This window comes from Ambystoma mexicanum, chromosome 2p, assembly GCF_040938575.1.
Source record: "Ambystoma mexicanum isolate Mex_15411 chromosome 2p, UKY_AmexF1_1, whole genome shotgun sequence".
Lineage (NCBI taxonomy): Eukaryota > Metazoa > Chordata > Amphibia > Caudata > Ambystomatidae > Ambystoma > Ambystoma mexicanum.
Genome location: NC_090923.1, coordinates 1427835601 through 1428111692, shown reverse-complemented (window position 1 = coordinate 1428111692; position 276092 = coordinate 1427835601). Strand labels below are relative to the sequence as shown.

The following is a 276092-nucleotide window of genomic DNA, read 5'->3' as shown; positions in this document are numbered from 1 at the left end:
CACCAGGTTCCTGTTGAGGATTAACTATCCTTGGGGTACACCCTTCCGTCTGTATGATGTGCTCTATGTTAACACATGTTATTTCAGTGCAGGTGTTTTTTGTACAACATCCTTTTTTATTTATGTTAAATGTCATTATTTTAGGTGTACCACTCTTCACAACGCATGCTTTAATAGCTCTGAAATCGGATTTTAAATGATATAGCCACATGGTCAACATCACATGTCTAACACTGTTATGAACCCCCCTCTATGCGCCCGTCACCATCTGCACAACGTGTTGGGTTAATTTGTCCACTCTTTATTTTTTATTTATTTATTTATTTTAATTCTTGTAACGCGCCAACATGCCCGTAGGCCTCAGGGCGCACATAGAAACTTAACATGACAGACAAACATATAGAGTAACCAGTATAGAGCAGAGAAGGAGATAAGTCAAAGAAATTATTCCATGTTCAAAAAGTGTGTTTTTACGGCGCGTTTGAATACGGTGTAGTTCTGTATCTGCCGCATCTGGGCTGGAAGTTTATTCCATAGTAGGGGTCCCTGTGCGTCAAGAGTAGTACCTCCAAATTTAGCTGTCCTGGTTTTTGGCTGTTTGAGAATAATAGCCGAGGATGACCGAAGGTTCCTGACGTTTGGCTTAATGCTTATGCGGTCTGACAGGTAGGTGGGACTGCTGAGACTAAGGCATTTATGGGTCGTGGTTAATATCTTATGGGTTATCCGATGTTTGACAGGGAGCCAATGAAGTTTTTTCCTGAAATTGGAAATGTGTGTGCGACGGGACTGAATGAAAATATTGCGCACAGCATTGTTCTGAGCCACTTGTAATGATTGGATATTGAGAGCTGTGGTGCCCGCAAGGAGGCTGTTACAGTAATCCAGTCTAGAATGAATTAGTGCGGTGGAAAGAAGAGCGCAGTTCTCTTGTGATATGAATGGGCGAATGTACCCTATTCTCTTATTAATGAGACCACAGCTTGATTTAATGCTGGAAACGTGATATTTCATTGACAGATCTTCGTCGAGAACAACTCCCAAAGTCTTGACCTTCTTCTGGACGAGAATGGTGTTGTCAGCAATATGGAAGCTAGCATAGTCGGGATCTAGTTTCGCCCTAATATTTTTAGATGCCACGATGAGGATTTCAGTTTTGCCTGTCTTTCTCTGTGGGTAAACTGACAGTTGCAACCTCAAACCTGCTGCCTCTGTCACTCTTGGCAGGACTTCACTGCTGAGGCTCAGTGTTAGACGTACACTGCCTGGCCTTGTCCTACACTGAGTGTAAGCAGTCTCCATCACCTCAATCTGTGTCCCCTCAAGTCTTCTCTGCACCCCCTCTACTCCATTCACTACTATTCACCTGACACTGAGTGAGGTGAGGTTCTTGCACAGTGTAAAGCTGTTACACAGGACCTCATTCTACCTTTGCTGGTATCCTGGCGGTAGAGCCACCAGGATACCGACAAATGTAGTTATTGTTGTGAATACTGCCCAGGATACCGACAAATGTAGTTACTGTTGTGAATACTGCCCAGGATACCGAGAAATGCAGTTACCAGTGTAAATCCCTATTTGTGGAGTCTCATAGGACTCCATGAGGGGATTTGTCATCATTACTGGCACTGGCATTCTTTTACCAGTAAGGCGCCTGGCTTACCTCCGGCATTTAGGTGGAGATAAGCCAGGTGCCCCACCAGAAAACCTGGAGTCGGCCAGTGCGGTAAAGTGCCGGTATCCATGAATATTTTTACCGCACCGGCTGACTTAGAATGAGGCCCACACGGCCTAACTATAGCTCTGCCGGAATCCTGCCTGTAGATCTACCAGGATACTGACAAATGTAGATACTGTTTCCGGCATCCAGTCTGGCAGCATTGCCACCAGATTCCATGTGCCTCAGTGATGGTTTAAATCCCCATGCATGGAGTCCCGTAGGACTCCATGAGGGGATTTGCCGTCATTACCGCAAGCGGCAATGGCGGTGCCAGTAATGAGGACATTTCTTGGCAGCAGTGCACAGTAACCCAGGTGCCGCACTGGCAAACCTGGAGTCAGACGGTCCGGTAAAGTGCTGGTATTCGCGAACACCGGCACCTTTTCTTGGACCGGCAGACATAGAATGAGGACCACAGTCTGCATATACCACACGCTGTGGATGAACATTCACTCTTCGTTTCAGTTGTGCCACAAAGTGAAGGCGAGATCTTGAACACTCCACACGCACCCAGGGAGTGCATGCGCGCCTTTCCCTCCTGCTGCACTCAGGCTAGTGTCTTCCCATTGTTACCGGTTCCCAGGTGATTCTGCATGTCCCTCCAAGTGCAGAATCCCAAATGTGCTTGATTTGTAAAGAATCACGATTACGCACATTCATACAACATATCGTCTGTGCCCCAAAAAGCAGGAGGGAAAAGGGAGGAAGGTGTAAGGCATGGTTGTGTGTTGGTGAGGGGAGTCGGAAAACAATGGATACAGTGAGGACTGAGGGTGATCCCCTGCATTTAAAAAAAAAAAAAGGAATTGCTTCTATACCTTTGCATTGTGTAGTTTGAGATTTGGGCACAGATCTGTTCTAAGGTACACAGGGGCTCTTGTGCATGGTTTCTTTTTGGTCTTACACTGTCAGAAGATGCCTCGGCTCCTCTCTGCTGCCCCACACTCTCATCCTTGGGAGTATTCTTTCTTCCCCCAACGTCACCCTCCTGCTAAGGAACAGTCACTTATACACTTACCTCTTCCACACTGAAGAGTCTCTCTGCAGACCATCTAGCTTAAAGCAATTTTTTGCTCGCCACAAAAAAGCACATTTGGCATTGTTAAATGTGCCCCAACATTTTTTAAATGCTGCTTCAAAGGTACAAAATACTGTATTTTACTCATCTTACGCTTATTATACTACTCTGATTGACAAATCCACGTACATTTCTGATCTCAAGTGTTCACAGCATTTGTGGCCCCCAACCACCACACATCAATTACACAACACAACGGCCTTTGTGAGAGAGTGTCAATCTCGAGGCACCATACAGGCATTAGAAATGAAATTCTTTAATTTAGTGGCTACCTGTAGTTATTTTGATTAAGAAAAAATGCAACTTTATTTCCTTTTTCTTGCCACAAAATGTGGAAATCAATGACTATATCCTGGGTGGACTGTTAATGGCATGCTCCTCACCTGTTGCACAGTGCCAGGGGGCAGCCTCTGCACCTCTGCTGTTCATATTCTGTCCAAGCTCTCTCATTGCCCCCCTAATCTTTCAGCTCCTCTCATCTCTTATCCACTGGGAAGGGTCGCACTGAAAACAGTCCAACTGTACCAAATGCTTAACGGAGGGGTCATTTTCCATGTTTGCCGTATGGATTCCTCACACCCTAGTGATGTCTAATAGCTGGCATTTGATAGGGGGGATATTGGGAGGGTGCAGGTGATGGCATCATCCATGCAGGTGAAAGGAGGTGAAGGGCAACCACAGAGAGTTGAAATGTAAACCCGCATCCAAACAACTGGAGGCATCTTGGGAGGGAGCCGAAAGCCTTGAAGGAAATACCGATAATTGATTTGTACATAAGTTCGATAATGGCAATAGAACATTCTTGTACATACGAATGGCGTTTTTTTATTTTTTAAGTTTATTTTGGGGGGTTTGTAAAAGAGAAGTTTTACGCTGACACTATGCAGAAACCCCTTTGAGCATGTCTCTGAATGCAGAATGTAGAGGTTTTGTAGAACTAATAAGACCAATAAATATGTAATGTAAAATGAATGATTCAAGATAATAAACCAAATGTTTGACCCTTGTATCGGCTCATGTTGTTCTGTTTTTCAGTGTCTTATTGGGTTTGGTTATTGTGTTCATTTTCTGTAACACACAACATGCACCATGTCAATGGCTTACAGGCTTTGCAGGGTCGTTCTTATGGGTTTGGGGGGTCTGGCATGCATGAAATATATCTAGGCCACTTTCACCATCTGCAGGAATATGTGTCTCTGCTAAAACGTGTATAAGCTTGTTACTAAGATGTAGGGAATTAGTTCATTGGCTATGGATTTCCTGCTATGCTTTCATTCTGTGATTCCTGGCAAGACTTACGGCCTCATTACGAATTAGGCGCTAAGAGGTAAAATTGGCATTAACTGATTTACCTCCAATTTTACCAATATGCCAAAGTATGCTTTTGATTTTGAGTGGAGGATTTAACTCCAGAAAAACCCTGTCTGTAAATCTTCCGACTCAATGCTGAAAAATCGGCAAAATTGGCAGAATTACCACAGCGGTACACTGCAACCACCACTTGTAATGAGGCAATCAGGCTATTTCTTGTAAGCTTTACCTCTGAATTTCCATCTAACTCGTAATGTGGCCATTAGAGCTGAGCTAAGCATACTAGAGGTTCCCACTGACAGTACCAGATGCACCAGACTTTGACACTGCATATGAAAGATAACTAGGCCACACTAAAAACAGACTTTCAGACAGGATTCCATAATTCTGCACCTTTTATATAAACTCATTAAAAAATTCCATCAACACAATGAGGCTTTTACATGCACAGGGTATAAGAAAAACATTAGCAAAGCATCAACCAGGAATATGCCTTTTGTAAAAGAAAGAAAAACATAACATGCAATTTCATATTTTACCATCCACTTTGCATTGGGAAAGAAAACAATTCTATACTTTGCGGATCAGCTCAACCTCACTTGCCATTTACCATCCCTCCCTCATATACTTTTAGTGGACTGATGTTAAAATTGGAATACACCTTCACACACTGTTCAGTGAGGCAAGTACAATTTAGAAACAGCTGCACTTGCTATTGGTCCGTTTTGACCTCACTTGAGCTTACAATAAATCAACAGATCCATCGATGCATGTTCTCAACAGGAGAGAGTAAGTATATGCAAATTACAAATGCACATTTTTTGTAATTCATCAGAACCTTTATATTTGCCCTTGTATTAGCACATGTTAAATTCCTTGGGAAAACTCCTAACCACAACGAAATCTCTCTTTTCCTCAAACGAAACTATTTACCTATTAGAAACTTGGCAGAAGACGTGCATTCTTTATCAGTAACCTTAGGAGTAAAGCTGATTTTATTTTAGCAGCCATACAGAACACCCCCCTTTTTAACAAAGTATCATTTGCATACAGGAAAACACGCTTTTTCTCCAGTGCATAGAGAACAAGTGGGTTTCCCCCTTTCGGGCCTAATTTGACACTTCACTAATTAAAATAAGAGTTATCTCTAATGAAATATTTCTCTTTTCTTTTGTCACTAATACTCACCAGTGGTGCAATGCTAATTATGCCTGCACGGCTGTATGCCCTTCATCTCATGGGGACTCACTCCCTCTATTTCCCACACTCAGCTGCCTGCAGGAGCACAGCAAGGTCTATTGGCACCTGTCTCCATCCATTCTGCTGCCCGGCTCAGCTCACCGCTTACCAACCAGCAACTGATCCCTACTCTTTGAGTTTTCTTTTTCTACTCTTTCTCTTCTTCCTCTACTCAATCCTTCTCTGGCCACCCCTTTCTCCTCCCCTTCGTCTAACTTCTAAGCTCTCTTTGCTTCACCTCCCCTCTGCCTAGATTTTCATATGGATTATTTACCTCGTTCTCCTCCTATTCTGAATGTCAATTATCAACTCCCCTTTTAGCCGCCATCCCCAGTAACTTTCCAAACCCTTTCCCAGTGTCCAAGCACTTTTCTCCAGCCCGGATGAAATGTGTAACATGGCATCCTAACATGCTTTCTGGCTTTCTTGTTTGAGCAAAGGAGCTCTTTTTGCAAAACACATGTTGCTGCCTTAGTTTGTTCTTAATCTAACATCTGCAAAGCGCACTGTCGTTCAGCTTTCAATTTTCTTCGTTATTTTCCTAGGCCCATACTGCAGTGTAAATTCATGCGCTTACAGCCCCAGTTCAATTATTATAATTAGTGATTGTTAGTGGTTTTAGTAATCAGTCATGTTAAGATTGTTAACACCCTACACTACACTACACTATGCTATCCCCCGAATCACCCCCTCTTTACTTTACCCTCAATGCCACACATGATCACTAAGCCACAGACCTTATGCTACAACATTAACATCCACCATTGAAATAAATATACTTTTGAAATGTGTGTACTAATTACTCAAACAGACCCATGGAAAGCAAGTGGCATGCCACCATGGTGGATGGTTGCTGGGTGGTAGCTGGTCACTGACTGTGGTGAGTGAGTAGCCAAGCAGGAATTTCCAGGCATGTACCTTGTGGCAGACTGCAAGAGCAAGGGATAAGACGTATTCATGTTTTTATTCATGTTTTGTAATTTGTATAAGCACCACTTGCAATGTTGTTAGCTGAGGGCACTTTACAAGAAGAAAGAACAAAAGGAAACAACTCGGCAACAATCTTCTTACAAATAAGTGGTTTGCAGCGAAACATTACAGTAACCATAAGCCAGTCATTTACAAACATAAGGAGAATTAGAGGAAATGTCAGGGTGGCAAGTGGCGAAAGAATAGAAACATGGGTACAAGCAGGCCATTCAAGTCACCAGTGTTGCTAACCTGGGTGCCTAAATGTGTTGAGTCGGGTAAAAGACTTGCCTAGTTAGGATAGGTGAGGTCAAGAGCGGCTTGGTTTCTCCAAGCATCTCTTTCTTTAGGATTTGTCTAAAGGTCTTTAGTTTGTTAGTGGTGTTATTCCTGTGCTAAGAGGTATTTATTTATCAAACACTTCCTCATGGTGGTAGGGATGAGTGTCAAGGGTGGAGTAGATCCTAAGAATCTGATTGGAATGTACTTGATACATTTAGTAAGGAACTTGGGTCCTTTATCTGAGAACATCCTTTGGATGATGCATTGTGTCTTTTAAAAATGTGGTGCATTTATCAATTGGAAGCCAGTTCAGTGCTTTTAGGGCATAGGAAAGGTGGTAAAACATTTTCAGGCTGGAGACAAGCCTGTCTGCCATGTTCTGGATCATTTAGATTTGCTTCAGTTGGTTGCTGTTTGGCCAGGCCCCAGAAGATGGCTTTGCAGTAGTTGGCTAGCTTACTATTTATGACTGCATTGGTCTGATCTTGTGGGCCATGTGGAAAAGTGGCAACATCTTTAAATTGGTGAGGTGTTGGAGGTTGGCATTTTTGGTGGATGATTTTACTTGGAAAGGTTAGTGTCAAATGTGGTACCCAGGTTTTCTGCTGTCTGTAATGGTGGGAGTGGGTATCAAGCTGTTCGGCCAGTTGAAAGGTTTTTTCTAGGTTTTCAAGGTTGAGGATGACAGGCTTGCTACGTTGAAGCCAAAGTTGTTATCTCTCATCCATCTTTGGAAGGCTGTAAGGCAGCTTCCACTTTCTCGTTAATGGCTGTGTCACGGTTCGATTAGAAGAATACGTGAATACTCTTTGCATAACATTGGAATGAGACAGTGTAGGTATCAATGAAGCCTTCTAGTAGGCATACATATATGTTGAAGATCCACAGGGATAACAAGGATCCCAGAAGGATCTCACATTTTAGTTTTGTTTTTTTAGAAGTGAGGTGACCAGTTTGTACCTGAGTCGTTCTGTTAGAGGGGTAGGATTTAAGTGATTTCCCCCCAATTCCTTGTTTCTTGTCGAGTCTATCTATGAGGATGTTGTGGTCGACTCTGTTGTATGCACTAGATAGATCCAGTAGGATAAGCATCACATCCACTATATTGACTAGGATTTAAGTATATCTTCCTTAATTTCCAGTAGGGTAATTTTGGTCGTGTGGTTAGGTTGATATTGCAATTGCTTGCCATGAAAAAGGTGTAGCGTTTCACAATGTTCTCGAAATTAGGAGGTGGCTAGTTTCTACAATATTGTTTATATAAATGGGATATTGGCATTGGGTCTGTAATTAGGCAATATCTTAGGACCTTCACTAGAAATGTTTAGTAATGGTTGAATGATGGTTTTTTGAACAGTGTAGTTATTGAACCTGAGGAGAAGGTTGTGTAGGACCTTTTTGTCAGGCTGGGGGTAAGGGTTTGAATGTGTTCCTTGATTCCTGAGGCTGGGCAGATCAAGTTAGGCCACAACTGTGAAGGTGTAGGTGAGGTCAGGAAAGATCTTGGGTGGAGTGGCTACATGTCTGATTATAGTGCTTGCTTGCAGTGTAGATAGCTCAGTGTAAAGCACTCTCTGCTGAGATCTGTTTGCAAACCGCAAGTCACAGCCTCAAATCCCACCGGGGAAAACTGAGCATTCATCTTTCTGTAAGTGAAGTGAGTCTGCAATCAATTCCTATTAATAAAGCCAAAATGTATTGGTGCTTCTACATTCAAAAATACATTTTAATCATAATATTTGGTCCTAATATACAATAATGAACAATTAAATACCTCATAAACATTACACAAAGCACATATAATAAAATTCTCTATAGATAATCCTAAACAATTTTTAGAAAAGACCATTATATTTGGGTACATATTGTTGAAGCAACGAACCTCCTTGTTTGTGTTTGTTAGGAATATCCTAAACTCCTCAGTTCCCCAGGAGCCATCCTCCCAGAGGGAAAATCGGAGTCCCTAGAATATTAAACAGACCTATATTAATTAAGCATCCAGTGTTTTAAAATGTGTTTGCATTATAAGTATAACATGGATATAATTACCAATTAGAAAAACCAACAAACCTGATTCTGAAATTAAGTCTCACATACTTCAATTTCATTCAATGACACCAGCTAGCGGGTTGTACGACAAAAAATGACCCCAAATCAATCTATAAATTCATAATAATATCCTATGAAAAATATTACTTATGACCTAACTAGTCACCTGATTCTTGGAGAGATTACATATCATGTGAAATTCTCCTGCAATATAGTCAAGTAATTCAGTACAATATGCCACAGTCATTGCAGCAATATAAAATGTGTTAAGGGCAGGTAATCTGTAGATATGGAGACAAAGTCCACTGCCTCGCTCTGGAGACTCCCATCTGCATGGCAAAGAGGGTCAGGCAGTTCCCCAAAACAGCAGATGATGGGCCTGGGGCTTGAATGGAGAGGCTCCCTTCATCACCCCCACGTAGTCCCCGTCTCAGGGCAGGTCACAGGCACATTGCCCCTTTAATGGAAACAAAAAGTGTCAGTCCCACAAAACTGGTAGTGCCGGCCTGCTCAGTTACCCTTGTCTGGGTGCAGGAATCCCATTCAAATCTATAGAAGGAAAGAGAGGGACCTGAATTAGGATGGGAAACTAAACTCAACAGTCAGCCAGCAATCCATTACACAGGGCCACCATTTTCACCACACCGTTGTAAGAAGAAAGGTTGTGCTAAGAGAAGTGAAGGAGGAGCCCAAAGAGGTGAATAAGCTGAAGGAGGCATAGATGCTAATAGAGATGTGAATAGAAAGAGAAAGAATTGTGCTCAGAAAAGCAAAGAAAGTTTTGAAAGGGATGAAGAATGTGGAAAAGAGAGGAGGTGCTTGGAAAATAGCAAGAGTAGTACTTAAAGGGGCGAAGAAGGTAGAAGAGAGAAAAGAGATTCGCAAAAGAAGAGTGAGCATAGTGACCAAAGGGATGAAGAATATGCGAGGAAGAGTAGAGATCTGGAGGGCTTTAAGAATAGTTCCTGAAGGGAAGAAGAATGTGGGAGAGAATGTAGAGACTATGGAATTTAAGAAGAGGGGAGGAACTTGGCTGGAAATGGTGAAGAAAGGACAGGAGGGGGGAGTGGAAATAAGAGTGTTAAAATGAGAGATCAGGAAGAGAGAGAGATACAGAGAGAGAAAGAGAGAGATAGAGAGAGACAGAGAGAGAGAGAGAGAGAGAGAGAGAGAGAGAGTTTATAGATGGATGAATTGAGGCTATTGATGCGTTGAACGAGAAATAGGAGCAGGTGAAACTGAGCTGATAGACGAAAAACAGGGGCAGAAAAGGAAAGAGGAGCATGGATGAAAGGAAAGCAGAAAGAGTAACCTGCCAAGCACAGGGGCCACAGCTGTACCTAGAGCTCTTCGCTGAGCAGCTGGCTTTCCACTCACCCCCATGTCTGTCTGAGGTCTTTAATGCAAGTTGATATAAACAAAAAAGTAAGGAAGTTACCCATGTTCAAATTAGTAACCATGTTCTATGAAAGGGCAGTGTTCCGCTCACCTTGCCAACCTTTTGCAGGTCCGTGCCTCTATTGCAAATGGCGATGCTCAGGTGGTATCTGCCTAATAAATTGATATTTTGCAAATTATGGCAAACTTTCTGTGTCATCTGACAACTGTCACATGAATATTATCGTCTTAATTTTACTACCATACCATAGAGCGTGAGAAAAGGCTTTTTTTGCAAAGAAACTACTATACGTATAACAAAAAAATGTTGGCTTAATTGAAAGACGGATCATAAATCCACAGCTTTAAAACATATGTATGCCTGCAGCCTGTCATTTGATTAAGAGGTTTTATAACTTTTCTAACAAATCCACACGAAAAATACTATCAAGAAAAGGCCAACGATTTGTGTAGTGACAAAGATTAAACAAGTTGTTTTAGCATATTTTGCAATAACATACAACCAAGCAATAGCTGTTTTAAAAAAAATTGTGTATGGTTTTAAAATAAACCTTTACAAAATGTCTAACAATACAATGATACAATAACATCAAAACATAAAACATACATTATTTGACATTATACTGGAGAGAATACGAACATATGCCTCTTCCGGAAATACTACTATAATGAATATAAAATTGACTTCTTAAGATATTACAATTAAAATCCTGCACTAGATGGATGAAATCTAATTAAAAAAAGGAACTACTTTATTCAGACAATTTACAAAAATGTTTTAAATAACTTAAATAGCTGTAGAAAATGAACCTATCTCTGTATATGTCACAAACCAAAAACAGGTGTAGCTATATGATTTGTTTGAGTCAGTCCAAATGCAACTTCTTTTTAGAAAGTTAAATATTTTTCAATCTAACTAGGTCATGGTACGTACACCCAGGCACTGAAATAGTTGCATAATCCCAAGAACTTTTGCATCTGTTTCCCTGTGTTTGGTTTGGATGTTTTCATAATTGCCACAGTTCTTTCAGGTGTCACTTTATTTCCTTCATGTGAAATCAATTGACCTATATATAACACCACGAGTATGTTTCAGTCTGGTTTGGCGAAACGTAAATGATATCAAGTCTTGTGAGTCCTTGTGCAACGGGATCTAGAAAAATGCATTCTTCAAATCGATCACTGTAAAATGGCTCAAGAGGAAAGGTCAGGGGCAATGTGCTCCCCTTGGAAGCAAAACAACACAGAGCAACACAGGTTCGATCCCCAGGTCAGCACTTAGAATCCTCTGGGTATTAAATGTGCTATAAATAACCTGTCATATCATATCCTATTGAGCTTCCACCGGGATACTACATAGTATTGTTGCCGGATTAGGAACTAAAGGATACACCGCTGTATTACACACGATTCTGATGACACCAGAATTCCTTGCTTCATCAGTGCTGAGGTAGTCTGAAATATACCCTCATCACCTTCTCAAGACATGGGGTACTGCTTTGCTCCAGGTAAAATCACTCCTTGCTTAAGCTTTATTTTAACGTCCCCTATTCCCCTCAATAAACCTATGTCATAAGGGCCTGTGGTCCAAAGGACGCTTGGCACCTTTTCCAAGTATTCCTGAAAAAATGCTGCATTATCGCCATTGGCTGTGGAACTTCTATTTTCTCTATTCTTATCCAGTATGTCATGCTCCTGAAGAACACTACTTCATCGTCTGTTTTGTCTTGCCTGAACATGTCCTCGTCAGTTATGTCAGTCAATCTATACCCTTCTTTCAGAGCTATTACTGTTCTCAATGGTCCATCCCCCTTCATCTACACCCTCAAGCATTGACAATTCCTTTCGTACTATGGCTGCTTCAAATTCAATAGGGATAGTCTGTGCACCCTCTTCATTCATAGGTATTCATGGTCTAAACAAAAACTCATCAGGTATCCTTACAATTTTCCCCACCGAGGCAGGTAGCCATGTCAGTAGAATGCTCACTTCATAAAGAAAAATCTCTGGATCTGCTGGAACGCCTAGCAGAGCCACTTGCCCTGTAAACGCCAGTATACATTCATTGACGTACAAATAGTGTATTCCTGGAGTGGAGCACACTATCCCTTCATCAGTGAATGATCAGTGATTGAAATTGTCATGTTAAGTTTTGTCATTTAGGGGCTGATTCATGGAATTTATGCACCAAAAAAGGGGATTTGTGCACCATTCTGCCTGCAAATCCCCATTTGTTAAACAGGGATTTGTGGGCAGAATGGCGCACAAATCCCCGTTTTTTGGCACACAAATTCCATGAATCAGCGTCTGCCTTGAATATAACAAAGGTACAGACATGTCACATTCTCCCATAGAAATGGGCAATTCATTAGTAAAAGGAACTCGACTCGTAGCCCCAGAGAACCCTTGAGCATTCATGGCAATTCCCGACTTTGGATATTTTCCCTCTCGCAAACACGAACAAGTTTCTCCAGTGTCAACAAGAAAAAGAAAAGGAGTTGCCTCCTATTGTCACATCGACCATTGGTTCCTCTTGGTGGTCTGGTGTCACAGATAGTACTGAACACATCAAGTCACCCTGTGAGCTGTCCTATTGTGGGTACAGGATTTCGTCCCTGTGAAAGGATTTCCTCCTACCACAGTGACACCTCCTATTCTGGGTGTCAGCACTTGTCCTGTGTTTGCATACTGCTGTACCTGCATAGGGGCTTTTTGCGACTGCCCTTTTGGTGGATTCCTGTGTACTCGCTCTTGTTGCTGTACCTGCTGTCCTCGCTGAGCTTGTGTCTGATACAATGTGTGTTCTTGAGCGAACCCCTCTCTAGTCTGTGCACCATATGATGGAGGATAAGCTGTCCCCCGATCTTGAAAATTGGCCATTTTGTATATGCCTTTGGTTTCCACAGATGTTGTCAATGTGCCCTGTCATCCCACAAGTCCAACATACTGGGGGTGCCCCATCTGACAAGTCCCACCTTGGTTATTTCCTCCCTGGGTACCCTGAATCTCATTCTGTGTATTCTGAAACCCATGTTGCATATTTTGGAATCCACCTCCTCATCCTCTGTAGCCCACACCTCTGCCTCATGGCACAAACCCATATCCATCGGGCAATGATTACTCAGCTGCGATGCACACATTGCTGCTTCCTGCATTCCCAGTCCATCTCCGCTTGTCAATACTGCCCCTTCGATGGCAAATTTAAAAAACATTTTCTGAACTAACTTGGCTTCCTCGATTTTCCTACTATCATCTTTCTTCCTATTTTTCTCTTGCAATAACCGACAATTACGTACTATCCTCAACTGTATCTCACCCCAAGACTTCACTTCCACCCCTACTTGTTTCTTCATCTGTCTCTGTACTGGCTCGGTAAACCCCTGGCATAAAATGTGGTAAAATGAGGCCACTGTATTTTCAGAAGGCTCGCGAGTTTGAAGTTGCCATTTCTCCTGAACGTCCTGAATGTAAGCAACAGGGTCTTTATCTTCCTTCATCTTATGTGTCATAATTGCACCCATATCTTATGTATTGACGTACTGTACCCTGATAGTCCTCCACATGTCTGCTCTACAATTATTAAACTGCAGTCCGTCATGCACTGTGTTGTGTGCTGTCAAACATGAATCTCTTGCTCTCCTCCATATTTCATCAGCCCTTTCCCCAAGTATAGCTGCCAAGAGACCTTTTATGTCCCCTATGGCCAGCATGTTTCCTCCTATCATTTTTTCTAATTCATATATCCAATTCCCAGCACCCGAAGTCAAACTCAGGAGCTTACATCTTAAATGATCCTTGTCCATCTGCGGCCATGGGATATACTGTGGTCTTGCTCCCCCTTTTTCCAATAAGGGAAACTGCGTAAACCCCAATCCAGAATCGGCTCTCAGCATTAGTCAATCCATGGCAGAGACAATTGTCCCTGTCTGTCTCTTTGTCTGTAACAACCTTAGCCTGCTCACATATTGCAGTGATTCTCCCATCTCACTATACGATTGTCCTCGGGATGGTCTGGATATGCTATGGGATCTGACGTCGTTTTCGGTTTTCGATTTGGTTATTCCAGATCTGACCATCTTACTTTTTTATCCATTTGCAGGCTTCCTTCAGGGGTGCATGCACTCCCTCCTTCTATCCCAAGACAGGATTCTCTTTCCTCGTCTGACATATCTTGTCCCCAACTAGTGTGACTATTATCTTCCTCACCCTTGTCTATGTTCAGTCTGCTTAAGGACAATGCACTACATCAGTGATTGAATGGAATTTCTTCTTTGCTTCAGGATTGAAATGTTAGGGATTGATCCCTCTTCCCTCAAATTCCACGTTTGCTACCTTCCTTTAATTCCTGATAGACCTTATTGATCTTTTCTCCAATGCTCACTGCATCAAAGTTTTCTTCCTCCAATACTACTCTAGATGCTGTTGGCATTGCTTCCTTCATCAGAGGAATCTCTTCTACTCTGTCCATTCATATTTCGCCACTTGACCCTAATGGTTCCTTACGAATGAGACTGGGATCAAGACCCCGCTGTCTTCTTCTTCCTTCTGTTTCTTCATCTAGTTCCCTTTGCGTTTTTGCATCCCTTATAATTCTTTCTCCCTCTTGCCTTTGTTCTTCTCTCCTTACTCCTTCCCTTCTTTCCTCTTCCTCCCTTTGTCTCTGTAATCTTTTGTTCTTTAAACTTTGCACTTTCTCCTCTTCTCTCTTCTATCCCTATCTTCTATCGCTCTCTGTCTATTATCATACTTCCTTTTTTCTTCTGCCTGTTCTTCTTTTTTCTCTTGCTCCTCCTGATATAGCTGTTCTCATCGCACCCTGCTCTTCCTTTTCTGTTCATCTTCTTTCAATCTCTTCTCTCACGCTTTGTCTTTTCTTTCTTGTTCGTTCTTATCATCTCTTTAATTAGCTTCCTCGATGGTTTTCCCATCTATTTTAAGCAATATCTGTCCTCCCATCCATTCGTTCTGCACAAGCGCTATCTGGTCAGATTTCTCCTCTCCTTTCCATCTCTTAATCTCCCTGTCTGTTTCTGTCGACAGATTCAACCACTCACTCCTTTCTTCTTTGTCTTGTATGATCTTATAGATCTCTTCTTTTCTCTTATTCTACTCTGGACTATCATCGCAATTGTTAGCTGGGGGTTCGGATATCGGATTGCTATACCCTGTTGCTGCTTTCAACTCCTTCAAAGGGTACAACCAGATTTCTTCCGCAATAGTGCCTTTTACTTCAGGTGAGGTAAGGGGAGATGAAGGCTCAACACCTTCCTCCTTTCGCTGGCTAAGCATCCACTACTCAGGTGTAGGGTCTTCCTTTTCTTCCTGGTACATTTTCCAGAGCTCTAAAATCGCTAATCTTTTCTGTAATTTCTTACCAATGTACGCAGCGTGCAAGTATGTGGCCATGTGTTGCAATACCGCTTTTGACAATGATCCCCTTGTGGCCACGCCATGAACATTTTATCTGCCGTTCCTTTCACCCATTCCGCACTATACTGTTTGAGCTTGGGCATGTGCTTTGGTAATGTTTTACATAAGTGCATTAGAGGAGTATCTCCCATAATGACAAGTCTCAATTGACTGTCAATACTTACCAGACTTATGAAATAATCTTTATACTTTTGCTTAAATCACCACTTTTTCAACGCCTTTAAAACAACAAATATGAGCACGTACCATCAATTGCTGCTCAAGCCTCTAATTTCTTAATTAGCTATCTCTATCTTTTGATTGGTACCAATCACTTTGCTAGACTTAATCACTATTGCTCCTCAACTTTTTCAATTACTTCACAACTTCTATTGCTCTTCGATAATTTTACTCAACAAACAACATACAGACTAGTCGACTTGAATAAACATTGTGATCACCTTTTTCTCTCTCACCTTTACTTACTACCCTATACAGGGTTTGAGATGTCACCTTACGTAAACCTGTTTACGCGTTATATGTTTCTGTTCTACCACCATTGGAATTGGAAATGTCTCCTTCTGAAACCCCCTTGAGCCAGGACTCTAGGCGCTACGTTTTCTTGACATAATATTTCCCGATACTTAAAAATTATCACAATCCCATCCCCTTAATTTGCTATTCTCCTTAGTCTACTCACCATTCGTTCATTAATCGACTCGAGGCCTTCGGTATCAACTCCTCCTCCAATCTGACCACTTTCTCTTCCATCCACAGAGCACCCGTGGAAACTGGGCATGGATTTTGTCTAAGGGGGACCTGCCTACTGTCTCGGTTCTTCTTGCAAGTTTATTTCTATCGCCCATTCTCCACAGGAAACCCTGTGATCTTCCTGCTAAGGGCGTAGGATGCTCGATCGTCCGAAAGACTGAGGAGAAACTGGTTTGGATCTTTCCACCCATCTGCACCGCTACCATGAGAGCATATGGCCCTTTGGGTATCGTGCATGCAATGGATAGGGATACAGAATAACTCTGACACCAACTAATCGAACCAAGTCAGGAAGATTTCAAAGGTTGCTGTTTTATTAACAATTATTAAAACAGAGAGTTACAACAGACATCAACGGACGTTAGCTCGAGCTCTCTGTGAATTTCTCATAAAAACAACCTTGTATGCAAATATGTCAGGCGTGACATCATACTACGTGGCGAATAAGAAAAACCTACAAGGGATTGTGATAGGTTCAAGGGGAACATCTAGGCATACTTTCTGTATGGGATGGGATTGTGATTGGTTATCTACTGTCAGGTGGACAACTTATGTCTACCTCTAAAACTTGTCATCTTCAGCACTATTAACTATATGGTATATCATTGGTCTTCAAACTATAAGGCCCTTAATTATACGGCCCTCTATAATTGGTTGGCACGCTCGTGCCATGTCTGAAACATTCAGTTCACTTAGCAGCACGTAAGCTCGGACCCAGGTGCCAGGAGGTGTACTTGACTTTACCTCTCCACCCAATTAGCCCATCATCTCTCATCACCCATGCCTTCTGCCATGCAGATTGTCTTTGAACCTGGCCTTGCAAAGTATTCTTGTCTCTGGGAATATATGGGAGTGGGAACACACACTATCGTTGTTCTAGGACTCCATGCTGAACTCTATTTCCATCCTTGGTTTACGTGATAGGAGATCCCGATTTGGTCCATTCTGCAGCATTTAAATGTGTTAAATAAATAAATTTGGAACTCGTGGTGTTCTTTCTTTGCACCTTAACAAGAGATGATTCAGATTCTCACGTTCACCGGCTTCAAGAATAGATAACCAACCTTGGCTGCTTCAGTTTGACATTAGGCCAGACAGCCTTGCCATTCTCATATACGATCTCAGCTTATTCTTGGCACAACACCTTTCTCTGCCTTTCCTAAATTTATGACACTGATGACCAGTTTCTATACAATGGCGGCTTCACCTGCAGTCTATTCACTATGTATAGCCAGCTTCCATGATCACTTAGTCTACTTGCGTTACAGCATCTGTACAGTTATTGAATGGCTTGCATTTTCTGCAGTGCTTTGTACACCTGCAATCTTCTTTTTGCATATGAAAGTTTACTCGATTCTTAACTTCGTCATCAGTTTCTGTAAGATACATACATTCTGTTCAGCCAGTATCCTCAGGGCGTCACGCTCGTCTCTTGTGATGTCACTAGCTCCTCTTTTCACTCTTTTTCATATTCCTTCAGTGAGCCTCCCTCAGATTGTTGTCTCTTTGGGGATACATTTGATAGGTTTTTATCACAGGGTACCTTCTTCCGAATACTCGTCGTGGTATGGTCACAACAGCTGGTGTCAAGCATGGCACAATCTCAGGCTTGCAACCTATAGGAGGTGGGGGGATTTCCTTTAGAGGCATGTAACTGCTCCTCTACAACTCCCTTCTCAACATGGCATTCTCCTTAATGGACTCCTGTGTGAGAGCCATGGGCAGGCCCATCTCTGCTGTGAACCTCATGTGTATTTGCAGACAGCCCTGCCTTTCATCCAAGGCATATCTCAGACCAGTAGGGGATGCCTAACAATGCAGAAGAGGCACTGCAGACACACCCTCTCTGGCACCATCTGGGAACCCCTCCATGGGGCGATGCCTCAGCAGTCTCAGCCATGGCTGTCTACTGCCCCTACCTTTCCCCAGCACCACCTCAGCACAATGCAGTTTGCTCCCCACCATGGCACCCATTATAGTCTCCTTGTCATCTCTATTTGATCCATGGAGGTTACTTGAGAGGTTGGGGTGGTTCCCTATCTCTTCCTCCTGAACTGCAAGATCGTGGGTGGCCAGGGCGTCACTAGTCCTCTTGCTTCCATTTTAGGAAGGGGTCAATGCCCCGCGTTGATCCACAGGGCTATTGCTCTAACCAGTGACATTGTGACGGCCCGTTCATTCAGTCACCCAAGCTGGGGAGGTCTATTGCCCTAATCCTCCTCTAAATGTCTGAGGCAGGCTGCTTGGGCAGCATCCCTCTTTCCTGAGTGCACACCTTTCTTTCCTCTTTTATGCCCAGTGACTCAGGCCCCTGGGTGAGTTCCCCCAGGGCAACAAGCCCCAGGGGAGCACAGCTCTTTCTCCTTTTGCCTTCTCATTTCCAATGCTCCTCCAACCATCTCCTAGACAGGTACCAGGTCACATAGTTATTCAGGGGATTGTCCACTTATTCTCCATCTTCCCGTGGTTCAAAATGCACCCTCTCCTGTGGGGCAGTCCAAGCAGTAGCATTTCATAGCTGCCAACTCCTCATGGAAAACACACAGTGCTATTCTCAACACAAAATGAACAGTGAACAGCACCTTTACACAACGGTGATGCATTTCTGAATAAAATTCACTTTGTATTACCACTTCTCAAGCCCAATACCAAATGTGTGGTTATGGGGTATTTTAACTTTTGGCTAGGGCATGAGTTGGATTCTACAGCTATTAGCCTGGATGATTCTCTGAGCCAATTTGGTTTTGAGCAGAAGGTCAGTGAATCTACTCATTGCAAGGGACATACTCTTGACTGGGTTGTCACCCACAATATTATAACCAAGGATCCTCAAGTCCTAGCTTGTCCTTGGTCTGACCATTATTTTGTTCATTTTACAATCAATACCGAACTTCTCATGAGAAGTAAAGGGACTCGTAATCACTCAGCCTTTGTTAGAAATTTAAGGAAGCTCACTCCAGAGGTGCTCAGACCCCAGCTTGTCTCAGTGAGTCTTGCTATCCTAAAATCGGACTAAGTTCAGGAAATGTCCAGTCTATTTTTGCACTCTTTTGAGGACATTACTACGACTTTAGCACCCTTGAAAAAGAAATGTTTTAAGGACACACAGAAAAACAGTGTGTGGTATACTCCTGAATTGAAGAAACTCAAATCCCTAAAAATTAGAAATGTTTATGCCTGGAGATCTATTCAGGGTGTAATCACCTTGGAAGGTTATGAAGTCACAGCAAAGGAATATAAGTAAGATGTGTTTCACAAGAGGATAATGAACTTGCAGTCTGAAGTTAAGGAACTTTTTAAAATCCTTAGAGAACAGGAAACCTCTCACGTACAGAATAAGAGCACCATGCAGAAGGATGATGCTTGGTGTACTTCTATTCAGTAAGCCATGTTGGGTAAACTGGAAAGAATTAAGGAAGATATTGCCCTAAAAAATTCAGTATTGGATACCTCAACAGGAGCTCATATAGTAGGGACTTCTGCAGGGAAGCCTTCTATTGACCAGTTTAATTTATACCCTATCTCAGCACCAGAATTAGCTAACATCATTGAACATCTTAAAACTACTCGATTTAAAGGGGACCCTTGCTTGGCTATGAGTATAAAATCGTGCTCCCCTATTCTAATTGATGCCCTTTGTAAATCTGTGAATGCTTCCTTTATTGAAAACCTTGTCCCGATTGGGATAAAAAAAGGCTTGGATAACCCCTATTTTGAAGAAACCAGGACTATGTCCTTAAATGCCTTTAAACTATCGGCCGGTTACAAACACTCCTTTTCTCTTAGAAATCCTGGACTGTGTGGCCAATGTCCAAATTTTGGCCGATCTGAATGAATTCCCAATCCTTGATAAATACCCTCTGGATTCAGACAGGGTCATGGGACAGAAACTACACTTCTGGAATTGAAGTCTAGGTTACTTGATTCTATGGACAACGATCAGTCATTGCTTCTCATGCTGTTGAACTTGTCTGCAGCCTTTGACCTGGTTGATCACTCCATACTGATCACCAGGTTGAGGGATGTGGCACATTTCTACAAGGATGCAGCTTTATGGATTGCCTCTTTTTTTAGGCATAGCCACTGCAGAGTCTACAGTTGAGAGGCTGAGGCACCGCCGTTACCCTGGAATATGGTGATCCTCAGGGTGTGTGCGTTTTCCCATCCCTGTATAATATTTTCACAGTTTCCTTTTTTGATCTTTACACACTATGCTGATGACACAGAATGTGTCATCCCATTGACAGGATCAAATGTAGATGATGAAATCTCCTTAAATAGGGTATAAAACCTGATTCAAACCTGGATGTTACAGAACGTCTTGATCCTAAATAAAGAAAAGACAGAATTTATGGTTATCGGCACACAGAATAAAATAAAGACACTGGGATCCTCGTCTGACCATTTTTGCATTTCTGAATGTAAAATCGATACGAAAAAGAAAGTTAAGACTCTGGGCATCGTACTTGATCAGCATCTAAACATGAAGGTGCATGTAAGCAGTTTGGTTTCATCTTCAGAATGTTATATAAAACTGTTAGTCCATCTTCAATCATATATCACTCAGATCAATGCCGAAACTATTCCAAGGCCATTGTAGGGTCTAAAATTGATTACTGTTGTAGTCTCCTGATTGGCATTCCAAAATCAGAATGTAACCGCCTACAGGTGATCCAAAATAGTGCAGTTAGAGTTGTTAAAGGCCCCAGTTGGAGAGACCATGTCTCGGAGGCTAGAAATGGCTTACACTGGCTCCCGGTGGAGTCAAGAGTATTGTATCGTTTATTGTTAATCACTCATAAATGCCGTACAGGATTGATGCCAATCTATCTGCAGGAATTGCTTATTGAGAAATCTAATATAAGACTCCTCCGATCAAATAATTTGATACAATTGAAGACTCCCAATTGTAATACCAGCAAATCCATGAAAGGGGCTTTTGTGAAAGCCACGCCTAGGGCATGAAACACCCTAGCGCCTGATCTAAGAGACTTAAAATCAACAGAATGTCATGATGCCTACCCCCGGAGCACCAGGCCAGGCCCAGCACCCCCGGAAGCAGGCAACATGCCCTCGGGTAAAAGCCCAGCGGCCCCTTATAGGGGCTCTTTGGACTCAGTCCTGGCGCCTTTGGCGCCAGGCTCATGTTGGACATCAGCCTGGCGCCATAGGCGCCAGGCTCATAAAGGGAGGTGTTTTGTGCACTTACCTGATGCAGACCATGCTGCACGCTTCAGGCCTCCCTGAGACCTGAAAGGGACCAAGGTAGCCTTTGTGTTGTCATATCTCAGCGGCTGTGCTGCCGATTGGTCAGTCCCACTGGTAACTCAAGATGACCCGATTCTTCGTGATTTTCAAGGATTTCAAACAAGCATGGAAAGGTTATTTGTTCAACACTCCCAGGGACAGGCTCTGGATGATGAACTTCTATCTCTGCGACAGGGCAATCAAGACCTTCTATCCTACATTGCAACCTTCAATAGACTAATTGTGGAAACTGGTTGGCCAGAGGATAAAAGAATCACGTTATTCTATCGAGGTCTACGCGGAGAACTTAAAGATGTCCTGGCACAAGTTGTAAATCCGCCCCAAGAATGCACTGAATATATAGACTTAGTGGTCCAATTGGATCACAGGCTGCAAAACAGAAAAGTAGATCGGTCCAAGTTTGAAACCCGGGTGTTGGCCAAGACCCATGCTAACCCCAAGGGGGCTGATGCCTCGGAGCCTATGCAAATCGGAGGTGTTAAAGGACCCCTAACTCAAAAAGAACGGGAAAGAAGAAGACAGATGCAATTATGCCTTTATTGTGGGTCCTCTGGACACTTTCTACGAGATTGCCCGGTTAAACCGCCCAAGAAGGTGGTAGGAGCCGCTGATAAAATCCATGGAAACTCTGTATCTGGAAACGACCACGCCCGGCAAGCGTAGGGGTCCGCTTGCCGAGCTTGAAAACTAACTCTCAGACCTCGCATTTCATTGTGCCAATGGTCCTCGTAGATCCGGAACAGCCTAAACGGTTCTTTGCTATAATGGCATACTTCGATAGCGGGGCTATAGGAAACTATGTGGATCGAGAATTGGTCTCTAGGATAAACCTCCCTCTGCATCCTAAAACCAACAAAGATGTCATCACCACAGTAGATGGAACCGAAATTGCCTCTGGACCGGTAACACATTCCACAGCAGAGGTGACACTTGTAGGTCCGGATGGCCATCGGGAGGCAGTTGTGTTTGATGTAATCAAGGCTCCACAGTTTCAGCTTATTCTCGGAATCCCTTGGTTAGAGACACATAATCCTCGAATTGATTGGTGAGCGAAGAGAATAACCTTCCCGGATTGTGCACAAACCTGCTACCCAGAAAATCCAAAGATTAATCTAGCATCAGTAACCTCTGTCCCCGTGCAACTACCTCCAGAGTACCAAGACTTTCAGGACGTCTTCCAAAAGGAACAGGCCAACACGTTACCTCCTCACAGATCGTACGATTGCCAAATCGATCTGGTGCCCGGTGCACAACCCCCTTGTAGCAGGATTTACGCCCTTACTGAACCAGAGAATCTGCATTTGAGACAATATTTAGATCAATACCTCGCCAATGGTTTCATTTGCCCGTCAAAGTCCCCGGCATCCTCAGCTTTGTTCTTCGTGCCTAAAAAAGAAGGCGACCTTAGAACTTGTATCGATTACCGCGCATTGAACCAGATAACTGTTAAAAATTGTTACCCTCTGCCTCTGATCCCTGAACTCCTTGACCAGGTGAAGGACGCTTGCGTATACACCAAGTTAGATCTCCGGGGGGCTTATCATCTGGTACGAGTAAAAGAAGGCGACAAATGGAAAACGGCCTTCCGTACAAAATATGGACTATTCGAATACCAGGTGATGCCTTTCGGGTTGTGCAACGCGCCTGCAGCCTTCCAATTCTTCATGAACGATGTCTTTCGGGAACTCATCGATGTCTGTGTTGTCGTGTATATCGATGACATTCTTGTGTACTCCTCTTCGGAATCTGATCACAGAAAGCATGTCAGGGCCGTCCTAGAGAAAATGCGCCAGCACAAACTGTTTGCCAAGCTGGAAAAATGTGTTTTCCATACCACCGAGGTTGAGTTTCTCGGATTCATCCTGACACCTAAAGGGGTCCGAATGGATTCACGGAAAGTGGATGTCATCCTCAAATGGCCATCACCTAGTTCGGTGAAAGGTGTCCAAAGCATGCTTGGTTTTGCCAACTTTTATCGCAGGTTTATCCCGGAGTTTTCACGTGTGGTGCAACCGATCACTGCACTCTTGCGAAAAAATAAACGTTTTGAATGGACCGAGGAAGCCGAACAGGCCTTTCAGGAGTTGAAAGCTAAGTTCACGTCCGCACCTATTTTGAAGCACTCGCGTCCTGATCTCCCATATATAGTGGAAACCGACGCGTCCAGCTTAGCCATGGGAGCTGTCCTGTCTCAGAGAGACCCTGAAACCAACCAACTGCACCCTGTAGCATTTTGGTCCAGAAAGTTCTCGCCGCTGGAGATAAATTATGCGATCACCGATAAGGAACTATTAGCCATTAAGTCCTCCTTCAAGGCTTGGCGGCATTATCTCCTCGGCACCCGGCATACCATCACCGTGATCACTGATCACCGAAATGTACAATATTTAAAAACTGCCAAGGCTCAATCGTCTCGACAGCTCCGATGGGCTTTGTTCTTTGCTGAGTTCGATTTTGTAATCACCTACCGCCCCGGCTATAAGAATGGTAAGGCGGACGCTCTATCCCGAATTGGAATGGAAGAAATAAACACAAACTCAGAACCTGTGCTGATAATTCCCGAACAAAGAATTTTGGGGATAACCCTTGAAGACATTCAAGCACGAGTGAAACAATTCCTGGACTCTTCAGCCTTGCAGGATTGGATCAAAAGGGGGTCTAACTTTTCAGTCAAGGATGGCTTACCTTACTTCCAAGGACGCTTATTTTTGCCAGAAAAGGAATTGCAAGAACTGGTTATTTCCCGTCATCATGATACCCTGATGGAAGGACATCCTGGCATTGCCAAAACAGAGGAAAAGGTTAAACGACAATTCTGGTGGCCTTCCTGGTGAAAGGATATTAAATCTTTCGTGATGTCCTGTGGAGTTTGTGCCCAAAACAAAGGTCAAAAGACAAGACCCGCCGGTCTTCTTCAGCCCTTAGACATTCCACCAGTGCCTTGGCACACCCTGTCACTAGATTTTATCACGGACCTGCCCTCTTATAATGGTTACAATACTATTCTGGTCGTGGTGGATTTATTTTCCAAAATGGCCCACTTTATTCCGTTGAAAGGATTACCTTCAGCCTTTGTTCTTGCCAAAGAATTCCTCGAAAATATCATCCGTTTGCATGGATTCCTGTCCATACTAGTCTCCGATCGGGGAAGCCAGTTTATTTCTCATTTTTGGAAAAAGTGTTGTCAACTGGCACAAATCGACGTAAGACTCTCGACCAGCCACCACCCACAGACCGTTGGTCAGACGGAGAGAACGAACCAGACCCTTGAACAGTATCTACGATGTATGTTGCACCAATCGGAGGGTAATTGGAAGGACATTTTATGGGTGGCAGAATATGCATACAATAACTCGATGCACTCTGGAACTGGTCAGAGCCCCTTTTATACCCTATATGGACATCACCCTCGTACTTCAGACTTGGACTCACCTCTGAGCCTTGAAATGCCCGCAGTGAACCATTTGCATTATACGATTACTCAAGCCTTCAAGGATGCAACTGCACATTTGCAACATGCGAAAGGGAAATACAAAAAGAATGCGGATCTGCATCGAAGAGAGGCGCCTCCATATCAAATAGGGGATCAAGTATGGTTGGCTACCAAACACCTATCACTCAAGGGGCCTCAAACTTTTAATCCAAGGTATTTAGGCCCTTACTCGATCAAAGCTATAATCAACCCAGTGGCAGTCACGCTCGATCTACCAGCTAACATGCGGATTCACCCTGTTTTTCATGTGTCTCTTTTGAAACCAGTGCACCCAGGAACCAGATGTACAAAGCCACCAGAACCGATTCAGATAGATGGGGAGCCTGAATTCGAGGTGAATAACATTTTGGATTCTAAGATCTCAAAATCAAAACTTTTCTATCTAAATGATTGGAAAGGGTACGGGCCTCAGGAAAGGTCTTGGGAACCCAGTGATCACGTACATGCACCTCGGCTGGTAAAAAGGTTCCATCGGAATTTCCCAAACAAACCGAAACCTCCAGAAGGAACGACCTTGGGAGGGGCCTTGGGGGGGAGTGCTGTCATGATGCCTACCCCCGGAGCACCAGGCCAGGCCCAGAACCCCCAGAAGCAGGCATCATGCCCTAGGGTAAAAGCCCAGCGGCCCCTTATAGGGGCTCTTTGGACTCAGTCCTGGCGCCTTTGGCGCGAGTCTCATGTTGGACATCAGTCCTGGCGCCATAGGCGCCAGGCTCATAAAGGGAGGTGTTTTGTGCACTTACCTGATGCAGACCATGCTGCACGCTTCAGGCCTCCCTGAGACCTGAAAGGGACTATTTTTTCATAGCGACTATTTTTTCACTCGGGCGTGGCCAGGGAAGGATACATACCTAGTTGGGGAAAGATACATACCTGGGACTTCTTTGGAGGCTATTTAAGCCACGCCCAGACAGCAGCTCATGCTTCGCGTTGTTCTGCTTCCTGCAGCTTAACGCTCACCGTGTCTGCTCCGGCTCCTGGAATCCAGCCACGCCCGCCTCGAACCTGGAAGACCTGCAAGGAAGGAAGAGAAGAGAAAGGTGAAAACCAAGGACTATTTCAAACTTCTTACCTGCATCCGGAATCTTCTCGCCAGCATCCCTGAAGAAAGACTTCTATTTAAAAGCATTGCGTTGCTCGCTGCAGCGCCACGCTTCACTCACCTGTCCTCGAGACATCTCCCGGCTCCATCGCGGCTGTCAGCATCGGACGCCACATCTCTGCACCTAGGGGAGAGAGGAAGAAACAAAAGGTGAGCAGAAGGAACACAGAAGGAAAGCCTGATTAACAGCCATAATACTTACCGGCTTTTCTTCCACATTTCGGGTCAGCGCCGCCCCGTTGGCAGGTACCGTACCCCGGCCCCTATGGGGAAAGGACAAGAGACATTTATAGGGAATGATAAGGACATTTAGAGGGATCGGCCTCATCACTACTCACCTCGGCAGTTTAACCCCACGACGCATCGCCTTCATTCTGCAGCTGAAATAAAGGACAGATCACAGGTTAGAAAGACAACATAAAGGGGGCCTCACTTGAACTTTGAACTTTCATACTTACGGCGCATCGCTCAGGAAAGTCAAGTGGATTTTGCCAGCGCCATTCTGAAAACCAGTGAAGTAACTGGACGAACACGCGCCCCTGCACCAGAAGCAGGATGGAGAGTTCATCCTTCCAAACCATAAGAAGGATATTCCTACGGGCCAGGCAAGCATGATTTGGAGGTCCTGTCCAATCGGTGTTCCGGGTCCTGCGCAGCACGCTAGAAGAGGCCACAGCAATCCAGACGAGACCAGCGCCCCCGTGGGAACCAGGTGAGCGTTACACAGAAGTCTTTAAGAAGAAAGTAAAGACATTCTTAATCTCTAAGACATCTCTGCTAACTTGTTGCCATTTCTCAGGAGATCCCTGTCTTGCTAGGCTAATGCTTAATTGTTCTGATTGTTTGTTTTGTGTACTGTTTATTGTGTGCCCTTAAGCCTATGGGTCCCTAGTTGTGTGTTATAAATTATATAAAGTAAAGTAAAGTAAAGCTTACAAATGATATAATACTAGTGTGAAAGCCTGTGCACCTCGGCCAAAGTGCAGACTTTCACTAACACAGTAGGACCACTATATATCCTAAGGCAACAGCTGCCTCCGGTGGTGACAATAGGTGAAGCTATGGAAATTGGCATTGTCTCGATATATCCTAAGGCAACAGCTCCCTCTAGCAGCGGCAACAGGTGGAGTGTCTCTACTGCTCATGACTGCATCTGACAAACATACAAGCCAAACAGACATTTGGCCTTTTATTATATTGTGTGTGTATGTTTATTTTTTTTAGATGAATCATACTAACCCTCAGAAGGACAAGCACATTTGTGACAGGAGTTAGATTCAGCAGTATGTCTTTTTGTGAGGTGTATCACACAAATAAATCCCTGATTTTAGTTTTGGCTACCAACTACCTACGTCCTCTTGCAAGCCAAAACTTTTGGCAGAAGAGTAGAGATAGGAGAGGTACACTGAGAGTAGGGATTCGCAACCTGCACATGCCCTTTGGCTATCTATGCAGTGCATGCCCATGGGCATGGCAATAGCCCCTCACACTTCTCTCCCATCCCCACCCAAACCATGCCCACCACAGACTCTTTCTTTGGCATGTTTTTTCGAGATCATTTTTTTTTCCGAAAGTATTTTGAAAAAGCGCAGCAAAATAGTATTTTTTATATTTGGGGGTTCCCCGCAAGCCTGCTCCTTCCCTATATTATAAACTCTAGCCCAACCCCCACCCCACCACTTCTAACCTTTTACCCCACCCCAAAATATTTTGATGATTTTTTTCAAAGTCATTTTGTCAAAAAAACGTACTTCGAAAAAACTGTTGGGGATGAATGAACCTTTCCCCCATGGTGTTATTCTGCTGCACTTGAGGGGATCCTACTGATCAATGAGACCATGTGAGCTAAATAAAGTATGTGTTGGCTACAACATTAGTAATAGAAATAGAGCCTCTTCTTAACCTGTCCACCCAACATGTTACTCTCTCCGTGACAGGATCCCTCATGACAGCTTCCAACAGACATCAGCTTCGCTGGCTACAGGACATCTACATGCCATTACTCCGAGTCCTCCTTGCAATCTCCTTTCCTGGTATCTTCAAGCATATTCCTGTCATTCCTATGCAGGCCTACTCCTCTTTCGAAATGCCTCGTCTGCAGGCTCTCTCTCTCTCCTAGCCATCCTCTTACTGTGGCTACTATCTATCCTCTCTGAGTGGGTGGAGCTCTCCTCTTCCCTCCTGGTCTCGACCACTCAACTCCTCCTTCTTGGAGACTTCAACATCCACCTGGATGCTTCCTACCCTTCATCTGGACTCTTTCGCAAGATTTGCGACTCTCTCTCATTGTCTATTCTCCCCTCTGGCCCGACTCACTCTGCAGGGCACTCTCTGGATACTCAGACCTTCCCCTTTCTATCCCTCTCACTACTACTCTCTCCTGGAGTGACCACTTTCTCCTTTCCTCCCAGCTGACCCTCTCTACCCCTCAGGCCAAGCCAACTTCATCACTGCAACCCACCTTCTCAGTCATCTGACCCATGAAGTGCGTGTCAGTTGAGGCTTTCGCCATCGCTTTCTCACCCCTCCACCATATATGGCTGACTCACACCCTGACACAGCCCTTTCCATGCTCCACCCTGCAATATCTGAAACTCTCGATGTTCTTGCCCCTGTCATGAGGATCCGCCTAAAGCCCAAAGCCAAGTGCAACTCCTGGTACGACTTGGACCTCGTCACCCTTAAACGCAAGTGCAGGGTGTCTGAGAGGAAATGGCGTGCTTCATGTGTATCCTCTGACAAACTGGCCAGCAGCCTGCTCCAAAGGAAATATCGGCTCTCTGTCCTTACCAAAAAGAGAGCTCACATCCAAGCCCGCATCTCTGCGGCATCTAACAACTCAGCTGAACTCTTTAAAATCTGCAAGGAACTGGCCAATCCAGCTGCAGTCTCTAACTCTTCTGTCCCTTCCCAGACTCTCTGCATGGCACTGGCTTCTCATTTCATCTCTAAAACTCAGGACATCCTGTCCTCTCTCTCCTCCTCTCCCCTTCCTCCCTCTACTCCCTAATCCTCCTCTGGCCCTCCTTCTCTGCCTTTCCCCTGTTCTCCCGACAAGGTTTCTAGACAAGTCCAATCTATGAAAGTTGCGTCAAAACAGATTCAACCCTGTTCCTCCAAAACCATCAAGGACCACATTGACTCCCTTGCTCCTGCTCTGGCCAACTTCTGCAACCACTCCTTCGCCACTGGAGTTGTCCCTTCGCCCCTGAAGCACTCCCTTGTGCACCCTCTTCTTAAGAAACCCTCTGCCGACCCGCCCTACCCTGCTAACTATCGCCCAATCTCCATCACTCCTTTCCTGGGCAAACACTTGGAAAGGCTGGCCATCTCCCAGCTTAATCTTCACACTCAATCTGTTGGTTGTCTCAATGATCATCAGTCTGACTTCAGAGCTGCCAGAAGCACAGAAACTGCTCTCCTGAACATACGTGAAGACCTGCTCTCCAACCTTGATTCCAACACCCCTTGTGTCCTCATCTTACTTGATCTCTCTTCTGCCTTTGACATGGCCAACCATGCCATCCTGCTCAACCGTCTCAGCGATAAGCTGGGTATCACCGGTCAGGCCCTGGCATGGCTGACTTCTTTCCTCTCTGATAGATCTTCCCAGGTTCAACTTGGGTCCTTCCTCTCCTCTATCTCTATCTCTACATGTGGTGTTCCCCAGGAGTCTAACCTCTCTCCCTGGCTGTTCAACCAATACGTGACACTTCTTGCCCACCGCATTAACGTGCTGTGCCCCAACTTTCAGTGCTATGCAGATGACACTCGGCTCATTTTCAGGCTACCCTAAGCCACCTCTTCTCCCTCTCTCATCTCTGTCCGCCATCCAGGAGTGGTGCGCCGCCAATGATCTCTGCCTTAATGCCAGTAAGACCGAGATTCTCCTCATCGGCACATCCACCCCCTCCTTTCCTGGCACTCTCTGGCCAGCCTCTCTTGGCCCTCTCCCTGCTCCCACCTATGAGGCTAAAAACCTCAGGGTCATCTTTGACTCCACACTCTTCTTCTCTCCTCACATCTCTGATGTCTCTAAGAAGTCACACTACCAGCTTCACCTCCTCAGAGGTATTCTTCCTTTCCTCTCCTTCCCCAAGAATCTCACTGTCTCCAGAGCTCTGGTTCTCTCTAGGCTGGACTACTTTCTAAATCTGCCGGCTTCCACTCTCCGCCCTCTGCAACTCATCCAGAACAGTACTGTAAGGCTTGTCCTTGGCCTCAAGCCCATGGATCGTATCTCTCCAGGACGGAAATATCTCCATTGGCTCCCAGTGGCTGTGAGGATTAAGTTCAAAACCCTGTGCATTGTTCACAGGGCCATCTGGGGCCTGGGACCTCAATACATTCAACTCTATCTTCCTAAATACCTTCCTTATCAAGCTCTTCACTCATCGCCTCCAACTCCCTCAGGGTCAGTCGCTTCTCCAAGCAATTAGTTGGTGATAGATCTCTTTCTTCAGCTGGGGCCTCCCTCTGGAACAGCCTCCCTGCCTCCCTGAAACTTGAGGAGAATCATCTCTGGTTCCGGAAGCACCTCAAAACCTTTCTCTTGGCTTCTGCTTTCTCACCTCCTCTCCCCTGGTGACTTCCTGGCTGAAACTGCACTGGTTACTTGGACACCTTCTGATCTCGGGCCCAGGTCCCCTGCCCCGCCAGTCGCACACCTGCACTGCATTCCTGGCAACACCTGCACTTAGCGACTGTTTCTGTATCTCTACAGTCCCACTACCAGCACTTGACACCCGATGGCTGCACTTACCCTTACCCTTGCACTTGCCACCTGCTGACCGTATTTTTAGTTATTGCTTATTTATTCTACTATCCCATGTACTGCACTTTCCCCTCTCCCCTCCCCCATGCACTTTTCCCTCTCCCTCCTTCCCATGCACTTGCACGTTCTGAATAACACCTGGCCTAGTATGATCGTTGTCTGTCTTCCCTCTGTTCCCCCTCACTTGCCTTGTCGCGCCTTGAAACACTTGTGTATAGGCATGTTATAAATGCCTTGTCATATCGTATCATATTCAAATCGTCCACACTGTGTTAAAACCTTTTTTCAGTTTTACACAGTTTCAGGGGTATGTTTTCAAATGCTAGCTCAGATGGGTTTCACAATAAGGCATCCCTGTCTCTTAATCTGAAGATCACAATTCTGTCCTTGTCCACTCAAGGTTCACAGGAGATACACCCTGCACTGCAAGAATAGGAGTTCACGAGGGTGGAACCACAAATGCAGTGCCAACCTTGCATCAACCCCCCTCTCCAGCACACATTCCCACCTTAGCCAGGCAAAGCCCTATCTCCCCCACCTCACACATACCTTAAATATGCACCAATGCAGTCCCTTATTTATCATTATTACTAAAATTCATTTTGAGTCAAGAGGCAAAAATAAAATATAAAACAAATAGTACCACGCTCCACATTTTCTATATATTTAAGCATGAGTCTTGAGGCTGCGGGAGGGGGGCGATCAGGTCTGCAGCAAGAATGGAAACACTGCAGAACCAGAAGAAAAGTCGTACCTTTTTTGAGAATGCAAAAAGCTGCACTGATTTTCAGTACACTCTATAGCTGTAGTATCACATAGAAGGGGTGTTTGCAATATCTTACACAGTACACTACGGTAGTACTTTTGGGGTGGGCATATCATCTTCAACTCGTACAAAGGCCCTCATTACTGTTTCGCTGGTACAACAGAAGGCTTCATGGCTGAAGACAGGGAGTGTGTTAACTTGAAGAGGAGCAGGTCGACACAGGGTTGCATTGCCATGGGCCCAGGACCCTAATGCAGGGAGATCAACCAGAACACAATGCACCAGGAAACCCTCCATGTCTCATCGCCTGCGGGAGAAGCTTTTGAACCTGCAAAAATAGGAATGCAGAGCTACGAAAAGAGGACCTAAAACATCTTGGCATCACTATCTACCCACTCACCTCCCAGGGAAAGGCCTCCCACCCACCAAGACATCATTCAATGGAACATGTATTTATTTATTTTTACATTTGTAAAGCGTGCAAATACCCACAGGTACTAAGGCGTTGGTTGCAGTGGGGGCAAGGGGAGGGGAGAGGCAATGGTATATACATCAGGGTGGACAGTAGTACAATACCATCTCTTGAGTTACACCGTGGAGATGCCCAGAGAGACTTTTGGAGAACCCTTTTGAAGGAGGACAGTTTGCCAGTCTGAACTATTTTTAAAAATTGCCCGAAATTGAAGCAAGTCCTAAATAACCCTTTTGTAATGAGTTCCTGAGTTGCACTCTTTATTGAGTCTCTCTTTATCTCTTGCCACCCCTGTCTCTCTCTCCATCCCTCTGTCCATGTCTCTCTCTCTCTCTCTTGCTCTCTCTCGATCTCTCTCTTTCTCTTTCCATCCCCCCTCTCTCTGTCTCTCTTATTGTAGCTCCCTCTCTTCTTCATATTGTGACTCCTCTTTCACTCTCTCCCTTCTTTTTTCCTGCCATTTTGGTCCCTCTGCTTTTCTTATGCCATTCCGCTTCTCTCTCTCTTTGAAAACTGTTGTGATGTTAGTAAAGGAGTGAAACAAAGTCTTTACCCGCTTCCAGGCTCTATTCATATGTACATATGTAAATATATGTATTGGTTAATACAGGATTGGTGTTTTAAACAGCAAACACACTGAAAGAGAGGTCACATCTCCCATCTAATGACCAACCGCATTAAAAATGTCCTGCTAAAGGCGTCAAAATTCAGTGTTCTCCAGAACTGCTGGCCCTGAAAGCAGGGACTTCAAGAAAAGTCATCCTTGGGTGGAGCACGACTAATATGTGTGAAAATGGGAGCACCCACTTCAAAGAGCAAGCTTTCAACACAAAGGAGACTGATAAAGGTGCAGCTTAACTCGGTGAAAACAAATGGCCAGAAGCTGGAGCAAGACCATTTGTCCCACATGAACAGTCACAATTTATTTAAAAGGACTACTATCATCTAGGCCTTTTTCTCAGCCATCATAAGGCAGATGGATTTCATCTGTGTACCATTTTTTATGTAATTTCCAGGTGATTCGGGGGATATAAAATGAATCTTCCTGTGACTCTGGGAACTGTAAGGGCAAGGGCCAGTTAAACTAGGTTTCTAGCTGATCTGAACATGTTCTCCAAATGTGAGAGTTGGTGAGCAGGTGGATATTGAAATTAGGTATATGCTTAGTAACTTACATATTCATAACATTTGTGCTTTTTGTGGAAACAGCAGAAAAGTGCCACATGGCCATGCTACATGATTAGATTTGGGGGTTGGTTTATCTAATTCTACATGATTAGCAGAAAACAGAAAATATGTTTAGTCTGGCAGTTGCTAGTAACATTATGAAGTTGTGATACATGCATAGTTTTTGACAAAAAGTTGAAAGGAGAGCAAAGGACGATGATAGATGGGAATTGCCATATGTTGCTCCAACCCCCTAAACCAATCCTGACTTGGAGGCTGGGTTTCGGAGGAGAGAGGGTAACTGTCCAATCCTAGTGCCAGGGATTATTGCAGGGTACATCCCCGAAATTGTAAAATTGGTGGTGTCATCTCTGCTTTGTAAGGGGGACTACACAATGAGAGAAGAGACAGACCATCAGGAAGGCTGTTGAAACTTACCATCTGACAGCTGTAAGGGGACACCAGAGGAGACTGACGAGAGTTCCTCTTGGTGGAGCTGTTTGTCTCTAGGAAGGCCTAAAAGCTGACTGGATCCTATGATGGAGAGCGGGAGGCCATCTTTGAGAGTGGAGTAACCAGACCCCTGCCCTATCTTTCCAGAGTGTCCTGAGATGCAGCTGGCTTTACTGAACATTAAACAGAGGCTTGCTATGTAAGTAGAACTGAGCCCTGGGAAACCAAAAGGTGGGGGAGTCTGCTTGCCTTGAATAATTTCCCTTTATAGTGGGTGGGGGAAAAACATTGTAGATCCCTAGCCTATGTAACCAAAACCATTAATTTAATTAATTCCCCATTTGGCAGAACACTACAGGTGGATTTTGTTAAAATTCAAAATTAACAAAGCTCACTTCCCAGTGTGAGCTGAAAACTATAGCCTAAAATTTAATTGGGTAATCCTTGTTGTCCATGTGACCCCGACCTCTTTAAGGAAGTGTGGTGTTTTTGTTCTTAAATCAATCCAACCTTTTTATCCAGCTTCCCCAACACAGGCCTTTCAGTAAGGGGGGGGGGGGCTGAAAACCACAATTCAGAAAGGGAAGAATTGTGGTGGTGCTCTTTTTAAATGACTTTTGTAATTTGTTTATGCTGAGAGAAGTTGATTGTGTTGTACCATGGATAAAGTGGTGTTTTTACCTTTTCGTGCTAATTGCTATTACTTTTAATTTAAATAAATACCAATATATTTCCCGTATGCCAGCCTGGTTCTTGGCTCATTGTTAGCTCAGGGGAGAGGGATCCAAGAGGCATGATATGTGTCTGAGGTAGGCCTAAAATAAAATCTGTTAAACAGTTTGTTGTGTCACCACTTGAGTGGGACGGGAAGGAACTTCCCATGTTGAGAGTGGTTTCTCAATAAACTGTTACAAATCGGGGCTCGGGCCAGGATTTGGCTTCCTATTCCTGACCCATGACAAGTACATTGTGACAATCTATTCATTTTGATGCAATTGCATTAAGGTGGAGGGAAAGACATCTTTGTTTTGTTAAAGTTTCGATAGGACTCCTGAGTTCCAGGGAGATGTATAAGTAGAGAACTAAGAGTGTGTACGAATTTATCTGATTGAGGAAATCAAGCAGGAATAGTGTGAGTTTGCTCCTGCAAAAAGAAAGTTTTATTAAAGTGCAAAAAGCCAATTGTGAAAATGACTACTGTACAAATTGGGGAAGCCAACGAGCATCTCCTAACTAAACTATTTCTCAAAGGAGAATGGGTTGAAGATATGATATGACAGGTTATTTATAACGTGCTTAATACCCAGAGGTTTCTAAGCATGGACCCGGGAATTGAACATGTGGTGCTCCGCGTCGTCTTGATTCCAAGGCAAGCACGTTTCCCTTGAGCTATCCTCACGAGACAAAAGATGTAGGAAACTGGCAAACCAGAATTGTGTGGGAAGTTACCTCAGTATACAATGATATTTGACTTGAAGCTGTGATATTGCACAAAGCACTTCAGGCCTTTTATATGACCACAACGGCTCATGATGAACAAATACAAATGGCTCAGCTAACTGCTCAGATATATTTTAATTTGCTTTTAGTAGAAGAGTGTTGGCTAAATAGTAGGGCTAGTAGGATGAATCAGGCTGGAGACCTGTCACAATCGCAGGATCTTGTTCAACAACTCAAAGCTGAGGTAAAAACACTGCAGCAAGAGAGTGCAGAGCATGAAACACAGTTTTTTGCACTGAAAAATGCACAAAAAGAGTGTGTAGAAAATCTAACCACACTGTAACACAAGCTAAATGACCAGGCTGCTTATAATAGAGTTGTTCTTGAAGACATTATCGCATTCCAATCAGAAATAAAACAATTGAAAACTGAAAATAGTCAATTCATTAGCAAAGGGGTTGATTCCCAAAATGACTTTGATCAGATATATCAGTGGGTACGTACTCTGAAAAAACAGAGGACGCAGCTGATCAAGGAAAAAGACCTCTTGATGTCCTATTACAGAGGATAAATCAGTTGGAAATGGAGGTAGAAATGGGATAGTTAGGTTCTATGGAACTGACCAGAATTAGAGAACAAAGGAACAAGATTGTTGAGCGAGTGAGACAAATAGAAGCTGAACCAATAGAGGCAGCAAAATATAGGGAGGAACAAGAGAAAGAGATTAGTCTCCTGAAGGAAAAGCGCTTTGAATATGCAGATAGTTTACAAGGCTCACAACGCGAGAATGAATCACTTCAGCAGGAGGTGCAGCAAACAATGGATTGGTTGGAAGCTCAGAGCAGGGTAAATGATATTAATCAGGCCTTAGTGTCAGAATTAAAAAGCCAGCTCTCTGACTACCAACAGCAAATACATAAAGAGAGACACTGGTGTGAGAGCCTCACCAAGGAAATCGAAAATTATAAATAGGACCTGAGACACCCTGACCAATCAGGATATGGGACAAGGCCCAATGATCAAGGTGTGGCACACCTCCCAGCAGGGGCCCCATGTCAGTCATGTATATCCTCTCCTGCACAAATGGGAACTGCCCTCATGCATGCCACCTATCCAGAACAGGGCGACATGAGGCAGTTCGACTTACCCTGATCTAGTCCAACTGATCAGGAAGGCCAGTCCATGCCTGATTTTGATGAGTATTCATCTTTACCACACAGAAGGGAAAGTTGCCGGACCATTGTGGTCTGGGAAGTAAGGAATAATATGGTAAGTACATCAGAACATGAAAACTGAGGAGAGAGTCAGGGAGTTAAATTGGCTAAAGATGTGACTACAAAGAGATCACCTTGCCCACTTTGCTGAAGGAGAACAGCCAGACCCTCAGCCTAGGAAGGGCATTCTAAAAACCTCTGTATATTCAGGGGAAGGGGGAAATCCCCAGACTCCCTGGTAGGAGGGATGAGGAAACTGGGTTCTATCCTGGCCCTGAAAGAAACTCCAGAGAGAGTGACCCTGAGAGTTCACTTTGGTTCAGGCGAGACCATACCCCATGGTTCTGGGAGACGTTCTCAGTCTTACAGAGATAGGGAGCGTCTAGAAGACAGGAAAGGGATTACCGGTAGCAGTTCTGAGTCAGAAGGTGCGTAGGAAGGCAAAGACAAGGAAGCAGAGCAAGGGTTTTGTGAAAGACCCAATAAAACAAATCAAGGCCATAAAGAGCTTCCTGACCCCATAACACAAGAATGCCAAATATTCGGTATGGGACCACCTGGAACTTTATGAGCAGATGATGCCATCATTCCAGATCAGGAATGATGTGAATTGTATAACTATTGCTATATGGACACTCTCACCTCAGTACTCCGGTTTGTTTGCAGGACTGGAGGACCAGCATCATCATAAATGGTCCACTTATGAGGCAGCCATATTGAAAAATGTTTCCACCCATAGGAACCCGTAAGGCTGCATATAACTTACAGTGTGGGGAAGATCAGGCGCCTAGGGAGTTTGTGCAGGAGTTAAAGCGCACATTTGCTCAGACTTCCCGGCGGGTGAACACCAATAGAAGGGAGTTCATAATTACATATTTCCATGCTCTCCCCAAATACATAATGACTCAGTTGGTTGGTGTGTGATTTTCATGAGCATAGGACCCTGGATTGGATGATTGAACAGGCCACCAGGATTTCTGAGGTCCAAAATCCTGCTGAGAGTAGAAATACTGTCAAAACCCCCAAACCATCTAACACCACTGCTGCTGCAGAGGTTAAACCTACCCCTCCATTAGATCTGGAGACAGAGGGGCCTAAAAGTAACCCTCCTGCCAACAGGCAAAATGGAAAGCAAAAGGGACCACCCACCCTGGCCCAATTGAAGGATGGTCAGGTGGGAGCCCCGAACAATGACCCTTCTGACCCTGCCACTTATATAAATCCTAGGTACAAGTGTACTAAACCAATCCTGGGGTACGTATACTCTCCCCCAGCCCAAGGGGCGGGAAGTAATCAGGTAAGTACTGCCCCGGGAAACTTCCCTCCAAACTTCCCTCAGGAGAGAATTATCACTCCACTTCTCAATCTGAACTTTTTTCTCAGATATCCCCCAAACCAGAACTTCCAAAAAAATCCTCCTCTCTCTCCCCGGTTCCAGGATAATAGATCCCTGAACACGAGAGAAGGGGGATTTCAGGATGGAAAATGATGGGGGGAATTTCCAGTACCTGAGCCACTCTGAGAGAAGGGACAGTTATCCCTTTCAGGAGCAGCAGAGGTATGACATGAGACCTCTCTACCACCCAGACAAGGTCTTGCAACTGGATCGACAGGTCCAGCAACTGACCAATGATCTGGGGCGCATGCTGAGGGCTCAGTCCAACTCTCAACTTAAACGACCTTCCCAGAATTCCCCAACACCAAGGTCTGATGCCCCAGTGGGGAAATGACGGGAGGAAACCTCCAACAAACCACAGGTTCCGCAGAAGGGGGCCCGGGTGGAGGGGAGATGCCAAGCCCTTGAGGAAGCTTCCTTTCTCACCCTAACAGAACCCCTAAAAACCTCTCAGCTCGAAAGAATCTCTTCTACTCCCGAAATGTTAGAACTTAAAGAGCAAAGGGTAAGTAGAAGAGGCCAAAGAAGAACCTGGACTATCTCTGGACTATCCTCGTTGAAAGAGAAGAATCCCTGGATGAGTCAGGTTAGCAGACCTTCTCTTTCAAAAACGGTTGGATCCCTCCCAAACAAAAATGGGTGCCAAAAACCCTGAGTGGGATAGGGTAAATATGGAGACTGATCCAGGACCAGAAACGATTCAACCCTAAACATGTGAGCCACAAAGAAGCAAAACAGAGGCGGTGTCCTTCCTCCAAACAGGTTCTGTGAACTGTTGCCAGGTAACGGAGCACAGCCTAGGAGCCAGGAAAAATGAGGATTCCCCAACAACACTCATTGTAAGTTGCAAAGTTTTTTTTACAGATTGCAGAACTCCAACACAGAAAACTGCCCAAGATCACACTGTCCCAGAGTTCAATATTAAGAAAATGACCACCGGGCTTTCAAATAACTCACACTTTCTTTGCACCTTGGAGGAGAAAGAAGGCTGATTTTATACACCGGTTAAGGTGCAAGGTCGGTGTGAATTATCAGCTCTGGTGGATACTGGATCCCAAGCCTGGATCCTGCTAAAAGGGGCCTTTGACCCACTAAACTCAGGACGAGGAGCAAAGACAAAAGTTAAAACAGGTCTTCCTGGAATTCCAATATGAAGTGTCTCCTATGACTGAGGACGCAAATCCATTAATTCACCACCATTCCCACGGACCCCGAGATGACTCCAGTATTTGTGAAACAATACTGGTTACCTCTCACATGAATGTAGTCCCTCACAGAGATTATTAAGAATTTAAAATCCTCTGGGACAATTCGTCCGATCCACAGAACCTTCAACAAACCGGCACTGGGGATCCTCAAACCAAACAGCCAATGGAGACTATGGGCCTCATCACGAGTCTGGCGGTAATCCTTAAATGCGGCGGTAGTACTATTACCGCCGCATTTAAGGGTCTGCCATATCATGACCTTGGCAGATTTCCCCCCAGCTCTGAACTGGGGGGAAATCCGCAGCAAATTTGCTGATTTTTGGTGCATTCACCACCGGTGGGAAATCCTCCGGCGGTAATAGCGTGACATTTTCCCATTGGGACCAATGGGGAATGAGGAATTCCCGAATGGGCCCAATGGGGAATGAAGACCTATTCTCCAACCTCCATTTCAACACCCCCTGTGTCCTCATCTTACTTGATCTCTCTTTCTGCCTTTGACACGGTCACCATGCCATCCTGCTCAACAGTCTCCGTCATAACCTGGGTATCACAGTTCAGGCCCTGGATTGGCTGACCTCCTTCCTCTCCGATAGATCCTCCCAGGTCCAACTTGAGTCCTTCCTCTCCTCTATCTCTACCTGTGGTGTTCCCTGGCTGTTCAACAAATACCTGGCACTTCTTGCCCATTGCATTGCCGCTCTCTGCCCCAACTTTCAGTGCTATGCAGAAGACACTCAACTCATTTTCAGGCTCCCTTCTGCCACCTCTTCTCCTTCTTTCATCTCTGACTGTCTTTCCGCCATCCAGGAGTGGTGTGCCACCAAGGATCTCTGCCTTAATGCCTGTAAGACTGAAATTCTCCTCATCGGCACACCTGCTCCCTCCTTTCCTGTCACTCTCTGGCCGGCCTCTCTTGGCCCTCTTTCTGCTCGCACCTGTGAGGCTAAAAACCTTGATGTCATCTTCAAGTCAACACTTTCCTTCTCTCCTCACATCTGTGACGTCTCTAAGAAGTCACACTACCAGCTCCACCTCCTCAGAGGTATTCTTTCCTTCCTCTCCTTCCCTCAGAAGCTCACTGTCTCCAGAGCTCTGGTTCTCTCTAGGCTAGACTACTGCAACAGCCTCTTTCTAAATCTGCCTGCCTCTACTCTATGCCCTCTGCAACTCACCCAAAACAGGACTGCAAGATTTGTCCTTGGCCTCAAGCCCAGGGATCGTATCTCTCCAGGACTGAAATCTCTGCACTGGCTCCCAGTGGCAGTGAGGATTAAGTTCAAAACCCTCTGCATTGTCCACAAGGCCTTCTGGGGCCTGGTACCTCAATACCTTCAACTCTCTCTTCCTAAATATCTTCCTTCTCGAGCTCTTCGCTCATCTGCCTCCAACTCCCTCAGGGTTAGTCACTTCTCCAGGCAGCGAGTTGATGGTAGATCTCTTTCTTCTGCTGGGGCCTCTCTCTGGAATAGCTTCCCTGCCTCTCTGAAACTTGAAGAGAACCATCTCTAGTCCCGGAAGCACCTCAAGACCTTCCTCTTTGCTTCTGCTTTCTCTCCTTCTCTCCCCTGCTGATCTCGTGGCTGAATCTGAAATTGCACTGGTTACCTGGCTACCCTCTGATCTCTGGCCCAGGTCCCCTCCCCATCAGTTGCACACCTGCACTGCCCCCCTAGCAACCCTTGCACTCGGGTACTGTTTCTGTATCCCTACAGCCCCTACTAGCACTTGACACCTGATGTCCGCACTTACCCATGCACTTGTCACCAGCTGGCCGCACATTTATTTATTATCTTTATTTATTTGACTGTTATCCTATGTACTGCACTGCCCCTTCCGTTTCCCCTGCACTTTTCCCCGTCCCCCTCCCCTGCACTTGCACAATCTCAATTTCACCTGGCCTAGTACGATCGGTGTCTCTGTCTTCCCTCTGTTTCCCCTCCCTTGTCTTGTCGCGCCTTAAAACACTTGTGTATAGACACGTTATAAATGCCATATCATATCATTCATCCAGGGGGGCACATCATTGTTCAGACTCCTCACCAACCCTTGCAGTATCTACAAAGTGACAGAATCCGGGCAGGCAATGGTTGAAATTCCAGAATTACTTCCTGGATTCTGTCTATGCAAGGCTTTCCTGTGGAGGTCAGATATGGCCAAAACAAGAAGAGTCCCCTAGCGCAAGGGTTGGAGGACTTGCATGATTGTACTCAAGAAAACTGTCTCGGGGATAAAAGTCTAATGACCAACAAGAACATAGAGGCTTTCTTATATTCCCCACACAAGATCTATGAAGAAGAAACGTGTCAGGGGATACCCGCAGTTTATGTGGATGGGTGTTCCTACCATGTTGATAGCAACAGGGAAAAAGAACCGGTGTCTGGCATTGAGAATGCCTGGGTGAATGATACCCCAAAATCCTCTGCTGGTTATAAAATAGGACCCCAAAGTAGTCAGGTTGCACAGTTGATGGCTGTTTATCAAGCCATTCTGACTTCAGTGTACCACCAACTTAATGAGCTGGTCATAATCATTGACTCTGAATATGTCTGGAATGTGTTTGTGGAGCACCTGATTAACTGGAAGAATCGAGGCATGCTTTGTACCAACAACAAAGCCCTAAAGCATGCCAAACTGATCCAGTCAATCGACGATCTGGTGACTTCCAATGAGATGACCATCTATTAGAAGAAGATTAGAGGTCATTCCAAGATAGAGGGGCCAGATAAGACTGGGAATGACCTGGCTGACCAGCTGGCTAAAACCGGAGCTCTGCAGGGGGACTTCATAGAAACGGAATCCCTGCTGGGTGAAATCCAAATAGCAGCTGTCCCCAGGTCACAAACTTGGGCTAACAGCAAACTCTCGACAGCCCAGTGGAGTAAAGATACCCCAGATGCAGATTTGATCACTGCACTGAAAGAGGACACGATCATTGGGAAATGTTATCGACACATTGAAGACCCCGTAAGCTTTCCTCTAAGAGAGTCAGATTATGCCGGTAAAGAGGATCTCTGGGTGTTGTTTATTTGTAAGGAGAGCCCTATCTGGCTGTGACCAGTGGGTCGTACCTACCTCATTCCGAAGCCTGATGTTGAACCACACTGATGACGCAGCCACTGCCGGTCATAGGAGGTTTCATATGACATTAGAAATCTTGCGCGAGGTTGCATACTGGCCACACATGGGGCAGGACCTCAACACTTACCTAAAGGGGTCTCTTGTGTGTGCTCAATTCCAACCCAGTTCACTCACACATAGAGATCCCCTCCAAAAAAGGGGAATGACAATGCCTTGGTCAGATTTGCAAGTCGATTTCATCAAGCCAGTGATTCGCTCCTCTAGAGGAAACAAGTACATGTTGGCTGTGACATGCTTGTTCACGAAGTGGGTAGAATGTCTTCCAGCCCCGAATTGTAAGGCGGAGACGGCTGCTGCACTAATGATCAACCACATCTTCTCTCGTTTTGGCCTCCCACAAAGGATTGAGTCGGACCGAGGAAGCCCTTTTACCAGTGAGGTGATGGTGAAGATGTGGGAGATTCTAGGGGTAAAAAGAAAACTCCACATTGCCTAACGCCGGACCTCAAGCGGGCGGGTAGAGAGATACAACAAAACAATTGTGACTATTAGGTCTACACCATCTTCTGCACCAAAGATGTCTCCATTTGAGCTCATGACAGGACCCAAAATTGTGTTAACAGAGCATCTGCTCTATAGGACTCAGGAGTAGACACTGATAAATGCGTCCACTACTCATGAATACTTTGAACATTTAAGGAAGCTCCTCCAACATGCTTTTGCTTATGCTCAGCTCAATTTAGAAAAGTCGGCTGAAGGAATGAAGACCTACTATGATCTAAAGACCACTAAGAAAGAGTATGAAATAGGTGACAAGGTTTATCTGTACAGTTTTCAAAGGAATCAGGCAAAGGAGCTGAAATTCCTCCCATCTTGGCGTTGTGCCTTTGAAATTGTAGTTAAAATATCACCTGTTGCTTACAAGGTCTGCATCCTAAAAGGAGAAATGACAGAAGAGAAATGGGCCCACATAAACCAGTTGAAAAGCTGTCATTCATCCCAGACATGCTTTACGACTGATTGATGAGCCAAATGAAAGTCGAACAGAGGAACGGTCTGAAGAATGAAAAGGAAGGATGAAAAATCGGATGGAAATATACATATATATATATTACACGGCCCGCGATAGTGGCCATGTAGTTATGGTTAAGTTGCTAAACCCATAGGAAGACCACAATTTTTAGGCGGCTTATAACTTCGCTCCCCGTGGATGAATCCTCACCAAACTTTGCAAATAAAAGTATATGGCACGCCCTGAACTTTCTTGCAAAGTTTGGTGAGGTTTCGTCCAGGAGGTCAAAGTTACAGGGGAGGTCCCAAATATTTTGTTTTTCCATAGACTGAATGGAGAAAAACTTTGCTCACGCCTACAGCCCAAACTGCTGGACGGATTTTCACCAGATTTGCGGCAGGAGCGTCAGACTGCGCCCAAAAGTGTGCTTTTGTACATTTGGTGGAAATCCGTCCAGTAGGTTTTTTAAAACTACCAAAAACTAGGTCCAAAAACATTAGTGATATCTGGGTCCGGTCCGCTGACTCATTTCCCTGTTCGGTCAGCAAGTGATGTCAGCAATGACATTTTGTCATCTTTCATGTCATGGATGTTAGTCTTAGCAATGCACAGCGGCCGTGTAGTTATGGTTAAGTTGCTAAAGCCATAGGAAGACCACAATTTTTAGGCTGCTTATAACTTTGTTCCCCATGGATGAATCCTCACCAAACTTTGCAAATAAAAGTATATGGCACGCCCTGAACTTTCTTGCAAAGTTTGGTGAGGTTTCGTCCAGGAGGTCAAAGTTATAGGGGGGGAGGGGTCCCAAATATTTTGTTTTTCCATAGACTGAATGGAGAAAAACTTTGCTCACGCCTACAGCCCAAACCGCTGGACAGATTTTCACCAAATTTGCAGCAGGAGCAGCAGACTGGGCCCAAAAGCGTGCTTTTGTACATTTGGTGGAAATCCGTCCAGTAGGTTTTTTGAAACTACCAAAAATTAGGTCCAAAAACATTAGTAATATCTGGGTCCGGTCCGCTGACTCATTTCCCTGTTCGGTCAGCAAGTGATGTCAGCAATGACATTTGTGATGTCATCTTTCATGTCATGGATGTTAGTCTTACCAATGCACAGCGGCTGTGTAGTTATGGTTATGTTGCTCAACTCATAGGAAGAGCACTTTTTTGGCAGCTTATAACTTCGTTCCCCCTGGACGAATCCTCAACAAACTTTGCAAAAAAAGTGTATGGTTGGCTCTGAATTTTTTTGCCAAGTTGGGTGAGGTTTCGTGCGGGGGGGCAAAGTTATAGGCGGGGTCCAAAACTTTGCCCAGGGCTACAGGCCAAACAGCTAGACGATTTTCACCAAATTTGCGGCAGGAACAGGGGCTTGGGTCAGAAAGTGTGCTTTTGTGCGGTTGGTGGAAATCCGACCAATACTTTTGTTTCAAATAACTGAAATGCACTTCCTAAAAGAATTGTGATATCTGGGTCCGCTGTGTGGACCCATTTCCCTGTTCGCTCCGCGGACAGAAATGTTATTGGCTCGCGGTATTGCGTGCTGTCAGAGAAGTTTGGACGTGGCCGGTGGTTGACTAGAGGAAAGCGTGCTGTGTGTCAACATTTTTGGGGAGAGCCGCCATGGTGTATCAGAGGACAGTACAGCGTCAGAAGGGTCTGGAAAATGTACTGTACGCAATGTGTTGGCGGGATTAAGGGAGGGAATGCTTGGGGGAGTGAGAAGTGGTTCATGTGACATATGTAGGCGAGTACTTTGTGTGGTGACTGGAGGCAGCTGTCGTAACAGCCCCATAGCTTCTGCCGTGACCTGTTTGCGGCAACCTATTTTTGTAGTGAGTGGTGGCAGGTCAATTGCAGAAGAGGAGTAAATTGCACATGACATAGGTTGGGTGGGAGCGCGGGTGGTTGTGCGCTGCGGATGGAATGCAGTAGTTGGGCACATTGTGGAATGCATGGGTGAATGAAGGTGCGGTGGGTCTGTGGAAGGATTAGACTATTGGGTGCATGGGCGAAGGCCATAGGCTGTAGGATATAGGGCATGCTTACAAGAGCGTAGGGCTGCAACATACCCACCGCAGGAAGGCATGTTTGACTCTGCATCCGGTAGAGGGTGGTGCTTGCATAGTGTGGTGTGTGCAGATTGGTTGCAGTAGTTCCAGTGTTGTGAACAGAATGTGGGTAGGTTGGCAGTGACACAGTACTTTGTGAATGGAGGTTGGTATGCCCATAGTATGTGAATGAAAGTGCACATGGGTGTAGGAGAGAGTGTTTTGTTTGTACATTATGTTAACTGTTGCAATTTGTTGCTGCATAGATCCATGGCTTTGCGCAGGTTGGGTAGGAGTGCTGGTGACAGTGGTGTGTATGTGGATGGTCATAGTTGGTGACATTACGTTGCTGTGGGTGTGTTCAAGGCCTATGCTGCATGCAGATTTGTTGAAGTAGGCCAAATGTTATGAAAATGTTGTGGTTAGTGACACAATACTTTGTGAATAGCTGTGAGTAGGGGTGGTGGAGGCTGTGATATGTTTGTGGATTCTGCTAATTGTGACCTGTTTTCGTGAATGGGTGTTTCATAGTGTGGGGGAGTTGTGGTGAAGTGCCGCTACCTATGTATGTTACGTTTGTGCATAATGTTAGCTGCCCACATGGGCATTATGTTAACTGTTGCAATTTGTTGCTGCATAGCTCCATGGCAGTGTACACGTTGGGTGGGAGTGTTGGTGGCAGTGGTGTGTATGTGGATTGTCGTAGTTGCTGACATGGTGACATGCATGGTGGCATTACGTTGCTGTGGGTGTGTTCAAGGCCAAGACTTTGGGTGCATGGCTGAATGCCGTAGGCCGTAGGCCATGCACTCAGGAGCCTGGGCCTTGAGGCACCCACAGCAGTAATGCATTTTTGACTGTGCATCAATTAGAGGGTGGTGACATGTAAGGAATGGTTGTGGAGCACATTTCAGCCATTATAGGCCAGTGTTGCAAACAGAATTTAGGTAGGTTGGCAGTGGCACAATACTTTGTGAATGGAAGTGGGTACGCCCATAGTATGTGATTGAAAGTGCACAGGAGTGCAGGAGAGAAGGTTTTGTTTGCACATTATGGTAACTGTTGCAATTTGTTGCTGCATAGCTCCATGGCGGTGCACTCTGGTTGGAGATTCTGCAGTGAAAGGTCACACGGTGTGGGCACTGGGTGCAGTGTTTGCATACTGTCAGTATGGTAAAGGGTATGGTTGAAGGCCAGCTTATATGTGCTTGGATAGTGTGCTGTGTGCAAAATGCTTGCAGTATGGGCAATGTTGTAAACATTTTGTGGTTAAGTTGGCAGTGACACAATACTTTCTGAGTGGAAGTGGGTAAGACAATAGTATGTGAATGAAAGGGCGTAGGCGTGCCGGAGACAGTGTAATGTTTATACATTATGGTAACTGTTGCATGTAACGCTGTGCATGTTCATTGCAGTGTGGAGGTTGGTTAGGAGTGCTGGTGCCAGTGGTGCGTATGTGCATAGTGGTAGTTGGTGACATGATGACATGCATGGTTGCATTACAGTGCATGGAATGTGTGCAAGGAGCACACCCACTGGAGCAATGCAGGTTTGACAGTGCATGAGGCACAGGGTGGTGATCTATGGAGAATGGGTGTGGAGCATATTGTCAATGTGCTACAGCACCACAAGTGAGTTGCAAAGCGTGTATTGTGCGTTCCATGGTTGTGGCGATAGTTGCAACATGCTACGGTGTGCGGCAGGAGATGGTGCAGTGGGAAGTTGTGTAGTGTGGCCACAGGGTGCAGTGTGTATGTAATGTGAGTATGGAAGTGGGTATGGTTGAAGTGCAACTTATATGTGGTTGGTTACTCTGCTGTGTGCAGATTTATTGAAGTAGTCCCAATGTTGTGAAGCTGTTGTGCATAGGTTGTAGTGACATAATACTTTGTAAATGGCAGTGTGTAGGGGTGGTGCAGGCTGTGGTATGTTTGTGGATTCTGCTAAGTGTGACAAGTTTACTTGAATTGGTGATTTATGGTGTGGGGGAGGTTGGTAGAAGTGCTGTTACGTATGTTATGTTTGTGCATAATGTTAGGTGCCCACATGGTCACTTGCTTGGATGTATAGTGTTGTGATGGGTGTGGAAAGGGCTGCACTGTTGTGTGCATGGCCAAAGGTGTGCTGGGTGCATCTTAGGATCTTTGTGGATGCTGCAAGCATGCGTTCTTTAGCAGAGGTTTCTGATGGAGGGGCTTTGCAATCAAACGGAATACGTACTGAGACGGTTTAACTGTAAATATGGAGTGGTGTATAGAAATGACAGTGTGCAATGCAGAGGTTTTGTATGTGATTGCTACATGCGTGTTTGAACATTTGACAGCACCCAATGGAGAAGTGCTGCAAAAAGTGACAGTGCAAAGGGAAGAAGTATAGTGTGAGCTTTACTGGGCCTTGGCCCTCACTGTAAATGAGAAAGCGCATGTGCACATCCCGCCATTATGAGCAGGGTGGAAAGGCAAATGGAATTATGGGAATTAGGAGTTTAGGCCGTGGTTCACAGGAAGGGGCGGTTCCATTTTGTCCCAATACTGTGTCATGAGGGTGGTCGAGATGGAGAGACGCACAGTGCTTATCGTCGGTGATACCTTTGTGTGCCATCTGCACATGTGTTGTGTGCAAAGAGGCGTTGCTGGTAATTTCAGGTTGGAAGGAGTGGACACTTTCTCGGCCTGTCAGGGTGACTGCAGTTTCAGCAGGATGGTTCACCTTTGCAGATATGTGGCGTCCGTCACAAACATTGATTTTGTCGTGGTGCACTATGGAAGTCTACATTTGGGTTGGACGATTAATCCGTCATCTGAAGAGGTTGCTGACCGCAGTGATGCATATTTTTCCTACAGCCAAGGTCTTTTTCTCATGCATAACACCAAGAGGATTATGGGTTCATCACGGTGTAAATTGACCCCAGGCAGAGGATGGAAGGTGTGCTATAAACATAATTTTGCGTGAGTTTTCGCAGACTGCTGGCATGTTCTCCACTCACTATGAGATCATGAGGTCACAAAATATGCAGTGGTTCCATAGAAATGGCATTTATTTGAGCGCCTTTGGCAATGCTGTTTTCTTTTACACTGTGCAAGAAGCATTGACCAGAATGTGGTAAAAAAGTGAAGAGAGGTAAGCAGAAACGCATATAAAGAGAAAATACAAAAAAAGTTGCTCGCACGCACATAAAAAAATGAAAAAGAAAACCTTAATACATCTACGATGGAAGACCGAATCCCCTACCCAGTTTGATATTGTTCACCCTGCCACACCCCCCCCACACCCCTACCTCGCTATCATGAAAATGTAGTAGATTATGCAGTACTTTCAGGATTACACGTGCCACATCCTGGGTGGCTATGTGGATGTGGTACAGCGTCCTTTCGTTGCGGGATGTTTTTTTGCTGGGTTCTTTACCAAGATTTTTTTTTGGGAAAAACCCATCACATTTTTTAGAAAATGGGGTTTTGGGGGGGAAAGCCCCCAAAAATAATTGAATAAATGTGATAGGTTTTTTTGAAAAAAAAATCACTGTAAAAAACCCAGCAAAAAACATCCCGCGATGAAATGACATGGAACCGTGGATGTATGCGGATGTAGAAATCGTGGATACTTTCATTGAACTTTGTAGTGGATGTGCTTTGGAATGGCACAACATTTGTACTGTATATGTGGAACGGTACATTTCAAGTGTTGTACTGGATTGACAATGTTGGATGATGCGGCTTCGATGCGATTGGTGGATGCGTGTGTGCCCATTTACGCGTAACCCAATGAAGTAGAGCTGCAGAGAAGATGCAAAGGGAAGAAGGACTGCTCCAGATTTACAGGGGTGCAGCCCTCGTGCTACTTTGGGAGGTGCACGTGCCAAAATCTGCCCTTTAAACCACCTTGTCCAATTGACATGGCAGTGTGGGGATTAGCCAATGAGGTAGTGTGGGTGTGGTTAAGAGGAAGGGGAGGTGAAACTGTTGTGCATTATACTCTGCATACTGAGGGTGGCTGACATGGCGAAACGCATTGGGCCTCATTACGAGTTTGGAGGTAGCCATGCTCTTAATCTCGGGTCCGGCACCGGGCCCTGCAAAAGTGGACTTACCGGGCCCGGTAATTACCTTTTGTGGGACGAGGAGCCGGTACGTTCCCATTCCCATTTAAGCCCCCATAGGCTCAATGGGAATGGGGAGGATGGTAGCAGCGGTACAGTTCATAACGTTACCGTTGCTACCATTCAGGTCTGCTCGCGGGTGCTGCTCTGCACGCCTGGTCTCACCAGGCGTGCAGAGCGCCCCTACGAGTTATCACTCTACCGCCACTGTCGTAATGAGGTGAGGCCCATTGTGTTGACTGTGGGTGATCGCTTTGTCATAGATCTGCACAACTATGCCCTGCAAAGACACTTTGACAGCAATTATGGTTTGGAATGAGTGCAATTTCACTGATATGCATGCACTTTGCAAAGATCTCGCCCGTTTTCCGGTAGTAGATGTTATCGTCATTCACCACGGCGGCATGCATATGGGTAACCTGGCTTGCTTAAATTTGTTCTGTAGACTGAGGAGATTGCTGGATGTTGTAAGGATGCTTTTTCCCACTGCCAAGGTGCTTCTCTCATCCATAATACCAAAAGGAGTATGGCCCACTGCTCATGGATGTTGTTCCGAGCCAGACGCAGGAAGGTGTCTCATCTAAAGAAGTATGTATACTTTTTTGTCTGCTCATGGAATGTTCTTCTGCAACAATGACCTCATTCGTTGTGGAAATGCTGAGTTTTTCCAAGAAAATTGTATTTTGTTGTCACCCATTGCCAATGCAGTTTTGTTTGCTCATCTACAGGATGCAGTGAAAGGTTTACTGTACTAATGTGAGCACAAGAAAATGCAAAAGCTAATAAAAACCGAAAAAGGTGCTTCTGTAGAAGCATCTAAAAAATAAAAAAAGGCTCTTTTAAGAGTCTCCCTTTACCACAAATCCCCCTACTCTGGTTGCAAGTCACACCCCCATGCCTGCACGCAGCACAAAAGACACATCCGGGGATTTTGCGGGTGGCAGCCACGAAAATGGAACTGTGGGGATTGTCTAATAAGATGCTTAGGGTGTGCGGATATAGGAAGAGGGACTCCTGCTTCACTCAGGCCCGGCCCTCGATGTACTTGGGGACCCGCACGTGCCACATTCAGCACTTCTCGCGAGCCAATAGGAAGATGGACTCCTCCTGCTTTACTGGGGCGCGGCCCTTGCGTTACTTGGAGAAAGTCACGTGAAACATTCTGCACTTCTCAGCATGCTGGCCAATGGAAATGGGACTATGGCCTTTGGCCAATCAGGTGCTCAGGGTGTGCATCACAGGAAAGGGCGGCATTCACTTTTTCCATTACTTTGTGTACTGCGGCTGGCAAACATGGCAAGACGCACAGTTTTCGTCGTGGATGATGGCTTTGTGGAATATCTGTGCATGTATGCCCTCCAAGAAGACTTGCCTGGCAATTTCGGTTTGGAGGGAGTGGACGCTTTGTGGTGTAGTGTCGAAGCATGTTGTTTCGGCGGACTGCTTGTAGAATGTCGACACGTGGCCTCTTCGGCAACTGTTCATGTTGTGATCGTGCACTTTGGAGCCTTCTTTTTAGGTTACATGCCTTGTTCTCATGTGTTCCATCAACTGAACATTATGGTGAAAGCAGTGCAGTGCATTTTTCCTACTGCCATGGTGCTTTTCTCGTGTAGAATAGTGTTGAAGTATTCCAATGATTCCTGTCGCCAGCCAGAGGTCGGAAGGGGTCTCATCAACAGCATGTGTGTCTTCTTGAGTGCTGCTCAGATGTTCTCCTGTGAGAATGAGCACATTGGTTCGCAATACATACACCTTTTCAAGGCAAATAGCATGTATTTGTCAAGCAGTGGCAATGAAATGTTGTTTCACAATCTACAGACTGCAGTGAAGACCTATGTAAGAATGTGAGCTGACATTGAAAAACCACAAAACATGTGTTTCTAGGGAAGCACCTTTAAAAAAAACTAAAAAAACACCAAGGTTCTTTTAAGAGCCACCACAACTAACGACATACCCTTCCCTGGTTGAAAGTTATTCCCCCACACCTGCGCGCACCCAGCACCAAAAGTCTGCGAATATCGCAATAGTTGCCGGGTGGCATGTGTTACATACACCCCTTTTACAGATGACGGCCATAGAATTGGGCCTGCAGAGGCTACGGAATTGGGCAATAAAGTTTGTGGGTGTGGTGTGTACGGAAAGACTGTGCTACATAATGTATTTGTCAACAGAAATGCAGAGGGTGCAGTTATGGCTGTGTGTTTCACGAGGCACAGCGTGCGAGCTTTAGGGGATTCCGACATACATTGACTTAAAGTGAATGTAAAACACTGTGCAGTGGCTACTCATTTTGCAATCTATCATGTGCATGTGTAGTGCTATGGAGTAGCTACAATGAAGTGCCTGATTTTGGTTTCTCTGTGTGACACTTTGGTGACACGCAATCATGCCGATATTATTGTTGTTCATTGTGCAGGGAAAATTCCACAGTATGTTACACAAGTTTCAGTGCTGTTTGCGATGAAGGAAGCACTTGCCCAGTTCATGCGTTTGTTTCCGATCTCTTGCATACGTTTCTGTTGCATTATGCAGCCACCGATGTGGCAGCGTCATTTTCTATTTGGCCCGTGAATGCAGACAGAGTGGTACATTGCAAAGAAGTGTACTTGTGCCTTTGTTCGAAATGTGCCAATGGCATACTTCGCCCATGGGAATATGACGTTTCACAGCAAGTACTTTTCCCAGCTATAACGTTCATCCTACTATGCCAGCCATCCCGATTTCTACACACCCCATCTAAATTGGCTTGGTGCCCTTCTTGAAAGTAGTGATATTTTTTGTACTAAGTGTAGCGCACTGACTCTCTTGAAAATGCTCAGCAACACGTAAAGAAACCTCTTTGTACAGCGACCCCCTTTCTAACCAATTGAACTACAGTGTTTACCTCAATGCCACGCATCCGCCTTGCATGAGTGCATTGGCAATTCTGTTATTGATCTGTGAAAGGTGCTTTCTTTATTTACCTTTTTTCCTTTCCCAGTTCATTTTAATGTATTATGGTGTTCTCACACATGCCACAGAAGGAACAGCAGAAAAGGTCCGGTACAGAAGGGGCAGCACCTGCCTGGATACTATAGGGGACGTGCCGGGAGACAGAATTATTGAGTGGCCCTCACCTACATAGGCGCCAGTCATTGTAATGCTCCCAAGTACCTTCCCTCTGTACAGTAGCGCGTTGCAGTACATGCACAATACAATGCCCTTTGCTGGGTACGGGTCTGTAGCGCGGCATATGGTTTGCAAAGGTTGTTTTACATCTCTGCTGCCCTACAGGAGCCTGTTGCCCGCAGCATATGTGGGAAATTCTGTACATGTAAGTACCCTACGTAATTGCTGGAAGGGCGGAGACCTGCCCACTAGTCCCTTGTGCTTTCATTTCAGTTGTCGTCACATGCAGTACAAACACTTTATGCTATTCCATTAGTGTTAGGGGTAGCATTCACGGATATACATACTTTGTGGAATACAAGAATGTTAACAACAATGCGAAACACAGCTTCATTACGTGCAGCAGTAAGCCAGTTATTTTGTGTAACCCATGCAGCGACAGCGCTTTTCTAACCACCACTAAGGTTGTTTGTGCTCTGCATATTCTGCTGTTTCCTTACTTGCCTTAACATGCACTAGTATGTGCGTGAGGAAGGTGCACCAGCTTTGCCATTTCGCAGACTTGCTACAAACTGTCCGACCTGCAGTTACATGTTTTCTTCAACTGTACGACAGGCAGGCGACCTCTTGATACATTCCTTCACACTGCTGAGTGCAGACACAATAAATCTGTTTCACGGGTCATGGAAAGGCAAGCAGCAGATATATCAAAGTAATGCAACATTTAACACGCCCACATGACACTTCAGGTTGCTGTTCCTTGTTTACCAGTGGCCGTTATACAGTTAGGAGTACTTTAGCCACATATTGGTAGGTTTGCACAGCCACCCACGAAGTCGGCAGCAGTACTTTAAATGCAGTAGCCTACTGCATGAATCTGTAGGGCTGGCAACAGGGGCGGCGTTACCAGCATGCAGTGGATGAACTATGCATGGGTCTAGGCGTCAAACGTAAAGACGCGTGCTTCCACAACTACTTAAAAGTGCATTCGAAGATGCGGACATGCGGCCACTAATGAGTCCTACGGATACTTGTAGTGTGATTGCACATACGCCAACCAGGTGCAGTTTCCCTAGGAAACGTTCATATTGCTCATCTGTAGTCATCTCAGCCAGTAGTGTGCGGCACAGATTTATCATGCATTGTTAACACAAAAAGAGAGCCTACTGACACACTAAACAACATTCACTATGTACATCTGTAATTGGTACGATACACCACCACTATTCGGAAAAGTAAGGGGTAGCAAAAAATTGATACATACACCAGACAATTTGCCCTTTCCACACGTTTATCATGAGGGCAGCCAAGGAATCAGTAACAAACCGTTGTTAAGGGGACGTTATGGTTATGTTTCCGTACCAAATACCTATCCTCTTTACAGAAAACGCGTATGCTAAAGAAACGTTCTGCTTACAGTGCCCTACTCAAAAACTATGAAATTCACTAACAAAAACATTGTTAAAGGGACGTTATGGTTATGTTGAATTAGCAAAAACCTATGCATATGTATCATATGATGTGAGTGAACCGTAAGGAAAGTAGTGTAAGAACATACAAGAAGGGTGCCGTACACAATTATAGAACCTTTTGAATTGTTTGTTCCTGACTGCTAGTGAAGAAAAGCACCTGCCCTACTTATGGTAGTGAACAAAACAGAGGGAGCCATACATGTGATCTCATCAGTGATGTCATGAATGAGATTTGTGATGGCATCTTCGATGTCATGGGTGTTAGTCCTTGCAGTGCACACTGGTGGCACGAGTTATGGTTGCTTAGCTTACCATAACTGTCGAATTTCTTTTTTTTTTTCGGTTTTACCTGTAACCATAACGTCCCTGTAACAATGGTTTTCCATTGAATTTCATAGGTTTTTGCTAGTGCAACTTAACCATCACATCCCTTTAACAATGTTTTGTTAGTTAACATATATGTATAAACATATATATATATATATATATATTCAAATTGCTGCCATTGCATGCAGAAGATTCGAGCTGCACTCTCCGCAGTAGTTATAAGGCAAAATCAATCCCAGTTGGAAAAAATGCTGCCCGGTCCACACCTTGTGTGCCAAAAATTACCTTCCTTTATTTTTAGTACAGGGAAAATCGTAAAATATACAAACAAGGAAATCCTTTAAAAATTCGAAAAAGACCAAAATACACGGGTCCTCCCAAGTGTAGCAATCAGTTTGCTGAGACGTTCACGCGTTCCGCGGCCAACTCACCGCTTGTTCACAACGGTTTGCCTCATTGTCAAACAACCATTTAAAAGACATGAAAGAGAGGCAGGCAAGGAAATTTGGGTGTAGACACAATAAAAGGACTAATTTTCATAGAATGCTGCAAACCTAGAATTTCATTTCTGCCATATTGGCCTGGTATATTAGGTGATTGCCAGTTGTACTATTCGTGATTTAGTTCCAGATATGTGTATAACATATGATGTATTAGCTGTTTATATAACAGAAATCTGACTGCGAGTTAAAATCTACTATGCACACAATAATGTGTTTGCAAAAAATGCATTAGTTCCACGGTGCATAGCACGTTTAGGTGCCTCGTAATCTTGACATTATCGCTCTCTTTTGGCTGATAATATGGCATATTCTGTATATCTAGCTGGAGGAAGGTTTCAGGGCTAGTGCCCATAAAGCACTTTCAACGTTACAATAGTTTAAGAAACATTACACATGGAAATCCTGACTAAGGGTGCCATGAGTTCTGGCGATCTACTGTTATAACTAAAGTGCTTAATGCATTAGCAGCATGTTGTCGGAGCAATAAGGTGCAAAGTGCCATGAAACATTTGACTTTAAGTCATTTCGGCTTCTTTTCGATGCTATGACTGAATCGCATACCTAAATGCATCACAAGTGCCTAGTACATACCCGGCATCTCTTATGGAACATAAAGTGCATAGTGCAAGAAACATGATTCCCTACATCACATTTAAACATCACCAATAGTTTCATAGATTGCATTTTTAAAGTGCTTTGTGCTCTGGCAGCATATTGTCATTAGTCCACAGTGCCAACTTTTATGCCAGTTTATCAGTTTTTCAAATACCAATAAAGTGCATAGTGCAAGTCATTGTTATTCATTATGCCACACATCTCTTGAATGTACCCCCACGAATCAATTGTACGCTCGCATTCACTTAATAATAATCAGCATAGTCACCCTGTAGTTTTGCATGGGAATTACAGCCACCTTTTGTGACACCTACTACGCCTTTTCTTTCATCATCAATTCATTCAATATTCTTCATACACATAAGTGCAAATAGAAACAACCACCTAAAGAACACATTAAAACATTGCTGGTATTTGTACTATTGCAGTTCACCATAATCACATCTTTTCTATGCAACCGTTTAGTCCGGGTACTAGAGAGCTTTCAGAATACTAAGGAGAGACTTTTCTTTCAGATTGGGTAAGGGACTCATATTGCTATTCGCCTAATTAGCCTCTAAATTCCTTATATGTATGTATAGCAGGGAGCATGGGAGTTTTTTAGCACCCCAGAAAAGTATACAACTCTTCGTCCATATTATGTCCAGTGGGTTGTTTGTTTTCAAAGTCCAGGATACAACGGGTTTCCTTTTGTCTTAACATTTTCTCCTTGTTGCCTCACATCGGGCCCATTTCTATTTTGTGTAGTCCAAAGAAACTAAAACTATCAATGTTACTTTGGTGACAATCAGTGAAGTGTTTGGCCATAAGGTAATTTGCATCGTTGTGAAGAATTGCACGCACGTGCTGTTGCATACAAATTTTTAGTTTGCACTTCGTGCTGCCAATATACAATTTCTGGCAGGGACAGGTAAGGGCATATACCACGTGATCGGTTTTGCATGTGATCCATTGTAGGATCCCAACTTTTTGGCCTGTCACCGGATGTGTAAATGCTTCACAATTCATTGCGTATTTGCAAATATTGCACCTTGTGCACTTATGGAACCCCTTCTTTTTCGTAGTCAGCCAATTTGTTTGTGTCTTAGATTCTTCATTGGACATGAAACTCTGGACCAGGATGTCTTTGAAAGATCTGTTTCTTCTAAAGCTTATCTGTGGGTGACTTTTGAGGCTTTTAGCGAGGTATGGGTCTGCTAAAATAATGTTTCAATGTTTTTTCAAAATGTGTTGGATTGTTTTGGCTTCTCTGTCGAACGTGAGGATAACCCTTGTGTTGTTTTTTTCTTCCTTTGGTTCCTCTTTTTTGTGACAGCTTGTCAATAGGGTCTGTCTTTCTAGCTGTCTAGCTTTCAGAAAAGCCCTTTCAATGACTCGTTTGGGATACATCTGTCGTTTAAAGCCTGCGGCCGTGATCTTACTCTCTTTATCATATGCTTCTAAGGTGGTGTTGTTCCTTCTAAGTTTTACAAATTCACCATAGGGGACACTCCAAATCAAACTCTTCGGGTGTCCGCTGTGTGCATGTAGTGGTGTATTTGAGCCCACCTTTTTGCTATGTAATTCGCACGTGATTTTGTTGTTCACTATTCTTACATTTACATCTAGGAAGGTGATTAATGTTCTGCTGTGAGTTTCGGTGAATCTTAGATTTTTTGAATTTCGATTCAATTTTTCAACATAATCCAGCCAACCCTTTGCAGTCCCCTTCCAGATAATGAACAGATCATCGATGTATCTGAGCCACAAGACAACATTTTGTGTGAATTCATAGTTTGTCTCTGCCCAGACCTCTAATTCCTCCCATCATGAGTTTGGCATAGGCGGGCGCAAATGTTGTGCCCATTGTGGTTCCTTGAACCTGTCTAAAATATTCATCGTTGAAAAGGAAGACATGGCTAGTTAAACATGGATCGATCATTTCCATCACCATTTGAGAGTGTTCCAAGTAATTCAATGATTTAGTGTTCAAATAATGTAGGCACACTCTTTTTCCATCCTCATGTCCAATTGATGTGTATAAAGAAACAACATCCATCGTTGCCATTAGATATTCCCCTTCTCAAGGGATGTCTTCAATTTTGCACCAAAAATCTGTAGTATCTTTAATGAATGACGGAAGAGCAGAAACAAACGGGAATAGTACTTCATTTGTATATTTGGACACATTTTCCAAAGCCGAGCCTATGAGACAAACTATGGGTCTCCAAGGTGGTTTTTTCAGATTTTTGTGAACTTTTGGTAAAAAGTATATAGTAGTTGTTATGGCATAACTGATCCACAAGAATTTAGAAGTTTCTTCGGATATGATGCCTCTTTGTTCCCATCTGTCAAGAAATTATTTCAGTTCTATCATGGGATTGGACTTCAATTTTATGTAGCAGCTTGTGTCGTTGAGTTGTTTATACGCCTCTTTGATGTATTCATCTCTATTGAGTAAGACTATGTTATGCCCCTTATCAGAGGGTTTGATTATGCAGTTCTTTAACTCCTGAAGTTCTTGCAGGGCTCGCCTCTCATTCATTGTTAAGTTATCTTTGAGTATTGAGTTTTTAGTTCTTCTGAGTAAACTTTTTAAGTCCTCAATTACTAAACTGTGAAACACCTCGATGTTGCTACCGACATTTGAAGTAGGGTTAAATCTTGATTTCGATTTCAAACTGATTTTAGCCCTCCAATCTGTGATAATTCCTACTTCTGTAAGATCTATGGGCCCTGCTACTCCTCCCATGTCTGTACATCTTCCGAGTTCCATGAGATCTGACAAAATGTCCAATTCTCTGATTTCAATTTCTGTTCTTCCTGTTTGTGCCTCCTTTTTACGTTGGTGCCAGCTGTTTGTTGCAAAGAATTTCTTGAGTCGTACTGTGTGGATGAAATGGTCTAGATCAATTCTGGTCTCCACGTAATCATTTTTTGCGTTTGGACAGAAATTAAGACCCAAGCTTAGTACTTTATATTGGGTATCAGTGAGAGTATGGTTCGACAAGTTTATTATTTTAAACATACCCTCACTGAGTTCAATGTCACCGCTCATTTGCCAGAGCGCAGAGATCTGGCCAGGATATTGTTCAGGGAACCTCCTGTTCCTTTATCCCCTCCTCGTTTTATTTGGCCGCCTCTTCCCCTGCCCCGACTTGCGCTTCCACCTCTTTTTTGTTTGTTCTTTTTTGCATCTTGGCGCAGCGTATATGTAAAACGGGGTAATTTATTTGGTGTTATGTACAAATGAAAATTTAAAAAATGTGTTTTGTGAAATGGAAATGTCATGTTATAACTGTAGGTTGTTGTTCTTGTAAATTCGATATAAATCTTTGCAGGGAAAAATGTGTGTAAAAAGTACTGAAACTCTTTTTCTATCTTTTATTAGAGAACTAACCTCCTTAACTTCCAGCCTGCAGGTGAGAGTGGAGTCAGGTGAGAACGCCCAGGGACCTGGAAATGAAGGATGAAAGGGGGTGCCATGCCAGGAACCCCTTCCAACCCAAAGATGAAAGGGGAGGCTGGAGTGCCCACTCCCAAAAGAAGGATGAAAAGGTGGTGAAATGCTATACCCCAACACCCAGAGATGGAAGGGGAAACTGGAGTGCCCATTTCCTGATAAAGGAAATGATGACTAATTAAACCTCACTCTGCCCTGCTCTTCCCCAGAAAAGAGCTATGGAAGAAAAGGGGAGGAGGGGCATGTTGGGTACATTTAAAGGCCCCAAACAGAAGTTCATTTCACATGAATAGCAAGTTTTATTGTACTTTTCAAGTAAAGTAAAAGACCCATGTTGAAAGGGGCCTACCTGTCATTACCAATGAATAAGCAGCATTTTAATTTACAAAGGAAGGAGGAATCAAAGATCCCCGTCACATGGAAAACAGGACTTTTAAACATTAAAAATAAAAATGGCCTGCACATGTGTGTGCAAATAAAAACAGTTTTTGAAAAAGTAAAAGTGAAATAAATATCAATGCTTACAGAAAAATGTCAGGAAAACAAAACATGATGTGTGGGTTGACAAAGAGCAATGTATATTATGTTTCACCCACAAACTCCAGTGACATTTGAAGAGCCACTTGGTCTTCATGAAACAAATGTCTGCCCATGGCAGACCCTTTTGCTGGCTGTGGGCAAAACTTCACAAGGCCATCTCCCACTTCCAGCCTGGATGTCACATCTCCAATCTAATGACCAACCACAATAAAAATGTCCTGCTAAAGGCGTTGAAATTCAGTGTTCTCCAGACATGTTGGTTCTGAAAGCAGGGACTTCAAGAAAAGTCATCCTTGGCTGGATTATGACTAATATGTGTGCAAATGGGGGCTGTCACTTCAAAGAGCAAGCTTCCAACACAAAGAAGACTGATAAAGGTACAGGCTGAACCAGTGAAAACAAATGGCCAGAAGCAAAAGCAGGACTGTTTTGTTGCGGTTTATTACGCGGTCGCAATCAACTCAGGGAGTTCCTTTTCCCCCCCATTGAATGTGACACACAATAAAGCACTATTAGTTTTGTTAAGGTTCAGTTTGATAAAGCCTCTAGCCCGTCTCGCACCCAACCCTGACAAATACCGCTGCCGCAATGGACTAGGAACCAGGCCGGTGTGTATTAAGAATATAGCTTTGTAAATTCATTTAAACTAAATTTGACAAACAGACTAACATCAGCGACCAATACTGTGCCAACACCAGAACAAAATTTACTTCTGTAAAGTCACCAATACAGGGATAACACTGAGATATGTAGTCACAATGATTTATTTTTAAATCACCCATCAAGACAGAAAAACAAAATTCAAGACACACGGTGATTGCTCATTTGGTTATGATAAATTTCTCCCCGCAACCCCCACCCTCCAAACATCAATTAGACCTGACCCCACTGATTTGAAGGCCAATGGCAGAGAGTGGAAACACAATGGGAAAATCATTTTAGATTGTTATTAAAATGCACTCTTTGGAAAAAAAGGGGATTCAAAGGGCAACATTGTTTTTCTTTTTGTACTTGTTAGCACAGATACAATATGAGGGACAGAAAAGCAATGGGAATTTCGTTTTTCCACACCTAAAAAGAACAGGCAGGGCTTTGTGGTTTTGGTCGGAGTACAATGGGAACAAGGGGGCAATTTCATTTTGCACCCTGCACATGCAAAGGCAGTTCCAGGCTTCACACTTCTGATTTAAAATGAAAGGTATATATGGGGAATTTGGTTCTGCACTCTGCACACTCATGTGGATACAGGGTTTGGGAATTAATTCTTTTGGAAAAGCTTTATGTCTATACCGGCTCAAAACACACTGGGAAGAGCTTGTTGATTTCCTCTGCCAACAAAACACATCTTGTGGTTTCAATAGGGGAATTAATTGATTTACTTTACTTAAATATGCTAAGGATTTACACAAAAATATAAGATATTTTGCTATGGAGAAATAACTAGAACAACACTTGAAAAATGCAGGGCCTACACAATCTATGGCTTTGGGGATAGTATTACTTACAGGAGAGGCCTTGGAAAGGGCATCAGGGAACAGCAGGGCACCGCTGGGACAGCAAAGGGGGTCAGTCAAGGATTGTCTCCCCTGAATCCTCCAAAGGTTCCCAGTCAGCTTCTATGTCTCCTGGTTCCTGTTTCCATTGCAAGATGTAGGCCCCTCTGCTGTGATGTTTCTCGTAAGAGTTCAGCAGCAGGTTGCCTCCCGGAATAAGTGACAAAAGCCCAGTTTTAATGCAAATTGGTCTAATTATAGGGCAAGTGACATCACAAACTTGTCAAGATTTCCGCAAAAGGGATTGGTTGATTTTCTCTGCCCATCTCTCACCTGTATGCTAATAGGACAAGGAGATGGGGGTGTGAGTCAGGATAGCTGTGGGAGGAGAAAGCTTTGTCATCCCAATTTGACAGAGGGCTTGGCATGTTTAAAACTCAAAGGAAATCTATCAATATGGCAAGTCTTTACCTGTATGAATGTATTTTTAAGAACTACATTTTAAGACAAATAAGATGAGGCTAGTCTGAAGTCGGCACAACCTTCCTAGGCAGAGATATGTTTTTTCTTCATTTACTCAGGAGCCGTATCAGTGAAAAATATGCCACTTCATAACTAAAATGCAAGGAGAGACACAACACTAAGCTTTCCTAGCTCCTTGTCTAATCTGTTTCTGGACAATGCCAATTTACTTTCTTTTACATAGCCATGGTTCTTCTGTTTTTTAGTGGTGCAAAACTGCGTTTACATGGCCCACTTGCATATGCTCCCCATCAACACGTATGGTTTTGCAATAAAATGAGATGTTTGTTACTCGGACTACTGTATGCCTTAAGGCCAGACCTGACCTCAGTAGGTGTGTGTTTCTCAGAGACCGTGATAAAGCAGGTCTCAATGTCTTCTTTCCACTTTGTTGAAAAATTGCACACTCTGTAAAAACAAGTAACACATTTTTGTATAATAATTTGGATTTATTGTATAATGATAGTAGATGTTTAGATTTGGTGATTTGAAAATTGAAAAATTTGATGTGTTTGATATGTGTTTTATGTCTCCATGTCCTCAATCAGAGCAATACATGTTCTTTTTCCTCAACCTTTTGCTCCTTCTGAAATGCTTCAAGATCATAACACTGGCTCACATGGCAGAGTCGCTGTGCGCAGGAGACTGGATGTGTTGCAATTACCTAAAAGATGCATGCCTGCATGTCCCCATCTTCCAACGTCACCGGACGTTCCTGCGGTTCATGATTGTCATAACTTAACCTATGACCTCTTAACTGTTAGCCACAACTTTAATGCCTGAAATGTTTTCGTCTACACCTATGCCTTGCCCAACATGGGCCCATGTAACTTGTAAAAGCGCCCTGATGCCCTCAGTTTTTGTGCGCTCTACGAAGGTCAAAATAAATAAATAAATACAATGTTTCCTCTCTTTTTGGAGTCTGACACATTGCATTGGCATCTACATTTTGTATGGTGACACACAGCACCTTCAGTGTAGTGTCACAGAGAAATCCTTTAGATTTATCATAAGGTTTAAATACCTTTTCTTGTGAGAACTACTTTTACCAAGAATAGTAAAGTGAAATGACTTTACTTACCTTTTCTCTTTGTAGGTCCAGCAGGTCCTTTGTACTGTGAAACCTAGGCCTCTCTCCCACTATACAGGAATCTTAAATCTTGGTGTGTTTTCCCATACTCATATTGTATTGTGAAACCTAGGACTCTCTCCCATTATACAGGGTTCTCAAATCTAGGTGTTTCCCCATATCTGCCTATTATACTGTGAAACCTACTGTATTGTTAAACCAAGGGCACTCTCCCAATAAACAGGACTCTCATATCTAGGTGGTTCTCCATATCTGCCTACTACACTGTGAATCCTACTGTATTGTGAAACCTAGGCCTGTCTCCCACTATAAAGGACTGTCATATCTAGGTGCATTCCCCATATCTGCCTATTATACTGTGGAACCTACTGTATTGTGAAACCTAGGCCTGTCTGCCACTATACAGTACTTCAAATCTAGGTGTGTTTCCTGTACCCATATTGTATTGTGAAACCTAGGCCCCTCTCCTACTATGCAGGACTGTCATATCTAGGTGTGTTTCCCGTACCCATATTGTATTGTGAAACCTAAGCCTCCCTCCCACTATACAGGACTCTCAGATTTAGGTGTGTCTGCCTATTATACTGTGAAACCTACTGTATTGCAAAACCTAGGCCTCTCTCCCACTAAACAGGACTCTCAAATCTAGGTGTGTTGCTCATATCTGTCTACTATACTGTGAAACCTACTGTATGGTTAAACCTAGACTATATCTCCATATCTGCCTACTACATCTGTCCGTCCACACTGGACAAAGATCGCTGCTGCCGAACAACCTCGAAGCCTATGGTATGTATACATTACACCACATCTGTGGACAAAGGCCACAGGCACGGCCAAACATCCATGCACCATAGAATGCAGCTATGGCTGTGCTCATCCGGTCTAGCTGCACATATAGCCGCGCAAACTGAAACACCTGACGTACCTGAACACCTCAGCCACTAGCATACAGCGACTGCCAACGAAAAGAAATTTGGTATAGCTGGCCACACATTGATTCTTCAACAATAGCACTCTATCGCAAATCTCCAACAGCACCCACCCACGTGCCTGACCTCTTCGGACTGTTTTGTCGAGCCTAGCCAGCCACCTAAGTCTTAGACCGGTGAAAAATGCACACACGCATCACCTAATCTAAAATTTCTTAGAACCTCCAGCACATTGACTACTGTCACCAAGGGCATTCCAACCACAAAGAACATTGAGGCCATACAAATGGGGAAATAGCGCTATATAAATAACCAAATACAGTACAATACTCAAGAGCCGTATCAGTGAAAAATATGCCACTTCATAATTTTTATGTTAATTATTTCCTTCACCCTCACACCAACTTTCAAATCTCTCGGAATCAAGGGAAGGCCCAAATCAAATTTTCATTAATAACTTTAGTTATGTTTATCACACAAAACATGGCTCAAAGGGGTTTACTGACACCTTTAATACAAGTCTGGAATGACCATTGTGGCATCTACGCTGCCCTTTTTATGCAATAATATGCATTTTTCCATTCACTTAAACTGCTGTTTTCTCTTTATTCGCTTTTAGTTTAATTTTCCCTTAAATGTGTGACAGCCAGAGCCTGGCTCATGTTTATGTTTGCCTCCCCCTTCAAGGCCTGATAGCAACTCTAATGGACTTTTTATGGGAATTGCGACCTCGAGGTCCCCTTTGCTGAAAGAACAGGCATGGCCTTATCTGTCCCCACCGTGGTTTCAATCTAAGCAGTGCATTTCTTTCTATATTTTAAGTAATGGCCCTGATTGATGATTGACACCAGACCCCTTGCTTCAGGGCAGCAGAGGAAAGGTCTTGGAGGTTAAGTTTCAAGGTAGAGAAATGACTGACTCATGTACCCTGCAAGCAGTGGCCTGTTAAACTCCCACTTAATGCAATTTACATGACATCTTGTAAGGCACCTGGGCCTTATCCATATGTACTAAGTTTCTTTTTAATTTCACAGTTTCAAAATACATGAGTATCACTTCTGGATTGTCCCTATGTATAGGGCAGTTACATGAGCAAACCATGTTCAAACTTTGAAAGTCTAGTGAGGATTTCTCTTAGCATACTGTCATTTTGATAAGGGAAAACGAAAAAGAAATTATTTTATTTCTTGTCAGTGCAATGAGCTTGGTTTCACTTTAGCTGCCTGGAGCACAATCTGGTATTACATTGAAGATAATGTACACCCTGCTGTCTCTTTAAGTATAAGTGCAGCTCTCCATGGATTGAGTAAAATGGCATTATCAGCCACAGACCACTTTATTTCCTTGGTGATTTAGGCTTGTTTTTGCTTCAATAGGCCTCATGTCTGACATCACCATTTCTGTGCTGGCCTTATATTACAATGGGCATTTATACATCACTTCGGCCTTTTTATGTCTGGCCTCCAGAGGCCATATTTCACCACACAATTTGTCCCACATGAACATTCACAATTTATTTAAAAGGACTAATATGATTTAGGCCTTTTTCTCAGCCATCATAAGGCGGATGGATTTCATCTATGTACCATTTTATAGTAATTTACAGGTGATTCAGTGAATATAAAATTCACCTTACTGTGCCTCTGGGAACTGTAAGGGCCAGTTAAACTAGGTTTCCTGATGATCTGAACATCTTCCAAATGTAGGAGTTGGTGAGCAGGTGGAAATTGAAATTAGGAATATGCTTAATAACTTACATATTCATAACTGTTGTGCTTTTTATGGAAACGGCAGAAAGGTGCCACATGGCCATGCTACATGGTTACAGATTTGGCAGTCGGCTTATCTAAATCTCCATGATTAGCGGAAACAGAAAATATGTTTAATCTGGCAGTTGCTAGTAAAATATGAAGTTGTGATACATAACTAGTTTTTGCCAAAAAGTTGAAAGGAGAACAAAGGATAATGACAAATGGGAATTGCCATATGTTGCTCCAAACCCCTAAATCAATCTTGACTTGGAAGCTCAGTTTGGGAGGAGAGAGAAGGTTAACTGTCCAATCCTAGTGGCAGGGATTATAGCAGGGTACTACCCAAGATTGTAAAATTGGTGGTGAAATCGCTGCTAAAGAAGGCAGACTGCACCAGGACAGAGAGACAGAAAATGGAGAAAGAGAGGAGAACAGAGAGAAGAGACAGACCATCAGGAAGGCTCCTGAAACCTACCATCTGACAGCTGTAAGGAGACAACAGAGGACACTGCTGAGAGTGCATCTGGGTGGAGCTGTCTATCTCGAGGAAAGCCTCAAAGCTGAATGGGTCCTAAGGTGGAAAGCGGGAGGCCATCTTTGAGAGTGGAGTAACCAGATCCCTGCCCTATCTTTCCAGAGTGTCCAAAGATGCAGTTGGCTTCCCTGAAACTTAAACAGAGGCTTGCTATAAAAGTGGAACTAAGCCCCAGGAAACCAAACGGTGGGGGAATCTGCTTGCCTTGAATCCTTTCCCTTTATAATGGGTGGGGCGGGGGAAACTGTGTAGATCCTTAGCCTATGTAACCAAAAATATTAATTTAAATTAATTTGCCATTTGGCAGAACACTACGGGTGGATTTTGTTAAAATTCAAAAGTAACGAAGCTCACTTCCGAGTGAGTGCTGAAAACTATAGCATATTTTTTAATTGGGTTATCCTTGTTGTCCAGCTGACCGCGACTTCTTTAAGGAAGAGGGTTGTGTTTGTTCTTAAATCAATCCAACCTTTTTATCCAGCTTCCCCAACGCAGGCCTTTCAGTAAAGTGGGTCTGAAATCCAAATTCCCCAAATCACTCCAATTTTTCTGTCTGACTTCCAACATAGACGAAAGCAAGGGGTCTGAAAAACAAACTGCAAAATCACCCTGTGTTTATTTTCAAAAGTGTGGGCGAAATCATAATTGCCATATGTATTTGAACCAATCTTAAAATCCTACTGCTAGCCTTATAAGCCTGCAGGAAAATCAAAATCGCACAACATTACATAAGTGCCTTCTTTAGTGATCAGTGTAATTATTTTGGGAAGTGAAATTTACAGAAAGGGAAGAAGTGTTGTGGTGTTATTTTTAACTCACTTGATTTGTTAATGATGAGAGAAGTTGATTGTGTTGTGCCACGGATAAAGTGGTGTTTTGACCTTTTCGTGCACATTTCTATTAATTTTAATTTAAACAAATACCAATATATTTCCTGTACACGTGCCTGGTTGTTGGCTCATTGTGAGCTCAGGGGAGATGGATTCAAGGGGCATGATATGTGTCTGAGATAGGGCTAAAAAAAGAATCTGTTAAACAGTTTGTTGTGTCACCACTTGAGTGGGGAGGGAAGGAACTCCCCATGTTGAGGGTGGCTTCTCAATAAACCGTTACAGCAAAGCCCAGATTTTGGTGTGGGAGACCCAGGAGAAGGCTAAAATAGTATCTAAGGCGACACAGTATTGGGGTAGATATTGAGTACGTGTTTTACTTGAGTGGTAAGATTGTAGGTCTTGACTTTTCAGATATCTTGGCTGGGGTTGTAGAGAAGTTGACAAACTGATGAAGTGTGAGATGAAGGTCAAAGACGGCCCAGAGGATGTGAACTTTGGGGGGTGGTGTCAGAAGGTCAGGGGGAAACAAAAAAGGAAGATTAAAGGAGGAGAGAAGCAGGCTTGGTAGTTAGATGCATGACCTGGGTCTTAGAAGAACTGAGCACGAGCAGCAAAGTGCCACCCATTGCGGTTTAGCCAAGAGAGTTTCAGATGGTAAGGGAGAAGGTCAGATGCAAGACTTAGGACTTAGAAGGACTGAGCATGATCAGCAAAGTGCCACCCAGTGTGGGTTAGTCAAGAGAGTTTCAGATGGTAACGGAAAAGGTCAGCCTCGAGCAAAAAGCTGAACACCACAATGCAGCCTACACTGAATGAGCACCTGATAATGGTGCCATGTGTGAGTTCTAAGGTGAGGAAAGGTCCATTCTACTTCACCTATTCGGTACCCTTGGGTCTTTTGTTCGATGCAGGAGATGGACAAATGGGGATGTTTAATGACCACATGAAACCATGTTTGGTGCTTCCTAACCGACAGGCGACTCAACATGTTTTTTTATTAACTATTTTTCTTTGACAAAACAAGTGATAAGAATACAATGTTGGCAGGTCAAATACTTTCACCAGGCTGGAATGTTCACTGCTGGCCCTTTCTGTTCAGTGCCCACTCCAAAGACCTTTTTCTCATGCCCAATTGTCCTGCAGTAAATTAGCTTGGGAGCGTTCTACTAAATGAACAAAACGTTCTAATACAAACAACAACACAGTCTCATTGGTTTGATAGCACACTTCAGATAATCCTTGAGCAGTGGCCAGACAATTTCGTTCGGATTTAGGTCCAGCGACTCAGGAGGAGCCCTGACTAAAAGAAGGGCCTGGCTCTGCGTGAATGCCCCAGATGAGGAAGGTTTTCAGTTGTTGTGCGTACTTATGCACAGTATTTGAATGTCCCAGCCATCCGACAAACAGTGTCCTCTGTGCAGAAGGCTAGGACCATTATCCCTATAAGAGTCCTGGGCCACGCTTGGAGATGCCCCCACACATGAGCTTTCATGTTTTGAGTGTGGTTTACTAGACAGGAGTCCCTCTTCTGAAAGGCCATCCCATTGAAACATTTAAGCACAAGTGATGTTTCATTGGTGAAGAGACACAGGTAATGTCCTCCCTCCAGGGCATTAAGGAATCTGTAGAAATGATCAAATTTAAAATTAAGAATGGAGAAATTACCTCATTCTTTTACCGATTTGTTTTCGAAATTTGGGAACATTTTACTAAAATATAGGTGTGGGGTGAGGTAAGGGTACTAGTTAAGGTTTGGTGGAAAGGTGGGGGGTCTCCCCCCACATTTTATTTAAACAAAACCAGTCATTTCGCCATCCGATCATTTCATGGTAATCCTGGCACTAACAAACAATTGCCCTAGATGGTAATGTATATTGCTTACATCTATGGTTTCGGTATATACACTAATGAAGTGTGTACTTGTGCATGTAATGTGTGTATGGCTTAGGCTTTGGCTAATAACACTTTCTTTGAAATTGAAATTGGATACCGGTTGCAACAGTCAGGATCAGAGGCTGCCACTTCAGAGGTGTTGTAAGTCCCCCACTATCCACCTGAGTCAATGTGTGAATAAACGGCAGCTGAGTCATGAAGTCACCTGGAAGGGGGCAAGAAACAATGGAAGCAAGCATGGCTCGCAATGCTCTGGAGATTGCAATGATTTCAATGGTTTCAGCAGCTGGAAATTCACCAAGTGCTTTCTTGTGTGCACTACGTGTCTGGGCTGTCCCCTAGTAGCAGCTGGCCAAAAACGTTTATCAAACGTAGATACAAGTTCTAGTGACCTATTCGACTTATATCCCCTGCACAACACATGTTACATCCAGTAGGCACAAGCACTAACTCATCAGATAAAAACAAGTTGTCGCCCACTGCAATGTTTTCATTGCTCTTGATCTCAATTCCAACTTGTTTTGTGTAACATTAAAATTCCTGCTAGTATCAATTCAGGGTGCATTTTTGTAAGCCAATGGGTAATTTAAAAACAGTATTTTAAAAAGTGTTGTGGCCGGCCATCTTCAGATATTGGCACGTCTGGAAAGACATTCCCAGGCATAAATGAAGATGGGGTACGGCGAAGAGTCAGGGGTCTGTGATCAAGTGGAACAGAAATAGGGAGGATACATTCAGGGGTGTCAAGTTATCAAAATGTCAGAGGTAGCTGTGTGTGATGTCACGGGCCAATAACATCACAGGAAGAGATAGCACGTGACCTTTAATCCTGATGACAGCACAGGAAGTGATGTACATTTGCTTTGGATTAAGAGGATACCACAGCAAGACACATCAATAGACATTAAAATAATTACAAGAAGAATATTGATTATTAAAATGATAAATGGCTAATACTACAGCTTTTTTTAGTTTTCAAGCATAATTTAACTAAGGCATGGCCCTGGTATTCAATAGGTCCATTCATGGTATGCTAGTGGTACACACAGGTGGCACTCATGGCTCCTCCTTCATAGTCCATTACTCTTCATATGGCAGGTAACTGCCAAGTTATGCCAGTTATATCCTCAGGCAACTGGTATTGGCATCGTAGGTACGGTGCAACTTCAAATGTCCAGCTGCTGAGTGTATACAATGAATACATACGAAAATGCATCTTCATTGACACATTACTCAATCTTACAAAACCTTTCCAAGCTTGGAAATTCACCAACAGGTGTGCAAGGCAATGTGTTCTTTGAACAGCTCACACTGGAATCTGAAGGTATTATGCGCCATTAACTAAACCGTATCTGCTGGCCAGTGGATGAGGTATTGATGCAATGCATGCTGTCCTGGGCTAGATTAGCACACACCCCAGACCTTGAATACGGGAGATGTAGACTCCCCACCACCCAACATAAGTTGAAGCAAACCAAAACACATTTTCCATGACCAGTTTCACTGAATGACAAGTCTTTGAAAAGAGTGAGTCCTGATGAGCGGTGCGTGTAAACATTACTTAGATTTTGGTACTGGGTTAACTAAACCTCTGTGTTTTACAGACGGTTCTGGGGAAGTTAAGGGGTGAAGGACCTGTATTCTTTCCTCCAATTGGCTTTGCAACCTCTAAACCAGAATCGCAAGACCTATGTGATGGTGCCAAACTGGAAGCCAGTGGTTCAAGTTACCTCATTCCACCTCGCCTCCCCAAATAACATCCATGCTTACATTGACACTTAAAGGTTCCAGAGGATAATGCACACTAGGAATGTGGATGTATGCTTCAAATCAGTTGCTTAGAATGAGGCGATATGGCCGGAGGTGGCAGGCCCACCCTGTTGGTAACAGCTCGCCACCCAAGTTTAGGGCACAAGTGAAGCGAAGGTCCGTTAACGAGGTTAGTGGGCCGTTAAATACATGAGTGCTAATGGTTTTAAAAAAAAGGGAAAGTATTTTCTCTCTGTGAATGGGATGTCTCCCGGTGTCCCGTTCACGGAGACAAAAAATACTACACCAAAATGGCAGCCATGGAATGGGAAGGAGGGGCTCCGTATGGAATCCCTCTTCCATTTCCATAGTGGCCACACTGGTCCGAGAGCTGACAGGAGATTCAGTGGCAGGTTCTGCCGCCACATTCAGGTAAGTGGGAAGGGGTACGGAGAAGGGAGAGGGAGGGAGAGAAAAAGAAAGCAAAGCAGGGTAGGTGGGGGAAGATGGAGCGTGGGGGAACCAGTCCTCAGAAGGCTTGGAACGCGGGCTGACGTCAGCCCACGTTCCGTGCTCCCTGATTGGCTGGTACACCTACCCAGGGTGCTAATTTTGAAAAGTTGAGCGCATGAAACATGCGTTTACAAAGTGTCATATTTCAGTGGATGTGCCTAAATCAAAACTCTCTGACAAGAAAGATTAGAATTAGCAGTAGCGCTTTCAAGAAGGAACACCTCCCAAAATGCCAGCAAGATGGAGATCCTTCATACATGGACACCTGTGTCCTGTTTTCCTCCCACCCTCTGACTGCCCCCCCGGGCCCTCTACCTTCTCCATCCTGTGAGGCAAAAAACTTCGGAGTCACCTTCGACTCCTCTCTCTCCTTGCCAAGAAGGCGCACTTCCAGCTTCACCTCCTTTGAGGGATTCTCCATTTTCTCACCTTCCCCCAGAAGCTCGATGTCTCCAGAGCTTTGTTCCTCTCCAGGCTAGACTACTGCAACAGCCTCTTCCTCAATCTCCCCCTTTGATCCATACACCCCTTCAGCTAATCCATAATAGGGCTGCAAGACTTATCCTTGGCCTCAAGCCCACGGACCCTATCTCCCCAGCCCTAAAATCTCACCACTGGCTCCTGGTGGCCGCAAAGATCAAATTCAAGACTCTCTGCAGCATCCACAAGGCTTTCTGGGGCCTGGGGCCACACTATCTCCAACTTTCCCTCCCTAAATACTCCCCTGCTAGAGCCCTCCATTCCTCTCTTTCCAATTATCTGCTGGTCATATGCGCCTTCAAGCAAAGAATGGGGGGCAGGTTTCTCTGGCTGGTGCCTACCTTTGGAATAGCCTTTCTGCCCCTTTCAGACTTGAGCCGGGCCTCCTTAAGTTCCGGAAACTTCTCAAAACTCTGCTTTTGACTACCTCTTTCCCTTCCTCCCTTCCTTGCTAATCACACCACTGCCGCTGAGACTGGTGGCCTGGACCTTATGATTCGCCCAGGAATCCAGGCCCTTTACCCAATCAACACCAGCACCCTCCACCCCCATAGCATTGCCCCTGCTGGCTCTCTGACGGGCAGCTGTGCATCCCTCCTGGTGCTCATCCACCCTAGCACTTAGCGAGAGTCCTCTTCCCTGGCTCCCCTTGACACTTCCCTCCCTCGGGTTCACCAGCACTTGTTTGTTCCTTCCCGCTTGCCCACACCCATCCTTTCGCCTACACTTCTCCTCACTGCACTTGCACGTTCAAATGCTGCAAGTCCTAGTAGGACCACAATTGTATTTACTGTTCTTACCAAGGTTATTTATTCCTCTTGCTCCTCTCCATTTTGCCTTGTGGCGCTTAGAAAAACTATTTGGTTGTGCAAGCGCTGAACAAATGCTCAAGACATAAAAATACAAATACATATATCTAGCTTTGCACCCTTTTCTAGAAAACTAATCCTTTGTTTAGTTGTGGAAAATGTGCAGTTACTGCAAACAAATCACTTCTTCAATAATTATCCAGAGAAATTATGAGATACAGAACTCATAATATCAGTGGTAGAAGGGAAAGGTAAACATTTTACGGTCCGTGAAGATAAAACTGAAGACAATTCAAAAGTCAAATCGGGAATACATTGACAGCAAGCGAAGACCCCAATGAAATAATTTGAGCATTAGATGATCCAGCGAGGGAACAGAAGAGGACACAGAAGACTCCAGACTGCAGACCGCCTCCGAATCAGATCTGATAATGATGTGGTTTTAACCCCTTCAGGGCTTAAGGTGTGTATTTCCATCTTCAATTACATTATAAGTTGTTGGAATCCCACCCATCCCAATATTTCCAAAGCTATGGTTTGACTGTCCTCTCCCAAATTCCATTTGAGCCAAGGGAGGGAGCTTATCTTCAGCTGATCTTCAGGCTTGCTTCTGCATAATGATGAGATTTAACATTCTCCAATGCCACATTGTTGAGTCCAAGCCGGACTTGACAGCTTTTAAAACACAAAATGAAAATGTACCCACATCATAAAACAAAGGGAAGCAGGCAATGGCACTAGGTACCTTAATATGCTTTACCTCTACAGTGAATGCAAAAAGAGGACTCAACGTACACTTTACACAATAATGAGTCTACTTTATTTTATATATATATATATATATTATATATATACAAATCCATGCCTACTACATCACGACCTTCAAAATGCAATTAAGGTTCACAGATTTGTATGAGACAAAAAACAGATAAGGCACATAATGATCAAATATGGAGATTAGAAGGTCAAGTCTTACATCCATACTGTGCAAATATTTCTAATGTGTTTTTTACAGAGAGCGTTCTATATATATATATACATATATATATATATATATATATATATATATATACATATATATATATATATATATATACATATATATATATATATATATATATACCCACACCAACTCAGCTTGTAGGTCGCTCAGCCTCTAAAGCAACAAGTGCCCCCGGGGAGCACGAAGCCAGTCTACAATAATTCATGCAACATGCTGACAGCGCAACCCAATTAATGCAAGCACATTCAATTAAAAGGCGTCAGGTTTTACCAATAAATGACGTTTACATAGTTAAAAAAAATTAATCATCTGTGCTTCATCTTGTAAGTCAAGCAACATAATAATATACGCAGACTGAATTCAATCTAGAAATAGATTCAGTTCCTCATCAGAATTATGACCATTAGGTTTAAGAGTGCCCAATACAACTATTAACCTTGATTCTAATCAATGTCATTTTGCTCTGATCGTGTGCTGAGGGTTTTTTGAAAGTTTGTTTTAAACAGACTAATGAAAGATGGGAAGCCTTGTGCTTCAAATCTATACTCGCCTGAGGAATTCACAGCAGGGGATGGAAAGTGTGGCATGCTGCTTCGGGTCTTGCACTCTGTGCCTTTGTTGTTAGCATTTGTTATGGATATTTGAACCAAATATAAGCACTTTAATGTACATTTTACACTATAGAACGTGTATCTGCACTTTCTTTCGACTGGATCAATGTTTGCCTCACTTGGGTGACACTGTCAGCATGTTGATGATACATATGTATATATATATATGTATGTATACATTTGCAATAATTTTGTGGACTATTTGAGAGTAATTAAAGTCTCCTTTCATCCTCTTTGGCTTGTAAATGTCTTCATATTATAAAGCTAGGAGTAGCAGTAATTGCTGCATGGGTGGGCCTTGTTAAGGAAGATCACTATGACAGTTGCCATATTACAAAATGGTGGTTGGAATAGGGCGGATGGCAGAGTGACTACCCTTAAAACGTTGTGGATACGTGAATATGTTTGTTTTTGGATATGGGTAAATAGAGGGAGGGAGGAACATGTGTTGGTGCATTCCAAGGGAAAGCTCAGCCCAAATCTGGTATCTCATAGAGGTTTCATGCAATCCACAAAAGGGGAATTGGTGTGCTACCAATAAAAGTAAGGCTTTGCGTGTCTGTATGGATCCGGAGACCCGACTAGCCCTAGCTGTGCCATTTTATATGAAATGTGGGTATTGTGCTGCCTCAGTGTCACAGTAATTGTGTTACCTTTTCACCTTCAGCTTTTCCTAGTTTCATTCGGTCACACTGTCCCACTAGGTTGCCGGTTATTTTTAACACTTGAGTGTACTACAGCCTTCCTGTGAGCTGGCTGGACAGTCTCGGGGTCCCCCTTATTTTTCCTGGGACAGTCTCTGTAGATGTGTGGTGCTCAATCCCGACGGTAGGTTCCATTGTAGAAGAATGGCTTGTCTGCCACACACACGCCAACGACAGCCGGTGTCCAGCGCTCTATGTCCACTTTAGAGAAGGACTTGTCCGTAGGCCGCACAATGACAGTGCTCCTGGAGGCCACGGAGGGGTCCTCGTCAAAATAATTGAAGGGGCGGAGAAAGAAACCAACGACATTGCCAGGGGTGGCCGTGTTTGGGATGTCCTCAGCATGGGGTATGTGCAGGAATCCTACGGTAACCCAGGCAACCAGATCCTACGGAGAGACAATGACGGATTTTACATAGATGCTGGACAAGACATTCCTATGCAATTCACAAATGGGAGTGTAAAGAGAAGCTGCAGGCATGACTGAGTCAAACATGACTAAATATCTTGAATCTTGGGGGAAAAAACATGACATACTCTGTACTAGTTATTGCTCAAATGCATACAAAGACATTGCATTTTGGGGAATTGCAAGCTGCTGGTCAGATATAATACTCTCATCACCCAGAAAAATTGGTAGACCTTTTCCGAGGTACCATGCGCCATTCCCATCAAACTTAATGAATATATACGGATAACAGACATCCTGTGAGATTCCCCCTTCAGGACCCAGGAGCAGCATGGGATTTTTCTTAATTAACACCTTTTGTAAACATAATGTCAAAAGGAGCCTGGTGAATTACACTTGCATTAAACACTGTTAACATTGTAATCTCCTAGTTCACCAATTCCAAATCCATGATCACTCCCCAGAACATGAAATGTTTGCATAATCCAGGGTGGATAGCTCAGGGGCAACGTGCACGGCTTGAAAGCAAGATGACACAGAGCAATCATAGGATCCCCGGGTCCGCGCTTAGAAACCCGGTCCGCGCTTAGAAACCTCTGGGTGTTAAGTGCGTTATAAACAACCAATCATATCATACCTTAGGAGTGGCACAGAGAGTTGTTATGATCACACTTCGACACTAGTGCATTTTTTATAATACAGCACCTGTATTAGCCACGTAAAATGGACTCATTTTGCAGAGAGGGCTGGTGCAAGAATGTATGCCGCCCCATGCGGAAGGCGCCATTTTGGTGACCCCTATTCCTTAGGATGGGGCCATATTTGAATGTTGAGGGTCCAAATGGTTCCCCAGTGCATCTCTGCTGGTTATGCATTAGGTATCTGCCTGGAATGGCCAATGGTAGCACTGGCCCTATTTGCATGCTTATGGAGTTCAAGGATGATTCTGCTGACAGATATGGTATATGATATGGCATTTATAACGCGCCTATACATAAGTGTTTCAAGGCGCGAAATATCCTGGCTGTTCTACAGCAACAACCATAGGTTGCAGTTGGTTATCGTGTGGATACTCTAAACACACCTACAGGTATGCGGTGAGTGCCCTAACCAGGGAACCAGGGCTGTAGAACATTTCCCACATAGCAGGGAGCATTGGACTCATTGTAATGCTTCACAAAACACTAGGGTTACAGAGTTGCAATGAGCACCGGCCTAGTTTGGGGAAAAATCACACTTTACAATGGTTTACTCGCCTATGCTCAGTGGGCCAGAGTGCAGGGATGGTAGGCGTGCCCCTGTGGGCGTATGGGTGGACGCTGGGGCTTCATCTGTGCAGATTGGTGGATGGGAAGAGGATGCACCTGTAAGGGGCGCATGCGTGTGCTAGGGTGAGGCAATGCATGTGAGGGTGTAGCCAGGGAGTGGTTCCATGCCTGTATTATGACTGGTGGTGGATTGGGAGTGGGGACCGGACTGTGGGGGAAGAGATAGAGTGCAGGAATGTGTTTGCAGGACTGGGTGTGTGGACTGAGCGAGGAACTGTTCGTTTCGAGCTACTGATGGAGGGTGGCCATGTCCCTTTGAGGAGGATGGACAGTGGAGCTGTATCTGTGGTGCTATGCAAAGAGAGTAGGGTGGGTGGGGTGTGGAAATGTGTATGCGGCAGCGTGCGGTTGGATGTGTCCTGTGCGGCTGTTGATGGACTGTGAGGATATGGCTGTGAGGGAAGGGTGGCTTTGTATGTGTGTGGAATTGGAATGAGAGGAAGGGTTCTATATATGAGCAATCAATGCCCATTTGTTTGATTTGTAATTATTGCTTCTCCTGCATGAGAAAATGTTTGCTAATCCAGTCTGTTGGTGTATATTGACTGTCTTGCAAAAGACCAATATAGTTAACCACCTGCCTCTTCTCATTTTGCCAAGTCCCTGCCAATTGATCAGTACAGCACATCCACGGCCTGCGTATTGGTACTGCTAACCCTGCCTGATGGCCATTTTAGATATTTCCTGAGGTACATATTGCTGATTCCTTGCCTGCTGTCAACACTGCTCTTCACTTGCCTACTGGTCAATGTTAGGCAGGCTGCTTCTTAACTAGTAGTCCTACAGTACTTGCCAGCAGCATGTGTAGCTGTGGTAAACACAGTGAGCCATTTGCTGTAATATAATTGACTTTGTATCACTCGCAGCACACCGACCTCTTTGTTGTCTCCAATGCTGCTCTTCCAAAAACAGAAGGAAATACAAATAGCAGAACAGTGGTGGCCATCTTGGAGCGAAGACTTCTACATTGTTTGCACAGCATGAAGCAACATCTTTATTATGACCATTAATTGCCGACGTTATGTGCATTTATTAACATGTTTATATAGTGTTGGGTTCTTAAAACAGCAGAGCCTGATGTTGTAAGTATCTGCACCGTGTAAACAAATGTTAGAAAGGGCTACGATACGCATCTTGTTAGTTAGCATCTAACCACTCTTTAGTCGAAAAATGTTGCATTACATGTGTGCATGATCACAGGAATGCAGGATTGTGACTCAGAACACAGGAATGCAGGATTGTGACTCAGAAATGGAGAAAGTCGATGATTTGTTTTCTGACTGATCTAGCCTTGGCACTGGGACTGCTGCCATCTTAGAGAGGAGTGCTGCATATACACAGTTCAATGTCTGATTACGGTCACCATTTGTGTTGATTTTATTATGTTTGGAATTGCCTACTGAGATGGGCATTCTCACAAATAAAAAACAGCCAATATACATACATGCTGTGAGGTAGTGAACCCTCCTGCGTGTATTGCCCCTTTAAGGGGATGTGTCCCCTCCCCTTTTGCATTGCCCTTTTAAGATGGGCCATGACCTCGTCATGGCCCAAGCTGATAAAAGGGAGCCCTGCAGGCACGTGTGCGTCAGAACGGCTGCAGACTCCCAAAGAGGAACGACTGAGTCCGTGTCTCATTACTGATGTAGGCTGCAGGCCTACACGTGGCGGCACAGGCCTGCAGGCCCTATTGCCAAGGGACCCTCTTGCCAGGACGGTGGCCGAGGTCCGCATGGTCAGGAGCCTGGCAGGCTGTGCCCCCACCCCGATGGCGCTGATGTTCCATAGTGCCACTGAGCCTGCCCGATGTCCATGGCAGGCCCCAAACTCCCACAGGCACTGGGCCTGTGTGGTGCTGCGAGGAAACAGCACCCAGGGGCGCCTGCCGGATGGCCATGGCAGGCGACTCCCAACCATGGCGACGAGGAAGTCGGACACTCCGTTTCAAAGAAAACAGAGAGAATATGATGATGAGCCCATGCCCATCTCTCATGTGTGTTGAGAGAGAAAAGGAAGGAAAGCGAAGGAACGAGTGCCCAACCCCACCATGGGCATGGATTGGCTTGCGCCTCGCCGCCTGCGCTGCGTAGTGGACCCGGGCCACCCTATGGTGAGGTGTGCCCGCGGCGGTCTGCCGAAATGGAGGGAGATAAAAAAAAAAAATGGAGGGAGAGAAGAGGCGCCCGCGGTAATCCGCTGCAATATAAGAAGTGTGTGCCTGTCCCCAACGAAGTCGATATGAAGTGGCTGTGGCCACTGGGGAAGTGAGGTTAGCGAGATGTGTGCGGCGTCCATTTCCGCTCATGAAGGAGGAGGAGCGAAGACAAAGGAAATGTGGGGAGCCTTGCCGGCGAGTTCTCCCTGGGCTGCGGCCCTGTGGAGGGTGCTCGTGCGGCCCGGGTGTGAGTTTTGCCTGCAGGCTCCCCCACATGCTAAACAAGGAAGTCTCCAGTGGAACCGGAGAGATGTGCACCGGCCCCTATAGGGGCTGATGAGGGTGCGCGGTGTCCGAGGAAACTGTCAGCTAATCCCGATTTTTCTGTGAAAAATATAGCTATTTTTCAAGGTCTCCCGTCTAAAATAAATGTAGCCCCAATGCATTGCTATAGGAAAATGTTGGTCTCCCGATTTCCCTGATGAAATCTCCCTCCCAGGTGCGACCGAATGTTGGCATGTATGAATATATCAAAATGTGATTCTTAAGTTATTTTTTAAAAACTTTATTTTGTGCTTGGAAGACAGAATTAAGCAGGTATCCAATAGCAGAGCTGTACAATACTTGGAAAATGCATCAGAAAACGGATCCACACGTTACTTACTATAATTTTAGCAGATACCAGTTACATGAAGCAGTAGCCTAGGATCCATACCCTCACTTCAGGTCGGAGTCCCCCGAAATAAAATAAAAAATCACAACACAGTCTTGCTAGGTAGACCTGATATTCGCACCAAATATCCCTCGGCCTGGACAAGCCAGCCATGGTGCCCACATAAAGGTCCTCGCAGTTCTCAGCCCAGATTAAATCGCCCGCCCAGTCCTTGTCTGATGGGGGATTCGTGTTCTTCCACTTTTTCAATATACAACGTTCAGCAATAATGCACCCCCTGTTAAGGAAGGCTCTGACTCTCCCCTCTGGGATGTCTCCCCATAGCCCAAACAGCGCGCTCATGGGAGAGTAAGGCAAGGTGCGATTGACAATTTCTGCTCGGATGTCTACAGCACGCCTCCAAAACTCATACAACTCATGGCAGATCCACAGTATGTGCAATTGATCAGCTCGCTCACCCTTGCATCGGGGGCACTTGCCATCTATTTCTGGATATATTGCTAGATCTCTACTGGGGATGCAATGTAGTCTATTCAAAATATTGTCCGGAATCAGTTTGAATCTAGATTTAGCGCTGCAGATGTCGTTAGGGAGCACATCCTGCCACACAGTTCATCAGAGATCTCAACCTCCAGCTCCTCTGCCCATTAGCTGAAGTTACTTGTCTACTTGATTTGTCTACAATCATCCCATAGAGCGCAGCCAGTATCCTGCGACAGCCGGAGGAGTTGGAAATGTATGTCAGGTGCTCATTATCCGGGAGTTCAATAGGGCAAACCTCCCACCATCTGGACACTGCAGCTCGTAGGCTGTCATACTGTAAGAATTCTGCCATGGTACCCTTGTGTCCCTGGTTCTAGGTCTGCATGGTGATAAACCTCCCCTAAGGAAGTAAAAGTCACCTAGTGCCTGTAACCCCACTATATTCCATGTCGTCCAGGGTGAACCATCCCAAGTGGGGTCAAGTCCGGGAAACCTCGAATGGTGGCAGCCATTTGTAGTATGGGCAGAACCCCCTGCTCTCTGAAATATGGTTTGCCATGCCCAGATGGTGGTGTGAACTGGGTCAAATGGGCAGTCGTCAGTGTCTGTATTGTCAAGGCAAAGGGTTCTCATGTCAGCACTGTCTGCAGCCAAGCGCTCCAGTTGAATATCTGAGGGGGACCCTTCAGTACCAAACCAGAATGATGTGAATTGCACTGGTGCTGCTAACCAATAAATCCCAAAATTGGGAGCAGCAAACCCCCCTCTATCGTATGGCAGTGCCAAGTCCACCCACTTTTTTTGTTGCACCACTCCCGCATGCCATAGGCACTGCGACATGGAACCGTGAAGTTTGGTGAAGAAGTCCTTGTTCAGCCGTATATGTACATTGGTGAACAGGTATAATAGTTTGGGCAAGAGAATCATCTTCACCAATAGCATCTTACTGGCCAATAAGAGAGGGACATTGCGCCATCTCCATAATTTCCCGGAGACATAGGACTCATGGGCCAAGTTGTTAAGAGAAGCGAGCCCTTATCCCTAGTTATCTGAACTCCCAGGTATTTGAAACTGTCAGGCGTCCACTTCTAGTGGTATTCACCATGAGGCCTAGTTGTGGTATCTGTGAGGGGGAATAGTTCAGACTGTGTCAGTGATTGTGAAGCCTGAGAATACTCCAAATTCTGGAATATCCTGCATAACTGGGTCTAGTTTATATGTGGGCCCCTGACATACAAAAGTGTGTCGTCTGCATTGCATAGAGGGAGATGATGTCTGGGGATCCTATCGCCCATTGTCTCAAAGGCAATTGCAAACAATAATGGGGACAGGGGGCAGCCCTGGTGTGTACCCCTTCCTAGTAGCAGTGGTTTGGATAAGTGTGAATTGACTAAGAGCCTAGCAATGGGTCTTGAATAAAGGAGTTTAACAAATTGAATCATGATGTCCTCGAGTACACATATATCTAGGATTACAAACAGATATTCCCACGAGACCATGCTGAAGGCCTTGCACGCGTCCTTTGCAACAGCGACAACAGAGTCCTCCGGAGACAAGAGGGTCATAATATTGAAAAACCGACGTACATTCAGTGCTGTAGATCTTCCAGGGATAGCACACCAGGGGCTGCTGAACCACCAGAGGTGCCTCCAAGGCAGTGGGCTCCACCACCAGCTCTCTCCACCTTCTCTGCCTTCCGTCTGCAAAGTAGGCTTCCTCAGTGCCGCGGGGAGGACACCAGCTCTCGCTCCAGGCTAGTCCGAGCAGGCTGCTACCTGCGGTCTCAGCACTGCTCCGTCCTCTCCCTCTGTCGGAGTATGCCGCCTCTCAACGCCTGCCCAGCAGCAAGCACAGGCCGGCATGACTCCTGGTCGCTACAGGGGTCCTCCGTCCCCAAAGTCATATTGGGTGTGCTCCCCAGCTCCCCGCACTACAGGGTAGCTTCACAAGGCCGGATAAACAGGATTACGGGTCTGCAGCAACGTGCAAAGTGCAGCAGGTCTCAGAGCTCAAAAAGAACTAGCAGTCATTCTACAGGCTGCTCAACAGCACCCCGGCATTCTTAAGTTCAGTAATTCTGTGTGACAGCTACTATGCTAATTCTAACTTTATTATTGCTGAATAGAGGAAGCTATGTGGGTCTTACTGACTTAAATACTTGAAAGAAAAGTGCCTCAAATGCAGACTTTGGGTCAAAGTCTAAAAATAATCCAATTGAGGAAACCACCATTAAAGCCCCATTTGTCTGGTTATAGCTACCCGCTGAGTGCCCACGTCTTTTTTGTTCTCAAAGTGTGAAATGTGTTGCAGTGAACCATGGTTGAAGGGAATTTTTTGTTTTGTGGAAAATGTTGAGAAGCATATATAAAAGCTTAAAAATGTTCCTCTATGGTTGGTAAAACATGACTTTCCTACAAAAGGTTGCATATAAGAAATCACTTTGTAGTTCACCCACACTTCCCTTGTTTGGGATTTCGCCAATGAGAACCCTCTTCTGTGCTCCAGGAAAGACCTGTCATCCAGCTCCTGTGAACACAACTCTTGGGAGATGGGTTTCTATGCAGAAGAAGAATTGTTTTGAGTGCACATTTCACCCCCCCACAATGTGAGAATGGACTGGCCATCGGTGAAGCATGAACACACCAGGAACAAGACTAAGTGGGAAAGCCAACCCTCGCAACAAACCCAAAAAGTCCCAACAAAACCACTAATAACTCTCTAATCCTCAAAGAATCCGTTTTTCCACCACCCACTACATAACTGACTTGACAAACACTTCAGACACGATTCACCAAACCAATAAACTCTACCTTCTCCCACAACGTCCAATACACACAGAAAACATCTGCATGAAACACACAAGTGCCAATTTATCAACCATATAAGCACACAGTCACTGTTGTTTTCCGAACTGAAGCTACCAACAGCACTTCAACACTCTCTTGTGCTTTCCCCCTCTGAACCCACCAATCTTTCCAACCCCCATTCCTTTTCAGATTCACCTGAGCTGCTGGGGACCATGACAAATGGCAGTGGTGCGCGGTACAAGTCCCAATGACATAAAATATAATCAAAGTCAGTGGTGCATCAGTGAGCAGCAAAAATACCCTGGACAAGTGGGTGACTTTCTATATGTGTATCATTGTTGATGTAGGAATGCAAATATGTATTTCAGAAGTTATGCCCAATTTCTAAAAAAATCCTGGCCATTTCTTGATCCAGGGAATGTTTTCTGTAACAGATTAAATATTTTCCAGTTGATTTTCTTCACTATTCCGAGGATTGATGGATGGAAGGTTTTGACTGAATCATAGTCGTTCAGCCTTGCTTGCCATTAAAGCAGAGAAACCCAGAGGAACCCATATGGAAATCAAGCTTGGTCCCACCTCCAAAAGGAGCAGTGCAGCCAGAACTGCCAGGTCACACCCTTATGCGTGAGACCTCAAGCAACCACAGGCATGTTTTAAATTAATTCCACGTCATCAGTATGGTGTAGCTCTGGACACGACATACTCATCCCACTTGTGGTCACTTATGCAAAACTAAGAAGTTCTGTGTCTCACTGGACTAATACACCAACTAGAGAGGTCTGTTTGACGTCATGGACACAAGTTTAATTCCCACCCAGTTTACTTAGTCCTTCATCATTCTGAGGTTGTTGATGAAATCAGTGCCATTGCGTTTGTGAAAAAATAAAATTCTTTTGTCGGTTTAAAGATTTCATTGATTTTAATGGCTGCCATTCTCCCCTTCTGCCTTCTCCCTGATCCGTGGCGGCCATTTTGTTTGCCTTTTTTTCTTGAGAATAAAAATACTATTAGTACCTCGGTATGACGTGACAGGGTTCTAATAGCAATAGAAACCTCTAGGGGGGGACATTACCGGCCTGGTAATGCGCCCCTCCTTTGACTTCTATTACTTCAATTATGTATTTGCAATCAGTTGGCTCGCTGTCTAATGTCCAATTAGATCCAGCCAACTCCTGTGTTTTGATTCCTCACCTAAAATCAGGCTGAATTTAATATATATCACTGTTTTCATTTACACTGGCTGACTTTGTTCATTGATTGGCTTTTGCATGCTGCTGGGTACCCCGAGGTGGGTGTCAGTGGACACTCACAGATGTGGCAGTATCATTGTGTGAAAAGGTATTCTGCCTCAGAAATGAGAGCAAGGCCTCAAGTATGGACCTTTGAGCCACATGCAAGTTCTACGGGCATGGTTGCGCCAGGATGACTTTGTCACAGGTTTCCCCCCTTCTCACCTGCCTATGTTTGTTGGAGTTCTTCGGTGGAGTCTTCTTCCGCACAGTACGGGTCTTGTATAACCCTGTGCGTAGGTCCTCGGGTTCCAGCGTGCGTTCAGCGTCCCGTCTCCTGGGAATGTTCAGATATCCTGGAAAAGTCCTGGAAACGGCGAAGAGCGCACTCGGAAAACGAGTGCATGGAGATCTGGGATGCAATAGAGGTCAAAAAAGAGGAGGAATGATGGAGGAGGAAATTAGGGGAGCCATGAACCAGGAAACAAAGGATTTAGCAAGCGAACTATGGAGCACACGTCTAGCCATGGCAAGTGGTAGTGTTCAGACGCGCAGGGCCACAGGGGTGTGACCGCTTTATAGAACGTAGTGCATACAGCGCGGAAACTGGTAAACAGCATTCCGCGTTTGACGCCCATGTTGGGAGTACTGCTGAGTGTAAGCCCCTAGGGGTCAGGGACCAGGAAGTCCAGAAGGGGCGCGTCCAATGGTTCATGACAGCATGCCTCCTCCGAAGGCCTGTTCCTCCGGGTTTACCCAGGTGTATAAGATGGTACCTTTGAAGTAATCTGGGGGCATTTAGGTTTGAGACTCGTTCCCAGGTGCGTTCGCTGGGTGGGTACCCTTTCCACTCAACCAGATATTGTAGCTGGCCACGTCTGTACCTGGAGTCACATATTCTAGAGACTTCGTATTCTAGCTGGTCATCGACAATCACAGGGGTAGATCTTGGAGCAGACCAGGAGGTCTGGGCGTATGGTTTCATTAGAAACGTGTGAAACACTGGGTGGATCTTCTTGCAGGAGTCTGGTAGTTTAAGTCGGAAGGCCACTGGGTTAATGATTTCCTTTATGGAAAAGGGGCCATAGTACCGAGGAGCCAACTTATTAGGACGTAAGTGTTGAGGTAGTAGTTTCGAGGATAGCCAGACCTTATCACCCACTGCATAGGAAGGCCCTGGTCTTCTTTTGGAGTCCGCATAGCACTTGGTATTAGTTTGGGCCCTTTCAAGGTGTTCTTTGGCTTCCTTGTGTACGTTGATGAGGGTTTCTATCCAGGAGTCGACTGTAGGAACTGGTGTGGGATGTGGGAGAATGGATGGTAGAACCGAAGGGTGGAATCCTTGGCTGCAGAAAAAGGGACTGGTATTGACAGCCGAGTGATCCAAATTGTTGTAGGCAAATTCAGCCACAGGTATCAGGAGTGACCAATCGTCCTGGACCTTGGTGGTGAAACAACAAAGATACTGCTTCAGGGTCTGGTTCACACGTTCTGTAGCTCCGTTGGTCTGTGGTAAATAACCTGAGGAGAGGGCATGTTGGATTCCTAGTATACGGCATAAGTGTTTCCAGAATTGAGATATGTATTGAGGTCCTCTGTCTGATATGATCTTGGAAGGGAGTCCATGAAGTTGGAATATGTGTTCCAGGAAAATTCCAACGAGTTCTGAGGAAGATGATAGTTTATACAAGGGTGTAAAATGAGCCATGTGAGTGAATAAATCAATGGTAACCATGATAGTTGTGTATCCCCTGGAAGGTGGCAGTTCCACAATAAAGTCCATAGCGATGAATTTCTAGGGTCTTGTTGGTAGCGTTGGTTGGAGTAGGAGACCCGCCGGCCTCTTGTTATCATGCTTGTTTTGATTGCAGACTGCACAGGCTTGTATGTACTGCTGGACGTCGACTTTCATTTTTAGGCACCAAAACAGTCTTTGTATTAAACGGAGAGTTTTGGTAATGCCACGATGTCCTGAATGAAGGGTATCATGACAGAGGCTTGTTATCCTTTGTCGCAGTCTCTGTGTGGGGATGACCAGGCCATTATCTTTGAACAAATACCCATCTTTTGTTTTAAGATTCCATCTATTCTTCCCAGTAAATTCCTTCCAGATCTCAGAGGACTGAGTTTGAATCCGAATGTCTTCCAGGAGAGTGATTGCTTGGGCTACGAAAATTGTATGGGGAAACATCTTTGGGAAGAATCGATCTTCAAGAGTTTCGTAGGCGGGACGCCGGGATAAGGTGTCAGCAATTATGTTGTGTGTCCCAGGAACATGATGGATTTGGAACTGGTACTGAGCAAAGAAGAAGGCCCAATGGGCTTGACGACTATTCCTACATTCCAGGGATTGTAGAACTTGAAGGTTCTGATGATCCGTACAGATCTGAACTGGATGTTTAGCTCCCAGGAGTAGATGACGCCACTCTGTGAAGGCTTGACGGATGGCTAGCAGTTCCTTTTCCAGGACAGAATAATGGGTCTCGCTAGGAGTTAGGGTTCGCGAGCGATAAGCAATGGGGTGTTCTAACTTGTCCTCAAATTCCTGCTTTAGGACTGCTCCGATGGCATAGTTGGAGGCATCCGTCTCCACTAGGAAAGGTCGATCAATGTCAGGTTGAGCCAGGATGGGGGCTTGTGTAAACTCCGACTTCAATCGTTGGAATGTCTCGTCTTGGGGTGCTGAACAGAGGAAAGGGGTATCCTTCTTCAACAATGTAATGATCGGTTGAACTATCTCCGAAAAGGATGGTATGAATTTCCGGTAGAAGTTGGCAAGCCCCAGGAATGATTGAATCTGTTTCACAGTAGTTGGAACAGGCCAGGATAGTATGGAATTTACCTTTGAGTGGTCCATTCCAATTCCTTCTGGACTAAGGACAAATCCGAGATAGTGAACAGTAGAGACATGAAAAATGCATTTCTCGGGTTTAGCCAGGAGCTTATGTTCACGTAGCCGCTGTAAGACTGCCTTAACATGCTCTTCATGCTTAAGATGGTCCTTGGAGTATATCATTATATCATCCAGGTAAACTAAGATGAAGAGGAACAGCATATCGGAGAACACCTGGTCCATAAAACGTTGGAAGACCACTGGGCATTGGCGAGTCCGAAGGGCATGACCAGGTATTCAAAGTGACCAAAGGGTGTTCTAAAGGCTGTTTTCCATTCGTCACCTTCCTTTATACGGATCAGATGGTAGGCACCTCTGAGATCCAATTTTGTGAAGACTACAGCTCCTCTCACCGCTTCCAGGATATCCGAAATTAAGGGCAATGGGTAGCGGTCCTTGAGGGTGCATTGATTAAGACCAGGATAATCACGACAAGGCCTAAGCTCCTTAGTATCTTTCTTGGGAACGAAAAACAACAAAGCTCCCGTCAGGGATTTGGGTGGTAGTATGGTGCCATTTTCTTGGTTGGTATACAAGTATTCTCGGAGGGCCCTTTTCTCTGGTTCTGATAGGATGAACATCCTTCCAAAGGGAATCACTGCTGAGGGTTCAGTATCAATAGTGCAGTCTTCAGGTCTGTGAGGGGGTAGGGCTTGGACTATGGCAGTTGAAAACACCTCAGCGTAGTCCTGATAGGCCCTGGGGACCTGAATAATATTTGAGACCGTGAATGGGCCTTGCTGGTCTGTCAGAGTACCTTCAGGGGGTCTTAACGAGGAATCCAGGGATAGACAGTGAGACATACAATGTTCGGAGCCAAGAAACAAGAATCCTGCTGCCCAGTTGATGTATGGGTTGTGCTTCTGCAACCAGGGCATACCCAATACCATTGGATAGTGGGTAGATTTTATGATGTCAAATTTGATCAACTCTTGATGATGGTTTATCGAGAGCTGGATCTCTTTGGTCTGTAGAGTTATGGGTCCTGAAGAAAGAGGTCTTCCATCGATGGCCTCTACAGGTTGCGTGATGTCTCGAGTTTCATATGGAATGTGGTGGGTAGTGACCCAATCTTGGTCTATAAAAATCCCCATAGCCCCACAATCCACTAATGCCAGAATGGGGTAAGATTCTTTCACAGCGATAGAAAGGTCTGCATGATCACAAGGTTGTTTTGTCCAGGAGCGTTCAAGGATGGAATAGATGTTGAGCAAACATCTCTCTCCCGAAGCTGTGCTCCATCTAGGATCGGGAGCTGGCGTTTCCCGAACGCCGTGGAGGGGCCAAAGGACATTCTCTCACGAGAAGTTTATCTGAGGCACAGTACATACACAGCCCAGTATGTATCCGCCGCAATCTTTCTTGCGGGGATATAGGTCCACGGAAGGCCCCCAGTTGCATGGGTGCTGGGTCTGTGGTCGGGGCAGGAGTGGGCTCGGTTTTAGAGGAAGATTCTATAGAGGTCTTTTGGTAAGGCATTTTTGTCTTCTTCTTTTCCGCCTTCCTTTTCTGGATACGAAAGTCTATTTGTAAACAGAGGTCCATAAGATCCTGGAAGGAACCTGGGCGAGCTACCCTGGCTAGCTCGTCTTTTATCTCTTCATTCAGTCCTCTCCGAAATAGGGTAAAGCAGGCCTCGGACGACCAATCTGCTTCCTTGGCCAGTTGCTTAAAGTGTGTTACATAGGTAAGCATATCCTGGGACCCTTGTTGGAAATCCAATAGACGTTCTTGGGCACTGTAAACCTGTTCTGGGCAGTCAAAAATGTTTTTTAGAACCCGTACAAACCCATCATAATCATCCAGGAGGGCATCTCCAGAATTAACCAAAGGCGTAGCCTAGGGTAATGCATTCCCAGAAAGATGCGAAATCATAAAGCCCACCTTTGCCCTGGAGGTGGAAAAGTAGTAGGGCTTAAAGGTAAAGTGCACTAAACATGAATCAAGGAAGCCGCAAAGGTTCTTTGATGAGGCATCATATTTATCCACTACTCCGCCCAGCAATACACGTTCCTTGGTCGCGGAATCACGTGACAGGACAAGTTGTTTTAATGCGACATTCTCAGCTTTGAGATTCTGAACTTCTGTGGTTAACTCTTGCATGCCACGCATGAGATCTTGAACTGCAGCCTCGATGTCCATATCTGTATCAGTTTGTTGGCGTCTCAATCTGTCACAGGTTTCCCCCCCTTCTCACCTGTCTATGTTGTTTGTAGGAGTTCTTCGGTGGAGTCTTCTTCCGCACAGTTCGGGTCTTGTATAACCCTGTGCGTAGGTCCTCGGGTTCCAGCGTGCGTTCAGCGTCCCATCTCCTGGGAACGTTCAGATATCCTGGAAAAGTCCTGGAAACGGCGAAGAGCGCACTCAGAAAACGAGTGCACGGAGATCCGGGATACAACAGTGGTCAAAAAAGGGGAGGAATGATGGGAGGAGGAAATTAGGGGAACCAGGAACCAGGAAACAAAGGATTTAGCAAGCGAACTACAGAGCACACTTCTAGCCACGGCAAGCGGTAGCATTGAGACACGCAGGGCCGCGGGGGTGTGTCCGCTTTATAGAACGTAGTGCATACAGCGCGGAAACTGGTAAACAGTGTTCCGCGTTCGACGGCCATGTTGGGGAATACTGCTGAGTGCAAGCCCCTATGGGTCACGGAACAGGAAGTCCAGAAGGGGCATGTCCGATGGTTCATGACAGACTTGGCTTTTCTGGCTGCATACTTAGGGTGTTCAGAGTTGGTTGTTACCTCAGAGGGAATTCGTTGTCCGGTGACAGGTGGCAGAGGTTTTGTCAGGGGGTGCCAGAGTAAGCGGGCTTGTTGCCAGAGGACATGGGCACTGCTACAATGTTTGATAGGGAGATGAAATGCGGTAGAGGAAGAGCAGGTTTCCTGTACCTTAGTAGATTGTATGTTTTAGTTCTTATATATGGGATAAAGTTGCAGCTGCAATGCGTGACTACTTGAAATGAGGGCCAATCCATGTGTGGTTTTGGATCTTCCTCATCGAAGATGTGTTGCTCCGGGGGCTGTGATTTTGGCCAGTGTGGTTGGTGTGCACATGAAGTCGTATTTTCTATGTAGTGGGCTGCATGTGTGATGCCGAGATATTTAAATTGGATCTAAGAGCTGAGGGGCTTTGGAGCAGGGAAGGTGTTGCGAGAGATGGGTATCAGGGTCTTGCTCCACGGGCTAGCCCTGCTGTCGCATTCTGAACTAGTTCCAGAACAGCATTTCTCAGGACCCATATTCTGGCTATTTGCATATAATGTCACCAAACATATAGCTCTTGATTGACTATAATAGCACTCTGAAGGCCTCCACCTATATAACAAACATAACATTTGCATGGGAATCCCATCAGTGCTTGGTTCCCCCTTGAATTCGAACAGAGTATTTAGGCAGCACTGAATGCATCACCTTGACTTATGGAATAAGTATTACCATAGATGCATCCAACATCATCAGCAGTGCAACTTTCCACCAACAGTATGGATACAGTTTAACCCCTTGAGAGCTAAGGGGAATATGTTTGTCCTGAATTCCTATAAGGATTCATTGTAAGCTCTGCCCATTCGCTTCAGGAAGCTGGCACGGCTTTGCGCCCATGCCCTTTAGGGTTTCATTTCACAATCGCATGGTTTAAGCAGCAGCCTAAAACATTGAGTGTCCAGAGCCCTCGCCTTCTATAATACACCCTGTGAGTCATCATGGAACTGAGCGGTCACTGGTTATCATGCAGATCTGGGTGAATGTGTTCCCACTTGCGACAGATTGTATTGTGTAGAAAGTATTGCTTGAAAATATTGGGGGAAAAATGCAGAATGCACGTTTACTGCAGTGATGAAAAAGCTGAAAAGCCATTATATTGAACAAGGGGAGCAGGGGTTCCAAGGGTGTCCGCCGCTCCCCTTGAACGGTATGAACTGGGATCTTTCAGCCCTTTAAGATGAGGTAGCAATACCCTGGAGATGGATGGGGATGTAGAAGTTACTCAAACATCAATAATCAAAACGACACAGGTAGTTGGCAAAGGGATAACTGTTTTAATATCAATGATCTAAAACGGGGAGTACAACTGACATTGATGGATGTCTCAGCGTAAGAACTCTCAATGCATCTTGAAAATAAACATTCTTTTATAGCAATAAATCGTCATAGGTGACGTCAACCTACATATTACTAACATCATCATATGTGGCAAACTACAAAAACCTAATGGCAAGTGTGATAGGGTCTAAGGGAATATCTAAGTATACGCTTCATACTCGTCTGAGGCAGTGAAGAAATGTGATAGGTTTCTTAACATCAGGTGGGGCAACTAAGCCCTCCCCTAAAACAGATCACTAGGAACGTCACCAAATACATGACGTCCCATTGGCTACACAAACTATAGGACCCTCAATCAGTACTCTGTCAGTTCTTTTCCACCTAGGTTATCAGCACGCAGACTAGGCTTCCAGGTGCTGGTGAGCTAGTCTCCAACCATAGGTTCCCCAATTAGCATATTCATCCATCATCACCTAAGTGGTCTGCTGTCAATTAGGGCTTTGAACTTGTCCTTGGGAGTGTTCTTTGCTCGGGAGAATTCAGGGAGTGAAGGCACGCTCTGCCCTCATACGTAGGTGTGACCATAATCCTTCCACGTGACTGAAGACCACAAAATCAAGACTCTCGTGTATTAAAAATACTATTTTCTAATAGAGCTCTGACGTCTTCCTTGTTTTTGTCCATGCCTCCTGAACAGGAGCTTTGTTCTTTCAAATGATTTGTATCCAATACTTGCTCACTCCTGTCTGATAAGACCTTGGCTTCTTGGCTCATTCAGTCTTGCCTTTCTGAGATTCACTTTGTAATTCACTTGTTTTTTAACTGCGACACACTGGAAACGAGGCCTTCATTCTTTGGCCCAGCTCTGCTTTAGCACGTAGTGGAAACATTCATTCTTTACTCACTTATATATATATATATATATATACTGGCACATGCTGTATTCTATTCACTACTTAGCTAGCCTCAAGAATACTTTGTCTGCTTCCGTTTCTTTGCATCTGTACACGTATAAAGTGACTTGACATCTGCATCAGTTCTGTAGCATAAGTTTCTACATCTTGATCCCAAGACGTCACTTATCTTTGATACTTTCTTGATGCCTTATAGAATACCTGCATTCTCTAGTCTCTGCATCTCTTCTATGTACGTCAGTCTGGCTTGGTGTGTGACGTCACCATTCTGCTCTTTCATTCATCTGGCCTGTTTCTTCTGGAATTTCATTCAAATAGCCACCATACTGTCTCCTATGCAGGTATGGTTTTCTTAATGGGAATCTTGCCTCCAGGATTCCCCTTGGTATCAGTATTTTCACTGGTACTGCACATGTCACACTCTCTGGTTCCCAACATATAGGCAAGATGGGCGAGGTGATTGAGGTGGGGGTCCTTGGCTCCTTCTCTACAGGTACAATGGGTTCAGGGGTTGCTGGGGTGTCCCCTGTTTTCATTAAATGGAAGGCGGGGGACAATAAAGATGAAATGAAAAAAGGACCTTGCAACAGAAGTTCCAACCCACTTTTGGATAGGGAACTAACATTGTAGGGAGATGGCCGAGAGGGCAAAGAAAAGAAGGTAAGTGTGCCGGCAAAGGTATAACAGAGGAAAAGGGTTAGCGGGGAAGGGAGATCCAGAAAATATTGAACTATTTGGGCATCTTGGGAGGATAGCTCAGGTGCAATATGCTCTCCTTAGAAGCAAGACGACACAGAGCAACACAGGTTCGATCCCCGGGTACGTGCTCTGGGTTTAAGCCCTGGGTTTTAAGCCCGTTATAAATAACCAATCATATCATATCATATCACTGCCCACCTCCATTTTCGGATTTGGCATTTTCGTATGCGAAATTACAGGGAACGCAGGGATCACATATGTCTGTGTAGATTATACAAGCAAGCTGCAATGCATAATGCATTACCATGTTTTAATCATGAAGGAAATGCATACAGCTGGTCAAAATGGTAATTGTTGCATTTCAGTCCCAGCCAGCGCAGAGACAAAGGGCGACTCACCTCATTCACAATGTTCTCGTTGTTGCGGATGAAGTTCTCGAAGGACACTAGCGGCTCCCAAGGGTCGTTCTGTGTGTACAGGCTAGTGCTGGTGTCTTCTCTGTCCCGCTGACGCGTTACGGCCATGTGATACCTGCCAGAGGTCAGAAAAAGAGAGTGAGCATGGATGTGCCACGCCCGATGCATTTGCTTATCGGTTCGTTCAACACAAGTCTACTATTCGGTCAAGGGGAGCCTAGTTACAGGTCTGCCTGTGAAAGAGGACTGCCTGAACGTATATATCTCGTGGCTCGCCAGGGACTGGTGCCAACAGGAAGGTTGAGGTGCATGGGAACAGTCAGTAAGCTAAGGGGGGGCAGCGTTTGGCCACTCCCTCCTCTATTACCAGGCCAATGACTTGGTATGTGCTGTTGCTCAGTACCAGGGAGGGTTGCTCCTTTGGGTCTAGGTCCGAATGGGAAAGGGAGTTTTGTAAGTAACATGTTTTGAGGGTCATTCCTTGCCAGAGGTTTCTTGGGACTTCAGCAGCAGATTACTCTGGGTGTGAAGGCTGCCCTCAGTGAAGGCGTTGGGGTGGAAGATGAGAACTTGAGGTTGATGGGTTGTCTGCTGGAAGATCGGAGACCAGCTGTGGGATTGTGAGGTTTGCAAATGAGTGAAAGGTGAGTGTGAGGAGGTGACTATTAGCAATATAGTGCATGTGGCCGTAAGGCCTTCACATTTTGTGTTGTTGTTTACTTTGTATAGGTGGTATTCAGGAGTGTCATGTTTTAGTACATTAAATAGGTTAAACCGTGTCTCTGGTGCAGAGGCTGCAGAAGATGTGAGTTCAGAGGAGTCACCATTAGTAAAGTAAAGCAGGGTCCATGGGTTGTTGTCTTGGCGTGCCATCAGGGGCATACAGGGAGGTCTTCCTTGGTGTGTAGAACTGCGCTGGGCTTCTAGTTGGACATTGGCACAGTGTTTAGTCCATTATAACATTGCAAGCATGTATTTCTTCATAAATGATTCACGTTTGGGAATTTTTGCTATTTCACAAATTAGCTTTTTTTATTAATTGTTTTGTAATTTTTCCAATTTAAGTGCTATAGCCAATATGTTACCTCTATACCTAGCAAATAAAATAATTCCTTCAGTTAAAATTACAAGTGTTGTTTCAACTCCTTTGACCACTTTCAAAAATGTCGCGATTCCTGCCTGCTTTATATCTTAAACTTTAATTTTTCCATCAGTGCAATTTTGTCCTAGTGCTAATACTGGACCCGGCCTTGCATGTATGCCTCAAGGCCGTCTATGACTTTTAAGAACAAACCACAGCACACAGCAAACATAAAACATTGGTCGCAGCGCATGCTAGACAATGCACACATTCAAACAGAACAATTATGTAATGCACAAACAACAATATACATACCATGTATTGCAGACTCTGCAAAGCTACAGGAATTCCTGAAACGCTCACAGAGCAACCAAAGACTTGTAGAAGATCAGGAGGGCACATTGACTCCAGCCTTGACCCCTGCCAGAACCGCTCCTCACAATCCCTTTCTCGCAGATTGCGGGAAGGGCTGTTACCTTGTTGACCTTCCCATTAGGCTTCACCATAATTAGGACCCCTTCTAGAACTCCCCAAATCATTGACCATGCATACATACAGCAGTACAGACAGACTTGAATTGGGCAGCGCTACAGATCACCTGCGCCAATCAAGAATACACTTCAACCCCGTTGGCCCGCAACATTGCATTCCTACCAGGAGATTGGGGGAATCTACAGACCAGCTAGCCCTTTGTCCAACACCACCAGATGAAGCCTCAAACAAACCCCTACACTTCACCTCATCAAACACAGACCGAAAGTTTCTAACACCCTGCCTTTGACAACCTTTCTCACGGCTCTGCCTGACGGCTACTGGGGATAGAGGTTAGACTGGCGACCACCTGTTAGAACTGCGTCCTTACCTTCTCCTCAGATTAGCACCATGACAGAGACCACTGCTAGGACTTCTCAACTCAATGACCACTCAGACGTTCACCACGGTATACAGGCATAAATTGGGCCGTGCCGCAGGCCATTTGTTCCTCCTGCCAAGAAAACACTCCAACCCCCTCTGGTGCACACCATCTCCCTCCTTCCTGGTGATGGGGGATCCTACAGCCGCCTTCGCCCCATGTCTGGCACCATATTCCGACAGGGGTCACATAAACCCACACACATCGCTTTAATTAACCCAGACTCTCAGAACATGGGACAGTCGTTTGGTTGCCAACCCATCACTGCGACCACCCCCTCACAATCTTTTTTTCTTAAACATCTTTTTATTGATTTATAAAACAAGCCAAGGTCGACATGTCAAGTGTCAATCATTGACAGAACAAGGTCACAGTGCATAGATACAATACCTTGAATTATTCAGGCTGTGAGGAACCTGGTGTGCAGGGCTCCCCAGGGAAGGCAAGCAAGGGGGGCACCGGGTCTCTGGTCCTTTGCTCCTGGGCACCAGGTAACCCATCTCCTGCAAACTTTCCATGTTAGATAGCTATGCATTGTCGGTCCACCTCCCCCAGACCTTCAAGTGCTTCCCAGGGCTGCGCCTGGCGTTGTATTTGCGCTTCTCCAGGGACGCACAGCGGTCCATTTCATTTACCCATCGGTTAAGGCTCAACCCTTCTAAGGATCCCCACGTGAAGGCTATGAGTCTTTTTCCCAGTCCTAGTGCCACCACGAGGAATGTTTTCATCGTACTTAGTATATTCCACTTCTCCCCAGATCCTGAGTATCACCAGCTTGGGGTCCTGTGGAATTGGGGACACCAGAACCCCTGTGATCTTACGGATGCATTCGCTCCAGAAGCCTGGAATAATGTTGCAGTCCCAGATCATGAGGTAAAAGGGTCCCTCTACCCTTCTGCGGCATAGACAGTTTCCATCCTCTACTGCCCCCCATTTCATCATAGAGGCCCTGGAGTGGTTGGCCTGGTGCAATATTGTATACTGTATTAGGTGTGTATGTCGATCTCCTGCTGGAAAATTAGCGCCTCCACCCATTCCTCGGGCTCTAGCGGTTCCACCGACCTCTGCTATTTCTCCCGGAGCCTGGAGGGTTCCTGTGCCCCAAAAGCGGTTATCACCTAGTAAAGTGTTGATGTGACCCTTGCCGGGATCTCGACCTGGAGCATGTTTGATTCTAGGGGAGAGCTCTTTGGAATATCTGCCAAGACTGGAAATTGGGCCCGAATGTCGTGTGTGAGTTGCATGTGCCTGTATTGCTCACCGGTGGGTAGTGCAAATCTATCCTGTATGTCGGTGAATGTTCCTAGGTGCCCATCTCGCATTACATCTGCAAGGGTCCGTATCCCCAGTTCCAGAGGCATTGCTAGGGGCGGGGATAAGGGGGCTATAGCCCCTGGTCTTTTGGCTGTAGCCCCGGATAGAATCTCAGGAGCTACAGCCAAAAGGCTAGCTAGCCCCCAGTCCCAACAGTTCCGACATCAGCGTAGCCCCGGGTCTTTTCCAGACCTAGCAACACCCCTGCCCAGTTCCTGCCACCTGATGAAGTGCCCCATTTTCAGGACCTCTGGGATGTGCATGTTGTTCCATAGGGGTTGGTCAAGCGTCGGTCTCCTGCCCCAGCCTATGTGATGGATAGCCTCTGCCCAGACTTTACGAGTCTGTTGTGTCATTCCGGACACATCAGTCATGTCTCCTTCAGTCCCATACAACACCCGGAGGGGTGTGATTGCCCCCTGCCTTCTGATCTCCCCTCCTATGTATGGGAGCCCTGGATCTCTGTGAAGTCAGTCATTAACCACTCCCAGCTGTGCGGTCCAGTAGTAAGCCCGAAGGCACGGTAGACCTATTCCCCTCTCCAAGATGGAGCGCTGTAGGGTTTTTAATGCTACCCCCTCACAATCTTGACTGCGAGGTATCATGGAGGGGGGCAGCTAGGTTTCTGACCACCTGCAAGAACAGTCCTTTCATTCACCCCCAGATACAAACCATGACCTTGGACCACAACTCCTGAATTCAGCAACAATACAAGATTGTGTAAATAGCCAAAGGGCACTTTACAAATCATATACAAAATAACGCAATGTCTTCCAGATCCGTTTCTTACGTGCCATGGATTCTGTTCAGTTCTCCACCCATGTTGGGCTCGTGCCATTGCCTCCAGAGTAAGTCTGGGATGTACATAGTTAATGTTGACCTGTCCTTACTAATGTTTATCAAAACATAGACTGTAAGTGCATGAGGGGACAATGCCGCTCCTCCCTGGGGCGATGGGCAGTTTCTAATACTCTTAGTGGAATGGCAACGTGCCGCATGTGATCCCAGGTGGAAGACGGGCTCCTGATTGGAAGAGCATTCGAGATGCCCACCACTTAGAACGCTGGGGAAGATAGAAGTTGACAGGACATCAGAAGAGATCGCCTGCCTGCGCCAGAAGGATCCACTACCTACCTTGATAGTTGTGGGCGAGGTCAATTATGCTTTTTTAAAGGTATGTTGCTTCTGCAGAACGGTGCAAAATAGTGATGACTAGTCTTCTACAAGACCGGAGGCGGGCATTATGCTTCAACTTCTTTAATCAATACTTCAGCAGTTTCAACACTTCAAAGAGAAAACAAAACAAACGTTCCGTCTCCATAAGTTTTCTTTTTGTTCTTTTGAAACTGCATTTCCCTTTTTTGTAGTCCATCCTATATCCTGTTTGTAGCTCTCCTAGCGACTTCCTGCCCCAGGCTCCACTTCTTCTTTGATGCTCTTCAGCACAAATAAGTGGCTTTTTACTTTGATGTAGAGCTTTGTGGAATGTTTACACTAAGTTCATGTTCTAATGTGGGCGTAGTGTGTTTTGCGCACATGATTCACTGTGTGGTAAATATTGCGAGCAGTTTGTGTGGTTTATATACATCGTTGACCCGTTTTGGGTGAGTGTAGTCGCTGGACCCATTTCGGGCAGCGTAGACATTATTATAGTCAACTTCGTGCCACAAGACCACTCATTGCGGTCCTTACGGGTGAAGGTTTTAAGCACCGCAGTGCAGTGGCGTCACCAGGAATCAAATTTAGGAGGGGCACAGAGGGGGCCAAAGACAAAAGTTGGGGGGGCACAGACAAAAGAAGGGGGAGAACATGGTCACTGCTTGTCTTAGGTAGGGGGGACACAAGGGGGGGCACAGGGTTTCACAGGGGGGGGCCCAGCCCCCCCAGTGCCCCCCCTAGCGACGCCACTGCCGCAGAGCACCAAGCGCGTCCCATGCACCATTAGCTGCACTCACAGGGACTCACTCGGCCATTCTGCAGAGGCAAATCGACCCCGCTCCTGATTAAGCTAAAACATCCGGATGCAGCAGTGAGGGCTCCCATACCGAGCACCTTCTCGCCAACCTCATTACAGAGCAAATTCAAAAGGCACGCGGCCTACCTAACATAACAGAGCCCGTTCAGTGCCGGGACTCCAGGGCACCACAAATCTCTGTGATCAGCTGGCGGGGAGCCAGGATCACTTGCACACGCCGCGGAGCTCTGTGGCTCAAGCTGGGGATACTGGAAGCAGGCCACTGGAGAAAGAGAGGTCTGAGGAACCCCTACAGCTTACCAGAGTGTAAGAGGAGTGGTGAAAATCAGGAAAAAACAGGAAATCTCGAGGGAAAAAAGAGAAATAGCAATTATTATGAAAATAACTCTAAGGGGTAAAGAGGTGCAAGTGACAACTGAATTAAGGTACGTGTGGTATCAGATACAGCCAGCTTGTTACTGGGGGTGCAGACAAGGCTGACACTAAGTTGATCCCAGCAGGCGTGCATAGCAGCCTACTCTAGTTCCGGCACTCAGCACCGAACAGTGGCCCTCCAGTGTGTCGGTATACGAGTGGAGCGAAGCGGAGTAGGCAGAGAGCGACCTAGGAGAGCGACCTAGCGCACAGTTTCAAGCAGGTGCTTGGAGATTCATTAGTTGAAGCGGTGGCAGAAGGCGTGAGCGCTATTCAGGAAAGACTGGCCACCCTAGAGTCTATCCTAGGGCAGAAAAATAAAAGCACCCATCGTTTTAAGAAAAGCACTCCCACGAAGGCCACCACCACAAAAAGAGAGCCTTCAGGAGAGTAAGATGAACCGGAAAAGGAAATCTTCTTCTACTCCACCAGGTCCACATTCATGGGGTGGACCTACAGACCACGGAGGCAGCTGACGCCTTCCTCCAAAGGGCAGCAGTGCAGAGCTTCCTTACCCCCCTCCTAGGGGAAGACAATATGGGCAAAACAGACGAGGATGCAAGTGGAGAATCGCTAGAGGTGTCTGCGTCCTCCCAGAGTGATGAGAGCAAGCAAGAGCCAGCCCCAGAAAGGAGAAACACCTGAGGTGCAGGAGCATGACATGTCAGAAATGTTCAATCTGGAGCATATCTGGAATCCTAGGGCATCCTAGGGCCTCCGACTGGCAGCCCCCGCCAAAAGTCACTAAATACATATCGCAGAGGATCAGGAAAGCCTTGGATAAGGATACCAGGGAACGCATGAAAGTGGAATGCCCTCATCCAGATCTGGAAGGGAAAGTTACCAAAGCACCCTAACTTGACCCTAAAATGCTGACTGTCAGTAAAGCCTCTAAGGACCTCAGAAAAGGGATGGACAGGTCCTGGAGAAGCTGCCAAGAGAAGTTGCTGGACATGACCGGCCTGTCGGCCTGTTGGCAAAGATAATGGATCTAACGGAGCGTGCTAGAGACACTGGAGAAAAGGTGCAGGTGGAGACCCTAGCAAGCTAGGCCAAGCATGCAGTATGCCTTCTGGGCAATGCTAACTTTGCCATTTCCTCAGAGAGGCGCAGGACCCTTCTGTTGAAAATTGATCCGAAATTGAGCAACCTCGTCACCTATGAAGCTGGTGAAGCAGGACAATCCACCTATTCGGTATTCGGTAAGGCATTTGGCAAGGAGATGGGGAGGTTTGTGGGCACATTTACCTCCCTGGACAAGGCTCAAGCCTCCATAAAGAAAAATCTACCCGAGCAGAGATTTGCAGGGACTGGTCAACATCGGGATTGAGCGGTCGGTTGCTTCGCATCTTCACGCAGGCCCCAGGGAGTCGAGACAACAAGACTTGAGGAAGGAGCATGAGAGGTCGTAGAGGAAGAGGAGCGGGTCACTTCCAAGGACCGATCTCAGGTAAGAGACATTCACTGTACTTATCCTCCAGTGGGAGGGAGAACATTGTAATTTTGGCACAGCTGCCATGCACTATCCAGCGATATGTGAGTACTACAAACAGCCTGCAGGTTTCACCTAGAGTTTGTGCAGCTCCCTTCCCAAGTAGCATGACCGAGCCCCTAGGTCTGGTCTCAGGTGGAGGGAGAACTCTTCCACAACAAGCTCACACAGCTTGTGCAGAAAGGGAGGATAGAAAGCAGCAGCACGCAGGCTCCTGTTCATCAGCAATGTGGTCCTGGTGCACAGGAAAGAGGAGGTTTGTCTGGTGATAAACCTGAAAGAGCTCAAGGGGTGGGTGATATTGTTCAGGAGAGTCATCATTTTTATGCTCCCCTCTCCTAGTGAGAGCACCAGCACTTTTTGCTGGACTTCTAGACAGACTTTTTTCCAAAATCCTGAATGAGTGGAGCCTTTTTCCACTCATTCATTTTTTATGGGCTTCATTATCTTTTGGAACTCTGTTCTCTGTGTTTTATCTGTCCTATGGAGTCTACTTTCCTCCATACTTATTTAAAGGCGTCTGTATTTTGCTATTGCAGCACACAGCTCTTTATGGGCAGCGTTGCAGGGGACCCTTTGGGTCCTCCTTAGAGATTATTTTCTTTATCTTAGAGTAACTAGAGTTCTTATGGATAGAGAGATACTTCGTATCTCTCCTAAAGCTTTATAGTCTGAGAGATTGGCACACACCACCTTATGTGCAGTGCCAAGGGGATACTTAGTATCACACTTCTCTCTGCTCCTGTGTTTTTTCAGTCACATAGATAACCTCCTAGTTACCACTGGTGGCAGTCGACATGTTCCATCCACGTATTGTATGGTTTTTACTACTGCAGACTATGTCCATAGCCCTGGTAGTGCACAATAGGGGTGCCCAAGTACGAACTTGGGGGATTCCTTCTTTTTTCAGCATTTCTATCATGGTTGTTCTTTGTTAGCCCATCTACCATTCCCAGAGGGGGAGGCCTGTGTGTGTGTGTTTTGCCTTTGGCAGGATCCCTTGGGTGTGCATGCCTAGGCTCCAGGGTGTCTGGGAAGGAAAGAAGTGGGTGAGGAGTTTGCCACCCCGCTGTCCTTTGTCTGCCAGAGTGCCTGAATGGGGCAGCTTCCACTGGGGGTCTGGCTGTCCTGATTGGACAGCCATACGCCCCTTTCTGTAAACTGCTGAGAGAGATTGCAGAGGAGTGTGTGCTGGAACTGTATAAAAGGTGAGGCTTCTGGAGTGAAAAGCAAGTCGACCACTGGAAGCTGAAGTAACTGAAGAAGAAGACAACCAGAGATGCCTGCAAACCATTTGCAACACTGTGAAGTGACCACTGCTGTCATGACCCTGTTTTCTGTGTGACAGAGGAGCTCCAAAGAGGACAACTCCTTCCCTTTGACTGGTGGGAACAACGAGTCCCACGACAAACTTTAATTTGAGCCATCTCCTGAGGTCCTGCGACTTTCCAGAGCTGCAGCGACCCATTTTAAGTGCATCTTTTAAGTGCATCATCGTGGAAAGGCCAAATTCATCCCATGTCTTTGCTGAGCACTCAAGGACTCTCCAGAGACACAATCCAACCTGTCAAAGTCCCCTCAACAGAGTGCAGGACTGCAGGAACCAAAGACAATTGACCTGGCAAATCGCATCCTTTGTTAGTGCTACAGAAAAGGCGCCAAAACCACAGAGTGGCCAGAGATGTTGATGAAAGATGTGTCAGAGTTCCTCCCTCGAGACTGCCACTGAGAGATCCCGCACATCGTCCTGCCTTTCGTCATCAGACCTGGGCTGCAACTTTGAGGAGCATCAAGCCACAAACGGTTTCCGCTAACCAAAGGTACTGTGGGGGAAAAGGTATTGCTTATATTATTCCAGAAAGTTGCTTCAGAGCATTGGAGTGCACGTAGAGGTGTCCAGGGCAACCCCCTCTAAACCTCAAATCCAAGTTGCTGCTTGTTTCCCTTTAGCAAGTCTTTTAACAGAATCTCCAACATTGGTTAAGTCTTCTGGCATCTTTTATCATAGAGACTAGAAAGCATCCACAGGAACATTTAAATGATGTTGCTTCTCAAGACCTGGAGTCCCTCTGAACTGCCTTTTAGCTAGGGTTTGTGTTTTGGACCTTAAAAGGCTTGCTGTGCAAAGAAACGGCCTCTAGGACCTTGAGCTCTGCTTGCATAACACTAACCAACTATTTTCCCTCCCAAAAATCACTATCTTATATGCCTTTGCTATCTTAATTCAGTTACCCTATTATATTGTGGTTGCACGTTATTACCGATAATACAGTAGACCTGTCAAACTCTTGCAAAAATTGTAAGTGTTCAGCAACAACCTACTAAGAAGTGGCCTTTTGAAAGTATCTAAAAGTGTACTTATGTGTGTTGGTTTATTGTGCTAAGTATTTAACAGTGACTCTTGTGAAAATATAATAAATCTATATTTTAATATACATGTATGTGTAAGTGTTTCTTAGAAGTGTATTACTAACTGGTTTCAGAGTACTTACATCTTCCTTTTCTGATAAGCCCGACTGCTCTGCCACTCTACCAAGGTTCCTGAGTAGTAAAGACTGATACTAAGAGTTTGAGATCTGCAAACCACTAGGATAGCTTCAGGGCTTTAAGTGGGGTAAAAAATCGAGGGGGAGCCCTCATTTGGGGGCATGGCTTGTGGGAGGGGCGTGGCCTAAAAAGTACGCAAATCGTAGGGTATACACACAAATATATATAAATGTTATATATTTGTGTGCGTACCTTACTATGGTTTGTGTACTATGCAAGCCATCTTTTCTAAACATAGAAATAAGAAACATATTTCTACGTTTATAAAAGATGGCTTGCAAAGTACACAACCCATAGTAAGGTACGCACACAAATATATAACATTTATATATATTTGTGTGCATACCCTACGGTTTGCCTAGTTTTCAGGCCACCTTTTTTAAACATTTCAGGTTTATAAAAGATGGCTTTGAAAGTACACAATTCAAGACATCTTTTATAAAGCTTTGACTACGGACAAAATTGTACTTTCAAAGCCATCTTTTATAAACCTCGAAATATGTTGAGGAATCCCCAGGTTCGCCGAGGGGTAAAGACGCCTCGGCGACCTGGGGAAACAAAGGGACAGTAACTGCCTCTGGTGACCTCCCGCGCGAGGGGTCACCAGATGCAGTTACTATGACTGACGGAAGTGGCAACCAGTCACAGCGTCGCTGTGGTTGGCTGCCACTTCTGTCAGCTTGTCTGACTTCATTGTAGGCACATAATGCATCCCGCCAATGTTGTGGTAGGACGGGGGCCCCGGCAGGGCCCTGGCTCAGTCCCACTGTTTGGAGACTGCCGGGGCCCAGCCCCGGCAGGCCCCGGCCCACTTTAAGCACTGGATAGCTTACTAAAGTCTTATCTCTAAGTGCGTCTTTAGGAAAACACCCCTAACAGATATACAGGCACTTCAAGATGGAAGGCATTCACCAGCTAAGAGATATTCTAGGAAAGATGACTGGCTAGCCAGGATAGTCTTGAAAGATGTTATACCAGATAGGCAGGGTGAAGGATCTCTCAGCGTCGCTAAACTTCCTCATAAATCAGAAGTCAGATATGTTTCCAGCCAAAAGAATAGACTTCCTAGGCTTCGTGATACACAACGAGAAGGGCGATGCTGGAGCTTCCAGGGAAAAAGAGATCTCAGAGCCTATCTGGAAAAGGAGGTCCTCTCGCTAGGCACTGTTGCGAGGGAAGTGGAGCTGTTAACTTCCTCCATCCAAGCGATATTCCCAGGGCCCTCATGCTACAAAGCTCTTGCAGAGATTGAAGATCAGGCATCTTCAGTAGGGTCTCAGATATCACTAGACGATCACCCCAGATCAAGAGTCCCGCACAGAACTGCATAATTGGCTGCAGAACATGAAGGTGTGGAACAGACGCGCTATTTTCAAGGACACCCCAGAGCTGATCATAGAGTCAGGCGCCAGCAGAGCAGGGTGGGGTGCATGATACAGCATCCTGGAGACAGGGGGCAAATGGGCACCCGAGGAGCTGAATCTACCTATAAACTGTCTAGAACGATTAGCAGAGTCTTTTGCAATCAAGGCTTTTACTAAGGACAGAGAGAACTGCTGCATCCTTTTGCGGATGGACAATATCTCAACGGTCAGGTACATAAATCACCTATGGGGGACGAGGTCCAGACTCCTGGCGAAGTTGGAGAAGGATTTCTGGCACTTTTGACTACAGTCCGGAATTTCAGTGACAGCCGAAAAGCTCTGAGGGTCACTCAATGTAGTAGCGGGCTGGAACTCCGGTTATCTGATGGATTCCAGCAACTGAAAGCTCGACGCAAGTGTTTTTCAGCAGCTTGATTAGTTTTGGGGTCCAATTAATACGGACCTCTTTGCATCCAGGTTGAATGCACAGACACCCAGGTTCTGCAGCTGGAGATTGGACCCCAGCGTACGAGGCACGGACGCATTCCTGCAGGACTGGAGCGGGGAAGTACATTATGCATTCCCTACCTTCATGATGTTGAGGAGGGTGTTAGCGAAAGTGCGCAGGGAGAAGGTGACAGTAGTGATCGTAGCAGCCTGTCTGGACATCCCAAATATGGTTTCTCGCTCTGATGGAACTTTCCTTGGATTTCCTGTGGATTCTCCCATGAGACGTCTGACTACTCACTGACCCAGCTGGACTGTGTCATCCTCTGGGAGCGAGTATTGCGCAGCCATTGATGGCCTCCAGGGTGTCAGGAGAAGAAGGGCAACGCCAGGCATTTTGTACCACGCTGTCCAGTTCATATCAGATTCCTGGGTCCACTCCACTCGCAGGAGCCATGACGCGGCCTGGACAAGTGGAATGGCTGGTGCAAAAGGAGAGGTATTTATCCAATTTCTTCCCCTGTTGTATAAGTCCTGAACTTCCTAGCAGTCCTCCTGGAGGACAGCAAGGCCTTCAGGATATTGGCAGTTGACAGGTCAGATGTATTCAGCCAGCCATGTGATAGTGGATGGCTTGCCTGTGGGGAAGCACCCTGCAGTGGTGTGGCTCATGAGGGGAGCTAATTTCCATACTCCCCCGGCACCGAGATATACATAATTGTGGGATGTGACCGTGGTGTTGCAGTTTCTCTCTAACTGGCCTGCAAATCGATATCACTTGATGGTACAGCTGGCAGGGAAATTAGGAATGCTAGGTGCCTGGTGTTGTGTAGAAGAGTCTCAGATGGAAGTAGCTAGGAAGACATGCGATCCGGAAGGGGTCACCTTTACTCTGATGAATAGGACCAAGGCGAGTTCCACTTCCATCTCATACCCTTATATGCCCAGGTACTTGAAGTTTTGTGTTCCGTCATGCATCAAGGAGTATGAGAAAAGGTTGGCAGAATACTGTCCAGCAGGGACATCTCAGTTGGTCATTGCATGCAGGAAGCCTTTTAAGGTGTAGCGACGGCCACCATCACCAGGTGGTTCCACGTAATTATGCAGCAAGGGGGAATCAATCTAACACGGTTCGGGGCACAACCAGTAAGGTGATCCACGACTTCCAAAATGGTCGCTGCAGGCATTTCTCTTGCAGACATCCTGCAAACAGCAGACTGGTTGAGTCAGACTGGTCGAGTGATAGTGTTTTTAAGAGTTTTTATTTTAAAACAATTCCGTCAGTGGCGGAGGCAGTAGTGCAGAGCTCTAAGCAAGCAGACTGCTCGCCTCCGATCTTGACATAGAATGATGTTTACCCCTGCTAGTAGCGCAGGGAGTGTTGATGCTATGAAAGACACAGAGGCGTGCATTACTTACCCACCCAGCGCACGCACTGTATATTGTTGTTGTATTAATGCACGTATCTTCTTACTTTGGAACAGGGCAGTGCATTCTCCCTCCCTAATGGTGTCTTTCTGATTCCCCAGGCGACGACCAGAAGAACGGTGGAGCGTCCTAACAGGCGGAGGGGCGGCAAGTAGTCCCGGTCCAGGTTAGAGCGGGCATTTGGAGCATTGATGTTGGTCCTGGGGGAGTTCATCAAGGACACTGTTGTTTGAGTGTGGAGTTATGTGAAAGACTTTTATGGAGTTCGTTTAGAGCAATCAACGAAGAGGTGGAGACTGGGGCAGGAAGTAGCTAGGAGGGCTACAGACAGGATATAGGATGGACTACAGAAATGGACTAGAAAAAAAGGAAATTAAGTTTCAACAAACACAAAAAAGAAAACTTATGGAGATGGAAAGTTTGTTTTATTTTCTGTTTGAAGTGCTGAAACTGCTGAAGAGTAGATTAAAGAGTAGATTAAAGAGTAGATTAAAGAATTGGAAGCATAATGCTCACCTGAGTGTCATTAATAGAATCAAGACTTTTAAAACTTTTAGCTGATACTAAATTATGATGTAAAGTTTTGTAAAGGTTTGTATAAACCAAAACAATAAAGAATTTTAAAAAAAAGAATCAAGACTCCCTGCACTACTAGCAGAGGTAATCTTCATTCTACCAATAAATTATATGTAAAGACTGATGAGTACCATTAAGTTGGGTAACAATAAACATCTGCCATCTGTCAATAGCGCCAACATGAACCCATGGGAGTGAACATGCACTCTACGAATACACTGGTTATGTTATGTATTCTTTTTTATTTTTATTTGTAATTTATTGAATTTTTTTTGCTCCATGTTATGTTATATTAAAGACGGGCTCAGGCTACCATGCAGGTGAACAGGTTAATAGCCAAAGAGCAAGCCGGACATCTTAGAATTGGCAAGTATTGTGGGCAAAAGTGGGCCAGTCTGAGGTCTATTCAGCTGGTAGTCCTGATCAATGCCCGGCCCTGCATAAAATCACAACGTTTTGTGTGGTTTTTGTTGACCTAGGCAATAAGCTACTTTAAGGAAGGGACGCGCATCTAGAAGCAGGATGTCCCGTTCACACAAGCCAACCCGTTTTTGGTTGTGGCACGCCTCTTGTACCAGTTTCGCAGTATTGGCCAATGCAGGCAACCAGAGGCAATTTGGCTGGAGTGCTGACAGCAGTATGAAGTGATGCCACACAACACATTCCTCTAGTGATGTGAGGTTGTATAAATGAATCTTAGTGTGTAGCCGCATGAGAGAATGGCTAGCACTGACCATATGGAGACGTCTGGCGACAAGGCAAGCTTCTGGTGAAATAACATCCAATTTTTACACATCTCAAATGTAGATTAGACTGCAAAGGAGCAGATTTTAGGCGGGCCTTGCACAGCAGGTGTACTGGTCTTCCCTGTGACTCAACGCAGTTTTCACATCTCCAAGAAATAAGCAGCTATACTTATGCCCATATGCTTAGTGCAGTGCCAAGTGCAACACATGTTCAGATGTAGGCAAATATCTCTTTCATGTTGTTTCTGGCCGGGAAGATTGCTCAGGGGAATCGCAACACAGGTTCAAATCCCAGTCCTGTGCTTAGAGACTGGTCTCTGGTATTAAGCGCATAATAAACAATTAATTCATTCTTTTTCTGTCTTACTTCACACTATGCATGGCATAGGATATGTAGTTCAGCGCAAAACATGCATTGCGCTAGGTAAGATTTCAGTGCAGAATACAAGTTTCAATGGTATACCTAGATGCACTAGCCCGCAGGAGCCTGTACAAGCAGCCCATCTTGGTAGGTGCTGCACTTTCCTGTCAACGTCCCTGAGTTCCATGTGATACAGATGTGTGGCCTGTTGCTTATTTGACATTAAGGGCCTAATTCATGGAACTTTTAGAGCGGAGCAAAGCGACTTTGCACTGCCCAAAAACACGTTACACTGGGCCTAATTCACAGAGCGGTGCAAAGTGTATTTTTGCAGGGCAAAGAGACTTTGCCCTGCAAAAAGTACTCTTTGCACCATGCTTAATGGGCCTAACACTAAGCACAGTGCAAAGAGTACTTTTGCAGTGCAATGTGTCCTTGCCCACCTGGAATCTAGATCTCTGTTAGCTGGAGAAATAACAGGGATGCAGGAAAAAACATGAATCTACCATCAGTAACAGGTTGGCAGCTCATTCGTGAAGAATGCCTGAATGGTTGGGTTTGGAGGCGGGGCTGTCTGTGCAACTCATACACATTACTGTAGCAACAGGAAGGGTATGGGGGGGTAGGTCTAGCTAGCTGGGAATGGTAAGAGCAGCCTGCAGTACTCGGTGACAGCATAGCATGAACGCAAATCACATCAGTGTTTCTCGTTGTCTGCTTTGCACATCCAGTGAGCCACTGGGCCTGTGATGAGAGGTGTGTGCCCCAGTGCCTTATGCCACCAATCCTGCCTGGGCACTGTGTGACCTGATCCAGATCTGCCAAACATGCACCACAGGCACACTGTAAACAGGCGGAACGTGAGGTCATGCATTTACATGAGGTTGCCCTCTTCCTTTGAAGTAAACCATCTGTTGCTTTCTCAAGCAAAGTAAACATATATTCGGAAGGATAGCTCAAGGGCAACACACATGCTTTGTGAAAAAGAGGATGCAGTCCAACATGAGTTCAATTCCTTTTCCAGTGCTTAGAAGCTGGAGGTGGTTGGCATTAAGCAAGATATACAGGACCAAAGAAAATAATACAATTGGCCTTTTCTAGGGGGGATGTCAAGGAGCTGCAGCTGCTGTTTACATTTTAAAACTTAACAAACATGCAATTACTGTGACCTGCAACAGATCGTTCCCCTCTATATCCCATCTAACAAAAACAACTGTGAAATACCAAATAATCAAAACAGAAAGGTGATGGCTGGAAGGTTTCAAATCATTCATAAGCAGTGGCACAGCTCTGGGCAACCCTCCAGACCATCGTTCTTCACCGGCCAAGCGACTACAGAGGGGGAAATACCATATGCAAATCATGCTTACTCCCAACCCAAAAGGGCCAGTCCAGCCCGAATGGCTAGGTCACATCCCTTCTGCATGAGACCACAAGCATCCCCAGGCATGTTTCTGCCTTATAAGGCGTCATCAGTGAGGAGTAGCCTAGGTCTGTAGGCTCAAAAGGTTTTTCTAGGGGTGACGTTGTGGAGCTGCTGCTGCTGTTACAAACAAACCTGCAATTACTGTGACCTGCAACACATCCTTTCCCTCTATCTCCCATCCAACCAAATAAAGGGTGGGTTAAGCTAAACAGAAAGCTGATGGCTGGAAGTTTTCAAATGATTCATAACCACTGGCATAGCTCTGGGCAACCCTCCAGACCATCATTTTTGACTTGTGTTGATCAGTTGATGTTTCCAGTCTGTGGCCAGCCACTTGACAGGCACTGAATGCCTGTGCTTTGGGGTTTAGGCCTCTTCAAAATGCTCCCATCTGTATACAATTTAGCCCGAGTGATGTACAATAGTCCAGGTTGTCGTGTTGGTTGTCTGCTTACATTCACAGTTATTTGGTCATATGGGCCTATACACACTGATATTAACGCTACATATGGTGACCCATTCTTGTTTAAAATGTACATCATATTACAGTAATACTGTAACCATATTTTTCTTAGTGTACTGGGGAATAATGCTATGTAATGCTGCTTCCTGTTTTGTCAAGGGGTGAAAGGTTGTGTGCCATCACTGCCAGTGATGTCATTTGGGGATGGGGTAAAATGGCATCCCTTCCGGTGATGTCAGCAGAGGTCCAGGTTCATGTGATGTCACTTCCCCTACCCCTGGCATTTTGGTGCAATGACGACCCCGAGTTTGGTCTTGACTGCTCAAATTGGTGGCAGCACCAAAACTAATTTGCATATGGCTAGTCCCCACTTGCAATGGTGCAGAGAGGTTACAAAATGGTGGTGTGGAACATTGTCAGTGGTTAGGTTTAACACAAAACTTCCACCTATATCATTTTGTGGTTATGATTTAGTAGGCTTAGCATTGCTTTGTCAATCTCTTGATTCATAATCATTAAGCCTCTTACTAAGCTCTTACATCTTCGTCAGTAGGTGTGGAAAGTGGCTCTTAAACTGTGCATCAAGCTGTGAGATCAGGTCACCGGCTCCATGTCGCTGCTTATCCACCTTCAGGAAGTCTCTCCTCAGTGCCCCTACAGCTTTGGTGATTGACTCCAAATACCTCTTTTCTATGTGTTCTTCTGATTCATTTGCCTCAATTCTGTAGAGGCAGCAGAAAGTTCTTCCTCTTATTGGAGGACAGTAAACCTGATTCTGAGAGAAATATTTTATTTTAGTATCTGCCATCTATCTAAGCCAAATGTAGCGTACTCTGGGCAGTGGGGAGATTGGGATGCTTGTCGACTGCACATGCCGCCATAGTTTGACGACTTATAACAATGTTCTCTGCTTTCCAAGATGAGAATGGAAAGCATGTGCTTGCGTTAATTGGGCAGTCAGGGGCACCAGCTTAAGTCTCCCTGTCATGCCCATCTCCCATTTGCAGATCCTACCTTTTCCATGGAGGTTTCTCTCCTGTTTGCCACGGTAATGGGGCCACAGATAAGGAACCAGGAATATGTGGCCATTCCAAGATGGGTGAAGCTACAGTTGAATTGCCAGATGTAATTGCCCCCCATGCCCCATAATTATTAATTCCTCATGAGTACTGGTGCATTACGGCAGGGAACTGAGTTGATTGATCACGTGTGAACACATGATGGGTGCTCAAGAAGCACTTTCATATGGGGAGACCACTGTTCCGGGAGACCACGCAAGACTCCACTGTAGTTGCCCTCTTTCACAATCAACAGTAGCACTCAAGGTGTCAAAGATGTGAGGGCAGGGAAGGAACCTTTTTTCTTATATTATGGGAGTATACATAGGTTTGCTGTTTTTGGAGAGCGTGCCTTAACCTGCTGTCCACAGTCCTTAGGGGGTGGGGGGTGTCAGAGGATGATCTGAAGTGACTGATGCTGAGATCTGGGGGGTATCCTCTTATGACCGCTAAGAAAAGTTGTTTACATCTACTGCAATTTGTCTGATAAAGCGCAATGTTGCCGCGATGTGGCGGCACCGGAGCGCCTTAGGTACAGTGCATGGGTGTTAGACGTTAAGATATGCAAGTCCCTTGAAAAAAAGAGTATACAGCGCACAGGGTTGCCCAGATAAAGTACAGCAAATGTGGGGGAAATGGGAAGAGGAATGTTGAAAACCTGTGGTAACATCTTGGATATGACTAGTGTGTATTCATGCCGGGTAATTGGACAGAGTCTGTAGCAAATGTGCCTGTCTCATGTAAAGTGATCAATCGTGTTTATGTTTTTTTTATGTACAAAATGTGTTAATAAAAAAAAGAAAAAACACTACCTTATACGCCTGCTACTTTGTCAATGACCTGAAACCATTATGAAGCATCAGTCCGCTCTCGATGCGCATGGTTTCAATGCAGGCAACACAACCGCTTCTGAATTACCTCCCCTGCAGGAAAGCTGCTGGCAAAGGAGCGAGGCTCGCTAATACTACACGCACCAAGTCCTGCTGGTAAGGCTGCCTCCTCTCTACTCTGATGCCATTCCCTGTTCTTACCTGGTGAGGGGACCACTGATGAGTCACCTTCCATACCTCTACCTCTTCGTGGGTTCCTACTAGCCCTCGCATTCTTCAAGGAGCCACTTCTTTTTCTCTTACCAGGGCCTTTGCGAGCCCCCAGGCCCATTCGTCTAGTTTGAAATTGGGCAGGGAGTCCAGAAAGGTTTGAGGACTGAGCACCCATAGCCAACCTGTGGAATCTCGCTTTCTATTGCCATCCCTGGTGGGCATTTGAGGTGACTCCTGCAGCCCACTGGTCAGATGTTGCTTTTCCCAGTCAACCCCTCAGGCTATGCCTTCCTCCTGAGGCAATCTCTGCAACTTTTCTGCGGGAAATGGAGACAAAAGTATTGGAGGACATCTTGCGAAAGTGTCATCAGAGCTGAGCGTCAAGGCTAGACAGCCATCGCATTGCCCAGCCAAGTTGCTCCCTTCAACCCTGTGTCACTCTAAAATCTCTCACTTAACGTGTCTTTTCCTGACCCCTTGTTCTAGATGCACACCTTTGCTGAAATGTGTTGACCGGCTCGACTTTCCGCCCTCCCCGGCACTTGCACAACCTCAATGTCACCTAGCCTAGTAGGATCGCTGTCTCTGTCCTCCCTCTGTTTCCCCTCGCTTGCCTCGTCGCGCCTTGAAACACTTGTGTATAGGCGCGTTATAAATGCCATATCATATCATACTGCAGCTTTACCGCTGGAGGTGCTCCGCCATCACATCACACCTCTCCCCACACTCTGCATTCAGACCCCTGAGGTATTTAAATGTTTTGATCATGCACCGCCTCCTGACTACACAGTTCTCAATCCTTCCATTACAGATTTCATGTGCCCATCTTGTAGAGTCTTGCTACCTCCCCATCCCCAGGACCAGGACTGTCTATAATTCATTTTATCCTACAAGAGATCTCCCTTCCATAACTGGCACTGACGACCAAATGCGGCCACCAGACCAAAATATTTGTCTCCAAACAATACATTCAAAACTGGGCACAACTTTCCAAGTATGGCCCTTAGGAGAAGGACCCAGGACAATGCACCTGACTAGGCCGGCACAACTGGACACAGTATTTCAGATCTGGCCTTCAGAAACGGATGCCATACTCCAAGCTAGCACCTTCCTGGAATGCTGCCAACTTGGCTTCCGGCTAGTGGGCTTGGAGCCAGAAGCCAGCGAGGACCCTGGGAAGCCACCAGAGCAAGATGTTAGCAACATTGTTCCCACAGAGATTGCAGTTACTGTCTATCCATCCCTGCGGGGCAGAGGTGGCCATGATACAGACAGGGACAGTGAAAAGGCAGACAGTGCCCGTCCGGGATGAAGTGAGTTAGGCGGCGGCCTTTGGAAAGGAAGCAGTAGTTGTGTGGATGTAAATCACACGTGCAGCCACCTGTATTGCCAAGTGTTATTGTGGCAGAGGAGTTGGCCACACACTGAAGAACATGCTTGATGTTCTGAACGCTGCTTAACCCCTTAAATGCCAGGCTGTTTCCAAGTGTATGCAGAAAGGACGAGCATACTCGTCCTTGGTACTTAAGAAAAACAACGTGAACTTTAAAAACTGCAAAATGGACGATGTTTGTTGACAAGCATGCTGAGGATTTATTTTAGAGTTTTGTATGTCAGAATGAAAATCTATTAGACAAACGTGTCAAAATGAGCTAATGATGGTGAACCCTTTTAGTTTGGGCTAACAGGTGGCGCTTAAGCACCACCCATAAGCCGGAACTATTTCATTAGGGTACTTGTAGGATGGAGATGCGATGGGAGGAGGGACCTACAGCTTGTGGATGTTATTTGGTTATTTACCCACACATTGACTGCCCATTGCAATGCGAACCCCAATGGCCATCTCCATCCGGTACCCGGCCCTCCCCGAATAAAACACACCCTCCTGGAATCTCTTTGAGCTCGCTCTATCAAGCAATAACATCAAAATGTAGCCAGTCAGGCATTTTTCCAAAGCAGGCTACGGAGAGTTAATGACTTAATTGCTGCTGTAAAAGCCTACTGGTCTAATAAAAATGTCTTAACCACGTGTGCCTTCAGCCACTTGATTATTATCAATTAATTGCCCTGAGGTTAAAAACCAGAATTGTCAAAGCCAGCATTAGGGGCTTATGTATTGTATTACAGCCGGTCAGATAGCACAGCGAATAGAGCACTCTCTTTGACATCTGTACAGAGCCTGCCGACGCAGGTCCGAATCCCAGCAGGGCCAAACTCAGCCTTTCATCCTTCCGAGGACGATAAATGAGCACCACAGACCGTGGGTAATAATAAGCAGCGCTCAGATGCCTGAGGGTTCGTGGCGCTATATAAATGCAGATTAATATTATTATTAGTTACACAATTTCCAAGCACTTCTGTCATATGTCCAGGTAATCGCGCCGTTTTCCAGCTGTTGCAATCTATGGCAAGGTGGTAACATCAATACCTAGCAAATGCCGGTCCCATGCCTAATCATTAGCCCACACTGTTTGGCTTTCCAAATGCATGTTTCTTTTTCATAGTGGGGTACCTAACAGTCATCAATCTGCACAGTCCCACTTCCCCTGCATGTGCCATCCATTCTTTGAGATGGTTTTGCTTGCCCCAGCCTTTAACCTGTTAGCTTAAGTTGGCATTCTGGAATTCATCAATGCAAGCTTGTCAGAGCTGAATTCGGCACTGGGCATTGGTTAGAATGAAATAGGGCAGCATAAAAGGTGTGGCGCAGACCATGTTCAGGACCCTGGAGAGCATTTTCATTATGTTACAGAAACAGAGTCCTTCTGCAAGTGGAAAGCCTGATCATGGACCTTCCATGTGCAGCATGGAGTCCTGCTGAGCTGCAAGAAGACCCACCTACTGGAAGATGTAAAGGTTCCTTGGTTTCGTTAGGATTGCGACAATCAATATATTTGATTGGGCTCCCAGAAATCCAGAGCCAACATTCTTGAAAACAATTAGTTCCAAGTATCTCCAGGTAAAACTGTAAGGCAAGGGGAGACAACCTGTTACCCTCTAGATCTGTTTACCTATCTCCCATGATCCCCCAACAATTCTGGAAATGCTGGCTGGGGCATATGGGGGTTGTAGGCCAAAATGACCGAAGGGTGACATGTTGGCTTCCCTCTAAAGTCATTCCATTGCGTTAATTCCTGTGTTGGATTTATAGTGTTTCTTTTAAACCCAAGTCAGTGTTTGTGTGCTTTGCTCTTGCTGGTAGAGCCCTGGGGAGGATTATGGTGCATTAGGACAGTGCCCTCCCATTGAGTAGCTACTATCTAGTGACAAGTGCTACCCATGCGCTACGATGAGCCATAAGCCTTGGTTCGCCCAAATTTTGACGCACATCCTCCGATTAGAGCAACAGGTCTAAAAGCAATAATCCAGATGTAGGATCCTGAACAGATGAGGCCACCAGAACTGGACACAGTACCCTACACCAGACCTCCTAGACTGGGCAATCCATCATACCATAGTTCTAGAGCTGAACACTCTACTCCATGCTAGATGCTGTGAAACGCACGTGCCCTATAACATGTTTAACATTTCAATTTGATTTCAATGTGTCCTTTGTCCACAGAGCTCCAGCCACTAGCGGTAATATTTAGCATGCATGTGCTTACCGGCCCCAGGAGATGCCCTTCTCCGCCTCGTAGCCTCTGGGGAGGACTCTGTCTGCATGCGAGTTTAACTGGATGCGGTAACTCCTCTGCTGGCCCCAGCGGTTCAGCTTGCTCGGGTTGTAGAACATTAGGTACTTGGGCAAGGGTTTCCCAAAGGGGAAGGCAGCCTCACGCTCCGTGAGCCTCTGAGTGTGGTGGAGCTTCGGCTGGACAATGTGGTGCCGTGGGCTCCAGGGGTTTGTGATGTTTTCAAACTTTGTCTCCATTGTCTCAAAGCTGTTTTCTATTCCTGCAATGAAAGGTTAGAGATGAGACACGGCCCAGCCCCAGCACACCGTCTACCTCTCTGATTAATTAGATGCTTAGGTTTTGGCTCTAGCAACATGTAGTAGTGCACAAGCTGTGTGTATGAATACACATCAGTCTAATTAATGCAACATTATTCATTCTTTTTGTATGCTTCTGGCACTGTAATTTGCTGAAAGGTACACATTTTATATGTAACATGGTTGCATTTGTTTGCTTCAGCTGGGTATCCAATAAAAAAGTGGCTGATGCCTGAGGCTTAACAGACAGTGGGCCTCATTACGAGTCAGCCGGTCCGTAAATAACGGTGGCGGTAACCCCGCCGCCACCGTTGTTTCCGGACCGGCTGATCTCAAGTTCTGCAGGTGGGAGATGTCACTCCCGCCAGGTCTGACCTGGCGGGATTATCACCACCCGCCTGCAGGCGGACAAGGAAACACCGGCTCTGTCATAGACGGAGCCGGTGTTTCCATGGTCCCCATCCCCAAGGAGTCCTATGGGTGTCCATGGGAATGGGGACTTACAGAATTCCGCCTCCGGAATTCCCGGGTCACCGGGGTTGTAATGCCCCGGTAATTCCGGGAATCACGGAGGCAGAATGGTAATACGAGTCTGGCGGTAATCTGCCGTTTTTTCCGGCTTACCGCCGGACTCGTGAATGAATAATATGCTTCACATGCAAAGTACCTTCAACGATTTGAAAAGGATGTTTTCCTTTGAGGGGCAATATTAAAGACTTCATTCTCTGGAAAGGCAGGGCTACAGCTTCTATTCAGAATGACCTCCCCTATTACAGAGTTGCTTCGTTCAATTTCTCTGAGGCTCTTGGGACCCAGGAAATGGATGGCTTGGTGTTTTGATTCCTGGGCCAGTTGCTAGGCAGAACTGACACATGTGTCCAAGAGGCTATGGGTGAAAATGTGACCTGGACAGAGAAGGAACACACTTTCAAACTCTGACTGGCAGAATGGGTTAGTGACTTAATTACAGGTCACAGCATGTCGTTTCAAGGATATGCCATCAAGAATCAGAAATGAAACTGAGATGGGACAAACTGGAATAATTATATACCATGCAGAAAATGCCCATAGTAGTGAATGCAGCCTCATGCTTTATTGATTTTCTCAACCACGATAAGTTGCATCAAGTCCATGCCAGTGTCATATTAAAGCTGACAATGAGCCCGTTATGTAGATATCATGAGCATTTAAGTGTAATGTTTGGTGACCATTTAACCATCTAAAATGTGATCCTAGTTTCCCTAAAAAGATACCGAAGCTGACATTTGGGCAACGGGTGGCTTATTTAATTAAATAGTTGTGTAATATATATTTATACCTAAGCTTCTCTGTAAACTGTGAAAAACGACTATTTGAGCATGCCATACTATGTGAACACAGGAGTAACTTCTAAAAATATGCCATGATTAACTGTAGTTAAAAATATATATGTTATTATGTCTATTTGAAAAACCGGGTTGTTGCCATGTTGTGACTTTTTCAGTACAAAAACTGACATATAAAACATGTCATTGACAGTAGGGGTAACTCTTCACCTCACTCCCATCAGGGAACTCTGTGTGCCTATCACACACAGGGGTTGGACCTTGGGGAGGAGTTTTCTGAAAGGTGTCCAATCAAACGTCAAGCCTCATGAGTTAGCAGCTCTTGCAGCAATGGAAAGGGGCAGTTGCCTAAAAATCACCAAAGGAGATCTGCGGAAATATTGGAAGAGGGCTGGGGATTTCCATTCATGGGTAAACCAGAAAAGAGAGGCTGTGATACTTCTCTAGAGCCATAGAGGGTTGATTGCGGTGGGATCCCATTCAATGAAGTGCTGGCCACAATCCTGTTTTCCCCCTCAGTCTCCATGAGTGCCAAGCCCAGAGATTTCCAAATGTAAGTAGATTGTCCAACAAAATGCCACAGTGGGGATCTATTTAATTAACCGATTCCCTTTCCTTAGTCGGTTCCCTTTCATTAGTGGGTGGGAGGGAAATTGTGTAGACCCTTAGCATATTTGACTGTATATTAATTTAATTAACTCCCAAATAGATTGACTAAGGGGGGAGCTTGGAAGAATTAGAAATGTTCACCCTCTCTCCTAGTGGGAATAATGTTATAGCCACCTAAAGGAATGGGGTGTCCTTGCCACAAAAAAATGAAAGATGTAATTCTCACCATTCCCAAACCTCGCCTTCAACACAAAAAGGTCCTGACCACAAAAACTAAATTTCTAAACTGTCTCCTCTTCCTAGACCTGACATTTGAACAGAGGGTTGCTGCATGTAATTGATGCCTCGGTTTTTCGGTGCTGGGGAGAAGTGCTTTGTAAAGGGAAACTAATGCAATTTCCATTGAACAATATACACTCTCTCCTAGGAGTACGTGACCCTGAGAGAAGAATGAGTTTGTACTGCTTTTGGGTGACAAGGAAACAGGGTGCTAACTGCCCCATGCATGTTTAAAAATCTGTGTGTTCAAAACGGCAAGCGTTTGCAAGTGTGCAGAGAAACCGCATATATCAAGCATTGTGCAATTGAGCTGTAATTTATTTTCAAAACAAAATTATGTCTCTTCCATGTACCTGGATCAAAAAGGAGAATGTAGTTTTGGTGAAGAAGTGTTGTTTGGTGCCACAAAGTAGGTGGTGCATGTAACCATTTAGTGTAATATTTATTGAATCTATGTTAAATAAAAAATATGTTCTTTCTGTACACCAGCCTGGCATTTGGCTCGTTGTTGGCACAGGGGGAGCGGTCCATTGAGCACTATATGAGTCTTAAGAGGGACACATTTGAATCCAAATTAATGGTGGATTGTGGTGCCATTTAAGTGGTGGCAACTGGGAGGGACTCCCTAAGTTGAGTGTGTTCTCCCAATATTCCATTACGGAGAATATCCCTTACATATGACAAGAACATGAAGCTATTATTGGGGTGTTTGAGGCTTCACTTAGCATATCCGAGCAGCACCTGCACATGTTCAGTTATTCCTTTGCATATCATGACTTCACAAGGCGCAAGCCTGCATTATCATTAAACTTGGGGCTGCACTTTACAAATAGCTGCTGAAACCTTTTGGTTTCCCAATGCTTGTTTTATTCAGACATTGACTATGAGATGTTCCTGCATTTTCGGAACATAGAAGACATGAAAATAGGGGCAGCACAAACTCAATATATTCTTGGTGTCTTCATGGTACTCCTTTTATGAACTTCCGATAAATTAAAGTCTAGGTTTGACCATCCGTGTTCTGAGTGGGGGTGTGCTGGTGCATTATTACCCAGCTGAGCTACTTCCTGAAACTGAAACCTGTGCTTTAAGATTTGTACAAATATTTCTGCAGGATAGGCATTAGCCCACTCTGTTATTGCAAATGTTCTGGTTGGCAAGGCTTTGCTTTGGAGCATGACCTTTGAGAACACTGCATACAACACTGCATCATCACCTGGCCAGCTGAATGAAACCAGTGGTGGCTATCAGTGGTGGCTGGTGAAATTTGTAATTGCTGGGGCGTAAATGTCTTTCATGAATATGTGTGAGCAACCGAGTGCAGTGAGGGAGCCCAAACCAACCTAGCAGAGTTTGAGGGTAGGGTTCTGTACCAGAGAATATTTGTTTTTCCTTTTTTTTTAATTTAGCATTTTCACCACACTTCCTGTGAAAAATGGTGTAAAAAGCCATAGTTTGCAATCCATTTTTTGGGGATGTCACATGAAAACATTCTAGCTACGATTCACCAACAGTGCAGAAGTAGCATTTTCCAATTCATTTTCATGATGCCTTTGCCAACAATATATGCCAGTATAAAAAACAAATACTTTTAATGATGTCTGTTTTTATACACGTCGAGGGAGGTTGCACCAAAATATGCCAATATTAGCACATAAGATCATACTCCTGTTGGCTTTACCAGTACAACACGCCATGCCACAGTAAGAAAGTACATCCAGGATGGCTGCACCAATTTGGGCCAATATAGCTAGGTAACGTATCATTATCATGTTTTCATTACCATTTATTTTTATTAATGAATGCATGCCACTGTAAGAAAATATGTCCAGACTGGCTGCATACATGTAGGCCAATCTAGTCACATAATAATACTCATCATGCAGCCACCAATATAAGCCACTATTACATGGGAATAATCATCATGCTGCATTGACACCCATGAGGCCCAATACAAATAAAATGCCATTCCACAGGAAATAACAAATGTCCACAATGGACCACCACTAAAGGCCAATACTTTGTAGGAGCATTTATCACCACTGATGCCCAATAAACAATGTCATTCAACAATAAATACATATGCCTACAATGGCCTACCCACGTGGGCCAGTACCACGTAGCAACACTCATCATGCTGTATGTGCACATAGGAGCACTCATCATTCTGCCTTCATACCCTTACTTGATAATCCTCCTGGTAGGGCTAACACCTTCCAGCCAAGACTACCCACATCAGCAGCAGGGTTTGAAAATCCTTGTTCCTGTATCTCACAATCAAATCTCTCTCCTTTGAACTGGGGGCGTCCTCTGACATTCAAATGTTACTCTCACTTGAACTTTGCGTTAGAATGATTTGCTTCCTGGCTTGCACTTTTTTTCGTCACTCTCTTTCCCTTCTTCTTTGGCCCTCTTTCACCTTTCTGTGGCCAATGTCTCCCACTTTACAGCTTTGACTTTACTCTCTTATGTTGTTGCTTCTTCTCGACCTTACTTTGTCTCATCTTCTTGTCCTACTATATCATTTCTTATTCCCTCCCTCATATGAGTCCCCTCTAGGTCCATATCTGTCGTTCTATCTCTCGCCTATCGTTTCACTCTCATATCTATCACTGTCTTCATTGCTTTGTCCGCTACGTGTCCTTCCTGTTGGTTCATCTACTCTATTCCACTAAGTTGCTCGCTCTTACGTCACCTGTCTACATCTTGCATTTCATCTGTTCCTCTGTGTCTTATTATCACTCTAGGTCTATTGCTCTTTATCCCCCTCAATTTCTCTTTTGCTCAGTCCTCATCTCTAATTTCATAGATCCCTGTGTGCTGCATTTGCTATTACTCCAATGTGATCTGTCCCAATCTGTCTCTGATCATTTCATCTGTGTAGACTCTCGTGTAATCCGATGCTCCCTGTCCCTGCCTCTTGCTCCTCTGGTTCAGTATCTACCACTGCATTGCAGTTCTCCTTTTGGTTGTTTCTCATTTCGCGTCTTATGTTTGTCCCCATTTAATCTGGTGATCTCAGTCCGCGACTCATTTCCATTTTCTTATCTAACATCTTGCTACCCCTCAGTTCGGATACTGCTCTGTGGCTCTGACACTTAGGGGCTGATTCATGGATTATTTGCGCCAAATAAAATAGGATTTGTGCGCCATTCTGCCTGCAAATCCCCATTTGTTAAACAGGGATTTGCGGGCAGAATGGCGCACAAATCCCATTTTCTTCGGCGCAAATACTCCATGAATCAGGGCCTTAGTCTTCTTTTACTTCATCTGTGGCTCTCCGCCCCATGTCACTTCTGTCGCTTCTTGTCCTAGTCTTAGCCCTTACCAGGTTTGATGCATGAAACTCAAAACATTTAGCCAGAGACTCAAGGATCCTAACACTTGAGAGATGACAAATCTGTGGAGAGATGGCGGTTCATGGCTAAAAGTGAAAAAGCAGGGCCTTTTAGGTACCATATTAAAGAGCTATTTTTTTAAATGTAACAAAGTAAAAACAAAACTGTTAAAAACTTCAAGGAATTGAACTATAGGAACAGTACATATTTAAATGAATGTGAGAGTAATGTAATCAATAACAGTTTGACAAATACCCTGTCTATAGTTTGATCCCCTCCTGCTGATAGTCAGCTGATCAGATTTTGAGTGATGTTTACACATGGTACTTACCTTGAGAGATTAGCTCTCATTGGCAGCAGATGCCATTAGGGTGCAATGCAAATGAACGCGGGGAGAGCGCCAGAAGCGGAGCTATACAAAAGCTTCTGCAGAGCAGGACACAGTGTATGTCAATGCCACATCGGCTAGCACAGGGGTGGACTGGGAATTAAAAGAGGCCCTGGAAATAATTACTGGGGACCAAAAGAGGCCCTGGAAATAATTACTGGGGACCAAAAGAGGCCCTGGAAATAATGTTCAAGTGGCCCCAAATGACACATTTTCAGCAAGCCCAATGATTTTCCTATGAGAAAATTTGGAAATACCACACAAAAGAGGCTCAGGGTGCAGAGGCCCACTGGGAAAACTCCAGAGTTCCCTATAGGCCAGTCCACCCCTGGGCTACCAACAGGCAGGCGGCCTGAAGGAGGTGTCTGGAGCATGGTGACTGTGCACTAAAATGTCACATCATGCTCCCTATTGGCTCTGGTCTGCTGTCTGTTTTTTCAAGTTTTCCAAGGCACTGTAAAACTTGAAAATGGAAAGGAGAGCCTCTGCCGAATTAAACCTGGTGGAGGCCCCTACGCAGTCGGCATTTCAGTGGCACCCTCACAGATTAACTCCTTCATTTTACCAATCAACAATTTTAATAAACCAATTTTATTTCACAAGAATTACACCAGAATTCTTAAATCTCAGCCAAGAATGACTTAAAGTGCCTGAACAAGATAGATTTGTTCTGTTAAATTAGACGGTGAAGTTAATCAAACTTCATTATAACTCAGAAAAGCTAACTTACAGTAACGCAGATGTCGGGTTTATATACTCGTCGGTGTCCTCGAAGCTTCTACTCGCAAATATTCTGCTAGGTTCTGGAGTTGGCGGGAACTCTCACAACACACTAACTCCTACACAGCTTTGTTTCTGGAGGTTTCCCATGCGCGCACAGGCGCTCTAGCCTCTAGTGGGATAACATTGAACTAAGTAGTGTGCACGCCGGCGGCTAGATGGAGACGACCATCACTACTGTGCATTACATGTACATAGTTTGCACCAGATTATTTTTACAAACTGTGGGCTGCCAGGAGATTAGCTTTTAGGAGACACACTGTTATGTGAATCTGATGTCGCTAGTTTATGTACTTTAAGTTGTTAATGGGTACATTACATTAATACAGTATAGTCTTTAATGTAAAGTTGTTGTTTCTTTGAGTTGATTCATTTTTTTCTATCTTTTGGAAGCAATTCAGGAAAGCTTGATTGTAATTTTCTTTCAAGATCAAATCGATATTATGTTGATCCGTTGTCACGGGGCCCCTAAAAGGAGTGGGGTCCATAGGCCAATGCTTACTTTGCCTATTTGATAATCTGGAACTGAGGAGAGCCATTGGATTGTTAAGGTGCCCAATCGGGCAGACTGGCACTGCGTTCGGAAAACTCCTGCCTGATTCTTGTTTAACTCAAACCTATTTGCATGATCGTAAAGACACGGACACACATTCACCCAAATATACAGACATATGCATACTTTTATGTTTTAAATAAAGCACTTACCTGGACCTCACACGCCAGATGGTGGCATGTTCACCATCCTGCATCACAAGCTTCTCTCAGAAGCACGTTCCTCCACATAACAGATCAGGGCCCTCCCAGTGTCTTCCCTTTACCCCTCCCCTTTTGTATTGTGGTATCAGGCTGGCGGTGGGGTCATCCTTCCGACCCTGTCCCAGGTCTGAGACCGAGGGAGGAGTGTAGAGGCTTCATCTCTTCCATGGGCCGTGTTTTCTAGTGCCCATGGAATGAGATGAACCCTGTGACGTCAGCGCAGGTCTTGCTAATGCTTTTTACAGGCTGCCATGAATGAGTGCATGGGCGTTTGCCCCCCCCCCCACCCAGCTCTATGGACCAGTGGCAGAGCCAGGTTTTGATGCCGGGGGCACAGCGCGGTTCCGGTCAGAGCGGGGTCGGGGTCACTACCATTCCCTCAATTTTGCGGGTATACCTAGGAACTGTTAATGGGGAGACATACTTGTTCGTGCTTTATGTCTGTATGTTGCAGCATGTATTTGGTTTTCTGCTTTAAATTAAAACAATTACTAAAATGTGTATGTTTCAGCATTATTTTCCACCTTCACTGTCCGCAAACTGCTAAAAAAGGGATGCTTACATTTCAAAGCCGTTTTTCCATGATATTTATTTCATAATAATGCCTCACAATAAACCCACATGACAACATGTAAATCATTATAGCAACATGTTAAGCCAAAAGAATATTATTGTGGCTTTAATTTTCACACCCAGAATGTTAAAGCAAGTCCCAGAATGCAAGATAATGTCACCCTGAAAGATTGAGTTAACCCCATTGTACTTTCAGTGATTTAAGACATGTCATAAAATAAGTTGTGCAATAAACTCAGATAGATATGGAGATTCTTTGCAACAAACCTCCAGCTCATTGTTATTCATGATGTTGAAAATATTTATCAGTGACATCTAGCAACTTTATTTTTCTCACGTGTCAAGATAGTAGTCCTCATGGATATGCACAAATCTTGAAATCGGTGCTTTGTGTTGCTAACTTTAACTAACACAGATTTGCAAGTTAACTGGACCTTTGCGAGCTCTTTGAGTTGGAAATGTTCCATCATGCATATGAATGGCTCTGCCACTGATAAAATAAATGTGTTTGCAACCGGAGCACCTTAACGACCTGCAGAGCCACGGACGCTGTGTGTGTGTGTGTGTCTGCCTAGCTGAGACTTGAGAAACTGGCAGTGCTTGAATGTCCGGCCTGAGCCCATTCTATTACTTGCTCTGGAGAAGACAAAACTTCCAAACACGTGCCTTAAGCCTTTGAACTAAACGTACGCACGGTAAAACGCGAAAAATCTAGTGGCACGACATACCAATAATTTATATTATACTTCCATCTTTGCATACATCTTTGCATACTGTAGTCTTTCAGGGTCAGCACCGCACTTCTCTTCCAAACAAAAGAGGGAGAAAAAACTTCTCCTGCCTGACACGTAGGATTTCAGTTACGCCGAGAACATTCGCTGCTGTGTGTGATAACATGCAGTAATGTACTCAGAGGGCACCCGACCCGTGATTACACTCCCTCATCTACAAGGCATTGCACCCCACCCTTTCTCCACGGTCCCACCACAAAAGTGTTCCCCTGTCCCAATCTCTACAGGATGGGGCTCTCTGATAAGCCTCCGTGGGCACCCCTAATGCCGTGACAGGGGGTCCAGGCAGAGCAGACCTTCGCCTCACCTGCATCCTCCCGTCACAGGGCCACTTGGTCCATGTGCACAAGGAGGGGTCAAGAGGGTTATGGGGGGCACAGACCAAGGCGCAAGAAGCCATTGCAACACACATAGGCACTCTTATATGCCACTGCAAACGTCCTCCCCTGTAACACAGCAGAGCTAAAGTAGCCATTTTGTTGTGAGACCTGCCAGGTCTGCATGCTCTCTTGGGGGAGACTTCCAAAACCTTGCGCATTACATGCACAACACAACACCAGGACAAGCAACCCTTTCTTAAAATGAACAGAACAGCAGTACCACAATTCATGGACATTTTCCCCAAAATAAGTAGTTATTGTGTATTTAAACCTTCTTTAAAATTAACCTGCATGTGAGGAATGCAGATGTGTCCTCATTATACAAAACGTGTTTTAAACAATAAGCGTCTGATGAAAGGTTTACATAAGTACATCCACTCCCTAATAAACAAAAAAAAGTAATTCTGGAATAATTTCAGACAATTTCCAGACTTAATAAGCCCTGTGTAGATTTTTTAACATTTCATCAATGCATCCATTTTGTGGCACATGCCATAATCCGATAAGCATTTTAGCTACGCTGCCTAATAGGCAAACTACATGTAAATGTGTGCACCCTATGCGGTTGTCTTGAAAGCAAGATGTTGCAGAGCAACACAGGTTCGAATCCTGGGTCCCGCTTAGAAACCTCTTCGGTATTAAGCGCAAAAAAAAAAATATATATACTTATGTGAGTTTTTCTAACAACATGTTCTTGAGTTGGCTTGCATAATGTTCAGCTTGGTATGTATGCATGATACACACGTGTCCTTTATGCAAATATCTTCATACGAAATGCACAAAATATACACAGTGTGCATTACATATCCCCCTTACTGGAGACCATTCTGGATCTCCCTGTTAATGGCGAGGAGAACACTTAGAGATATAGGGGTGAGTCCAGGTTCCTTCATTAGATTTACACCTGTGGCAAAAGGAATCGTAACTGCCACCGGACATGGCCATGAATTGCAGACTACACCGCATTCATATGGATTCATTTTACAGGTGCAAGAAAAATGCTAACTCAATATGACTAAAAAGCGTTTGAATATATTTGACAGAGCAGATGCAGGGGGGGGAGACAGATTAGGAAATGACGACCCGAGTAGTCCATAAAATGCCCAAAGATAGCATTCAAGCACCTTGGAACCAATGCCATGGTGCTAGCTACTACTGCAAGAGTCCAACTCGCCCCTTTCTGCAAATCTCCCCCATTCTCCAGTTGACCACCTTGCCGCTGCCTCTGTCTCCTTTTTGCTCCCTTCGCAGTGTGGGGAGAGACCAGATGTAGACTCATAGCAAACCTAGCCACCGCTATGTGGACACATGACTTCAATTGGGCAGTCAGAATTACTTCGACCAGACTAATATACGTCTCACCTGCTCTGCTCTCTCTCTCTCTCTGCGCAGTGGCAGTGCTTACTTCGTGTTAGTTGTTCTCAGTCTCTTCTCCGACAGTGTGCGACTCGATGAGGCAGGCAGCCTGGAATTAAGGGCCTGCAGCAGCACGGGGGCAGGACACCGTGGACCACCATAGCACGCACACACACACACGGGCAGGCAGGCAGGCCGGCCGGTCAGGGAAATCGTCTGACAGTGTCACTGACAGTCAGGGCAGCACAGCAGTGGGCAGGAGGAAAGGCCTTCTGGTGAGTCTGGTCCGTCCGTTGGTGGCTGAGTGAGTGAGACTCTCTCTCGGCGTATGCACACATATACAAATACAATAGCAGCACACGTAACAAATTGGGCCAGGAACTGGGGGCAGGCAGGCAGCCGCTCGTTGCCGGGTGGATGGATCATTTGCTACATAATACCAAATGTGCCCTGCGAGGTGCACGCCTACCTGCCTGCCCGTGTTCTCAGACTCCAGATAGTCTCGGCCTGCGCACATTTGCAAAACGGTGCGATTTGCAGCACCTGGACGCAGATGGAGCTGGACCAACCGCTGCTGCAGTGCCTGGCCAGGGATTATTATACTCTTTCTTGCCAAACGGATCACCCCAGGCCGCAAGGGAAGGGCCTGCCGGTGTAACATCACTTTTTCCTATCTGTCAGAAAATCCTATCTTACTGACTGAGCATGCGTGCACATGCTCAGTCAATACTTAAAGGATAGGATTTTTTGACAGCAGGAATGTGGTGTACCTGTGTTTGTGGGGTCCCAGGGGTGCCGTTTCTGTAACTTGATGCGAGCCAGGCTCACTGAAATAACAGAACACAGAGAAGCCCTGTTAAGAGCTACTCGTAAATGTACGCAAACCTCACGAATCCACCGGACTCCAGAAGATAAACACAGCGGACACTGTGTTTCATAAAGTCCCAGGATTTTAATAAGCACTAAATGTGCAAAACATATGAAAGTATACATAACAAATATATATGTACCTGTATGTGAAGTAAGTGCATCATTATCACGTTAATAATGCACTTATTTCACATACACGTACATATTCATGATAAATACGGCTGACTGCGCATGCTCAGTCATGATGTATAGTTAAGCACTGGGGGCAGGGCCGTAGAAGAGGCATCTTTCTACAGATGAAAGCAGTAGGGACAGGGGAAGTCGCGCTCAGCCATCTGTTCACATTGCCCCCCCTCTTAATGAAGCCTCCTTACAGTGAGAAGTGTTGACACTGCATGGCTCAGTGAGTTCAGTGCTGTTGTTCCGCTCGTTTTCCAGTCCCTGCTCGACTTGGCCACATTTACAAAAAAGAAAAAAAAATGCATATGAAACAACGCGAACATCCCGTCCTCCCATAAGTAGTTAAGCACACAATGTGAAGCTCGGGCTGATTGCCATTCTAATTCAAAGCCACACGCAGGGTCCTGGACGGGCTGTCTGCAGCCCCTTAATGACCTGCAAGGACTCCCAGCGCTCCCATTGTAGGTTGTGTGGAGGCATTTTGCATTGATGGGCTCTTTCAATATTAGAGACCCTTTGAAGACGCATTACCTAGCAAAGAGGTAAACAATTACAGGGTATTTACGGCAACACTTAGTTAAATCAAGATGGAAACAAGCAATGGCAATGCCAATAGTTTGGGTTTTTGTGTAGGCATGGGAAAGGCCCTGCTGTCTTTAATGGTATGAACGGTAGCTGGTGCAAGTACCTGGGCATCTAATGGCAGTGCCTGGCAAATGCCTGGTATGTTTTTAAAAGCCAAAAACTGTTAACAGGACTTCACTGAAGGGCACACACAGTGCTTATAAATTGATTGGCTGAAGGCAGACCAGGTTAAGACATTTTTATTACACCAGTAGCATTTACAGCTCAAATTAAGTCATTGTCGAGTGAAAAGTTTGATGTTAAGGCTTGATTAAAGAGAGCTCAAAGAATTCCCATGAGAAGGTGTTTTGGGCACTACTGGTCGGGTACGATTCTTATCTTCCCGCTTGTGCTTTTGTTCATATATTATTTTTCCTGTAGGTTTAAATTTTCCTTCTTGCTCAGTACATTAACAGGCCAACTCTAGCGTGAACCGGAGGACTGAGTCCGTTCACCAGTACTGCCAAAGCACCTGGCTAGTTCACTTTGGGAGTACAAGTCGACACTTTGTAAGTGGCTATTCTTTTCCTATTACGCCAAATACCAGAAGGAAAAGAAGGAAGATGGCAAGGGGGTGGGGGCTATGTCATGCATGTTGCCATGAGCCAGTCCCGGATTTTCCCTTTGCATACTGATCCTTGTAGGCCTATACTTATAATGGGAAGAAGGAAAATACCAGTCGTAGCATTTAACAGGAAATAACTGGACTCAGTGTCATGAAGGACATGGGGCTACTTTCCAGGTGCCATCAATGGAGCCAAGGACCAGAGGTGAGCGACGAATCAAGGACCAGAGCAGCCAAGGATTAAAAAAGCCAATGATGCGCTTATAAGTCGCACACATACAAGAAATTAAAATAGACACCAAGTGTTAGAAAATAACAATTTTAATAAATGCTTTTTGTTAACATATTATGTTTGTGTTCGCTGTATGTATTATTTGCGTTATAGTTATTTTTCAACTTCTAAGACCTATCCACATTGTTTTAGAGGTGTGCTTGTTTTTCAGCTTATTTGGTTGGGAGTCTGCTTGTTTTTGGCTTGTTTTGAAGGGGCATTCAGCTTATTTTTTCCTTCTGACCTGGCAACACTGGGCTTGAGGGCCCCGGAAAAGACACAGTGGATTTTACAACCCCACCATGCAGGGGCGCCGAGTACGGGGGGGCTGCGGGGCCCATGCCCCCCCACCCCCCTGGCAGAATGAAGTCGGGGCTGAGCCCCCCCACTCCCCCTGGGCCGGAGAGAAGAGACGCAGTATGGATGGCCCTTTGTTCCATCCATACTGTGTCTCTCTCTGGCGGCCCGGGTAAAAGCTGAGGAAAAACAATGTTTAGAAATTGTGGGACAGATGCAAAGCAAGAGGCTCTTGCTTTGCATCTGTCCCTCAATTTCTAAAAATCGTTTTGGGTTGGGTATACTTCTACATCTGTGCACCGGTGTGCACAGATGTAGAGGTACACCCAACCCAGAAGGATTTTTAGAAATGGAGGCACAGATGCAAAACAAGTCTGTCCCTCAATTTCTAAAAATCGTTTTGGGTTTGGTGTATTTGTACATCTGTGCACCCCTCTTGGAAAGAGGGGTGAACAGATGTAGAGGTACACCCAACCCAGAAGGCTTTTTAGAAATGGAGGTACAGATGCAAAGTGAGACTGTTTGCATGTCTCTGAATGTGCACGTGGTGAGGGTGAATGCTATGGACGGGGAGCGGAGGCGTATGAACCAGCACTTTCTAGTAGAGCTGCCATATTTGAAATGGGGCAATGCTGGTGCTCCTCAGTTAGCTGGCTATACTCTTGATGGGATAGTACTGCTGTAACAGGGCTTCTATAATTGTTGAATCTTCTCAGCGTTAATACTATGCTTTTGTTGAGGCAATGCTAGTTCATCTTAGTGGGGCTGCTATACCTTTGATGGGACAACATCAGCACCTCTCAGTTGAGCTGGGGCCTTGTCAATAAGAGTGTTTCTTATTGACAAGGCCCCAGCACTTCTCAACAGATGTATTTATTTTTATTTTTATTGGTTATTTATAATGCGTGCACTACCCAGAGGTGTCTAAGCGCGGACTGTGGGAGCGAACCTGTGTTGCGTGGACCGAGGGAGCGAACCTGTGTTGTGCGGACTGAGGGAGCGAACCTGTGTTGCGCGGACCGAGGGAGCGAACCTGTGTTGCTCTGTGTCGTCTTGCTTCCAAGGCGAGCACGTTGCCCCTGAGCTATCCTTCCGATACTCTAAAGATCTGAAGTACATTTAATGATACAGAACCAGAACTATTGAGCAAGTCCGTCATCATCAGAATATCTCAACACTGTCATGGTTATACAAGAGCTCATATATTTAAAGGGATGGAATTACTCAGAATGTAGCAGCACTATTCAATAACCCCAAGTTCTTAAGCATAGTTAATGTGAAAATACTACACTTCTCACCGTTGAGCCAGTACTACCACTTCTCACAGAGGCTTCTACACCTTTTATGGGGCAGCACTGATCCAGCCTACTGCTCACATGCTCAGAATTGTCATTTCTCAGCAGGACTGCAACACTATTCCATTGTGTTCTGTATGTTGAGTGCTTCTTCACCACCAATGTGGATTCATGCCTCTCTCCCAGTGTCTAAATAGTAGATCTGTCTACATTCAATTGGCAACAGGCATGTCGGGAGCTGCCTGCTGTCCATAAGCTGCCGCTCAGGATTTGGGAGCCGTGATGGGGCAAGGGATAGAAGGCTCGAGCCTGTCGGATAGCAGAATCAGCAGGGTCTTAAAACCTGCTCACTCCTTCTGGAGGGACCATGGGGCAAAATGAGCCTGATCCCACATACAGGGGGTTGTTACCCCTTTATCTCTCCTGAATGAAATAATTAGCTCTCTCAGACACAAGTTATCACCCCTGCACACACTGAATGAATATGGTATGGATCTATAGATCGAGAAAACTGGAGTGACAATTCAGAGTGTTTTAACAGAAATATAATTGTCTTCCCAGATGGGAGACTGACTCCATTAATATACATGGGGTCACTGAGATGACCAAGAGTGAAACTGTACATTCAGTTGTGAGATTACCAGCAACGGTTGATACTATGCTCCAAGGAGTGAGGTGCCCACTCAATATATCACACTGTTTATAGGTGTGAGACCCATCCTGAATGCTTGCCCAAAGAGCCTTGGTCAGAGTTTCACACTGAAGAAGTGAGCATGTGATCCGGGGTCTGCAGCCACACACACGCAGGGGATTCCCATGCTCCCACTTGCGAGATTTGCACCAAATTAGTGAGATTGTGCTCCAAGGTAGGAGGCACCCGCACAGTCTTTGCTCTGACGTTTGACACACTTGCAGGATGGGACGGCATTTTGTTCTCCCATCCTAGTTGTGTTGCTCTGCCTTTTGAGGGCTACTACAACCTGGATGATTATAGAGGGGTGGAGTAGGGGCACTGATGACTTACTGGAATGCAACTCGAAGGCTTAAATCTCCTTCTTACTTGACTTTAGTATATGCAGCACATGCTAGCCAATGTTTCCACTGTTCTGCGCTGCACGTGACTTCAAACCCCCCCCTCGTGCCGTTGCACCAAGTTGGCGACTACATGCAAATTTGTGGTCCTATAACTGCCAGTGATGTCACTTCCTGTATTTGAGCCCCCCACCCACCCCCCGGGAAATTCATAAGTCGGCTCCCCTGCCACCCTGTACACAGGGCATGGGTTTTGAAATGGCACAGACGTGTGTTGGCAGTTCAACTGTGCCATGCCACGTCCAGGTATATTGCGAGGTAGGATGATTTTGGACAAATGTTATCATTTTAGTAAAATAAATGAAAATTATTATGTGGGAGATTACAGAAAAAAATTGAGGGACTGGCAGTGTCCAAAATTGGACTGTATATGAACGGGTAAGACTCAGGTCCACAGGATGAAACTTGAGTTGCTTGAGGCTGTTTGCATCTCTGTCATTCTGCCACCACCCCAAAAATATGCACCCATCACTGCGTGGTGCAGTGCAAAGATAAAGGTAGGCCAGCATTCTGATGTCAAAGGAGCCTCAAAGTACAATTGTAAGTTGATTGCTGTGCATGTTTACACTTCACTGCAGACTCTTAAGGGCACTGCACAAACAGAGAACCTCCCCAAATGCCAAATTACAGAGCATGTTAGGGAGAAGTATGGAGATGAAAATCCCACCTTTTACAGCCAAGATGATTTGTAGATGTTGTAAACACGACTTTATCCTGGTACTTCAGTGAGATGGAAGGCATTTCACTGGGAAGATTTATAGATAAGAATAGCCTCTACCTATCATTGAGGATGGGTTTACCCCTCCACCTCTGTGGACCTCTTCATTCTCCAGGCATCTGACAGTCCAAATAACAGATACAAAGTTCATTATTGTGGGGTACTAATCCGTGAGGACAATTCTGAGACTAACTTCAGTGAAATGTGAAGAAATTGGATAGATGCATTGGATGCTGTAATGCCTCGCACAATAAATGAGACTTCACTATTGACTAGAAACTGTTGAATGTTCTGGCTCAGCGTGGACATGCTCACGCCTGCCATATCAGAAGTGAATGCGGGTTTGTTCAGTCCTGGACCACAGGCACCTGGATTCCGTAGACAGGGATAGTCTTCTGCTTATGGTCATCTTTCCCAGAGAAGGCTCTCTTGTTGTCCCCTTTCTAGAGTATGCACTAGTGCCTCCTATTGAAGAATGCCACTTTGCCTAAAGAATCTGCCTAGCACCTGAGCTGTCTTCCTAAAAAGTGCTGCCCTGTGCCACCTCTTGAGGTGCCACCCAGTGGAGACACATTGCAAGCTCACATTTCTAAGGATGGCACATGCAAGGCTGACTATTGCCCATCTACTGGCTGACTCTAAGTGGACAGGGGTTTTTGCATTATCTTAATTGATATCGGGTGGGTAAGCTGTAAAGAGGTTCTGGTGCTAATGGAGTAATAGAACGCAGAGCATTTGATTGATTTGATAAGCAGCCCCCTTCCCCCTGTGGCCCCAAAGCATGGGGCCACAGTGCTGGAGACCCCTAGGGGCAGATGATCACTGCCCCCAGGGGTGAAAAAGAAAAAAAAAAAAGGCGAGGGAAGGGGGGAGGTGGGAGGGGGTTTGGGGCCCTAGGGCCCACTAGGCCACCAGGGATATAGGAAAAAGTGGTGTCCTTGGAAAGGGGAAAATCTCCCCTTTCCAAGGACACCACGTATATGATGCATTGCTGGTCACGGATCAGCGCAAAGCGCTCGATCCGTGACCAGCAACCCACTGGACCATCATGAAAATGTTTGTGACGTGGGGGGAAGGGGGGCTGCCCTCTTCTCCCCCTGACTCCCCCCCTGGCCCCCAAAGCATGGGGGCACATATGTGCACAACCCTGGGAGCAGATGGCTGATCATCTGCCCCCAGGGAAGGGGGGCAAAAAGAAAAAAAAATTATAATAAATAGAACCGGGATGGGGGTGGGGGTGCTGGGATTTTTTTGCCCCCATGAAATGGTGGTGGCCCTCCCCCTCCCACACCAAGTGGAAAGGGGGGCCACCCCTTGTAGCCCTCCCTAGGGGCAGATTTATGGCCCCAGGCAGGAGTACATGAGGTGGCCCCCCATCCAATTGGTGGCTGGGGGGGAGGGCTACCAGGAATTAGTGTTCAGGCCCCCCAAAGGATGGGGCCTGCAGGTTAGGCCCCCCTGGGGGCAGATAGCTGATCATCTGCCCCCAGGGAAGGGGGCAAAACAAAAACAAAAAAATAAGAAAAAGGGAATTTTGGGTGGGATGGGTGGTGGGGGGCGCTAGCCACCAGGGATATATTTTACAGAAATGGGGGGTGGCCCTCTCCCCCTCACCCCAAGGAGAAATGGGGGCACCTCTTGTAGCCCTCCCTGGGGGCAGATATCTGCTCCTAGGAAGGGGCATCTGCCTCCAGGGAGGGCTGAATGAGATGCCCCCCTGCATTTGGTGTGGGGGTAGAGGGTCACCCCCCAGTACATAAGAAAATTACCCTCAGCCCGCCTTAAAGTTTAGTACCTTTTCTATTTTTTTTGTTGTTTATGAAACTTGCCTTGGCGCAGAGGGGCACATTGGTGTGCCAATCAGGCGCCGGGGTGCCCAAACCTTACTGCTCCACCCACTGGGGGGGCCTGTCCCACAATTTTTGGGGGCCCTCTCCCCCCTACCCCAAATGGAGGGGGTGTGTACCTCACGCAGCCGGTTTGTAGGAGGCCCATGAAGACCTGCATGAGGTGCCCCCGCCACCCATTTGGTTTGCGGGGGGAGAGGGCCCCCAAAAATAGTGGGACAGGCCCCCAGTGGGCGGGGCAGTAAGGTTTGGTCACCCCGGGGCCAGATTGGCACATCAATGTGCCTCTCTGCACCAAGGGGAGTTGGGTTACCAAAGGAAAAAAAATGGTCGAACGCTTTTTAGGGGGGGCTGTGGGGCACCCCAAAGGGTCTGGGAATTTTCTAATGGGATGGGGCGTTGACCCCCTCACCCCTCAGCCGCAATGGAATGGGTGCCATGTCATGCAGCCCTCCCTGGGACCAGATATCTGCTCCTAGGAACGGACGCCTGAGCCCAGGGAGGAGTGCAGGACAGTCCCCCCCCCCCTTATCTCCTTCTGGGAGGGCTACATGAGATGTGCCGCCCCTCCAATTGGGCCATGTGTGGATTCTCAGGGGTGTCCTTTTTTGGGAAATGCATGGGGTTCCCGGTTTCCCTTGCTGGCTTCGACACCCTAGGCCCAAATCTGTAGGATGCCCACATGAACAAAATGGGCAGTGGCGAAAGGCTTGGGGTTCCCAGTGGGTTACCCTTTCCTTTTGCGCCCCGGTAGGTGACCCCACACATGTGAGGTACTGTTTTCATCAGGACACGTGTGGGGACGCAGGAAGGTAGGCCATGTGTTGCTGGCGGTGTGTTTCTGTGGGTGGCCAGAGCAAAATGTCTGAGAATTGTCTTCATTTCCAGACAATTTCAGAGACATTTCCCTGTGTCCACTCACCGAAACATGTCACCAACAACAGATGTCATACCTTCTCGTGTTCCCACAGGTTTCCCGACGAAAAAGGTACCTCACATGTGTAGGTGCACCTACTGGGGGCGCAAAAGGAAAAGGGTAACCCGCTGGTAACCCCAAGCCTTTCGCCACAGCACAATTTGTTCATGTGGGCAACCTAGGGTGTCGAAGCCAGCAAGGAAAACAGGGAACCCCATTCATTTCCCAAAATAGGACACCTGTGGGAATGCACAGAGGTCTGACTTGTGCGAAGCGGCCCAGAATGTATTACCCAGAACCCCAGACAAAGTGAACATTGTGTTTTTTCCCCACCAAATATCACACTTTGTCTGGGATTGTGGCTAATAAAAACTGGGGCAATTTGCGCAAGGCAGACCTCTGTGGATTCCCCGCAACCCACCCAGAGCTCACCCCAGGAGTCCACCCACCCAAGCATCTCAATAGCTCACCCACACTTGCTACCCCAGGGTCACACCTAACCCTCTACCCACTCTTCCTCACCTAGAATCCCCCCTGCTCGTTGCAGCATCACACCAACACACACACCCTAAGAACCCACCCAATCTCACTTCCATACCCTAGCCCACCCCATACCCTATGATACCCTGATCACTCCCAGCCCGGCTACATCACTGCAACACATGCGGCTCACCCCCGCACCCAAACCACCCTTGCGCACCTTAACAAACCCTAGCTCACCCCAGCAAACCTACCTCACCCCAGCACAACCTACCACACCCAGGAACCCTAGCCCAGCCAAGCATTCACCCCAATGCAAATGCAATAAAAACGAGCACAACTCATTCAACATAGCTCATCCCAGCGCCCCATTCTCCCCAGTCACACAACCTCCCTCACACCTCACCCGACCTCACACACCCCACCAAACTTCAACAAACCACTTTGCCGCATCCTACACAATCTTACCCAACAACGTCACCACGCCCTAGCTTCCCCAGCATAACATCGAACCCACCGTAGCTCTCCGCAGCACGCCACCCATCTACCCTAACTAATCCCCGCACAATACATATCCACCCTAGCTCCCTTCAGTACATAAGCCTCCCGGCCTAGCTTGCCCTGGCACAATACTTATTGTCGCTCACCCAGGGCACCATAAGCTGCCTCAGCAAACCAATCCACACACCAATCCCAGCTTGCATCAGTATACTCCCGACCTTTCCTCTCTCCAGCTCACCACCCATCCACCCTAGCTCACAACATAGCTCACCCAGGGCACCATAAACTGCCCCAGCAAACCCATCCACACACCAATCGCAGCTTGCATCAGTACACTCCCGACCTTTCCTCTCTCCACCTCACCACCAACCGACCACTCACCCTAACTCTTAATAGCATACAATCTACCCGCCCTAGCTCACCTGTGCAGTACAACCACCCTCCTCTACCTCTTAGCAACACCCCCTGCATCCTAGATCACTCCAGCACAAGATCACTATAGCACCCCATCTGTCAACTCAAGCTCACCAAAGCATCCCATCATCCAAGCATCCTATCCACCATAGGCTCCCCCAACACTGCACACATTTTAACTCATCTCAGCCCCTAGCCACTCACTCTAGCCCACCACAACACAGCACCCACCCACCTAGCTCATCAGGTACAACATCCACCGACCGTAGCTCACACCAGCAAAACGCCCCAGCCTAGCATGACACAGACTAGCACGCCGATCCTAATTCACCCCAGCAAACCATCCGTCCTAGTTCACCCTAGCCCCACACCCACCAGAGCTATTCCCACCAACCACACCCGCCTACCCTAATTCACCTCATTATCCCACTGGACTTAAGCTCATACCAGCACCCAGCCCACTTAACCTAGCCACCCAGCATCTGAACAAGCTTACATAGCTTATCACAGCACATCGCCCACCCACCCTAGGACACTAGAGCAAATAACGTCACTGTGGCTCATCCAAGCACGCCACTGTAACTCACGCCAGCACAGCACCCACCCAGCCTAGCTCACCCCAGCAGCCCACCCACCCACATAAGCTCCCCCGAGCTGTATAGCCAAGCACCCAATTACATCCCAGTACAGGCTCCTCTCAAGACTTCACACACCACCCTAGATTGCATCTTCTTGATGCCCACCTACTGCATCAACCAAGCAAACCTTAGCTCACACAAGCATCCCATAGCTCACACAAGCATCCCCTAGCTCACACACGCATCCCCTAGCTCACACACGCATCTCATAGCTCACACAAGCATCTCATAGCTCACACACGCATCCCATAGCTCACACAAGAAACCCATAGCTCACAGAAGCATCCCATAGGTCGACCGAGCACAACACACACCCAACTGAGCTAAAAGCAGCACACTTTAAGGTCCTCATTACAAGTTCAGTGGCACGGCAAAAAGTGGTAATTCCATTACTGCCACCTTTTTGGGCGGTAGCAGAATTACCGCCATTTTTCACAAACCACTGAACACAAACACAAAAGTATGCCAGTCAGGTAACACAATGGTGTCCCCTCCAAAAACATCTTTTTTTTGGCAGATACCCTGATTACTGGACAATTATCAACACACTTGGTCTGTGACCAAATCGTACAGTTTCCCCTCATGGTGTAGGAAATGGTAGGATGATCCTATAATTTTAGCCAACCGCGCGTTGCACCCTGGAACTTGGAGTTCCATATTAAATTTGACATATAATAAATACTACAAGCACCAAAATGCAGAAGCCTGTAGCGCTATGTAAAGTGTGCAGTGGACCTCTGCTACACCAGTCTGTATGCAGACTTGTCCACATTAGCCTCTTGGTGGCCCTGGGTGGGTTGCTCAATGCCTGCTCTTGGTAGGATTTTCTGACAGGTAGGAAAAAATGACAGGCTAGGCTGTCAGATTTTCCTACCCCGTCACTTTTTCCTACCACTGGTTGGGTTGCCCAATGCCTGCTCTCGGTAGGATTTTCTGACGGGTAGGAAAAAATGACAGGTCAGGTTGTCAGATTTTCCTACCCCGTCACTTTTTCCTACCCCTGGGTGGGTTGCCCAATGCTAGCTGTCGGTAGGATTTTCTGACGGGTAGGAAAAAATGACAGGTCAGGCTGTCAGATTTTCCTACCCCGTCACTTTTTCCCACCTCTGGGTGGGTTGCCCAATGCCTGCTGTCGGTAGGAATTTCTGATGGGTAGGAAAATATGACAGGCTAGGCTGTCAGATTTTCCTACCCCGTCACTTTTTCCTATCGGTAGGATTTTCTGACAGGTAGCAAAAAATGACATTACAATTCCTGTCAGATTTTCCTACCGATAGGATTTTCTGACAGATAGCAAAAAGTGACGTTACACTGGCAGCCTGCAGTGGGAGCCTGGGCACGGGAGTGTGCACTGGCCACCAGGTTGGAGCTAGGGAGCAAGTGCTCTTCTTGCCCCCACTGGCTCCGCCACTGCCATGGACAGTGCTGTGAATGGCACTTAGAACACCACCAGTCTTTGCATTAGCAAAGAATCTAAAAATGTTTTGATTCTGTGCAAATTAAAAGACTGTATTTGCAGAGGCGTTGCTAGGAGGGGCTGGAGGGGCTGTAGGCCGGTTCTTTTGTTGTATACCAGATAGAAGCTGAGGGGTGTCAAACATAAGGCTAGCGAGCCCTTAGTCCCGACATTAGGGTAGCCCTGGATCTTTTCCAGACCTAGCAACACCCCTGTGTATCTGAATTATGCAATGAGCAAAAAAAAGAATTGCTCCATAATGCAACTTTTTTATTTTTGTGTGAAACCACCTGAATACACGCAAGGAAAGATTTCTCTTTACAGCACCTTTCCCTCCATTTTTATTTTTTCAGCTTCACTACACTGGCTTTTTCTCATTTGTCATGGGGAAACTGACATATCCTTCGGGCTGTCAGTATTGAGAAACATTGTTTCCCTTAATCTTGTTGCTTTTGTTATCACTTTTGGTAACTTTTTTATCAATGTGCAATGCATCTTACCATGCAGTACAATGGGGTACACTTTTTGTTTTGTCCGAGACTAAAACTCAGAGGATTTCTGGTTACTTTAGGTGTGCCTAAGTGACAAGCTGATGGCAGCAGTTACTTTTTGCCATTTCTTAGTGTATTTTACTTTAGCCTTACTGCATTTACCGTGTTTGGCTACCTTCTGTTGCTGGTGTCCAAACATGGCCGTACCACGAGGCTTTTCATTTATCCTATGGTTTGTCACTAACCCTTCTTCTTGACCTGTGAGGACAGGAAAATCAGAGGCTTTTCAGGGCTACTGCAGGGCCATGTGTGTTTGCGGCCAAGAAATGGGTTGGGACCGTCTGGTCAGTGTGTCTGAATGGTATGCATGAGCTGTGCCACCAGACGTCCTGATTGGACCACTGCTGGGGGTGTGTGTGTGGGCTAGATCATTGATTGGCTAGTGGGAGTTTTGGCTCTTACCTGCTTTTTGCACACAAAGAGGACACCTGCACCTGTTCTTCAGAGATCATGGAAGAAACCTGAAGGAGCCAAGTATCCTGTACAGCAGCAAGACGTGTAAGGAGAGCAACTTCTGCTGCTGTCCTGGAAGTCATGTTTTGTAGGCAATCTTCAGCAGTCCTGCGCAGGAGCCGTGACCCTTGAAGTGGCGGGAACATCCATTCTCAATGTCAGCTTGGAGTCCAGCGAAGAAGAGCCCTCAGAACTTACCTAAACCTCTCTCTTTTAAAAGTTTGGTACTTTTTGGAAACTTTTATAACAGTTTGGCTTTACCATTGCTTGTTCACGCAAGCATTCCAAAAGTGGGGGATACTTTTATTAGCTAGGATAAATTGTCTATTACCCTTTGAAAAGTCTTCATTGGACCCAGAAGCCCTCCAGTAACTTTTTCCCGTCTCACAAAACTGTGTGGAACTTTGGTGAACTTTTGGGCCCAAGGCCTCATACATCTTAGGGATGGACTTCTAAAGTTAGTGTTGGATCTCTGTGGACCTACAGTGCTGCATACTAATACTTATCTTCCTTATGTATCTTGCCCTACTCAGGTGATCAATTATATGTATCTTTTATATAGTATTGTGTGATAAAATGACATGCCAGTAGTCATTTTTCATAGTGTTACATGGCCATAAATAACTATTTTAATAACTGTCTAAGTGTGTTCCTTGACTTCACTGTGTGGGCTCATTGAGCACCCCTTACAGGCTCACTCTTCCTGAAACTTAGCCTTGACCGTTCTCCTTGCTACCTTGAGCTGGTTTGGCTAAAGCTCCCAGAGTTGTCCCTGCCACTAAACTAGTTTGGCCTACTATACATCTGTCCACCAGGCCAGAGTACATAAAAGCAGTCCTAACGATACTGTTTGGCACCCAGTGGTTCCAAAAATAGATGGGGCACAGCATGGGTGCCCTCTACTGACGAGCTTCCTCTTTCCTCTAGCTGAAACAAACCATAGAAATGTAATTGAAAATTTTGCAAAAAATATTTTTCTTTGTAGCACAGTGAAGGAGACAGGAGTTAGAAAAGCCTGAGTAATGTAAGTGGCAGATGGCGGTTAAAGGGGGTAACATCAACATTTTCATGTTTGTGTGTTACAGACAGATTTCTATGCATGTTGAATAAGGTTAATCCCTCGCCTGAAACCGATTGTGTTGCTCAGCCAGTGAACAAACCCATTAGCTTGTGTATCACTCCGTACACTGTAGCATTCACAGCAAAAGCATTGCAACTCAATGCTGCCTTTATTATGAACATCAGCATATTGCGCCTTCAGCAGCTCTCTATTAGCTGGTGAAGTGGCACAGCGAGTAGAGCGCTCGCTTTGACATCGGTGCAGTATCCCGGCGGGGCCAAACTCAGCCTTCCAAGGTCGATAAATGAGCACCACACAGATACCTGAGGGTTTGTAGCGCTATATAAATGCCAAATTATTATTATTATTTATTATTATATCATCAAATGCAATCCAAAAATAATGTATTTGGCTGCAGCAATTAAAGCATGTACCTTTACATAAAAAAAAGAAACATGCATATCTTGCAATTCGTTTGATGTCATAAAAAAACCATTAGAAAATCAGTTGCAACAATTTTTCAAGGGCGCGCCCTGACCCAACACTGCACTGCTTCTGCAATAATTAAAGGGGAAGTTATCTAATAAATGTTATGGTTTAAAAATATTGGCCAAAATCAAAACTATATATTAACATTTATTAAAAAAAGAAAGGTTCCTATGAAGAATAGACTGCAAATGTGCCTCCAAGTGTTGCTTTTAAAGGACTTGGAGGCATCCATTTTGTATGCAGAAACAGTATCATCTGTTTCTTTAATTCTCTGCTCTCGTGGCAGTAAATCAAGCAGGAGCCCCCCTACTGGGAGCGTAAGCTTGTTACTGCCAGACAGCAGAGATTTAAAACACACATTCACAGGACAGGCGGTCCTATGAATGCTTATCATAATACAACAAACACTTGTCAGCAAAATCAGAGAAGCGTTTGTCCTGTGAATGTCTGAATGAGGCAAACACGTCCTGTTTATTTAACAAAGTGTGTTCGCCTTGTTCTTGGAAACAGACTCTTGTGGTCCAATGATGAAGGGTTAACCCTTCCACCCACATGACCTGGGTTAAATTCCCAACTTTATTTTTTTCAGGATGCCTCAAGACCAGCCCTTTAGCACTGGACCACAGTGGTCCCTGCTAATCACAGTGAATGTTGCCCTGTTGTTGTACTGCACAGCAAAGAGCACTGTGATAGCAGCTAAGGAAATAGGCCACACAAGTCCCTAAAGGAATCTTGTAGTCTATTTCCTTATCTGCTTTCACAGTGCTCTTTGCTGTGCTGTACAACAACATGGCAAAGAGCACTGTGATTGCCAATTAAAAGCTTTTAACGGAGACAGATGTAGTTTATTTCTGTAGTTTCTTTCACAGTGCTCTTTGCCGTGCTGTCCAAAAACACGGTAAAGAGCACTGTGATTGCCAGGGTGTCGTGTGGTCCAGCGGGGAAGGGTTAGCCTCTTCAACCACTGAACCTGAGTTATAGTGTCCACATGTTTTTTTTGCTGGTGCATTCAATATTGTTTTTTTGTTAACAAGATGTTGATGCACAAAAAAAAAGACAGGCAGGGATTCAAACATGGGTCGAGCAGTTGAAGGGACTACACCTTCACCACTGGACCTGACAAGTCCTTTTGAGAGAGCAAGGCAAACGCGCCCTGTTAAATAAACAGGACATGTTTAACTTGTTCACTCATTCACAGGACAAGTAGTCCTGTGAACGCCTTCCTAATACAGTAAGAAATGCTTTTCAGCATAATTATTTTGCTGAAAAAGTGTTTTTTGCTATATTAGAATTGGTATTCACAGGACTGCCTGTCCTGTGAACGTGTGCTTGCCTTCTCTGCTCTCAGGCAGTAACATCTTGAGCTCGAGTAGGGGTTTCCTGCTTGATTACTGTTGCAAGAGCAGAGAATTCAAGAAACAGATTATACTGTTTCTGCATACAAAATGGATGCCTCCAAGTCCTAACTTGCAGGAACATTTGCAGCTTCTTTTTCATAGGAATAAAAAAAAAGTTAATGTATATTTTTAATTGTGGTCAATATTTTTAAACCATAACATTTTTGAGAGAACTTCCCCTTTAACATAGCAAGAACATCTTCCCTTGTTCTAGCCCCAACCGTCTTCCACAGGGCAACTATGAGTATAAAGAAGAGGGTGGGTGCAGAACACATGCAAGAAGGAAGGATAGCTCAGGGACAACGCATTTGTCTTGGAATCAAGGCAATGCAGCGCAACACGGGTTTGAATCTTGATCCCATGATTAGAAACCACTGGTTGGTGTTAAGCGTGTTATAAAAGAACAATTATAATCATATCTTATTAACCAGTGAAAAAGCATTGGTTCCTCTAGCAATAGAGCTACATCTGATAATGGTAATTGACCCAACTGAATGTTGTTATATAAAAAAAAGTAAAGCAGTCAAATGTCTGTGCTGTCTTGTATGTTTTTCACACCTGAATAGCCTCTTATGCTGCTGTTATTGCTCAGGCTGGTATTCTCAACAATCGCTTTAACATCCACACCTTCCCAATGGGACCAACCATATCTTTCTACAGAACCTTTTGGAAGCCGGTGTCTCCACGCTTTGGCTCTACGCAGCCTTGGGGAACAACTACATTCTGGCACAAGCTTTGTCAGAGGGTCCAGGGCTACAGTCTCTCCAATCCAGGCCTTCACCCAGTGGGAAGCAGCCAATACGATTGCACGTTTACAGTTTTTTTCAAAGCCACTAATCTAGAGCAATGCTCTTTCATTTGGAGACTCTGTGTAAAAGTTAACATGTAAGACGCCCCCCCAAAATAAACTCCAAACATATAATCAGCGCGTCTGTAGCTTTGTCTACTCTCTCTATGATAGGCAAATTTCAGCCCATGGAACCACCCCACATAGTAACAAATGTACAGTACTTCAATTTCTTTTGCAAACGTCACCCAAAATTGATCCTAGAATGTTGACTAAATACCAGCACTTTCGCTATGACAGTTAATAGCTCATATTACAATTACCTTCTTTCAACTTGATCTTTCGTTCGATGCACAACAGGGTTACATCGCAGGGAGTTGTGTCTTAGGTGTGATGTAGTGCCGCGGATGCCATATTTTTTCCACTATGGTGAAATGAATTAGTATTCGCAAGCTGATCAGGAAGTTTGACTCAATCATATGTTTTTCAATATAAAATAAAAAAGAAGCTTTATATTTTTGGGGATAAACATCCTAGAGATCTTGATGAAGCCACCTGGGTAAACTCTTCAAGGTAGTAACAGCTGCAGAGTTAGAACAGGGTATGGGTTATACGCTTTGCTCTCTACATTCTAATAACGTTCTCTGGGTATTGTTGGTGAAAAAACCTGGGGTTTGAAATTTTTGTGACCTCCTTGAACACTCATTCATTATACTGCCATGTTTAACAAGTGCCTTATTGCCACAGTTGTGGGAGCCCTGTGTTCTAATGTGCATGTCCTAACCTCAAACGTTTTACTGCTCAGTACGTAGAGTTGGTGGGTGTTGACAAAAAGAGATGCAAAGTAAAAATATGTTGCTAACAAATTCCTCTCTAATACCATACATCTTAAGGACACAATGCCTGGTGATGGAGTGATCAACACACCCGAATCTCCAAAGCCATCAAAATATGGGTGGAAGAATGCAGATAATCAATATTCTCCTACTAAATGTACGCTTCCATGTGCACCACAATCAATAATACAGCTGGTACGGTGTGCATGCATTAAAGGACGGTGCGCTGTGCAATGCAAATGCTGAGCTCAGTCACTAAGGTGCACAGAACTGTGTAAGGGTGGTGGCGACAAAGACCTCTATGATAACACATTTTGTAGATGAAAATAAACTCTGGGACTCAGAAGATGAACTGTAAAACCTTAATTTAATCTCTTCAAATCTAAATAGCTATTGTAGTTTTATTAAATAGTATGTTTCACAGAGGGCGCTAGAGAGCCATCCAAGATGGCCGCCTCCTAGAGAGCTCCGTGTGGCTCTCCATTAATCCTGCGACATCCTCACCTCTGCGGCATCCGATTCACCCAAATTTGCCACCGGGTGCGCTCGGGAGGCGCCACTGTTCACCCCGAGCCCATTATCCTCTCCAACGGCGGAGCGCCGGCCGAGATCCGGCCCGGGCGCCAAGGCCCGCGGACCACGCCAGCAGCAGGCCGAGAGGGGAGGAGCTGTCCGGGCACGAAACACAGAAGAAGCGGCGTGCCACCCGGCGCCCAGAATTAGCAGCGACCCGCTGGGTCAGAGAACGAGGCCACACCAAGAAACGGGCTGACGTGCGCACGACAGCGCCAAGAGACACACGATCTCCGTCCCCGCAGCGGCCTGGCAGAAAATCCAGCAGAGAGCGCGAAGGACTACGCTACGCAGGTAGGATCCCCATTCGGCGCGCAAGGTCGGCCTTCCCGACCCACCAGGCTGCATAAACCCCGGCGCTCTCACCAGACACCGAGAAAAGCTCAGGAGGCGTAACGACGAACCCCTCACAGACTGCCTGCCTTGGCGCCCACCAGAGTAACGGCCACGCTCGGCCTAACCGACACATTGGCAACACAAAATAAAAGGGAGTCCCCCACCCCAAAACGGCAGACAACATCTGTAGAATTCTCCCGCTGCCCCTTCATCCCGACACCGCATAAGCCCCATCACCTGGCGACGTCTCCCCACTCCAAGGCCTGACCAAGTTCCAACAGGCGGTAGCAGGAGCGCCCGCCTAAAGCGACAGAGGCCACCCCCGCCACCAGACGCCACGAGTCCCCCTCCAAAATCGGGTACTCCAAACACACGCAACGCCAGCCATATAACCCCCACACTCAGCTGCTTCCAGCTTGACAAAGGTGGACATCGTAGGCCAATCTCTCAAAACAGCGTAATACCCACCAAAACCACGACGAAAGCATCAGACTCGTCACAAACGCCAGTGGAGGGTCGCCAGCTCCGCAACCGCCACACTCTCAAGCACTCAACGCAGAAACAAGAGCGTAATGGGGAAAACAGATAAAAACCAAAAGAAACTGAACTTCGAAGCAAGCCATACCAATAAACCTCCCAACGACGGGAGCAGAGCAGCGTCCCCAACGCCCGCTACTTCCAGGTCGGACGAGCATATACAAAGCTTCGACATTAGGGAAATCCTGATGGACCTCAAGGCGGGAATTGGCGACCTAGGCAGCAAACTCGACAATCTCTCGTCTAAAGTGGACCAACTCCAACACAGACTCGACAGGCACGCCGACAGGCTGGATACCGTGGAACAACGGGTCTCCGACCTAGACGACGGCACGTCGGCCCTGACCACGCGAATCTCCACCCTGGAAACCCAAATGAAGGCAGTCTGCGCCAAAAATGAAGACTTAGAAGGGCGCTCAAGAAGAAACAACATCAGAATTATAGGAGTTAGGGAGAAACAACTTCAAGGGAAAATGGAGGACCATGTTGAACTGATCTGCACGACGCTCTTCGGGAAAGAACTCCTCTCCCAGCTGTTTGTAGTCGAACGTGCCCACAGAATCCCAAATTCAAGACCAGTCCCAGGCGCAAGCCCACGGCCAATTATTGCAAAACTGTTAAACTACAAAGATCGCGACGCGATACTCAAAGCAGCCAGGGAAAAAGGGAACCTCCAGTACGATGGAGATCCAATTCAGTTCTTCCCAGACTTCTCTCCCAGCGTACAGACACAGAGACGCTCCTTCACCACCGTAAAGAGGAGACTGCAAGACAACCAAATACTTTACTCAATGCTATACCCGGCAAAGCTTCGCATTCAACATGATGGGAAAGCACTTTTCTTCCACACACCTGATGATGCCGACGACTACTTGGACCGTGCTGGCTGCAAACCTGCCCCAAACAACCCCAGGCCGCAGCGCGAAAACCAAAGGCGCAGAGAACCACCATAACTAATTGTCCCGGGCAGCTAAGAGAGATGAACTCGTACCTCCAGCGCATCCACGCAAGCCTTTACCGCAGAGAGACACTCCTAGTTTGTAGGAGAGCCACCTTTACCTCTCGGGAGGCACCTAGTGCCCCAGCACAGCAACCCTCACCGTTTGTTTATGAAAGGGGAACACCGCGGGTCTGTTGGGGGTTGCCCGCGCGAGGGAGGGAAGTTACGTACACCACACCACCTCCAGTTGAGGTGTGCATCCTCACAATGGTTCAACAGTGAGGAGCGTCCAGGTTCCACGCCATCTCCCCCACACCCCCCAGCTTCATCAACGCCAGCTCAGCGCCCAGCCTCCGAACCCCCCGACTCCATCCAATCCGCCAGATCATCCCTAGCTGCAATACCAGCAACCTTGAGACATAAACGACGAATCAACATAGACCCTAATCTATTCCATTCAATGTCATAACCTGGAACATAAGAGGAGGCAATGTCCCATCGAAAACCAGGAAAATCCTCCAATACCTCAGAAGACACGAAGTGGACATAGCCATGATTCAAGAAACACACTTGCTCCCGGGGAAGGACCGCCAGTGGGCCAAGAGTTGGGGATGCCACAGGTACTTCTCCTCTTACTCGTCGTATTCCAGAGGGGTCACGATCCTTATACACAAGAGGATCGGCTTCCGCCTTATCCACACATCCAAAGACTCCGAGGGGAGGGCAGTCCTCGTAAGTGGCATCATAGAAGGCCAGAAAATCACCCTCGTCAACTCCTACGCACCAAACGTAGACGGCCCCGACAACTTCAGCTGGGTGCTATCCCATCTCTCGTCTCGAGACCCCGCAACCATAATCTGGGGTGGAGACATGAACACAGTACTGGACCCGGTGAAAGACAGATCCCACGCTACCCCACATCCTCCGTCCAGAGCCTGCCTCCAAATAAAAGAAATATGCAAAGCATTCGACCTGAAAGATTCCTGGAGAGCATCTAATGGAGAGCTGCGAGATTACACATTCCACTCCGCGCCGCACAACTCGAGCTCCAGAATCGATTACCTTTTCACTTCAAGGTACGGCCCATGGACCAGCGGCTCATGCGATATCCTACCAAGAACTCTTTCGGACCACTCCCCGGTAACTCTCGTCCTCAACCCAGCTAATCCCAAACCTCCCCTACTGAGGTGGCGCTTCAAAACAGGCTCCATGCGAGACGTGGTCTTCGCCTCGGAACTGAAAGAGGAGATCTCAATGTTTCTAGAAGCCAACACAGGGTCAGTTTCCTCAGCCAGCACGCTCTGGGAAACTCTAAAGTGCTACATCAGAGGGGTCTGCCATGCCAAAGAAAATGGCATCCTGAAGCTAATACGGCGGGAGCTGGCAACCAGCGAGGAGAAGCTAAAGCAGCTAGAACTTCAAGGCACCAACACAAACAACCCAACAAGTTCAGTCGCCCTGAGAGAAGAGCTACAAAAATTCAGGAACGCTGCCGATCGCGAAGTGAAATTCCTAAACCGCGACAGATTGGTCAGGCAATATGGCGAGGGGCAAAAACCGGGCGCTCTTCTGGCAAACCTGGTCAGAGCCGACAACAAACTGCCCCCGATAGAAGGGATCAGGACCAAACAGGGACAAATAGCCCACACCGACGAAGACATGGCAGAAGAATTCAGGCTTTTTTATCAAGAACTCTACAGCACTAGACACAACGGAGACCCGACCGCCGCAAGGGAGTACCTAGAGGACACTGAACTGTACTGGGTTGAACAGCCCCTGCGGGAACCACTAAACGAGCTAATCACACAAGAGGAGATTACTGCTGCCATAAAATCCCTCCCGAACTCTAAAGCTCCCGGCCCAGACGGCTTAACCAGGGAATTCTACAAAGCCTTTGCACCCACCATCGCTCCCCTTCTGGCGGCAGTGTACGAAGAGTCGTTGGATAGGGGATCCCTCCCCCACTCTACCCGCGAAGCCAACATCATCCTCCTGCACAAACCAGGCAAACCATCGGAGGACTGTGCATCATACAGACCCATCTCCCTCCTCAACCTTGACAACAAGATACTCGCGAAGGTGCTTACCAACAGGCTTCTTCCACTGATGCCCGCCCTGGTACTGGCAGACCAGGCGGGTTTCATACCGGGCCGTAATACAACCTTTGGCATCAGTAGGCTGTTCAGCGTCATCGAAGCACTCGATCCTTCAAGTCAAGCAATCGCAGTCCTCCTCGACGCCGAGAAGGCATTCGATTCAGTGGAATGGCCGTTCATGTTCACTGTACTCACCAGAATGGGGCTGGGCGCTCGCTTCATCAAACTTGTCTCTTTATTGTACAACAAACCACGCTCCAACATCATCGTAGGCACGGCAAAATCTGCTCCCATAGAGCTCCAACAGGGTACCAGACAGGGCTGCCCGCTCTCGGCACTCATCTTCGCCCTGGTAATGGAACCGTTGGCCTCCAACCTAAGAGAGCATAGACAACGAAGAGGGCTCGTAGTTGGACCACACAAGCTCATTACATCCCTCTACGCAGACGACGTGGCACTGTTTATCCGAGATCCCGAAGAAAATCTAAACCCGGTCATGAGGGAAGTAGTGAAGTTTGGAACAGCCTCCGGCCTGAAAGTCAATCCAGCAAAGTCCATTATATTCCCGTTGACCCCTGCTACCAAACCATTCATTGATGACTTTCAGCTCACATGGAAAACGTCCAAAGTCCGATACCTGGGGGTCCAAATGTCCCTGAATTACCACGAGGTGTTCCGCGACAACTATGAAGAGGTAGTTAAGTCCCTCCAGGATAAAGTGACGCGGTGGAAGTCATTACCACTAACGCTCTGGGGGAGAGCTTCCCTAGTTAAGATGGTGATTCTGCCAAAATTGCTGTACCTATTCACCAACATCCCTATACTGCTACCCCAAACCAGACCTGGAGAAGTACTTCTGGGCAGCACAGGCACAATTCCTCAGCCATTGGTACACCACCCATACAATCAGGCCTCACGTGCAAGTAGAGCGAGCCCTGGCTACACCAAACTTGTTAACAGCAGTCGTCTTCAGCCAAATTCCCGTTCCCAACCACACCATGAATGCAATGCTTTCAACGTACAAAGTCTGGAAGAGACTAGCTCAAATATACGGGGTACAATCACGATACTCTCCACTATTGCCCGTAAAGTTTATCCCAGGGGTCCCACTGACATCTGAGAAAGTATTTCACCAGTGGGTTGACAAACTACAAATAAAGACCCTGGGAGACCTCTTCACGGAGGACGGCTTTATAACACCACAACAAGCAAAATTGAAAGGTGGCAACACCGCACTTGACGTATTTCTATACTTCAGGACCAGGTACACTTTACAAGCTCTCTTGCCAGACTTTCCCCAGCAACCCCCAACCTGGCAACTACTACACAATGCCATACAGGCGCAAGGCGAGGGCAGGCTGGTGTCGCAAATCTACAAATCCATCATCACGGACACGACATCTAACCTTACTCAGGCAAAGACCAGATGGGAGAGGTCCCTGCAAAAAACTATTCCAGACGAAGACTGGACCTACATCCTGAAACAAACACAGAAAATAGCTCTCAACTCTCGCCTCAAGCTAATTCATTTCAACTTCCTCCACCAGACCTATCACACACCAGCAAAAGCTAACAGACACCACCCTGAGGCGGCTGCGAACTGCGAGAGATGTGGGACGCAACCAGCAGACTTCGTCCACCTCGCTTGGGATTGCCCCGAAATAATACCTTTCTGGACCCGAGTCTTAGAGACCACAGCAGCAATAGTGGGAGAGGAGATACAACCGAGCCAAACTGCAGCCTTACTCGGCTTGACAAATTCACTTTCCGCCCCGTCGAGGAAATTGGCAGGACTCCTGCTGACACTGGCCCGCAGGAGAGTGGCCATGGCCTGGGGTCGAGGCCCACCTCCAACAATCCCCGCCTGGCGCAGGGACATTCTTTACTGCCAGGATGTGGAAGCGGACTTTATTAAATCACTACCCTTACATGCCCGTCCACCTGACATCTGGGGACCGCTAGTACAATTCCTGCTAAATGAAGCTGAGGAGACACCTGACATTCGAGCAGGCACCTCTGGCACAGGAACAAGCCAGCTGTGAAGACACAGAGCTAACAGCACCGTCCACATGTCTCAAGTAACTAGAACAAGGCAGCACATCCATAGGAGTCACAAGACTGAGCGGGAGAGCAGGGGGTGGGGAGAGGGAGGGGGGAGGCGAGACATGGCGCTGAGTTAAAACCACCCTAATGTGGGTGTGTAGATGTTTTGTTTTTCAAAAAAACCAAAAATAAAGGTTTTAAAAAAAAAATAGTATGTTTCAAAGAGAAAGTTGCACATTATTTCAAACTTTCTAATTTAGTGATCATACAGTCGAAGGCTTGCAATGAAGTAGCAATAAATTATAAGGCTATATCTCAGAAACGGAAAAAGATATAAAAAAAACTCCTTATACGAGTTTCTATTTCTTTGATCAAGTTTTAAAAAACACCTACTCAGTAAATATTTCATAGAAACATCCCACAAGCAGTTACAGCTCAAAAACTATATCAGTACCCCTAACGCTGGCCATCTTGGATGAATGATGCCACACAGGCCCTCTGCCATAAATTCAGACAAAACACCTGGTAGTACACGATTTTCTGCTTCATTATAAATGTATCCCCAGTAGGTTTAACTTCCCTTCCTTCAAAATCCCATGGATTAGGTTATTGTAAAAGATTCCCCTCAACTATCAATGAAAACCACTGAGACACACATTTCTATTAAGTAACCCGCATGCAGAGAGCAATGGTATTACTGCAAGGGCTGTTTGTATGGGTGCTCCCGTAATGCCAAGTTCAGGGTTGTGCTTTATTGGTTCGAATTTAAATATATTGAGCCACAATTCCGTCAGGTAGGTTTTACTGGACAGAGCCCTTTGGTTACCTCGGCTACTCTGGAGAACAGACTTTATCACACATGTAATATATCCGCAATCAACCCAAGCTCCCACCAGTCTAGCAATATCAGCCGTGCATTAAACCCAAGGAACTCATTGTTAGGGAGAATTCTCAATAAATGGCTGATTCCCCTTACCTAATGAGTCCCTCAGCAGCTTTGCTGGATTTCTAGGGTTTATTTTCTCACCTGGTAAGAGTGTGAGCCTTTTTCGCACTCTTACAAGTGTTTTGCTGTGTGTGTGTTTTCACTTTTTGTGTGATCTTGGGCACTGGAGCCTCACTTACTCCAAGTGCACCACTTTTTTTGTGTTACACAGCACCTTCAGTGCAGTGACACTGGTTTGTCTTTAAGACTTCCCTCGGACTCCATTCTTCTGGGGCTGACTACTGTCCCCCAGAAACATGTAAAGTTGCCATTAACTTTCTATAGTCACTTTAAATTACAGACCCAGTACACCCCATCTTACATGGAGTACTGGAAAGGGTTAACTCCTATCCCTTTTTGTCTGTGCCTCTTGGAGCCTTGTTTTGCTCCCTTAACGTTAAGACTTGGCTGGTGGCAGTGGTATCTACCTGAACTTTTCTACCGCAATTATACTATATAAATGTGGTATTGTTTTAGGCTATTATAGTAGCCTCAAACATAAACATGCTTGAAAAAATACATTTTATTTTGGTTCCAGCTGGGTTTATTCGGCATTTCTTTTTGTTAAAGTCTTTCTTGTGTTTCACTCTACGCGCCAAACTGGGGATGACTCCTTTGTTCGCTGTCTTTTCGCGGGCTTCTGCACAGAAGCCCTCCTTAAGGCGCCTGATAGTCTAGAGATGCAGGATGTGAGGAGGGATCTTCGGACCCCTGCCATGGGTTGCCTTAGCAACACAAGTCGCACTCTTGTCTGATTGGCTAATGGGACTGGCCTTGCCAGGCCAGCCACCCTGCTGTGTGATTGACAGCCAGGCTGTGTGGATGGAGGAAAACTGCATAAAAAGCAGGTCTCTGGGACTGGAAGAGCAGAGACGCCACTGGATCGAAAGAACCAATGAGGAACTGGAAGAAGAGGACCCCTACAATGACTGAACCGCCCGGTGAAGCCCTGCTGCAGGTCCGAATCTCCAAATACAAAGACAGAGAAGATCCTCCAGGAAACTACTTCCCTTGAGCTGGTGCGACCAACTAGTTCACCCAAACTACAAGCCAGGACCCCTCCTCTGGTCGAATTCTCTGTACAGAGCTACAGTGGGCCAGATAGCCAGGAAGATCGGACCCTGCTTGGGTTTTAAGGAGCACACCTTTTATTTGTGGTTTTGCTCTGCTGCTGGTTTCTTCCCTGGGTGGCGCAGGACCCTCCAGACTTCCTACTTCTTGTCAGTCCGGCAGTCGCTTCAGGAACCGTGAGCCTGCATGAACCACCAGGAACGTCCGCCTCAGCTAAAGCTCCCTCTCCATTTTAAGGTACTGTGCAAATCCGGTTCTGCATTTCGCTCAGCCACAGTGAAAGTGTTTGAAATCTTTCGCCAATACGAGGGCTTGTCCTTCTCTTCTCTTTTACCTAACTTTTCTACCGACCAACCTCGTCCAGAATCGTGCCACGAACTTTACCTCGAACTACACTGAACCTACTATCTTGAGCAAAAGACTTTTAAACCTTTGACCCTAAGCCTTTTCTATCTGAATTTACCCTTGTTGTCGCTCTTGTTCAGTTGCCCTGCTTACTTAACTGTTGGTGTTGCCTAATTTCTAATAACTTTGTCTGTCCCTCCCTTTTAAATTGCTAGAGTGCCATTTTGGTCCCACTTCATTTTGTGAGCCTAACTTGTCTAGAATTTAAGGGAAGTGGTGTGGATTATTTTTGATTGTGATTTTTATCTTGCTTATAATAGTGAAATATTATACAACTGTTGAGTAAATAAATATATATTCTTTTACTTAGAAACCTTGAGTCAGTGTTTGCCTGAACCATAGTAATTGCTGTCCCTTGTGTAAACACTTGTACTGTTCACTTACTCTTGAGATAAGTCTGGCTGCTCCGCTACTCCTACCACTTTAACTGTGTAGTACAGGCTTGTACCAAAGGTGAAATTGTACTGTCACTTGTAGTCTTAATTGTGTGTAGTGTTCCCAAAGGGTTCTGCATGTAATTCTGCCTAACACTCGTTGCTGCCCTCGGACCATTATTATATTTGGGTCAATTTAGGAAAGAAATTCAGCAGAATGAATCTTCAAGGAGTCAGTCGTCAGTCTTTCAAATCAAAATCATGATAAAGGTCTTACGTTGCCATGAGTCTCAGGATACACATGTACTCATTAAAATAGGGTTAGAATGATTCTCGTTTAATTCTGGGGTTTTAGTCAAATCTAATATTGACATCTTGAGGAAAAGCTGTTGGGTGGTATTGCATAAGGTTTGCCCTGGTGCAAGTGACATTTCACGAGGGCAAACATTGCTGTAGTGCAAAAAAACAAATGCTTACACTGCATTTCTGCAGCAATGTGATGTTTTCCTTAGTCCTAGTCCTTTGCCCTGGTGCAAAAAGACATTTAAAGAACGTTTTTGTTGCACTTTAAGGGCCCATCACTGTGGAATTCACTTGCAGCACCCGTGTGGGTGATGGGAACATGTCATACATCAATGTCAGGGTTGTAATCTGGGACTGTGATCCTCACACTAATGTATGCAAGGGGTCCGGTCAGTGCTTCTTCTGCGCTGCTGCACAGCACCCAAACAATTTCCAGATCACCATTGACAATAAGGTGACCTGTGCATTTCTAAATCGAACACAAATTAAATAAGAGCACCCTTGGCACTATTTTAATTTGTGTTAACTTTTGAGAATCTTCCTCAAGGAAACTAAGCTACTCCTGCAACACAAGGGTACATAAGCTCCTGGGCCCCAGACAGAATACGTTATGAGGAAAGAAGCCATCGCAGAGAGGTTAGCATAGTGGGACTCCATGATCTTTCCAAGGAAACTCCAGTAGCAGATAGATGCTCCTGGAAGTGGGGTCTTTTCAGAGAACAAGGAGTTTGGTGGTAGAGGAGAGGGGGAAGCAGTACTTAATTGGCTTGCCTGTAACTTGCACGTGTAGCACAGAAGGTTGTATTGTCCTGAATTGATGGCTAAATTAATTCTGTAAATGATTTCTCTTTACCGGATGTGATGGTGTCTGGTCCAAAACAAAAAGGCCCAAGGTCAATAAAGTCAGTAAAGATCAGAGGATCAAACACCTGAATCTCAAATCAGGAAACAGAGTGTCATGAGTAGGCTGCTTTTCATGGGTGCAGGTTGCATAATGATTAGGATTTTGAGAAGGATGGATATTGCAGCATCTGTATTGACAAGTGTAGGATGCATAAAATATGCATTTTGGGTATACTGGGTCACCCTCCAGTGTTCCTTTCATATTTTTGGCTCTGCAGAGAATATCATGAGGCTTGTGGTGTCTTTGGATGAGAGATAGACTGTGTCAAGTGAAAGACTGCATACTTGGTGTCAGCTCAAAAGCGAATGCAGTGGACACCCCCAGTTGTAAGTTCAGATGGCAGAAGCTTTTATTCAGTAGTAGAATCATTGGCACGCCTTTGGCATCACCATGGCTTATTTTCTATCTGCTGGTTGTGTATATTGTAGCAGTGTTTAGGACTAGAAACGCCCCAGAATATAGAAGGAGAGTTCACTTTAAGAAGACATCCAGATCCAGGGGAGAAAGGCACTTCCGGGATAGGCCCAGAAAAAGAAACCAACCTGGTCACTTGGTTTGCATGGTGACATGATCACACCTAGTGCCTAGCTGAAAACAAGTATGCCCTGGCGGTCACCGGCTAAGTGCTACCCTGCTGATCCATATGTGCAAGTGTCCTGGCTTGAAGATTAATCCTGTTTGACGTGAGGCTTAAAAGTACCTTTTGAATCTTAAGTAACAGCACAGAGGCTTGTTGTGGCTGCTAGATGCTTGTGTCAGAAACCTGAAGGTGTCTCCCTGGCCAGTCCCCGGGGATCTATCATCCAGGGGGCCAGGACATGGCCATTGCTATTTGATCCAGTTCCTGGGAGTGGACTAGTGAGGGAGGATCACCTGAATGATAGGTCCTTGAGGAGTGGGCGTGGGTCACCGACGGGTGAGATGCGCTAACCCCCTTCTTTCAAAATCTTTTCCCCATCCAAGGAATCATAAGACCGCAAAAAATAGTCAGTGTGTGTTGCAGCAGATGTCTACGGTATGCGAGACCCTCCTCCGCTGATAACCAAGGAAGGACGCTGGTCTCAATGTTACCGACCTTGACTCCAAGGATAAAGAAAGGCAAGTGTTTCCTCACAGCTGGTGAGTCGAGGGGAGAATCGATAAGAAACCAAACTGTGTTGAACGAAAAGTAGCCAACGGCTAATTTGAACATTGAAAGAATTAAAGATATAATAGACAAGAGAGGGGCAAACTAGAAACAGAGGAGGCCAGCACCACGTGGGTGCTCAAGCAGGAAACAGGGCGATTACCCGATGGTTGGAAACTATTGTAACCAGAAGACCTTGTGAACAGGTGAAAAGAGGTCAAAGTGGTCATACAGGGGTCTTGTGAAATCCTCTGTACCGTCGAAAGTCTTTGACCGACAGATGATTATGAAGCTAAGGGAAGTGAATCCCACATGGTGAAATCAATATATGAACAGAGTGTTTCGTAAAAGGTTAGCAAGAGTGAACCCGGCCAAGGGATATTGACATAAAGGGGCGAAGACCAAAGTCCCAAAGCACAGTGAACTGTTTTTTAGAAGTTGGCGAAAGTGACCCCAGCAGAGGGGAGCCGACAACCAGAACAGTGTGTTGATCGAAGGGAACCCGACCAAGGGGTGTCCACAGTCAACTATCTGTAAAAGTTGGCGAGAGTGAACTCGGAATAGGGAAGCCGATAATCAGGAACAAAGCCTGCAGTACTGTTTAAAAAGACATTAAGACTTGGGAAAGTAAGAAGTATTGGAAGACCAGGGGAAGTGAATCGTCCCCCTTGTCAAGTGGGTCGGAGCCTGGTCGAGGGAGATCCAGGGGTGAAAAGTTATCACTTAAAGTTCATTGAGAAAGGAACTGTTCCATTGATTGGTTGAATACGATACATGAGGGGTCGGCGCCTGGAAGAGGGGGACCCACGGGTGAAGCCATCAGCTAACGTGAACTGTGGAAATTAATATTTTGTTGGTTTGTTTGTTGTGGAATACATCAGGCTCTCGAGGGCAAGAGACTTTACTATCGAGGAACCTGATAGCTGGAACGGAACTGTCAGCTAGCGCTGAGAAAGCTTGAGGGTGTGCTGTGTTTCAAGGTCACACCTTGTCCCGTGCTGAAAACGTGGGCATGGGAGACCCCAGGCAATCACATCCTGACTTATTATTTGAAACACTTATTTTCTTTATTGAAACTCTATCCCCCTTTCTTTCCATAATTAGTTGAAAGGAATTGGCAAAAGATTTTTCTTTAGTATAGGCCCTTTTATTTTAACATGACTCCACTACAACTGCCTTCATTTCATTTGATGGTTGACGCTTGCTCCCATCTTAGATTGAATTTAGGTTAGTCGTTTTTCCACATTGCATTTATTGTTCAACAAACAGCCTTGAATTGTGATCACTTGGGTCTGTCTTTACTGTTGCCACCATGAGTTCCTTACACTTGTCACCCAGATCTGAAACCAATTGGACATTTTAGGTACAGGCGCCCTACCTGGATGCAGCGTGGGTGCTCTCATGGGGCGAGACACTTGGATTTTGTATTGCAAGTTCTAGGAATCGACACAGAGAAAATGCGAACCCTTTCCAAACAAGGTCTGGGGATGTCCATGAAAAAATTGGGGAAAAAACGATTGGAGAAATTACCGAATTCTTTTGACCTAAAAACAAAAATTACTATTTACTACCTTAACTAATACCCTTACCCCACCCCACACCTATATTTTAAAGAGCATATATCAACATTTTGAAAGAAATCAGTAAAAAAAATGTGGCAATTAATTCCTCGGTTTTTTCCATTAGGTTATTTCTACGGATGCCAAGGTCAGGCACTGCATCGCTTAGCCTCAGTAGCTACCAGTCCACTGCCGCAATGCTGATAACTCTGCTTCTCAATGCTGTGCCAAGCAAAGTAGACTAGATTGTTTCACCAACACAAAGCCAAAGCGTCAGCCGCTGAAAGAGGGCTTTTAGGTACTTTCAAATGTTGACAACGTGATCTTTGCCATTGGCGGGATGGCATAACTATCTGTCCAACAGCTCACATTTAGCATGTCCATAGGAATCGAACCCATCTACAGGTCACAGATTTGCTAGATATCCTCTCTACATATTCTGATCCAGTAACGGGCAAAACGGTATCTACTAATGGCAACTTGGGAGGTGGCTGGATAGTTGGAGAGTACAATGCACATCTCGATCCTTTGATTTGTGCTCCAAATCACCTACTCCACATACTCAATGGTAAACATAGCGAGTCCCTCACTGCATATTTTGAACAAAATTGAAAACATGACAGGGCGATGAAAGTTAGGATATACACCTTTGTTAGTATATACTGATTTTCTGATAGCTGTTCTGCTATGATACTGAAGGCAGGACAAACTCCAATCTGGTAGCGATATGTCCTGACTGGGGTTTCCCCTAAATTACTTTGAAGACCAAAACAGGAGTCAACAGTATTACATTAAGGTAGATCCATAGGATTGTGTAAGCTATATACACACATGCCCCCTGAATGAAAGCAACAAGAGAGACAGAGAGAGAGAGAGAGAGAGAGAGAGAAATAGAGCATAGAGAGAGGGAGAGGAACAACAGACCATGAGAGGAAGAAGATGGAGTTGAGCATCTTGTCTGAAGGCACAACCACACTCCTCTGGTAGCCACTAGCCTACGGACAGTGTAGGGGGAGTCTAAGTCCCTGAGGTTGTGTGGATAGAAAAGGCAACAGCCTTCATGCTTTGATGACCAGCCATCTAGAAACTAGACGGTAGGGGTCAATATTCTCTACTAGCCCTAGGAATCGGCATGCCTGTGTTAAGGTGGAAAACGCTACATCAAGGTGAGAAAGAGTGGGTCTGCTCCAGCGCCCTGCTGAAACCTAATAAAAACCCTTGAAACCATCTCTAGGATGTGAAGTATTTTTTAAGCCATATGTAACAGTGGCCACCACTCAGAGCAACTTCAGCATATAAGAGACCTCCGTCTGTTGAGCAGTTCTACATTAAACTTTTGAGTGTCGCTCCCTTATGAAGCAGCCCAAAGTGCAGCAAAGAATACATGTTTTGCCAACTTTCCGTCTCATCCAAGAAAGTTCACTGAATGTGACATGCAACTGATCTAGCCAAATCTGGGTTTCATCATGTTTTTATTTCTAAAATAATTTAGGGAAAAATACATGTTTTTTTTCTCATAGAAATTGGAAAATGTACCAGTTAGTCCATGATATCTCAAAATTCTCTTAGATATTAGGAAATAGCTAGGCCTTCGGCCGAAGTACTACATCCCGCAAAAATGTAGAAACCCATATCAGTTCAACTTGCGATATTTGTTTTTATGCCAAACATATTAATTGATATTTCCAGGCATGCGCCAGATGGTCAAAGAAGGCCCAAAAATAATTAGGTGCGTACCGCCCAGCAAACACAAATAGTTTCAAACAGAACTCCTGGCACTGAACACAGGTGCAGTGAGGTCAAACGGACAAAGAAAATTGACAGGCCGATTCATGTAATTCCTCTCAAAAGTGTCGCACGCGGCTGGCGCACAGCGTGCCTGTGCGAATGTCTGCGCCAGCCGCGTGCGATAAAATCAATTCCCGCGCACAGCGTATTCATGGATTCTCGCCTCCAAAAGCAGACGTGGCGCAGAGTGGCGCAGGGACCCTGCAGCAGCGCCAGTTATGCCCCCAAGAACGCCCTCGCGCAAGGAAAAGCCATCAAGATCGCAAAACCATCGCAAAGGGCTGCGCCAACACTGTACCAGTTTACCGGACTGGCAAAAGCGGGGAACGCGTATTACAGGCGTCGGGAACACGCGTGCGCGAGAAGATTCACACGCGATCGGGCCAGGGGGAGCGTGTGCGTGTATATCAGGGGGGCACGAGAAGTTCTACACGCGAATGGCCTGGGTGCGTGTATTCCAGGGGTGCGCGGGAAGTTCCACACGCGATTGCCCTGGGCGCGTGTATTTCAGGGGTGCGCGGGAAGTTCCACACGTGATTGGCCTGGGCGCGTGTATTTCAGGGGTGCGCGGGAACTCCCACACGCGATTGCCCTGGGTGCGTGTATTTCAGGGGTGCATGGGAAGTTTCACACGCGATTGCCCTGGGCGCGGGAAGTTTCACACGCGATTGCCCTGGGCGGGTGTATTACAGGGGTGCGCAGGAAGTCTCACACGCGATTGCCCTGGGCGTGTGTATTTCAGGGGTGCGCGGGAAGTTCCACACGCAATTGGTCTACGTGCGTGTATTTCAGGGGTGCGCGGGAAGTTTCACACGCGATTGGGCTGCGTGCGTGTATTTCAGGGGTGCGCGGGAAGTTTCACACGCGATTGGGCTGCGTGCGTGTATTTCAGGGGTGCGCGGGAAGTTTCACACGCGATTGGGCTGCGTGCGTGTATTTCAGGGGTGCGCGGGAAGTTTCACACGCGATTGGGCTGCGTGCGTGTATTTCAGGGGTGCGCGGGAAGTTTCACACGCGATTGGGCTGCGTGCGGGTATTTCAGGGGTGCGCGGGAAGTTTCACACGCGATTGGGCTGCGTGCGTGTATTTCAGGGGTGCGCGGGAAGTTCCACACGGGATTGGGCTGCGTGCGTGTATTTCAGGGGTGCGCGGGAAGTTTCACACGCGATTGGGCTGCGTGCGTGTATTTTAGGGGTGCGCGGGAAGTTTCACACGCGATTGGGCTGCGTGCGTATATTTCAGGGGTGCGCGGGAAGTTTCACACGCGATTGGGCTGCGTGCGGGTATTTCAGGGGTGCGCGGAAAGTTCCACACGTGATTGGGCTGCGTGCGTGTATTTCAGGGGTGCGCGGGAAGTTTCACACGCGATTGGGCTGCGTGCGTGTATTTTAGGGGTGCGCGGGAAGTTTCACACGCGATTGGGCTGCGTGCGTGTATTTCAGGGGTGCGCGGGAAGTTTCACACGCGATTGGGCTGCGTGCGTGTATTTCAGGGGTGCGTGGGAAGTTTCACACCCGATTGGGCTGCGTGCGTGTATTTCAGGGGTGCGCGTGAAGTTTCACACGCGATTCCATCAGGGTACGTGTATTACAGGGGTGCGCGTGGAGCACCACACGCAATGTCATCAGGGTACGTGTATTACAGGGGTGCGTGGGGAGCACCATACGTGAATTGCACGTGTGGGTCCTCCCAGGTGTTCCCTCTACACCCTCCACGGCCCCTGCAGGTGGCTCACACCACAGGGGCCTACCCTGCACATGTCCTGCAGGCACCCCATCCACCATGGCCATGCCCCCCAGCCAACCCACATGTCAACTTGCACTACTGCCCACCAACGCATGTCCCCCTGCACCCCCAGCCACCAGGTGCACCCTCCGCCAGGCCCCCACCCATGTCTCCCACCCCCCCACCCCCCAGCACTGCGGGGCACCTGCCAGCAGGCCCCCACCCATGTCCAACTCATGTTCCTCACCCCCCCACCCCCCAGCACAGTGGGGCACCTGCCAGCAGGCCCCCACCCTTGTCCAACTCATGTTCCCCACCCCCCCACCCCCCAGCACTGTGGGGCACCTGCCAGCAGGCCCCCACCCATGTCCAACTCATGTCTCCCACCCCCCAGCACTGTGGGGCACCTGCCAGCAGGCCCCCACCCATGTCCAACTCATGTTCCCCACCACCCCACCCCCCAGCACTGCGGGGCACCTGCCAGCAGGCCCCCACCCATGTCCAACTCATGTTGTCCACCCCCCACCCCCCAGCACTGTGGGGCACCTGCCAGCAGGCCCCCACCCATGTCCAACTCATGTTCCCCACCCCCCACCCCCCAGCAGTGCAGGGGCACCCTCCACCAGGCCCTCGCCCATGTCCCATCCATGCCCCCCTGCACCTGGGTCCCAACAATCCCCAATCATGTCCGTAATGGCCATCCTCCCCTGCCAAAAGGCCCAACCAACTATCACATCTACCCACATATCAAAGGCAATTACATGTTACACACCCAATGTAAATAATGCAAATGAACACATGTCTGTCACACACAATGGCTGCAAGTGAATGTAAAAACACCCAACCTGACATGCATGAAAGCAATGAGATGATATGACACATTGAAGGATGAAAATAAAAATGTATTGAAAATCAACTTGAATGGAAATGAAATGAGAAAAACCACAAAGCAAAACAACCAAAAGAAGATGAATGTCCATGAAAAAAATCAAAAACACACAGCACAATCAAAATGAATGGTGTCCAAAGTCACAGTCAGAAAAGTAATCCAAGTGTAAATGATAAACAAAAACCATTGCTCCATGGCGATGAAAAAAATCCAAAAAATAAAAGAATCCATTGAAGAACTATTTACAAGATAATCCCGGGTCCATGAGCCCAACCAAATGAAACCTAACTATGACAACTAACAAAAAACTGAACAATATACAAAAATGTGGCGCATTGTCCAATCACAACCAAATAAAAAAATAAATTAAAGGAAACCTAACACTAACTATATAACTATATACAAAGGCGGCGGGCAAGTCCAGCGGCTCACTCCGTGGTGTTCCGGGCCAGGGCATCATCGAACTCCTGTTCGATGTCCCGGAGGCGGTCCTGTTCCATGGCCCCGAGGGTCCGCAGGGACGACGCCGTCTCCTCCTCCAACCCCCTGCGGATTGCCTCGAGGCACTCGGCCCGCCTCAGGGCCCTCCGCATGGAGTTCTCCGCCCTGACCATTGTGAGCCGCGCCTCTTCCGCCTGCCGCCGCTCCGCACCTATATGCTGGCCCAACCGCTGCCACACGGAAGACACTTCCCGTCCTGGGTCCTCCTGCCCTCCGGCCGATGCCTGCCCCTCCGATGTTGATGGCCCCGAGCCATGATGCCTCCCACGTTGACTCCGCTGCTGCCTCCGACGCCACTGCCTCTGCCAGCATGACGGCATCCAGGCTGATGGAATCCACCGACGCCGTCGTGCACGTGCCCTGCCTGATGATGCCGGCACATCCTCCATCTGCTGGGATACAGTTGCTGTGGTGTCCACCCCTGCTGGACCTCTGACTCCCGACTGTGGCAGGGATGGGATCCCCACCGAGCTGGCTGCATTGGTCAGGGCAGGTCCACAGGGGGTCCTGGTGGCATCTGGGCCGGAAGACGGCAAGGAGAACGACTGGTGTATAGTCTCCACAGAGGAGGAGAGGGCCGCCAGATTGGCCGACACATGCAGGAAACCCCCGAACATGGACGATCCCAATTGGGCCACATCGGCACGGTGCTCTTCGTGATGACGTGCGTGCTCCTCCTGGGAAGCACGCACGTCATCACGAATCACAGCCGTGCGCATCGCGACCCCAATCAGAACCTTCTCCATACGGCCAGGGGTTCCCTTGTCCGCAGGTGGAGGGGAGTCAGATGACATGGACATCCCCTCTACCTGCGGACGGGCCTGGGACGGGGCATCCCTGCTGGTGCATGGTAGTGCACCCACAGGGTCAGGGACAGTGACATGCACAGGCCCCTCCACGGTGACCTGTGCTGCCTCCTGCCCCTGGACTGCACCACTTGCACCAGCAGGGATGCCCCCGCCAGGCCCCATGTGCGCCTCAGTGGCGGCCTCCTCCTCCTCTGTGGAAACCACCAACCTGGATGGCTCCTCACCGTCTTCTGCCGTAGCAGGCCCCTGTGGGGGCTCACCCACCGCTTCCGCTGCAGCCGTGGGGGCATCCCCGCCGCCTTGCTCCACAGCGCCGTCTCCGCCCTCTTCTTCACTAGCCGCTGCGTAGAGGGAGACATAGAACACAAGCATCAGGGTACTGTACAATGGTCCCCTAAACAGGAAGCAATAGCAGATGAGTGCCACTGTCAAAGTACACTTCCATCATGTCCCTCCACAACACATGTGTCAGTCCAGGCAAAACACACACAGTGACAGTCATGGTGCATGCCATGGACATTTCCATACATGTCCAATGGACTCTCGAAACATACAATGTAATGGAACTCACATGCATCATGGGTCATGCCTATCACATGCACACACTTCACCTCAGTCACATCCATCTGGCCCCGTACACCCCAATCACAGTGGATACAAGGATGGCTAGGCTGCATCAGTGAATCTGTAAATTGTCACAGACATGTGTCATGCATCCATGGCATTCACAAGTCACAGACACGCAGGTCAGGCAAACAGACATGGATACCATATATGTACCTGGCATCAGCACCCATCCCTCACCCCCACCCATGTCCAGGAACAGAGACTGCCATGCTCTCATGTGTACAATCTGCATAGGGCTCCCCATGTCGCATTTAAACACATGCAACAACCGTGCGGTTCACACATTACTGGTCGCACATGCATTACCATGATGTCCCTGCACACATACATGCGTACATGGCCTATGTCACACATACAGGCAAGTATCAGACAACCAGCACACTGCAACATGCCCTGTCTCACACAGCAATGCTTGGCCACTTACCGCTCAACTCCAGACGGGTCTCCCTCTCAAGGACCTGGGCGTGGAGCGCTGGCTGTACGCGTTCCAGGACCCTCATCTGGATGGAACTCATGTGGCCCCGGCCCCCCTCCACGAGGCGCCGGGCCTTTATGAGGGTCCTGGACCTCAAGTCCTCCCAGCGCTTCTTGACCTTCTGGATGGTGCGGGTTGCCACCCCCTCCGCGTTGATGGCAACCACACAGTCGGCCCAGATCCTCTCCCGTCCTTCCTTGTTGGCGCGGGACGATCCGAAGAGGGCATCATACTGCCCCAGGACTTGCTCCACCAGGACACCAACTTCGGTGGCAGTGAAGCTGGTGCCCCTCTGCCCCTCTGGCCGGGGGTTGCCACTGGTGCCAGATGTTGATGTGCCCGACATGGCAACCCCAGGGGCAGGAGTGGGTGGGCAACTGGGTCCTGGGGCTGGGCTGTGGAGCAATGTTATCCGAGTCGGGAGTCTTCTGTTCCAGCAGGGGACACAACAACTGGACCCCTGCAGATGGCTGATGTGCAGGCACCAAATGGCAGGGCACGGTGGCAGCAGGCAGGCAGCAGCAGATGGCACGTGGGAGGCTGCTCGGGGCACTGAGGGGCAGTAATTCGGCCTTCTGGGCAGGAGCGTGGTCTTCCGTGTGTTTTCGCGTGGCCAGCTTGATACGGAGTGATTTGGCACGTGAAAATCCTGCACGTCAGCATGAAATTCGAGGAAAGGGGCTTAGCGCGTAAGCGCGTCAGCACTCGTACGCGATTTCATTGGACCAAAGGCCCTTACAGTGTAAGCGCGTCTGACGTTTCGCGCACGGGCGTTGCCCTGGCAGGGCTTGGAGATCCCGCGTGCCTTTACACTGCTCTGTACGTGCTTTTTGTGCGGTGCGTGTGTTTTCCATCCGTTGGGGTTCAAACGCTATTACTTCACAGCGGGTGTTGGCTACGCGTTCTTCTACACGCAAGGCAGACGGTGAGTGGTACCCCGCTCCCCCCCAGGCCCGATCACGTGAAAAACTTCTCGCGCACCTCTGAAATACACGCACATGCTCCCCCAGGCCCGATCGTGTGTGAAAACACCCGTGAGCCCCTGAAATACGTACCCCGCGCCCCCAGGCCCGATCGCGTGTGAAAACACCCGCGAGCCCCTGAAATACACGCGCCCAGGCCAATCGCGTGTGAGAAACTTCTCGCGCACCCCTGAAATACACGCGCCCAGGCCAATCGTGTGTGGACCTTCACGCGCACCACTGAAATACACGCACACACTCCCCCAGGCCAGATCGCGTGTGAAACTTCGCACGCACCTCTGATATACCCGCACGCAGCCCAATCGCGTGTGAAACTTCACGCACACCCCTGAAATGCCCGCATGCAGCCCAATCGCGTGTGGAACTTCTTGCGCACCTCTGAAATACACGCACACGCTCCCCCAGGCCCGATCGCGTGTGAAAACACCCGTAAGCCCCTGAAATACACATACCCCGCTCCCCCAGGCACGATCGCATGTAGAAACACCCGCGAGCCCCTGGAATACACATACCCCGCTCCCCCAGGCCCGATCGCGTGTGAAAACACCCGCGAGCCCCTGAAATACACGCGCCCAGGCCAATCGTGTGAGAAACTTCTCGCGCACCCCTGAAATACACGCGCCCAGGCCAATCGCGTGTGGAACTTCACGCGCACCCCTGAAATACATGCACACGCTCCCCCAGGCCTGATCGCGTGTGGGCCTTCTCGCGCGTGTAAGACTTTGGCGCACATTTTTTTCCTGCACAGGGACGCTACCGCCTGCTTTCGTGTGGCGGACATGTATGGGCCTGTGCGCGTCTTTGGCCGTGCGCTGTTTTTCCCTATTCGATTCCATGAATATGTGTTGTAGGCGAGCCTGTGGGCGTTCTGCGCACTTGCCTCCTGTACTTCCCCCGTGACGCCCACATTTTCACGAGTTGTTCCCCATTCTGTGTTTGACACCCCGTGTTACGCCTACTTTTGTTATGTGCGCCGCGCTATGTGCGAATTCGCTGTGGCCTTATCGCACGGCGTTCGATGACCTGTGCACCGGCGTGCGCCAGCGTGCGCCGCGCACTTTTTCAGCGCACATCCCACATTTCGCGCGTGCACGGACTTCCATGAATTGATGTGCGATGTTTTCTGTGCGATAATCGCACTTGCACTGCGATTTTCGCTATTTCTCTGCGAATCGCATGTTTTCGCACGCGTGCGCCGTTTTTTCGGCCCACATTAATTCCATGAATCGGCCTGAAAGTTTATACTGGCTAACACACAAAAACATCCGCAATCAGTACTCCCAGCATTGAACATGTGAGCTCAATCCGCCCAACTCCAGATATTTACTGTTTCCAGACAACAGAAATGAATCGCTATTTCCATAGATACCCATAGGTGTACATGTCACACGGAATGACGATTATACTGTCCAACACACGAACAAAACCACAAACAAAACAGCCAACATGTAACTCATGCACAGTAAGGTCAGAGAGAAAACCAAAGTGAAGCCAATACCACCAAGCACAAACAAGCGTCTGCAACCACCGCAGCCAACACAGAACATCTATGCATTGAGGTCGGAGAAATCTATGTAATTCTGGAATATACTCAGAAAAGCATAACATTGAATTTATTATGTTTTATCAATGTGTTATCAATGTTTTTGTTAAATGTTTTATCCTGTGTATTTCTATGTTTGTATGTGTTAATAAATTGGCTAAAGGTTTGTAATTAACCACATGCTAAATATAAATTTAAAAGAATGTACAAAAGCGCATAAAATCATCAGATGCCCAAACACACACAAACACCCAGACACATGTATGTTCATGCAAATACATACACACACACACAGAATAAATAAGACACTACTGTATAAGAAAACTCCACATACACGCACACCCAAACACACACACATGCACACACACTCTCATTCACACACACATTTCTGACACAAGTAAACAAAGGCATTGCATAACACGCTTGTATACACACTACAATGTGGCAGCAATGCTTAAAACATGAGACGAGGTGGCAACACAGTGTTTAATCACACATTCAGGTCCTGCATAAACCCTCTCCCATGTAACTATGCCACATATATAGACATACACAAAACCAGAACCAGGTTGGAGAAGCTTAAAAGGAGGAAGGACTGCGAGGCTGTGGCTGCTAAATACATGACACTGAAATAAAGAGGATAACTGTTCTCAGGTAGACTGTGTACAGATTTATGCTGTCGATGGGGATGAGCTCAATGGCATCTGTGACAAGGAAGGTGACGTTTTTTCTAAATTCCCAAACAAGAGAAGGCGTGGGTTGAGAGTGTGGCAGCAAGGGTCACATTACTCGTGGTGCAAGCAGTGGTCAGAATATAAAAGGTCTGTCCAGGAATTTACATCATCATTGAGTGGACTGGGGTCGCCCCATCGTGAAGAGGAATTTCTTTCTTTATTTTACTTATTTATTGGGTATTTATAATGCGCCTATACACAATGGACGTCATTACAAGTGAGGCGGTAAGGGGTTAACGGCGCCGGTAAAGGTACTGGCGCCGTTAACCCTGTACCGCCTCATTACGAGGTTCCCTCGCGGGACCCGCTCTGGACGTCTGGTCAGACCAGACGTCTTTGCGGGTCCTGCGAGCGGCCCAGCATGCCAACAACAGGCCCGTCATTAATGGGCCCGTTGTTAGCATGCTACCCATTCCCATTGAGTTCTATGGGGGCTCAAATGGGGATGGTCCGGGTTCCCTGAATGGGGAAATACCAGGTCCTCCAAAGTCGGAATGGCCCGGTATTTCCCCATTCAGGGACCGCGGACCCGGGTTTGGAGGCAGCCATGCCCAGTAATGAGGCCCAATGTGTTTCGAGGTGCAACAAGACAAAGGGTGATGGAACAGGGAGGACAAAACAAAAAAGATCCTACTAGGCCTTGTGACATTTGGATCGTGCAAGTGCAGTAAAGAGGAGTGGAGGGGAGAGGGGAGAGGGGTGGGAGTGCCGGTCAGGGCGGAAGGCCTGCGAGAAAATGTGAGTGCCTGGGGAGGCCAGGTGGACAGAGCCGGGGGAAAGCAGTGAGTGCAGGGGAAGGATGGTCCACAAGCTTAATGCGAGTTAAAGGTTTGGAAGGACTACAAGGGCGAAGGCCTGGCCAGGCTAGTGCAGGGGGAGGGCCCGGAAGGGCAAGTGCAGGTTGAGAGAGCTCAGGGGGAGATCAAGTGCATTGGTAGACTGGTTTAGGGGGGCCTGGTGCCCTGTAAGACTATGAAGGAACCAGACAGACAGTCAAGGGGCAGACAGGGACATTAGCAGGGGAGAGGGAAGGAAGAAGAGAAAAGGAGGGTCTTGAGAAGCTTCCGGAACTTAAGGACATTTGGCTCAAGCCTGAAGGCACAGGGAGGCCATTTCAGAGGGAGGTTAACTGCGAAGAAGTGTGTGTGGTTAATAATGTTGAGAGATATCCAAGCCCCATTCCATAGTTAACGTGATCTGTTGGAGTCCATATGCTGTTAGACAGTGGGGTGGCTTATACATTGTTGAGTGTGGACACATGGGGGGAGAAGCTGAAATGCCGCACTTTCTGTACTTTGGGCAAGAGTGCATTGTGTCTGCTCATGCTTATGGCGAGTCACATATGTTATGTTATGTTATTTGGCATTTATATAGCGCCTTATGTATAATTGGTATGATTTCAAAGCGCTGATAGGTTGAACGCCCGCGGGAACCGTAGTTCAAGTCAGTAGAGAGAGAGTGTTGCATGGTGCGTGGGTGCACCGGATATGTGTGCAGCTGGTGTAGTTGTTTGATGATAGCTGCTTCTTAGCGATAGGTGTGGTGCAGAGGAAATCAGTTGGATGTGTCCAGTCTGGTGGGTGGACGCCCAGACTGGGTTCTGGCTGCGTTAGGCCTGAGGGACGCCTAAGCTAGCCGAAATGTGCTTCAGCTAAATGTGTTTTATTAGGTTGTTGAGGTGAACGTGGAGTCATGTTCGTATGTGAACAGCTAGGCCGAATTAACAGGGGTATAGCTGTGTTCTGGTTGAATGTTGGTGTATAGTAGAGAGTAGGTGTAGTGGTGTGATATGGTGGCTATCAGTATAAGCGTCTGAGACCAGGTACGTGAGCAGGACAGTGGGGATGTACATAGTGACATACATATATATAGCGACATGATGGATAGAGGTATATATGAGATACAGATATTTGGTAACATCATGGCAAACAGGTGCTGCCACTATCGGCATGGTGTGGATGCTGTGCCCATATGTAACAGATATAGAGGTTAAAAAGCATGGCTGCTAAGTTGCAGCACTGCTTCACGCCTGTCATCGTGGGAATGTGTGCTGTGATGGCACCCTCTTGATTAACACGCACCTGAAATGATGTGTTGGGTGTGTAATAGAGCGATCAACTGAACCAATCGACGTGGAAAGCCTAGCTTCAGCATTTTATACCACAGGAGTTCTCTTATTACAGCATCAAATGCTGACGTGAGATCCAAAGCAGCTGCATATATTGGGCCTGCATCGGACGATTGAGCGGTCGCCAACAGATGAGCTAGCACAACAGAATTTAATGAGGTGCTCATGTTTTTCCTGAAGCCGACTTGAAATCTAGAATAAATGTCATTTTCAGTGATGTCTTTCCAGATGGTTAAGCAAAAGCATCGCAAATATTTTTGCAGCAGCATCCATCAGGGCGACATGGGCGTAATTTTAGGGGGTGTTAGGGAGAATTCTCTGTAAAGGCTAATTTCCCAAACCTAGTGAGTCCCCCAGCAGCTTTGCTGGATTTTTGGGGTTTATTTTTTTCTCCTGCTAAGAGTGAGACTCTTTTACTCCCACTCTTAGACATGATTTGAGGTGTTCCTTTGTCTTTCCATGTGCTTTATGGGCTATGGGGTCTTTTACTCCATAGGGTTTCATGTGTTTTTGATGTGGGTTACACAGCACCCTCCGTGCCGTAACCCAGGGGTGTTGTAGCGACCCCCAAACATAGACTCCATACCCTGGGACTGACTACTGTCTCCTAGGGCATATAAAGTCGCCATTGGCTTTACTAGTCCCAGATTATGAACAGAAACCAATACAAATCATCATATTGTGGACGTACTGGTTGGGGCAATTCGATTGCCCCGGGGTCTGTTGTTCGAGGGGGAATGTCTCCGTCCCGCTGATCGAGTTTTTGCTGGTGGCAGTGGATACTACTTTTTATATTCGACCGCGAATATATCTCTATGGGATTTTCCCATTGTTCGAGGCTACCAACTTTAATTATTTAATTCCTATAGCCTCGAACATACCGCCGGTTTATTTATTTAATATTAATTCACTGGTTGGTATTTTTTGCCAGAACTCGATTCTAAAATGGCGTTTGTGTTCTCTTCTGTGACTCCAACCCAAGTCGAGCCCTTTGTTCCACTTTTTGGCAGGCTTCTCCACAGAAACCTCCAAAAGTGGTGCCACTCTTTCTGGGTACCACAGGGGGTGTGGGAGGGGGTTTAGGCACCCTGGACTGAGTTGCCTTAGCAATTCAAGTCGCACTCTTGTGTGATTGGCCCAAGTGGTGAGCCGGCTGGCTCACCACTTAGCATGTTTGATTGACAGCTAGGCTGAATGAATGGGGGTTTGCTGCATAAATGCAGGGCTTTGGGGACTGGAACTTCAGAGGTCGCCACAGGACCTAAGAATCCGAAGAGGGAGAAGCTGAGCTGACCTGCAATGACGACACCACCGGTGGAGCCCTGCTGAACCGTCTCACCACTTTTTCCGACGACAGAGGAGATCTCCAGTCTGGAGAGTCTTCTTCCTTTGACTGGTGGGGATAACCAGTTTTGCTTTCTTTTCACCTTCCTGGAGCATCTCGTGGCCGCCTTGCCCGTGCCAAGCACCCCGGGAACCGGAATACCACGGCTTACCACTACCGCGAAGAGAAGGGTAGTACCTTTTAACCGAAGAACTCCGCGGCTGGTTTTTTCCCTGGCAGTGCAACGACCTTCATCTTTCCTCCACTGCAAGACCTCCTCTTCCTCTGGACGAAACACCGACTTGCACCCGCTGCCAGGAACAACTGCCCCCGCTGGAGCTTCCTTCACACTTAAGGTACTGTGTCCTGCCTGGCTTCCCTTGCGACAGATCGCTCGGGGTGACAGTAAAGCCTCGACTTTCTAGCCTGGGCTGGCCTGGGACAACCTAAGCTAACTTTTCCTCACTTTAATTTCATTCTTTGTGTGCAAACTATTACAAGACTCTTTGGGCATAACCCCACTGTGTGAACCTGGACCCCTTCTGCTTGCTCTCTCCAAGAGTGGGCCTTGCAATTGACTTCCTTGCTCTCCAGTAGAACTCTGCCTATCCTGCCTGACTGTGGTTCTTTTAAAAAGTATTGAAATTTGTCTGCTTCCATAACTCTGCCTTTTTCCCTCCCTTTTTAATAACTTATTAGAGTGCCATCTTATGTTAAGCGCTCACCTCTGTCTGAAAATAAGTGGTGTTTCTCATTAAGACTTGTCTAATAAAGTAATTAGGGTTGTGTAAATATAATAGTGACTGTGTGCTGAATTTACTTTTCTCTTTGTGCTAGTGTAACTTACAAGTGTCTCTTTTAAATAAATAATGATATACTTTTACAGCAAAGCTCTGGTCAGTGTTTGCTTGTGCTACTGTATCCCTGTACCTATTGTGTATACTCTAAATACTGCCTAACTCTTCTTGAGGGAAGTCTGACTGCTCTGCCACAGCGACCAAGTGAATCTGTGTGGTACAGACTGCTACCAAGTGGGTTTACTGCCAAACACCTGTAGTCTTAAATCTTTTGCAGTGGTCCCTAAGGGAACTGCACAGGTGTCTGCCTAATACGGGGGCACAGGGGTGTTTGTCCCCCCCAAATTTCGTGGCACACCATTTTGTCCCCATTCATTTGGCAGGGGCACCTTTTCCTTTAGATGCCATGTCACCCCCAACATTTTCAGTAAAGTTACTCCACTGCAGGGCGATCGGACGATAGTTATTTGGATTATGTGGATCGCCTTTCTTGTGGATTGGAATAATAATTGCGTTGCGCCATGATATAGGAATAATCATAGTCCGCAGTATGTGGTTGAATTGAGTATAAAATACGGCCGCGCAAAGTTTTGGGTCAGATTTTATGATACAAGGTGGTATACCATCAGGACCGGCCGACTTGGAGTTCTTCATGCATCCGATCGCCCACAGGATATCTTCTAATGAGAATGACATGTCATCAGTAATTGCCAGATTTACGTTTAGAGAGTGCTGATGTGTAAACTGCTCCGGTAGCCTAGATTTGGTAGAAATATACATTTTCCAAATGTCTGCAGAAATGCTGGAGCCTAAATTCATAGAACTCGCTTTGGACGAACCTCTTAAAATCGACCATGTATTACGAACATCTCGTTTGCAGAGCAACAAAAGAAGCCTTTGATTATCTGCACAATGGATTTGATGTTTTATGACTTTCAGTTGCTTTCTATAAGTTTGTGTAATCAAATTGTTCTAAAAAAATATTCGTCTTGAGAGATGGAGGCCTTGGTATAGACATTCTGGGACTGTTTAAAGATGCTCTTCCAATCAAGGACAGAAAGGTTATGGAATGTGTGCAAGCTACTAACAAAGGAGTACATTTACTGCCTTGGGATTCACAAGCTGACGCGGGCATAACATTGGATCCCGACACTCTGAACGCGTTTTAGCGATGGGTGCAATCCAAATCTGTGGCTTAAGGCGGCTTGTAGGAAATTGAGGCACGGTATCCTGTTGTGTTTAGGAAAATCATGGGCTGTCTCAATGGGTTTGTGCATAAGATTAGGCTCAAGAATGGAGCAGTTCCAGTTAGGGGTAAGGCACTGTACAAAGCTGAACACAACACTCTCAGATCGATCATTAACATGTACCATTTTCTCAGTTTGTTTGACGGTCTGTCCAACATATGAAGCCAGATCCCCAATTCGAGCAGCAACTCTGGTAAATCGATTGAATGCACTGCGGCACAGGTCCACCACTCGCTTGCCAACATTTTACATATACACCTCTTTATAACGACATCACAACTTACTTGCATTATGCAACACCGCACATTCACTCCCATATCACTCATAGATGAACCCTGCCCTCACAAAGACATCAAAGGAAGATATTTAGATTCACAGCGCGCCAAAAACGATTATGCTACGTCTATAATCTAAAGATAAGAAATATTAAGCCAGAGGTTTCACCAGCACAAACACAACATTGCACAATTAAATTAAAAAAGACATATGCCAGAATGGATCAGAGTATCAAAGAACACACCAAAACATCCCACATACAACACATCATGTGCATTTTCAAGGCAAAAGTCATAGTCCACAGTATATTAAAAAAAACACATGAAACGTCACTTACTCAATTTCAGTAAGAAGTGAGCCATTTTAAGACAATGTCATTGTCGAATAGAGTTTCAAAAACCACACAGCAATATCCCACACACCCTACATAGCTGATATATCTAGTAGGGACCATTTTACAACTCATACATGAACAGCATATTAAAAACCATATAAAACCCTTCTGCCGACGTGCTGTAATGAGTAATTTGAAAAGATAGAATTCACAGTAGCAAAGTGTAATAGCATCAAAGGCACTAACGACATTTGAAAGGAAAAATGACGCAGAAACACTGGCTACCTGATGACTGCGCAACCGCAAAGCCAACTTCCCGCCACGGCACACACCATCCAAGCACAACCTTCCATAACCAGGTCTGATTGGCTGATGGGCAATTTCAAAAGACATACTTAAACACATTTAAAAAATACATCAAACTATGACACTCAATGACCATATTTAAATTACAACTGTGTCATTTAAAAATATACTAACATCATATTAAAAAAAGCATACTGAAACCCCCTACTTTCATTGCCGAATGCCTATTTCCAAAACACAGCCATCAAAGTCCTACAGTAATAAGTGTTACGATTCAAACGTTAAACGGTGTATTAAAGCCTAATTACAGAAACAGCTGGGAGGTACACATTACAAAGTCAGAAACACTACCTACATAACACGTTGGGATCCCTGCAATAAAACACAGTTGTTACCTACACAGCAATTAGAGTAAAAGAAAACCAGACTAATGCTAAGTCAATTAGGGTTCCTGACAATTGAGACAAATTGCTGCATTAAAACAAGTATGCAGAAAGCTTGCAAATCAGTGACAATAGACCAAGCCAACAGCAATATCTCCTTTTTAGGTGCCTCACAATGCTTTCAGCAATGAGAAGGCTTCAGAGGGTCCAGCAAGCCAGCATGCAGCAGTGAAGGACTCTTTCTTGGGTACGACGTTCATTCATCGCCTGTTTTTATTTTTTCGCAGGACTTTTTGCCGAAAAAGCTTTGCTGAAAAAAAAATGTTGAAAAAAAAAGGGGGGCATATAAGGGGTAGGGTGAGGTGGTGTATAGGGAATAAGTAATGGACAGGAGGGACTGGGAGGGACCCCCCCTAAATAAAAATAAAGATGATCTTTTTCGGCAAAATAATTTTGGCCAAAAGTGCAGCATAAAAAAGTTCATTCATCACCTACATATGGCATGGCCAACCATGCCATATGTAGGTGATGAATGAACATAGAACCATTTCTTGGTGGTGGGTGATTCTGGTAAATCCTATTCATTGTTTTATAAACAAAGCCGGAAAACTGAAATTAAAACACCTACCTCCAACTAATGTTTTCCATGTTAACCTCTACCCACAAGTGCGCAACAACACACCTCCCACCCACCCGCAGCCACAATTAACACATACTCCATGCCATCAAAAGCGACACACAGAGCCTCCTACCACCAAAACATGTAAACAAGCCAACATACACACTTCCAACCCCTAAAGAAATATGACTATGCACCTACCTACAGCCCCACAACACTCACTTGAAACAACCCGTACATCTGCAAACATTCGCATGCACTCATCACTGACACAGACACACAGGGCCTCATCACGACTTGGGCGGTAACGGTAATGCTATTAGCGCGGGCGGTATTAGCCCTACCGCCGAACTCCCCAGCGCTAAAAGCGCCGGATCACGAGTTTGGCGGTAATGTAAGTCCCCATTCCCCACTGAGCCCATTCGGGAATGCCCCATTCCCCATTGGGCTCAATGGGGAATCTTTGCGCTAATACCGCCGGCGGATTTCCCGCCGGCAGTAATAGCGCAAATTTTCGGAGGATTTCCCCCCAGAGCTGGGGCGAAATCCGCCGAAGCCCTGATTAGGCGGACCCTTAAATCCGGCGGTAATAGCGCTAGCGCCGGATTTAAGGGTTACCACCGAAGTCGTGATGAGGCCCACAGGCTGCTCGAGCCCATGCTGGTAAGCCATTCCCTATACCATGTATTCCTATCAAAAGGACATCATTCTAAAAAGAACAGGAATATGTAGAAGTAGGTTGTATAGCCTACGTTATATAAATAGCATTGCTGTGGCTGAGATCAACTGCAAGACATGATAAAAAGAAAAACAGCGACAATTGAAATGTGACACAAATTATTATTGCTTTCACACAGAAAAGCTGCATATAGTTATTGCAGGATAACATATAGGAAATAGTACCTAATATAAATACAAGCTCACAAATATACCTCTTGTATTATTATTCAACATATTTCAATTCTAATATAAGAAAAAAGAGTATAGTATATTCAATGTAAGGCTCCCTATTGTTCTTTAACAAAAGGCCACTGCTCAGAGGCAATGTCAAACCAACAAGTCTCTCAACTATATAATAGTCATCAGACCTTGCAGGTCTTACTCCATCTCCACTGTAATCTTCATTACACACATTCCAAATATCAAAATAAGCACTATACGAACTGGTTTTATTTGTAAAATATAAATAAATCAACTTTACAATACACTGAACCTAAAAATACAATTACAACAAAAATACCACCACACCCACTGCAAAATTATTGCAGTGTAATGTAGATGGTCACAAACATCCCATCAATTAAAACATTAATCCTGCTAGACACAGATCTTTATTTCATCCATGTCTCTATTAAGAAACTAGAAAAGAAACAACATACCAAAAAAGATACAAGTGAAGGACTCAATGGGCCAATGGGAAGTAATTACAGAGGATTGTATGGGATCCAGTGTTGGCCATGTTGGAAAATGGGACACGCGGCATGAGATTGTTGGATAAGGTCACAGCATTTGAACGTAGGTGCACAGCAAACGCAACCCCCAACCATGCCATATGTCCCAGATTCTGTGCAATCACAGGAGGTACGGGTTCAACAGAACCCGGCACCAGAGGCTGCACAGACCTATACGTTTCAGGCAACCGTGCCAGTGCAGGCACCAGTACAGGCAAGGGAGAAGAATCATTTACCCAAAGAAACGGTCACTCACAATACTGGAGCAAGTGTTTTTGGAGGGAATTCTTTACCGTACCCAGGGGCTAACATGTATCCGAATTAGGACAGCCCACAGGGATCTCTAATGTGTCCAGTCCGGTCTGTTTCTGCTGATCTGGAAGAGGAACCCCGGATAGGCGTAAAGGTAGGTGAGCAAATGTTTTCATTCATGGTCAATACGGGGGCTACAAAATCTTGCTTCAAGGAAGGCAAGTTTGCAGTGTCAGCCAAAACGATGGGCACACCGGAATTCTCTGGGCTATCCTGTCAGTTCCTTACACCAAGCATCTATGTATTAAAATAGGTACACAACATGTATCTGCGGCCTTGTTGTATTGTACAGATACCTAGACAAATCTCTTGGGCAGAGATCTCTGAAGCAAGCTGAACATGACGATCACTTTCACAGGGGAAATTATAGTATGCTCGACTTCAGGCTTATATGTGTTGAGAGAAGCAGCAGTCTTGCATTCATATTATAGTGACAGCATGATAAAGGGGGTGCCTGTGCATTCAGCTTTGCTCCTTCATCGAGTAACAGTTGTGTTAAGTTGGGTCCCGGGGATCAGAGATTGGACATGGCGGATACCAATTGAATTTCTGTTTTGGCCTGCTGAGTCACAGGAGGTAGCCCCAGGCACTATTGTCACAATCCTTCTGGAAGGAGGGGCCATTAAAAAGGATGGGATGGTTCTCTCAGGCATCGATGAGGAAGGCGCAGAGTGGTGCACAGTCATGTGCATCGACCCGACCTCATCACTAAGGGACATGTCCAACTAACAATTGTTCGGGGATGCCGAAGACACAGGTGAGATGTTTTTTGAGGTTGGGATGCCTTGCCTGAAAATGAAAGAACAGAGGGAAGTACCACAGACTATGTTCATCATTAGAAATACATCGCCATATTGGAAGGAGGATTTGTAGAAGGTGCCAGATCACTTGTTGACCAGCAATCCTCATGATGTGGGGCTGTTAAAGAGTGTTGGATCATTGCAGTTAAAATTGAAACCTGGTGCGATATTGCCATGTGTGAGGCAATACCCCATATCTGGAGAGGCTGACGAAGAGAGTAATGAGACCATTATGACATTGTTGAAGCAAGGTATAATACAACCTTATGTATCTCCATGTAATATGGCAATCTACCCTGTGAAGAAAGCAAAGGGGTCCAGTTGGTGGATGGTTCAGGATTTGCACCCTGGAATAATATTGTTGAGGCTGAGTTTCCGGTGGTGTCGAATCCCGCTACCATTCTCTGTAAGATCCATACTGGGCCGACCCACTTTACTGTGATTGATTTAAAATAATGCATTTTTCTCCATCCCCTCACTCCCCATATTTCCAGTACCTGACTGTGGTCCCATATTGGGGCCAGAGAATTGAGCAAACAAGGTTGTCCCAGGGGTACTGTGAATCTCTGAGGGTTTTCAATATGGTGGTTCAAATAGATATGGGGAATTTACATGTGTCCAGTACAGTAATCCAGTATGTGGCCGATTTACTAATCCGTAGCACTTCAGAAGAGCTGTGTTGAGGAGATTCAACAACACTCCTCACCCTGCTTGTGGAGAAGGGGTACAAAGATGCAATACTGCCAGACAGAGGTAGCACATTTGGGGAAAGTGATAACGCCAGCAGGAAGAAAGGTAATGCCTGAGAGAGCCACCGCAATTCACAACACCCCTCAGCCAGTTACGGTGAAAAAGGTGCAGCAATTCTTGGGACTCTGTAACTATTGTAGATCATGGATCTTTGACTACTCCAGTTACACAAGGCCCTTACTGCATGGAAATAAGGGAGAGCAGAAGGTAAAATGTCTGATTGAATGGTCAAAGGAGATGGTGACTTGTTTTTGGGAGCTCAAGGCTGTGATCAGCAATGCTCCAATTTTGGCAACCCCAGATTACCAGAAGCCATGATGGCAGCATCTTGACCCAGACAACATCACTAGGCCATAAACCCATTGCTTACTACAGCAGACTCCAAAACCCAGTTATGTAAGGCCAGTTTCTGTGTGGACAAGCTTCAGTGGCAGTGGCTTTTGCGATTCAAAAGTCTTCAACCATTACTATGGGTTGCCGGGTGACACTATTTGGAGCATGCAGTTTTTCCAATCTTGGAAAAGTTCAAATCACCTTGACAACACAACGAGTGTCTGGTTATGAAGTTATTCCATCAAATGCTTACATACATCCAGTACGGTATCACCTAGTCAATCCCGTGACATTTGTTGCTGAACCAATGAACCCTGATGACATTGTCCATGAGTGTGTGACTTTTGAGAGTGAAGATGAAGAGAAGACAAATGTTAAGGACGATGCCTTGGAGGTAGGAGGGGTCCTCTTTGTTGATGGTTCTTCAATAATTAAATCAGAACACTGGTGAGAGGCATACAGATGTGGCCATTGGGGGCCTTGTGGATGGGGAATACCAGGTCAGGATGAGGAAACGGTTGCCTTCATGTTACTCTGCAGATCTAGTGGCACTCAGAGGTGCTGGAAATGAGTACGTTGAAGGCAGTCACTATGCATTCTGACTCTGCGTATGTAACCTCCACAGTACATTCAGGCATGTCAAGATGGCAGAGAAGAGGGTTTATGAGATCTGGCAGGACCCCTGTCCAGCATGCTGCACTGTTATCCAGACTAATCGAAGAATTAATATGTTCCACAGAGGTATGAATAGGTTAATGTGCTGCGCATACTAACCTAACTGACCCCATAGTGCTTGGAAAAGATGCCCCTGACAGAGCGGCAAAAGAAGTCACATTTTTGCCATTTACCGATCCCAGAAAAAGGAAACCATGTCCCAGCTGGTACAGTTGGCAGCCCCGTACACTGCAATGCGTTGCTCCAAATTGTAGAAATGCAGGAAAGAGCACTTAAAGATGAGAAGGTGCTCTGGGAAAAGAGGGGCTGTGCCCTCTCACCTATGGTATTGCTGTGAAGAGTGGAGCTTACAGGAAAGGTAGTAATGCCTGTGGAGCTGCTTCTTCTGGCTCTAGAGCAATTGCACTACCCGTCGCATACTTCTTGGTGACAAATTGCAGTAGAACTCCAGGAAGAATATTTCATAACAAACCTTCAAGAACAGGTGAGTAAATTTGTAAGGAATTGTATTGTTTGTAGAGAATTTGATCCTGAAAACACCATGGAAATGGTAAGAGGAGATTTGCCCTCGCCTTCAGGGGCTTTTCAGGAACTCCAAATAGATTTTGTGTATATGATACAAAGTTGTAATACTTGTCGATATCTCATTGTGGTGGTTTGTCCATTTTCTGGCTGGCTTGAGGCCAGTCCCTGCGTACAAACTGATGCAAAGTCTGCAGCAACGTTTTTAGTGAGGGAAGTATTCCTACTATATAGGGGTGCCGACCCCTCCCCCCTCAACTGAGTAGAGGTAACATGATAGGCAGAGCAATGGCTCCCTTATTACAGAAATCGGGATTATAGTGCCTTTATTTAAAGGTAAAAAGCATACATGGTGCAGCACATATTTGGGTTAAAATGACCCAGGATGTGAGGGGCGCTTTAAATATCACACGCATGTCATGATTATATAGAAACATGCTATGAATAAGGGATACAAAGTAAGAAATGCTTAAATAAATAATTATTGGCTCCCTGAAAGATTAAATACAGTGGGCAGACTGAGAGGTATTTCAAAATGGATACTTCAAGCACAAAATGGTGTCCACTTCTAAAGCCAGGTGCGGGACCTTCCCCCATGATGTTAAGCAACCGGAGGCCGACACAGGGAATGGTCTTTGGCAGCATCTTTCATTGAGGTAATTGAGTCTGGGAGGTTACATTTGGAACTTGGCAGGAAAAGAAGACAAGACTGATGATGAAGGTAGACAAGGCAAGGGAAACTACCAATTTGAACAGACCAGCTGCATTACTTGGAATCATACAATTGAGCTTATTTATTTCTCCACTGTATAAGGGCTAACTAAACTTGGCAAGGCCTCGAGAAGCAGATAAGGTATTGACAGTGATGTGATAAAAAAATATTTGGCAGGAGTTGAAGAATGTCATAAATGTGTCTAGCTGGGTCTAAAATTAGCTTATCAGTTTCATGTTTCAGAGGGAAACCAGTGGATTCCAACTATGCTAATATGGCTTGGTGTGCATCCGGTAAATCATCCAATCGTAGGGAAGGGAGAGTTTTTCTCTGGCTAAAGGGACCTATTAGACACATGTTCAAACAATGTAGTCATTTGCATGAGGGTGTTGCATCATTCAAATTAGCCTATATAAGCAGGGTGAAACCAAAATGTTGCTGTGTGCTTTTCCAGAGGTGTCTTGTAACTTCATCTAATAAAGACGGCTGTGAAATCCACTGGGGCACCTGTTCTTTGCTCCTATCTTTGCCTCAAGATGTATTCACAGATGCCAGAAAGCCTGATGAGAAGAAGACCCTGTGTTCATTTGGAACACACAAAAGGAACCCAAATGTTTTTCATAAGATTCAGGGGCAAGGACCCAGGCTTCTTGTTGGTGTGCTGGCGGAGATGGGGAGATGCCTGAAAGTGACAAGGTGAATGACAACTGCAGTGTGCTCTCATTTCTGTCAGGGGCATCTCCCCATGACCGTCAGCATGGCGCACTTGGTATTTGTGAGTTATGGTATGTATTATGAGGAACAAAGGCAAAATAAAAATAAAACATGTTATGCATATGTTATGGGGATTGTGGTCATTTTAAAAGTAACGGCAGTAACAGGAAATATTGTATAGAGAGAAAGAGGTATAGTGCCTAACAAGTCCTGACTCAAGGGAGTTTCAGAAGAGGTAGTCTCACACTCCAGTCTGAGTAAGCTAAGCCGTATGCATGACAGGTGCACATAGGTGCATGTTGGTTTTTCTTACCAACATGCATCCGTTGACACCAGTCATCTATATCTTACCAAAAATACAAAAAAATCTGATGGAACCTCCAGGACGTCCGATAATTGCAGCAAACAACAGTTTACTTGAACCGATTGCACAATACATAGATAAAATAATTCAACCTCTTGCAAAAAAATGTACGACATACACAAAAGATACAAATCAATTTCTGAAAAAACTTGGAGAAGTAACTTTTGATACAAATACAGATATTTTATTTTCCATGGACGTAACAAGTCTGTATACTAACATCACACACCAAGAGGGTCTTGAAGCTGTTGAACGGATGCTATTGAAAACAGATGAAATGGTTAAAAGTGACCGTCTTTTCATTTTGAAACTTTTGATAATTGTACTCAATAACAACTTCTTCTCCTTTGAAGATAGATATTTTGTCCAAATATAAGGTACATCAATGGGGGCTGTGATGGCCCCAAGTTATGCAAACATTTATATTTGGAGGAGACACAAGTAATCAACAACCCAAGATGGAAAGACAGACTTAAATTCCTCACAGGATTTATTGACGATCTTTTTGGCATTTGGAAAGTGGAAGAAAAAGAGCTTCTAGAATTTTTGATGTTATGAATAATTTAGCCCCATGTATCAAATTTAAGTATAAATTCAGTAGGACCACCAGGGAGTTTTTAGATGTCCAGATATACTGAAAAATAACAAACTGGAAGCAACAATTTTTACGAAGGAAACAGACAGGAACAGTCTCCTTCTGGCAACTAGCTTCCATCCAAGAAAGACAATATCAAGTATCCCACTAAGTCAGTTTTTGAGGTACAGACGTATCATTTCAGAAGAAGTTGAATAGGAATTGAAAGCAAGTGAACTCAGAGATAAATTCATCAAAAGAGGATATGACAATCAAACTTTAAACAAGCATGCAACAGCAGTGAAGAATATCTCAAGAGAAGAATCACTTATGACCAAAGAGAAAACCACCAACACTTGGTATATGTTACCACCTACTCTCAACAAAGTAATTCAATAAAGAAAATAGTCAAAAAGAATTGGGAAATATTATCCCAAGATTCAACACTAGCAAAACTGTTTCCATCACCACCTTTATTCGCATATAACAAAAGCAGATGATTGAAGGATTATCTGATCAAATCCGATTTCAGTCAGAGACATTGTCAAACAAAAGAAAAGTCTAGGGGAACTATACCGTGTAACAACTGTAGTTCCTGCAATAATGTGATGAAAGGAAATTCCATTAACCATCCTTATACTGGACAAAGGATCTCCCTAAAAAACACTTCCACTTGTGATACGAAGAACGTTATATATGGTATTAAATGCCCTTGTGGTTTATACTATATTGGACTGACAAGCAGGAAAGCGAAAACCCGTTGGGGTGAACATAAATCAAATATTCGGAATCACACAACCAAATCCCCAGTAGCCCAACACTTTGATGCCGCAAAACACTCTATTGCACAAATCCAGTTTGGCATTTTGGAGCATGTCAAATTACCAAGAAGAGGAGGCAATATCATCAAATTATTACAACAGAGCGAAATATTCTGGATTGAGAAGCTCGACACAATGACTCCTAGAGGAATGAATCTAGCTTGGGACTTGAATTGCTATTTATAGACATTCCCTGTTGATACAGATGGACTTTATTATGTGATTAATATGAATGTGATGAATTTTTCACACATAGACTGTTGCGAGTCATGAATTAGGTACTGTACCAGTATTAAGAAAACATATTGGTTATTGTTTCATCCGTGAAAGAACAATTACAATTTGACCTAAATGTCTGATTCAAGAATCAAAAATGTAGAAATTGGAATTGATGTAGAGGTACCTAATGTAGAAATTGAGAAAATGAGGTATTATGAATATGCCAGATAAGACACACAGCTAAATTATGTCAATAACAGCTGGTGATTTAATTATTAGCAGCTCTAAAATCCTGCATTCTAAAGTCTCAAAAACGTCAGATTTTGCATAGTTAATTATTTATTCTCGAGTAATTAATCTTATGTGAATCAATGGTGAACTGATTTAATCATGATATTTCCCGTATTGAAATCACCATATATATTGTCATACTATGTTTGCCCCTGTGGACGTACCAACCAACACATAGCAACTTACACAAGGATTCATGCTCATTCGGGTTCCTCCAACAGGGCGCCCAAATCGGCACACATTAGCTTTGAATTAAGAAAATGAGCAACAAGCTCTTTCGGTTGCTTAGCGACATGCGCTGCAGCACCGCTAGTACGAACATCACATTAAGCAGCAGCTCGCGCCGCTTAGATGAATGAATTTCAGCACCCAGAAGGTAAGCACTGCCACTGCGGCTCACCGCGATCTTAGCAGGTCGATTTGATAATGGAGATAAGATAAAGCTTAAACAAACATCCCTGTAACCGTAGGTCTACAGAGAGGGCGAAATTGAAAACAAAAGCCATTACGTTTATACCTGAAGCCTCCCAGTACTACGAGTGCTTCAGCAGCACTGTAGTAAACGCTCAAGTCTTGAACACCTATAAGGTAGGAACCTAATAACATACTGTGAATATAACATATAAGCAGGAATATATTATTGAAATCACTGCGTATTCTAAATTACCGCCATATTTACTTTCTAGGATCATTCCAATATTGATGTAAGCATCGTAAGATTACAGAGGCATTTAGTGTACAACTCAACAACTCGCCTAACGGTGAGTTGCATTTTCCTAAACCTATTGACCGCAAGAGTATGTCACATAAATATGGTAATGTGCAGGGGGACCCAGCGCTTGAGATAGCACCTGTTCCCTCTGCACATCACCGCTCACCTTAATTAAGGTTACTAATTAGTGATAACAGATGTTATCCTTATTCCACAGCATTCTTACTGAACTTTACCCTTATGGGCAGCAGGATTTTCTTGAATGGGGAAACCGACTCTCAGGTTAGTTTATTTGAATTGAGCCATGCTAGTAATGTTCTTCATTAAAAAGAAGTTTAAGTTAAATAATTGAGACAAATAAATAATAAGCCAATCTCATTTTCTAAAAACCTGATGAAGGGCATAATTAGCCCGAAATGCGTAGTTTAAAGATAGGAGATCACACTGGGAAACCTATCAAGATTATTGGATCTCATCTAAATACAGTTTGAAACATATGCGAACAATAAGTGAATAAGATCTGTATTGTGAAATCACAAATGTGCAAACGTATAATATAAGTGTTATGATGAAAGTTTTGATTTTTCATATATGGTTTTGAACAAATTATCAAATCATGGTAATTGAAAATAAATGTTTTTGTAAAAACGTTCTTTATTATGAATTATATTCGCACAAATTGAATAATTGACTCCGAATAAGTATTTTTTGAGCCAAGTTAAATTTGAAGCAAACTTTATTTGCCATATGCTGTGCCCCAGATTGTCCAACGTGGTTTTTCGTTGCACCATTTATACTTGCACATAAGGAGACAACCTAAACCTTTGTGATCAGAGTATTAATTAGGGGTAAGGGGAATAAAGGTGATCACCAGAGTCGTATATTCTGTCTGTTTGGTTATTTGTGTTGAATTAAGGTGTCGAGGAGCAACACAAATAGTTGTGTAAGAATTTAGACAAAGTCAAGAAGATATACTATCTATCCAGGCAAATGGTTGGTACCAATCTAGAGATAGAAAGAGGTTTTGAACGGAAATTGTTGGAGCATGCTCATATTTGTTGTATTGAGATGTTTGAAGGCTGTGTTTAAAAGATTTGGTAAAAAAAATGCAGTCAATTGTGATTCTCTGTTGTACTTTCAAAACAAGCAAGTGAAATCAAGTAAAGTGTTCAAAATAAATAAATGTATATACGCACAATGAGAAGGCTTTTGACAGACTGAATTGCTTTGAACGGTAGGAATTCGATAAACAGAGCATAGAAATGAAGGAGAAAACAGATAACACGCGGGGAGCTTTTTGCATCCTTGCACCGACTAAAAAGTGCATAGGTGAAACAAAAAAAGTCATTAAACTGAGTTATGGGCCAAAAACCGACAGTAATTTCCTTTTCTGTTTGAACAAATGAAGGTAGTTTTGTACATTACATTCACAAAAAATTAAGAGAAGACAGAAAATGTGTTCATTTTGAGAAAAAGCAAAAGGTGCGTGGCTGATAAAAAAACCACACACAGATGACATGCACAGTGAGATTAATGTTTCAGAACCGTGGCATTCTTGAAGTAAAATCAAGGCTCTCTTTCAAAGCTAAAGGGCTAACACAGAGCCAAGAGGTGATTAAAAGTTGAAGCTGGCAAGGTTTTTTGCATTAGGATAAACAGCTCTGCGAATTAAAGCAGTTTATGAACCAGATAGCAATAAAAACAGTTTTTTAAGTAGAAGTGATGCTCTCTTTTAAAAAACAGTAGCAAAATTGTGAGAACCTTACAGAGAAATGGTGTGTGTGCATTAACATTGAAACAGAAAAATAAATAAAAAGTCATGAAGATATGACTGAAACAAGTGACAATCAGTACGGCCAAAGCTGATGTATATATGTTTATTTGGAACAAGTAGTGGGCTATTTGTGTATTCTTTTTGAAAATATTCATATCTTATGTACCAAGCTGTAAGTGAGCCATGGCTGACGCACACCCTTATGGAAATATAGTCTTGAACCAGAACTCAATGAATACATTTTTTGTTGTTTAAGGATTTTTGTGATACACACATGTAATGATTGTGTTTTTAAATAGGGAGGCTCAGCTGTAGGTCTGTATGACAAACATTGGCTGATGAAATTGAAAATTGATTAGGTTTTGAGAACAGCATTTTTTCATGGCATTTGTGTATGTCTATTGACGCCAGGTGCTAGATATGCACTGGATGGAATTATATGACATTGTGGGATAATTAAGCTGGTTGTTTAGTCAAGCAAAGCTATATATTTTGAGAAATTGTCTTTTTGCCAAATAAACGAAATGTGATTGAACCACTATTGTGAATGTATTGTTTTACAATAGAGGCTTCTCCCAGTAATTGCACATATATGAACTAAGGTGGTCCCATTACATCACTGGTTAAAAATGACACAAGGCACTTCCCATTGTAAAGGGGTTTGTTAGTTATTTTTGGAGTTAATGTTGGATACTTTGTTAATCACACATTAGAGCACCCCTGGTTTGTTAAATTTCACTTTAAAACATAATAGGCATTTTCATTAGTGATAAATTGGACATTTAGAAAGAACATAGATCATAAGGCAATCATGGGCCAATCACACAGATGAGGAAGAGAGGAAAAGTGTTTAGCTAAGAGGTTTCAGTGCGCTACAAAAAGAAAGACAGATTGCAAATGAAAACACAGGAGAGCGCTGTGAGAATATTGGTAATCAAGGACAGGGAGAGAAGGCATGGGATATGCACCATAATACAATGCAGAGTCATAGGGATGTTATACATGCAGATGCAGGCATTTGAGCCAGGTCCACAGCAGATTGGATAGGCTTCAAGAGGGGGGACAGTATCTCCCCCACTGCACAGTATAACTGCATAATATAGAGGCATTTGGGGGGGGGGAAATGAATGTGCCCAAAATCACACAATTTGTGAAGTATGTCACTGAGAATAAAAATGTAATTATGCGTGCAAATTACATTAAAAAGTAGATTAATGCAATAATGAATGATATTAAACTAAGCACAGTGAATATTTATGGGGAATAGTAAGAATTAATAAGAAAAAATACCTTTGTCAGCAACAATGTTAAAAGTGCATGTATTGATGCAAACATTAGTATTTAGAACTGGGAAGCATTAAGTAATGAGAGGAGATATTCTCAAATGCACCAAGGTTAAGGTTACACACAATGTTAAGACAAAAGGCACGATATATTTAAAAGTTGTATTGAGAAGACTCAAAAGTGTTTTCTATAAAGCACACACAAACACACACACAGATATGCACACATGCACACACATGCAAATACATACCTGCATGCACACACACAAACACACATACACACACACACACACACACACACATATACATACACACGCGCACACGCACATGCAGGCACACACACACGCATATACATACACAATCTTGTGGGAAGTACAGGCAATCAATGGATTACAGGCTCAACTCACATAAAAACACATAGGTAGTCAGAGAAGGAATTCAATATTGCAATGAGAACACACACATATACAAAGTTTTCATTTTACATTAGGAATACCAGTTAGGGACATTTTGGGCCTCATTCTAAGCTGGCGGTTGCCATGCTGGTAAAACTGGCAGGCTGCTGCCAGACTTGCATGTTTTTCCAGCGCCTTGCTTCCCGGAATTACCAGGGTATTATGACCGCAGCGTTCCGGAAAGTCAAGCACTGGAAAAATGGTATTCCCCATTCCCATTTGAGTCCCATAGGACTCAATGAGAATGCGGAAGACGGTAGCAACGGCACCATTCATAATAGTGCTGGTGCTACCGTCAAAGTCTGCGAGCGGGTGCCGTTCTGCCCGCCAGGTCAGACCTGGCAGGTGGGAGGGCATCCAGCCCGCAAACTTGTACTCTGCGGTCTGGTAACAACGGTGCCATTAAGCCTACCAGCAGCATTGTTACTGGACCGGCAGGGTTGTAATGACCCCCTATGTCTTGCTAAAATATGATATAAGAGTAGCTAGATTTTTGTAGACTATAAAAGGAATGGAGATAGCGATACTTTGAATTTACCAGCTCAAGAAGAGACAAGAGAAGGGTTTGCCCAAGATCAGGCATTATATCAGACGCCAGCTCTGAGATTACAACTGGCACAATAGCCAGAGCGAGTGTAAATGAATCCACCACAAGGGCAATTGCAACAAGCCCCCATGCAGACACAGCAATACACAAACACAGGACAGATGTTTACACCCAGAATAGGAGGTGCCACTGTGGTAGAAGGAAATCCTTTCACAGGTACCGGGGTATGCATGCACCCACAATAGGTCACAGGGTGACTTGATGTGTTCAGAATTATCAATGACATCAGACCCCCAAGAGAAATTGAGGGTTGATGGCCAAACATTTGCTTTTCTAGTAGACTCTAGGGCTACATGTTCATGTATACGGGAGGGAATGTATCCATTGTTAGGCTCAAGGGCTATCTGGAGCTACAAGTCGAGTTATTTTTACTGATGACTTACCAGTCTCTATAGGAGAGTGTGACATGACTGTTCCTTTGTAATATTTGCAACAGACACCAGTTACTATTTTGGAGGGATTTGATGACTAAATTTAACATGATGAGTTCATTCACTGACCAAGGGATAGTGTGTTGCACTCCAGGAATACAAAACGTGGGAGAATGTATACTGGCATTTTTGGGGTGGGTGGCTCTTCGGGGCGTTCCAGTAGAGCCGGAGGTTTTCCTTTATGGGGTGAGAATTTTAATAACATGGTTACCTGGCTTAGTGCGGAAGACTGTGAGGATGCCTGACAAACTCTTGTTCAGACCACAGATATCTATGGATGAAGAGGGGGACAGACAATCCCTCTAGAATTAGAAGCAACCATAGCACGAAGGGAAATGGCAAAGCTCGAAGGAATGGATGATGAGGGTAGACCATGGAGGACAGTGATAGCTCTCGAAGAAGGATACAGGTTGACTGACATTACAGACAATTACATGTTTAAAGAGGACTAAACAAATGAGAAGTGGTGTTTTTTTTAGCATTCCATACTGAATAAAAATAGAGAAGAGGGAAATATCACAGCGTATGGCAAAAATGCAGCATTGTCCAGCATATTTTCAGGAAGACTTGGAGAAAGTGGCAAGTGCCATATGGACCATAGGCCCTTATGACATGGGTCTATTGAAAGGAATAGGGGAACAACAACAATAAAACAAGAGCACAAATGTAAGGGATTATAATATGTAAAATATGAGAGTTTGTGTTGTGATTAGGCTAATTAATGTAAGATAATAATAAACTGTTAAAGCTAAAAATGCTGAAGTAAGAAGTTCAAAACCAAAAGATTGACGTCAATCCAGGGGTGAAAAAAATAAGTAAATAAAAAATGATGAATAAATGAATGAATATTAAGGCAAAAGAAAAAAAACACATGTTGATAGAAGGTGCAGATAAAGGAACAAAGAATAATATTGTGAGACAAGAGTGATGGAGGAAGGTGTGGATAAAATATTCAGATTTTCAACCAAAGAGCACAATGGATGGTGCTTGTTTAAATTGATCAGTGTAATATATTGGATGAAGATACAATGGGCCTCATTCCGAGTACGGCGCTAACCAATGGCGCTATTAACGCCTTGGTTGACGCCGTACCCGGACCGGCAGCGCCTTGGTGGATGGCGGAATTACCGCCCCATTCCAAGGTTGGCGGGGCGGTAATTCCCCATTCACCAAGGCTCTTCCCCTTTCCCAAATGAGCCCCCATAGGGCTCAATGGGAATGGGGAAGATGCAAATAACGGTGACCGTTCATTACGGTCACCGTTATTGGCTTGCAGGCCCCTTTGCGCCCTCGACTTTAACACCTGCTCAAAGCAGGCGTTAAGGGCGAGGGCGCAAAGGGAACTCGGAGTATGGCGGTAAGGGATTACCGCCACCGGTCTCGAGGCCCAATGTGATTAATGAAAGGCCAAGAAGGTATGGATGGCCAAGATTGATCAGAACAGAAAAGATGTAATAAGGGATACAGTCCTTTTAAATAGATAGCATTTTTTCCAAGAAAGGTGTAAACAGGGGTGAGCACAGGATGGTACACATATGCTAGTATGGCCATGTCTAATGAAGAGAGTGAAAAAGACTTTTGGCTAGATGGTGGAGTAACCTTTTTGTAATTCTGCTGATAAGGCAATTTGAAATATGAATATTTGGCAATGCATGAAACATTAAGGATAGGCAAAACAGCGTATGCCTGTATGCCACACACGCATGCATTTAATAGAATCAGTGCTGGTTTCCAAATAACATGGGTAGGTAATATTAGTGTAGGAAGGGAAACAAAATGTTAATTATGTCTCAACAGAATAAATAAAGCAAAGAAAGAAGAGACCGCGGTCCCACGCCATTGGGAGGATGACTTCAAAAGTACAGAGAAAATGTTCAGCATAGCAGAACAGATTCAAACAGGCCTGTTACTACACTTATGACAATCCAAATAAAAGTGCACCAACAATTTTTATTTTTCAGAAAAGCAGCCTATATTTTAGTGGGCTCGGAATGCCAAGAGATGACCTCAGCAACACCATGTTGAAAGAAAAAATAAAGGCCTACATTAGGGAAGTAACTGATCACTTTTCCAGCTTATCATGACTTTGTCTCTATTTTGGTTTCTACAGGCAGCAAAAAACCATACCATCATCTTCTTATTCAGCTCCGGATACACCAAGAAGAAAGAAGGGGAGCGGCTGAAGACCACATCCTTTTTTTCCAAAAAATGTTTTGAATTTGTTACGTTGTTTATTTTGTCTTTTATTATTTTTATCCTAAAGAAGGAGACTGCAAAAAACTGCATTGGTGTGAAGAATGACAACCACAGAGAAAATGTTTCCTTTGTTATTTAGAATATAAGTACACTATGACATTTTTGAATAATGAAAAAATGGGGTGAGAGAAAGAAAAGGCCAAAACATATGTACTTTATGGTTTCATGTCATAGCTACATTCAGGTATCAGCCAGTATGTATGAAGTATAAGTGAAACCAAGATATTCAAAAATAGAGAAAGAAGCAGCCATTTTGTTATACTAGAAAAAGAGAGGATTCAGTAGCAGGTAGAAGTGTTTAAAAGAAGGGCGTGGTTATTCTAAGGTAAAACTGCACTTATTTTTCAAGAAACTCATTCAGTGTTTGTATTACAGATGGACGAGGGGTACCTGCACACCAGGTAATTGACGGCAAACGATCCTGCGCGCAGGGAGAAAAACCCATTGTGAAAGGCGTTTAGAGGGATCCAGCCAGATGCCCAGTTGCAACCAACCGTGAAGATTCTTTTCATAAGACTCCCTCATCTTTGTGTTCTCCATAAACAATTGAATGCCCCTCCAATTTTGCTATGCAAATAAAGAAGATTGAGAGTTTGAGTCCTGTGTGGTCACAAAAACAGTGAATCCAAAATAACTGGCGTATGAATTAAGGGACCCTTGAACTTGCTGCAAAGCAGCCCAAAGGACAAATAAAACAAACATAAATGGACTAAAAATTAGAAAGTTCGTGGACTTGGACTAAGGAAAATAAGATGAATTGGGTGGAAGATGTGCCCTTGGAAGATGAATAAAATGAAGAAAAAATTAAGTGTGCATGGGGAGAGCGCAGGAAGCAAGGAAGTGTTGTGGGGTGGAAAGAAGGAAAAAGTGTACATGAACAATGACATTTTCCATGTGCACGGAACAGTAGAAAATTGGCTGGTGGGTTCCCTCAAGGAATAATCTCTCCCAATTCTTGTGGTGGCTGAAATCACGTATGGTGCATGTTGTTTTTATGTTTAATGGGTAGCAGGGGTGGATCCAGACAGGAGCAAACAGTGTAATTTTTTGGGGATACGTACATAAAAAGATTAAAAGAGGGTGAAGCATGTGCCATGATCTTTTGACATAAAAGAGATACATATATACATTAGATTGGGAGAATACAATATGGTTGAAGATACTATTGATTCTTTAGGAGTGTCTTTTATGATACCTCCCATGCTGTGATAGAACATTAAATTGAGGGGGGTGATTGAGATAGGGATGCATATGTACACTGTCTATGAGGGAGGGTGGACACTGGGTGTAGTGGTCGTATATTAAACAGTGGTCGATTATCGACCAGAGTGGGGTGTATGGGGGTGATGACCCCCCCACCCCCCTCAACTGAGTACAGATAACATGATAGGCAGATCAATGGTTCCATTACTACAGAAATCATGATTATAGTGCCTTTTTTAAAGGTAGAAAGTACACATGGTGCGGCAAATATTTGGGCTAAAATGACCCAGGAAGTGTAGGGTGTTTTAAATATCACACATATATAATGAGTACAAAGAAATATGTTATGAATAAGGGATACAAAGTAAGAAATGCTTAGATATATAATTAATGGCTCCCTGAAGGATTAAATGCAGTAGGCAGACTGAAAGATATTTCAGAATGGATAACTCAAGCACAAAATAGTGTCCACTTCTAAACCCAGGTGCGGAACCTTGACTCATGGTGATAGGCAACCGGAGGCCGACACATGAAATGGTCTTTGGCAGCATCTTGCATTGAGATAATTAAGTCTGTGAAGTTAAATTTGGAACTTGGCAGGAAAAGCAGACAAAATTGATGATGAAGTTAGACAAGAGAAAGGAAACTACCAATTTGACCAGCTGCATTAATTGGCATCATATAATTGAGCGTATTTATTTCTCCACGGTAAAAGGGCTAACTAAACTTGGCAAGGCCTCGAGAAGCAGATATGGGATTGACCGTGATTTGATAAAGCATTTTGGCAGGAGTTGAAGAATCTCATAAATGTGTCTAAAATAAACTTATCAGTTTCATGTGTCGGAGGAAAAACAGTGGATGCCAACTATGCTAATATGTCTTGGTGCGCATCAGATAAATCATCCAATCATAGGGAAGGGAGAGTTTTTATCTGGCTAAAAGGATCTATTAAATACATGCTCAAACAAAGTAGTCATTTGCATGAGGGTGTTGCATCATCCAAAATAGCCTATATAAGCAGGTTGAAGGCAAAATGTTGCTGTGTGCTTTTCCAAAAGTGTCTTGTAACCTCATCTAATAAAGACTGTTGTGACATCCACTGGGGCGCCTGTTCTTTTGCTTTGCATTGCGGTCTTTCTCCCTTTGTCTTTACCCATGCCAGCTTTCTTGACAGGTGTGCTACTTGAGCGCAGATTCTTTATTGCGCACCACAGATGCCAGAAAGCTTGATGAGAACAAGACACTGTGTTCACCACAGTGGAGAATTTGTGATGTCCTGAAGTCTGACAGTGGGATCCACTTCTTTAATGACTTGTTTTCATAGATAACTGCTTTTAGGATTCAAGCACAGGTTGTGTTTAGTGTACCACCCTCTGCCCAACCAGATCATGGAGTGTTTAAACTGAATTCTTAAAGTTGTTTGTCAAAGATGTGCAGTGATCTAAATAATAATTGTCTGTACTGTTTACTACTAGTCTTGTTTTAATTTGAGAAATCAGCAAGGGAAGGAACACCATCTCTATCCTCAAAAGATAGTGACAGGGCGCAGAATACACACACCATTATCACCTGCTTCCACAGCATCAGATGCACACTGGTGAGCAGAGATTCTTGGTGAGGAGTTTAGGGAATACCATAGGGCTTGAACCAAGAGTGTCAGACTTGTATCTTCGCAAGGTGTGTTCTCTCAACAGTCAACTGGACAAAACATCAAAGAATACAAAGATGATCAATCGTTGCAGTTGCTCCCTGGGAACTTGGTTTTTGTCCATTCCTTTGTATAATGCTGGAATGAGAGGTGTTAGCATGGGCCACAACAAGTGATTTTCATGACTCCGACTGCTGTGAAGGTGGAGGGCAACAAGAGCTGGATTCATACCAGTGATGTGCAAAGAGATACCTGTGCCCCGTCATGGGCACAGGAGCAAGAGCAGGTTCAAAGTTAAGTATGCCCTAATTTTTACAGAGACTGTTATTGTAAACACAAAGCAGAAATGTAGATGTAAAATGAATATTAGGATGTTTGTATGTTTTTCTCTTTTTTGTGTTATTCTTTTCAGGCATGGCAGTGGCAGAGAATATAAATGTGAATATTTTTAATGTATCTAGTATTGTAGGATTTGATGAAGTGTTCTTTAGACCACAAAAAAGTATTGATTCCAACCTCATGGGAGAATATGACAGTAAGTTCAGATCCAAAAGTGGATGCACATGGCTTTGCAGCAGAAAATATCTGGTATAGACATATGAGGAGGAAGAGAGATCCATGGACTCTTGCTACATATGTTCTCTTAACCCCAGCGCCTCTGGTGTCATGCCTATAATGTTTATTCCTGGCTAGATAGAGTTAACAGACGCACTGTGCCTGGTGCACTTAGCCCTGTGCAGGGACCAAGGGAAGTTTGAAGGGCAGTCAGTCACAGCTTCTGTCCTACCTATTGATGAGGTGTTTTCAACCATAGATCGTAAAGAGCAGAAGAATGTACGATGTACGCAAAGGGTCCAGTTGAACTTGGAAGGATCTAATTTTTGAAAAGAATCGATGGGAGCAAGGGGTGAAGAGTTACAGAGCTAGCGGAATAAGGGGATTTTCAGGAGAAGCTGGCACATATTGAACAAGATTGTGGAAATGTCTGGAATAAGTAACTGAAATCGCTGACATGACTCAAGTAGCCAGAGAAACCTGTTAAGGTCCAGTTATGTACATGTTTTCTCTGTGTCTTAAGGGTGATAACACAGTGCCTGTTGGCACAAATGGGAACTTCATCCTCACGCTTCGCATTACTGATCTGGCTGGAGGTACATCAGCACTTCTCTATGTGTTTTGGTATTGTGGACAGTTTTCGTATAGACAATTACCTCCAGCCTGTCGAGGTGTGTGTAGTCTCACTAAACTGCACATGCCTGTTCTTATTGTTCACCAGAGTCATTTGATACTTGCCAGCCCGACACATAAAGCCACATCTGTGCCCATGTTGTCCCCTGTGCCCCTTGCATCCCTTGTGTCATCAGACATGGACACCCTAATAACTTTGCCTGAACATGAAGAAGTGGAATCGTTGAGAAAGACTAAAAAAATCTAACTATAATGGACTAACACCTGTGCCGTTTACCTGACATCTCCTGGTACCAGGGTCAGGCAAAATCAGGCAATTGGCTAGAATCACACACACCTGATGGCCCTTTCTCTTCCCCACAGGGTAAAAGGTGGAGCATGAGAGCACAGGACAAGCAAGGCAGACCACACAACGTGAGAGCTAACTCAGCACAGCAGTTCAAGAGGAGGCGAAAGATGGGGAATACCAAGAGGGTGACAAGGAGAAAAGTGACCTTGCCCTTTCTGATCAAGATCCACGAAATCTCTGCGGAAAGATACATAAGACCGCTAACAAAGATCAGTGTGTGTTCCAACGGATGTGAATGGTACACAAGACCCTCCTCTGCTGATAACCAAGCCGGGGGTAGACTGGCCTCTGTGGTACCAACCTTGACTCAAAGCAGAAGAAAGTCAAGCGGTTCATCACAGCCGGTGAGTCGATGGGAGAGTTGATAAGAAACCAGGCTGTGTTGAATGAAAAGTAGCAAGCAGCTAATTTGAACTTTGTAAGGCTTAAAAGAACCATTAATAAAAAAAGAGGAAAACCAGCAGCAGAGCCGTTCAGCAGCACATGGGTGCTCATGAAAGAAACTCTGGCTGATTACCCTATGGTAGAGAGTACTGTAACCAGAAGGCCTTGGGAAGAGGCAAAGAGAGATCAAAGTGGACATACAGAGGTCTTGTAAAATCCTCTGTACCGTTGAAAGTATTTGATCAACAAATATGTGTCAGAGAAAGGGAGAGGAGTCCTGTGTGGTGAAACTAGCATAAGAACTGTGTGTCATAAAAGTTGTCAGAGGGAAGCCGACAACCTGGGGCAAAGCCTGATGAACTGTTCAAAAAGACATTGTAATTCTTAAAAGCAAGAAGTATTGGACGACCAGGTGAAGTGATTGTCCCCCTTGTCAGTTGGGTCCGAGCCCGGCCGAGGGAGATCGAGAGGTAAAAAGTAATCACCCAAAGTTCATTGAAAAAAAGAAACTGTTCAGTAGTTTTGTTGACTACCACTGGTGAGGGGTCTGTGCCCGGAAGCCATCACCCAAATTATATTTGGAAACAAACTTTGTGTTTGTTTGTTGAAAGCATCAAGCCCTTAAAGGCAAGAGACTTTTATTGGAAAAGAGACTTAACCATCAAAGAACCTGATAGCTTGTATGGAACTTTCAACTCATGCTGTGAAAGCTCGAGTGTGTGCTGTGCTCAGCAGATCCACCCTGTCCTGTGCTAAGAACGTGGTGAAGGGAGACCACTGGCAATCACATCCTGAATTATTATTTGTGAACACATCTTTCTTTATTGAAAACCCTATCCCACCCTCTTTCTGTAATTAGTTGTAAGGAATTGGCAATAGTTTTTTTTTGGTATAAGCCCTTTTATTTTGACACAACACCACGAGTACTGCCTTATTTTCATTTGATGGTCAACGCTTTTTATCATCTTATATTTAGGTTTATGTTAGGCATTTTTCCACCCTGCATTTACAATTTAATAAACACCCTTGAACTGTTATCACTTGTGTCTATCTTTACTGTTGCCACCGTGAGTGCCTTACAAGGGGTGACTTGGTGCCAGGTAATAACCCCCGGTACAAGGGCTGCGTAAGATCAATATTGGTCAATGGTTTATAGGATTCCATCAGGTTCTCAAGAATGACCAGGATGTGAGCAGAGGCCATGCATGCTGAAATGGTAGTTGTTATAGATTAGCGTGAAATAAGAGATTGCAGGGACGTCATCAAGTCTGAGCAGATAAGGTGGCTATCATCAGTTCAAAAGGAAGTTGTTTGTTTCTCTTCCTCCTTCTAGTGTTGAAGTGTCCTTGCAAAGCCACATGCATCACGACCGGGTTTAGAGGTCCCTGACCAGGTGGAACTTGTTATAAATTAGGTTTGTTGTGCGTGAATATGAAATTATGTGATGATGTCATGACCAACTACGGAAATAATTTGAAAAGGTGTTTGCTGCGAATATGAGTTCATGCAAATATGTGTTGAAAGGAGTTAATTAGTAAGAGAATGGGCCTCATTACAACCCTGGCGTTAAGGGGTTAACAGCACCGTAAAAGGCTGTGGCGCTGTTAAACCCTTAACGCCAGATTCACACTTTAACGCCTGTTTTTTGCAGGCGTTAAAGTCCAACCCGCTAAAGGACCTTGGTGCTAATTACGGCATCGTAATTTACGGTGCCGTAATTAGCGCCTTCCCCATTCCCATTGAGCCCTATGGGCCAAAATGGGAATGGGGAAGGGGCCATGATGAATGGGGATTTACCGCCCCACCAACCTTGGAATGGGGCGGTAAATCCGCCATCCACCATGGCGGAATCCGGCATGGACCATGGTGCTAATAGCACCATGGTCCAATGTCAGGGTTGTAATGAGGCCCAATGTATCCAATGAGAGTGTGGGAACTTGAGGGTATTGGATTTCCTTGTATAGGGCTAAGCAATCATGTTTGGGAGCGATGATTTCGTAACAAAATGTGGGAGTGTGCTAAATGTTGTAACATGTATATAACGTTTAATCTTTGTGTGGTTCGGAGAGAATCAGGTTTGTTCGGTCTTTAAAGAGTCATCTAGCCCCTCCCGGCCATTTGTACAATAAACTTGCTTTACGGACAAAAGTGCACTCGCTTCTTAAGAGGTGGGCCTATTTTGAGTAAGGAGATTCGAAGTCCACCCCCACACAACCAACTACTGCATCTCCCTCCTCCAGACTGTTGTGGTGCTTACAGAGCATAAACTTGTGCTGAGCTCTGCATTTTAGTAGAGGGTTAGAAGAATTATGCCCAGCGTCCTGCTCATGATATAGTTTATATGGTGAGAACCATGGTAATAGGTGAGGTCATTGTTTGAGCTAGGTCTCACCCCTTGAGCAGATGCTGTGTTGCAAAACAGTGGAAAAGTGTGAAGTTGTACAAAGTGCTTCCTCTAATACTCTGAGCTGAACCTGATTATGGAAATGAAAATGAAATGGTGAATATACTTTTAAAAACTGTATTTTGAAACACCAATGTGTCGGAGCGTATTCTATACCTTATGACCTAGAACTGTTAATTAATGCCCTATCCTTATTTGTTTGTGCCCCATTAGGGGCCCTACTGTGCCATCCTAACAATGATTTTCAAAGACATCGCTATTGCGGAGAGTGAAAGGGAGGGGAGTGCGTACGCGGGGCAGGCACTCGTTATGAGGGAGATGAGGTGCCAGGGTGAATTTGAGGAAAATCTAGAGTTACTGGGGTGCAAAATGAAGAAAATAAATGGTCAAATGGAAGAAGAGGGTTGCAGGCATGGGGCATGTCACACATTAAGGCCATGGGGATCAGCATAGGAGATGGGTGTAAGTGCATCAGTGGAGAAGTGAAAAAAGGTCTCTATAGGAGACGAGAGGGATGGTGGGAAGAAGAGGACAGGGGGAATAGTACAGATGAACAAGCCACTGGGTGCACAGGAGAGTGAGGCCCAGGCAACTGACGAAAGAGTAAGTCGGGCTGCATGGGAGAGGGGCGTGCATACCTTGCAGTAAGGGAGTAAAGGTACAGAGCAGCTCAGGAATTGGGAGAAGCCACCACAGAAGGAAGACAGCAGATACTGGGAGTGAGAGGGTCAAGGCTAGAGATTCGAAAGGTAAGAGGTGTGCAATGGGATCCATTTAGGTAGAGGACTATAGCAGCAAAGAGCAATAAAGGGTTCAGGATGTAGGTAGGTTCAGGCACACACTGTTCCGGCTACGGTGGAGCTCTTATCGCTTTACGGCCAGTTCCTTCGATTATTAAGTACTGTAATAATAGGTGTCATTAGCCAATTTACTAGTATTACATTTCTTGGCGTCAAGAGGATGAAGGGCTGCTAGGATTTGATCCTCTGTACTATCAGCTAAACCCAGTTGTTTGAGGAGAGTGCTTAACTCGCTGAGCTATGCTACTGCTGACGAAGTAGGTGAGTAACAGTGGAGAGATGAGAGGGTTAAAACAATAGATGCATGGGAGACAAGGAAGTAGTTGTGTTTGGCTTGTATGGCTCCTACTATACACCTATACTTTTGCAAAATAAGGAAATTATATTGACTGGCTGCCCGTTTATGTGCTTGCCAAAGCTGCATCAGCCAGGGACTGGTCACAGGCATTTGTGGAGTCATGAATTGTGTCGCTTGCCCTTTATCCGTTTGGCCTAATGGTATTTACTTAGTGTGTGGGGCGGGGGGTGGTCGGGGCACTGGACCTTGGCCAGATCCCAAACATTATTTGTTGGTATCTAAAAACAGGGCAGTATTCTACAAATACCCATCATGCTGGACTTTCGTTCTAGCTTGTGTTCATTCTCTAGAAACATTTTGCTACCTTTTGCCAGGGAAATCCCTTAGAAAATCACACATGCTGACATTATCCATTCCATTTGGGAGATGGTAGTCCATTCCTGGTTTTAACTTTGAATTCTGGGACTTGTAGTCCTGGATATATAATGGGGCAATCCAGGAGTACAACGTCCCAGAATGCAATTTTGCAACCAGGACTGGACTAGCATCTCCCGAATGGAATGGATAATGTCGGCATCTATGGAACACATTCACTTTCGTCTCGTTTGCAGAGTCTTAGGAATGTCCATGGACCACTATAGGGTGGCAGGTTCTGCTGACCACAGACTGGGAAAAGCTACTGACAAGTTGGTTGTATCATGAAGCCACCCTGGTCACGTTGCTTTACTTATTTTATTATTTTTTGGCTCATAGGAGGTGTAGGCATGGATACTGAGTGGGAATTGAGGGGCTTGAATTGCATAACATGCTTAACTTGTCCTTCGGGTACATATGGTTGGCTCATATGTGGTTATTTACCAGCAACATTAGTTTTGGCTCACATTTCGACCTTTAACGTCATGTAGTTGGGCTGAATACCTTTAGTTGATAGCTGGCAATATTGTTGTTTTATATACTTTAGTGCCGTCAAAGGTTTTAACCCATTGGTGATGATTTGGCACCAAAGAGAGGAAGCGAAAGGTATTGTAACAGATATTTGGTATGTGGCATGCGAAGGAAGCACTGAAAGGCGCTGAATCCAGAGAAGAGGGCAGGATTGGGCTTTGGGTGGAGTCAGTGGAGTGCAAGCAGTTAGAATGTGTGCTTCGTCTACGCTCTGAGCACACCTAAACTTAGCAGGTAAGAGAATAGCGGCACAGACAAAGTGCTTTGTCATAAACCACACCCTTTTGATCAAGGAGAAATTGGAACTCACGTCTCCTGGATCTAAATGCAGCAGTAAAGCGACACCTCTTCCCTTTTGGACACTGCCTGTGTGGCTCACTGTAGATGCTCCATTTTCATGGGGATGAGGAGGGTGTGTGATCTTGATAGGAAGGGGGCCACTGGCACGTGTCAATAGGTTAAATATTGCTCTCACCACTATGAAGTTCAGCATCAGTGCTTATATTATGCTAGTATACAGTGGGTGAATTGAGAAGCAAGTTAAAAGTATTTTCATCACAACAATCAGAAAATGTTGACAACCGTTGTCCTCTGTTTTCCTCTAAATAAATCAATATTTCCAATCAGTGCTTTCCTCCACACCCTCAAGTGTCTTTTATGTGTCACATCTGATCTAAAGGCTTCAAAAAACCAGAGCAAAACTAGAATACAACCCACTGCACTTGAAAGCCTACCTGCAATATCCAGGTCAACTTTGTAGTGGATCAAATGGGTGTGCAGGTTCCCCAAGACATAATCGTAGACCTTGCTGCCATATTGCAGCCCGCCGAGGGTGAAGAAGGTGGCATGAATGTACCCGGTGGCATGGACCTTCACTTCTACCACCCCATTTAGGTAAAAGATGAAATCCCAGATGTAGTCGTAGTTATACACAGTGGAGGTTGTCCTGATTACCAGTACATGACTCTCCAGGCCACCATAGAAGTTGTAGCCCCCATTGAAGTTGCTGTTGAAGTGCCGGCGAATTGGGAGGGCTGTGGGCTGCTCAAATATGCAGAGAGCATTCTTGTAGCGCACTGGACTATCAGTGTCATAGAAATGGTAAATGTCTTGGTAGGTGGCCACCTCTGGGCAGTCAATACCTTTTGCCAATTCATAGTTTACCGTTCCCATGCCCCATCCAGAGTCAATGTACTTGGTTTGCATGGCAGCTGGAGTATCACCACCATAGAAGGCTATAGCTTCCTGGATGCTGAGCTCATAGGCAATCCGCTCGTTGTTGAATTTAATATCAAACAACTGTAGACCAGTAGAAGAACGGACTCGGAAGGCAAAGGACCACCCAGCATATTCCACATAGTTTCCTTGGACAAGGTAGCGCTTGCCTTGGGGCTCACACACTTTCGGTCCATGGACATTAGTCTTAGTCTTAAACTTGCCCCGGGGAATGTAGGTAGAGTATAGGTGTTCTTTTGAATATTTTGGCAGTTTGGCTTTATTGATGCTATTTGCATTGTACTTTTCCACAAGCTCCTCAACAGAATCAAAATATTGGTTGTTGTACCAGATCTTTTCGATCTCCCACTCTGAGGGGTCACTGGAGCGGTGGTTCAGGAGGAGCTCAACGCCAATGGGATGGATGAAATATCCTTCCACAAAGCGCTGCAACATAATCCAGCTTCGTCGCTCACCTGATTCCAATCCCCGTGGTGCGATGTCTGAGAAAGTCAAGCATCGGTCAGTGCAGTTGTGAAGCGAAAACCCAGACGTTTCTTCAAAGATGTGCTTGGCGGGCGCTGTTATTTCCACCATCTTTTGATATATGTATTCATACTCCACGAATGTCATGGGCCGGGACTCATACTTTATGTCCTGTTTGCTCTTGTATGAGAAAGGGTAGTAATAGTAAGGATATGGCAGCGGGCCCACTATAAATTCTGTGACATTTGGGCTGGCCTGGCCACCGAAAAAAATGACAGCAATAGCCTCGCGTACAGGTTTGAAGCTATCCTGGTCCAGGAACTTGAGAGCATGACGCTTCTTGGGCACGTAGAGCTCAATCAAAAAGATGGAATTTTTCTTCAGTGGCTTGGAGCGGGTTGAGGCGAGCTGAAGGCTCTCCTGGCCCATTAGAAAGTGTTGGACAGAGGTCATCTCCTGCGGTGTCAAATCTGCAAAGACAGAGGCCTTGTACTGGCCCTTAGAGGATGAGTGCCAAGAGGGGCTGGCTTCGATTAGGCAACAGAAGGCAACTGCCCAGACAAAGGCTTGGGACCACATCTTCCACCATGAGATGACTTCAGAGATCTTGGAAAGGAAGCAAAAAGGAAATCATTTAGAGGAAATAGTTAATGACTAAAATTGAATACAAAAATAAAACAATACATATGTTGAATGTTCAAACTCTGGGCCCAGAAAACACCACCAAAAACCAATCCACCCTCCCGTAGTACTAATTCCAATTTCTTCTATGTGAAACTTTTATCTCTCTAGGGTGGGCCAAGGTGCCTTCACAGGGGAACAGGACATGCCGCAGAATGTGGGAGGTAGAACTACTTCAAAGGAGGCTCTGCAAGCACAACGGGGACATCTCACCAGGGGAATAATGACAGGGATTTTTTGATGTAAGGCAGACAGGGAGAGCGGGGAGTTTATTGTAGCCCAGGAGAGGAATTGCACCCGTGGGAAGAGTTTCATCACCATGAAATGTCCAAGGCCACAAACACCTATGTGCCCACTTCATGTAGAAAAAGCACTCTAAGAGCTGACATGAGCTGGCAAGACTCTTGTCATGGCAGCAAGGATTGACCCTTACATGAGGATTGAACTGCTGCAGAACGAAGTTACTATATAAGGGGTAAATTTCCTTCTCCTTGTTGGGTTATCTTTGAACTAAAGAAGAGGGATTTAGCTAGAACCATATTGGGGTACAGTCTGCCACAAATCCTCAGACATTGGGGGGAAAATAAGCCTTTCAAGGGAGGGACACAGACCACCCCCTCACCACTTCACAGTAACAAGTGAAGATCCCTGTTATTGAAGAAGGCCTGCCTGCTGTTTGGACACAGGTACCCATGACTCTGCCTGTTGAAGTGGCAAACTCTACAGATGTCCATGGTGATCCTGCTGGCTGGAAGGGCGCAAAAGAAGGACTTGTGTGTCTCAGAAAACCCTAGAAAGATCATTACAGCACACCAAGGACCTGCAACTTTAAAAGGTTTACCTGTTGCTTGGTGAGTGGAAAAAATCTGCAAGGGTCCCTGGCAACCTCAAGAGCTCGGAAGGGCGGAAGAAGCTCTCGCCTTTCCTCAGAGAACCTGAACAGGGCCTCACAATATCCCAAGAATCTAATTAGCTGTCTGTGTCTCTCTCTGCAATTTAGAACTGCTTCAAGCACCTGCAAACTACGCGGACACAAACATTGCCTCGCCCAAGCTTCTTCGAGCTAAGTGCTGTTGCCACTTATTTAATTGTGCTACAATGCTGAATCCCATCAGACCCACTCAACCATCTCTAATGTGATTTAATATACCAGAAAGCACGCAGAAGCCAGGCACAACAATGTTGAGTTCTAGCAAGAAGATATTAAGGTATTGTAAGGGAGGAAGGGTCCATACACCCCCCCTGTACATTCCGCACAAAAAAAGTCTGTTTGCTCATCCCATTGTGGGGAGACGTCCCCCTTGTCTTTCACTGACGACAGTAGAGCGCAGCCATTGGATGACACACTTAGACTCCATTTAGTGCCTCTGTAGACTTCATTTTTGTATTAGACCGTTCAATGATCTCTAAAAGGTTTTCTCTCCCTTCACCTAGCCTCGCGCACAGCCAGCTCTGACAGCCCCACCCCCTCCTCCCCTGTCTGCGCCACACCAGCACAGTTCTCATGGAAGCCAAGGCGCAAATTGTTGCAAACTGAAAACTGTATTCTTTCTCTTCCTCTGAGCTCACTGCCCTGTGTGTGACCAGGGCAAATCCTGACTTGTGTATTCATCCATCTACACAACCCTGCTCCTTCGCATCCCACCTTTAGAAATGATTGCCTGCACAACCTTTTGCCCCTTTATTCTTCTTTCATGTAGCAGTTGGTGAGACCCTTCCCCACTGGCCAACCTAGATTGCCCCCATACAACTAATCTCATGTGATCATATATTCTCCATGAGTTAACACCTACCAATCCATTCGTTTGAACCATGAGGCACCAGGGCGAATAAATCTCAGATCGAAACCTTTAGATAAGACACCTGGCAAAAAGGACCACCGCACCCCTGTCCCACAAAGGCCTAGGTTAAGAATGTATATATGTTTGCTCATGATTTACAGGCAACCCTGCATTCCGGTACACATTTTATTTATTACATTGCTCTTAGCATGTCAATGTGTAGTTTAGATTAGGACAATTGAATCTTGTGGACCCAGCCTGACCTTCACCACTCCAATATGAGCCCAGCTGACCCACTTGCCGCGCGAAGTAACAGCTCCGCACCAACCAATCAAGCTGCATCAGCCCAATATGGCCTATACTGTAACATTGTAATGCACCAATGGACTTGCGATATTCACCACCTATACTGTTTGTCACTGATGACCACATTTTTGTATAAAGATGTGTTGTTTCTGTATTGTTGGCAGAGTGCTCAAAGAGCACCAGAATCCTCTGCATGCATCATTTACCTGATAAAACTTTATTCAACTTGCAATCTTTCTCCTGGTCTCATTCCCTACTGGGGTGTGTCCATTTATTCTGAGTTTGGGATTTGTATTTTGGAGGATGACCTTCACTTGGTGACCCCGATGTGATTAGGTATGTACAGTGTTTGTCCCCCTGGCCTTGTTCATTGGGCTCTTTGGTAATAATTAAAACCCACATCATTACCTTTTTTAAAATGACATATATTTAATCTTGATAATTGCTACAAAGCCAATATCCTATATACCCATGTCTTCATACTCAGAGTGTCCTTTGTAACCAAAGCCCTGCATCTTCTGTGAATGGTAATGCAAGGGTGGGTTGTTAATTGTTTTTTTTATTAGTGTTTCTTTCCCTTTCTTTGTATTTTTACAGGGCATTGATTGGACATGTCTTTTATTTTGACTCCACAGTAATATTATTGTTTTGTATGTTTCAAAGCTGCCTCACATCCTCCCCTTGGCCCGTGCTACCTTAAAGACGTGAAGGAGGTGTAGCATCCATGTTGTGCCTGTTTAACATTTGCACGTGAGATCAATGCTGGCTTAGTAGTAGTGTGTGGGGCTGAGAGGAAGTTTAGAAACCACTATTCATCCCTAGAATACAGCATGGACTGTGCCTATAGCTTAGTGAGCCCAAATAAAAGTACTGTAAGGCAACATTAGAAACACAGCCATGTGTTTCTTTTTTGCAGAATGGCTTCCTCTCCAGGATTAACAACCAAGAGGAAAATGGTTTCTGATTGCAAGAAGGCCATGAGGTCTGAGCTAGGTACTGGCATGCTAGCCAGTGAGCCAGCTATTCAGGAGAGGTAGGCACAGGGGATAGTGAGCATCACCATCCCCAAAGGACAATGGGATCTGTTCCGGTGAAATCTAATTGCAGTGTTGGTTAATGGGACACAACTAGAACCCCTGTATAATAGTGTTTTCATTCGAGAAATAAAATGAATAAACGTATGCTTCTCTTATTCTGAGGCTATTTCTAATCTAAAATGATGGATGCTATCTGTCACACACTATTGGTTCTCTGCTTGGACATGATTATACAAATGTTTTGTGGGGTTGACTTGGTTGCAGTTATTTCACAGACTTGGGTTCGGAACTTTCAGAATTCTGAGACAGTAGTGCCTATCTTCCTCCCTATTCTCAGTGAATCAGGGTCACACTTCCAACCCCAACGTTCCATGTATTCATTTAGGAAAATGTTGCAATTACTTTCTTATCTATGGCAGACACCACCAGAAATGTTTGTCATTCCACATTTCGATACAGGATGTCGAAGGCTCAAGGGATCCTGCATTACTGGATGAAATTCTTATTTTGGGGAATCTGCTCAGGGGCTTCACTTTTAGATTTCAGTCGCAAGGCACATACATATGCCTTGTATTATATTCCCCCTTTCACTGACATAGCTACTAAACAGGGTTGCTCCAAAACATTTTAAATTGACATCTGGGATTTTTTTAATTGTTGTGACATTTTCTCTAAATGCTCTCGGATCATTGTACTCATTTTAGGTTTGTCTTTCAAAGGCCCAGGACAGGTTGGGACATCCAGCTGCTTTGGCCATCCCTCCCAGGTATCCTCTTCTCAGTGACAGCTTGTGAAGTCTTTTAATTGAAAAGCGTATTTTCCACAAATATGCAGGAGCGAGCAAGCAAGGCAAGGGAGCCCAAACCAACCAAAAGAAGGTCAGAAAATTGGGAAAAATAATGGATTAAAATGAGGCATTTACAGCACACTTTCTGTGGAAAAAAGGGTATAAAGCTGCACAGTTTGCAATCAATTTTACAGCATAACACATGTAAAAACCCAATAGATGCAAGTGAGAATGCCTTTTCTAACAATAGATGCCTATATGTCAGTATGAAAAACGCTTGCATGCTGGCTGTGCCCATACACATACATGTTGGCTGCACCCATATGTGCCAGTATTCCTATATATGAAAAAATAGAAACATTTTCGTATTGTACATTTTTTATATTAGTTTCAATCATTTAAAAATGTATGAGAGAAACTCAAGTGTGCCTTCAAAATGTTATTTAACAAACTATGTATCTTGTTAATGCTACTTAACACATCACTTACTAAGTACATAGAGAATGATCAACAGCATGATTGTGCAATAGATACTTCAAAATGAGCAAACATGAGACTACAATAAGTACTTCACAATAAACATATTTACAACAACAACATAAACCAATCAAATCCAGTAGGCAAAGACATCCTATTAACATCTACCCTTATCATCCAACTCTCGCCTTTAAACTAACAAGACTTATGCTTAGAGTCTTTTGATGTAATCATGACCCCTACAAGCTGACTTCAGTATGAAGATTTATAGAAGCTTTGATATTTGAGTAATCTGTTTGTATTATACGATTTGATTGGTTTATATTGTTGTAGATATGTTTATTGTGAAGTACTTAGAGGGGTATCTAAAACCAAAGACCATATGCTTGAAAGATCCTATCTCTATAGCACATACATTGACTTTATACCATCAATATTAGGGAAATGCAATAAAAGATGCCATGTTATAAATCATGAAGAGGCTCTGGGCGGCTCAAGCAGCCACTGATGTACTCCAGATCCTCTCCCAGGTTGCTGGCCAAAGAGATATTGGAGTAGCAGTTTCCCATTCCATACTCATGCTAGTTCAACTTTGAGATTAGGATGTCAGTAATTGGTTGATGACAGTATGTTGTACCCAAGAAAGGCCACAGGTGGGACCTTTGAACTGTGAACTGCTACAATGTTTCACAGGTGAAGCCTGCCCTAGTGTGCGATCACATGGGACCAATTGGAAGTATTTCATACATTCAGCTGCTGGGAGAATACATGTTGATTGTGAGAGCGTACAAGAAACTAAACTAGAGGCTGGCCAAGTCTGGTTCATATATAATAGACCTAAGTGTGTACAAGAATGCCAAAATATAAGTTTGGCAGCTGGTTTTAGGTTATCATTAAAGCAAAGCGGTTGCGAAGTTCGTGAACCAGCTTCCCATCCTGTCTATCACACCCAGGCAGGTAAAGCTTTGACCGTGTTCAACACTGCTTGCAAGCCCAGGAGTGACTGCTTAGTTTTCAGGTATAGGATGTCATTGGTTTGAAACAGGGTGGCCAAATATGCTTTCAACTCAATGCACCTCAGAGTAAGAGAATGATTACTGTCTGCGTACCAGTGCAACCCCTTATTGATTGTGAATGCATCAAGGTGTTCTTTAAAATGGGGGGAATCCTGCTCCACCCTGAATCGGCTGTAGAATAAGCATGTTAAGTGATATTCTTGTTTTCTCCCTTTCCACAGAAATTGTGAGAGTGCCTTATTGATAGTCTTAAAGAAGGGGGTGGCTATTCCAGGGGTAGAATCATGAGGGAATATCGGAACACAGGGCTAATAGATATCTTAATTGCTTTTAAGTGGCCTCACCCAGCGGGGAGGAGCATGGACCACTTGGTTAGTCGGCTTTCGACTTTGGTTGTTATAACACCAGACTTTACTCGTATTGTATCTTGTATATCCTTGGTAAACTAGATTCCCAGGTATCTAAAAACCAAATGGTTTTTAGTGAAGACCAGAACTGTCGACAAGCTCTCTGAGACAATGACCCTCATTATAATTGAGCCGGTCCGGAAATGAAGGTGTCATTAACAACAGTACCGGCACCTTTTCTGGACCGGCTCATTTTGAGTCTGCCGGTAGGACCTGTGAACTACTGGCAGCCTGATCTGTCAGTAGTTCTGACCTCTACCAGCAGCTTTTTCACTGAAGCACCGGCAGCCTTACTACCGGTGCTGGTGCTTCAGGGTTCCCATTCCCAACTCACCTTTTCCCCGCTGCTTGTGATATCCTGGTAGCACCGGGATATCTGGCAGCAGAAACCATAAGGCGAGTCTGCCGGTAACCTGCTGGTAGCACCAGCGATTTACCAGCAGACTCGTAATGAGGGCCAATGTTTGTTCACAGGCATGACTTCATTTTGTCTACATTTAGTTTGTGCCTTGAAACACTGGAGTAATGTTTGATTTAATCTGAAAAGGCAGGGAGGGGAGGTTAGCAAACCTTCCAAAAAGGCCACAATATCATTGGAAAGCAAGCACCTTAACTTGGAGAGAATGAGTTTGCTCACCTTTGATGGGCTAGTTAATCCATATCCACTGGAGAAGCGGTTCTAAGGATAATATAAACAAAAAAGGGGACAAAGTGCATCCCTGTTTCGTGTATAATGTTGATCAAAATTAGAGGAGAAAATGCCATTGACAAAAGCTGTGGCACTCGGATGTTAATATAAAGTGAACATTAGAGAGCCTTCTGATCCAACTTCTGCCAGCGTAAAGCCTTTGCTAGAAAAGACCAGTTCACCCTGTAGAATGCCTTCTTGGAATTTAATGGGATTGCATCCTGCAATTTATCAGTTTTACAAACCGTGTCTACAATGTCAGACAACAAGCAACTATTTTCTGAAGTTAGTCTCACCTTAAGGAATCTAGTTTGGTTGTTATGGATCAATTTAGTCATTAATGCTTTACAGTGTATTGCTAAAATGTTGCTTCTGTATTAATCAGGGATAAAGTCCTATCATTTCTTTACCAAAAGGGGGTCCTTTTTTAGAGTAATCTCTTTTCCTAGTTTTGTATATTTCAGTTGAGAAAATATAATGTGTTGGATGGGGAGTATTTTGTAAGTAGGTTTCAGTTTAACATTTTGAGTGAATATTTTTCAGAAGTATGAAACAATGGGCCTCATTCCGAGTAGGGCGGTAAGGGTTAACGGTCACCGGTAATGAGACCGGTGCCGTTAAACCCTTACCGCCCGACTACGAGTTCCCTTTGCGGGTCCTTCCTTAACGCCTGCTTTTAGCAGGCGTTAAGGACGGGACCCGCAAAGGGACTCTGGGGTCAATAACGGTACCATAATTTACGGTGCCGTTATTGCCGCCTTCCCCCTTCCCATTGAGCCCTATGGGGGCTCAAATGGGAATGGGGAATGGCCCTGGTGAATGGGGAATTACCGGTCCCTCCGACCTCGGAATGTACCGTAATTACTCCATTCACCAGGCCGGAGTTTGGACGAGTTCAGAGGCAGCCATGCCGCAAATAGTGCGTGGTTACCTCCGAACTCGGAATGAGGCCCAATGTGTGGTATTTAGCAAAGGAACTCGCTATATCCTCATATTTTACAATAGTTCTATCTTCCACCTTTAGAGCAGCAGCTTTAGTATTCAGACTGCTAGTTTGCAGGTACGCGACAACCTGTGACCCAGCTTGGTTTGGCCCACCTAAAGAATTTAGAGTGGTATTTTAACAAAATACTGTATGCTCTGTAAGAACTGCGTTTCTAATATTTAATATTAGCATGAGTATGGGCTTATAACTTTTCTGAATAGGGAGTAAGTTAATAGTCTAATGCGTTGATGCTTATAGCCTTGAGAGACTTCGCTGTCTCCTGCCTTGCTACCCTATTCTTCCAAGCTTCATATCCAATGATATCCAACCATCCCAACCTCACCCTTCTTGGAGACTTCAACATATGGCTCGACATCCCCACCAACCCTATGACACACTCTCTGGTTGACGGTCTAGACGCAATTAACCTCCAACCCCACATAAACGGCCCGACTCACTATAAAGGACACACTCTTGATGCCATCTTTAGCTCCCACAACCAGATACATCTAAACCCCCCCACCCCTATCATCTGGTCCGATCATTTCATTGTTTCCTTATCCATTCTCTCACCTGACCCCCTTCCCCTATGCGAATCAGAACCTCCGAAGCTACGCAAATGCTGGAAAAAACTAACAATCGTTCCTGACCTAGCCGACGCACTCCTCCAATCTCCACCATCCACCGGCCAACTCAATAAACAATTAACCCCCGAGGCCTTTGACTCATGGCTCAACTCCTCACTAATGCGGCTCACACCCTCCTGTAAACCATCAGCCCGCCGTGGCCTGTTCCCTAGATGGTTCACACCTAAGCTTAAAACCACTAAACAACTATATAAATACCTAGAACGCAAATGGCAGAAAGACAAATCCCAGGAGAACGGTACCACCTTGGCCCGACACCTTCATCAGTACAAGGCCGAAATCCGGAAAGCAAAAAAAGCCCACTACAACTCCCGAATCCTAAACTGCAAAAACCCCAGCAAAGAACTTCACAAAATCATCTCCGAATTCACCAAACCAGCATGCACTACAACCGTCCCGACTCCCTCCCAATCACTGTGCAACTCACTCTCTCCACTTTTACGCCACGGCTCTGGAAAGAACAAATGCTCTAAACACCAAACTGGCTCTCTTACATCCTCCAGGCAACCCTCCCCCCATTCCGGCCAACCCACCGCCTGAGATCACTATCAACGTTCGAATCCTTTAGTCCAATATCACCAGACCAATTTCTCAAACTTCTCTCTGCCCGCAAACCATCCGGCTCTCCCTTAGATCCTTGCCCGGCCACAACACTCAAAGAAATATTCACTTCCACATGCGCAGGAGAACATGCAAGATCCATCATAAATGACTCCCTTTCCTTGGGTATCTTTCCCGACGCGTTCAAAACGGTTCATGTCAAACCTCTATTAAAAAAACCTTCTCTCGACCCCCTAGAGCTCAAAAACTACCAGCCCATCTCAAACAGGAGGTTCCTTGCCAAACCAGTCGACACGGGAGTCGCACAAGGTGCATACCTATCTGCCCTCCTGTTCAATCTCTACTTGATCACCCTCCCAACAATAATTCGCTCACATAACATCCTGTGTTACAACTACGCTGACAACACTCAACTAATCCTAAAACTCCTGAACTCAAAACCCAACTCCCGACCTGACCTCGCCTCCTGCCTCCTTGACATAGAGCTCTGGATGACCCAAAGCCCCCTCTTGTTAAACCCCTCCAAAACTGAAATCATGGTATGTGGCAACTCCGAACTTCTTCCAGACCCACTACCCTGGCCATCCGCCATGGGCAACCCACCAACCCCCTCTAACGCAGTAAAAAACCTTGGATGCACGCTTGGCTCTGACCTAACACTCTCGCGTCAAATCAACAACGTCTCAAAGTCATGCCACTACCACCTTAAAACCCTTAAGCGCATCTTTCCATATCTCTCCTTTCCCAACAGACTCTCCGTGGTCCAATCAATTGTTATATCAAGACTCGACTACGCAAACCCCCTCTACCTCGGACTCCATGCATACCAACTGAATAAACTTCAAAGGGCACAAAACGCTGCAGACAAACTGCTACTTGCGCACGGCCCAAGAGACCACATCTCCCCATCCCTTAAGACTCTGCACTGGCTTCCAGTCGCCCGAAGCGTGACCTTCAAAACCTTATGCATCTCCCATCGAGCAGTGCATAAAACCAGACCTCAATATCTTCAAAACAAGCTAAAAGCCTATCACCCTCAACGCACTCTAAGATCAAGCTCAGCCGGCCTCCTAATCATCCACAAGACAAACTCAGTCAGGTTAGGCGGATCATCATTCTCAGCCTTGGCCCCCACACTGTGGAACGCACTCCTACCCCACATCTGCCTTACTGAGGATCTAATGTCTTTCCGCAAACTGCTGAAAACCTGGCTCTTCCCCTAGAACCGACCCGTACGCGAAATGACCCAAACAGAATAAAAGCACCTCAATGACACCAACCCAACAAACTACCAGATGTGAGAATCGACATCTAATAACCACTAATATAAACTGAAAAGACAAACAGAACAGAATGAGTAAAGTAGAGCAAAGCAGCGAAGTGAATAATAAGAATAAATAGTACAAAAACAGATTTAAATCAATGAAATGGATATAATGCATGATGAATGAATTGAGTGAATGGAGTGGATGAAATCGATAGAACCGATGAAACATGTGAAACGGATGAATGCACTGACAGATGAATGCGGTGAGCAGATGAGTGTGTAGATCGGATTAGTGTGTAGATATGAGGAGTGTATAAAACGGATTAATATGTTGAACGGATGAGTGTGTAGAGCGGCTGGATGAATGCGTAGAGCAGATAAGTGTGTAAGTACAGCGAAGTGCATAGAGCAGATGAGTGTGTAGACCGAGTGACTGCAGAAAAATGTGGAGAACGCTGAGAAGATGAATGTGTAGAGCGGATGAGTGTGCAGAGCGGATGAGTGTGCAGAGCGGATGAGTGTAGAGATGAATATGTAGAACAGGATATTACTGTTAAATGTGTCGAAAATGAAGAGTGAATAAAGCTGAAGAGCGCGGGGAGCAGAAGAGCACGGGCCGGGATGAGCACGGGGCGGGGATGAGCACGGGGCGGGGATGAGCACGGGGCGGGGATGAGCACGTGGAACGGATGAGCACGTGGAACGGATGCATAGATGCGGGGAGCGGATGAGTGCGGAGAGCGGATGAGGGCGTAGAGCGGATGAGGGCAGAGAGTGGCTGAGGATGGATGAGTGTGGAGAGCGGATGTGTGCCGGGAGTGATTAGAGGGGACGAGTGCCTGGAGGGGATGAGTGCCTAGAGGGGACAAGTGTGCAGAGGGGACGTGTGCGTAGAGGGGACGTGTGCGTAGATGAGAAGAGTGCATAGAAGAGAAGAGTGCATAGAGGGGACGGGCGCGCAGAGGGGACGGGCACGCAGAGGGGACGGAAGCGCAGAGGGGACGGAAGCGCAGAGGGGACGGGCGCGCAGAGGGGACGGGTGCATAGTATGTGGAGCGAAGGAGTGCCATTCCAGGAGCAAAGGAGTGCCCGGAACAAATGGACGTGCTGCGTAGAGCAGACGAGTTGCGTAGAATGGAGGATGACGTAGAGCATGCGTGGTCCAGACTCGTGCACGCAGGGCAGACTGGAGCGTGCGGGACGGACTAGAACGTGCAGGGCGAACTGGAATGCATGAGTGCGTGGAGCAGACCGGAATGTAGGGAACAGACTGGGTGCATGGAATGGATAGGGTGCATGGAACGGATGTGGTGAAGTACATAGAATAGTTTGGAATGCTGAAAACGTTCGAATGACCACATAACCCACCACATGCTTACTCTCTCCTTTACACCACCACTCAACTAGAACTCAGAGATACTATGACACCATTCGGTATAACTGTTCTCATACCAACAACCGCCACATACTCCACATCACTCTATGTAAACACTGCTGGTTTCACACCCCCAGCCAGGCGTACTCCTCAGGCCTAACGCAGCCACATCCGGTCTGGATAAATCCTGCCAGAACGAACACACATTCCTGACCCCGCAACCACCACACCTACCGCCAAGAAGCAGCTATTACACGCTCAAGCTGCACACATAACTGGTGCTCACACGCACCTTTGACTCTCCCTACTCCCTCTACTGATCTAAACTTCGGTTCCCAAGGGCGTTCAACCTACCAGCGCCTTCAGACCATACCAATGGTATATAAGGCACTATATAAATGCAAAATAACATAACATAACATATAGCCCAGAACACTACCCAAATCGAAACTGAAGATACAGCCCTGGTCTCATTCAGTTGAAGGAATTCCTCTGTGAACTGTTCAACTGAGGTTGTGAAATATATTGAGCTAAATAAATCACTGTTAAGGCAATATTTATTGTTACTACCCTCTATAGCCAATCCAGGGGCATTACAACTGTGGCATGGTCAGACATTAAATTACGTGAAATACCGGCTTTATAAAGCTTCGTCACCAAGCCCCTACTCAAAAAGAGTGAATCTATTTTGGAGTAAGAATAGTGTATGGGTGTGAATGTGCATTCCAGTGTGTCAGGGTTACATAGTCGCCACCCATCTACCAACTCGTTGCCCTGGATGAACTGCTCAAATGCCCTGTGCATCTTGGATGGGCAAAACCTACACAATGATATCCTATCTAAAACCAGCTCCAGAGATTGATTACAGTCACCTCCAATCACAAGAGAGGAACAGTTCTGAGACTGTAAAGTCTGGTGTAAGTCCTTCCTAAAACTAGGATTTGCCTGAATATGGCTGTAAAGATTGAAGACCGTTATAATCGATGTGCCAATTATACTTTTTTACCATAACCCACCTACCTAAATTGTCAGCTCTAGTTTTTAGAATGTATTGCTGGATTTTCTTATGAAATAATATAACAACTCCCCCTTTGTGACTTTTCGCCTCTGAACAAGAAATCTGACACAACCACTAACTCCAAAGTCGGTCCGTTTCTTTTCAGAAAGGTGTGTTTCCCGAATGAGGGCAATGTGGGTGTCCAGCTTCCTCAGATGGGTCAGGATCTTTTGTCTTTCAATAGAGGATCTTAGACCCTGCACATTCCATGTATTATATTTACCATTATGGGAGTGTCTTGGGGGAATTAATTGAGTTAAGTGCAACAAACAGGGAGTTGTCCTGCTCGGCTGAGGACAGGGACCCCATAGGTGCAATATGTTGCCAAAAATCTACATCATTATCAAAAGGCTCCGGATTGCTACAACAGTGTAAAGATACCCAGAGAAAGCATAGAAAAGAGACTAGATAGAGAGATGTAAGTAAGTTGGAACAACCCATTACAATCAAATCAACCAAACCGTAAAACACAGAACTTAGCAGCACAGTGATGCAACAATAGAGGATGTTGTTGCACCAACACTACAAGTTGTCATCTGCCCCTGTGACAAAGCACACACCAGACAGAATCAAAGGGGGGAGGGGGGAGAGATGGAACACCAGAAACCAATTCAGCTCAAAATCAGATCATTGCATATACAAAACAATAGATGGGATACCGTTGATGAACAACCAATGACTCATGTCACCCAGAAGACCACTTAATCAGATGGCATGAATCTAATCAGACCACAATTGTCAGGTTTCAGCTTTCAAATTGGGAGGTAGCCTTAGAGATCTAGATGTGTCCCTTTCTCCATGAGGTCTGCGAGGTGCAGTGGCCGTGTACAAAAAGCTTGATCTTGGCCTGTGGTGGGAGACCTTTTGGAACCATAATCAGGATACTCTGCTTCCAAACCTGGCACAGGGACTTGGGCACACAAGCTAAATGTGTATGTGGGAAAGAGGCATCTCGATTAACTGTAATGTAGGAGAAGGTAGACATGGTTTTCTCAGCCAGCCTCTGCGAGGATCTGTAGAGATTGGCAGGGTTTGTCGGAAAATGTAAATAGGCCATTTGAAATGGTGATCATCATCCATAGTGGTGCATAGAGGCCAGAGGGCAGCCCCTTCGCTGCAGCTCCCAGTGTAATGACATGAATGTCTTCCTCTTGATCATTTTGCACTTAGAAATGTCTTGGGTCTGGATGCATGGCCAGCATTTAAAAAAACAGCAGTCTAATCGGGGATCGGGTGCATGTCGACACAGTATTTTTATTGTTTACTGCTAATGACAATCAATCGTGCAAGCAGGTAAGACTGTGGTAATTGTTGTATGACAGGTCTAGAATGGAAGGTTTATTAAATTATTATATTCGTTGCCTATTGGAGCTGCATTCAAAGCCACCATGGTCTCACTGTAAAAGGTGGTTATAGCTATCTGAAGCGCTTCAATTCCAGTAACATCTCCAAAACCAATCAATGTGGTGGTCGGGTGCAGTTTCCTGATAATGTAACCTCTCAGATGGCTGCCTCTACCCTGTTTTCAGATGCCAAACTCCATTCATTTAAATTTGCAGGCTCTCTTAGCGTAGCGGATGACGTAACTGTTGCGCTCTGGCACACATGTTTCCAGTCCCGTCTCATGCGCTGCATTCCTCAGTGTCCCGCTCATGTACTTCTCTAAGTCTTGTAAAAACTGATATGTGAAAATCTTTCAACTCATTAACTTCTACTTCTGTTGTTGTGACCACATATCAAGACAATGTTATTTTCAATACAATTTCTTGAAGATTCATATGACTAAATATATTTGATTTAATCCTCATTTGATCAACAAAAAATACTTTGAAGTAGCCATTTGAACCGATAATCATAATATCACTTGATAGTTATTGTTGTATCTTATCATTATGGCAAACTTATGTGAGGAGCCCATGAAAGTGCTTATGGCAAAAAAAAATCTCTCCTATCGAACACAGCCATGAAATAATGTTCTCAGAACTTGCTATAATCATCTCTTCCATGTATTTATTGGATACACGATATATAGCCATTCAAGAAGACTTTCAGTTGTTTGAGAATGATATCAAGCTCTGCTCAAACAGATTGTATGAAGCAGAGGAATGCATTTCATCGGCCGAAGACAGAATCGAGGGCCTTGAGCGCATGCAAAGTACACTTAAGCAGCTTGAAATTTGCTATATTGAGTAGGAAGACCACAACAGGAGAAATAATGTTCATATTTATGGTATTCCTGAGAAGGAGGAGAGAGCTAATCTAAAAAAGTTCTTAGAAAATTGGAAACCAAATGTTCTTGGCCTCTCAATAACACCACCACTTGAGCTGCAAAGAGCACACAGAATAAAACGGCAGGTTGTTTCCACCAGCCACTCGCCGAAACCTCTTGCCTGTTTTGTTCATCACCAACATGCTCAGCAGGTTCCGTCACATGCAAAAAAGCGGCGTTCCGTTTTTTTATGCAGGACAAGAAACATTATTTTCCCCAGACCTTTACGAAAAATGCCCTAAACAAGAGTAAAGGAATTTTACAAATACAACCAATGCTTAAAGAACTTGGCATTAGACCTTGTCTTCCTCATCCAACCAAATTGATAATCACAATTCCTATTATACCTATAATAATAATAATGCTCCTACAAAAGAATTTCTTGAAATGGATTCTCTCTTCAAATTTGTTAAGTTCCTAGACCCTAATGCAATGAAAGTCACTGAAGCGGACGATCCTTCTACATCTAATAATTCTTTCTCTTTGGGCATAGATAGCGCTTGGCCAAATCATAAATGGAGCCAGCATTACTACTCTAAGGCTAGTTCATTTCACAATTTCAAAATAGGGAGGGTCCTTCTGTCTCTGCAGTAATCTCAGAACATCAAGATAAAGCAAGAGACAAATCAGGATCTCCTATTAAAATGCTGAGGTTACTCTTAATCAATTAACTGAATGAGAACTTTACATTCATGGATACAAAATCATTTTTAATTAGCATATGCTGGTAAATTTTATTCAGTTTACTTAAATGTGTCAAGATTTAGAATTCTTTAAAACAAAAGACTTGCTGCCGGTCCCTACAAGCTAGGTGGTCATGTGTAATGCGGGCCACCCAGGAGTTGTCTCTGTTTTCTATGTGTTCTTGTTGTTTAACGTGTTATCTTTACATTCATCATATATTTCTCCCTTTTTTGTTACTTCCGATGTGTTGTTAATGGTTGCATCTTTATTCAAATATGTATTGGTATGGGTCATTAGGAATTAAAAACAGCATAAGTATTTTCCATACTATAGCTTTGAATTGATACTATGTTTTATCCTATTTAACATTTACTCTTTGCTATGCATCGTGAAATAGTCAAATGGAATGTTAAAGCTGTCAATCCTCCTGTTAAACAGCAAATGATCCTCTCTCATCTTGCTAAACTAAAATTGGACAGTGTATCGATTCAAGAAACCCATCTAGACTCTTCAGAGGAAAATGTTAAGTTGCAGAGAGAATGGATTGGTCAAGTCTATTTTTCAACTGCAATTCATAAAAAGGGGGAGTTACTATTTAAATTGAAAAGAAACTCAATTTTCAAAAACCAACAGAAGAAGCTGATGTTAATGGCAGATACAATATTATTGGGAGTATGATTAACTTAGTCCCAGCCACAATTGTCAATGCATATGGTTTTACTGCTCAAATACTGCATTCTGGAATACTTTAAAAATTAAATTAGCCCCATTGTCATATGAAAGATTATTTTGTGGTGACTGTATTCAAGTATATGATTTTACTTTAGATTGTAAATTCAATACTAAATTTTTTAGCACCAATACCCATAAACATCCCTTGAATGTTATACAATACATCAATCTAAATGATACATAGAGCTATGATAACCTGAATCGTAAGGATTACACCTTTATTCTCAAATCCTCATGTATCCTTTTCCAGATTAGATTACATCTTCATCAATCCCACACTAATCCACGTCTTGAAATTATCATGTATTGGACCTTTGACTACCTCTTTCCTCTCTGATCGACCCTCCCAGGTCAAACTTGGGTCCTTCTATCATCTATATTCCTCTCTACCTGTGGTGTTCCCCAGGGGTCTAACCTCTTGCCCTGGCTTTTCAACCAATACCTGGCAACTCTCGCCGACTGCATTGCCATTTTCTGCTCAAATTTCCAGTGCTACGCTGACGACACAACTCATTTTCAGGCTGCCCTCGGCCACCTCCTCTCCCTCTCTCATCTCTGATTGCCTAACTGCCTTTCAAGATTGGTGTGCCACCAATGATCTTTGTCTGAATGCCAGCAAGATGGAGATCCTCCTCATTGACACACCTTCACACCATCCTTTCCCCTCACTCTCTGGCCGGCCTCCCTTGGCCCTCCTCCTACTCCCACCTGCGAGGCTAAAAACCTCAGGGTCATCTTTGACTCAACACTTTCCTTCTCCGCCCACATCTCTGATGTCTCTAAAAAGTCAAACTTCCTACTGCACCTCCTCAGAGGTACTCTGCCTTTCTTCTCCTTCCCCCAGAAGCTCATGGCCTACCAATCTTTGGTTCTCTCTAGGTTGGGCTATTGTAACAGCCTCTTTCTAAATCTACCTGCCTCTACTCTCCGCCCTCTGCAACTAATCCAGAAGAGGACTGCAAGACTTATCCTTGGCCTTAAGCCCTGGGATCGTATCTCTCCAGCTCTGAAATCCCTCCATTGACTCCCAGTGGATGCAACGATTAAATTCAAAACCCTCTGCATTGCCCACGAGGCTTTCTGGGGCCTGGGTCCAAAATACCTTCAGCTTTCCCTCCGCAAATACCTCCCCTCTCGAGCTCTTCGCTCCTCTACCTCTAACTCCCTCAGGGTCACTTGTTTTTTCAAAGTAACGAGCTGGGGGTAGATCTCTGTCTCCGGCTGAGGTCTCCCTATGCAACAGTGACCACAAAAGTGATGGGTGGAAGGTTTTGAACTAATCTGTACCACTGGCAATGCTCTGGGCAACCTTCCACACCACCGTTTTTAGCCCGTCTGCGCCATTGCAAAAGGGGTCCAGCCATATCAAAATCAGTCAGGTACTGCCACCAATGGTAGCAGCCCAGCCCGATCTGCTAGGCCAGGTCCCCTCTGCACGGAAACACAAGCAACCCCAGACATGTTTCGGCCTTGTTGGGCCTCCTCAGTGAGGTGCGGCTTGGTTCCCTATGGCGCAGCCATCACCTCTTTGTTTTTGCTTTGTCACCCCGAGTGGGATAGGTATGCCCAGACGTGGGTCCCGTGCCTGCTGGGCTTAGAGACCCAAGCTACTCCTCACTGATGAGGCCCAACAAGGCCGAAACATGTTTGGGGTGCTTGTGGTCACGTGCAGAGGGGATGTGACCTAGCAGTTTGGGCTGGACTGCCCCCTTTGGGATGGGACCAAGCCTGATTTGCATATGGTCTTTCCCCCTCTGTAATGGCTTGGCAGGCGAAAAACGATGGTCTGGAGGGTTGCCCAGAGCAATGCCAGTGGTTAAGATTCATTCTAAACCTTTCAGCCATCACCTCTTTGTTTTTGCTCCCTCTGGAACAGCCTCCCTGCCACTCTAAAACTTGCAGGGAATCATCTCCGGTTCCAGAAGCACCTCAAGACCTTCCTCTTTTCTTCTGCCTTCGCTCCCCCTCTACCCTGCTGATCTGTTCTCTCTTGGTACCGTGCACCTGGCCACCCTCGGTCCTCCTAGCCCAGGTACCTGCTCACCCTGCCACCCTCCTGCACTGCCTCCGGGCCACCCCTTGCACTGGGGTCTGTATCTGTACCCATGCAGCCCCCCCTTTTTCTTCCTGCACTTATTAGACTTACCCTGCCTGCTGCCTTAAACCTAGCACTTGCCAATTGCTGGCTGCACTACCACTGTTTGTTGCCTTTATTATTTGTTTATTTATTATTATTTATCTGTTTCCCCTTTGCTTCGCACTTTCCACTTCTCCCCCCCTTCGATGCACTTTTCCCCTCCCCCTCCGCATTCTCAATGTCACTGAGCCTAGTAAGATTGTTGTTTTGTTCTTCCCTGTTCCCCTCCCTTTCCTTGTCGCGCTATGAAACACTTGTGTACGAGCGCGATAGAAATAAAATATCAATATCAACATCAATATCACTTCTTTAGATTGGCATTATTTTATAGCTAACATTGATAGATAGCAATGTAATGCCTTCCTATTATTAAAGCAACAACATTGTATGTTATGTTATGTTGTGTTATGTTGCTTGACATTTATATAGTGCTCTATATATCATTGGTATGACCTCAAAGCGCTGGTAGGTTGAATGCCCTGACGTACCGTAGTTCTGGTGAATAGAGAGAGATAGTGTCATAGGGTGCGTGGGTGCACCAGATATGTGTGCAGCTGATGTCATTGCTGGATGGTAGCTGCATCCTAGTGTTAGGTGTGGTGCTGAAGATATCAGTTTGATGTGTGCAGTCTGGTGGGTGGACGCCCAGACTGGGCTCTGGCTGCGTTAGGCCTGATGGACGCATATGTGAGCGACTAGGCCGGAAGGTGCTCGGCTAGCTGCGTTTTATTAGGGTGATGAACAGCTAGGCTGAATTAATCAGGGGTATAGCTGTGTTCCAGTTGAATGATGGTGTATAGTAGAGAGTAAGCTTAGTGATGTGATATGATGGTTATCTTTAAAGCGCCCAAGACCAGGCACGTAAACAGGATGGCAGGGAACAGAGTGACACACGGACAAAAGAGACAGGGGGTTGGGCCTACAGCGACAGGAGGGGTGGATACGGATATAGAGCAACAGCATGGGGAACAGGAAAGCAGGGTACACAGTGATACACGTGTGGGGCATGTTAATATTTGCATTTGCATTTCTATCCAGATGCGATTCAGGCCAATGTTCGTAGCTCCACCCAAGTGTGGGAAATGCCAACATTTGCATTTCTATCTAGAAGCGACTCGGGCTAATGTTCACAATCCTGTCAGGGTCTGGCGCAAAGGGTAGGACATAGGGATGTACTACAACCGCATGGGAATAGGAAGGCAGTGTACACAGAGACACATGCGTGGGGCACACAGGAGCTAGAGGGTAGGGTAATTTCATCCATTCCATCCATTAATCCATTTGATTACTGTATCCATCCATTTCTTCTATTTCTTCATCAAATAATTCAAGCAACCATCCATTCAATCGATGCATCAATCCATTTCATTCTTTACTTCTTCTGTTCATTCAATGTATCCATTCAGTCAGTGCCTCCATGTGTTTCTTTTATTTCTTCTTCCACTCATTCCATCAATTCGTTCCATCTGTACGTATCATGCCTTCCATCAGTTCTATCTCTTCCATTCTATCCATCCCGTCTATCTATTCCATCCATTCCATCCGTCAATTCCATAAACAAATATTCCAATTATTCCATCGATGTCATCAAAAATTCCCTATACATACACCCTATTAATTCTGCGTGCATCCATGCTCCACATTTTGTCCATTTATTCAACATGTTTCCATCCGTTCCATCCTTTCTATCGATTCCTTCCATTTCATCCACCCATTCCATCTATTCATCAGTTCCATCCATCCCCTCCATCCATTCCATATCATCCATTTATCCCATTTACTCTATCCACTCTATCCACGCTATCCACTCTATCCATTCTATCCACCCCATTCGCTCCATCCATTCCATCTGCTCTATCCATCTACTCCATTCTATCCATTCCATCTGCTCCACTCAGTCCACCCACTCCAACCATTCAACCCACTTCATCTACTCCACCCATTCCATCTACTCCATCCACTCCATTTATTTCATCCATTCCGTCTATTCCACCCATTACTTCTACTCCACCCATTCCATCCATTCCACCCACTCCTTCCACCTCATCCACTCCTCCTCTTCCATTCATTTCATTCATTCAATCTATTTTATCCATTCCTTCCATTCCATCCACTCTATCCACTCTGTCTACTCCATCCATCCATCTATCCCATATCCATTATACTATATCCATTATACTCGCTCCATTCAATCCACCCCATCCATTTCATTCATCTGTTTTAATCCATTCCGACTGCTCCATCTGTTTCATTCATCCATTCAATCGGCTCGGTCTACTCCATCCATCGATTCCGCTTCCTCCGCTCCGTCTGTTCCATCCGTTCCATCCGTCCTTTTTATTCATCCATATCCATCCATACATTCCATCTAATTCCACACACACCATCCAATTCCATCCATTCCATGTATAGGTTCTGTATACACATATTCTGACCATTCCATCCATTGCATTCATCAATTCTCTATACGTATGTTTCAGTCATTCCATATGCATCCATGCCATCCGTTCCATCCACTCGCCCCACATGTGTTCATCTACTCCATCCATCTCATCCATCCGTCCACTCCATCCACCCATTCCCTCGATCTGTCCCATCCATCAATTCATCCACTGGTCCTCTCGTCTGCTCCATCCATGCACTCCATCCACCCATCCACTCCGTCCATGCGTTCTATTAATATTCTCTAGTACATCCGTTATATCCACTTTATGTACATACCCTCATTCATTCCACCTGCATTCGTGCCATGCATTCCATCCCCTCCATTCATCACTCCATACATGCACCCCCTCCATCCATCCGCACCATCTATTCCATTCACCCATTTCATCAATCCATTCCATCCATCTATTCCCTCAATCCATTCTGTTCATCCACTCCATCAGTCCATCTTATCCTGTGGGTAGGGTCAGAGGTCATTGAACACATGGTAGAGAGTCCCATTGTGTATTTAGTCATTGGGTTGTCGGGGGTTCAGACAGATCTTTAGGGTTGTCTTTGGTGTTATGGAAAGAGCAATGCTTTTAGTAATTTGCGGAATGTCATATAGTCTTGGGTGTGTCGGATGTGAGGTGGGAGCGGGTTTCATAGAGTCGGGTGCAATGCTGAGAAAGAGGATCCTCCGATCCTGATGGAGTTGGTGGATGGGATCACTAACAGGAGGGCAGAGCTTGATTTTAGGGTGCGGGTGGGAGGTAAGGTTTTTACTTATCTTACAGTTTTAGAGGGTGCACTTTTGCACTGCACGATGGGTGATGCACAGGGTCTTGAAGGTGGCCCTTCATCCGACTTGGAGCCAGTGGAATGTTCTGAGATCTGGCGAGGTGTGGTCTCTGGCCCCAGGACTAGTAGCAATTTAGCTGCAGCATTTTGTGCTCTCTGGAGTTTACTGAGGTGGTATGCCGGGACTCCTATGTAAAGGGAGTTGGCATAGTCCAGTCTCAACATTACAATGGACATAAAAGCGGCAAGTCTGTTCAGGAAGGAGAGGTAGGGAAAAATGCGCCTGAGAATTTTGAGGTGGTAGTGACAAGATTTAGATACATTGTTTATCTGTCGAGAGAGGGTTAGGCCAGGGTCCATATGCATCCAAGATTTTTTACTGTGACGGGGGGCTGGGCGGTTGGTCCATGGAAGGGGGCCAAGGGAGTGGACAAGGGAGAAGCTCAGTGCTGCCGCACACCATGATTTCAGTTTTAGTAGGGTTTAGGAGGAGGTGGTTTGGAGTCATCCAACCGTTGACATCTAGGAGGCAGGCTGCGAGGTCGGGCTGAGAGTTGGCATCGGAGTTGTGGAGTTTATGGATGATTTGGGTATTGTCTGCATAGTTGTAGCACAGGATATTGAGGGGGCGGATGATTCCAGGGAGTGTGGACATATAGAGGTTGAATAGGAGAGCTGATAGACATGCGCCTTGCGGTACTCAAGCATTAACTAAGCGAGCAGCCGAGACAAGAGAGGAGGGTTATTTGGTTCCTGTTGTTGAGGAAGGAGGCAATCCATTTGAGAGCCGTTCTACGGATTCCTAGGGAGTAGAGGCGGTCAAGGAGGATTGAGTGTTTAATTGTGTCGAAGGCTGCAGACAGGTTGAGGAGAATTAGTGCAGCGCATCCTACAGAGTCTGCAGTGATCTTAAGATCATCCCAGATTGAAGCAAGAGTGGTTTCGGTTCCATGGCGTGGTCTGAAGCCTGATTGGGCGGGGTCAAGGAAGTTGTTGGATTCGACAAAGGCGTTTAGTTGGGAGTATGCTGTTCGGTCGATGAGTTTTGCAAGGAATCTGGTGTTCGAAATGGGACGGAAATATTTGGGGTCAAGAGATGTTTTTTTAAGAAGAGGCTTGACATGTGCAATTTTAAAGGCATCGGGAAAGATTCCAGAGCTGAGCGAGTCATTTAGGATGGTTCTTACATGCTCTCCTGCGCAGGTGGGCTTTAGAGAGTGTTTGGCTCGGGTACATGCCAATGCCGTACCTACACAAAAGTCAAAACGATTTAGTATGTGAAGATTTGCTCCCCTTCATACTTGTCAACTTTTTCCAAAGTATACAATTTGGAGGTTTTGTTTAACACACACACAACTCTCATTCACATACCAACTAAGTATATTTGTCAAGAATCCTTTATATCAAAGTATCCGTTAAGAGGATCTCCCTCTTTCTTTTCTACCAAAAGTATACCCCACTTCATTCAGGCCTATTGCCATGTTCTTTACACCAGACTTAACGCACTTTCAAAGTTCGCAGAACCACAACATTAAACTCATTATTGACTCCAGTATCAACTCTGAAATCCCTTCATTGGTTCCCGCTTAAAGAATGTGTACAATGGAAACTCTTGCCCCTAATTCTCAAGCCATTTATGGGAGGATGTGGAGCTATGTGTCTAAAGTCTTCCAGCCTTCCAAACCCACCTGCATCCAAGGTCTTATCTCTTCACATCAATGGAAAACACCCTCCACTTTCACCTGAGAACAGAAATCGGTCTCCGACATTTCTGATAGGTTATAAAGACATGGCTCTTCTGCACTGCCTACGGCCGCCATTAAACACTATTCCAAGAGCATCAATCCAAATCTTTATGCCGGGCACACTCGGCAGCGGGCTGGGCAGCTGTTTTGTGAACCCCTTAAAAGGGATTAATTTGGGCAGCCGGAGGGGCAGCCTTGAAGGACTAGACGAAGGTCTGTTGCGACCTGAGTTTGTGGGCCTTGGCGAGGGTGATATGTCTGAAAAGGCTTCCGGGACTAAACTCTACGTATCAGTCACTACGTCAGCAGCTCCCAAATGACTTCTCCTCAGACAACTCTTACCGTCAGTCAGTATAGAATGTTTCACTTGCCACAATGTTGGACATTAGGAACCTTGCTTGAACCCTTCCCTGTACAACATTGAGTAACATACCATTGTCATGTCATCTGACTCTTTATATTCTCTGCATGTAGTAGATTATTACAATTCCCTCATTATGTTAGGAGGATAACACATGAATTAAGAGGAGCAACATCCATGAACCTATTCTCTTTTGTACCTATTTTAAAACATTGTGCAAGCTGTATTCATAGCAACAGATCTGGTACCTTCTGAGGGGTTTGGCTTAGTCACTGTACCATTGAACATATATTCATTACTGATGGCATCATCCCATTCCCCTATTGCACATATTCAATACATTGATTTGGCACCAAATCACAGTTATGAAGCCTTCTTTGAGGTGGTCCTCCTGTTGCAGAGGTTGCCCTCAGTCCCAATGGGGGTGTTGTGTGGTTGCATGTTTACATGCGGGCTACACATACTGTGAGGTCGTATGTGTTAGGGAGAATTCTCATCTATGGCCAATTTCCCTCACCTAGTGAGTCCCCCAGCAGCTTTGCTGGACTTCTGGAGTTTATTTTTTTCCACTTGGTAAGAGTGAGAGCTTTTCCCCCTCTCTTACCTGTGTTTTGCTATGTGTTTCTACCTGTTTTTGTGATTGTGGACTCTGAAGTACACCACTTCAGTAGCCCTCTTCTTTTTGTGTGTCACACAGCACCTTCAGTGCCGTGGCACAGGGTTGTCTTTGAGACTCCCTTGACTCCATTTCTGAGGCGACTACCGTCCCCCAGAAAAGGGTAAAGTTACCATTAACTTTACTTAGTCAATCTACCACAGATCCAGTTAACCCCATCTTCCATGGAGTACTGGAAAGGGTTCATTTGTATCCCTTTGTATCTGTACCTCCTAGAGCATTGTTTCGCTCTTTTAACATTTAGACTTGGCTGGTGGCAGTGGCATCTACCCTAACTTTTCTACCGCGATTATATTAGATAAACGTGGTACTGTTCTTGGCTATTATATTAGTCTCGAACATAAACCCGCTTTACCACATTATCTTTCTTTTGGCTCCGGTTGGGTTCATTCGCCATTTCTTTTTGTTAAAGTCCTTCTTGTGTTTTACTTTGCGCGGCAAACTAGGTTTGCCTTCTTTGTTCACTGTCTTTTGGCGGGCTTCTGCTCAGAAGCCCGCCTCAAGGCGCCCGGGTGTCTAGGTGGGCTGAATGTGAGGGAGGGGTGTAGTCACCCCCTGCACAGGGTATCCTAGTAAAACCCAAGTCGCACTTTGTCATGATTGGCCTGGGTAGTTGTCCGGGCTGGACAAACCCCCTGCTGGGTGATTGACAGCCACGCTGTGTGAATGGGGGTTTTTCGCATAAAAGGCAGGTCTCTTGGGCTAGAAGTCAGAGAGTCGCCACTGGAACTACAAGGAACCGAAGAAAAGTGGAGAGAACGACGGCTGCTGCAACTACCCCGTCCCGGTGAAGCCCTGCTGCAGTCATGAGCTATCTCCCTTTCAACAACTTAGAGAAGATCCAGTCCGGAGTCTTCTTCCCTTGAGCTTGGTGGGGATAACCAGCTCATCTTCCACAGCCAGAGGATCCTCTTCCTTGGTCGAAATTGCTGCACACTGCTGTAGTGGTCCGGATAGCCACCTGAAGAGCCTCTACTGTTTTTAAGGAGCACACCTTTTATTCTTCGTCACTGCTGCCGGCTTCATCCATGTGTGGTGCAGACCCCCTTCAGACATCCTCCTTCAAAACGAAGCTCCAGGAATCGTGGGTCTGCGGGAAACCAACAGGAACAACTGCCAGGGCACCAGCTACACCATTGGAACAAGGTACTGTGTTCTACTTGAGGAAACTGGGTGAATCCCTTTTCTTCATTTTCCAAGGCTTGCCCTTGTCTTCCCTTCTTCTTCTAACTTTTGCTTCCGAACATTGACAATATCGAAGTACTTTTGGCTACTTTGAATCATGAACTGTGTGATCTTCGGCAACAGGCCCCGGGGTCTTTCAACCCTGGCTCCGGCCCTTTGACTTTTGAACTCCTGTCTCTGAGTGTTTCTTGATTCTGCCTGCCTAACCAAAATATTGCCTGTGATTTTTGCCTCCAACTCCCTCTGGGTATCTCAGGTGCTAAGTGTGTTTTTTCCCCGGTAGCATTTCATGTCACAGATACGCGTTTATTTAGTAGACCGAACTGTCAAAAGTGATCACAATCGTATTCACGGTAACGTGTTTTGTTCGTAACACCGGTTCATTCAAACACAGGGTACTTACCTTGAGACTTACTGTACAAAGTGGATTGGTTAGTTGTGGTATATTTAACGTATGGTTCTCATTTGAGTTTAATAGAAGTGTAGTGTTTATAACGAATGGTTTAAAAATAAATGTACTTATATTTTTTACCTGAAACCTTGAGTCAGTGTTTGCTTGAGTCACAGTAATTGTGGTCCCTTTGGGTAATCTCTGCTACTGCTCATATACTCTTGAGATAAGCCTGGCTGCTCCGCCACTGCTACCACTCTGACAGAGTAGTACAGGCTTGTACCAAAGGTAAAGCTTGTATTGCCACCTGTAGCCTTAATTGTGTGTAGTGGTCCCTAAGGGCACTGCACAGGATTCTGCCTAACAGTATGGTAATAATGTAATGTCATTTGATAGTGTCATCATATCTGTATTGGTGACCCTGTGCTTGGATTTCACACTTTGCTTCAGAGCCTTTCTCTTAACCCTTTCCTTGCTAGGGCTTCTAGGGGACCCCTGTTCCAGGGATTTAGCTAAGTGGTTACCCAAAGGTTGCCTTGGGAGGAGAGGGAGGGCATATAACTTTAAAAAAAGAAAGTCTTACTGATAGGTGTCTCAGGCACTTTTCGGCTAACTGAGGAATTTGTCCGTCTCACTTCCACAAACCCTGGGGTTAGACTGGTTAGTGCATATTATATATTTATATTGATAGAAATGTATACATGCATGACAAATGTCCCAAGGACACTCATAGGTTCACCCTGCAGATGGGTACAGTAAAGCTCAATTAAGCTAAATAAAAACGTTATCAACTAAAGACCGTGTTGTGGTGGGACATACTACAACGGGGCACATGGATCACAATGTAGTCCCACTGCCTCCGGTGCCCTCACCCGTGCTTGGCATTTGGTACACACAGTCAAGGAGCCAGACACAGATTCTTGCTTGGAAAGCTATCTGGGTCAGACTTTGACCCAGATACTCAGACTTTGATCTCAAGGGTGCAGCTCCCGCCAAAAAATACATCCTGAAGAGCTGGTGCCTTATATGTTTTATGAGATGCTGTAAATGTATTGCTTAATGAGGTCCAAAGGCCGAAAGTGTGATCTTCGAAGCAGCCATCGTGTTTTCGCAAATGTGCCATTTTTTTTTATATGGACGTTTCCATATTGAGGTTCACATTGTTTTTTTATAATGTGTCTTCCCTTCAAGGTCTCCCCAATACAGAGGATTAACATTATCGTAAAAATAATCATGATAAATAATATGTCTTTCTTCTTTGCCTCTCCTACAAAGCCCCTTCCTCTCCATGCATAACAGCGGGCTCTACTATGAAATAGCCGCCCCCTACCCCGAATCGCCCCACCGTCCCCGTTCTGCTAGTCCACTTTGTAATTTAAACCTAAGTCATGGCTTTTGACAATGAACAAGACAAGTGATTCAGTCTGAGACTAAGGGCCTGATTCACGGAAGTGTTGTGTAATGGCACAATCCCATAGGAAAACTTTCTGTGAATCAGGCCCATAGGAACTTTCTGCGCAAAGTAACCGTCTACGCAAGTCGCGGCCAGAACACCCCTGACACACCCCCACACAAAGAAAAAACAGAATAGTTACCTTTGCGTGCACACCCCTGGTGCAAATACACGCACCCTTCAAACAGTGTGTGGGGTCCCCAACAAGCAAGCCTGCATCTCGAAGACCCTTTGCGTTGTCCCCCGTAACTGTTACCGGCACCCTGACAACATGCGTATGATGTACCGTAACTTGGGTCAAACTCCGGAAAATGTGCGTGTAAACCACCATAAACCATACTTGCACCACACTACACTGTGTATACGTACGTTTAAGTTCGATCAGGTCCCTGGCTGCGTACACGCACCCCTAAATCCGACATGCAAAGCCACCTCTGTGATTGCTATGCGCAAGTGTACTTACGCCTGCCTTCGGGTGGCAGAGAGAGTGAGAGATTTGTGTGGGAATTTCGAAGGCGAGAGGTTGCGCAGACACATCAATGAATACGCTTTGTTGTGCACATTTGTGGGTGTGCTATGAACTGCGTGCGGCCCATCCCTTGTAACGCCCATTTTTCCCTTGTTCCTCCTCATTTTCAGAGTTCAGCCCCCAAGGTATCTGATGGTTATACCTGTGGCTCAATGTGAGGCTCAGTCTTGGCCTATGAGGATGTTCCTGGAATACACTAGTGGAACATTGGCGATAAGGGCTGGACCTGGGCATGTGAATTTGTTCCAGGCATTTCAAGTCATTTGATTGGAATGCAAGACTGAACATGGGCATATGAAAGTCTTCCTGTCTTTCATTGACTGGACATGTAAGATGGACTATGTGAATATAAAGATCTCGCTGGCATACACGGTCATACATGGGATTGTGTGGCTTCAGTAAACGAAAGTACTTCATGAAAATATCAAGCGGGTGTTCATGGTGCCCCAACAGAACTTTGGGTGGTCACTTGTAGCCAGGGCCGGCCTTAAGGCAGGGCCACCCGGGGCACCATTAGCCCCCTGCCATGCCAGCTCTGGGGGGGTGGGAGTTTTACAAGGTCTCCCACGAGCTCGCGGGGTGGGAGAATGCGCAGAAGGTGACCTATTGAAATTAATTATGCTCCTGCTGTCTAGAGCGGGGCGCATTTAATAACAATAGGGTGGTGATACTTTCGCATCGGCGCCTACTGAAAAATGTGACCCCACTTTTTTGTTTTGCTGCCCAGGGCGTTGCCGCTGCTAAGTCCAGCCCTGCTTGTAGTCGAGCTTTATGTTGCCCTCTCAGCTCCCACAAAATGTGGCGGCTGGCTCCCAGTCGTGTGTAGGGTAAGGATGAAAGAGCAATCCAGTGGGTCACAGGGTGGGCGTACAAGTTCGAAGACGTTAACAAATATTAATATTGGCAGCTGAAACATGGGGTTTCTTCCCATAGCTCTCAACTGACACGCTTTTGGCGGGTGTCACCCGCCTTGTAAACAGCTGACTCACCCGCCAAGCCTCCTGCACGCCCATTCGTTTCAATGGGCCTCTCACCCGCCAAAAATAAAATCGGGTGTTTTCACCCGCCTTTGTGACACAAATGCTTGGAGAGCTATGTCTTCCTGCAGCCTAGGCACACCACGATAAGCACGAGCTGACAGAAAGTAGCGGGTGGTTTTCCAAGCACCTCATCTTGCAGTGAATGCGTGGCTAGCGCCCCCAGCGGTCACGAGCAGAGAATGCAACAGTGTGGTGCCAATGATTCCCTAATGATTGTTCCACTACTTTGGTGTCATCAGCTGTGCTGCGCATCCGAGTGCAATCCGCAGAGGTGGCATTTTACGGAAGATTGTGCGGTAAACCATCAAGGCAATATTTAGGTTAACCCCATCAACACGTTTGGGGTTCTTGGTTAGTTGGACTTTCCGAGGAGCCGCAAAAAGATATTGCTGGCTTGCCACAAATGGGTGCAAGCCCTGCCATGGGCCCATGCATTTGCAAAACAACGTTGGATTGGTACTTGTAGTAAGTCGGTGGTGCTGATTGCCAGAGCTGTGCAGAGTCACGGGGCAGTAACAGCAGGTGTAACTCGTTCCCATTCTGCCCGCAGTAACCTTTCTCCCACAGCTCATGCCCATGGTGAAAGGCTCCGTGCACCTGTCGGTATGCTAAACTGTGACTCACAAAACTCAGCCACGCGCTCTCGGTCAGGCCCCATGAAATAGTCCCCTTGGGTGTTTGCCACGCCCACTCACCTGAACCTTTAGGTCGCACCTGCGGCGTGTGCCCAGGTGTGCTGCCGTTCGCGGTCTGTCCCTCTCCCACTGCTGCCCCTCCACCCCTGCACTCTTATCTCCCTGAACCTTTATACCTGGACACGGGCCCCGTCACCGCCTCCCAGGGGCCGATGGGATTCGTGTGCCAGCAGGGTGGAGACGGACAAGGGCTTTCGGCAGTGTCCCAACAGTGTAAATTCCACTCAGCAAATGCGCCCATTGAACCCACCGCGTCCGCGTTATGTGTCTTCCTGCAGGCCAACACCAAAACGCGTGTGTTGGCTAGTATACTCGCTTAGAGTACGTTACATGTGCGAGTCCATTCACTCGTTCACCTATCCATCATTCTCCACTGTTGTGGGGGCTGCCTCCGGTCTCCGGGGCAGCCCTCTAGGGCCGTCGGGATCTCCCGGCAGCAGCGTGCACGTCGGCGAACAGCCGGCGTGTCTCGGACAGGGAGACACCCTGCAGCGCCCGGTGTCACCGGGCGCAGGATCCAATGAGTGGGGGTATCACCCCCTGGTCCCAAGCGGTCGCGGCTCCGAGGGCACTCGGGCCGCGCCGCACACACAAGGCCACGACCACGTGGCAGGCCCCAAGTACGCAAGAATCACAGACACGAGTTGCCACTTCCGGGGGCTCTGCTGCTCTGCCCTCGCAGCGCAAGCAGAGCCCCTTTTATTAACTGGGCACGCGAGCGTCATGACACAGTCATGACGCTCACGTTGCCCACAACAACTAGACCCCCACACAACATCCCTCCTTTATTATAAACAAACAAAATGACACCCCACCGCAAACATTTGGTGCATTCCAGTCCGCGCACCAGCTAACAGCTACTCCAGCCCAAACATATTTCTTTTAACACCGCAAGACAAAACAGGTGTGCTCCAGTCCCCACACTATGGGGCCCCATGACGGGGTCCTCCCACTCAGAAGATTCCGGGATCAAACTGGCTCTCGGCGCCGCTGCAGGACACGAAGAATACATTCTCTTCGTACTCCTCCCCCACCTCATACGGTACTTCTCGGGGACTCTCCACCACCTGGACCGCCGCCACTTTTGGGAGTCTTTCTCCCCTTCACCTCACTCCCCCCTGCCGCCCCCATCATGCCGGCCGGGGCTGGAGCGAGACACACTCGTGCGAAGTGGTCTCCTTTCCCGCACCTTCCACAGATTTGTCCCATCGCCGGGCAGTCCTGCGGGTGAGGCAGATCCCACCCACACTGTTGGCATATTGTGGCGTTGGGGTCTCTCTTCGGCCAGTCTCCCCTCCTCATCACTCTTCCTCCTGGCCACCTGCTGACAGCCGCCACCTCCTCAACCTTCACTCGGTGCGTGGGGACCTCCATCTTTAACTGGTTTCTGGAGGAGTCCATGACCGAGGCCCGCACCTCCGCCAGTTTCTGGGACCGGCCAAGCTCCAGTATTCGATCAAGGGTCAGCGCTGGGTCCCTCAGAACCTGCTTGCGCAACTTGGTGGAGCTGCAGCCATAGATGATTTGCGCCCGGATCTCATCCTCCTCGAAGTTCCCCAGGTCACAGCCCAGTGCAATGCCGCGCAGCTTCCCGTGGAATGCATCAAGGCTTTCCCCTTCCTCCTGCTTCGCACACCTCATCCTGAACCTCTCATAGTCCCTGTTGACCATGGGTCTGAAGTATTCGTTCAGGGCTGCGACGGCTGCACCGTACGATTTATTTTGGGGCCTTAGTGTCTTGAACAGTCTCTGGACGGCCAGCCCGGCAGAGTATAGGAGCGTCGGGCGTTTGGCGGCGTCTTTGATCTCCATTGCCTCAAAGTACAACTCCAGGTTCTCCACCCAGGCCACCCACCGGGCCCCCAGGCTTGCCGGCGCACCGAGGACATCAAAATGGGGTATCGGTGCTAACTGACCCCTACATACCCCTTCATCGTCCGACATGCTGTGGGCAGGTGAGGACGTCATCCGCCAATCACCAGTGTTGGTGGGCACTTGCAATTGCTCGGCTCAGGTAGTCGTCGATGGGTGCCTGGCGTCCTCCCTGCCCAGGGGCGCACGAGCACTCCAGGTGGAGCCGCAACCCCAGGGCTTGACACCAGTTTGGCCTGTGGGTCACCGCCCGTTTCCCGGTGGCCACACCCTTGTGTAAGGGCCTTCCTCTTCTGGCACCCTAGAGGGCGGACAAGCACTCCGGGTGGAGCCGCCACTCTCGGGCGTGGCACAAATGCAGCCTGTGGAGGGGTTATTGTCCCCTTTTGTTTGAGCAGGCCGTTCACCGCTGAGGCATGGAGCCTTCCTCCCCGCTCCACCCACGAGACAGGGACCGCCCCCTTTCGATCGTGGGGCTCACCCGTGGGCCACGCCTCCTTCTTTCCTCCCGGCGAGCAAAGGAAGCCTCACTTTTTTTTTTCCTTTTTTTTTTTTTTTTTTCCGAACAGCGATTTTCACCCGTGGCAGCCCGGGTACTCGGCGGGTGTCCTCCCCGCTCCGTGCCGCGTCGCCGCGGGTCGGAACTCCAGGCCCCGCCTCCTAACTAATGGAGGGCCGCTCCGTGCGTCCTTGCACGGCCGCCGACTGCGGCCGTGCGCGCGGGCCCACGACTCCGCCCGCCGCACGCACCAGCTGGCGGGCGCGACTTCCTCGTCGCCAGTGTTGTGGGGGCTGCCTCCGGTCTCTGGGGCAGCCCTCTAGGGCCGTCGGGATCTCCCGGCAGCAGCGTGCACGTCGGCGAACAGCCGGCGTGTCTCGGACAGGGAGACACCCTGCAGCGCCCGGTGTCACCGGGCGCAGGATCCAATGAGTGGGGGTATCACCCCCTGGTCCCAAGCGGTCACGGCTCCGAGGGCACTCGGGCCGCGCCGCACACACAAGGCCACGACCACGTGGCAGGCCCCAAGTACGCAAGAATCACAGACACGAGTTGCCACTTCCGGGGGCTCTGCTGCTCTGCCCTCGCAGCGCAAGCAGAGCCCCTTTTATTAACTGGGCACGCGAGCGTCATGACACAGTCATGACGCTCACGTTGCCCACAACAACTAGACCCCCACACAACATCCACCACACACGGAGACCGCCAAAAGACCTCACGCGACAGGAAGTAAACGTAGAGTACCAACAAAAGGACACCTGAAGTTCGTCATCCCAGTGGTAAAGAGAGGCCGTTGAAATAATGGCCCCTGCTTATAACCAAAACACACGATCTGTGCTGCTGCCAACTTAGAAAAAATTGGAACGGGGTAAAACCCGGAAAAGGCCGGAACGGGCCGGAACGGTACCCTAATATATAAAATGGCAGCAAAACTCACCTGAAAATGATGCAAACACACATGAAGAACATTTTGGAAATGGGAAAGGTTGAACAATGTGCTGTCATTAACCCATTACTGCTCAAAATCTACATTTTCAGACGAAAAAGTACCCGGAACGGGCCGGAACGGTACCCTTATATATAAAACGGCAGCAAAACACACCTGAAAATGATGCAAACACACATGAAGAACATTTTGAAATGGCAAAGGATGAACAATGTGCTGCCATTAACCCATTACTGCCCAAAATCTACATTTTATCACGAGAAAGTACCCGGAACGGGCCGGAACGGTACCCTAACATATAAAATGGCAGCAAAAATCACCTGAAAATGATGTAAACACATATGAAGAACATTTTGGAAATGGCAAAGGATGAACATTGTGCTGTCATTAACTCATTACTGCCCAAAATCTACATTTTCACGAGAAAGTACCCGGAACGGGCCGCAACGGTACCCTGACATATAAAATGTCAGCAAAAATCACCTGAAAATGATGCAAACACACATGAAGAACATTTTGAAATGAGAAAGGTGCACCAATATGCTATCATTAACCCATTACTGCCCAAAATCTACATTTTAACACGAAAAAGTACCCTGAATGGGCCGGAACGCTACCCTAATATATAAAAGGGCAGCGAAACTCGCCTGAAAATGATGCAAACACACATGAAGAACATTTTGAAATGTGAAAGGTGCACCAATATGCTGTCATTAACCCATTACTGCCCAAAATCTGCATTTTCACACAAAAAAGTACCCAGAACGGGCCGGGACGGTACCCTAACATATATAAAGGCAGCAAAAATCACCTGAAAATGATGCAAATACACATGAAGAACATTTTGAAATGAGAAAGGTGCACAAATATGCTGTCATTAACCCATTACTGCCCAAAATCTACATTTTATCACGAAAATGCACCCAGAACGGGCCGGAACGGTACCTTAACATATAAAATGGCAACAAAAATCACCTGAAAATGATGCAAACACACATGAAGTACATTTTGAAATGAGAAAGGTGCACCAATATGCTGTCATTCACCCATTACTGCCCAAAATCTACATTTTCAACCAAAAAAGTACCCGGAACGGGCCGGAACGGTACCCTAACATAAAAAAATGGCAGTAAAAATCACCTGAAAATGATGCAAACACACATGAAGAACCTTTTGAAATGAGAAAGGTGCACCAATATGTTGTCATTAACCCATTACTGCCCAAAATCTACATGTTATCACGAAAAAGTACACGGAACGGGCCGGAACGCTACCCTAATATATAAAACGGCAGCGAAACTCACCTGAAAATGATGCAAGCACACATGAAGAACATTTTGAAATGAGAAAGGTGCACCAATATGTTGTCTTTAACCCATTACTGCCCAAAATCTACATTTTATCACGAAAATGCACCCAGAACGGGCCGGAACGGTACCTTAACATATAAAATGGCAACAAAAATCACCTGAAAATGATGCAAACACACATGAAGTACATTTTGAAATGAGAAAGGTGCACCAATATGCTGTCATTCACCCATTACTGCCCAAAATCTACATTTTTACACAAAAAAGTACCCGGAACGGGCCGGAACGGTACCCTAACATATAAAATGGCAGCAAAAATCACCTGAAAATTATGCAAACACACATGAAGAACATTTTGAAATGAGAAAGGTGCACCAATATGCTGTCATTAACCCATTACTGCCCAAAATCTACATTTTATCACGAAAAAGTACCCGGAACGGGCCGGAACGGTACCCTAATATATAAAACGGCAGCGAAGCTCACATGAAAATGATGCAAGCACACATGAAGAACATGTTGAAATGAGTAAGCTCCACCAATATGCTGTCATTAACCCATTACTGCCCAAAATCTACATTTTAACACGAAAAAGTACCCGGAACAGGCCGGAACGCTACCCTAATATATAAAACGGCAGCAAAACTTACCTGAAAATGATGCAAACACACATGAAGACAATTCTGAAATGAGAAAGGTGCACCAATATGCTGTCATTAACCCATTACTGCCCAAAATCTACATTTTCACACGAAAAAGTACCCGGAACGGTAAACTAACATATAAACTGGCAGCAAAAATCACCTGAAAATGATGCAAACACACATGAAGAACATTTTGAAATGAGAAAGGTGCACCAATATGCTGTCATTAACCCATTACTGCCCAAAATCTACTTTTTCACACAAAAAAGTACCCGGAACGGGCCGGGACGGTTCCCTAACATATAAAATAGCAGCAAAACTCACCTGAAAATGATGCAAACACACATGAAGAACATTTTGAAATGAGAAAGGTGCACCAATATGCTGTCATTAACCCATTACTGCCCAAAATCTACATTTTCATACGGAAAAGTACCCGGAACAGGCCGGAACGGTACCCTAACATATAAAATGGCAGCAAAAATCACCTGGAAATGATGCAAGCACACATGAAGAACATGTTGAAATGAGAAAGGTGCACCAATATGCTGTCATTGACCCATTACTGCCCAAAATCTACATTTTCACACGAAAATTACCCGGAACGGGCCGGAACGGTACCCTAACATATAAAATGGCAGCAAAAATCACCTGGAAATGATGCAAGCACACATGAAGAACATGTTGAAATGAGAAAGGTGCACCAATATGCTGTCATTGACCCATTACTGCCCAAAATCTACATTTTCACACGAAAAAGTACCCGGAACGGGCCGGAACGGTACCCTAACATATAAAATGGCAGCAAAACTCACCTGAAAATAATGCAAACACACATGAAGAACATTTTGAAATGAGAAAGGTGCACCAATATGCTGTCATTAACCCATTACTGCCCAAAATCTACATTTTAACACGAAAAAGTACCCGGAACGGGCCGGAACGCTACCCTAATATATAAAACGGCAGCAAAACTTACCTGAAAATGATGCAAACACACATAAAGACAATTCTGAAAGGAGAAAGGTGCACCAATATGCTGTCATTAACCCATTACTGCCCAAAATCTACATTTTAACACGAAAAAGTACCCGGAACGGTACCCTAACATATAAACTGGCAGCAAAAATCACCTGAAAATGATGCAAACACACATGAAGAACATTTTGAAATGAGAAAGGTGCACCAATATGCTGTCATTAACCCATTACTGCCCAAAATCTACTTTTTCACACAAAAAAGTACCCGGAACGGGCCGGGACGGTACCCTAACATATAAAATAGCAGCAAAACTCACCTGAAAATGATGCAAACACACATGAAGAACATTTTGAAATGAGAAAGGTGCACCAATATGCTGTCATTAACCCATTACTGCCCAAAATCTACATTTTAACACGAAAAAGTACCCGGAACGGGCCGGAACGCTGCCCTAATATATAAAACGGCAGCGAAACCCACCTGAAAATGATGTAAACACACATGAGGAACATGTTGAAATGAGAAAGCTCCACCAATATGCTGTCATTAACCCATTACTGCCCAAAATCTACATTTTCACACGAAAAAGAACCCGGAACGGTACCCTAACATATAAACTGGCAGCAAAAATCACCTGAAAATGATGCAAACACACATGAAGAACATTTTGAAATGAGAAAGGTGCACCAACATGCTGTCATTAACCCATTACTGCCCAAAATCTACATTTTCACACGAAAAAGTACCCGGAACGGGCCGGAACGCTACCCTAATTGTTAAAACGGCAGCGAAACTCACTTGAAAATGATGTAAACACACATGAAGAACATGTTGAAATGAGAAAGCTCCACCAATATGCTGTCATTAACCCATTACTGCCCAAAATCTACATTTTTACACAAAAAAGTACCCGGAACGGGCCGGAACGGTACCCTAATATATAAAACGGCAGCGAAGCTCACATGAAAATGATGCAAGCACACATGAAGAACATGTTGAAATGAGTAAGCTCCACCAATATGCTGTCATTAACACATTACTGCCCAAAATCTCCATTTTCACACGAAAAAGCACATGCCTCTAAGAGTTTGAAGTGAGTCTCAGAGGAGGAGGTGTGTCCTGATAGTAATGCTGCTGAAAAGAAAAAGCGGCAGGAAACATCTAGTGGGGGCACCCAGCATGGAATGCTATCCGAGCCGGAGCTGGGAGCTGTTTCAGGAGAGCGTGTGTGTGCTGTCAGCGTAGTGAACAGCTGGGTGCTGTGTTTGGAGAGCTGTGTGGGCACAGTCTGCTCAGTGAACAACTGGTAAAATAGCAGTAAAGTTGGCAGTGATGGAGGTTGGTCCCAGCGTGTGTTGGGGTCAGGGTCACAGGTACCAGCATGACAGCTGCTCCGGGTATGGTGTGGATTGCACTATGCTGTATCCGGACTACATCTCTGGGAAGAGCGCTGTGGATTTTGCCGTGGTTGTGGGGCTGACCTGGGTGATCCAAGAAGTGAATAACTGCCAACATCCTGTCTGAACTTGGCCTGACCCAAAGAACCATCGCACCGACTAATAACAAAGGGAGAATATTAGATTGGGTGGCCGAATATAACTGCTACACTAATAGCTCCTCCATCTCCCCTCAAGTCTGGACAGACCACTCCCGAGTAAGCCTTAAACCCATCTGAACAAGTGGTTCACACCACATCTAAAAAAACTTATGGCAAAAAAAAGAAACTCTGAGGCTTCCTGGAGACTACTCCACTCTGAAGCAAACAGAACCAAACTCACCAAGATCTCATCCCTTTACAAAAAAGAAATTTGCCTGGCCAAACGTGAATCCTACAACAACCGTATCTCTCAAGCCAATTCTAGTATGAAGGAATTATTTATGATCCTCAAAGAACTAGAGACCCCTACCCATATGCCAGACACCTGCACTAAAGACATAATTTGGTGCTTTGACATCCAACATGCGCTCTCTGACAAAGTAACTACCCTCCAAAATAAAATATCAATTAAAAAAGCATCTCTAAATTCCTCATCCCCTCTTAACAAGACCCTTCCGACATCCCTCCCACCCACTTCAACTTTTCTAAAACCTCTATTCTTGAGGTAAAAAAAAAGTCATACTTTCTCTTAAACCTTCCAACTGCCAGTGCAAACTTTGTCCGGCCCAGCTTATCAAGGATGCAGCTAGGGATCTAGCTCCCTTCATATCTAAGCTCATTAATGCTTCATTCGTGACTGGCACCATCCCCACCAACCTCAAAGAATCGTGGGTGCTCCCATTGTTAAAAAAACAAACCATAGACCCTCTGATACCAACTAATTGCCGGCCAATCACGACAGTACCTTTTCTCTTAAAAATATTAGACAAAGTTGCATACATACAAATTCAGAAATACTTGGAACTACACCACCTTTTAGGAGCACGTCAATCAGGTTTCCGTCCCCAACATTGAACAAAAATCGCCCTCATTGACCTGAAGGCCCAAGTCGATGAGCTAAGGGACAAGGGAAAATTAGTCCTCCTTCTCCTCCTCGACCTCTCAGCTGCATTTGACCTTGTGGATCACAAGGTATTATGCAGCCATCTAGACTCAGCCACACACTTCTCCAAAGAGGCCATAGCCTGGATTGAGTCATGTTTAAGTGATAAGACCATGAGGGTCTTCTCTCCTTCAGCAGCTGCAGACCCTATTCCCATTACCTGCAGGGTGGCCCAGGGATCCTGCCTTTCTCCTACTCTGTACAACATATTCACTAAGCCCCTTTTCGACAATCTGGACCATCTTGGTATCACCTACACCAACTATGTAGATGATACTCAGATTCTCCTCCCACTTTCAGGGGATTACGTTAAGAATTTGGCCTTGGTGAATAGAGTTTACCCATCATCCAGGCATGGATGGCAACGCGCGGTCTATGCTTGAATGATGACAAAACAGAGCTCATCATCCTGGGTACCCCCTCTAACCTCAAAAAATTAGGCCATGAATATTCCTCCTTCATAATTGACGGCAACCTCATCAAAGTGGCCAATGAGGTAAGTCTATCACCCTCAGACTGGAGAGGGAAAAGAAAAAATGAATGAATGACCTAGACTTTAACGGTGCTTTGCGCTTTACAAAAAAACAAATTGTTTTCATTCACAGTTGTGTCCAGTTGTGTCCAAATGTGCAGTTTTATGCACACTCCAAATATATAACTTGATCAAAAAGTGAAAAAAGCAACAACATTTTTTTTTCGTGGTTAACTTAGCCTTAGTTTATTTCAAATGGCAAAAGAAAAGGAGCATTTTTTATTTGCAGTAGTTAAATTATATTCATTCAATCTAGCAACTTGAAAAGAGTAATCCTTTGGAATAGTTGAATTCATTCATTCTATCCTTTGATATGATTAATTCACATTTCATTGTGATTTGACATGAGTCCCAATTTAAACAAACCCGACACGTGTTTCCCTGCCTTTTATCCTGCGGTTCTTCAGGGGTTTGTGAAATAAATAAACTCAAAATTTGGCATAGATCACTCTCTGTATAGAACGTTGTAACTTGGACATAGACGTCTATTATGAGAAAGACAAAAAGATTTAAATAGAAAAGAGTTTAGTGCTTCTGAAATATGATCTTCATGACCGTTTCTTGAAACGCTACTTATTGAAGTCCATATAGAAAGTATGTCACTTACGTGGTGTGCCGAAAGGTTTGATACGTTGTAAATGTATGCTTTGCCGTTCGTGGATGTTGTGGTGGCTTGTAACGATCGTTCGAAGGTTTAACAAGCCCGGGAGTTCTACGATTTAAATGGTGTTAGCTAGCAATGTGCATTCATGGTGGTGACTATTACCATGATTACTACTGTATTTATATCTAAATGCTGAGGTTCTTGCATCTACTTAGTTCGCTCGTTCGAATATATAGGAAAGATGTGTCTTACCTTGTAGCTAAAGTTCGAGCGTCTCCGGTGTTAAGACGGATTTCTGAACTCTGTCCTGGTGGCGCAGAAGTTCAGAAGGCCAACCTAATTACTTGGAACAGGGTAACCTCTGGACGAGCCAGACCAATCAAGGTAGCGATCGCGGCGGTCAAGACTAGGTCTCAAGAGGGGTGAGGGTGACTGAAAGCCCGCAATGAGCACACAAAGCAAGAGCGCTTACAAACTACTCCAAACAGTTGTTATATCAAAAATATATACACATTTATTTTAAGGCCTTTAAAACAATGACCGTAGCGAGAAAATCACAATATCACAATATTAAGCCAACACATACCATATCAACACAATATATATACAAATACGACAGTCTCAAGCATTAGAGGCACGAAATGTGTAGTCCACCTGCAAGGGAAGGAAAACAGGCAGTGCGATAATGCTTTAGACTCAGTTCGCCTTCAGAGGCACCTAATTAGATAGAAGTCCGAGCCCTGCGAAGAGTGGAGCCTTGTGCTCAAAGTACCTGCACACGCGGGTGCCAACGGGCAAAAGGAGAAGCTCTTCGGAGGAAGTCAGGCAGTTCGGGTTAGTGCACAACAGAAGAAGAACAGGTTCCGCGACTCAAGCGCAGCCTCCACAGTGAACAGAAGCAGGGCGCGAGTACGGACAAAAGGGTGCTGTTTTTACACAGCGGGGAAAAGCAATGGGCTACTGCAGGAGGGCGACCAGATCCTAGCTATACTACTCACCGGTCCCCGATGCAAGCAGACCCAGGCTTCTCCACGTTAGTTTCAGCAGCTGGCAGGTTCAGAACAGCCGGGAATGCCTCGTCGTCGTGTAGAGAAAAAAGACGTCCGAATCGAAGAAACCTGCACAGTTTGTTGCCGCAGCAGGACAACGGAGCGGCCGTGTGTATCTGAGCCAAATGTACACTCCTCCCTTCAGACCTGGGAACGCCAAGTGCACGAAGCGTGGGAGAGTGACAAGGACTCGAAATACAACACAACCTGGCGGCGGTTACAGAGCAGGACTCCCTTGTAAGCTGGTCAGTCAACTGGATGGCCCAGAGACGCTTCCGAAGGCTTACTTGGCAGGAGATGATGAAGTCGCCGGGAATAGCTGTTCCTGCTATTCCAAAGGTCGAAGCACCAGTACAGGCCTTCTGGTTCGATCAAAGGAGGAAAGGGTTTCACAGGACGACAGCAGTGCAATGGAGGAGTCCTTCAGCGGGTCACCAGCGATTCCTCGGTCCAGCCTCGTGGTTGCAGGATACTTGGCTCCTGTATTCCTTCGTTCGTGAGAACTCAGGAGATCGACATGGTAGTGGTGTTTCCAGCCCCCTCTTATCCACGGTTCCCTTCGCGCCAAAACGGAGGGGAGCCAATGGGAGATCCGCTCATCAACACACATACCATACGTGGACCAATCACGGACCACGGTGGTCCCAGGCATTCACACCACCCTAGACTCTCTGGCACCCAGGATGTGTATTGGGACCAGACATCCCAGCCCACACCCTGGAGGCACACAAACGACATGTAGAAGCCCGCGAAAGCAACCACGTTTCGCGGGAAAGTACATGCCCAAATAAGGAAGGCCCCGGGTCGCTCGACCTGGGGAAAGTGAAGGGAGCAAGACGGTCAGTGGACAAGACAAAGGAGCCTCGTCGTCTGGCCATTTTGGGAGCCAGGCCACCATTTCGGGTTCAGTGCGAAAAACGCGCTCAGAACGCCAAAAGGAGCTCAAAATTACACAAATCGATCGCTGCCACCATTCCAGTCCCTGAATGACTTTCACCGATCAAATACCATCCTAAACGAGTATCTAGGGCCTGTAGAAGGCTAGAGACCCAAGAGAGCTGTAACTTAGCTTACAGTGCCCTCTTGTGTCATGTTGCACTAAAGCCGCAACATGATAAAAGAAACTACGGGAAACAGCGTTCCCCGGTACTGACTGTCTTAAGGGCATGTCAGTTTCCCCGTAAGAAAAGGAGCGAAAGCCCAGAGGAGTGCAGCAGAAGGCTGCCCTTCTCTGGCAAAGTCAAGAACAAGGTGAAAAACAACAGCAAAAGGTTTAGGGGTTGCCACATGGAAGGAAAATTACCTACAATTATGAAATCTTTCCTAACACTCGCCCCTCCCAGACTATGGACAGGGGGAACTAATCCACCCCTGGATGAGTCTCTTGTTCAGGTCGGTTAAACATTCTGGACAACCCATCAGCATTGCTATGTTGGACACCTGGCCTATGCTCAATAGTGAAGTCGAAGCCTTGTAGACTTATGGACCACCTAAGCAACTTTGGATTCTCCCCCTTCATGTTCATTAGCCACTTTAACGGCTTATGGTCAGTTTGCACAGTGAAGTGGGTCCCATAGAGGTAGGGCCTCAGCTTCCTTAGGGCCCACACAACAGAGAAACATTCTTTCTCTACCGTGGACCATCTGAGCTCTCTGTCCTTAAGCTGGCGACTAATAAAACCGATAGGGTGTTCCTTACCCTTCTCATCTACTTGTGATAGTACAGCTCCTACCCCAGTGTCAGAGGCGTCCGTCTGCACGATAAAAGGTCTTTGATAATCAGGGGCCCTAAGGACAGGGGCCTGGCACAAGGAGTCTTTTAAGCCATTGAAGGCCTTCTCACACTCGTCGGTCCAAGTTACCTTCTTGGGTTTCTTCGGAGTTGTGAGGGCAGTCAGAGGAGCAGCTATGGTGCCATAGTCTGCCACAAAATTGCGGTAATACCCCGTGAGTCCTAAGAAGGCTCTCACTTGGGTTTGCGTAGTGGGGGTAGGCCAGTCTTGTACTGCTTGTACTTTACTGGGTAGAGGCTGTATCCTCCCTCCACCTACTTCATGTCCAAGGTAAACCACTGAGCCTTGTCCAATCTGGCATTTACTAGCCTTTATGGTCAAGTGGGCTTTCTGAAGAGCCTGGAGCACAATCCCGAGGTGTTTCACATGGTCTTCCCAGGTGGCACTGAAAACTGCTATATCGTCCAGATATGCAAGACAGAATTCGTCCAACCCATTCAACACATGATTCACAAGCCTCTGGAAAGTGGCAGGGGCATTCTTCAACCCGAACGGCATTACCCGGAATTGGTAAAGGCCGTCTGGAGTAGAAAATGCTGTCTTCTCCTTGGCATGTTCTGCTAAAGCTATTTGCCAATAGACAGCAGTGAGGTCAAACGTGCTGAGGTACTTGGAGGCACCCAAAGTATCCACCAGCTCATCTGTTCGAGGCAAGGGGTGTGCATCTGTCTTGGTGACAGCATTCAGAGCCCTGTAATCCATGCAGAACCTCAATTCAGAAGTGCCTGCCTTTGGAACCAACACCACTGGGCTGGACCAAGGACTACTAGAGGGTTCAATCACCCCAAGGTCTAACATCTTGTTGACCTCGGTCTTAATATAAGACCGTACTTTGTCTGACATCCTGTATCCCCTACTTTTGGTAGGTACACTGTCTCCTGTGTCAATGTTATGTTTGCACCAAGGTGTCAAACCAGGGGACTGTGAAAACAGGGGGGAAAACTGCCTAAGCAAACTTTTCACCTCAGCCTGCTGATCAGAAGTCAGGTGAGTGGCCACTCGGACACCCTCAAAGGAGCTATCTGAAGGACCGCTCTGGAACAGGTCGGGGAGAGGTTCAGACTCCTCTTCCTCAACATCTGAAGCCAGTAGCAGTGCTGCGATTTCGACTCTTGGGATGAAAGCCTTCAGCCTATTCACGTGAAACACTTTTGGAGCCTGTCCAGGCCTTCCAAGGTCCACTAAATAGTTAACCTCACCCAGGGGCTCCACCACTGTGTAAGGGCCTGACCATTTGTCCTGTAAAGCTCGAGGCCTTATGGGATTCATGATCAAGACTTGCTGACCAGGTGTAAAGTTGATGAGGGAAGCTTTCTGGTCGTACCAATGTTTCACCAGCGCTTGCCCTGCCTTCAATTTATCACTAGCCAAGCCCATCAGAAGTACCATCCGTTTTCTGAGCCCTAGCACATAATCAACTACGTTGGTAGTAACAGGGGGAGTGGGCATCTCCCATCCCTCTTTGACGATGGCTAAGGGTCCCCGTACGGGATGACCGAACAGAAGTTCGAAGGGGCTGAAGCCAACACCCTCCTGTGTTACCTCTCGGTAGGCAAACAGTAAGCATGGTAACAGAAGATCCCATTTTCTTCTCTGAGGCTCCTCCAGAGCCCCAATCATGTTCTTTAACGTTCTGTTGAAACGTTCCACCAGACCATTGGTCTGGGGGTGGTATGCAGAAGAGAACTTGTAGGTGACCCCACATTCTTTCCACATAGCCTGCATATACTTCGACATAAAGTTGCTGCCACGATCTGACACAACTTCTTTAGGGAAGCCAACCCTAGTAAATATGCCGAGTAAAGCTTTTGCAACTGACTTGGCAGTTACAGTTTTCAATGGGATGGCCTCAGGATACCTGGTTGCATGGTCGACCAGCACCAGGATAAACCTATTGCCCGAGGATGTTTGCGGGTCAAGGGGACCAACGATGTCGATCCCTACCCTTTCAAATGGTACCCCCACAACTGGGAGCGGTACCAACGGAGCTTGGATTGTCGCGCCAACCTTACCAGACAACTGGCAGGAGGTACAACTCCTGCAGTGACTTTCTACTTGCACCCCCATCTTGGGCCAGTAGAAGTGCATGGATAACCTTTGCTTGGTCCTCTTCATACCAAGGTGACCAGCAAGGGGAACTTCATGCGCCAACTGCAGGAGGAAGGGCCTAACAGCAAGGGGAACCACCAACCTCCTATGGTCTCCTTCTGTAGACTCTGTGGGCTCGCTATACAGGAGTCCACCTTCCCAATAAATCCTATGCGTCCCAGGAGGTTCATCCTCAAGCTGGGCGCAGGCCTGTCTCCTTAGGCCTTCCAGAGATGGGCACTCACGTTGGCCTTTACTGAATTCGTCCCTATCAGGACCTCCTTCAACTAACAAGTCTTTTAGTTCAGGATGATCGTTGGGGTCGAATACTTCAGGCATCGCCACCTCCTCGTCAGGCCCGGGCGATTGACCAACTTCCTCCACCGCAGTGGTAGGCGAGTTCGGGGGAATATTCTCTTTCCCTCGTCGTGACTTGTCGACTCCTTTCGCCTTGGGTTTCCCCTTCGGCTGGGGCGGCGTATTGGACTTGGCCAATGCTGCCCGTGCTTGAGACCGTGTGTAGGGTCTTTCGGCAGTGTCTCCTACGAGCCCTAAAGCTCTGAGATCATTACCTAACAAGACCTTTCCCGGGACGTTTCTCTGAATGCTCACTGGAATCCTGACTGCTGTACCATTTAAAGTAAGATTTACAGGTATTACTGGAAACATACGGAGGGGGCCGTCAGCCAATTTAGTGGGCATCAGAGTAGCTCTGGCAACTTCCTCTGAGTCTACCAAGGTAGAATCCACTACAGTGCGACTGCACCCACTATCCCTAAGAGCTGGAGTATCCACTCCATTGATCAGCACACTGTCTTTAAAGTAGTGCTTGGTATTATCCGGAATCCTAGCATAAGCCTCTGCGACTTTAGGCTCCCAGGAACCCAGGGACACTAAAACTACCTCAGCCTCTATCCCGCTGGGAAATGAGTCTGAGGAGAAGGATGCTCCTGTAATCTCTTCTTCCTCGTAGGAGGAGAAGGCCAGATTAGCGGAGTGGACCCCCAAAGGTCTAACCTTACACCGGGGATCCCCCTTCACATGGTCAGTTGCTCCACAAGAAAAACAAGATCCATTGGGTCTGTTTACGTAGGGAGGCTTATTGTAACCAGAGTTCTGTTTCGGAGGCTGACCTCCACTACCCTGTGAGTTCTCTTGTGTCTTACCCTTGTTTTTCTTTTTGTGGCCCTTATGGGAAGAAGATTTAGCAGAATCCCCACCCTCCATATCTTTGGACTTTTTCCCTTCCTCCTGCTTACCAGGATGAGTTTTGTCCTTACGGGACACTCGATGTGACACCCATAAGTCTGCTGCAATGGCCAGCTTCTTAGGATCTATCTCCTTCGAATCGGCCAAATGCTGCTTAAGCTCCGGGGAAGAAGAAGCAAAAATGTGTTCCAGCATGACAAGATTTATCATGCCTTCGAAGGTAGAAACCTTATAACCTTCGACCCAGCCAGTTAAGTTTTTCAAGGATTCAGCGACATAAGATACCCAAGTACCACCTCCCTTTTTCTTATACTCTCGAAAACGCTTTAAATATTGGGCCGGAGTCTTCCCAAACTTTAAAATGAGAGTTTGCTTTAACATTGCGAAATCAGCTCGCTCAGCCTTCGACATTTCCATAATGGCACTACAGCCAGAATGGGGCAGTCTGCTGAGTAACCATGCAATCTTATCAGCATTGTCAACTTGTTGAACCTCGCATGCATACTCAAACGCATTCAGCCAGTCCATAATGTCATTCCTTTCTTCATACACACTGAGCAGATCTTTCAGAAACCGTGGATGAGAGGAAGCCCCAGACCCATGTCCAGGACCCTTGGACCCATTTGCAACCTGAAGCTTGGCCAGTTCCAACTGGTGATCCCTGTCTTTTTGTTTTTCTGCCTGTTCGATTTTTAGTTTGGCTATGCTGAATTCAAGCTCCTGCTGCCTAAACCGCAGCTCTTGCTTCTTGAATTCAAGCATAGCCTCCCCATCAGCACTGGCAGAGGAAACATTAGACATCACATCCTCCCTGTCCTCGTGGTCGCGATGGATCAGTGCAGCGGCAGAACCGTCGGTTCTACCAGTGAGAGCAGCCCCACCACCTTCTGCACTGTCCTCAGAAGTTATAGCGTCAAGCTGCGCTTCTTGCCACGCCACGATTCTTTGGATCATTTCCAATTTAGTGCCTTGAGAGGAAACACCTCTCTCCGCACACATCTTCTTCAATGTTTCTGATTTGGAAGCATTTAAAGTTAACAAGGTATTTGTTTCCATACTGTTTGATAGGACTATGGCCTTTTTAAAGTTATACTATAACAGTTCACTACATGTACTGGTTGGAATAAGCTGAAATGCCTTAGTTCGAGCGCAACACTGGATACCTTCAGTCGTATCCCACCGCTGTACACCAATTTGTTAAGACGGATTTCTGAACTCTGTCCTGGTGGCGCAGAAGTTCAGAAGGCCAACCTAATTACTTGGAACAGGGTAACCTCTGGACGAGCCAGACCAAACAAGGTAGCGATCGCGGCGGTCAAGACTAGGTCTCAAGAGGGGTGAGGGTGACTGAAAGCCCGCAATGAGCACACAAAGCAAGAGCGCTTACAAACTACTCCAAACAGTTGTTATATCAAAAATATATACACATTTATTTTAGGCCTTTAAAACAATGACCGTAGCGAGGAAATCACAATATCACAATATTAAGCCAACACATACCATATCAACACAATATATATACAAATACGACAGTCTCAAGCATTAGAGGCACGAAATGTGTAGTCCAGCTGCAAGGGAAGGAAAACAGGCAGTGCGATAATGCTTTAGACTCAGTTCGCCTTCAGAGGCACCTAACTAGATGGAAGTCCGAGCCCTGCGAAGAGTGGAGCCTTGTGCTCAAAGTACCTGCACACGCGGGTGCCAACGGGCAAAAGGAGAAGCTCTTCGGAGGAAGTCAGGCAGTTCGGGTTAGTGCACAACAGAAGAAGAACAGGTTCCGCGACTCAAGCGGAGCCTCCACAGTGAACAGAAGCAGGGCGCGAGTACGGACAAAAGGGTGCTGTTTTTATACAGCGGGGAAAAGCAATGGGCTACTGCAGGAGGGCGACCAGATCCTAGCTATACTACTCACCGGTCCCCGATGCAAGCAGACCCAGGCTTCTCCACGTTAGTTTCAGCAGCTGGCAGGTTCAGAACAGCCGGGAATGCCTCGTCGTCGTGTAGAGAAAAAAGACGTCCCAATCGAAGAAACCTGCACAGTTTGTTGCCGCAGCAGGACAACGGAGCAGCCGTGTGTATCTGAGCCAAATGTACACTCCTCCCTTCAGACCTGGGAACGCCAAGTGCACGAAGCGTGGGAGAGTGACAAGGACTCGAAATACAACACAACCTGGCGGCGGTTACAGAGCAGGACTCCCTTGTAAGCTGGTCAGTCAACTGGATGGCCCAGAGACGCTTCCGAAGGCTTACTTGGCAGGAGATGATGAAGTCGCCGGGAATAGCTGTTCCTGCTATTCCAAAGGTCGAAGCACCAGTACAGGCCTTCTGGTTCGATCAAAGGAGGAAAGGGTTTCACAGGACGACAGCAGTGCAAAGGAGGAGTCCTTCAGCGGGTCACCAGCGATTCCTCGGTCCAGCCTCGTGGTTGCAGGATACTTGGCTCCTGTATTCCTTCGTTCGTGAGAACTCAGGAGATCGACATGGTAGTGGTGTTTCCAGCCCCCTCTTATCCACGGTTCCCTTCGCGCCAAAACGGAGGGGAGCCAATGGGAGATCCGCTCATCAACACACATACCATACGTGGACCGATCACGGACCACGGTGGTCCCAGGCATACACACCACCCTAGACTCTCTGGCACCCAGGATGTGTATTGGGACCAGACATCCCAGCCCACACCCTGGAGGCACACAAACGACATGTAGAAGCCCGCGAAAGCAACCACGTTTCGCGGGAAAGTACATGCCCAAATAAGGAAGGCCCCGGGTCGCTCGACCTGGGGAAAGTGAAGGGAGCAAGACGGTCAGTGGACAAGACAAAGGAGCCTCGTGGTCTGGCCATTTTGGGAGCCAGGCCACCATTTCGGGTTCAGTGCGAAAAACGCGCTCAGAACGCCAAAAGGAGCTCAAAATTACACAAATCGATCGCTGCCACCATTCCAGTCCCTGAATGACTTGCACCGATCAAATACCATCCTAAACGAGTATCTAGGGCCTGTAGAAGGCTAGAGACCCAAGAGAGCTGTAACTTAGCTTACAGTGCCCTCTTGTGTCATGTTGCACTAAAGCCGCAACATGATAAAAGAAACTACGGGAAACAGCGTTCCCCGGTACTGACTGTCTTAAGGGCATGTCAGTTTCCCCGTAAGAAAAGGAGCGAAAGCCCAGAGGAGTGCAGCAGAAGGCTGCCCTTCTCTGGCAAAGTCAAGAACAAGGTGAAAAACAACAGCAAAAGGTTTAGGGGTTGCCACATGGAAGGAAAATTACCTACAATTATGAAATCTTTCCTAACACTCGCCCCTCCCAGACTATGGACAGGGGGAACTAATCCACCCCTGGATGAGTCTCTTGTTCAGGTCGGTTAAACATTCTGGACAACCCATCAGCATTGCTATGTTGGACACCTGGCCTATGCTCAATAGTGAAGTCGAAGCCTTGTAGACTTATGGACCACCTAAGCAACTTTGGATTCTCCCCCTTCATGTTCATTAGCCACTTTAACGGCTTATGGTCAGTTTGCACAGTGAAGTGGGTCCCATAGAGGTAGGGCCTCAGCTTCCTTAGGGCCCACACAACAGAGAAACATTCTTTCTCTACCGTGGACCATCTGAGCTCTCTGTCCTTAAGCTGGCGACTAATAAAACCGATAGGGTGTTCCTTACCCTTCTCATCTACTTGTGATAGTACAGCTCCTACCCCAGTGTCAGAGGCGTCCGTCTGCACGATAAAAGGTCTTTGATAATCAGGGGCCCTAAGGACAGGGGCCTGGCACAAGGAGTCTTTTAAGCCATTGAAGGCCTTCTCACACTCGTCGGTCCAAGTTACCTTCTTGGGTTTCTTCGGAGTTGTGAGGGCAGTCAGAGGAGCAGCTATGGTGCCATAGTCTGCCACAAAATTGCGGTAATACCCCGTGAGTCCTAAGAAGGCTCTCACTTGGGTTTGCGTAGTGGGGGTAGGCCAGTCTTGTACTGCTTGTACTTTACTGGGTAGAGGCTGTATCCTCCCTCCACCTACTTCATGTCCAAGGTAAACCACTGAGCCTTGTCCAATCTGGCATTTACTAGCCTTTATGGTCAAGTGGGCTTTCTGAAGAGCCTGGAGCACAATCCCGAGGTGTTTCACATGGTCTTCCCAGGTGGCACTGAAAACTGCTATATCGTCCAGATATGCAAGACAGAATTCGTCCAACCCATTCAACACATGATTCACAAGCCTCTGGAAAGTGGCAGGGGCATTCTTCAACCCGAACGGCATTACCCGGAATTGGTAAAGGCCGTCTGGAGTAGAAAATGCTGTCTTCTCCTTGGCATGTTCTGCTAAAGCTATTTGCCAATAGCCAGCAGTGAGGTCAAACGTGCTGAGGTACTTGGAGGCACCCAAAGTATCCACCAGCTCATCTGTTCGAGGCAAGGGGTGTGCATCTGTCTTGGTGACAGCATTCAGAGCCCTGTAATCCATGCAGAACCTCAATTCAGAAGTGCCTGCCTTTGGAACCAACACCACTGGGCTGGACCAAGGACTACTAGAGGGTTCAATCACCCCAAGGTCTAACATCTTGTTGACCTCGGTCTTAATATAAGACCGTACTTTGTCTGACATCCTGTATCCCCTACTTTTGGTAGGTACACTGTCTCCTGTGTCAATGTTATGTTTGCACCAAGGTGTCAAACCAGGGGACTGTGAAAACAGGGGGGAAAACTGCCTAAGCAAACTTTTCACCTCAGCCTGCTGATCAGAAGTCAGGTGAGGGGGCACTCGGACACCCTAAAGGAGCTATCTGAAGGACCGCTCTGGAACAGGTCAGGGAGAGGTTCAGACTCCTCTTCCTCAACATCTGAAGCCAGTAGCAGTGCTGCGATTTCGACTCTTGGGATGAAAGCCTTCAGCCTATTCACGTGAAACACTTTTGGAGCCTGTCCAGGCCTTCCAAGGTCCACTAAATAGTTAACCTCACCCAGGGGCTCCACCACTGTGTAAGGGCCTGACCATTTGTCCTGTAAAGCTCGAGGCCTTATGGGATTCATGATCAAGACTTGCTGACCAGGTGTAAAGTTGATGAGGGAAGCTTTCTGGTCGTACCAATGTTTCACCAGCGCTTGCCCTGCCTTCAATTTATCACTAGCCAAGCCCATCAGAAGTACCATCCGTTTTCTGAGCCCTAGCACATAATCAACTACGTTGGTAGTAACAGGGGGAGTGGGCATCTCCCATCCCTCTTTGACGATGGCTAAGGGTCCCCGTACGGGATGACCGAACAGAAGTTCGAAGGGGCTGAAGCCAACACCCTCCTGTGTTACCTCTCGGTAGGCAAACAGTAAGCATGGTAACAGAAGATCCCATTTTCTTCTCTGAGGCTCCTCCAGAGCCCCAATCATGTTCTTTAACGTTCTGTTGAAACGTTCCACCAGACCATTGGTCTGGGGGTGGTATGCAGAAGAGAACTTGTAGGTGACCCCACATTCTTTCCACATAGCCTGCATATACTTCGACATAAAGTTGCTGCCACGATCTGACACAACTTCTTTAGGGAAGCCAACCCTAGTAAATATGCCGAGTAAAGCTTTTGCAACTGACTTGGCAGTTACAGTTTTCAATGGGATGGCCTCAGGATACCTGGTTGCATGGTCGACCAGCACCAGGATAAACCTATTGCCCGAGGATGTTTGCGGGTCAAGGGGACCAACGATGTCGATCCCTACCCTTTCAAATGGTACCCCCACAACTGGGAGCGGTACCAACGGAGCTTGGATTGTCGCGCCAACCTTACCAGACAACTGGCAGGAGGTACAACTCCTGCAGTGACTTTCTACTTGCACCCCCATCTTGGGCCAGTAGAAGTGCATGGATAACCTTTGCTTGGTCCTCTTCATACCAAGGTGACCAGCAAGGGGAACTTCATGCGCCAACTGCAGGAGGAAGGGCCTAACAGCAAGGGGAACCACCAACCTCCTATGGTCTCCTTCTGTAGACTCTGTGGGCTCGCTATACAGGAGTCCACCTTCCCAATAAATCCTATGCGTCCCAGGAGGTTCATCCTCAAGCTGGGCGCAGGCCTGTCTCCTTAGGCCTTCCAGAGATGGGCACTCACGTTGGCCTTTACTGAATTCGTCCCTATCAGGACCTCCTTCAACTAACAAGTCTTTTAGTTCAGGATGATCGTTGGGGTCGAATACTTCAGGCATCGCCACCTCCTCGTCAGGCCCGGGCGATTGACCAACTTCCTCCACCGCAGTGGTAGGCGAGTTCGGGGGAATATTCTCTTTCCCTCGTCGTGACTTGTCGACTCCTTTCGCCTTGGGTTTCCCCTTCGGCTGGGGCGGCGTATTGGACTTGGCCAATGCTGCCCGTGCTTGAGACCGTGTGTAGGGTCTTTCGGCAGTGTCTCCTACGAGCCCTAAAGCTCTGAGATCATTACCTAACAAGACCTTTCCCGGGACGTTTCTCTGAATGCTCACTGGAATCCTGACTGCTGTACCATTTAAAGTAAGATTTACAGGTATTACTGGAAACATACGGAGGGGGCCGTCAGCCAATTTAGTGGGCATCAGAGTAGCTCTGGCAACTTCCTCTGAGTCTACCAAGGTAGAATCCACTACAGTGCGACTGCACCCACTATCCCTAAGAGCTGGAGTATCCACTCCATTGATCAGCACACTGTCTTTAAAGTAGTGCTTGGTATTATCCGGAATCCTAGCATAAGCCTCTGCGACTTTAGGCTCCCAGGAACCCAGGGACACTAAAACTACCTCAGCCTCTATCCCGCTGGGAAATGAGTCTGAGGAGAAGGATGCTCCTGTAATCTCTTCTTCCTCGTAGGAGGAGAAGGCCAGATTAGCGGAGTGGACCCCCAAAGGTCTAACCTTACACCGGGGATCCCCCTTCACATGGTCAGTTGCTCCACAAGAAAAACAAGATCCATTGGGTCTGTTTACGTAGGGAGGCTTATTGTAACCAGAGTTCTGTTTCGGAGGCTGACCTCCACTACCCTGTGAGTTCTCTTGTGTCTTACCCTTGTTTTTCTTTTTGTGGCCCTTATGGGAAGAAGATTTAGCAGAATCCCCACCCTCCATATCTTTGGACTTTTTCCCTTCCTCCTGCTTACCAGGATGAGTTTTGTCCTTACGGGACACTCGATGTGACACCCATAAGTCTGCTGCAATGGCCAGCTTCTTAGGATCTATCTCCTTCGAATCGGCCAAATGCTGCTTAAGCTCCGGGGAAGAAGAAGCAAAAATGTGTTCCAGCATGACAAGATTTATCATGCCTTCGAAGGTAGAAACCTTATAACCTTCGACCCAGCCAGTTAAGTTTTTCAAGGATTCAGCGACATAAGATACCCAAGTACCACCTTCCTTTTTCTTATACTCTCGAAAACGCTTTAAATATTGGGCCGGAGTCTTCCCAAACTTTAAAATGAGAGTTTGCTTTAACATTGCGAAATCAGCTCGCTCAGCCTTCGACATTTCCATAATGGCACTACAGCCAGAATGGGGCAGTCTGCTGAGTAACCATGCAATCTTATCAGCATTGTCAACTTGTTGAACCTCGCATGCATACTCAAACGCATTCAGCCAGTCCATAATGTCATTCCTTTCTTCATACACACTGAGCAGATCTTTCAGAAACCGTGGATGAGAGGAAGCCCCAGACCCATGTCCAGGACCCTTGGACCCATTTGCAACCTGAAGCTTGGCCAGTTCCAACTGGTGATCCCTGTCTTTTTGTTTTTCTGCCTGTTCGATTTTTAGTTTGGCTATGCTGAATTCAAGCTCCTGCTGCCTAAACCGCAGCTCTTGCTTCTTGAATTCAAGCATAGCCTCCCCATCAGCACTGGCAGAGGAAACATTAGACATCACATCCTCCCTGTCCTCGTGGTCGCGATGGATCAGTGCAGCGGCAGAACCGTCGGTTCTACCAGTGAGAGCAGCCCCACCACCTTCTGCACTGTCCTCAGAAGTTATAGCGTCAAGCTGCGCTTCTTGCCACGCCACGATTCTTTGGATCATTTCCAATTTAGTGCCTTGAGAGGAAACACCTCTCTCCGCACACATCTTCTTCAATGTTTCTGATTTGGAAGCATTTAAAGTTAACAAGGTATTTGTTTCCATACTGTTTGATAGGACTATGGCCTTTTTAAAGTTATACTATAACAGTTCACTACATGTACTGGTTGGAATAAGCTGAAATGCCTTAGTTCGAGCGCAACACTGGATACCTTCAGTCGTATCCCACCGCTGTACACCAATTTGTTAAGACGGATTTCTGAACTCTGTCCTGGTGGCGCAGAAGTTCAGAAGGCCAACCTAATTACTTGGAACAGGGTAACCTCTGGACGAGCCAGACCAAACAAGGTAGCGATCGCGGCGGTCAAGACTAGGTCTCAAGAGGGGTGAGGGTGACTGAAAGCCTGCAATGAGCACACAAAGCAAGAGCGCTTACAAACTACTCCAAACAGTTGTTATATCAAAAATATATACACATTTATTTTAGGCCTTTAAAACAATGACCGTAGCGAGGAAATCACAATATCACAATATTAAGCCAACACATACCATATCAACACAATATATATACAAATACGACAGTCTCAAGCAATAGAGGCACGAAATGTGTAGTCCACCTGCAAGGGAAGGAAAACAGGCAGTGCGATAATGCTTTAGACTCAGTTCGCCTTCAGAGGCACCTAACTAGATGGAAGTCCGAGCCCTGCGAAGAGTGGAGCCTTGTGCTCAAAGTACCTGCACACGCGGGTGCCAACGGGCAAAAGGAGAAGCTCTTCGGAGGAAGTCAGGCAGTTCGGGTTAGTGCACAACAGAAGAAGAACAGGTTCCGCGACTCAAGCGGAGCCTCCACAGTGAACAGAAGCAGGGCGCGAGTACGGACAAAAGGGTGCTGTTTTTACACAGCGGGGAAAAGCAATGGGCTACTGCAGGAGGGCGACCAGATCCTAGCTATACTACTCACCGGTCCCCGATGCAAGCAGACCCAGGCTTCTCCACGTTAGTTTCAGCAGCTGGCAGGTTCAGAACAGCCGGGAATGCCTTGTCGTCGTGTAGAGAAAAAAGACGTCCCAATCGAAGAAACCTGCACAGTTTGTTGCCGCAGCAGGACAACGGAGCAGCCGTGTGTATCTGAGCCAAATGTACACTCCTCCCTTCAGACCTGGGAACGCCAAGTGCACGAAGCGTGGGAGAGTGACAAGGACTCGAAATACAACACAACCTGGCGGCGGTTACAGAGCAGGACTCCCTTGTAAGCTGGTCAGTCAACTGGATGGCCCAGAGACGCTTCCGAAGGCTTACTTGGCAGGAGATGATGAAGTCGCCGGGAATAGCTGTTCCTGCTATTCCAAAGGTCGAAGCACCAGTACAGGCCTTCTGGTTCGATCAAAGGAGGAAAGGGTTTCACAGGACGACAGCAGTGCAAAGGAGGAGTCCTTCAGCGGGTCACCAGCGATTCCTCGGTCCAGCCTCGTGGTTGCAGGATACTTGGCTCCTGTATTCCTTCGTTCGTGAGAACTCAGGAGATCGACATGGTAGTGGTGTTTCCAGCCCCCTCTTATCCACGGTTCCCTTCGCGCCAAAACGGAGGGGAGCCAATGGGAGATCCGCTCATCAACACACATACCATACGTGGACCGATCACGGACCACGGTGGTCCCAGGCATACACACCACCCTAGACTCTCTGGCACCCAGGATGTGTATTGGGACCAGACATCCCAGCCCACACCCTGGAGGCACACAAACGACATGTAGAAGCCCGCGAAAGCAACCACGTTTCGCGGGAAAGTACATGCCCAAATAAGGAAGGCCCCGGGTCGCTCGACCTGAGGAAAGTGAAGGGAGCAAGACGGTCAGCGGACAAGACAAAGGAGCCTCATGGTCTGGCCATTTTGGGAGCCAGGCCACCATTTCGGGTTCAGTGTGAAAAACGCGCTCAGAACGCCAAAAGGAGCTCAAAATTACACAAATCGATCGCTGCCACCATTCCAGTCCCTGAATGACTTGCACCGATCAAATACCATCCTAAACGAGTATCTAGGGCCTGTAGAAGGCTAGAGACCCAAGAGAGCTGTAACTTAGCTTACAGTGCCCTCTTGTGTCATGTTGCACTAAAGCCGCAACATGATAAAAGAAACTACGGGAAACAGCGTTCCCCGGTACTGACTGTCTTAAGGGCATGTCAGTTTCCCCGTAAGAAAAGGAGCGAAAGCCCAGAGGAGTGCAGCAGAAGGCTGCACTTCTCTGGCAAAGTCAAGAACAAGGTGAAAAACAACAGCAAAAAGTTTAGGGGTTGCCACATGGAAGGAAAATTACCTACAATTATGAAATCTTTCCTAACATCCGGTGCGATTGCTTTTCGGTATGTTTACATGCCGTAAAATGTGACCCAGAAGTTATAGCATATAGTTATATTGGAATGGGGCCTGAGATTCACATCTTGTGTGTCTGTATCTACATGTTTGGTCGAATGTCTATAATTGTAAGGCGCGAGAGGTGCATGGTTCTAGGCGAATCGTATGTTGGTGTTTTGTATCAGAATATATTAGTTATATTAGTATTACTGTGTGATACATATATCAATATTCTTCAAGAAAACCGTCATGGAGATACTATTTGTCATATATGTATTCTGATATGTGGCTAAAGTATTAACAACAGAAGGTATATGCAAACTCATTTCACATACGGAGGCGGAAATATGGGTGGCATGTCATAAGAATTCACCCCTTAATACAATGTCTATGTTGCATTTGCAAATAGAAATATGCATTAAATTTGTTAATGCCAGAAAATGGAACACTTTTGTAAGAGGCTATCTAGGTCTCTGCATTTCCTAGAAGGTTTATAGAACATTAGCAAACTCATTTCAAGAGCAATATTTTCGAAAAAGTGGAAAAAAGCACAATACATACTTGTGATTGTTAACACTCATTCCAGTGAAAAAATATGTATACATACACATGTGACAGTGCAAATGAAAGGGTAATTAAAGAAAAGTTAAAGAAAATGATGTAATTCCTGGTCTACATTAAGACCATTGAAAATCGTGTCCATGGACCATATCCAGAAGGCTTCTCTGTTCCTGAGTAATTTCTCCAAATTTCCTCCTCGTTTTGGAAAAGTTAGTTTTTCTAGCCCATAACATTTGATCCTTGCTATGTCTGAATCTGAATGATTCTGTTGAAAATGGAAGGCTTGGGGTGATTTCATATCTTTATTCTTGATTGCTCTTAGATGTTCTCCAATTCTTATTTTCAGTTTCCTTATTGCTGCCGATGTATGTTTTGTCACACACACAAATTAGGGCATACGTGACAAATTGACTGTTACAATTGATATGTTGTTTAATCTTTACTTTTCTGCCGTTATGACAGTGGCCATCTAATGAAAGGAACAGGATAATAAAGGGGATAGGGAGGTGCAGTTTAGCGAAGTCAGTCCTTTAACAGTCTGGGGTATGAAGGGGTCTGTGGGAGCACAGGAAGGGTTGGCAGAGCAGGGGATGGGAAGTGTGGAAAAAATCTGAGCTAAAGGGGGATGAGAATGTGGGATAGTGGAGAGAGGTTACCAGACATTTGATCGTAAAATATTGGTCGACTGGACAAATGGTCGAACCAATTTCGTCGAAAACCAAATGGTCTAATTTTTTATTTTTTATTTTTATCCCTTTTTTTGGGGGTTTCCCCCCCAACCCCCTTTTTTTCTAAAAAAAACCCTTTTTTCCCTAAACTACAACCTTAAAAATATATATATAAATTAAAAAAAATTCGACCATTTGGTTATCAACGAAATTACGTCGACCAAATGTCCTGCCGATCAATTGTTTTCGATGAAATGTCCGGACACCATGGAGAGAATGTACTGAGGGGTGGTAGGGAAAGGAGGCTAGTGAGATCAGGGATTCTTAAGCCTTTTGCAGTGAGAGACAAAAGAATGAAGAGTGGTTGGAGGGGAGAAGGGTAAAAACTGATTGTCCTGGATAGTTTGTGACAGTAAAAATGGAGAGAAGAGATGAGGTTGGTGTAGCAGTGTGATGTGGCAGAGTGCAGGATGTAACAGAGTATGGGGAGTGATTCCTTGTAGGAGACAAGAAGAACCTGGAAAGGATTATACACCAGCAGCAGAGATTGATGTGCATATAGTATGATGAATCAGTAGTGATTCCCCCAGAATCTTTGCCTGGGACCCTTCTCATGTGGTCAGGGGAAGGCAGCCACTTCCTGATCCCAACCCTGGGAGTGGTGTTCTGCGGGAGGATGACATGGGGTGGGAACAGGCCAGGAGGAAGGAGAAACTCCCTTGCCACTTTCCCCCAAAACCCCAATCTTGGAATGGCTTATTGTAAGGTAGAAAACGTTAACTTGGTTAACAGGGACTTCAATTCCCATAATTCCAAGGAAGAGGGATGCCGAGGAATACTGCTGTGGGAGTAGTCAGCTAATTAGTGTAAACGATCTACACCTGAGGGACACTGAGAGGCTTAAAAAGCCCCCTCAGGTGCAGGAAGAGAGAGAGCATGAGCAGCAGGAGAAGAGAATGCAGTGCGGGCCTCAGAGGAAAGCGAAGCTGGTGTGAGAGAAGACGCTGGGACCATTGTGCAGCCAAGAGCAGTGTCACGTCCGGAGAGTGTCTTTGCCTCGAGCTATTACTGTTGCAGAGATTGCACAGCGGGGAGCGTTAAGAACGGGACGCTTGCCCATTGAAGGATCGTTGTGCTGAGGTTGCGCAGCAGGAAGCGGAATTAGCGAGGGAAGTGTACACTCGTTAAAGGCTTTAGGTGGCTGGGTTCCCTCCGAGCTTCTAACGATCGGAGGAAGCTCCAAATTCGAGTGGCATGAGCAGAGGTGGACCAGACGAGGCTGTTTGCCTGACTGCGAGGAGCCACAATGTCAGAAGACCTGCGAACACCAAACGGAGCTAGATCGAGCGACTTAACTGGTAAATTCACAGCTTGCAAGTGACTCCGGAGCGCTCGGACACTATCCACAGCAGGCAGTTTCACTCGCGTGTCAGTTAGAGAAGCAGTGATTACAATTCTGAATACCGAACTGTACGAAACCAACAAATGTTTTACTTATTAAACCAAAGTGACTGTGCAAGCAAGCATGTGAGTTGGTGGAAGGCCCAAAAACCCTGTGGGGAAGCTTTAGTCCAAACAAAAGCATACAAACAATACCAAGCCAAGAGTATTAAAAAACCCAGCAATACCAATACAACAAACATTGCTCAAGGTCTCGGGATGATAGCTCGGGGGCAATGTGCTCGCCTTGCAAGCAAGACGACACAGAGCACCACAGGTTCGATCCCCGGGTCCGCGCTTAGAAACCTCTGGGTATTAAGCATGTTATAAACAACCTATCATATCAAATAACCTATCAAGGCAAGAGGGGACTATTGGTAACCCCAAGAGTTGTAAGACTTTCTGTTTATGTGTTGTGTTATGAAATACAGATCACTAGATGATATAAACACACATTGCCAAAGCCAAGACGGTCATTATTTGGTTGTTCGCGTAGAGGGGAAAGAAAGGTGGCAACCAGGCTGCCCTTCTGAAGAAGATTATCCAGAGGGAGAGAAGCATAGTTACAGAGGAATCCTAAAGAGCACTAATGTGATTCCTTGTTTCACCGAAAATGGTTTAAAGTTTGATGCTTTTGATTTTAGATTTTGTAAAGCGCAACATTTGCCTAAGGGCATCTTGGTGCTCCCTACAGAGTAGTGAAAGAGATAGCCTAGAAAAGAAACATGTTCAGAGCTTTGCGAAAAGCCAGAGGAATCGGAGTAGCTCTGAGAGAAAGAGGTAGAGAATTCCAGAGAACAGCCATAGCCACTAAGAAAGCGCGGACACCAATGCAGCTATACCTGACCGATGGAACAGTCAGCAAGCAAGCGATAGCTGACCGCAGAGCTTGGCTCGTGATGTAGGGTACGAAGTTCGCCATGAGGTATTCCACCCCCTGGCCATAGAAAGCTTGGTGGACCAGGCAAAGGGCCTTGAATTGAATATGTTTGGCCACCAGCAGCCAATGGAGTTTGCGGAGAACAGGGGAGATGTGACAGCCACGAGGAGTAGAAGTCACCAATCGCGCAGCAGCATTCTGGAGGACTTGCAGGCGATGAAGTATATAAGCAGGTTGGCCAAAGTACAGAGAGTTGCAATAGTCCAGTGAGGATGTAACCAGAGCAGAAATGACAAAGACACAGAGGTGCTCTTGGATATAAGGGATGACCCAACACAAGAGCCTCAGCTGAAAATGCCCCGCTGGCACACAGAGCTGACTTGTGACTCCATGGACAAGGATGCAGTGAGTTTAACCCCAAGGTCCTTGACCATTGAGACTGGCTGAGGAAAGGGGCCCAGGGAGGCAGGCCAGAAAGCTGGCATCCAATGAGTAGCAGCTGCAGGGGGGGCCACCACCAAATCCTCGGTTTTATCACCGTTCAGCTTAACCCAGTTGGACTACCGTTTTCTATATTAGGGTACCGTTCTGGCCCGTTCCGGGTACTTTTTCGTGATAAAATGTAGAATTTGGGCAGTAATGGGTTAATGACAGCATATTGGTGCACCTTTCTCATTTCAAAATGTTCTTCATGTGTGTTTGCATCATTTTCAGGGATTTTTACTGCCATTTTATATGTTAGGGTACCGTTCTGGCCCGTTCCGGGTACTTTTCCGTGATAAAATGTAGATTTTGGGCAGTAATGGGTTAATGACAGCATATTGGTGCACCTTTCTCATTTCAGAATTGTCTTCATGTGTGTTTGCATCATTTTCAGGTGATTTTTGCTGCCTTTTTATATGTTAGGGTACAGTTCCGGCCCGTTCCGGGTACTTTTTTGTGTGAAGATGTAGATTTTGGGCAGTAATGAGTTAATGACATCATATTGGTGCACCTTTCTCATTCCAACATGTTCTTCATGTGTTAGCAACATTTTCAGGTGAGATTCGCTGCCATTTTATATATTATGGTAGCGTTCCGGGGACTTTTTCGTGATAAAATGTAGATTTTGGGCAGTAATGGGTTAATGACAGCATATTATATATAGCTTAGTGTCGTCTTAGAAGCAAGACGACACTAAGCAACAACAGGTTCGATCCCCGGGACGCGCTTAGAAACCTCTGGGTGTTTAAGCGCGTTATAAATACGTAACTAAGACAAAAAAAAAACCACACAAATACGCAACTAAGAAAAACAAACAATTCCTGTAACAGCGCCTCGATGCCTGCGGGCTGTGTGAGCGCTTTATAAATGTAAAATAAAAAAAATAAAATATTGGTGCACCTTTCTCATTTCAAAATGTTCTTCATGTGTGTTTGCATCATTTTCAGGTGATTTTTGCTGCCATTGTATATGTTAGGGTACCGTTCCGGCCCGTTCCGGGTACTTTTTCGTGTGAAAATGTAGATTTTGCGCAGTAATGGGTTAATGACAGCATATTGGTGGAACTTTCTCATTTCAAAATGTTCTTCATGTGTGTTTGCATCATTTTCAGCTGAGTTTTGCTGCCATTTTATATGTTAGGGTACCGTTCCGGCCCGTTCCGGGTACTTTTTCGTGTGAAAATGTAGATTTTGGGCAGTAATGGGTTAATGACAGCATATTGGTGCACCTTTCTCATTTCAGAATGTTCTTCATGTGTGTTTGCATTATTTTCAGGTGAGTTTTGCTTACATTTTATATGTTAGGGTACCGTTCCGGCGCGTTCCGGGTTTTACACACCCGAAAAAATTATCTGCTGGTGCTTCGCTTGCTTTTGAAGAAGTGTGTTGCCACGCCGTCCCCAGTCTCGAACCTTCCTCGACCCGCGGGGGGAGCTTGCCTGCAGCTCCACTCCAGAGTCCATGGAAAACCACAGTTCACTGTGTGTGTTTTCGCGGTCGCCTGTAGTACTACGTATGGCCTTGTGCGCCCCCGAGTCACTGCTGTGCTAGTGCCTGCTCAGGAGAGGCCTGAAGGGCTGGGGCAGGATGAGTACAGCTACTTTAAAAATGAGAATGTAGCTTCTTTTAATGGACTTCCGCCCTTCCTCCTTCCTAGACGTAGCACTCGGTCGGTGATCTTTGCTCATGAACGCTGCTCTCTCGACAACTTGCTTTTCCAACGAGGAGGGAACTCAGCTGCTGGCGTGCTGATGGCAGCTTTACGCCCCTTCCCCGGCCTGCTGTGCTCTTACGCTGGCCCGAGGCTGCTGCGTCGGTGTGTCACTCGGCATGCCTTCCCCTGCTTCACACTGCTCCGCCTCTGTGAAGAGCACGAACATCCGCTGCTGGCTTGCTGATCACAAAGTCTCTTGCTGGAGAATACGGCCCGTTCTTCCGTTTTTCTTCCATTGCGCCATTCTTTGCTGTGGAAATGCTCCCAACCAGTGGAGCGTGGTTAGGGGTTACTGGTAATCCATTCCCTTGGAAGTTCCAGTAGTGCACGGAGCAAGGGAAGCAATGGAAGGGGCTGGCTTGCCCCCCGCCCGTTATCAAAAGGGCCTGAGGGCAGGCAGCCCCCTCCTTGCTAGATCAAAGGCCCCGAGTCCTCCCTTCCGTCCGGAGGGGAGGATGGCCTTTGGTATAGCTGTCCGTGGCAGGGACCTCCTCTGTGGCAGGAGTGGGCTACTTGTCCGTGCCACCTTCAGCATGCTCAGGCGCCCAGTAATCTGGGTCCCTTCTGTTCTTAGGGCCTGATGACCTACCCTGCGCACAGAGTTGCAAATGGGCTGGAAAGTGCTGCCCATTTGCTTTCCCTGCAACCCACCTCCCATTTTAGGCCCCTGGGCCTTCTAGCTTGGGGAGGAGGGGGGTTGTCTTCAGCAGCGTAATGAGCCTCTGGTTCATAACAAAAGTGCTGATCAACAAAAGCGCTGATTCCAGCTTGCAGTACAGCAGCGGGCCAGTGGCGCAATGGATAACGCGTCTGCCTACGGAGCAGAAGATTCCAGGTTCGAGTCCTGGCTGGCTCGATCAGATGCTTCATTTTTTTGTTCTATAAAATATTTTCAAATAAGCCTTCTCACGCATATCCCACGAAAGCTCATTGTGTGTTTGTAGTCAGTGTTGACGCGTTTCTTCCTTTCCTCGGGTAAAAATGAGAACTACGTTGTTTCACACGATGTCGCTAACGCGTGGCACACGCCTGCTCATTGTGTGTTCGTAGCGTTTTTTAAGTTTCTCATGATGTCTGAAGCAGCCTGATGAGCCTCTGGTTCATAACAAAAGTGTTACGTCCTGCTTACACTGCAGCAGCGAGCCAGTGGCGCAGTGGGTAACGCGTCTGCATAGGGAGCAGATGTATGCTACCTTTTTGTTCTATAAAGTATTTAAAAATGAGCCTTCTCACGCATGGCACACGAAAGCTCATGGTGTGTTCGTAGTCAGTGCGTTTTTTCTACCTCTCCTCTGGGAAAAATGAGAACTAAGTTTCTCATGATGTCTCAAGCAGCAAACCTCTGCTTCGTAACAAAAGTGCTGTCTCCTGCTCACGCTGTAGCAGCGGGCCAGTGGCGCAATGGATAGCACATCTGACTAATTCCAGTTTGACTCCTGGCTGGCTCTATCAAACGCTGCCTTTTTGATTTATTCAATATGTATACGTGGTCGAAGGCTGCAGACAAGTCACGTAACAGGAGGAGGGCTCACTTGTTGGCATCTTTGATGTCATCTAGTAGAATCATTAGGTCCAGTAAGCCCGATTCAGTGCCGTGGCCTGGTTGGAAACCAGATTGGTGTAAGCACAGGAGATTGTCCGATTCCAGTCAAAACAGGTTCTTCCCTGTTCGTCCAAAACCATCAAGGACCACATTGACCCTTGCTCTGAATCTGGCCGTCTTCTGTAACCATTCCTTCGCCTCTGGAGTCTTCCCATCTCCTCAAAAAACCCACAGCCGACCCCTCCTGCCCAGCTAACTAGCGCCAATTTCTATCACTCCTTTCCTGGGCAAACTCTTGGATAAGCTGACCATCTCCCAGCTTAATCTTCACACCGACTCTGTTGGTTGTCTCCATGACCATCAGTCTGGCTTCAGAGCTGCCAGAAGCATGGGAACTGCTGTCCTGAACATCTGTGAAGACCTGCTCTCCAACCTTGACTCTAACATCCCTTTTGTGTCCTTATCCTGCTCAATTTCTCTTCTGCCTTTGACACAGTCAACCATGCCATCCTGCTCAGCTGTCTCCGTGATAACCTGGGTATCACTGATCAAGCCCTGGACTTGCTGACCGCGTTCATCTCTGATCGACCCTCCCAGGTCCAACTTGGGTACTTCCTTTCCTCCATCTCATTCTCAACTTGTGGTGTTCCCCAGGGGTCTTAACTCTCTCCCTGGCTGTTGAAACAATACCTGGCACCCCTTGCCCACTGAATTGCCGCTCTCCGCTCGAACTTTCAATGCTATGCAGATGACACTTAGACTACTGCAACAGTCTCTTTCTAAATCTGCCCGGTTCTACTCTCCGCCCTCTGCAACTCATCCAGAACAGGACTCCAAGACTTTTCCTTGGACTCAAGCTCTGGGATCGTATCTCTTCAGCCCTGAAATCTTTTCATTGGCTCCCAGTAGCTGCTCGGGTTAAATTCAAGACCCTCTGGATTGTCCACAAATACCTTCAACTCTCCCTTTGTAAATACCTTCCCACTCGAGCTCTTCGCTCCTCCACCTCCAACTCCCCCAGGGCCAGTCGCTTCTCCAAGCAACGAGTTGGGGGTAGATCCCTTACCTCGGCTGGGGCCTCCCTCTGTAACAGCCTCCCTGCCACTCTGAAACTTGAGGAGATCCATCTCTGATTCCGGAAGCACCTGAAGACCTTTTGCTTTGCTTCTGCCTTCGCTCTTCCTCTCCCCTGCTAATCTGTCTGCTTTGGCTCTGTGCACCAGGCTACCCTCTGATTTCTGGCCCAGATCCCTGCCCACCCAGCCACACACTGCACTGCACTGCCTCCTGGCAACCCTTGCACGCAACCCTTGCACTTGGGTCTGTATCTGTAATCCTGCAGTCCCCTTACCTGCACTTATCAAACACCCTTTGTCTGCGCTTTAAACCTTTAAACCTCACACTTGCCGCCCTGCTGGTTGCACTACCAGTTGTTGTTTTTATCCCTTCCTCAGCACTTTCCACCTCTCCCTTGCACTTTCCACCCTCCATCTCCCCTGCACTTGCGCGTTCTCAATGTCACTGGGCCTAGTAAGATCATTGTTTTGTCCTCCCTTGTTCCCCTGCCTTGCCTCATCGCACTTTGAAACACGTGTGTGTGTGTGTGATTCAAATAAAATATCATATCATATCAGGAAATTCTAGCTCTCAAGATCCGCAACTCCTTCAATCATTAATTGCAAACAGTAACAAACAAAGGTGATTCCTCAGTGGTGTGACGGAGGCCATTAACAGGTGTGAGTGATGTCCCCAACATCTGGAACAAGATTTATCCTCCCATTACACCACTAAGGAAACTTCACTGCCTACTCCATCGTTCAGGACGTTTTGGCATTTGCCAATTTGCAATGGACACTGATCCCCTGCCGCTAAGGCCTATTGGCCATGGCCAGTAGAATGGAGGGACCTTTTAGCACCGCTATGTTTTGGCACGTGAAGAATCATAACATAAGGCCACCACTAGATGCAATGCGATGTACGCTATCTGCCACGATGGGCTACATGCTACATGCCAACATACAGAAAGCTGAGTCTTTACTTTTTGAAGGGTCTTCTCGTGAAAGGGCTGTTTGGCGCTTACATGGCAGAATGTATGGATCTCAGAATAGAATACTTCATGCATCTACCTACAACCGATGAGACACTGTCAAGTGCCTGTTCACTTTGACTGCCTGTCTGATCTTGAACAAACTAGTGTAGGTCTGGGGTAAGTTGAAGACTCAACAAACACGTACCTTAACGTGGTAGTGATCTGAAGATATGGGTAGGCTGGGTGAAATCTATTGGGATCAGAGGACCCCGTGTCACCTTGCCAGTCTACAGTGGTTTGATGGATAGGGGTACAGTGGGGTGGGGCAGTGGGTAGGGTAGGTGTACAGTAGTGCGGGATATTGTAGGTAGCGAAGAGTGGGGTAGGAGTAGAGTGGTTTGGGGTATAGTCAGTGGTGGTAGAGTAGGGTGGGGATAAGGGTAGATCCGATGAGAGGGGAGAGGTGGGAATAGAGGGGGTGGGGTAGTGAGTTAAGCTCAGGTAGAATTGGTTAAGATTTTGTTATTATAATGGTTTGTCATTTACAGCGGCAATTAAGCCATTAACTCACAGCAGACTGCTTAGAAACAACATAGATACCAGGGGTTGAGTTTTGGGTAGGGGACGGGGGGGCAAGGTGGGAATGGCCATAGAGATAAGCATGGCCATAGGCGGTCAATTAAACGATAAACAACCAAAAATAATGTACAAATAAATAAGCAACAAAAAAAACAAGTTGTGTGTCCCTCTTCACATGTCATCTCCCTCCTACCTGTACTCCAATGCAACAGTTTCGGCTTATAGGGGGTGCTTAAAATGCAGAGCAGGCCATGTGCCTTCATTGCACCGGTGTTGTATACTAAACTGTTCCCCAAGGTAGACTGCTTGTCTGGTATTCGGCAACCTTCGAGCCCCAACCCAACGCACTGACACAGGGATTGCCAAAAGGAAATAATAATGTGCTGAAATGCTCTGTAGCTCTGATCCATCCTGGCTTCTTAGTCCTGCACTCTAAGAGGAAGGCTACAGCTCAATAAAACACCTTGTAAGAAATACAAATAAAAATTGTGTTAAATATATTACTCTGAAGCACCTATGTTATTTTCTTAAAGTGAAAAACAACATTTTATGTCCATCGCTTATTGCATGTTTAGCGTTTTGTGGGAATGCACGTCCACTACTCTTTGGCATGCCTATCACTCAGTCCTTATCTGGTTCCTATCTGTATGGCACTTTTGGGGTTGATCTGGTTACAGATCATCCTCTACGCGGATTTAATTAATTATATTCACGCAGTCGAACGCAGATCAATGCTGACACTGAATTCAAATATAACACGGAGACAAGTCGCTATGCCTAGTCTTCTTTAATCTGAAGCAAGAACTGGCATTAGGTGGAAACCCCGCCCCCATTGAACACGTGGGTTAACGACCTGCAAACAATAACAATGGAAAGGAGACCCAGCTCCTTTCCAATACAATAGAAATAGGACATTACATCTCCCCCTTCCTTAACATGAAACCTGGGGTTAATTAGTTCATTTCTTCTAGCCACCTTGAGGGTTTATGCACCACTCTTCACGAGGGGCTCCGTGCAGGTGGAACGCCACTCGCAATGCAGTCACTGTTGCTGTTATCAGCGTGTCCGTATTCTGAGTCCAGATCGTAAGAGTCCTCTTCTCGAGTGGGGTTGGTGGTTTGTGACCCTTGCATGTATCTCACAGTCATTGGCTCAGGCTTAAATGAAGGGACGTCTTTGGCATCTTGGAATTGTCTTACCAGCACCTGATCTCCTATCTGGATGTTGCTTGGTTTTGCCCTCCTTCTTTGATCGGCATATTCTTTAATCCTGTTTTTGCTCTTTTTCCTTTGTTCTTGCCATGTCGACATAGGTGTTGGGAAGAAAGGCATTTGGATGGTGTGGCAGTGTGGTTCTTACCACTCGTCCAAACAGAGCTGAGGGACATGCCCTGTCGAGCTGTGTGGTGTGTTTCTGTAGTCTCTTAGCAGAGTGCATATGGCCCGCATGAATGATCCATTGGTAATTGAGCAGACTTGGAGGGTGTTTTTGAGATTTCCCATGAATCTTTCCACCGTTCCATTGGCCTGTGGCCACAGTGGCATAATCTTGCGATGTTGAAAGCCCAGATGTTTCATAAACATGGCGAAGTCGTGTCCGCTGAACGGTGGACCATTGTCCGATTTAACTGTGGATGGGATCCCATAGACTGTGAACGTCTTGTCTAGTGCCAGTATTACTGCTTGGGCACTGGTGGAGTGAATGAGGTGTACTCAGGGAACCTGGACATTCCGGCAATGATCACCAGCACGTACTTGCCATTGGCCAGCAGACCAAACATGTCAATAGCCACTTCGTCCCATACTTGCGCCGGCATTGATGACATCTTGAGGGGCTGTGGAAAAGTTTGTGGGGCAAATGCCTTGCACGTGATGCACTTGCCTAATAGTTGTTCCACTTTCTCACCCATCTGGGGGATCCTAAGCTGTTGTTTCGTCAATACGATTCCCCTATGCCCCAAGTGTGCTAGTGCAAGCACTTGTTCTTCCAAACTTGCAGGAATGACGATTCTATTTTCTTTCAGCAGTAGCCCGTCTGGTGACATGGACAGTGTGTGTCTGATGAGTTTGAAGGTGGGAAAGTGTCTCTCTTCAGTTGGAGACAGGGTTTGTCCATGATTGCTTTTGACGTGCCACTGACCTGATCTCAGGCATTCTTGTATATGTAGAAGAAGGACCACCTACTGGTGGTCCTTCTTCAGAGCTTCAGCCAGTTGAGCACTTGTGATGGACTTGGGGCGTGCATTGTTTATTAAGTAATGTATGTACTGGTTCACTCTGATGAACTGGCGCTCATCGCGAGCTGGAAGTGGGCACCTGGACAGGAAGTACGCCAGGTTGTTTTCCTTTCCCGGATGGTGTATGATTTCGAACAAGTATTCTTGAAGGCTGACTCCCCATACTACCCCAAATCTTTACCTAACTCCTACCCTCCTTCGTATTGACCATAATACACAAACACATTCTAAAATAATCTGAAAAAAATGTCTCATACCTTGGACTCTTGTTCACCAGGGGCGTTCCCCTACAGCACTTTCAGGCCACACCAATGGGAAAAGGCAGGGCTATACAATTGACAAATAACATTACATTATATGACCTTGCAGAGGTTCTGAAACCTTTTGGGGAAAGACTGAATGCTATATGTAAGTGCTGTTTAAACTAGATCTGAAGATTTAGCAACATTTGTAAATGATGTTTTCATGCTTGTGCATATACTCTGATATATAAGTCATAAACATTATCGGTAGGATAGGGTTGTACTGTATTTATCACAGTTCGTAAAGTCAAGTGTGACACGCATGAATTAATGTACAAACACACACACTTTAATATTGCTACCATACTGTTTTGGAAAACATGTACACACTACAATTGACATTTAAAGCATTACACAGTAACAGATTTTGGATTGAACTGTTTTTTAAATTTAATAGTATGCAAGAAAAGCACAAGATGCAAATATTTACAGTAAATTGTTTCTATCCTGCAAACTTTCAGAATCGCACATGCAATATGTTTTAAGATATAACTTAAAAAAGGAACCATCACTGAACCATGTGGCACTTCAAATTAGCAGTAGAATTTGAACAGATTTCTTTCGTAAGACATGGTAGTGTAGTGGTTAAGGAGCTATGCCTGATATGAGGTCTTGTGATCGAATCCACCATTGAGCGTGTCACTGGCACAAGACACATGCCATATTCCGCTCCTACTGCTCGAGGGCCTGGACAGGGTCAGGCACCTTTTCTAGCTACTGCCTTTGTTTCTGCAGCTTCTTCTGTGGGGGGCGGACGGAGAATGATGCGGGTAGGCCAGTAATGCTGTGTCCTTGCCGCGACAAAAGCATAGGCACTGCCCTCTAATGTTTATTAAAACGGTGTGAGTGCCCCAGGCAGGCTCTGTCACCAGTCTGTGCCTTGCAATGCACAGTGCTGCTCGATCCGGGCGCAGGCCAGTCTCGTCCGCAAGTTTTGTTCGGTGCAGATCGATCCGTGTGCGGGCCAATTTCGTTGAGTCTGCCGTGACTCCTGTGGCTTCAAAGGGGCAATGGTGCAGTAAACATTCTGTCCCCCGCCGGGCCGTGGCACTCAGGGTCGGATTGGGACAAGAAATAGGCCCGGTCACCCAAAAGAAAGTGGCCCACACCTCGCCTCAAAAAAGTGGCACACCCCTCACCTCATGACCCTCTAATGACATCACCAGAAGTGATGTCATTTGACCCCACCCCAGAGTGACATCCCGGAAGCGATGACACACAACCTTTCACCTCTTGACAAAACAGGAAGTGGCATCAAATAGCAGTGTTCCTAAGTACACTAAATTACTGTGAATGCAAGCAGACGTCCAAGACCAAATGATAATATGTTATTGTACAGCACTTACGCTTAAGCTCTTTTTTATAGAACAAATATGCATACAATATCACCCAAACTGTGTTGGTACATTTATCGACCTAAGAAGGATGAAAGGCTTTATGGAAAAAAAAAAGAATAAAAAAGATATCTTTTGTTTTTCTTTGTTTTCCCAAACCGGCCCAACTCCCCAGGGACGATTTCGGCCTGGCCACGGGCCCGAAAGGCCAAAGGGCCAATCCGACACTGATAGAGAGCGACTGGCGGCGAACACCTAGATTTCCCCACATAACACTGTCACGTGTGAACATCAAAAATGCCTCGGACGAATCATGGACCGTTGAAGCGGTGGAAACCCAGCTCTTTCCGACAGACAATCCGTCGGCTCTAAAATATGCCCTGCCTTCACTTGGAGTCCATCACGAGTGAGAGGTCTCTGCTTGCTCTTCGGTGTTATGCGTGGATCACGGTATACGTGTGGGCTTGGTTTTGTGTCCCTGGGTTCTGTTATGGCGTTCTTACCAGTGGCCCCAGTCTGTGGAATTACTGTAGATGAAACTGCAGTCGAAAAAGCTGAAACACTACCAAAGGACAACCCGCCCGTCAAGCCTGCCAGCATTTCAAGACTCTATTGTCTGAGCACACGCAACTACTGCTCCCGCCCACAGAAATGGCACAACCAAATCTACCACCTCCACTCACACAACTAAAGCAGCAATCACTTAACTACTATTGCTGTAGTTCAACCACCTTTCACAGCCCAGTCACAACGGTTGCCTTGTGTGGTCTAATCAAAGGCCCCAAACCAACCGAACCGTAGGGCCCACTGGGAAACTTACCTGCCAGCATTCTGAAACCTGCATGCTGAAAATGGGACTATTTAGGCAGACTATTTATTTAATTTAATCTATTGTTTATTTGTATAGCACCTATACATAGAGAGTGTTTTTCAAAGTGCTCAAGGGGGTGGGGGAAGCAGTGGGAAAAAAACAACAGTCATTCAGAGCCCTAGTGATAACAGGCCTGCACATAGCAGGTAAGTGCAGGAATAAGTGCAAGTAATTCATATGAAAGTGAAGATAACTTTCATGTCAGACGGCAGTCCTTAGTTTTTCAAAGTGCCTTGCACAAATATGGTAAAGGTGGGTGGGGGGCAGGATAGAACAGACAGTCTACTATACAATGCTAAGTTGAAGTGGGTCATACAATTATATAGCGGTGTAACATAGAAAAGTGGACGGGTGGGTGTGTGAGAGGGGAAGGGAGGAGGAGTGTAGGAAAGGTAGACTACTGGGCATTACTACGCTCCGAGTAGTTAAGCAGTTTTAAGGTATAAGGAATGGGAAGTGGGATGGGGGGGATGAGGATGGGGGTTGAAACAGAAGGGGGGACAAAACGCAAACAATACAAGCAGGAAAGAAGAGATGGGAGCACTAGCAGAGAGGGTGAGGTAGGGTGGGAAGGGGAGGAAGAGAAACACGCAACTATCGGATGATACACAACTACTTTTCAGGCTACCCTTAGCCGCCTCCTCGCTCATATCTGATTGTCTGTCCGCTATTCAGTCATGGTGTGCTGCAAATGACCTCTGCCTCAACACCAGTAAGACTGAGATCATTTGCATTTTGACCCTTGCTCTCGCTTTCCCACTTTCAGTCTGGCCGGCCTCCATTGGCCCTCCGCCCACACCCACCTGTGAGGCAAGAAACCTTGGAGTCATCCTTGACTCCACTCCCTCCTGCTCATCTCACATTTTAGACATCTCTAAAAAGTCTTAGTAATAGCTATACCTCCTCAGGTCTACACTACCTTTTCTCACTATCGCCCAGCGGCTCACTGTCTCCAGAGCTCTGGTTCTCTCTAGGTTGGACTATTGCAACAGCCTCTTCCTCAACCTTCCTTCTTCTGCCATGCACCCTCTGCAACTCATCCAGAACTGCAAGACTTATCCTTGTCTTCAAGACCAGGTACTGCATCTCTCCGGCACTGTCTCCCTGTGGCTGCAAGGATCAAGTTCAAGACCCTCTGCATTGTTCACAAGGCTTTCTGGGCCTGGGACCTACCTACCTGCAATGCTGCCTACCTAAATACTGTCCCTCGCAAGCCCTCCGCTCATCTAACACCTGTTGGGGGCTGCTCCGGGACACCGGGCAGCCCCATACTCGGGTCGGGTAGCACCCGACAAAAGACTCACTGATGCGGCGCCCATATCACAGACTCAACGGTGGGGCTCCAGCCCACCCGCTCCAGATCACCGGAGCTCCGCACACGTGGCCAGGGGGCACCCGGCTCACTGCGGCCCCGGCTCTGGGGGCACCCAGGCCGGGGTCGCTACCCTGGCCCAATTCACAGGGCCAGGGGAACACACAGGGATGGCGTTGCCCGGCAGGGGCATTGTCCGGATGGCGTTGCCCGGCAGGGGCACCGTCCTGGAGCTGGGCCCCGTCCTTGGGCCCAGCACACGTGGTGAGGCACCCTCATGGTGCTGACACGGACACACACACACAGAGTCAGTTTGGTCTTGACTGCCGAGCCGGAAGCGGCTCAGACCTTTTATTAAGTTGGTCACATGGGTAACCATGTGACCATACCACAGCACACTGGGAGATACCATGGCCCCTTGCAGGGGTGCCATGCAACACTCCTCCTTTTTCATAACAACAAAACAAAAACCCCAAAATCCCAACATCACCACCACTACTACTACTTGATCCACTCTACTACTTTACACACCCTTTATTAACCTGGGTGAGTGGCTCTCATGTCACTAAAAAGGCACCACTGAGAGCTTCTGGCACAACATAAAGCACTCCACGTGTAAGGGTGTGCACCACATTACAGTGCCCACTAACTGGGCCATTTTAAGCAAGTCCGTGTATGCCGGCTCACAGTCTTCATGGGGATGTCAATGATGGTGTCCATCTTCCGCACTAGTAGAGTCGCAGGAAACCAGCTCGCGTCCTCACCCATGTCTATTTTAGGGCAGTCACACCATGGTTAACAAAACCGGCAAAGCCGCACCTGGGGAGGCCCACGGGCCACATCGGCCAAGATCCACTTGTATGGGGCAACCCAAGGCCAGGCAATGGTGATGGACAACAGGCCAATTCACACACCTCCCCCTTCACATGGGGGCTGCTGGCATTATGTTTGGCCATTCATGTCTCCCGCAGCTCTTCTTGGCGGGGTGCTGTGTATCACCCTTCCGGCGGGTGCCCGGACTCATCGTCGAATCCTGACCGAATGCCGGGCTGGTGGCCGAATGGCAGGCCAGTGCCCTTGAGTCGCTGTTCATCCCAGCCCAGGGCGCACAAGCACTCACGAGAGCTGCAACCCTCCTCCATGCCTACTGCCCTCATTTCCATGCTGTTATAAGGGCCAGTTGAATGCTGGCCGGCATCCCAGTTTTTATTTTTCATTCTCCGCCGCGGGCCCAGTTGAAAAATTCGGCCCGCCCGCGGTGTGGGCAGATCCCCATCCTTATGCGGCATCCGCCGCTCTTTTCCTCTGGAGGCATGCACCTCACCTCCACCACCGCGGGCGACGAACTGCTCTTCCATGTCTCAGTGGGGTAGGGGCAGGCAGCTCACCTCCTCATCGTGGCCGCAGCCGCTTTAAGATCTTCTTGGGGGCGGGAGCTCCATCTGCGCCATCCGCCGCTGCAGGAGAGGTCGCCTGCGGGCCCAGTTGAGGTTGGGCCCGCCCCTTCTCTTTTCTTTGCAGTGCACGTCGCCGCTCCTCTCCTCTGCGGCTCATGGGCGGGGGAGGGGCAGCACCTCCTATTTGGCGTGGCCGCCCGCATTTTTTCTCTGTGGAGGGGCGCAGATGGTGTACAGCGGCCCGGCACCACCTTATGGCTGCGGTAGATGCCGCTCGTGGCCCTTTCTTCCATTCACTGCGGCCGAAGGGAAAAAGGCCGGCATCCCCGCTCCTGCTGGTGATGGTGGGGGCCCTCTTCCTCTTGCGGCCGACGCCGCCCATGCGTCTCTCCCCCCGACAGCGGCAGAGTCTGCATCCAAGGTGGGGGAGGGGCGCAGCACGCACGCGGCTGATGCCGCGAACTTCACCCGTCACCCTCAGGGGATGGGCGGGCAGCACGCCATCCTCCATTCATCCCGCGGGCCCAGTTGGAGTTGGGCCCGCCACGCCATACCTCCTACGCGGGCCCAGTTGTAGATGGGCCCGCCACACCACAATGATTCCGGGGCACGCAAGGCCTGTTCCTCGTCGCCATTGTTGGGGGCTGCTCCGGGACACCGGGCAGCCCCATACTCGGGTCGGGTAGCACCCGACAAAAAACTCACTGATGCGGCGCCCATGCCGCAGACTCAAGGGTGGGGCTCCAGCCCACCCGCTCCAGATCACCGGAGCTCCGCACACATGGCCAGGGGGCACCCGACTCACAGGGCCAGGGGAACACACAGGGACGGCGTTGCCCGGCAGGGGCACTGTCCTGGAGCTGGGCCCCGTCCTTGGGCCCAGCACACGTGGTGAGGCACCCTAATGGTGCTGACACGGGCACACACGCAGAGTCAGTTTGGTCTTGACTGCCGAGCCGGAAGCGGCTCGGACCTTTTATTAAATTGGTCACATGGGTAACCATGTGACCATACCACAGCACACTGGGAGATACCATGGCGCCTTGCAGGGGTGCCATGCAACAACACCAACCTTCTGAGAGTGAGCCGATTCTGCAAGCAGAAATTTGGAGGGAGATCCTTATCCTCAGCAGGTTGCCTACCTCTAGAACCGCCTCTCTGCTGCCCTCCGTCTTGAGGCGGATCTCATTAAATTCTGGAAACTCCTCAAGACCTTCCTCTTCTCCTCTTCCTCCTCTCTCCCTCTACCCTGCTAACTTAGTTCTCTGTTCTTTCCCTTTCTGCCTCCTCTTTCTTACAGCTTGCTGACTGGCCGCCTG

The 276092-nt window shown here is 46.0% G+C and overlaps 1 protein-coding gene and 1 non-coding gene across 2 annotated transcripts; one reads left to right on the top strand and one right to left on the bottom strand.

Moving 5' to 3' along the window:
• Positions 1-72932: 72932 nt before the first annotated feature.
• Positions 72933-231073, bottom strand: AOC1 (amine oxidase copper containing 1). Its single transcript, XM_069645956.1, has 5 exons — positions 231005-231073; positions 199844-201416; positions 114457-114745; positions 92186-92318; positions 72933-74534 (listed from the first exon to the last, which is right to left on the bottom strand). Exons 2-5 carry the CDS (start codon positions 201387-201389, stop codon positions 74259-74261), a joined length of 2244 nt encoding a protein of 747 aa, XP_069502057.1. The 5' UTR covers positions 201390-201416; positions 231005-231073; the 3' UTR covers positions 72933-74258.
• A 32880-nt stretch (positions 231074-263953) lies between these two features.
• TRNAR-ACG (transfer RNA arginine (anticodon ACG)) lies at positions 263954-264026 on the top strand. The gene has a single exon. It is a non-coding gene; the product is annotated as a tRNA-Arg (tRNA).
• Positions 264027-276092: the final 12066 nt, after the last annotated feature.

Coding starts and splice junctions, on each gene's coding strand:
- AOC1 (XM_069645956.1), bottom strand. CDS start 201,389: ATGTGGTCCCAAGCCTTTGTCTGGGCAGTTGCCTTCTGTTGCCTAATC. Junction 92,319..114,456: donor AAGGGCATCTCCTGGGGCCG/GTAAGCACATGC, acceptor GACCTCTGGCAG/GTATCACATGGCCGTAACGC. Junction 74,535..92,185: donor ACGAGAACATTGTGAATGAG/GTGAGTCGCCCT, acceptor GTCTCTCCGTAG/GATCTGGTTGCCTGGGTTAC.